Below are 284618 nucleotides of genomic sequence, written 5' to 3' on the forward strand. Positions count from 1 at the left end.
AGTGGCCCTCTGGGTTTGAGGCCAGCACGCACAGGAAGGCACACCTTGCAGAGGGAGGGGCTGAGTGTGTGCTTGGAATTCCTGGGGGCAAGGGTGCGGTGGTCCAGGGACTTGCCTTTCACCGCTCAGTACGTGAGCTGGTTCAGGCTTCGGGTTAGCTCTTGTGGCTGCCAGGTCTGATGTACTAGGGACGCGGGAAAGCTGAGAGCCAGGGTATTGACAGGAGTGGTGTCTTATTGGAAAATAAAACCTCTTTTTACATGATGAGAGCACGTATACGGGTTTTACAAATGTGGGCTGCCATTTGCCTGTGACCCTGATGCTATAAGCAAAAAGGGGGAAAGGTGGCCTGGACCCAGGTGTGCTGGTACCCCAGCTTTAGGGTGGGAGGTGGGGGTTAGGCCCTGATTTGTGCTGTGCTGTTGGCTGTTTTTTTTTTTTTGGCTGCTTTCTATGGTGTAAATCTTGCCACCACGGCCGGTTTCAGGCTATCAATGTGAGATCCTTGGCCCCGGAGCTGGGAGGAGATGGCACAGTCAGGAGTGGATGCTAGCGGGCACAGGCCTTTGGGCCATTTGGGGCTGAAGCAGTGTGGAAATCTGGCTTGGTTTTAGGTTCCATGGTTAAAGCAGTAACAACAGTGACAGCTGACATTTATTGTGTGCTCACCGTGTACTAGGTACTATTCTAAGGATCATATTCTTAATAATCTTTTATTTTCTGGACCACTGAGTCACAGAAGGGTGAAGTAACTCTCTGAACATTCAGTACCCAGTAAACCAACCTGTGATTCCCATCCCAGGCAGTCTCACCCAGAGGGAGTGGTTCCACCACTCTGGCTGCTGGGGGCAATAGTGTCCTTCAGTGGACTCCTTCCTTCATGAGAGCCACCTAGCCTGAAACACTCATTGTGAGGGGGAAGAGGGGCCTGTCGCTGCTCTCTGCTGGCATCTCTATTGGTTTCTTATTGCTCCTGGGACAAATAACCAAATTAGTGGCTTAACAGATTCTTCATCCTACAGTTCTGGAGAAATAGGCCTCATAGGGCTCCAATCAAGGTGTCAGCAGAGCCAAGTTCCTTCTGGAGATGCTAGGGGAGAATCTATCCCTTGTCCTTTTTTCAGCTTCTAGATGTCACCCACACTCCTTTGCTTGTGGCTCTGTCTTTGAAGTTTGTTATCCCATTTCCCCTCTCTCCCCCTCCTGCTTCTTTCTTATGAGAACCTGTGAGATTACACTGGGCACACCCATGTGGGCTAGGATAATCCCCATCTCATCTGGAGACCCTTAACTAATCATAGCTGCAAAATCTCTTCTACTTTGTACAAATAGCTATTCATAGGTTCTGGGGGATTAGGCCATGGACATCTTGGTGGGAGGGTATTACTCAGTTTACTACAGAGTCCAACGAACTTTGTAGGTGGAATGGGAGACTATCCTGGGATCATTAGGTGCATTTTCTTCAAGCATGGCTAAAGGTGGGGCTTGCATTTTCCTTGGATTGAAAACAGAGGTGGCCTGAGCAGCCCGGATGGCTCAGTGGTTTAGCACTGCCTTTGGCCCAGGGAGTGATCCTGGAGACTGAGGATCGAGTCCCACATTGCGCTCCCTGCAGGGAGCCTGCTTCTCCCTCTGCCTGTGTCTCTGCCTCTCTCTCTCTCTGTCTCTCATGAATAGATAAATAAATACCTAAAAAAGAAGAAAACAGAAGTGCTTCATACATGAAAGTGATCTGGACCTGTAAAAACAAACCAGAATACGCCATACTCTGGGGTGGGGGTAATAAGCCAGTGTTCTGGTCCAGGAGCGGGTTCCAGGTGCGTGACTGCTGAGGTGTAGAACTTTTGGGAGAAGCCCTGGTTACCTAAGGTACTCCCGTCCCTCGGTTATACACCTGATATACAATTGATTCAAGCCTTCAAGGACAGGTGGCTGTGGGACCTGGCCTACAGCAGACTGGTAATAGAGAAGTGAGGAAATGCACCCAATTTGGAGACTCGGCAGGAAGGCAGATGTGACATAATGGATCCAAAGTATGTAAGAGCTACATTTGGGAGCCACACTCCCCTAGAGGAGCATGGACCTAAAAGCGAGCAGCAGAGATGGTACCAACAAACCTCATCTGCAGCTTGGATTGCTTCCGTGGGAGGCCCCTTGGCAGATTTTGTAAAAAATTATATTTGTATTTACATAGGTAATATAATTTCACTATAGGAAAAACTTGGCTAAAGATGTGAATTTATATCACTTATCCTTGCCTGATTTCTTATCCTGAACATTGTTCTCCTTAGATCCGATTTTGGTTTGTTAGGCATTTTAAAACCCCAGAAGAATGGCTGTCTCTGCCTGGATTAGTTTCCATTTTCATTGAGTGTTCATAAAAGCCTTGGCTTGTATTACACAGCTGGCAAAGAAAGTTCAACCTCTGTGTCTCTTTTTTCTGTGGTGAATATGTTTAGAGTCCAGGGAGGAGCTCTCTGCAGGGCGGTGGCTGTTCAGCTGGAAGCATTCTTTTCTTAAAACCTTAAGAGATAGGCTGCAACTCCTATCCCCATTTTATTAAAGAGGAGGAAATGTCCAAGAGCTCACAGCTGATGAGCTGAAGGATCATCAGGATTTAAAGATAAGATCTTCTGATTGAAGGCTGAGGTGCACACGTGATTGTCATTCATGCCCAGATAGGGAATGACCCTGAGTCCACTCATGCGGTCCACCCTCTTGTGCACAGCAAGCTCAAGACCAGGATGGCTTTGAGGTCAAGAGCGCAGACCCAAGTTCTTCTTCTTCTTCTTTTTTTTTTTTTTTTTAAGATTTTATTTATTTATTCATGAGAGACAGAGAGAGGCAGAAATATAGTTAGAGGGAGAAGCAGGTTCCCCATGGGGAGCCTGGTGTGGGACTTGATCCCTACACACAGGGATCACGCCCTGAGCCAAAGACAGACGCTCAACCATTGAGCCACCCAGGTGCCCCCATACCCAGGTTCTAACCCAGGCTCCACCGCCTAATTGCTCAATAACCTTAAGCAAATTTAGTTCCTTTTTTTTTTAAATTTTTATTTATTTATGATAGTCAAAGAGAGAGAGAGAGAGAGAGAGAGAGAGAGGCAGAGACACAGGCAGAGGGAGAAGCAGGCTCCATGCACCGGGAGCCCGACGTGGGATTCGATCCCAGGTCTCCAGGATCGCGCCCTGGACCAAAGGCAGGCGCCAAACCACTGCGCCACCCAGGGATCCCCCCAAATTTAGTTCCTGATGTAAAAATGGGGTTAACTAAACTTGCCTTATAGGATTGTTGTAGGATTGATTGGATGAGTCCAAACACAGAGTTTAGAGCTCTTAATTGCTCAATAAGAGTGACAGACTGTTAGACTCAATTGATCTTTCCACTGAGAGAACCAAAAAATAAACAACAGATGGACTAAATGGGAAAAATACAAACACACAAAAATGTGAAAAGATCACATATGCCATAGAAAAAACATAAAGTAAAATATTGCTAAATTTGAATATATAGTAGTGAAAACTACTTTAGGTTCAAAAATACCATAAGGAAAAGGTAAATGATACACCAGAAGACTGTGATTTGTTTGATAGCCAAAGAATTAATATCCTTTATGTATTCTAATAAATCTAAGAAAAATTGAATATTATACATATATCAAGAGACTATAGATACATTGAGTCATATATGTAAAAGAAAGTTCTCTGTTTTTTTTTTTTTAATTGCTAAGAAATCATAATGTAACCTATGATACTCAGTGTTGGTTAGCAAGCAAGAAAACAGATGTTGTTGGGCAGCCCGGGTGACTCAGTGGTTTAGCGCTGACTTCTGCCCAGGACGTGATCCTGGAGACCCGAGATCGAGCCCCATGTCAGGCTCCCTGTATGGAGCCTGCTTCTCCCTCTGCCTGTCTTTGCCTCTCTCTGTCTCTCATGAATAAATAAATAAAATCTTAAAAGAAGAAAACAGATGCTGTTAATGGAATTGTTGGTTTTAGTTTTCTGGAGGGCACCTGAAAATATGTTCCAAGTCTCAAAAATGTCCATTTGATCATTCCACATCTAGAAATTTATAAGGCACATCAGGAATAATTCAACACAGCATTATCTTTAAAAGTGTTAAGCTGACAACAACCCAAATTCCCCCAAAGAAGGTAATGCTAAAAATGATCTAGTTCTTGGCTGGGGTAGCTTCAAAGTATATTTATTCAATGTCCTTAAATCTCAGAGAGAGGGCGAAAGGGACAATATGGGAACACAAAGACCTTTCTAGTACAACCCCAAATTCGGAAAATTCCGTGAGCGGGTATATTCCTATTACAAAGCGTGGAAGGAAAAATATCTAAAAGGAAAAAAGAATCATTAATAGTAATAATGATCTTGGGATAGGAATTCACATTTTTATCCCAAATAGTTTTCTGTATTTCACAAATTGTGTATAATTTTCTCAGGAGGAAGAAAAAAAAAGTCCTGTTGGAGAGATGACTTGATGGATGTCCGATGTCCCATGGCTGGGCCAGGCCAACTTTCAAAGTGGGTTCCAGTCCGCTTTTCTCCGCAGAGCTTTGGAGACTTCTCGGGTCTCTGAGCCATTCATAATCGAATATGCCAGACCCCCTGGGAGTGACCGCACTGTAGACACATGCACGTTTTAAGGCTTCCTGGGTGGGCCTGGGGACCAGCGGGCCTTTGCACGCCGAGCCCCCTCCGAGCACCGGGCTGCGAGGCCCGCACCCCTGCAGCGCACGCCGTGCCGGGAAACGTGCTGCGCCGCTCTTCCCGTCTTTACGGGACTCTCAGCCCCCGGGGCAGGGGGCCAGCGGCTCTGCCGGGCCCGCGCCTCGGGGTCACCAGGTGGTGGACCCCCGGCCCCCTTTTCAGGGGTGTCTTCCTGGAAGCACCCCACTTACGGGGACTCCAGGCTCCTGCAATCGACAAACCACCTCGCACGACTCCGAAACTCCGAAGATGACATTTCGGGGAAAGTGGCGGTAAAATTCGAGACTTCCAGCCCTTCACACTCTAGTTAGAATCCTTCCCGGGGAGACCCCGTAACATCAAGCCCAGCGGGGGCAAAAAGCACACCCCGAGCCAGCCAGGAGTCGAACCTAGAATCTTCTGATCCGTAGTCAGACGCGTTATCCATTGCGCCACTGGCCCCGTGCTGGCCCGGCTCTGGCTGCGACATACATCACCCGTGACGCGGCTCCCAGACGCTCCCCGCTGCGCCACGGCCGGCGGCGCCGCCCGCGCACAGCGGCCCCAAGGCGCTCCGCCAATCCGCGGCCGCTACGTCACGGCGCTCTTCCGCGCGCTCCAATCCGCGCGTCGCGCGGCTGCTTGGCGCGCTCTCCGCGCGGGCACTAAGTTTGGCCGCGGCCGCCTCCCGTCCGCTCGGGGGGCCGACGGGGGCGGGGCGAGGGGGGAGGTGGGGCGAGCAGGGCGCTGCGGCCGCCGAGCGGGGCGATCGGTCGAGCGCGGCGGCCGGAAAGAGGAAGAAGGAGCTGGTGGTGCACGATGGCGGCGACGACCTACGAGCGGCTGAAGCTGTGAGTCCCCGCGGGCGGGAGGCCGTTGAGCGGAGGGGGCGGCGGCGGGCGGGGCGGGCGGGGCGGCAGGTGCGGGCCGCCGGCCTCGGGCGGGGGGCGGGCTCCGGAGTCCCGGGGCTGCGGGCCCGGCGCGAGGTCCCCGCCCTGCGCTCCCGGAGCTGGTAGGCTGCGGCGGCGCCGAGGCCCTGCGGAGTGGCCCCGGGCCTGGGAGGCCTCCCCTCGCCCTGCTCGGCCTCGGCGCCCGCCGCGGGAGCGCGAAGCTGCGGAGCGGCCCCCAGAGAGCCGGGGCGGCGTGCGCTGCGGCGGGCTGGGGGCGCGCTCCCCTCCCCGCCCCGCCCCGCCCCTCCCCGCCCCGCCCCACTTGGTTTGTTGGTTGGTTTCTTTGAGAGGCGGCGGCTAAATTCATCTTTATTTGCTTAGCAGGGGAAAGGAGAAGTTGGCTTGTTTGTGTTTTCTTGTTTCAATGGACCCATCGCACACCGCACGTTCGAGGCCACGCACAAATCGACACACCTTCCCTGGGCACCAGAGCCCTGCCTGGCCAGCCTGTAGGATGCAGGAAAACAGAAAGAAAGAAAAAGAAAAAAAAAAAAAAAAAAAGAACAGTCAGTATACTCTTGAGGTCCTGAAGGATTTATGTGGTTTTTAAATATTACACAGCGCAAGCCCAAAGCAGGTTGAGGGTCCTCTTGACAGCCAGAGGCCGTTCTCTGGAACTTTGGCCACTGCAGCTTGACTTCTCCCTAAAGCCAAGTTCCCGAGGCTTTGGGCGATAGGCTCTGGTTGTTAAAGAGTGGTAAAGTTAGCATCTGTAGGTTCTTTGGGCTTGTTCTGAATCCGTGAAAGGTGCGTGTTCTGTTAGCATTACCATCAGCCCCTTGGTTTTCCTGTCTCCGAATTAACGTTGTTGTGCTTTGTGTTTAATATTTTCCCTCCAGACTGAAAAATCCAGCTGCCCCATTCTGAGAATGCCCTTGGCCTCAGAAGCAAAATGTCATTTGGAGGAAACTTACCCATCCCTAAATGAGCTAAAATGCCTCAGGACCTAGAGGCGGAGGTATCATATTTCTCTTTGTAGGGCTATGGAGGACATCACCATGTCGTCTGGGCACTTCCTATGCTCTCTGGAACCTCAGACTCACTTAACTCTCTGGAAGGTTCAATTTGAAGTTGAGGCGCAGAATTGGCAGTGAGGTCATCTACTTGGCGTGCGATATTTTGCAGAAAAGACTTTTACTTTTCCCTCAGCCCACTCCTTTGCCGCTTTTGTGTTCCGTAATTCTCTTTGAAAGTCCCAGCTGCACACTTCCTTGCCTGTTTTCCTTGCCAGGTTTCCTGATTCTCTCCCAGTTCCCCTCTGCAAGGTGATCACCTTGCTGGTGAATGAATCCAGCAAAAATGTCTTTGACTAGGGTACTGGCTGGGCCGGTGTCACGTGTGCTGTGCTGGCTAATTAGGTTATTGTTGACTATCTGATAGCGAAGGGCTTAATATGATCCCACACCAGGTCTCAAATGTGTTTAAGCAATATGGAGCCTTGGCTTTATGCACCTCAGTGTTAGGTTATGAAATGCAGTTGAATTTTCCTGTGGCACAGATTAAAAGGGATGGAGGACTTTTGAATTCTCACGATTGCTTATATATTGCCAAGGAGACACAAAACTCATCATGTGGGGATGATGCTTTTCTATTGATTTTTGTAGAAATGGAAACTATGAGTGAAAAAGTAAGTGTGGGGTTATGTGAAAGTCATTCTCTAATTTATCAGTCCTTAACTTTATTACCCACCTCCCCAGAAAAGTTTTGAGTGCCTCTGTAAATGTGAAGATCCTACTTTTCTGTAATTTTGCTTTTCTTACCAAGAAATTTGTGAGTTGGAATCTCTGTTCGTAATCCTTCCTTCTGGCCCTTCCTGCTCTGAGGCATGCTGTTCAAGGTTTTTAAATGCAGCCTCTGACTCTAGCAGTGTTCTTTTTTAGATGCATTTGGAGTTGGCAGTAGTTTCTGACCCATGTAAGAATTAGTAGGATCCATTTTTAAAAACGTTCCTAGAAGTGTTTTAAGAAAGATCCATACAAGAGATAGTTTGATCATTTATTACAAAACTACTGCTACTACTGAGTGTCACAACATTGAAGTGCTCCGGATGTTAAATAATAATTTGTTCTACATTATGACACCAAAGTGCAGGCCGTCTCTGTCCTGTATGAAGTTCACCTTCCTCTTTGATGCCCTGATTTTATCAGCTGCTCTCCTACTTAAAATCTCCAGCTCCATCTTGCTGAGTGATTGAACCTACATTTCTTAGTCATCTGGATTCCAGCCTCTTTCTAAGCTAACCCTTAACCTTTTCCCTAACTGCTGAGTGCATTCTTTCTCCCTTCCACCAGTCTTGGCCACCCTGTTTTAGCCTCCCGCTTATTTTATTTTGGTCCTTCTATCAAAATGCTTTCTTCTTTCCCTCTTTACACGCTGATCACAATCATGGACCCATGGTAGAGCTGAGAGATGCAGACTTTTTTAGTCAGAAGAGACTTCGATTCGAATTCTGTCCTCGTCATTTGCTTTGCATCATGGCCATGTTACTTAATCTCTGAATCGGTTTTTCATCTGTGAAAAGAGAATGGTCCTACTTCATATGATTATTATAACGATTGAAAGAGAGTGTAGATGAGATACCCAGTGTAATTTACAGAGACTCATTTTCACTGAGAAGCCTTTTCCCCACATCTTTCCCTTCACTGAGCCCCTATAACACTCTGCTGTCACAGGGACTGGACACCAGATGTCCATCTGGTTTGCACCGTCTGTCTATTAGGATTGCTATGCAGTGTACCATTTTTCAGCGACAGGAAGACTGAAAGTTGAACGATCAATCCACAGAACCGTTTGCCCTTTTTTTTTTTTTTAAGATTGATTTATTAGAGTGGGTGTGCATGTGTGTGTGCACATACGTGTGCACACACACAAGTGTGCAGGGGAGGGGGGTAAGAGCTGGGGAGAGAAAAACTTCAGCAGACTCTGTGCTGAGTGTAGAGCCTGATGTGGGGCTCAGTCTCCTGACCCTGAGATCACAACCTGAGCCAAAACCAAGCCTCAAGATGCTTAACTGACTGTGCTACCCAGGTGGCCCCCTCCTTTTTTTTTAAGTGGGCTCTGCGTGGAGCCCAGTGTGGGGCTTGAAATCACAATCCTGAACTCAAGATTGAGCTGAGATCAAGAGTCAGACTTTTGGGAGGCCTGGATGGCTCAGTTTAAAAAAAAAAAAAAAAGGTGTTTAGCCAACTGAGCCACCCAGGTCCCTTTCCGTAGCACTGTTTGAATTACTCATTTTGCCACTTAGAAATGATGAAATCATTGTAGTGCATATGCTTTGTCCGTCCCACTAGATTGTAGATCATATTCAAAACACCTTAACGTTAATTTTTTCTCTAGTCCTCAGTACCTAGCATAAAGCCTTGTGCAGAGAGATCCTCAGTGAATCACCTAAGTAAATGAACTTTCCAGTGGAGAGATACCACAGCCAGCATTTCAAAACGAACACAATTTTTTGGAGTAATTTGGAACGTATTATTTTGAAGTAGCAGCAGCTTAAGTCATTAAGTCATATTTGATTGTCTTTCTAATGCTTCTGTGAAGTCATAGGTTGATGTATGTTCTCCATCATTGTTGAAGAGGGGAATAATTGCCCTTGGCCCCACAGTCAGGTCACACAGCCAAGCCATGGAAGAATTGGCCTTGGAACACAGCAGGCCCAGAGTCCAGAGATCTTTCCATTACACTGCATTATTCAAATTACCTTTTCTTCTTATCAGATTGTTTTCACCTTAGTCTTTGGATGTGCCTGGGATAGAAGTGAGTCACTTATATTTGAAAATAGCTAACATGTCCATATGGATTTTTAATATAGAAAACAATATCAATATGTTTAGAATTTAAAATTCTTTTAAGACATCCAGGCAGTTCTGAATAATCTATGTGACTCCTTTTTCCTTTTTTTCTTTTTTAGATTTTATTTATTTATTCATGAGACACACAGAGAGAGGCAAAGACAGAGGCAGAGGGAGAAGCAGGCTTCCTACAAGGAGCCCGATGTGGGACTTGATTCTGGGATCATGCCCTGAGCCAAAGGCAGCCGTTTAACTGCTGAGCCACCCAGGGATCCCTCCTTTTTTCTTTTTAAGTTACCTATGTAGGCATGGATAAAGTCAGACAATGATAAATTTGAAATTATGAAACAATTGCAATAGAAATCCATTATTGGAAACATTTAAAGGACCCTCGCCTTCCCCTCTTTAAAAGGTTAGCTGAAACAGGTGTAAAGGTGGAAATTCTTTAGAAAGTGTATAAGGCTGCAGCTTGCCTCTGAAGAAACCTTATTTCTTCAGTTAGGAAGTCACCTTTCTTGGTCAAAGACGGCCATAGCTGTGAGGTCAGTGGGGCAGCTACAATGCAACCCTGACCAGACGTAAACTGAGTTACACAGTGGTGAAGACATATGTGGTCTGTCCAGTACAAGCAACAGTCAGCTTATTCACACATCACTTTGCAAGGAAGGATGGAGGGAAGGGAAGGTTATAAATTTGGGCACAGATCTGCAGAGTTTATTTCCAACATATTCATTGGCTTGGTAGCTTAGGCTGGAGGGTCTGCACTAGGCTGCAGGCTGGGCTGCATCAGATCACATACTGCGCTTGTTTTAAATGCATATTCCAGAGCTTCACATGAGGCCTAGTGAAAAATCAAGTTGGGGCCTGGGAATCCTCATGTTTAACTAGCTGTCCTGGTGGTTCTTCTGCACCCTGAAGCTGATTGGGGACCAAGGGACACTGGTGTGGTAGAGTGGCATTGTTTGGAAGGCTTGGGGGCCCTAGACGAGTTTACTGTGGATTAGAGCCTCAGGTTAGGTAGCAGTTAGATTTGGTCCTGTGAAGGAATCTGGTTTTTGGAGATGATGGTTTTAGGATATGCAGAGAATAGGAAGTAGTTGGGACCTCAGGGTTTTGAGGAAGATGGAATTAGAGTGCATTAGCTTCCTGGAAGTATCAACTGTTTGGTATTGTGTTGGGCCCTTGGGTGGTCTGGGATGAACCTGGGCTGTAGGAAAGATACCCTAGCAGTGGCTCAGTGAGGAGGAAACCCCTGGGACCCAGAGGGTGGATGGATGAGGGCTGGTGGTAGCACCTTCTGGGTATAGGTATAGTGGGCTCAGAGGACCCTTCTTGACTGTCTGAGTTTTTATTTTTTGCTAGCCGGGTCTAGGAAAGTGTTATTTCTGTATGTCTTGAACCAGAGATAGGTTATGGTTGATTATTAAAACTTTGATTTAATTCTTTCTGTACGATTTTCGAGGATTTTTTTTTTTGCTAGTTTTGTGCCATGACCGTTGACATGCTTCTGTGCACATGGTAATACTGTTTTAAATTGTGCTAAAATATACATAAGATTTATCATCTTAACCATTTGTAAGTGTCCAGTGCAATTCACATTGTTGTGCCACCATTACTGTCATCCATCTCCAAAATTCTTTTCATCTTGCAAACCTGAAACTCTGTACTCATTAAACTACTCTCCCTTCCTCCTCCGCCTAGTCCCTGGCAGCCAATGTTCTACTTTCTATCTCCGTGAATTTGATGACTCTCTAAGTACATCATAGAAGTGGAATTATCCAGTATTTGTGCCTTTGCGATCCACTTAGCATAGTGTAGAGTCCATCTATGTTATAGTATGTGTCAGAATTTCCTTTTTAAGGCCGAACAATACTCCATTTTATGTATATATTGCATTTTGTTTGTTTGTTCATCCGTCAGTGGGTGCTTAGGTTGCTTCCACCTTTTTGGCTCTTGAGAATGATACTACTGTGAGCATGGGTGTATAAATATCTCTTTGAGACCTCGCTTTCCATTCTTTTAACCATATACCCCAGGGTAGAATTGCTGGATCAGAAGATAATTCTTTTTTTTTCTTTTTTAGATATTATTTATTTATTTATTCATTCATGAAAGACACACACACACACACACACACACACACACAGAGGCAGAGACACAGGCAGAGGGAGAAACAGGCTCCCTGTGGGGAGCCCGATGTGGGACTAGATCTCGGGTCTTCAGGATCATGCCCTGGGCCAAAGGCAGGGGCTAAACCGCTGAGTCACCCCGGGATCCCCAGATAATTCTGTTTTTAATTTTTTTTTGAGGAACTGCCATGCTGTTTGTCCAGGTGGCTACACCATTTTATATTCCTGCCAACAGTGCCCAGCATTCCAGTTTCTCTACATCCTTACTAGCACTCGTTATTCAATGTTTTGTTTTTCGTAATAGCCCTTGTAGTGGGTGTGGGGTCAGCAAATAGTAATACTTTTTAAGTGGGTTCATTTTGCTCTTGGGATGTGACAGGATTTTGAAGAGGTTAGTTGTTTCCTAGCGACGTAAATGTTACATGGAGGGGAAAAGGGATGTTTTCAGACACTAGAAGATCATAATTGCCAACTCTGAAAAAAATTTTGTGTTTGTATTATAATTAAATATATTGCTTCTCTAAAAATTTGACAAGGGTAATTTTTAAAAAGCACTCTTAAGAGCTACTGAATCCCAAGTGGCTATACAATTAAATGCATTCCTATTAAGAATAATAGTCAGAATTGCCCACAATGAGTTTAGCTCCCAGTCTTCTGAATTTTCCTTTTTATCTCATACTTGATCAGCAATCTTTACAAGCAAATAGTCAACCAAATGAAAGTAGTCACAGTAGGAAATAATTGTTATTTAAATATTCTGCTATTTTGATGTATCTCCCAGAGTCTGTATCCTTTTAACAGAAAGCAGAACTCAGAATGGAGAGAAATGAGACCGTAATCTTGTTTGGTTTGAGTTCATGGCTCATGCCTGTTAGATTTGGATAACCTCGCTGGACAGTTCATTTAGGACCAGAGCTCTTTTTACTGTGCGATATTACTTTGAACTTCAGGGACTTGATATCAACAGCATAGTTAATGACCACATAATCTTCTTGGATGGAATCTCCTTGTCTTAACTTCTAAAATCTATTTCATAAAAAAAAGTAATGTGGGAGAGTTTAATGAAATGAGAGACTTGAGAGCAGTGGAGGGCCATTCTTTTGTCTGTTGATAAAATATTTTCTCCCAGATTTTTGATTATCATTGAGTCTTCTGTCTTGGTTTCCGTGTATTTATTATGTTGAGAACTCAGTATAACCTGTCCACTGGTTAATTTTTAAAAGCTCCAGGCAGAAATTGGCACCAGTGACACTTTGGTAAGCTTTCTAACCAGAGACCACTCCTGTTTGCTCTTTTCCCTCCTGTTAGTTACCCCCTACTCTCCAATCCAGTTTTTGACCTACCAAGATCTTTCCTTAGCTGGGAGAAAGGGAAACAGTTTTTAAATCCTTTTTATTCTGTCACTGAGCCAAAGAAAACATTAGTTAAGGGCCATAGAAAAAACCCAACTTAGTGTAGATATTTGCTGACTGATTATATTATATTCTCTAAGAATATTGATTGAGCTTCTGCTGTCTGAGAAATACCAAGGAGAACGGAGAAGCAGAGACCTTGTCTACAGAGACCTGACAGCCTATTTGGTGAAGCTCCCTAAACAAAAATAACAGTAAAGCCATGCACACCAAAAATTACACCACTGGATGGTTTACTAAAGTGTTTCTGATGGTAAATGCTAGAGAGCTGAAGTTAATTTCACTGGCTTTTGTTTGTTTTTTGTTTTTTGTTTTTAATTTTTATTTTATTTTATTATTTATTTATGATAGTCATACAGAGAGAGAGAGAGAGAGGCAGAGACACAGGCAGAGGGAGAAGCAGGCTCCATGCACCGGGAGCCTGACGTGGGATTCGATCCCGGGTCTCCAGGATCGCGCCCTGGGCCAAAGGCAGGCGCCAAACCACTGCGCCACCCAGGGATCCCTTCACTGGCTTTTGAAATGAAACCTGGGAATCATAAAATTTACAGAATACATTTACTGGGTAAAACGCATATACTTAAGGTCAATATGAAGGGCAATTTATTTCTTTTTTCTTTTTTTTTTAAATTTTTATTTATTTATGATAGTCACAGAGAGAGAAAGAGAGAGAGGCAGAGACACAGGCAGGGGGAGAAGCAGGCTCCATGCACCGGGAGCCCAATGTGGGATTCGATCTGGGGTCTCCAGGAGCCCGATGTGGGATTCGATCTGGGGTCTCCAGGATCGCGCCCTGGGCCAAAGGCAGGCGCCAAACCACTGCACCACCCAGGGATCCCTGAAGGGCAATTTAAAGAGTGGTAGGAAGAGGAAGACAGCAAAGAGGTGTGTAGATGTCTCTGAGTTGAGATGACACCTGCTCTGATCATTAGTGGGGTTCTGAGTCATCTCTTACATTACTCTTCTTAGAGATGTTGATTAGCTGGCAGGCACAGTTTGAATCTTCATTGCTCCAGTTCTTGAGCTGTTCTCAGTAGCATTATCAGAATAGGCTGATAGCAGCAGCAACTTGGGTTTCAGCAAGACTGGAGAGGCAGTATCCAGCAACTGTCCTAGAGCCTTTGTTGAGGAGGGGAGGAGGGGAGGAGGTCCAGCAGAGGGAGGGGGAGAAGCAGACTCCCCACTGAGCAGGGAACCTGCAGGGCCAGGCTGATCCCAGAACCCTGAGATCATGACTTGAGCCAAAGGCAGGCACCCCTGAGCCACCCAGGCACCACTTAACACATTTTTAAACTTTATTTTAGGGATCCCTGGGTGGCGCAGCGGTTTGGCGCCTGCCTTTGGCCCAGGGCGCGATCCTGGAGACCCGGGATCGAATCCCACATCAGGCTCCCAGTGCATGGAGCCTGCTTCTCCCTCTGCCTGTGTCTCTGCCTCTCTCTCTCTCTCTCTCTCTCTCTCTCTCTCTCTGTGACTATCATAAAAAAAAAAAAAAAATTTAAACTTTATTTTAATATAATACTTATATATGGTTTAAAAGTCAACAAGACATAGAGCTTATATTAAAAGAGCACCTTTTTGCGCTCCTAATCCCCACTGTCCCAGAGACATCAACTTTCAACTTTATAAGCAATTTCTTCGGGTATTTTACTCCACATTTCTTTCTTTCCTTTCTTCTTTTTGTCTTAAAAATTTTGTATTTTTAAGTGATCTCTGTACCCAGCATGGGGCTTGAACTTAAAACTCTGAGATTGAGTCATATGTTCCAGTGACTGAGCCAACCAGACACCCCTTTACTCCACATTACTGAACAACATGCTTGTATTGCTGTTTCCTGAATTTTTTTCAGGTTTAGTTATCTGGTGACTTTTACTTCTGAGGATGAGAATTTAGCTTTTATACCTCTCCCTCTTTTCCTCCCTTCTCCTTTCAGTATATTTATAGTAAGATATTTAGTATTCACATTGCTATGCTCATGTAGATATAGTTCAAATGAGTCAGTAGTATATTTCCTTATAAAAATGTTTTGCTTTTCCTGGAATGGAATGTGCCTTTTTTCTTTTTATTTGCATGACTTTTTTTTTTTTTTTTTTAATGGGCCTGTTGCTAATGCATCTTCAGTCTGTGTGACAGCAATAAAATTCCTCTCGAACACATTGGATAACCATCAATTCATTTTCTTCTCTGACATTTACTTATGGGAACCCTGTACCCCTTGCTTTAATCTGTACTTGCTTTTCTTTAGGCCTGTCGTGTAGCTATTGTCCCTGACAGTATCTTCATCAGAATTTTTTTTACTTCTGTCCTGTTTTGGATTCTCTTGATCAAACTCTTGATTTATTCCATTTTGGTGAAACAAACCTTTCCTTCTTTCTAAGAAAGGTTATCTTTTGAGATGTTGCCCATCTGAAGATGTTTTCATTCTATCCTCACACTTGTTAGCATGATTAAGTATAGAATTTTCAATTAGAAATTATTATCTTGTAGAATTTAAAGACCTGCTGTTGAATAGTGCAGTGTGTTGTTGCTGGATAATCCAGTAGCGTGGCTATTGAATATTTCAGTGCTTCTCTCTCTCTCTCCCTCCTTCCCTCCCTCCCTCTCTCCCTCCCTCTCTCCCTCCCTCCTCCTCTTTCTCTTCCTTTCTCCCCCTCCCTCCTTTTTCTCCTTCCTCCTTTTTCCCTCCCTCTCCCTCTCTCCTTTTTTTTCCTGGGAACTTTAGGATTGTCTGTGGCTTTCTGAAGTTTAATGCTTAATATGCCTCTGTGTATGTATGTTATCTGTTTTTTTATTTTTACTATTTCTTTGAAGTATTTTTGTTTTTGTTTTTTTCCTGCGTGCTCTTTTAGAATTCCTGCTGAATTTGTGTTGAATATCCTGGATCAGGCTCCTCTCTCTTTCCCCCTCCCTCCCTGGCCCCCTCCTTCTCCCACTTCCTTTACCCCTCTTCCGCCCTTCCTTCCTGTGCTTTCCTGTTTTATAGCTCTTACTTTTTATTCTGTTCTCATGGAGAGTTCTTCAGTTTTATCTTCCATTCTTTCGGTGGAATAGTCAAATTACTATTTCTGCCCTCACTCCAAGAATGTGTTCTTGCTTTCACAGTGTGTTTTTCTTGTTCTTATTTCATGACTGCAGTGCCCTCTCTTTGAGGCCATCAATTATAAAATAGTGTTTTGAAGTTGTAGTCTGTTCTCAGCGTAGTTCGTTTATCCAGAGTTATTTTTCTGTTTGTTTTGGACTCTTTCTTACATGACAGAAACTTTCCTCGTATCTGGTGATCCTTGGTTGTCATATCATGTTTAAGAAGGAGGCACTACTGGGGATCCCTGGGTGGCTCAGCGGTTTGGCGCCTGCCTTTGGCCCAGGGCGTGATCCTGGAGTTCCGGGATTGAGTCCCACGCGGGCTCCCGGCATGGAGCCTGCTTCTCCTCCTGTGTCTCTGCCTCTTTCTCTCTCTCTCTCTCTCTCTGTGTCTATCATAAATAAAAATAAATAAATCTTTAAAAAGTTTTTTTAAAGGGATCCCTGGGTGGCGCAGCGGTTTGGCGCCTGCCTTTGGCCCAGGGCGCGATCCTGGAGACTCGGGATCGAGTCCCACGTCGGGCTCCCGGTGCATGGAGCCTGCTTCTCCCTCTGCCTGTGTCTCTGCCTCTCTCTCTCACTGTGTGCCTATCATAAATAAATAAAATTAAAAAAAAAATTTAAAAAAAAAAAAAGTTTTTTTTAAAAAAGAAGGAGGCACTACAAATTGGAGGGTCTGCTTGTGGGTCAGGGCTTATCAACTGGTTGCTTTTGCTGGAGAGTGCTTGAGCAGGAACTCCTCTCTCTCATGGGGGAGAAGGGCTAAAGGTCATAAGTTGCTGGTCTTTGCTTTCAGGAAAAGTTTCTTCAGAGACAGTATTCAAGGCTCCTGTGGAGGCTCAGGGAGAGGGGTGATGGGAGCTAGGTTGCCAGCATTCTGGGAATCCGGCACAGGAAGAGGGTAGGATGAGTTTCCCAGTCTGTAAGTTAAACCTTCTTTGTCTCCAGACTTCACTTAGCTCTCTCACCCTGATCTTCAGCTGTGCCTGAAGTCCGGAGGCCAGAGAGCATCTTATGTTGAACTGTGTTAAGCATTAGATCCCAGGCGTGGGTGGATCTGAGCGTTCCTTGCACAGACTGTCAGCCACTTCACCCTTACCCCAGTCCTTATTACTGTTTCCTTCTGGTTCTTGAGGCTTTTCATCGTTCTGCTGCTGGAATCTGCTTGCTTTGTTGGCTCTTACCAACAAAGTTGGTGACTTTTTTAGTGAGTTAGCCCATTTCCAAGCACTCTCCCTCTTACAGACATGCATTTGAACACATTTGAATCAGCCACAGAGCCTGCACCCACCTGTTGGTACCCCCTAGATTCCATGTTCTGAAAGAATATCAGGGCTTTTTTTTTTAAATGCAGAGTGTTCACTCTTGGAAATCCATTTCATTCTTCTTCAATTAAAATTTTAGTTTGTTGACTGTCTCATTACAAATCTGTCTTGTAGATGGCATTTTTCTTCTTACAAAAGAAATTTCAGTTTCTAACTCTATAATTTTCAGGACTCTAAGGACTTAGTGAAGTCACTAACTTTGTGGTTATTAGGATTGTGACAATTAGCAAAGGCTTAGTTTTTTGTAGCTCTCTACTTTTTTTGGTATATAATTGAAGGTTTTTTTTTAAGATTTTATTTATTCATGAGAGACACAGAGAGAGGCAATATAATTGAAAGTCTTAATCCAATGTGTATGTATTTTATCAGTATTCTTAAACCTTTCCAGATCAGTTTTAAGTTTAAATGTCAAATAGAGGGCACCTGGGTGGCTCAGTGGTTGAGCATATCTACCTTTGGCTCAGGGCATGATCCTGGGATTGAGTCCTGCATCAGGTTCCCTGCAGGGAGCCTGCTTCTCCTTCTGCCTATATCTCTGCCTTTGTCTGTGTCTCTCATGAATAAATAAAGAACATCTTTAAAATTTTTTTCAAAACTTAAAACTTAAAAGTAGTCAACGTGTAAGAAGACGGTGCACTGAGGAAAGCAATATGCCTTTTTCTGTTGGCTGTTTACTGAGCTGCAAGCTTTGTGTTTGTGCATTATATTAAAAAGTGAAGGAATTTGATTTCTGCAATTGTATGTTGATTAGTCGCCTTTTTGCATTAAAATAACATTGGTTATTAAAGAAGTAACTCCCCATTCATGTAGAGAACTGTGCTAACCCTGCCCCCCAAATATAGCTGTGAATGGAGAGCACCATAGGCCCTTGAGCAAGATGAAGAACAAATGCAGGGACTTCACACTTGTGGTCACAATGGTGTAGCTGTCCTCAGGCCTTGTTCATACAAAAGGAACCCAGGTGATGGCTTTGTCAAGAGACTCAAAACAACACAAGGCTTAAAAACCAGAGCCCACAGCCATCTGAGGTCATTCAGTAAAGTAATGATGCCACCATTTTGTGGACTGTCCTCTCAGTGCTGGACCTATCTCATGTGTTCTCTCATTTACCCTCAGCTGTCTTTCGTGGACAGAGCTGAGCTGGGAGGCTCTGTGTTTTGTTCAGTGACTTGAGGGACTAGGCTTCAAACCAGCTTTGTAAGAGTTTAAAAGCTTCGACTTTTCCAGCATACTCTATTACTAGAATTTGAAGACACTGTCATCTCTATTTGGGATGGTACAGACATTGGTGTGTTCAGAATAGACCCTAGTCAGTCAAGAAAACATGGTTATTTATATTGGGATTAATGAGAGGCTTTGGTTTAATAAAATTTGAATTACAGACTTTCCATTAAAAGTGGTTTAAAAAAGTTTTGTCACTTAGAGACCCAAACACCAGGTATCAAAAAATTCCATTGAGGGAAGTGTCTCATTGTTTAGTGTCAGGAAGATACTGTATCTATGGATTGGGTTTTGGCCAGGGATTAATGTGAAAGTGGTTCATTCTCTAGGGGATTTTGATCACTGTGTTCGTTTTTTGTTGCCGCTGTACCCAATGACCATAAATGGAGGGACTTAGAACAAGACAACTGTATTATCTCAGAGCTTCTGTGGTCAGAACTCCAACAAGGGTCTCAGGTGGGCTGAAATCAGGGTATCAGCAGGGCTGCATTCCACACCGGAGGCTGGGGGAAGAATCCTCTTACAAGCTCATTCAAGGTGTTGGCCAAATGCAGTTCCTGTGGCTTTGGGACTGAGGTCCCTATTTCCTTGCTGGCTGTCAATGTGGGGCCACTCTTAGTTTCTAGAAGCCTCTCTCGTCTCCTTGCATGTGGCCCCAACATCTCAGGAGCTGTCAACAGTTTATCAAATCCATCTCATGCCTGAAATTTCTCATTCCCTTTCTGCTGCACTTCTCTGGCTCTTTCCTCTTCTGCTTTTCTGGGTTCCTCTGATTCATATGATTCCATTGGGTCCACCCTGACTACCCAAGATAATCTTGTTGTAAGGCCAGTTGATTAGTAACCTTAATCCCATCTGCAGAGCAGTACCTAGATTGAGTAATCAGGAGATTGGAATCTTGGGGTGGGGAGACATCTTCAGAATGGCACAGTCGCTTCTGCAATAAAACTTAATTTCTAGCACATTCTGTCTGCAGTTTAATTGTTCAACCTTTTAAAAAAAATCTCTTTAAAAATTTTAAAATTAATTTATTTGAGAGAGAGAGAAAGAGGATGAGCAGAGAGAGAGAGAGAAGCAAACTCCTTGCTGAGCAGGGAGCCTGATGCAGCCTGAGATCATGGCCTGAGCCAAAGGCAGGCACTTAACTGATGGAGCCACCCAGGCACCCCTAATTGTTCAAACTTTTAAGTATGCAAAATAAAAGTGGTTGCTGGAAGAAGTAACAAGGTATAATCAGCATTTCATGCTGGCTTCTTAAAGCCAATGTCTTATATATTAAAAGCTTTTTTCCTGTTATAGAGTCATATTTACAAATAAATCAAGAAAGATAGTCATGTAATTTTTATTCACATTCTGTATTATTCTGGAATATTTTTTGATAAATCAGAGCTCTGTTTTATATGGTCTTGATATTTGAGGATACATATTTAGAAGATATAGTTTGATTCCAGTATCTTCCTGTTAAAACCAAATTGTTCAGAGGTGGCCCATGTGGCAAAGATATCAGAACCTTCCATTGTATTATTTCTTTCAAGTGTGTATTAAGTAACTTTTCTGGTCCTGTCCTGAAACTTTGCAGCTTTTCTCCCTTCTCTGTCAAAGGATGTTTTTGGGGATCCCTGGGTGGCGTAAAAAAAAAAAAAATTAAAAAAAAAAAACAAAAACCAAAGGCTGTTTTTGTTAATAAAAGTTATCACACCCATGAGGTAGCTCTTTTATTCTTTGCAAAAGTACTTCATAAATGCTCATTTAATTCCTATTGTCTGTGAGGTAGTTAGGGTAAGCAGTCTCACCCCCAGGCTTCATGAAGGGCTGTGATTGTGGGGCGTCCCCATAGAGTGGGGGCCAGCAGTGGGGGCAGTGAAAGAATTCACCCAAAGCCAAACAAAAGAGAAGTTTATTGAGTACACTGCAAGGGAGGGGTGGCCCAGAAGCAGAGGATAGGCTCTTTGCCATGAGGCGGGGTGAGGGTGGAGTGAGGGGGCATGGGAACATCACTGTGCCTGGTTAGTAAGGCCCTATGGCTGTTTTGAGGTGGGTCGCTTAATACACCTGTTTGCTTTCCCTGTTTGCATCCAGCTTTGCGGTTGCTGAGAGCCCCTTTGCTTTGCTCAGATTCCAAGCCCTTGCATGAATGTGGCCCTGACAGAGATGCCTTGTTGACAGAGATGTTTTGTCCTCGTTCACAATTGTGCCAGGAGCTTTTTCATGTTTCATTTAATCCTCAAGAGGACTGATCATTGTGCTTCTCTCACCGCGTTCTTTGCCAAGTCTCCCTATATTTATTATTTTTTAATAGCGGTTACCTCTGATATCACTGAATGACTTCTCTTGCCCATTGTATGTCTCCCCGTTAGAACGTAAACTCTGTGATTCAGCGACTTGGTACTTATTACTTGAACGAGGGCTGGCATGGAGTGGACACCCATAACTTGTCCAGCATTACATATATAGCTAGTGGTTAGCAAAGTCAGGAGTCAAATCTCTGTATTTTGGACAGCAGATCTTGAGGCCTTTTCAGTGCCTCTACTCCTAATGCAGTGCCATTATAATTTATTGAAGTAGTATTTTGATTAGAGGCTTATCAGTTATGTGAGTGTTGGTTTTTGATGTGGGACACAAAGGCAAAAGAAAAATTCGCTTACTACCTGTAGCCCACTGATAAGTCCTTGAAATAAGCAGAGTGACATTCCTCTAGGAACTCACCTGCCCCAGTTTTAATATTTCGCTAAGGGCAAAAGGCAATCTTAGCCTGACCCCCAGGATCCTGTAAGTCTACTTTAAATACTTTAATATATAAAAATTCCTTTGGAAACTTCCTGTATCTCTGTATACACCCCCCGCCCCCCAAATATGTATTGGCAATCATCCTCTGAGCATATGACCCACCAATATACATCTGAACCGACTCAGGACAATAATAGATGACCTTTCCCAACAATAGCTAGCCTAGCTCCCTTAGGATCCCGGAAATCTGTTGCCAAAATACCTGGGAGCCTTAGCCTCTCCCTAACCAAACCTTGAAAGTATATGACAGGGACACCTGGATGGCTCAGTGGTTGAGCTCAGGGCTCAGTGGTTGCCTTCAGCTCAGGGCATGATCCTGGAGTCCCGGCATTGAGTCCCACATCGGGCTCCCTGCATGGAGCCTGCTTCTCCCTCTGCCTATGTCTCTGCCTCTCTCCCTCTCCTTGTCTCTCATGAATAAATTTAAAAGAATAAAAAGGTATATGATCTCAGTTCATCTTTCTGCCTGCAGGTCCTGTCCCATGCCTTAATAAAACCACCTTTTTCCACCAAAGACGTCCTAAGAATTCTTTCTTGGCCATTGGCCTTGAACCCTAACCTCTTTCCTACATCAGTTTTGATTTCCCATGTAAACAAGGCTTCCCTGTGTTTGTTGATTGACCGGGATTCTGGGTGGCTTCTTTGGCGCTATTTGGACTAGGACAAGTCATTGGGAGTTGACTTAACACTGAAGCAGCATTGGTAACTGGACTACTCCTTAGCAATGTTGTGATCATTATTTTAGAAGTAAAAGAACAGAGGAGAGGTTCTTTGTTATTCGTTTGAACCTTGTGAAAAGAACTCCTGGAGTTTCTTCACACATGGGCTGGCAGTTGGCGGGACAGGATGTTCCAATATAGCACCAGCTACCGGCACTCTTTCAGGTCCTGAGCCTGGTTAAGCCTCAGAGAATGCTTTGGGGCATCTGTGCGGTGGTGCGGCCTGCCGTACACTGCCTGGAAAAGATTGGGGGGAGAGTCCTCTCCTGAGTGAGGCTGGTCAGAATAGCTTCTCCTTTGGAGACAGCACTTTCTTTGAAAGCTTTTATAAAGAAGTCTTGTTTTTAGGTCTGTTATTGAAGTTTTTTTCCTATTATTTTTTTAAATCAATCCCTTACCTCCCAGTCACTAATGCTTCTGTAATGCTTAACACATGGTTAATAACTTTTAAGTAAATTTTTTATTTGCTCTTAGCAACTTATGCTTGCACACAACATCTGCAGACAAGGACTGGCACGTTGATTTTCTTTTGTTTTCATGATTTAAGACTAGAGAATACTGTAAGTAGATTATCTGAAAGTTTGTTATATTCCTTTTAGTTGATTTCAGGACCTCTCCCTTTTTTTTTCTTTTTTTAAAAAAAGATTTTATTTATTTATTCATGAGAGACACAAGGAGAGAGGCAGAGACACAGGCAGAGGGAGAAGCAGGCTCCACGCAGGGAGATCGATGTGGGACTCTATCCCAGGACTCCAGGATCACACTGTGGGCCAAAGGCAGGTGCTAAACCACTGAGCCACCCAGACATCCCTCCTCCACATATTTCAAGTGTACAGTAGTACGATAGATTTTGATAAATTTTTACACCCACGAAACCATCACCAGAATCAAGATTGTGAACACCTCCATCACTCTGGAAAGCTCCCTTGTCCTAGCAACCCCTCCCTCTTCCCACTATACAAGTTAAACATAAAACTCCCATAAGATCCAGCCATTCTGCCTCTAGGTAGTTAGTTACCCAGGAGAAATGAAGAGGCATGTCTGACTTAGACTTGTCCAAAAATGTTCATAGAACCTTTATTCACTTTTTTTTTTTTTAAGATTTTATTTATTTATTCATGAGAGACACACAGAGAGAGAGGCAGAGACATAGGCAGAGGGAGAAGCAGGTTCCATGCAGTCCTGATGTGGGACTTGATCCCAGGACTATAGGATCATGCTCTGAGCTGAAGGCAGACACTTGACCACTGAGCCACCCAGGCATCCCTAGAACCTTTATTTGAAATATTCCAAACTGGAAGCAGCTCACCTGTCAGTCAACAAGCAAATGGATAAACAAATTGTGATATAACCATCCATTGGAATGCTATTCGGCATTATAAAAAGGAATGAGCTGTTGTATTTTAGTCGAAGACTACCATATTTAAAGTAGATTCATCTTTGTTATATTTTGCTTAATTTGTATTAAAATTGATTTTCATTCTCTTAGCACCCCCTCCCCGCCCCTGGAGAAAACTAGCTTAACATTAAATGTTGGTTATAGATGAACCATACCAGGATGTAAGTTGCATTTGGATAGTTAAAAGTTGAGAACTTGTAGTCAGAAGTGGTCAGTACAGTTTGTTCCTGCTGAGGACTTGTTTCTGTAATCCCAGGTAGTTTAAACATGATCTGTATATAAGAGATGAGGTTGGCGATGGTTGTGTGGATTTTTCATAGGCAGGGCCATGGAATAATGGAATAGAGGAAGTAGAATTTAAAAGGAAAGGAACAAGCCCTCAGGTTGGCTGCTACACAGACAAATTCTTTCAAATAAAGCTTAAGATAACAAAGATTAGTTCCTGGAAAATACAAACAAAACAAAACAACCCCCCCCCCCCCCCCCCCCCCCCCCCGCAAAAACCCTAGTCCCTTTCCTAGCCTGGTCAGCTACTTCCTCCTCCTGCCTCTGGCTCAGAGGCAACAGCCCTGGCTTCATTGCTCTCAGGGTATTGTTTCTGTGAGGGGTTACTGTTTCCTGAGGCAGCCCCTAACCTCTAGCACCCCGCTTGGCCTAAGTTATCCAGGTGTTTTGAGGGACCAAAAAATGTGATTTTTGTTGGACTCTGCTTACAAAGTTGCATTCGCTCTGTGTAGTCTGTCACAACCCCGATTTTACCCCATTTATTTCTCATCTTGCAGAATGAAAAGTCTTTTCCCCCCTCATTCTCCTTTTTTAAATGACATTCTAACAACAAAAACAAAAATGTTGCAGTATTAGGTATTTTAAACAATTTCCTAGAAACATTTTATATAAAATTTATTTCTTATTATTTTTAGTTACTATATCTTGCTTATAATGTATCAGATGTTATTCTAAGTGCCTATTAAAGATTAGCTCATTTTATCTTCATGATAATGTTATTTGATGTCTAATATTATCCCTATTGATGAGTAAGGGAACTAAAGAACAGAGAGGATGAGTAACTTGCCGAAGTTCATGTGGCACAGCTAGTCTGGTTCTTTAGACTATGTCCCTGATTACTATGCTACATTTTGCACCATGTTGAGTGTAATAAGATAGAATTTATTATGATCTTCTTGTGTAAGCCAAATTGGTCTTACAGCAAACCTTGTGAGCATAATATACAGGTGAAGACAGTTCAGTGAATGTGTCAGGACCTTAAAACAGCTCCTGGGAAATCCGTTTGATGTCAAATTTTGGCACCACTGAAACCATTAAAATAAAAAGATTTTTTTAGAAGCCTTCATTTCATCTGGTGTGGTTATTTATGGTTTTTAATTTCTTTTTAGGCATGTCACACCTGAAAAATTTTACGTGGAAGCCTGTGATGATGGAGCGGATGACGTACTTGTCATTGATCGTGTGTCCACAGAAGTCACCTTGTCAGGTATTTCTCAGCCCCGGGCAGAAGTGGCAGGGAGAGACCAGTACCGCACTTGCAGTAATTAAACTGATCAGGGGCATATCCGTGTGTGGCTTTTAGAGTACCATCTGGTAAAATTTTAATTCCTGCCACCTCATTTGATTTTTATGCATTCGTTTTATGCTGCCTCCTTTTTCTGAAAAGGAGGAATGATCTTGATGTTTTTACTGTCTGTAAGGATGGATTTATTTATTTATTTATTTATTTATTTATTTATTTATGGTAAGGATTTAAAAACATAATTATTTCTTCATTTCTCCCTTCTTTCTACTTTAATGGGATTGGTTTTGTTGAAGTCTCAATTCCTTTCTAGCTATAAGATTTAAGGTTTTTGAGGGTGAGAAAATTGTTTGAGCATTAAGTGTGGAATTTTAACAGCTGCTTTTGTTTTCGAAAATATTCATGACTGAGGATAATTTATTAAACAAAAAATTGTATGTATATATGTATCACTAAAACTTGTGTTTTTGGCAGTGTTCCTAAACTTTATCTATCTATATCTTGTCTGTCTCTACCAGTATATTTTGGTTTTGCTTCTCTGGGGTGTGAAAAACAAGGGTTTTTTTCCAGTTGTATGGAACGTGGATTTCTGATTAAATGTGAAATAATTTTGGTAATATCACATTTAGAATTTCATATTTCATTTATTGAAATATTCACCTCTAGACAGAGTTCTCTATGTTTTCTTGTAAGTACAGTATTTGAGTAACCACCGAGTAAGCATTCAGTAAACGTAAATATCCTTTGAATGGATAAAGTGAAACATAAAAATATTTTGCATGAGATAGTAAAGTTTAAGAAATGGCTGGCTGTAATTTTCTGTTTTCTTAGTTATCTAAGTTATTCTGGTAAGTACCATACATAGTTTTCCTTTGATCAAATGGTGGAATTAGAGGTCTGTTTTAGTTGGATAATTTGGCATTTCCTATGTCCGTTGGTGGCTGTGCTCTCAAGATTGCCGATTGGTTTTAATCAATGTTAGGGCAGTTTTATTTTTTTATTTTTTATTTTTTTAAAATTTTTATTTATTTATTCATGAGAGACACAGAGAGAGAGAGAGAGACAGGCAGAGAGAGAAGGAGGCTCCATGTAGGGAGCCTGATGTGGGACTTGATCTGGGACTCCAGGATCATGCCCTGAGCCAAAGGCAGGCACTCAATCACTGAACCACCCAGGTGTCCTTTTCTAATCCTTTTAAGTGGACACAGACTTAGCTTCTGGCAAGAGGTTGAATAATCTTGGTTGAAAAATAACCATAGAAGTATCCCACAGTTTGCTTGATCAGGATGCTGAAGCATGTCACTTTGGGCACTTTCTTCTAGATAGGCAGAGGCCTTTATATTCACATGAACTTCTTGATTTTATATTTTGCCGAAATGGAGGTCTAATAGTAATGAAGGACTATTACTTTCTTAGAACAAATCATGCATGTTGATTTTGAAGTAACTATGGGAATCAAACTAAATCTTTTCTATCAGTGAGCTTTTTCTCTGTGATTTTTCCTTTTTTTTTTTCTTTTAAAGTCAAGAAAGATATTCCTCCTTCAGCTGTTACAAGACCAATATTCGGTATACTGGGCACAATCCATCTGGTGGCAGGTAAGAAAAAATAAGCTAAGATGGGCCAAGAAGTTAATTAAATGGGCACAGTATAAGATGAAGGCATATTTCCTATCATGCTTGAAGCAATAAATCTGTAGATTAGATATTTGTCCCTAATTTCTAAAAGTGACATATTATAAACGACAAGCAGTTAAATTTATCAGCCTGTGGTTCTTTAAAAAAGAGTTTTGGTTTTATTTTTATTTCAACTGGACTTGAAATCCCTAGTCAAACTAGACATTTCTTCATAAATTCTAAGAGTATTTAAGTAAATATTGTAAGGCACTGATGGACCAGAGTATTCTATACCATCAACCCCATTTTGAGGTTGAATGTGACATAGTGCATGTTAGAGAATGTTACCTAGTTCTGAGTTACTGGGAAAGTGATTTTGTTTATCTAAATTTCATTTCATTTAACTTAAGAAAAGGATTCTTATATTAACAGGCAGTGTGCTAGATGCTGAGTTATAGAAGATGCCAGACCCTTTTTTTCCCTGCAGTTTACAGTCTAGCGAGAGATTCTTTTGAGTAGTAAATTACTGTAGTAAGGTATGACGAGTTCTAGGAGAGAGATGTATGTAGGAGACTTCCAGTAAGGGTACTTGTGGGAAGAGCTTTGAATGGAGCTTAAGAATTAATTTAGTGGTAAAGGCTTACCCTATTTTATTTTGGGAGGAGGAGGTGGCCAGGATATCAGGGTTGGGGTATTATTCATGGTGCTGTGATACTTTGTTAATTCTGGACTGTTCATCTTGGTGATGTTGCAGTGACCAGTTAGTTATATTGCCCCAGCACATCTCTGTACCATTTATAATGACGTGTAGGACACAGGAGTAATGTAGACAGGACATTACCTATTCTGCAGTAGTTAGATCTTATGACCCATGATGCTTTAAGCTACACCCTGGGAAGTGCATTAGCAGAGGTCTATATGCCTTGGGGATGGATGGCAGGAGAAAAAAAGGAGCGTATTCTGGCTTTCCCTCTGCTAAGATCACTGCTTTTGCTTTTATTTTTTTGAGAAAAGATTTGACCTTTCAGTAGGAACTTCTCTAAGTAATGCGCTGTTCTTTCTAGTCATAAGTCATAAGATTTCCTTTAAAAAAAAGTCATGGGCCTTTTATCTGTATGGGACAGTGCAGTCTCACTCTGCTGACCTTTGGAGCTTAAACAATACGGAGTGCCACTTTTGGCTTTAGAGTTGCCTCTATTTATGTGTGTTTGGCTTTGCTTTTTGCAGGTAATTATCTAATTGTTATTACCAAAAAGACAAAAATAGGTGAATTTTTCAATCACGTAATCTGGAAAGCAACAGATTTTGACATCCTTTCTTATAAGAAGACGATGTTGCACTTAACTGATATTCAGGTAAGAACTGGAATCACTGATTGCAAAACCTGACATAATACCATGGTGTCGGGCAAGGCATGGGAGGGATAGAACAAAGAATGTTTGATGGATTTCTTTTAAGCCTAATGATTTCAACAGCCCAGAGAGCAAGGTTCCTCTGCATGCCTTTATTTATTTATTTATTTTTAAAGATTTTATTTATTTATTCATGAGAGACACAAGGAGAGAGAGAGAGGCAGAGACATAGGCAGAGGGAGAAGCAGGCTCCACGCAGGGAGCCCGATGTGGGACTCGATCCTGGAACCCCAGGATCACACCCTGGACCTAAGGCAGATGCTCAACCACTGAGACACCCAGGCATCCCCTCTATGTGCCTTTGTATGTAGTCATAAAATGTAGTTTTTAAAAGTCCTTTATATATTTTATTGTCCTTGGTTTGTTTTTTTTTTTTTTAAACTGACTCAAGGTCTTTTTTTTTTTTTTTTTTTTTTTTAAGATTTTATTTATTTATTCATGAGAGACACAGAGAGAGAGGCAGAGACACAGGCAGAGGGAGAAGCAGGCTCCATGCAGGGAGCCTGATGTGGGACTCTGGTCCTGGGATTCTAGGATCGCACCCTGGGCTGAAGGCAGGCGCTAAACTGCTGAGCCACCCAGGGATCCCCTGACTCAAATTCTTTAGTTATGAAATTTCATATGTAGAGGAAAGGACAAACAGAAAATACACCTATATCCAACAACCAGAAATAAAATATGAGATACCTTTGATGTTCCTCTGATCCTGTTGTGTTCCCTCTTTGCCCAGGGAAAAAGTATTCATTGTGTTTACCACATGTAAATAGAAGTATGTGTGTTTCTGTCCAAATAGCCCCTGTTTTAGGGGCACCTGGGTGGCTCAGTGATTGAGCGTCTGCCTTTGGCTCAGGGCGTGATCCCAGGGTCCTGGGTAGACCCTATAGGGAGCCTACTTCTCCCTCTGCCTGTATCTCTGCCTCTCTTTCTGTGTCTCTCATGAATAAATGAATAAAATCTTTTTAAAAAGCCCACACACACAGCCCTCTTTTTAGCACAATTCCTGTAGGCACGGATTTTAGTTATCCTGGCTCAGCTGTTAGGGAATGCAGTCCCCCAACAAAACAGTTTAAATTTAAGTTACCATGGTATGTAAGATAAAGTTTGGTCCAGCAAGGTGGAAGTGCAAAGAAACAAAAAGTAGCGACTCTAGAAATGAAGTTTGAATTGAACATAGGTGGGGTAGAGAAGATGCAGCCGACCCTGGGAATGCGGCACTCGCCTTTCACAAGGTTCTGGTGCACAGCCAGAGGTCTTGGTGAAGGTGAACTTCTCTGCATTCTTGATGATTCGGTTGTGATGAGAAGGTTGAAGATGCCCCTGAGGAAGTGATGTCAGTGACAGACTTCATAGGAAGGGAACTCTCTGGGGTATTCTATGACCTTGAGAGTGCAAAGGATAAGATGTTGGAAGCCAGTCCAGACTTAGGTTTATGACAGTTAGGGGCACCTGGGGGTGGCTCATTCAGCTGAGTGTCTGACTCTTGGTTTTTGCTTGGGTCATGATCTCAGGGTCCTGGGATTGTGCCCTGTGTTTGGTTCTATGCTCAGCAGGGAGTCTGTGTGAGATTCTCTTTCTCTCTGTCTCCCTCCCCCCATCTCTCCTCTCGACCTCCCCCCCCCATTGCCCCTTACGCTCTCTTGCACATTCTCCCTCTAAGATAAATAAATCTTTTTTTTTTTTTTTTAAAGGTGTAAGACAATTGGTTAGGGTGTAGAAAAGATTCTATGTAGATCAATATATTCACTCCTATAAGACATGGTAAATAAGCAATAAAAATGGGTGCATTTATTAATAACCCAGTAATATTTACCTGAACAGTTTCTTCTTGATTGCTATACTTGGTTGTCAGGCCATGCAACTAATTCTAACATTGCTCGCTGCATATGTTTTGCTTGTACCTTTTGTTTTTAAAAAAAAAGTATGAGCCCAAATTAAAAAGTTCATAGTATGTAGGTTTGTAACATGTAAATTAACATGTTAATCATTTGATAATCCATTAAACATTACCAGACATTATCAGTTATTTTTTAAAGGAAGGATGAAAATCAATGTCAATCTTGGTATTCATTGGGAAAGCCAGCTAAAATAATTATCAGAAAATAAAGATGAGTATTATCTTTATTTATCTGGGTTTTTCTTCTTAGTCTTTTTATTTACAAAAAATTTAATTCTCATCCAGCCCCGTAAAGTTTCTTTAGGAAGAAGGATGGTATTATTCCCTTGTTATTTACTTGCTGTGTTTTTGGGCCTTCCTGACTTCATGTTTTTCACTTATCAAGTGAGAGTAATCATAGTAACCCACAGGGTTTGTTGTAAGGATGCAAGAGTCTCTAAAGGATCTGGAACTTAGGCGGTCATCACCTAAGGCAGTGTGATGTTTTGTTAAAATAACTTCTGCTGCTTAGAGCAAAAGCTGAAGGCTGCTGTAGGGCAACAGTTGTACCCCATCAGTTAAGGTAGCAACACCACTTGCTGTTTATTGAACTCCCTCTGCGGGTCAGGAGCTGTCCCTGGGGACGTGGTGAGCATTCTCTCTGGGTCCCCTTCCAGTGGTCTTTAACAGGGCCAGCCGGCTTACAGAGCTGGGCAGATCCCGTTTTTCAAGTGTGAAGCAGACTGATGTTTGTCCCTCCCCTCTGTTTACAGTTACAAGATAATAAAACTTTCCTAGCAATGATCAACCATGTCCTGAACGTGGATGGGTTTTACTTCTCAACAACATATGATTTGACCCATACTTTGCAGCGGCTGTCCAACACTAGTCCAGAATTCCAAGAAATGAGTCTCTTGGAAAGGGTAAGCTTCACCTTCAGTTATTTTTACTTATTTTGTTTTTGTTTTTTTTTAAGGGGCATATTTCTATGTCATCCATAAAAGTATTACTGATTTTTCTCAGTTATGGCTATATCAGGCTCACATGTGGGGTCGAAAACACAACACATTCTCGATATCCATCACAGTTGCAAATTCAGGATCCCAGAATCTGCGAGTGTTAACACAGACAGGATTGAGAGCCAGTGGTGTAAGTATTCAGAAATTCAGTGTAAACAGACATATGTTGGTAGTTTCCTGGCTCTCAGTGTTCTGTAGCATAGCAGTTATTAATGTTAACAGCATAATTAAACTTGTAAAATTAATGTTCCAGCAGGTGATATTCTTTATGCAGTGTTTTTTTTTTTAATATTTTATTTATTTATTCATGAGAGACACAGAGAGAGGCAGAGACACAGGCGGAGGGAGAAGCAGGCTCCATGCAGAGAGCCTGATGTGGGACTCGATCCAGGGTCTCCAGGATCACGCTGCAGGGGTGCAGGCAGTGCTAAACCACTGCACCACTGGGGCTGCCCTATGTAGTGGTGTTATTTATAGTTTTTGGAACTAGAAAAGTAAGAACTGATTTAAGAACTTGGAAAAAAAAAAAAAAAAAAAAAGAACTTGGAAAATACTGTTTTGTTTAAGGTGGGGTTTTTTTTTTTGTTGTTGTTATTTTGCCTCCCCCCCCCCCTTCTTAAATATGAGTGTATCTTTGAAACTAGATCTCAGATGATATCATCTTAAAATTCCTGCTGTTCAGGGAACCTGGATAATTGCTGCCTGGATTTTTTTAGTAACAAACCGTAGGTGTATTTAGGGGGCAGACAGAATTTAAAAGGTTGCTGTCTGTTACCTATTAGGCTAGATCCTATGAAATTGCCGATAATTGACCATTTTGACCAGTAAAAATGATAGTTTTGTACAGTTCAGCCTAAATCGGTGTTTTAGTTGACTGGTTCTTTTAAGATTTTATACTGTAATCTAGTAAAATTATATGTAGGCTTGGATGTAAATTTAGATGTAAGCTAAGCAATCAAGCAGTTTGGCTTTTAACTACAGAGACTGTTGCTTTTAAAAGCAGTTGCTATGCTGCATTCTCCATTTGTTAATCAGATGTCTCTCGGATACCTACTGTGTACCAGGTACTGTATTAGCCAGCAGGGACACAGAATGAAAAGGATGGCCCCATGTGGGAGCCTGCAGTCTACTGGGGAAGCAGAAGTCTGAGCAGTCACAAAATAAGGGACAGTTGCTGTCATGGGACTGTGTACCAAAATGGGGTGGGATCCCAAAGGAAGTTGGGGTCTCACTGGGTCTGGGGGAGCTGGGGATGACTTTACACAGGAAGGTACTTCTCAACAGAGACTGAATGCCTTAGTCAGGGCACAGTGGGAGAGGGAGGGTCCCAGGCAGAGATGGTGGCAGTGAAATGAGAAACAGAGCCATCTCACATGTTGGGAAGGGAATTTGTCAGCTAATCAGGAGTGCGTTAAAGTTAATGTAGGAAATCAAGACAGTGACAAATGAACCATATGTACCTTAAACATTTTGTCTAACTTAAAACATAAAATTTACACTGACTGGTCGATATTTTGGTATAGGACTCTAAGCTTTTCTTTGTTTTGGGTTCCTTGATTCCTGTGCAGAGTACATCCATAACACTTTCCAGTTTGTACAGGTTCTGTACAGTTTGTACAGAGTCTGTACAGGTTTGGACACCCACAAAGTGATGTGTTTGCAGAATCCTGTAGATTTTGACTGTGTTTCTCTAACCTTCTAGAGCTGCCACCCCTCCTCTGGATCCAACAGCAGTATTGTTTTAGCTTGCCTTTGATCACTTTAAGTTCCACATATCATTCAGCTTTATAAAAAAAAAAAAGTTTGTTTTTAAGTCCCATCTCATTGATGTGTAAGACATTTAGTTTGATTGTGTAATGATGAATAACAGGTGCAGCTGGCACAGAGCAACTGGGAGCACACTCCTGAGCCTGGAAGTGTGCCCTGGGGCTGACTGTGGCCACCAGAGCCATTCCCTGCCGGAGCCACACCCAGGGACTGTCAGCTGTGGAGGAGTGTGGGAGAGTGTCGGTTGGTGTGTTTGGTAAAGAGAGTTGAGAGAGTCAGTTCACCTCCTGTGTTGTTGAGGGACCTTCCCCTGTATTTATAGTCTGAAAGTCAGTGGCCAGAGATCCCAGCACTGGGTAGGCCATGCAGAGGTTTTGTTCTGCAGGTGACAGCGAGCCAGTGAAGAATTCCCAGGGGACAGGAGACAGGTGGTGTGAGAGCCCCTGCTGGCAGCATGTGGAGGGATGGGTGAGAAGAGCAAGGCCAGGACTTGAAGCCCAGGAACCTGCGGTAGTGAGAAGCAGGAGTCAGGTGCTAGCCAGGGCGGTGGGAACAGAGATGAGAGAGGGGGCGGATTTGGAAGGAGATTTAGGACTTGGCAGTTGACTACAGATAAGAGAGCGAGACAGACCCCAAAGGACTCCCAGCTTTCTGTCTGGGCCCACAGCACAGGCCGTGGCCAGTGGGATGGGATTCACCCAGAGGGAGGGCCGATTTGAGAGGAAGACCTACGTGTAGCCACCAGGTGGAGACATTGATTGTTAATAGTTCTCTTTCTGTAGAAACTTGGGTGGGCAGGAGATACTTTATTGATTTTAAATCTTCTCTCTCAGGCAGATCAGCGGTTTGTATGGAATGGTCATCTTCTAAGAGAACTTTCTGCTCAGCCAGAGGTAATGGAGACTACATAAAACCTGCTTATTTGTTACAATCCAGGTTCTACTTGGATACATATGTAAAATGGCTGCCTAATCACCTGGGATTTTGGTAAATTAGTCTGATTTAACTCAGTTTATAACTTACAAAGCTTGGATAGGTCTCCCCTCCTCGCATTGTTCTGAAGAAGCCCAGTTTTACTCTCATCTTCTATAGAAGCCTTAAAAAAATACTTATGTAAAAATACATTGCTTTCTGTGAGTAAGTGAGGATGGGTTTTGGTGGGTGAGTAGTGGAGAAATCAGGGGCCCCAGGAGGTCCCCAGGCAAGTGCAGAGCTCTGAATTTGTCTTGAGTCACCCAGGAGAGACCTGTGTGGATGTCATCTCCCTCTGTCCTTAGTTTGTACAAATGTGGGGTGAACAGGGACACCCAGCTGGGAAGCATTGCATATTGAATCTAGTTACATAGATTTGCCTCGGGTCTTTATTTCTCGTCATTTGCTTTGCTTTGCTTTTGAAAAAGGAGTTTGAGCTGCAGACAGCACAGGTGTTTCTTTTCCCTGAATCAGTGGAATTGTTATAGGCAAAGTCTGACAGGGAGGGAGGAAGAAGTTTGGCAGCTTCATGCAGTTTTATTAGTGTTCCAAGACCTGAATATGTAAGCCCAAATGATGGTATCACATGCTTAAACTGTTTTTTAATTGGAAAGACAAGGGTACATTAGAGACATTTAAAAAAAATAAAGTTAACCATAAGCTTGATACCTCGTTGTATGTTACCTCCATAATGCACAAATATTTTTATAGAGTATAAAACTGTTTTATGCAGCACCTTTTATTTTAGGACCACATATATTCCTTTTTTTTTTTTTTTTTTTAAGGACCATATGTATTCCTAAATGTAATGTCTCTCTTCATTTCAGGTCCATCGGTTTGCTCTTCCAGTATTACATGGCTGTATCCTTACATAGTATCACTCTTTAGTTATCTGGCAGTGTTTAATTCAGTTTTAGTATGAGGCAGGTTTAGGAACAACCTCAGTTGTATGAGGAGAGTGTTTTTTGAATTAATAGAAATTGCTTTTGATAATAAATCATACCCATTAACATAAAATCTTAGAATACTGAGGGACGCTGGGGTGGCTCAGTGGTTGAGCGTCTGCCTTGGACTCAGGGCGTGATCCTGGAGTCCTGGGATTGAGTCCCACATGGGTCTCCCTGCATGGAGCCTGCTTCTCTCTCTGCCTGTGTCTCTGCCTCTCTCATGAATCAGTAAATTAAAAATCTTTAAAAAAAAATCTTAGAATACTGGTAATAAGTGACCCCCCCCCTTTCCCTTTTTTTTAAATGAACTCTTGAGATAAGATTATTCTCTCTGTTCAAGAGTTCTGGGGCTGATGGTTTAAAGAAGGAATATGCAGACTGTGTTTTGTCTTTTATTAGACTTTGTACCAATAAACAAGAGTAGTTTGAACCTGGCTATTGAAATGAAAACTTTCCCTTTCCTTTAAAGTAGTTAGATTCACAAAATGGGGTGACCTGAAGAGGAGAATTGAAATTAAAAATCATATTTGTCATTTGAAATAACCACAGAACAAAATGAGAATAGATGGTACACAAAGATGTGTACCAGTATGCAGGAAAGTCTGTACAAATGCAAATAGTCATCGTCTAATTGTAAGTTCATTTAAATAATTTATCATAGACATTATTCTAGAAACAGGGAAGCAGAGTGAGCTGGCTGATAGGAGACAGGTAGCTGATGAGCACCTGTAATCAGCACTGTGCTCTTCCTGCAGAAACAGAGGCAATCTTTGTATGTCACATACCCCCAAGGAGCTTATTATGGAAACAGTGTGTGATTTATTTGTTCATTATGTTAATATGATTTCTTTAAGTTAAATTATTCTTGTTATACCTAAAAGCAAAGAAATATGGAGGGGAAACATCTTTCATAGAAACACTGGGGATAAAAGCTCTTGTTTATCCTGTGTCTCCCTCCCCTTCCTGGAATATTTTTGAGTTTCCCTAAGACTAAAATAAGCAGTGAATTTAGGTGGTGCTTTAAGAGGTTTGGGCCAATTATGCATGTTTATGTGTTTGTTTCCAAAATGAAATTGTGAATGGACTGTAATTAAATGAGTTACGGAGCAGTTTGTCTTAGAGATTTTAGAAACAGCCTATCCATTCGTTTAGCTTTAAATCTAAAGTTTTAGGGCAGCCCTGGTGGCTCAGTGGTTTAGCGCTACCTTCCGCCCGGGGCGTGATCCTGGAGACCTGGGATGGAGTCCCACGTCAGGCTCCCTGCATGGAGCCTGCTTCTCCTTCTGCCTGTGTCTCTGTGCCTCTCTCTCCCTCTGTCTCTCGTGAATAAATAAATTAAAAAAAAAAAAATCTAAAGCTTTAAATAAGCCTCTGGTTAACATAGTTTCAGTGTTTGGTGTGTATACAGAGAATGGAAAAAGAACAGGCCTTGAGGCAGGAGCATGCTGGGGCAGCCAGGGTGGACAGGGAGAAGTGGGAGCAACTGCAGGGAAGGAGCCGGTGTAGGTTATGCAGGGCCTTTGTGGACTTTGTACTGTAACTGTAGTGAGAAACTGGGGATCCGGGTAGAGGATTGGCATGGTAGGTAAGACAGGATCACTGACAGTAGTGTGGAGAACAGGCCAGAGGCGAGCATGAGAGAATATAAGGACTAATTAGAGGCAGTTGCACTAATCCATGTGTGAGAAGCAGTGGTGCCTGGGGCCAGGATGGTAACAGTGATGGTGGTGGAAATGGTCTGGTTCCAGCCTTGTCTTGAATGTAGACTTTGTAGACTTTTCTGACAAATGGTACCTGGGTTACAAAAGAAGGGGATTTAGTATGAATCTAAGGTTTCTGGCTGGAGTAGGTAGAAGGAAGCCATCCATTGACATGCAGAAAAGTCTGGAGGTGGGAGTAGGGCCAGAATATCCAGAGTTCCACTGGGGCTTGCTAAGCTTGAGATTTCTCTAACTTCCAAGTAGAGATGTCACGGAAGCAGATGGAGTAACAGGGCGGGAGTTTACGAGGGAAGGTCCTGTTACAGGTATAAACTTGAGAGTCTTCTAGGCACAGATGGCATTTAAAGCCACGAAGCTGGGGGATCCCTGGGTGGCGCAGCGGTTTGGCGCCTGCCTTTGGCCCAGGGCGCGATCCTGGAGACCCAGGATCGAATCCCACGTCAGGCTCCCAGTGCATGGAGCCTGCTTCTCCCTCTGCCTGTGTCTCTGCCTCTCTCTCTCTCTCTATCATAAATAAATAAAAATTAAAAAAAATATTTAAAAAAAAAAAAAAAAAAAAAAAGCCACGAAGCTGATGAACTCATCAAAGGAAGGAATGCATCTAGAGAAAAGAAAAGGCCTGGAGAAAGAAGATGGCCTAAATGGAGTTCTAGATGGTGAAGAAATGCTAGAGCCACAGACTGTTGGCCTCAGTGAGGACAAAGTGGGAGAACCAGTGTGAGTGAACTGAAAGGACAGGAGAAATGAAGGTGAACCAGCAAAAGGCAGTGAGGAAGAGGGGAAGCACCCAAGTGAAAGCGGTGTCCCACAAGCAAATGAAAAGACTGTTTGAAGGCACAGGGGGTAATCAGCTGGTACGCTTCTGGTTGGCTAAATGTAAGCATTCGAGAAGGAGGTTAGGTACCTGCTCCCCTGCTTTTCCTCCCAAAATGAGGGATATCACTGATGAGAGGGATTCGCAGAAGGGGAGAGCACAGTCTGACATCCTTGAGTGTGTGACAGGTAGAGTCTAGTGCTCAGGTCCTCCTCCACCAGGAAGGGAAGCAGACACATGGATGTGGATACTGGCTGGTAGATGGGGATGGCTTTTATTTCCACAGAGGAACAGGAGGCAATGTCAGTTGGGTGAGTGGGATGAGGGAGGAGGTATGTTGGAAGGTGTGGCATGGGCAATGAGTGGCATAATGCATTGATAAAGACCAGAACTAAATATATTTACATGGTAAAAGTTAGATCATGGTGAGGAATGCTGTATGGTTTTTATTTTCTTGTTCCTTCCATGCCTTCTGGATTCTCTGAAGTGTATGTATATCTGTCCTGTCATCAGAGGAAATGATTCAGAAAGCAGTCATTCATATTCTATGCTATACTTAACGTAATGTGTGAATGAATGAATAAATACTGCCTTGGATTCTGCTCTCGCACTGTGGGTTTTAAAGAAAAATGAATTGGGAGTTCAGGATGAGTCATTAAGTCTGATGATAGTAGGTCAAAGAGAGGGATGAATCATTAGAAATTCATATTGCTGGTGTCCCTCAGTACCATCATTTTGAAAATGATTTGGCATTCTCTTGTGAATTTACCAGAACTTCCCCTATGCACACCCAGTATGTTTATACCAGGGCAGGTTTGCAAGAGTATTCACAGCACCACCATTGGGTGGAACTAAGGACTTAAGTTCCATCAGGGAAGAGTTAGGGCTCTCGAGGTATAGTCTTTGCAGATGGTAGCACTGAGGACAGGTGGCCTACTGGCTCGTGCAGTCCAAGCATGAATCTTAGGAACTTACTGGTGGAAATAAACAAGGACTGAAATTTATCAAGAATGTGGTGCTGTTTTTATAAAACCTAATGCATAAGCAAGCCATACGTTTTTAAGTCATGTTTGCATATGGTGAAATTAAAAAGGCAGGAATGTGGTCTCCTGAGAATAGTGTTACTTCTGGGTAAGAAGTCACTTGGACAGAATGGGAAAATAACATAAGTAGATTCAGGGTTTTGGTACTGTTCTGAAGTTGGATGGTAGATTCGTAGATATGTAATTTATTAGGCTATTAGGCTGTATAATGGATGAATCAAGCTGCGTTAAAAAATGTTACATATAAAAAATATGCATAGGGCAATCCCAAACAAATGAGGAAGGAAGAAAGATAATAAGGCCATTGAGACAATGAAAGAAACCTGTCTTTCTTTCTTTCTTTTTTTTTTTTTTTTAAGATTTTATTTATTTATTCATGAGAGACACAGAGAGAGAGAGAGAGAAAGAGAGAGAGAGGCAGAGGCACAGGCAGAGGGAGAAGCAGGCTCCATGCAGGGAGCCCAACATGGGACTCGGTTCTAGGTCTCCAGGATCACACCCTGGGCTGGAGGCGGCGCTAAACCGCTTAGCCACCCTGGCTGCCCGAAACCTCTCTGTTATGGTATCAAGCCTTGGTAAACATGAAAAGTCAAAGTAATTCTTAAGAGAATTTGGCATTTTCTAATAAAATCAGGTGATGAATATACTGCAAGTTAAGACCTTGCAGTCTTAACTCCTTAGAGCCACTTCCTGATGTCTATGTGCGGAGATGTTTGTTTGTAGCACTTTTATGCTAGCAAAAACTGGAGCCAACCTGGACAGTAGGCTGGAAGAACTAGTGCGGCCACAGTGGATAGAATATAGCCACAGCAGCAAGTGAGCCCCAGGCCCATATTGTTGAACACACAGAGCAAGCCCAGACATACACAGGATAATTCCATTTATGTAAAAAAGGTAAACTGTTGAGTCTAAACAGATTGCTCAGTGGCAAAACTAGAAATACAAGCAAGGGAGTCGTGTACTGATTGGCTAGTGGTCCGCACTTGGAGGGCAGCAGGGGAGCTAGATGCAGAGGAGTGACTGCTCTGGGTGCTTCAGAGGTGCTAGGGGTGCGCGTGTAGGTGAATGTGAGCAGGTTTAATGATTTTTGTTATGATTAGTCATATGTAACTGAAACTGGCCATTTTAACCAATTCTGAGTGTATAGCTTAGTAAGTGGCATCTCTTTCCTAACATCATACAAAGAGCATCAAACCATCTCCCTCTCCCCAATCAGAAATTCTCCATCTGGGAAGCAATAGCTCCCCAGACAGGACTCTCTTTGTAAATATTTAGATACATTGTGTATTCTTTTCCAATTATTATATTTTCTAATAACATCGTTTTAATGTAAGAGGTTTGCATCTCTATAGGCTTCTGCAACCCTTTATTCTGGCATGAGGTGGTGAGAAGCCTGTGTCTTGAGGGTCCGTTGGGATAGAGCTCCTGAGCTGCAGTGAGCCAGTGCAAAGCACTTGTTACAGTCATTAGGGAGATAATTTTATATCAAGAAAAGCTTTTGAGGGAGATACCTTTTTTTTTTTTTTTCATATTCAGTTTCACTTTTCCTGTTTCAAGAAAAAAGTCAAAATTTGTTTCTGGATAATCCTGAATTCACAGTTTGATCTGTAAATCTTCATATGCATTCCAACTGTTTTGGGTAATTTATATTTGTAATTATGCATATGATATATTTATGTGTGTGTGTTTGTTTTAATTGCAGTAGCCTAGTACCCCCCCCCCTTTTCCATTTCTTACTTGGAGGCAAAACTATTTTCAATTTATGTTTTCATTTAAAGGAGGGTTTTTTGGTAATGTGGGTAATATTTTACTTTTAGAAAGTGCTTGAGGATAGCAGGGAAAGGAAATCATATTTTAAAAAAATTTTTCGTTTTTTGAGAGCACAGGTAGGGGGAAGGGCAGAGGGAGGAACCCAAAAAGATGATACATTCTTGGTCCGTTTTTTTCCTAAGGATGGAGTCATTCTTGCTAGAGTACATTTTCAAATGTAATCTGGAAATAATACCTATGATGTTTATAAATGTTATATTTTTCTTAATGTATCTAAGTTATTACTATGCACTCATGTTCTATTAATGGAAAATACTTTGATTGGATTCTCATCTCCAGGAGAAGTTGTTTCAGAGCTGGTGTGCGCTATTATGTAAGAGGTGAGATTAATTGTGTCAGTGTGATTCAATATTGGGTTATATCTATGACTAATTAATGTTTTGTCATATGGTGACATGAATGTAACCTTTTGTATTTTATTTGTTCTCATTATCATTTGATAGCCTCACTAAATATTTATCTCCTGCTTCATTATAATAATTAGGTAGGTTTTCTGTGCTTTACTCCAGCTACTGTAGTTACATTGCAAATGTTCATGAGACCCCATAGGCTGCTTTTTACTGCTTTAAGAGAACTCATTCATGTTGTTTGCTGGATGTCTGAAGGCCAGCTGAACTCAGTGTAGTTTCAGTAACCTAAACTCACATCAAAAAGTATTTTCTTTTATTGCTCTTGGGTTTTTTGCATGCATAAAGCTAGATATTTGACTTTATGCCTTCAACTTGAAAGATTTTCGTTTTGAGCATTTACTAGGATTTGTACTAGCAACATGCTAATTTGCTTAAACCATGCTTTTAAAATCTGCCTTAAAAATAATTACTGAAAAGGAGATTTTTCTTAACTTTTTCTTTTTTCTTTTCTTTTCTCTTTTCTTTCTGCCAGAAAACCAGAATAAAATCCTGTGGGCCATATATATCAGAATAAAATCCTGTGGGCCATTAGAGAAATTGTAGAAGTTTTAGGCCACAAAGTTGTAAAGATTATTCCCTTATTACAGGTAGTATAGGCAAAAGAAGAAAGGCATTTAGTAAGGGCCCTGGTCAAAATCATAGGACCAGAATTGGAGTTAGCTCCTTCATAACTAGATTTTCTTGGATGGAGACATATTTTTAATTAAAGCTTTTGAATAGATAATAGGTTCACATAGTTCAGGCATCAAGAAATATAAAGAGATAGGCAATAAAAAATATTTCTCATCTTTGAGCCTGTCTGCTGCATCTTAACTTCCCTAGCAGCTGATCAGTTGTTAGCTTCTTATTTATCCTTCTGGATCATTTTTATACTGTTAGAGTTGTGTGTACCGCCCCCCCACTTTTGTAGGCATTGGTTGTATACTCTGCATATTTTCTTGCCCCTTGATTTTTCTTGTTTTTAAAATTTCCTATACCTTGGAAATCATTTCGTAAAGGTCTGCCTCCCCTCCCCCTGGCCACCCCCTTCCCAGCACCCCCACCCCCACCAGTCTCATTCTCACTTCTAAAAATATTCCTTAATGAGAATTACGGAAAGAACCAAGTATAGGATGTTTCTGACAAGTAATTTTACAAGGTATTGAGAAAGCGTTTCCTTGCGGATTGGACTCAGTAATTTTGTCCCTGTCACTATTGTTAACCACCTACCTCACCTAAAAGTGTTATGTTTGAGAAATAGATCAAAGAGAAAGGATGTTAAGAAATAATTTGAGATGGTTAAAAATAAAATCTATTGACTTCTTTAGATAATGTGGTCATTTGAGTCAGGGACTAGCTTGAAAGTTGCCTTTGCCAGCTTTTTGTTGTACAAATAGACTTTATGAACAGGGTTGTAGAGGATTGCTTCAGATAATTGAAAAGACTAACGAGTATCAGGACTAAACACTAGAGCAGTGCTTTTCAAACTAGGCTTTGTGGGTATGTTCATGGAGTTATGGGAATTTTAGGATTATAAAGTTTTTGTGCTCTTATTTTGATAATTAAAATCATTGTAAACATCTGCTGGCCCATTTGCATTATTATAACAAAATACTGTTGCTGTGAACCAATATTTACATTTAATACTGTGCTTAATGGTTTTAACTTTCAAAATAGTATTTTTCAAATTGGGATCCATGGGCATACTCTCAGGGGTCCTTGAGAATTGCATTTTTCTTGAAAATATTCCTCAAGTTTGAGAAACACTGTTTTAGAGGAATTGTGTATGTATAAATAATTGATATATTAAATAGCAGCCAACATCATCTGATTATTAATTGATCCTTACTATGCTCCTGTAGCCTGTTGCAGTGAGTGAGCTCCTGTTAGCTTTCTGATGATGTATGCATTTGTCTGAAATTTATTTTTACAAGTACTTTTTTTTTTTTACAAGTACTTTTCCACTAACTTGAACTCACTTAATTCTTTCCAAGTTAAACTAAATTAGTGAGCTTCTGATGTGTTTCTCATATAATAAATATAGTTAACTTTAACTTTTTTTCAATTTAGGAATTGATTCTGAAGGTCATGCAGCTAACTTTGTAGAAACAGAACAAATTGTGCACTACAATGGAAGCAGGGCTTCATTTGTACAGGTGGGTGGATGTGTCTGTCCTGCTGTTGAGATTTCCTTCCTCTTCCCTGCTTTTTAAAGTAATGCCATTGTCTACGATGTGGGAAAAGTCCCCTCAGAACAAAGCTACTCTGTTAACCTGGCTCTTACCTGCCCAAATTTCCTGCCCTTGAATTAATTAAATCCCTTGGGAGAGGGGAGGGGAGAGGGGGGGAGGGGAGGAGGTCCAAGAGTGGTGGAGGTGCAGCCACCTATCCACTTCACCCTCTCCACTTCTTCAAGGCAGTGGTGACGGGACAGAAGCCAGCTTGTGATGGCTTTACCTGCCCTGCCCTTCTTTGTGGGATAGTGTGTCTCTTGTTGCCTCCTTTCAAAGTTGTAGATTACTTGCTGCTCCAGAGCAGTAGTGGCTCAGCATATTTATAAATTCTTTAACATACTCATTTGAGAATGAATAAAGCAGTTTTCTAGTTTCATCATAATATCACATTACATAACAGACATAACTTACCAAGTTTTACTTGTAGATAAGTTGATTTATTTTGGAGTTTAGGGGAAACACAGAACCATTTACTACCCAAGTAGTAAACATGTATATAAAATCAGGAGGAAAAAGTCCTTTCCAAATGTATTCCCATAAAATATGAACTTTTGGAGTAGATACACCCAGATACCTTTCATAGAGATAGTAGGTTGTATTTTTTCTTTGTAGTCAGTGATACACACCCACAACCACACCTAACAGTAAGCAAGCTGAGAAAAACAAGTTTATGTGTATGTTTCTTTTTATATTTCTCTTTTCTTTTAGACTCGAGGATCAATACCAGTTTTCTGGTCTCAAAGACCAAACCTCAAGTACAAACCGCAGCCACTGATCAACAAAGTAGCGAATCATGTGAGTATCTTCTGTGCTTTTTTCATTAGCTAAAAATAGCTTAATGGCATTATAGTTTGCACATTGAACATGTAGTTATTCCTCACAAGTCAGAATCCAGCATCTGCAGCCATTCTCCTTGGTCCTGGCACCTAGTGAACCTCTGACCCAAAGGCTGTAGAGATGCCATGTTGGAAATGCAGAAAGCCTAGCGGTTGATCACATGTTTGGCAATTTCAGATTTTAGAGATCTGGTAGCTTTGCAGCTTCATACCATTTATAGTCTTTAGTGTATTCTCTTTGAGGTCATGTTCAGAATTAAAGTATGGTATTGTAGCTCAGAAGAGAATGGCTTGTAATGGTTGTTTACTACGTGGTATTCAGAACATCTAGAAGACCTGGTCCCAATCCTAGTGTCAGTCTCTTGAATATACAAACAGGATGTTTAAGGAGATACTTTAAAAGATTTCTAAAATATTCTTATAGTGTAATCTGGTAAAGTGTAAAAACTCTTTTCTCTTTCTAGATGGATGGTTTCCAAAGGCATTTTGATTCACAAGTAATTATTTATGGAAAACAAGTAATAATCAATCTGGTATGTTTCTTACATGTTTCTTGGGGGAACAAAACAAAAAACTAAATTAAAAAAAATATAACATTTACTATTTTAACTATTTTTAAAGTGGCATTATTAATGTATTTTACCGTGTCGTGCAGCTGTCACCATTGACCATTTCCAGAACTTTTCATCATACCAAACAGAAACTCAGTGTCCACTAAACAATAACTTCCTATTATCCTTCTCAGCTCAGCCCCTGGTAACTATTCTACTTTCTTATCTATATAAATTTTCCTATTCTAGGTTCCCCCCATAGGGGATCATATAATACTGATTCCTTTGGGTCTTGCTTATTTCACCAAGCTTAATGTTTTTAAGATCTATCCACATTACAGCATGTATCAAAATTTCCTTTTTTTTGAAGACTGAATAACATTCAATTGTAGATACCTTATTTTGTTTATCCATTTATCTGTTGATGGACATGGGGTTGTTTCCACGTTTTAGTTACTGTGAATAATGCTGCTCTGAACATTGGTGTTTGTGTATCCATTTGAGTCCCTGCTTTCAGTTCTTTTAGAGCTGTAATTAGAAGTTGAATTGCTGGATCATATGGTGATTCTAGGTTTAACTTTTTAAGGAACCACTGTACTGTTTTTCACAGTGGCTGCATTTTACATTCCCATCAGCAGTGCACCAGGGTTCTACTTTCTCCATATCCTCACCAGCGCTTGTTATTTTCAGGATTTGTTTTGTTTTGTTTTTTGATTATAGCCATCTTTATGGGGGTGGAGTGGTATGTCGTAGTTGCAGGCTCCCTGCAGAGAGCCCGATCAGGACTCGATCCCAGGACTCCAGGATCACGCCCTGAGCCAAAGGCTCAACTGCTGAAATTTTTTCTGTAGTTCAGTTTTTTGATTACCTTCTCATTTTCTTTTGTGTATATTCTACAGATATTTTCTTTTTGGTTGCCATGAGGATTACCTATAATATTGTAAAGTTTGTAATATTTAATTTGAATTGATGCCAACCTAACTTCAGTTTGCATACAAAAACTTGACTCCTATAAAGCTTTGTCCCTCCCCTTTATGTTATTAATGTCACAAATTACATCTTTATACATTTTGTTCCCAGTAACATAGATTAATATTTATTCCTTTTTTAAAAATTTAAATTCAATTTGCCAACCTACAGTATAATACCCAGTGCTCATCCTATCAAGTGCCCTCGTTAGTGCCTGTCACCCTCCTCCCCTTCTGCAACCCTTTGTTTCCCAGAGTTAGGAGTCTCTCAGGGTTTGTCTTCCTCTCTGATTTTTCCCTGCTCAGTTTCCCTCCTTTCCCTTATAGTCAGTCCCTTTCACTACTCCTTATGTTCTGCGTATGAGTGAAGCCATATGATGATTGTCTTTCTCCGATTGACTTGTTTTACTCAGCAGAATACCCTCCAGTTCCATCTACCTCGAAGCAAATCATGAGTATTCATCTCTTCTGATGGCTGAGTAATATCCCATTGTATTTATATACCACATGTTCTTTATCCATTCATCTGTTGAAGGACATTGTGGCTCCTTCTGTAGTTTGGCTGTTGTGGATATTGCTGCTATAAACATTGGGGTGCATGTGTCCCGGTGTTTCACTGCATCAGTATCTTTAGGGTAAATACCAGTAGTGCAATAGGGTAGCTCTATTTTTAATTTCTTGAGGAACATCCATACTGTTTTCCAGAGTGGCTGTACCAGTTTGCAGTTCCCGCCAACAAGAGGGTTCCCCTTTCTCCACATCCTCTCCAACATTTGTTGTTTCTGTCTTGTTAATTTTAGCCATTCTTACTTGTGTGAGGTGGTATCTCATTGTGGTTTTGATTTATATTTCCCTGAGGTTTATAGTTTCTTAGATGCATTTGACTTCTGAGTCCCATAGATTATAAAAAAAAAAAAAAAAAAAAAATGGAGGTATAGATCAAGATTACAGGAATGCTGCCTTTTATATTAGCCTGTGTCTTGTGTTTACCTTTATAGGAGATCTAAATATCTTCGTGTGGCTTCAGGTTGCTTTATAGCATTCTTTCATCTCAACCTGAAGGACCCTTGTTAGTTTTTCTTGTAGGGCAGACCCAGTGATAATGAGCTCTCTCTGCTTTTGTTTATCCAAGAGTGTCTTAATTTCTTTCTCATTTTTGACAATTTTTCCAGATACAGAATTTTTGGTTTAGGCTTCTTTTCTTTCAGTACTTTACATATATCAGTCCATTGCTTTCTGGCCTCCAAGGCTTCTGAAGAGAAATTGGCCTATAATCCTGTTGAGAATACTTTGTATGTATTCCCTCTTGTTGCTTTCAAGATCCTCTCTTTGTCTTTTGGTAGTTTGATTATAATGTACTTGGCGTGGGTTTCTTTTATCATCCTTGGAATTGAGTGATCTTCTTGGATTTGAAGATTTATGTTTTTCATCAAATTTGGGAAGTTTGGAGCCATTTTTTTTCTTTAAAATAGGTCTCTAGCTCCTTCTCTCTCTTTTCCTTCTGGGACACCTGGAATGAATGTATTGTCCCCTGGTTGTGTCCCAGACGTTCTCTGAGGTTCTGTTCACTTTTCCTCATTTTTTCTTTCTGCTCCTCAGACTTGGTTAGTTCATTTGTCTTGTCTCCAAGTGCTGATTCATTTTTCTTCCTGCACAGATGTGTTCTTGAACTCTTCTAGTGAATGTTTAATTTCTGTTTTGCATTTTCAACTCCAGACTTACTGTTTAGTTCCTTTGAATGATTTTTGTTTGTTTGCTGATGATTTTATTTGTTCATGTACCGTTTTCTTGGTTTCCTTTTGAACCTTGTGTTTTCCTCTAGCCCTGAGCATATTTAAGACACTTGTTTGAAACTTTTTTTCTCGTAAATCTTCTACAGGGATGTTTTTTGTCAGTTTATCCTTCTCCACTGAATAAGCCTTGTTTTCCAATCTTTTGTTTGTATTCCTTGATTTTTTTTTTTTTTAAGATTTTTTTCTATTCATGAGAGACACAGAGAGGGAGACAGAGACACAGGCAGAGGGAAAAGCAGGCTCCATGCAGGGATCCTGATGTGGGATTCAATCCCGGGACTCCAGGATCACGCCCTGGGCCAAAGGCAGGCACTAAACCGCTGACCACTCAGGGATCCCAGTATTTTTATTGTTGAAAATTGGGCATTCTGCGATTTAATGTGGTAGCTAGGGAAGTCAGATTCTCCTTTCCCAGGGTTTTGCAGTTTTTTGTTTTGTTTCTATTGTTGAAGGCTGTAGTAATCTATTTGTTTTCAGACATTTCCAAACCATTTTTGAAAAGACTATCCCTTGTTGTGTATGCTCACTGAGTGAGGCCTCTATTCTTTGAGCTCATGTTCAGCTAATGTTTTGACAGAGATTTCTTTGAATGCCAGGAACTGAAACAGACAGGAAAAAATGAAAAAGAAAGAATAGCCCTATCTTAGTCTCTGCAGACTGGTTCTATGCTGGAGCAGTTTTTCACTGGTTTAGCCGGGCTCGCTTGAGCAGAGGTGTCAGCCTGAGAGTGAGGGCTCTGGGTATTTTCAGGGCTTTCTGATGTGCCTCTTGCCTGGGCACGCATGTGGATTTCTAAAATCCTCCTTATACCTGGCTGCTTTTGAATGTCCTAATTTCCCAAAGAGTATAACCCCAGCTTCTTCTGCAGGCTGCAGATGGTATATTTTATGGTTTCCAAAGCCCTTGCTTTAGGTAGCTGTTGGTTTATCATCCGCTTGTAGCTGTATGAACAGTGTCCGCTTCTTCTGCTTGTGTTCAGAGTTATGTAAGGCATAGACAAGCCCGTCTTTCAGGTCAGAACAAAACATCCATGATAACTTGCAGAAAAGGTCTGGGGCCCTCTATCCAGTTTGAGGAGGTAAACCAAGAGCCTGATTGCCGCTTCTTAAGATTGAAAGCATCTTAAGATGGGGTGGGGTAAAGGCAAGTAAAAATGTCAAAGAACTGTCTATAGTTTTGAAGATAGCTGCTTTTGGATCAGGCGTTTGCTTGGTTGCTTTAAACTTTTGTTTTCCTGAGCTCCTACAGAGTTGGCTCAGATAACCTCTGTTGTTTTCAGTGTTTCTGGGAGAGAACAAGAGCTTAGACCTTTCTGGTCCACCATTTTGCTGATGTCATTCTCTCCTTTTAAAAGAAATTAAAGCTGTGGTGTTTAATTTTTTACAGGTTAATCAGAAGGGCTCAGAGAAACCACTCGAACAGGCATTTGCAACAATGGTGTCTTCCTTGGCCAGTGGAATGATCAGGTACCTTCTTAGAGATCTTGCAGGTCTCTTCAGGTTAGATGTGCACCTGCATACCCAGCTGTCCCTCCTCATTCACGGGCATCCATTCCCAGACCCCCAGTGGATGCCTGCAGCCGCACCTGGTCCTGAAGCCCATATAGGCTATGATTTTCCTTAGATACACATACCTGTGATAAAGCTTAGTGTCTAATACAGGCATAGCAGCAGATTAACAGATAATAGAATAATTACAATAGAATAATTAAACCAATGTACTATAATAAAGGCTGTGTGAATGTGGTCTCTCAAAACATCTTGCTGTACTATAGTTGTGCGTCTTGTGATGATGCGAGATGATAAATGCCTACATGATGAAATAAGCTGAATCATGTAGGCGATGACTGACCTGATTTCATGTCAGGAGGAGGATCATCTACTTTCATCCCAAAGTTGACCGCGGGTAACTAAAGCCATGGGCAGTGAACCTGCGGATAAGGGGAGACTACTGTGTACACCAGTACATAGATCTCACTAGACATATGGTGTCGCCCACTTTCCAAAAGTCTGCGTCACACTACTTCGTTCTTACAAAAGCCCTGTTGGGACCTGTTCTCACTAACCCAGAAGAAATCCAAAGATGATTTTTAACTTTTACGAGAAAGTCATTACCACACTGATGGACGTCTTTCTTTCACAAGAGCAGAGAGGCCTGTGGCATGAGGCAGACTTTTGGAAAGCAGGGGTGGTCTTTGCTTTAGGCTACTTCAGGTCATGAAAAGTTCCATAGGACACACTATACTTTTGGATAGTAGGGGAAACCTGAGTTATAGTTCAGCTTTTTTGTTTGTTTGTTTTTCAATACTAGGTCAAAGCATAATTTTGGTGGCTTGAAATTTTTCTCTGGCATAATTTATATTGCAGAATAACTTCTTAACAGTCAGATTTTAATTTGAATTTTGTTGAAGTTTAGTCCCTGGTCAAAATCCCCTCCTTGAGGCTTTGTGTCGCATGGCCAATCGGTCATGAATTTCAGTTCCTTGTGATCATTTGATGTAATCTCTGTGGTCCTGGCCACCACAGGAGTTGAAGAAATTTCCGCTTGCATGGTGGCCTTGTGTGGAGCAGCAGCTTTGCTTCTGTAAGTCACCAGGCTGTAGTTGTAAACCCTGTGTGGCCTTGTCAAAAGAAGGGGAATCTTAAAACACCCAACAGTTGCCCTGTGGAAAGGTGTGAGGTAATGAGTCAGCCCATTTGGAGCATTCTGCAGCAGGAAACTGGGCAGGAGGTGAGGGTGTACTGTGGTAGGAAGTGGTCATAGACACTGAGGGGGAACTTTCCAAAGAAATAGTGTGGGGTTATTTGGGGAGAAATTTTTTTAACTTACGAAAAATTTTAAACATCCACAAAAATAGAATGATATAATGAACCTTTGGGGAAGAATTTAAGTGTCTTTCATCCAACTCAGAACTCTAACAAATTCATCAGACCCTCTACCCCATGCACACTTCTGCCTCTCTCACAGCGGAACTTTCTTAAACACTCTTCGGAGGACCCAGAGGAGGGTTCCTACCCAAGATGTGCCTCAGAATCCTCAGAGGAACTTAGAATAGCTCTTAGACCTGAAAACTTAGAATCTCTGGGTTTGGAGTCCAGCATGCATACTCTTGAGTGAAGTTTGTCTGCTGGCTGCTGTGTATACCCCTTCATAAGGCCCTTTTTCTGCCCAGAGGGTTTTCACAGATACAGTGGTCTCCAGAGTCGTCTTGAGTTTGTAGCAGCAGCCAACTTTGAGAACTTGCTGCATAGGTCAGAGTTTAGAGTTAGGCCCTACGTGTTCTGAGGAGCTTGGAGGGCACCCCAGGTCTCACCTAAAGAGTGAAATACCCAGGGCTGTTGTCATTTTCCTTCCGCGAGCTCTAAAGACCATCAGACAGAGGAGCATATTAAAAAAGCATATTTGAATATTTCTTAATTTAGTAAATCCATGTTCTGGCCGAGGGAAAGAATCAGTCTGTTGATTAAAGTGAAATTAAACAGTAGACTTAATTGTCGTGTTTCAGATATCTGTTGGACTGATTCACTTCTTAGTTGTTTAATTTAGATGGTTGCTTTGAGTAAAATAAATGAAGTTGGTAGATTGATGATATGACTCGCAAGAGAGAAAGGTCATATGGTTGCACTTCTGAGGAATGGTGGGCCTCTTCAGCAATGGGAAGTTTTTCTTTTGGGAACTGGATGAGAAAATGAGCTGTACTAGGTAATGTATCACTGAGGGTTGCTTTCTAGAATTTGGAAAGCAGCAGAACTGCTTGACTCTTAGGGTCAGAAGTAAATAATATATTTAAAGTCATTCATTGTCAAAATATAGATAGCTATGTGGTTTGTTGTTAGAAGACACGAGTGTGATTTTAGAAGGATGGACGCCAAGAATCCAAGTGCATGTAGGTGTTGGTGAGCTGCTTAAGTTCTTCAAGCCAGTCTGGGACTGTAACTTCTGGTGGGAGTACCCCAAAGTGACTGTCACTCTGCCACTCTTGTGGGAGTGGCCTCTCTGGAAATGCTTCCCCTGCTCCCGGTCTTCACTAAGTCTAGCCTTTCTGTTAGCTCTGTTTTTGTACTGATTTCTAAGGAGACCATTCTCTCCTCATTAGTGAGATAACCACTAAGGAGCCCCTGGACCTGCTTAGAAGCCCATGCTCTATTGATGCTCCTTTGGTTTATTGGAGCCACAGGAGTCTTGAGAGGGCAGACACCTCATCTTTTATTTCGCTCTGGATCAGAATTGAGGTCTTTCCAGTCCTACTTATGACCTGACTTGGTTCCTGACTCCCTTGACTTTCAGGAACTGGGTCATGGTTTTTTTTTTCCTCACCTCTCAATTGGCAACATTTTCCAGCTCATGGTAGGACACCTTCACTGTCAGATGTGTTCTAACCTTCAGAATTGGGCCTATTAAATACCAGATAATTAAAAACAACCCATTACAGATTGATGGGAAGAGTCCCTCTACTGCATGTATGTGAGACGTACAGATAGTGATAAAGACAGCACATGTTTTGATTTGTTAAAGAAGGTGATGGGCAGTAAGTAACCAGGGTGGGGGCCATGTTGCCTCTGTTCTTCTGACAAACCTCAGTACAGGTCCGACACTCGTCTAATCCCTGCAAACTGATTTGAGTTCAACCATTTTGAACATTTTAATCGATTTGAAAAATAATAAAAGGGATCCTATTCTTTGTACATGGGGGCAGATAATATACAGTGGCTATTCATTTGGGTAAGGCTACTTTATGTTATATACCTGATTGCTGTACCTGAGCTCACTTCTGCTTTTTGCTGGGCTTCTCTAGTCTTCTCTGAGGGCCTCTAGAAGAACATGTGAAGATTGAAGGGTGTGTGTGTGTGTGTTGGTAAACCCAGAGTGAAGGAGAAGAAATCGGTACACTCAAAGAGCGGGAAATTAGCGTATGAACACAGTAGTAGAAGGAAAATGACTCCTCTTTGGTCAGTTTCTGCATATCTTTTCTTTCGGTAGATATGTTGCCTTTGACTTCCATAAAGAATGTAAAAACATGAGATGGGATCGACTAAGTATCCTGTTGGATCAGGTAGCAGAAATACAAGATGAACTAAGGTAAGCTATATCACTCCCCCATAGAGGTCCAGGGAAGAGGGTTGTGTGTGTATGCGTCATAGCTGTTACGCCTTATCCAGCACACTTACACGAACGCAGGTCCCTGGGTTGATGGCAGTTGTTTGTACCATTAATTTTACTTTTTTCATTAAAAAGATGAAACTTAGTGATTTAAAAATATTTTTAGATTCTTAAAAGCAACATTTTTGTGAATCAGCTGCCACTCATTTACAGAGCTTTACATAATTGAACTTAGTGTTAGAATTTTATATTCAGTTGTTTTCACTGAACATTCTAGGATGGGTCTTTTGATATTTTGTCTTTGTAATGATGGTGTGAAACGGCTTTCCTATACTCCACTGTGTCATAGTGCAGGCTCTGTTAAATGTTCTTTTTCATATTAGGCATCTGGCTTGTTTTCTTTTCTTGTCCTACCACAAAAGACTGAGCAGCGGTGAATCACCCTGAGTATATATATTCTTACTTCTGTTAAATTATTTCCTAAAATAAATTCTTGAGAGTAGGATTAATGGTTCAAAGGGTCTGAATAACTTTATGGTACTTTCTGTGCGTGTTTACCGTTATTTACCATGTGGGCTCACATGGGGTCCCCTCTGCATAGGTCAGTCTTCAGTTGTTTTAAAGCCAGAAGAAGGAATCTATAAACCATTCTGTCAAGTTCTGCCTGTGTGTAATTCTAACCCTGGCAGCCTACAGGGGTTAAACTAAAACTAACCCTTTTCGTTTTAGTTACATAGTAACATAGTAAAACTTTTCCCTCTAGGCATTTCTCAGTTTTTGAAAATATATTTATATACATATTAAGTAGCCAGCTATAGTAAGTTAAATCTCCTCATTTTTGATGAAGTTTTGTCACGAGCAGCTAGTGAAGGGGGATTGATGAACATCATTATTCGGCTAGGGTGACACTAGACCTGGGATACTATCAGAGGAGGTGGCTCCTGGGTTTGCCCATTAATTGCTGCCACACAAGAGTGTGAGAAAGGATTGACACCAGGCTCTCTGGGTTCCTGCCTGCTGGGTTCCATCGGGCAGTGGAGCTTTCCACCAGTGACCTGCACACAATTTCTCTGGACATTTGTCCCAGGGGTGTGGGGGTGGAAATGGAAAGAATCTGGGCTTTGAGATATGACACGTCTCATTTTGAAATTTGCTGCTTTTTTTAAAAATTTATTTTAAGTTATTTATTTATTTATTTATTTATTTATTTATTTATTTATTTATTTGAGAGAACATGTTAGCACAAGCAGAGGGAGAGGGACAAGTAGACTCCCCACTGAGCACAGAGCCTGACTTGAGGCTTGGTCTCACCCTAAGATCACGACCTGAGCTGAAGTCAAGAGTCAGATGCTTAACTGACTGAGCCACCCAGGTGCCCCAAAATCTATTTGCTTATTAGCCATATGACCCAGAGGCAAGTTACTTACCTTCAAACCTTGGTTTGTCCATTTGCAAAGTGGAGATAATATCACTACCTTGTAGACTCAGTATATAGTTTAAGAAATAATATTTGTAAAATACCTAGTATTTATTTTTTAAGTACTCTTGGGGTGCCAACGCCTATGTGCACTCATGCATACACGGACACATACCAGCTCTAAATGAACCTCACCAACTCTTCATGAACCTCATGTAGATTTTTAGCCTAAACACATTCTGAGTGCTTACTTTTAAGGTCATGATTTTTATTTGGTCCACAGTAAATATGTTATTTCCCTGCCCATTTTGATTTTGGCAAGTAATTGCAATAAAGTTAACATTACCTGGTATTCATTGTGTGCTCTGCCCCATACACTGTACATTGTGCATGATTTCATTCAGACCTTGGAGCAGCGCCACCTCCGTTTTGTGGATGAAAAGCTTCAGATTTGGAGAGATTAGGGTAATTATTTGAAGTTACAGTTAGTAACTAATGAGATGTCTGAGTAGCTAAGGCTAGCAAACCAGTTGTTTGCTTACCAGAGTCCGTGGTGTTCCCTGCTACACTGAATGTTGTCCAGTTTCTGAGCTTATAGAATTATCTGAGGATATTGTTAAAAATTAGGGAAACATAGGGACTGGTGACCATGATTGGCTCCAGTGCGGATATCTGGGTGGTGAAGAAGAGAAAGGGAACCTGATTTTTCAAACAATACCGTCAAATTTTATAAACTTTGTACTATTTGTATATATTTCCCATTGTAAGAAAGGTGTTAGGAGCACCTGAGTGGCTCAGTGGTTGAGTGACTGCCTTCGGCTCGGCGTGATCCTGGGGTCCTGGGATCAAGTCCTGCATCAGGCTCCCCGCAGGGAGCCTGCTTCTCCCTCTGCCTATATCTCTGCCTTTCTCTGTATCTCTCATGAATAGATAAATAAAAACCTTAAAGAAGAACAAGAAAGGCTTTAAAAATGTTCTCTTTTTTTTTTTTTAAGATTTTATTTATTCATGAGAGACCCCGAGAGAGAGAGAGAGAGAGAGAGAGAGAGAGAGATTGAGAGGCAGAGACACAGGCAGAGGGAGAAGCAAGCTCCACGCAGGGAGCCCGACGTGGGACTCGATCCTGGGTCTCCAAGATCATACCCTGGGCCGATGGCAGCACTAAACTGCTGAGCCACCCGGGCTGCCCTAAAAATGTTCTTAATGGACAATTTCCAGCCCTTGCTTCAGAGATTCTGACTTGAGTTCATCTCAAGGCCGAGTGTGTTAATTTTCAACAGACAGCTCAGGAGATTCTGACCATGCTTCAAGAAGTCTTGATATACAGCACAGTGGGGAGCAGCTGTGTCATAGGGGGCCTGCTTCTGGCCTAGTTATTTAAACTTCTTTTGCTCTCTGGTAATTGCATACCCCTGGGCCACAACTTCCTGGCCGGCCTTTCAATTCATCAGTTTTACTAATGTTACTCATGAGAGCCTGGATACAAGAGGAGGAGGAGGGTCTTAGTGCATTGGACTGACTTCGGTATGAGGGTGTTTATACAAATATGTTTTAGTTATTTTCTAGTGGACTCTGCTGGCATGGTGGTGACGAGTCAGGAGGGTGTGTTCCGCAGCAACTGCATGGACTGTCTGGACAGAACCAATGTGATCCAGAGCCTGTTAGCTCGCCGCTCACTGCAGGCCCAGCTTCAGGTGCACACACTTTTTTTCTTATTACGTCAACAATGGAGCCCCAAATTAAAGAAGCCACATCTTTAAAAGTCTTAGCAGAAAACATTAGAAAAACAAGGGGTGCCTGGGTGTCTCGGTTGGTTGAGCATCTGCCTTCAGCTCAGATCATGTCCTGTGATGATTGAGCCCCACTGGGCTCCCTGCTTAGCAGGGAGTCAGCTTCTCCCTCTCCCTCTGCTCCTCCCCCTGCCTGTGTGTGTGCACGCGCTCTCTCTCTCTCTCAAAAAAAAAAAATAGTAATAATTAAAAAAATACATTACAAAAACAACAGAAAACATTGATGTTACTCCCCCCTAACCTAGCTTTTGTTTTGTGTTTTTGTCTTTTCCATCCGTGGGTGTGCACGTTGCCATACCTGTGGTCAGCATATGTGTACACAGTTGTGGGGTTTTTTTAAACAAGATTATATTTTTAAGTAATATCTGCAGTCAGCGTGGGGTTCAAACGCATGACCCTGAGATTGAGAGGTGCACGTTCCACTGACCCAGCAAGTCAGGCACCCCTTTACACAGTTTTAAATTTGCCTGATCCTTTAGAGTTCTAGGGAGCCATAATTTTTTTTAAAGTTACACCTACTAAGTTGCTACATTTTGGCTTATAAATAGCACTGTAGAGACTCTATCTGCATCTGTTACTATGAACTTGAATTCTTCCCTTTGGGTTCCTTGCCAGAAGTGGAATTTACTGCTAAAGAGAGTATGCTTTCCGAGAGGGACACAGCAGTCTATACTGCACCAGTGAGCGCGATAAGTGAATCCATTTCATTGAACTCTTGCCAGTGTGAGATGTTTTTATTTAAAACTCTTTTCTGTATTAGTACAGAGTAGTACCTCACGGTTGTTTTCATTTGCATCTCTTCTATTACTGGCAAGTGATACTAACCTCCAGCTAAGAAGTTTCTGACACAGCTTTCTTTACCACTAAAATTGGGCTATTGAGAAAGATAGCTATAAATATTTTCTTGTGTTTATATTTGGAATTAAAAATGTAGAGCCCAGATTTCCAGATCACATTGGCACTTAGTATGAGGGCCAAACAAAACGCATGCCAAGTGGTTTCCTGCCTAAATAGTAAGCTGCGTTTATGACAGTTCAACTTTATTATTTTATGATACCAGAAAAGAATTACGGAAGTAAAACACCTCTGAAATGAATTGCCTTTGAATCCTAAGTAACACAGGCCAGAGAAGTGGTTTCCCTGTTTGAGCATGCTCTGGTTTGTATTGTACCTTGTCCTTTTCATCCTGATGAATTTGCTTCAGGGCCTGTTTTTTATTAGAAACAATAGTAGCAAAAACCAAAAACAAACCAGTAATAGCAATGGTTGTTTGCAAGGCCAATAAACAAAAACCTATTTAATTAGGTTCTGTAATCTATGTTTAACTATTTTACATGCTGAATGTAGTATCATAAAACCTAACCAGCCTTCAGAGAGTCTTGGGGCATCAGTGCCAGCTGGTGGGGTCCTCCAGTTGTGCCCCCCGCCCCAGCTGAGGGTCATGGAGGGCAGCTCCTGCGCTGTCTGAGGTGGGAGTACCATCCTGGGGTGGAGATAGAGAGCTGTCATCTGAGGTGCAGTGACATTGGGGACTCTGAGGTGGTTGAGGTCTGAGACAAAGCAAGGCAGGGGCTCCTAATCTGTGGTCAGTGACCCCCAAAGGGGAGTCCACAGAGGGATTCAGGAGGTGCAAAGGGCTGTGTGTATGTGCAGTTTGTGGGGAGGTAGGTGTATAGCATTCATCTGGGCGCTGGGTGTGAGGGAGGCCTGGAGATGGGAATGGGGAGGCTAGAGGGTGGAGGCAGTGGGAAGTTGGGGAGTGGCTGCGAAGGAGGAGGTGATGGCTGGGGTCCTACCTCTGCTCTCCCTTCTGCCCCCCTGTTCCTGTGGGGCTGGGGCATAGGGAGAGTGGGGGCTGCAGGGGGAGGAGTCCTCAGAGGGGGAGGCCATTGTGAGCTGGGGCACCCCTGTAGGCAAGGACTGTATTTCCCACCTACAGCCAGGAACCATGTGATGATACCATGGGGGGTTGTCTGCTTTTCTGGAATCATGTGTGCTGAAATCGGTTACATTTGAATATGGTGTGCTTCCTTCCTATTCCAGAGACTAGGAGTTTTGCACGTGGGACAGAAGCTTGAAGAACAAAATGAATTTGAGAAGATTTATAAAAATGGTAGGTAATTTCTTTAGTAGAGGCAAAGTTACTCCGATGGTGAAATAAATTAAATAAATTAATATCTTAGATTTAGGAACTCTGGTTGTCATGTGAATCACTGTTGATTATCTTTTCCTTGGTTTCACAGCCTGGGCTGACAACGCAAATGCTTGTGCCAAACAATACGCAGGCACTGGTGCCTTGAAGACGGACTTTACCAGGTAAGCCATACTTTTCACATTGCACTCCGGATCTGCAGGTCTCGTGTCCCATCCAGAGGCCACGACACCCGGGGCCTCAGGTCACAGCAGTTGAGTCAGGTGTGCTGGGAGGGGAGGCTCTGGTGCTGGAGGCTTCCTAGCCTCCCTGGGTGGTTATGCTATGTGGAGAGGCAGCCACACCCCCTAAGCCCCCCTCTGCAGACCTCGCGATTCCGGCCCCGGTCCCTGCAGTCTGAAGCAGGACCTGAGGTTCTGGACCTCAGGGAAGCACCCAGGTGATGCCCATGCGGCTTTCTAGGACCACACTGGCTAGTGAGAGGTCAGGACGTTGGGGATTTGTTACAGATGTTGGTCTTTCTCTGCTGTAGCAATTCCCCGAGAGCGAACATTCCTAGTCTGTTGTTCTTCAACCCTGGGTTGTGTGTTTCTCTTCGGGTTTCTTTCCCTTGCAGCTGGATCTGAACATTTTGTCTTTGTGCCAACTTTGGTACTATTTTAGAGGGAGAGTGCACGTTTCTTGGACTTGCCAGTGGTTTCTTTTGGGAGATGTGTCCTTGATACTTTTAGGGGTGATTTTTAAAATCCTTGTAACGGGGCAGCCCTGGTGGCACAGCGGTTTAGCGCCGCCTGCAGCCCAGGGCGTGATCCTGGAGACCCTGGATCGAGTCCCACGTCAGGCTCTCTGTATGATGCCTGCTTCTCCCTCTGCCTGTGTCTCTGCCTCTCTCTCTGCCTGTGTCTCTGCCTCTCTCTCTCTCTCTGTCTCTATGAATAAATAAATAAAATCTTAAAAAAAAAAAAAATCCTTGTAACTCACTTATCTCCATACCACATACTTGCCACAAAACCGTGGGAGAATTTACTATACAAATCTGTAACTTGAAATTCACCTCTTCTCCCCAGAACCGGGAAGAGAACTCAGCTGGGACTTCTGATGGACGGCTGGAACTCAATGATACGGTATTACAAGAACAACTTCTCTGATGGCTTCCGGCAGGTGAGTTTGTGTTTGGTGCTCATGTCTGGTCGTCAGGGGGGCCGCAGCTTTGTACTGTTCTTGAGTCACATAATTACATCGAATTGGGGACTTATTAATAACTTTCCTCTGTTCTAGGATTCCATAGACTTATTTCTTGGGAACTACTCAGTGGATGAATTAGAATCTCACAGTCCTTTAAGTGTTCCACGGGATTTGAAATTCCTGGCTGTAAGAAACCTTTCTTTTTCAAGTTTTGTTTTTTTCTTGCAAAGATTTATTTATTTCAGAGAGAGAGTATGTGAGGAGGTTCGGGGGGGGTGGGGAGGAAAGAATCTCAAGCAGACTGCCTGCTGAGTGCAGAGCCTAACTTGGGGCTCAATACAATGACCCTGCGATTACAGCCTAAGCTGAAATCAAGAGTCGCGGACACCTAACAGACTGAGCCACTCAGGCGCCCGTTTTTCAAGTTTAAAAGCATTAGGTCTGAAGGTATAGATGGCGCCAAGTCCCTTTGATTTAAAACTCCCTATGTTGTTCTAAATGGACCGTAAATACTTCTTTTACCTGAAGAGAAGATGAGGGAAAGGAGGAAAAGAACTTTGGGACGTTTGTTTTCTCTCACATGTCACTGTCTTTTTCTGTGAGAGCACAGGAGCAGAAGGGAGCTCGGAGGGTTTCTCGTTTCAGGGAGGCTCCACTCCTGTCACGGTCAGGAGTCGCTGGGGGCAAAGCTGTAGCATGGAAGGCAGAGTGGTTCTTGACACTTCTGTCCTTTTTTTTTGACCTCTCTATTCACCAGACTTTTCAGGAGCCCCTCTGGGGTCTCACCCAGTGGGCAGAGTGACCCTGCACAGAGCAGGCTTCTCACTTGGGCGGCCTCTCTTCATTTGGCTCCTAGGCATGGGCCAGAGCCATGCTTCTTCACACCTTGTGGCCTAACCAGTCTGAAGACTTTAGCAGTTGTGATTGAACCCCCCTCCCCACCCAATAATGGGGTTTTGTTGGGCAAAGATATTTTGTAGTTAGATTGCAGAAGGGTTTTCTTTTTCACACAAAGCTTGCACAACAGACTTCGAAACCATTGAGTAGTGTTCTAAAGTGATGACTTGTCTCTCCATTTTTCTTTTCAGTTGCCTATTATCATGGTTGTTGCCTTTTCGATGTGCATTATCTGTTTGCTGATGGCTGGTAAGTCTGCTCTTCCTTCACAGACTCACATTCCTTTCTCAGAATGTGGCACTTCCTTGTACAGCGTCTTGAGTGTGCAAGCATACTCTGCACTTGATGTTTTCCTGTTAATTGTAGGGGGAGCAAAGTGACCAGATGTGAGTAGTTTAAATGTAACAAGAGAAAGAATTTATAATTCTTTGTTCAGTATTTTGTTCTTTGTTCAAATTCAATAATTGTTGTTAGGTCTTGGTTTTGTTTTTTTAAGATTTAAACTTTTTTTCCTTCTTAACCTAAGTAATACAAAGTAATCTTAGAAAACACAGGTGAAAAAGAAGAAAATATTATTTATTGTTCTGCTTTGTAGAGCTAAGCTTACTACTCTTAACATTGTGATGATTTATTTATTTATTTATTTATTTATTTATTTATTTATTTATTTATTTATTTAAGATTTTATTTATTTATTCATGAGAGACATAGAGAGAGAGGCAGAGACCAGGCAGAGGGAGAAGCAGGCTCCATGCAGGAAGCCTGACGTGGGACTCGATCCCGGGTCTCCAGGATCAGGCCCTGGGCTGAAGGTGGCACTAAAGTGCTGAGCCACCTGGGCTTCCCCATTGTGATGTTTTAAAGATTTATTTATTTATTTATGATAGACGTGGGCGGGGGGCAGAGACACAGGCAGAGGGAGAAGCAGTCTCCATGTCGGGAGCCCGACGCGGGACTCGATCCCGGGACTCCAGGATCGCGCCCTGGGCCAAAGGCAGGCGCCAAACCGCTGAGCCACCCAGGGATCCCCATTGTGATGTTTTAATCTTTGTGTGTGTGATTTTTTTTTTTTTTTTTACAAGTGAGATACACATTTTTTATAATCTGTTTTTTCTCATTGAGCAATATAAGCCTTTCCCCATGTTCTTTATTTTTAATGGCTGCATTCAAATCCATTTATGGATATATAGTTTATTTAGCTAGTGACCTATTACTGGACAAGCAGATGTTATTAATAGATTAATACACTACTTATCATTAAATTTTAGTAGATTGAGGGGCAGCTGGGTGGCTCAGTCGATTAAGTGACTCTTGATTTCAGCTCAGGTTGTGATCTCAGGGTTGTGGGATTGAGCCTCGCATCCAGCTCCATGCTAAGCATGGAGCCTGCTTAAGATTCTCATTCTTCCTCTAAAGAAAAAAAAATTTTTTTTAGCCTAAGAACTTGTGCTAACAAGGTCTTTACTGGTTTTCTCTTTTTCTCTCACTGTTTTCCTGTATTACTAAGCTAATAAGCACATAGGATTAAAGTGTTTCCGTTAGGTACTCTTCAGTGCTATGGGATCTGAGTCTATGAGTTGGCTGTATTACGCTTTGAGATGCAGCTTTAGGCAGGTTGGGCTGTCTGATCTGAGCCCCGCCCATTGTCAGGGTCCCATTCTCACTCCCCCCTCTCACAGTGACCCTTTGTTCTCCCACACAGACCTTACCCCCTTCTCCTCTCCACAGCATCATGTCCCTTTCTTACAGCACTGTGTCCTTTGGCCTCATAAGCACCTGGGGATCTCTTTTTCTGAGGTGGTGTATCTCTGTGGTGTCCCCAGCATCCCTAGTGAAGGTCTCTCTTTGTGGGTCATGATTTGCATATTTGTTTATCTTTATCACTGGATGAGCAACACTTTGAGGGCAGACACTGTGCCTTTCTCAATGTTTTATCTCTGTGTCTGGGATATAGTAAGCCCTCAGCAAAAGTTTGCTGAGCTAAGGACCCTTAACACCACCCCTACGCGCATTCTGGAGCAGAGGGTCAGTAGGTACCTGTTCATGTCTGAAATCCCTGTAATCCCCTCAGTGTTCAGCACCATAGGCAGTCATGACGTGGGCAGGGAGCCATCCTGTTGTACTCTAGGGCAGGAGTTAGCATTTTCTCTAAAGAGCAAGATAATAAATAGTTTTGACTTCCAAACTACATACCATCTCCATTTGCACATTATTTGTTTTTACAACTTTTGGGAATGTAAAAACTCTTCTTAGCTCACAGTATGAAAACAGGCTGAGGGCTCTAGAGCACGGGCAGTGCTTTGTGGCATAATTTGGGCCCTGTGTCCAGTCTGGGGACAGGAAGGAAGGTGGACAGGGCCAGCAAGCACGTGCCTCTCGTGATTCCTAGGGGGTCACGCTCTTCAATCCCTAGACTCTCTGACTTCTTTAAAGCACTGCCTAGTGGATGCCATTTTCTGGGAGCCTGTCGAATTAGTTTTGTTACTTTGATCTCTTCTGTGTTTTCTTGACATCCCTGTAGAACGTCTGGGGAGGGAGGAAAGTTGACAGCTCAGCCTGAACAAATGATGATTCCTTTGGGGAATGTCCTGGGTTGGGCTTGTGAGGACCTGCTTTTCTTCTTTGTCCAAGAAGAATTTTAAAACTCAGAGGTGTGAAAATGAGCAATTACGTAAATTTCTATAAAAAGAGATGGATGCTGAGGATAGCAATGTTTCATGTTAGTTTGTTGCTATAAAATGATGAGCATTGTGATGTTTAGATGTGATAGCGTCTGATTTCTAGCCTGTTCTTTGGGTTTTTAGAGAATGGGGAATAAGCGCAGCATGATCTCCGACAGCTTGCTAGGAAAGAGCCTGCCTCGCATGCTTTCTCACCGTCTCCTGGCCTCTGCACACATCTCCCAGGTCTGCAGGTGCAGTCAGTCCTGTCACAGGAGGGAAGCTGCGCTAGGTTCAGCTGCTCAAGTAGTAGAACAAAGTAGATCTTTTCCCACTGCTACTAACCCTCGTGAACTCTAGACATTGCAAAAAATGCTTATCGGGAGAGTTGTGTAAAATTGGTCATTAAAATATGTTACTGAGCTTTGTCTTACACACTTTTATACATAGCTTTTCTGAAGCATGTATGTGTGTTTTGTACAGTTATTTTTTATGTAGGCATTTTGATTGTGGTAAATGTATTAATAGTTTCTTGTAATATAAAAGTGCTGAGTCTAAAAGTAAGTAATTATTTGCATGATTGGAATGCAAATAGTTTGGTCAGGTGGTTTTTAAGCTGTGGCCTCTGGATCAGTGGCTTCCACATACATTCTTCGACTTGTTAGAAATGCAGATTCTTGAGCCCCACCCCCACCTGCCAAGTCAGAATCTCTGGGGTTGGCCCCAGCAGCCGACACCTTGTCAAGCTCTGGAGAGTTCTGATGCCAGTCAGAGTTCAAGAGCCACTTGTTCAAACCTTAATTGAGAGGTTCTTATATTTTTCCTGCAGATGTAGTAATAAACTTTGATATTGTGAAGATGAAACTTTAATATTTAAACACTGGACTTTAATTTTGCTAAGCAGCTGAAAACTGCCTCTGGGATCAATAAAATGATTTTTATTTATCAACTCTTTTTTTTTTTTTTATATCAATAGGTGACACTTGGACAGAAACACTGGCCTATGTGCTTTTCTGGGGAGTTGCAAGCATCGGAACATTTTTCATTATTCTTTATAACGGCAAAGATTTTGTCGATGCTCCCAGATTGGTCCAGAAAGAAAAGATGGACTGAATTTGTGTCTGTGGAAAGCGGCTTGGCTTAGAAGATTCCATTATGCAGAACTGGAGTCTTTACTGACCCGCTTTCCACGTCACCCCGAGGTCTTTCGAAAGCCTTTCTCCAAAAGCCCACTCTGTGCGCCGTGTGGGGGGATGACCTCTGGTCAGCCTGATGTTCCTGCCTTGACCATCTCTTCACTACTTGGACAGCTCTAGTTATAATTTGAAGCTCTTCTGTAATTAAAAGGTAACCTGAATCCAGCTCCTGGAATGGAAGGAATCTATTCCTTGTCAATTTAATCAACTCTTGCAGAATAAGTAATATATTTAAGAAATCTAGCTTCTTTCCTTATTTAAAATGGTAAAATTATTTTTCTAGCTCAGTTTCCTTATTGTCACTGTAGAGGCAGTTGCTGTTAGCAAGCGAACTTCCCCACACATCTTTGAATTTTTCTTAAAAGTTGAATAATAAGCTAACTTGCCTGTGTGTATGCAGTGTGAGTCTGTCACAGACATCAGGTAGTTTGACAAAGCAGGTTGTGACCTCCTGGCAGGGCTGGCGGGGGCCGGGGCTGGCATTCTCTTGGCGTTTCGGTTGAGCTGCCTTCTGAGTTCAGCTTGAACTTGGGTGTGAAGAAGTTCAGATTTACTTTATCTTTTTTAAAAGGTGTAAATGAAATCAAAGAATGTAAAGTCTGTGTCTTATGCTAAAGGTCCAAAGCCGCCTCTGTTTTAAGGATTTGCCCCAGTGTGGAAGATACCCTCCATTGGTCGGTTCCTCCCTCCTGGATATGTTGGTTTCTTTGGGGTTCGTTCATTGAGACTCGTGAGCCTCTGGGAGGCTCTGGTGCTGGACTTGGTGTTGCACTTGGAGGCAGCAGCTGCTTTCCACGCATGGTACTATCAATGCTTTTCACTCTGTAAAGGTTTCTGTTAACGATCAATAAATGTGTCTGAAATTTCGTGCTTCCAGGTAGTTAGAGTTCTCCAAATCAAGGACCAACTTAAATGTTAATTTATGTGCAAAAACAAGCCTGAAAAATATGCTTTAGAAGCTGTGCATAGTTCTAACTATAAGTTGGACTGTATATTCAAACTGTAATTATGAGGTTTAAATATTAGGAAAGTGTGTAGGGTAGCATACTTGCCACTATTTTAAAACTGTCAATTAAATACTGCTACAATATTTGTGTTGTGCTTGAAAATATGTACAGTTTTTTTCAATAGTAAGACCTTCTGTTGTCCTTAAATCTCTCAAAGCGCCTTTATTTCAACATGACTTTTTTTTTTTCAAACATTATCTTTTATAAACGTTAATAAAGAGTCATTGCTTCTAGAAACTCTAAAGGAGATAGTAGCTGGAAGCCCTCTGTAGCTTAAAATCAGTCATTAAAACTCACAATAGGGTAAGTAATTAGAACTACCTATTCTTAACATGTAAATAAGCATAATTTGTTCCAAAGATGAAACATTTGAAACTTGGTTCCTGTCTACTGTAATATATTACTCAAGTGCTACTGGACATTTCACGTGAAGAACTGACTTCCACAACCACAGCAAAGACCAGCTGGGAGCCGCTCGTGTGGCTCTTGTGGCTGCTCTGCAGCAAATGGACTCATGCTGGTGTGTTAGAGCCTAAAGTATCCGTATTCAGAACCTGCCGTGATTTTATTTCTAAATTCATGTACTGTACATCCTTAAGTGAAAATAAATGTCATACTCTTTTCTAACCACTGTTGGTATCATTCCTATACTTTGTCTTGAAAGGGATGTTCTTTATCTAAGAATTTTTTTAAAAGATTCTATATGGGGATCCCTGGGTGGCTCAGCAGTTTAGTGCCTGCCTTCAGCCCAGGGCATGATCCTGGAGTACCGAGATCAAGTCCCACATTGGGCTCCCTGCATGGAGCCTGCTTCTCCCTCTGCCTGTGTCTCTGACTCTCTCTCTCTCTGTGTCTCTCATGAATAAATAAATAAAATCTTAAAAAAAAAAAAAAGATTTTATTTGAGAGAGAGCACGAGCAGAGGGGAGGGGTACAGGGAGAGGGAGAAGCGAACTGCCCTGCTGAGCAGGGAGCCCCATGTGAGACTTGATCCCATGACTCTGAGATCATGACCTGAGCTGAAGGCAGATGCTGAGCCATCCAGGTGTAAGTAAGCAAGACATTTCATAGGTTCTGAAATCCTGCTTTGCAGGTATCACTTGAGAAATTCTGTTTTTTTCTATTTTTTAGTTATAGATAAAGCCAGGGAAACATTTAGTAAAGTATGATATCTATAAAAAGATTTCCCTGGCACCCCACCCCCCAAAAGTTAGTTTTTCAGAATGACACAGGTCTTACCTGGGAAGAGGGACAGTGTTGCCTATTAGAAAATGATCTCTCAGGCCACGGGAATGTGTGCATGAATGAAGTGGGCACAGTGGTGTCAACCCTTTGGCACCTAGGAGGCCCTCACGGGAGTGACGCAACAGTCCTTGGAGATGGGCTGTGGGGTATACAGTCCCCCTCAGGAGCCCAGCAGAGCCGCCTCGGTCTGTGTCGTGCCTGTCTCTGGTGGCGGCTTCCAGCATGGGCTCTAGTAGCTTCCTTTCTTGCACACTGGTGAAGGTGAGCTGCCCCAGCGGCTTCCTGTGAAGAGGTTTTCAGGAATTCCCTACCACCCACCACCTGGGACCTTCTGTCCTTCCCTCCGATACATTAATCGGTGTTTTGTGCTTGGTCATCCAGCTCCTCCCTTCCATGGGGCAAAGAGAAAGGTTAACGATCCTCTGATTGCCTGGTTATGCTTGAGTATGAATGAGATTTTAGTCCGTGTGTTACCCACGCGTCTGTCTGTGCTTTTATTTGCAGCTTTGGAATAGCAAGTTTGTCCAATTGAGGATCCTGGGGCTGGGAGTGGGGAGGGGTGGGGGGGCGGTCCCCAGAACGATGTGATGCAGATTCCTCCATTCTGACAGCAGGGGACGGACTTGTGGTGTCAGGTTTGGAGTTGTTGCACCAAGCCCAAGGCCTGGCCAGAAGGGCGGGGAAAGCGCAGGCGTGTATGCGTGTGCAGGGGCAGGTGGTGCTGGGGGCAGCGGCTTAAACAGATGAGGGTCTCGGGGTTGTCTCGTTCAGAGTCCCGAGGTCAGAAGAAAGTATCCCAGTGAGATATGTTACGTGTCGGTTGCCCCGTGAGGCCCCCCAGCACAGCTGCTCGGCCCAAGGAAGGCGGCAAGGCGGAGTGCCAGTCCTCCGTAACCTAAACTCAGGAGTGTCGTCGCTCACGTCTGCCGTTTCCCGTGTGTTGGAAAGCAGTCACTGGATCCAGCTCACGTGAGGGGAGGAGAGGGACCACACGGGGCATGAGTGCCAGGAGGTGCGCATCTCTGGGCCATCGAGGAAGTCTCCAGGCTGGGGCCTGGAGAACCCGGTGGCCCCTGAGGCGGTGCCGCATAGGCTGGGACCGCCTGCGTAGCACACGAGCCCCGGAGTGGCACAGGACGACCGTGACATTTGTTCTGCTTGCACAACACTGCCTGGTAGGCCTTGCTCCTCTCTGCTCCGCTTGGCATGAGTGGTGTGGCTCCGAGGCCAGGGACCCCCAGCAGCAGCAGCTTGCCCCTACCTGGGACGGTACCAAGGGGAGGGGAGAGGGAGGAGGCAGACACAGGCTCTGTGGTGTGCAAGGGTCTCCCCGTCCGGAGCAGCTGCCCGAGGGCCCCGCGCCTGGCACAGCCGCGCTGCTGTTTGCGTAGCTCCTGGCACCCTTCCCTCCGTGGAAGGAGCCCTGGGGAAGGACACCTCGCCCTAGAAGTTCAGGACCTCAGCTCAGTCTCAAGCTTCACTGCTTCCCTCCTGTGCTTTTGGGCGCCCGTAACAGAATGGGGGAGAAGAGGCCCTGCACCTGTGGAGGCCCGTGTACTTCCCGGGCGCCCCCACTACGTCCTCCCAGAGAGGTACTTGTCTTGCTTCACATTAACTCCTATTCCCTACTAGTTGAGGACGCCCGTGTATCCCTAGAGAGGTTCACGTGTCTGCGTGTTCATTTAGATTTATATATATATATTTTAAAGATTTAGTTATTCATGAGAGACACAGGCAGAGGGAGAAGCAGGCTCCATGCAGGGAGCCTGACGTGGGACTCGATCCCCGGTCTCCAGGGTCACGCCCTGGGCTGAAGGTGGCGCTAAACCGCTGAGCCATCTGGGCTGTCCTCATTTGGATTTATAGATCGCAGTTCACTTTTTACCCAATCTGATGCAGATGGACATCTGGTGGTTTCTGGGGGTAGCTCTTGCACTCAGTTACGGGTTCTCCACGCTCTAGGAATGCCGGCTTGGCTCTTTACTTTCTAGCTAGCATTTATGGAATGACCACTTCGGATCAGTCACTGTAGTTTGTGCTGCTGCGGGAGGAAAATGAGAAATAGAGATACTTAGCTTAGCCTCCTGGCTCACGACGGAGAGTGTTTCTCCCTGGCATCTGCCCAGAAGACGAATTAGAAGCCAGAAATAGACAAGATAACATGAAAGCATTTTCTAAATTGGTTGTGCCATGTATATGCCTGGTGGTGGTTCCATGTTACTACCAATGCCCGGTATGCCAAATGGGCCTAATTTTTTAATCTGGTAGGTATAAAATGGTATCTCATTCTGGCATTTCTCCAATCACTGATGACACTGAGCATCTTTTCGTAATTCTTTTTTTGGTCGTTGGTGTTCCTGTACTGTGCCTTGTTGAGGTCTTTTTGCCTGTTTCTGTTAGACTGTCCTTTTTGATTTGTTGAAGTTCTTTATATTCTAGAGAGTAGTTCTTTGTTGGTTTATATGTGCTATATAAATCTTTTCCCAGCAGAGTATGCAGGGCAGGGCCCTCATGTTAAACACTCTTGCTTTTTGAAGAAAATCTAAGCCCCTGGCCTGGCCCACAAGGCCGTACTGACCTGACCCTGCCCACCTCCGATCACCCTCCCATTCTAACCACTGGCTCCTTTCTGCTCTCTCTCTCTCACCCCTGGGCCTTTGCATGTGCTGTTGCTTCTGCCTGGACAGATATTCCATCCTCAGAGGGCCTCCTCAACCACCTGATTGATGTGCTGCCCCTCTCACACCATCACTTGACCCATTTCTTGGCTTCTTAAAACCATCACAGTCTCTACTCCTCTCATTCGTTACCCATGACCATCGCTCTTCCCTCCCAGAATGTAAGTGCCCTAAAGATCAGGAACGTGTCTGTCCTGTTCAGCACCATCCCCAGCACCTACCCCGGGACTGATGTGCAACACACCAGTTGGTGATCTCAATAGAGGCTGATAACATGCAGGTAGGCGACCGTCAGGAAGTGGTTCCCATGTCAGAGACAGGTCAAGACATTCTGGTTAAGAATTTCCTATTTGTTGCCCCAGGCTCCAAACCAAAAAAAAAAAAAAAAAAAAAAAAAAAAAGAATTTCCTATTTGTCGATGATGTTTTTGCCTTACAAGTGAATGTTTAAATCTGTTACCTATTTTTTTCTCTTCCCCTAACTAATGTCAAATAGAAACTGATGGGAGAGTTGATTCTCTGACCCAGCTTTTCTGACAATAAAGTGGAACAGCCACAAATTAATTTTTCTGCCTAACTCGTACAAAAGTCTAACACAATAGCTTGGACACACGCCCCCCACCCCCACCCCTGGCCCCAGGACAATTGTGAGGGCACACTCAGGCCTGCTGCGGTTTCTTGCCTCTGCCAGAGAGGGCCCCCGAAACAGGCAGGCTGGGCAGCATGCCTCTCGGAAGAGTTGAAAAAATTTTGCATTGATTCAAAAGAGCTCACACTGTTTGACATCCAGCAAATTAACATTAAACATTATTTTTCTGATCTTTCTTAGGGAATCTGACCATCACGTGAGGGTCTTTGTCCATTGCATCAGTGTGGTTTCATTGGCTGTGTGAGGGGGAAATGTGGAAGGGGATAGAAATGAGCCAGGTGGAGTCTCCTTTATTTGCTGTGTTTTCGGAATCAGCTTGTCTTTTTACATAATGAAGGAAAATCTTGTATGAAGAAAGAGCTTTTAAAACTGCAGCCAGTACATGACCCAAAACCTATAGATACAGTTGTTTAGGATTTTATTTATGAGGACAATTGCTAAAAACCCTGATTATTTCTCTCCCAGATTTATTAGAGCTAAGTCAAGGGCCATTATGTCTCGAGCATTAATAGAAAGCTCCCTGGAGTCCACGATCTGGCCGTGGTATCATGGTGACTGTTACGTGGACAGGGATGAAACGTCCCCTTGTCCCCCCACCCCACCCCCAAGCCCTCCTGGTGGAGGATAGACAAACACCAGATGACCAATTTTGTGCAGCACCTGGGAAATGGTCAACCAAGAATTTTTTGAGACAGGACTTACTCCTGGTTCAAGAGGATTACCGAGAAATGCTCTGCTCTTCGTGAAGTTCACAGAAACCAGAATAAAACTGAACCAAATGTAAGTGCTCGCATGCAGGTGGTTTGAACAGGTGGCCAGGTATAGAAACGCGGACATCCAGTCACTGAATAAAGCAATGATTTAGGACAACGCTGGTCTCCGTGGTCCTCAGGATACTCGGCATGTGGGTCTGAAACACCCTGCTGGTGACTGACCCCAGGAGGGGCGGCCCGTGGCGTCAGACCGTGACTGTGCCAGGGTGAGGGTGGGGGGGGTCCCTCTCTGTAAGGATTCAGAAACAGTGTGTGCCGTGTATTTGACATTGAGTGTGCCCACAGTCTCAGTCCTGATATGTAAGGTTTTTCGACGCTAAACCCTCTGATGGAGAATCAGAGGACCCGAGTATTAGTGGTTGGTAAATGCTGGGGCACGCATTTCAAAGGCAAGTGATTTGATTTTTTTTTTTTTTTTAATGTAACTGGCCATGAGGTGAAGCTAGGAAGTACTGATAAGATGGCTGTAAAAGATAGCAGAAGACCTTCCTAATGCCTGTTTTCATTATATAGGACATATATAGCATGAAAAAAGTTAAAAAACCAAAACCCAAACCTCCAGCTGATGTCCTATATGAGTGTTTGTCTTCAAAAATGTTTGTACGAATCTACCCAGAGAAACTTCCCTGAATTCTGTATGCCAGTGAAGCCAGATTGTTAGGGCAGGAAGGTGCCCTCTCCACTTAGGGATGACCTTGATCTACTTATTGCCGTTAAAAAAAGACAGGAGACGTTGGCACAGTGGACTGATGCTGTATCATAAATATAGTGTCTTCAGTTCCAGGATGTTCTGTTAGAGTTATATACACGTTAGGAAACTTATGTACAAATAATTTAAAATTGATCGTAAGTGATGTTCATGGTCTTTGCTATATAAAGAGTTGGGCACCATGTCCAAATATCACATCGTCTATGGGCAAGTTAGATTTGCTTTCACCCTCCAGGTGGCTCTGGCACCTTTTCCGATGTGTAACCCCCCGGAGTAGGGGCCGTCTGCACAGACTGCTCAGGTGGTTTGGGGTTGTGAACTGTAGTTGGGAAGACTGGTCCTGGACCCAGTGTGAGAGACCTCAGATCACAGAAGTGACCCCCTTTTTATGGATCCCAACAAAGGCCTCCCCTCTGCCTGGTCAGCCAGTCCTGTGAGTGAAGAACACAGCAATTGCATATTCACCATGACAAAAAAAAAAAACAAAACTGATTTTGCATGAGTGAAGTTCAGATCTGTCCTCTCAGGTGCTTTAAAAAACAAACAAAAAACCCCTCTTTTCAAACTGATCTGAAAAACAATTGCCCTCGCACCTAGGTGACTCCGTGGTTGAGCATCTGCCTTTGGCTCAGGTCGTGATCCTGGGGTCCGGGGATCAAGTCCTGCGTCAGACAACCCCCAAGGAGCCTGCTTCTCCCTTTACCTGTGTCTCTGCCTCTCTCTCTCTGTCTCTCATGAATAAATAAATAAAATCTTTTAAAAAACAAAAAAACAAACAAACAAAAAACAAAACAAAACAAAAAAACAATTGCCCTCTGATATTTTGGAATTTCTCCAGAAGAAAAAAATCGCTTTAAGTTTTATTCTGCAAAAATTATGGTCAGATTTGAGCTCACAGTGTGTCTGAGTTCTAGGACTTCGCTAGAATCAAGAAAGCAATTGTCTTCAAGACTGGCCTTGAAGAGCCTGCGTCTTTGGTGACAAGGAGGCAGCACGGTGCGACCCGGGGGGAGGCAGAGGGGACCAAGGGCTGCTCTGCAGGTGGAGTGTGGGTCCCAGGGACCCTTCTTCCGCGGTTCTTCTTGGTGGACTCGGGGACGACGGGCTGAGTATTTCTGGAATAAATAACTGCAAAATCAGCCCAGGAGATTCCACCTGTAAATCCTAGCCGCAGAACAGTGAGCATGGTCTCCGGGAAGCCCAGTCCTCAGGCCACGGGGGGCGTGTCTCCCTTCCTCTTGAAGCAGCGCATGATGAAAGTCCCCAGGGCCACCAGGGGGATGCACATGGTGGAGGAGGCCACCAGCAGTCCAATGACGGCCAGTGCGTGGGGGGGGTAATCCTTGGTCACGAGCTGACCCTGAAAGGAGAAGCTGAGCGTCAGCGCCAGGAGCCCCGGCAGGCAGAGAGCTTGGCTTGGCCGAGAGGCTGTGGGCGGCGGGACTGTCTGGGATCGGGCTTCCTTACGGGCCACCTGGCGCAGCAGCTCGCTGGCAGGTGTGCGGGGGAGACTAGTTCCCCTTGGCTGCTTTCTCTTCCGTGAAGTTTTCTTTTTAAATTTTATTTATTTATTCATGAGAGACACAGAGAGAGGCAGAGGGAGAAGCAGGCTCCATGCAGGGAGCCCGACGTGGGCCTCGATCCCGGGACTCCAGGATCACGTCCTGGGCTGAAGGCGGCGCTAAACCGCTGAGCCACCCGGGCGTCCCATCCATGAAATTTTCCACCAGCGTGCATACAGCCGCTACTTGGCTCCACGCCTGAAGAGTAGCCACAAAAACAATCAAGGGCCTTTCATTTGAGGCACCATCAGGGCACCTAAATGTAGGGGGCTAACCTTCCTTTGGCCCCTGCTGTCCAACAGAACCTTCTGGGCTGATGGAAATGTTTCCGTATCGGTGTCCAGCATGGCAGCGCCCAGACACAGGTGGCTACGGAGCACACGCACACACACTGTGGCCATGAGAGTGAAGAACTGAATTTTAAATTGTATCACGTTGTAATGAATTTCAGTGTAAATAGCCACATGTGGCTGTTGGCCACCATCCTAATGGAACAGCCCTAGTCTTACAAGAAGTCTTGATGGACCTCTGGATTTAGTTGGTGGATGTTTCCCTGAATGCACATGCTTTAAAGCTGATGAGAAAACGTGGCCAAGGGACACCTGGGTGGCTCAGCAGTTGAGCACCTGCCTTAGGCCCAGGGCGTGATCCTGGAGTCCTGGGATCGGGTCCCACATGGAGCTCCCTGCATGGAGCCTGCTTCTCCCTCTGCCTGTGTCTCTGCCTCTCTGTCTCTCTCATGAATAAATAAATAAAATCTTTCTTTAAAAAGTGGCCAAAAAGCCAGTAAATGTCACCTTTCTATGCAGGAGCCACAGAACAGCTACGTCCCGGGAGAGCAGGTGTTTGCTGCCAACCAAGCGTGGTTTGTAAGCCAAAACGTGGCTTAGAGTGTGGTGTGGGAGCCAGCCCACAAACTCTCGTTCCTCCCCTAGTCCCTTTCTTTTGTTCTGTCCTGACCAGTCCAGAAAGTGGGAGGAAACACATAGAAGCTGCTTTAGCAAATAGGCAGCTTCATCTTGAGTCTGTTGCATATAAGAAATAATTGGAGCCTGTATTCTATGTATCTTTTCTCATTTCACTTTTCGACTGGTTCACTGGCCTTGCATTTTATGAAAGTGTCAGGCTGCTATGGATTGGGGAAGACACCCCGGCCCCCCCCACCGCCACTGGAACCGGGGTGGGAGCGCCTCCAGCCACCATCAGTTGTGTGCTCGCGTGGAGCTGTGTCCTTCACCCCCCTTCTCTGCACGCCACCATGCACACTGGACACTGAGGGACACGTCCTCTACCCCTGGGCAGATGAGTGCCTGCTGGCCTGAAGTGTTACTGTCCTCACAGCATAAATATTCCCCATGAGAGTGCGTCTGTGTAGGGACAGCCAGGGCTGACCTACAGGCCGAGGGCATCCACGTGGCCGCCCTTGTTCACATAGGGGTGGACACTTGCCCTTCCGGTCAGTGCACGGTGGCTGCCTGGTGCCCTGAGTGAGCCTGTTCTGTCCCAGCTGCACCCAGAGCCACAGCCGCCCAGGATCTGGCCATGCAAGTGCAAGGGCAGGTCCCCTTGGACTCCTGTGGCATCCCTTCCAGGGCCCGGGCTCCGGGCTCCCTCTGCCTTTCCCGAGGAGGCCTAAGTGGTCAGAGGGCCTGCGGCCGAGGAAGAGGGTGCTGCCCAGGCGGGAACCAGTCCCAGCAAGAGGCCTTCTGGCCGCCGGCACAGGTCCCCTGGGAAGTTCCCATTCTCTTTCCCAGAGCGCATGTTGGAAAACTCAAAGCCCACTTGCTGCTGTCCTGGGCTGAGTAAATACCCGGGTGATGCTTCCGTGTTGAGACAAATAACCTGCCCACACCGGGGAAATGGTTCTTTGGTTTCAGAAAACTGAAAGCTGGTGCTTGAGAGCGAGCGCCGGGGAGCCCTGAGACAGAGGGTACCTGGGAGGCGTCCCAGGCTTGGTACTTCAGGGTCCCCGTGAGGATGTAGTCAGTCAGGTAGAAGACAAAGAGGCTGATGATGAGCAGCGGGCTGACGCCGGCCCAGATGACCTTCCAGTACCAGTTCAGAGTGCGGCCAGTCATGGCCTTGAGGTCACTTTCAAATCTATTTGGAAAATGGGGAGAAAGCCTGGATTATCCATGCTGTTGGGGTGAGGGGCTTCAGCTTTCATATCCCTGTGGTCCCAGGAAGATTCTGTTCTGAGCACCATCGATGACCTCTTGGGATCCCTCTCTGGTACCTCCTGGGGAGAGGGTGAGGGCAGGGGGTGGAGGAGGGAAAGGGCTGAGGCCGCCGCGGAGCAGTGGAGCAAGGCAATGAACCACCCCATAGTTAGGGGGACGTCTGAGGAGATCTTCCCGGTGCTAAGCACCTTCGGAGGAAGGCGCTGGTGTAGACCAGGGGGCGGCTCCCAGCAGAGGCAGGAAGAAACAGCAATGCGGGACATTTATCAAGCCAGCCATCAACCCTGGGGAGGGGGGTGCCCAAGCTCTGCCCCCCTTCCTCCGTCCTGGTATCAGCGACTCTATACTGCACATAAAAATGCCTCCAGAGGGGAATCTCTTTTGTACCCTGGAACCAGAGCGGGTTTGCTGAGGCAGAGGGGAGAGCCAAACCCAGGAGCAAAGCACTTTGGGCCTGGCCCATTGTGGTGGGCACAGAGAAGCCAGAGCAGCGGTCCCCAAAGGTGGCTGCCCGCAGACACCGCTGTGATGGCCATCGTGTCTGCGGACTGTGTCTTTTTCTTCCCTTTAAACGGAGTCTCTTCCTTAAATTTAGCAATAGTGCAACAGCATCGGTTTTACCGTGGGTGTGACAAGCTACTCATGCTGATACAGACACAAGTAAGTATGGAAAGTGTCTTCAGCACTTTGGGAGATGCCCACCCAGCCATCATCCCATTTAACAGCAGAAGGCAGCAAGGCCCCAGGCTGTGAGGTGACTTGCCTGAGGGCACCCAGGGTAGTTTTAGGCCCAGACCCAGGCCTAAAACCCAGGTTGGTGTACTGCCTCCCATCCAGGGTCTTGAAACTGCCCCCAAGGCGCTCTAGCCTTGGAGAGGGGTGGGGGTGGGGCGGGGTGAGCCCGTCACCAGCTGCAACCACAGCCACCTGCCACACTTGGGCCTGTTTGCATGTCCTGAGTTCCCGCAGAAGCCTGCAGCTTGTCACCTGCTCCCATGCTGCTGCTGACCTGGCTGGCCCCTGGGTTCCAGGCCATGAAGGCTCGTGTCCTTCGTGTGAGTACCTGAGATTTTCAAGATTACACGTGGCAGAAAGGGCTGGGGTTCTCTGCCCCTTCACATCCTCTGCCCCCCACTTTCCTGGATAGAGAAGGTTGGGAAGAGCGAGCTGGCTGCGTGGGTGGGGAAAGGTGACATGGCACTGTTGCTAGGTGTCACTAGATGGCGCTGTCCCCTGGGCAAGCAGAGAGAACTGCTACAAATTATACCCCAGTCTTTGAGATTCACAATTGTCTTCAAGGCTCCAAGAAGTCCAATAGGAAAGAAATCTTGGCTTTAACTTATTATGTCCTGAAATTATTTGATCATAGGAGTCCCTTGGTGTGACAGGAAACCCCAGGGCTTCCCAGACACAGTGGGGAAACGTGGCTCAAGGGGTCTGGTTTCTGGAGTCATGGCTGGTCCTCCCCTCCCCCAACCCCCTCAAACCAGTTTGGAGGATGAGAAAAGACGGAGGATGCGGGGCACGACTTGACACACCTTTGTAATCGGCTCACATCTGAGCAGTGCTTCCCAAAGTGCAGTGTGCCTTGGATCCCTCACGCGTTAAAACGTCGGATCTGATTCAGTGGGCCTGGGTGGGCCCCAGATCTCACATTTTAAACGAGCTCCCTGGAGGCGCCTGGGTGGCTCAGCGGTTGAGCGTCTGCTTTTGGCTCAGGGCCTGATCCCAGATCAAGTCCTGCATTGGGATCCCTGCATGGAGCCTGCTTCTCCCTCTGCCTATGTCTCTGCCTCTCTCTGTCTGTCTCTCATGAATAATAAGATATTTAAAAATAAATAAACAAGCTCCCTGATATCACTGAGGCTGCTACTCTGGAACCACACCTGAAGTAGCAAGGCTGTCTAGACCCGTGGTTGTCAGACTGAGGTCCCCAGACTCCGCCGGGAACCTGTTAGCAGCATGAGTCCTTGGGCAGCTCTCTGCACCTAGGTGATCAGAAGCCCTGGCGTGAGGCCCAGCAGGTCAGAACCGACCGTCCACACTCAGGTTTGGAGTCTGCTCTAGACCAGGGGTCTCAGCCCCACCGCACCTGCCATCGCCTGGGGAGATTTAAAACATTCCAGGGCTGGGATGGAGAACCTGACATCCTGAATCTGCAGCACTTTCTAGGGTGTAAGTTATGCACTGGACTTTGGTCAGCGTGCTCGAAAAATACTGATGTTCACGGATGATCAGAGTGTCTCGTGCCTGGAGGCACGGTTCCCTGCCCGGGTAAGCCGCTGGGGTCCAGCAGGGTCCACGGGCGAATATCCTATAACAAAAAGTAAAAATACAGGAAGTGGAGAGAGGAGGTGTGAGTGGAGGGTGGGACGAAGGCAGAGAACCAGCCGCGCACAAGGACAAGCAATGCCAAGCTGGAAGCTGGAAGCCAGGGGTGGAGTCCTGCGGGAAGGGGCGTGGCCTCCGTGGGGGCGTGGCCCACGACGGGGCGAGGCCTCATCGGGCGGGGCCTCCGTGGGGGCGGGGCTCATCGGGGCCGTGGTCCAGCGGGTGCGGGCGGGGCCCCGTGGGGGCGTGGCCCAAGCGGGCGGGGCCCCGTGGGGCGGGGCCCAAGCAGGGGCGGGGCTCATGGGGGCAGTGGTCCAGCGGGTGCGGGCGGGGCCCCCGTTGGGGCGTGGCCCAAGCAGGGGCGGGCCACCGTGGGGGCGTGGCCCAATCAGGGGCGGGGCTCATCGGGGGCGTGGTCCGGCGGGGGCGGGGGCGGGGCCTCCTCACCTCCTCAGCCCGTACACGTAGCACACAGCGATGGTCTCCACCAGGACGATGAGCAGCAGGGACAGTGTGGCAGCGTAGTCATTGAATATGTCGAACCAGTAGTTGCCGGCCTCCATGGTGAACACCAAGCCGATGACACAGTTGACGAGGCACACCAGACCTGGGCCGCAAGACCACGCGCTCACCAGCCTGAGACGCCCACCCGTCCATCCAGCTTCCTCTGCGGCAGCAGAGCCGCGGACCCCAGGGGGACTGTGCCAGGGACTGGCCTCCCTGCCCGTGGGTGCCACAGGTGCGTGGGTTCAGGGGCGCCAAAGGTGTCCCCGAGGAGGGGTGTCTGCACAAGTCGCTGATGTCAACTCAGGGAGCTGTCCTGCATGCAGGGGGCGTGGAGCTCAGTGGAAAAGAGAAAGTTGTGGGCACTGCTGTCTGGGGGGAAGGGGGGGTCCCACCCAGCCTGTTTGCCCCCAACAAATCAGCCCCGGAGCACACAGATTTGCGCTGGCGGGGCACCCCTCCCAGGACTTCCTAGGGAGGACTCACACCTGGCCAGAGAGGGAGTAGGGAGGGGAGGGGAAGATAGGAATGTTTACCCAGCTCCCGCTACTGTGCCCCAGGCACACGGCGTACATTGGATCTGGTAGTCTGGGGACCCCCTTTCACAGCTGGGGAAGCCAAGGCCCAGAGATATGGAGTAACTTTCCCCACATCCCACAGCATGCAAGTGGTGGAGTCGGGATTCAGACAGAGGCCCCTGTGCCTCCAGAACTGAGGTTCTTGTCCCAGTCTCCTTTGGCTGACCCCCCCGGGGGCCCCATGAAGTTTTTGACTCCGAAGCTCGCACCTGCCCTTCCCAGCGCCACACCATATACCACCAGTCACCAAACCCCAGTGCCATCTTGAGAGGACACATAAGGAGAAGGGGCTACGTGCTGGACACACACGTCACACGCACACGTCATGCGGCTACAGAGGCCAGGCGCAGGGAGGGATGCTCAGCACTAGAGGGTTCTGACAAAGGGTGGGCAGCTCCACATGGGTGGTCGGGATTTTAGGGGATGGGATGAGAACTGGGTGGGATCCGAGAGCTGGGAGAAGGGATGTCCTAGATGCAGTGGGATGGCGTCATCATGGGCAGGGGTGGGGGCCACAGGGTTTCCCCCAGACACAGCCAGGAAGAATGGAGCAGATGGATGGTGGAGTGAAGAAGGGGGGGGGAGATTAGAAAAAAATAGGTTCCTTCCCTAAGAACGCCCCCACCCCACCCCCACCCCCCCGCAGCAGAATGGGAAGGTGCATGGTGGTGGGTGGTCTTACAGGGGATCATTTATCACACAAGCAGGAAAGGGACAGACTTGCAGCCACTTGCCACAACAGGGTGAACTGCATAGAGTTTGGTGAAGACAAGAGATACAAGGAGCACAGACGGTGTGATTTCATTTATAGGAAGTTCAAGAGTGGGGAAAAAAATCCTAAATGGTAGCAGTCAGAGAGAGGTGGTTTTGGGGACAGAGGTCAGCATATGGACTGGGAAAGGGTGGCAAGGGGCTCTCAGGGGCCGTGGGGATGCTCTGTATCTTGACTTGGGTGGTGGTTACTTGGGTAGAAACATGTAAAACTCATTGAGTTTGTGTTTAAGCAATGTACACATGATAATTGTTACACTTCAATTAAAACAAAGACAAAAAAGCAGGTCCTCTCCTAGCCTGAAGAGTTTTGAGCACCACGTTGGTGACTTTGGCCTTTCCCATGGCTGGAATGGAGAAGCAGAGGCAAGGGCGAGTCACACAGACCAGGTCCTTGATGGCCCGGAGGAGAGACCATGGCAGGACCTCTGGGAGGTTGGCACGTCGACGAGCACAGGGTCCTGTGGCAGCTCGCCCATCAGCTGGCACCCCACGCCCGGCCCTCCCGGATCCAGCCTCCTCCACGGATTGGCCCACTCACCGGAGATGGCCTCCTTGGGCAGGTGACGGGAGATGACCTTGCTGTCGGTCAGAGGCGTGAGGATGGCCGCCGTGTTCCCCAGCATGCTCCCAATGCCCAGCATCAGCAGCATCAAGAAGTAGAGCACCGACCATAGCTGCGACACCTCCATGTTTTTAATGGCCTCAGTGTAGACGATGAAAGACAGGCCAGTGCCCTGGACTGCCTGCCCGTGGTAAGAAGACACCGGTTACACACCCAAGGAACGTAGGACTCCTCAAGCACACCCGATGCTAAGCAATTTGGGGGACCCTGGAAGTGGCCATGAGAAGCCAGGTTCTGAGGTTGGCTTTGCCATCTGCAGCCCGGCCCCTCAGGCTTAGTGGGGCTGGGTAGAAGTGGGACCCGTCAGGAGTCCGTGTTGGCAAATGTTCCAAGTCATCTTGGAGTACTGAGCTCCTCTCTCCAGCTCCAACGCACATATGTTCTGGATGAAATACAATAAAACAAGGTTTGGATCATTTCTGCTTCCAGTGTCATGACCACCTAGGTGTTCTGAGTCCTCAGTGGCTGGGAGCCGAGGTGGGCAGGTGGAACCAGAGCAATGGGAGCCAGAATAGTGGGGAGCTGGCCTGGCCGGCGGGCAACCAAAATGACAGGATTTCTCGGTGGCCAGATCCCTGCAGCGATAGCACTGTTGTGGGGATACTGAACTGTGGAAAAGAGCTTGGAGGTCCTGCTTAATGACATACCCTCAAGAGGGATGAAAGAGGTCTTAGGTTCGAGGGTGCCCCCTGGCTATCAGCAGCAGAAGCAAACCCTCCCTGGGGCAAAGCTCCCTTAATTTAGACCTGCAGGACCATCAGAGATGATCAAGCAGTGAGCTTGCAAACAGATGTATAAACCCCAAGATCGGACGCCTGGGTGGCTCAATAATTGAGCATCTGCCTCTGGCTCAGGTTGTGATCCTGGGGTCTGGGATTGAGTCCCACATCGGGCTCCCTGTGGGGAGCCTACTTCTTCCTCTGCCTATGTCTCTGCCTCTCTCTCTGGGTGTCTCATGAATAAATGAACTCTTAAAAAAAAAAAAAGAAAAACGACCCACAGGAAGACAAGCCACTGAGTAAAAAGAGTCAGCAGGAATAATTCCCTCAGAATGGCAGATGTTGGATTGGCAGATTCAGAACATAAGTCAGCTCTGTGGCATACTGATGAGCACAGTGGGATTCTCCAGCTCTGGGTGCAGACATCGGGGGTGAGCATTTGTAGAGAATTCACAAACGGTAACAAAACCTGCTAACGTTGGCTTGCTTTTTATCATTATTATGAGCCCACACATCCTCCACAATGTCAGGGATAGCTATGTGTACGACACTTCCAAAGAAACAAAAGGCAAAATTGCCAAGATAAACATATCAGAAGAAGCTACTAGAATGAAAAGCAAATTTGAGGGAGAAAAAAATCGTGTCTAACAAATTACTGAACCAAAAGGCTCCACCGGCAGCTAAATACCACTTGCAGCTGAAGAGAAAATTAGTGACCTGGGAGGTGTATCCCAGGAATGAATCCATAATGAAGAAAAGGAAAGATAAGAAGGTGGGAAAACATAAAAGAGAAATGAGGGGACATGCAGGGAGGGATGAGAAGATGTAGAAGGAATTCTGGACAGAGAGAAGTATAGGCAACGAGTAAGAGGTAACAGGTATTAATTTTCCAGAACTGGTAAGATACATGGATCCGTGGACCCAGGAAGCCCAACCATGCCCAAACCCACATTGCATAAAGAGAAATACACCCGTGCTTAGATAGCAGAGGGCAGAGTCCAAGGAAAGGGGACAGAGAAATCAGAGAGAGCGCTGGAAGCCAGAGTGCTTTGAAGAAGGACAGGACATTATAAGAGCCTCCATGGAAGCCAGAATCACATGGCAAATATCTCCGAAGTGTGGAGAGAAGATCACTGTGAACCTGGAATGTTCTACGTAGGAGAAACTGTCTTTAAAAAGAGGGGCTGAATATAGATATTTGCACATAGACAAAACCTGAGGCAATGCATCATCAAGGAGCAGGTGCCGTGCACCGGGAACTAATATAGCACTGTATGCTAATTATACTGGAATTAAAATTAAAAGAAAAAAAAACCAACCTGCTATAAAGGGATGCATTTTAAGGGAGGATTAAAAATCCCAGAAGATGTCTGGGTGCCAAAGGAAATGGTGAGCAGGTAAAATGGCAAACGTGCAGGGAAGGGTAGACACAGTCGTATGAAATGACACCTGGGGCAGCCTGGGTGGCTCAGCCGTTCAGCGCCACCTTCGGCCCAGGGCGTGATCCTGGAGACCCGGGATCAAGTCCCATGTCGGGCTCCCTGCATGGAGCCTGCTTCTCCCTCTGCCTGTGTCTCTGCCTCTCTCTGTGTCTCTCATGAATAAATAAATAAAATTAAAAAACAGCAACAACAACACCTGTATCCAGCTTACAGGCTCAAAAGGACAGAGCCGGACACAGACGGTATTTGAAACCAGAGGAATGAGATGAACGTGCTCTACAGTCCTTGTTCTGTTTGGGTGGGACGTCAAGATCTTGTTGAACCTCAGGTGTTGTTAAGTTAAATGTGCATGGAACTAATTCGAGAGAAGAAATTCACTAGATCAGCTCCAAATAGCAGAGAATAAAGCAGCAGGGCGGGGCGGGGGCAGGGGGAATAGAGGGTAAAAACAGGAACAAACGTATAACAAGACAGTCTGAATAAATCCGCAACCACATAATTCTTGGACACTGAGCCAAGCTCAGATGTAAGTGCGGAAAACTCTCAGGGGCCCTAAACAAAAAGGAATTTTGAAATGAAAACACCCACCAGGAGCTGAGGCCCCAAGGGGAGGGATTGAGGCCTCAGAGGCGGGGGCTGGGGGTCAGGCCGGTGTGCACGCAGTTGGCTGCCTACTGCATGCAATGAGCTGATCAATGACAGTGATGCCAACCGAATGCCCGAGAAGGTGGCCCATACTGACAGGTGCTGGTAGACAAGCCACAGGAGAAGGAGCTCCGGGCCCCTATGTTACCAGTTGCTGTGCTTTAAGCTGTTTAGCTACACACTTGGCTGAGGAACCAGACACCACTCGCCACGGCTTCGACAAGAACACACGTGACCCCAGCATGAAGGCCACAGAAGCAGCTACAGGCCTGGGGTCCTCCACTACGGCACCCACTGCCCCAGTCACTTGCAAAGAAGCTGCTGCTACATCGCATGAAAAGCATCTGGGAAATAACACATGGGCTTGACACTAAGGCTGCCTCGAGAATCTTCCTTGGCTTGTGCTTTATTGTGGGAGGCTCTCAAAGGTCCCTGTGGGCGGCTCTCCGCGGAGGGAAGCAAGCCGAGACCCCGCCCGCGCCTTACCGTGGCCAGCTCTGATTGCAAGCTGCAGTTTTTAATTTGTGGGAGCACCTCGCTGTATTTGCTGGGGAAGGCAGACGCCAGGTAGCTCTTCACCTGCTCCAGGTTGCTGGGTGTCAAAAAGCCATCTTCAAGGTCAAAAGAATTGGTCAGCAGCAGAATCACCCTACAGAGCAGAGCACCAGATGGACCTTCGCTGGTTAGCAAGGCCATTGTCACTGAACCCCCTCGAAGCCTGGGTGCCGGGGGTTCCTCCCCATCCGATGGGGCGAGGTCTCTCCAGCAAAGGGAATCTGTTGATCGGTAACCTTTAAAGTCTGGGGTGATTTTGAATGGCTTTGGAAGAGACTCGAGCAGGACCAGAGATGAGAAACCAACCCGCACCCCTCAGCCACCTTCACGTCTGGGCCGACACTGTCCCGAGAGAATGTGATGGAGGGGGGATGCCCTACCCCCGCGCTGTCCTGTGGGGCCCCCAGGGACCCATGAGCGCTTTGAATTGGTGAGTCTCACCGAGAAAACCACTTGAGTTCATTTACATTTAAATGGAAATCAGTTTCAACAAAAATTTAATTCATCGACTTAACTAAGGTCACAGCTGCTTCGATTCATTAAAATTGAATCAACGAATTTAATGAAGTGAATTTTTAAAGATTCACTTCATGATGTCAATCAATCTCCATTTAAATCTGTAGGTAGCCACTTGTGGCCAGTGACTCACTCCCCTGTGGGACAGTGATGGACATGGATGAGGTTTGTCGTCTTTTGGGTAAGGGGGATGCAGGGAGTGGGTTCTGGGACCTCCATGGCTCACCCAGAGAGCACTTGATGGGCTAGAAGAAACTACGGTTTGTCTGTTGAACTGCCCTCAGTCCCCAGGCCAGGTGCCTGGGTTGGGGCCCCAGGTGGAGGGCTGTGAAGCTGGTGGCCTTTGCCCCGCCCCCTTGCCTTCCCGGCACCCATCTCTTTCCAGGCAGACCTAGGAGCTTGGGGGAACGCAACCCCCCAACCTGAGGCCCAGGGCGTGGGCTTACTTGTCCAGGCAGCTCTCGTAGTTGAAGGTGGCTTTGAAGCCATAGATGGAGAAGGTCACGATGCTGGCGAAGATGGAGGTGGAGCTGTTGATGAGGGACACGATGATGGCGTGCTTCTGGCAGTTGTTGGACGGCTGGTTGTAGCTGGCGAAGGCGATCAGGCTGCCGAAGCCCAGGCCCAGGGAGAAGAAGATCTGGGTGGCTGCGTTGATCCAGGCCTTGGGGTTGGCCAGCTGCTCCAACTGCAAAGCCCACAGGGGACGGGGCCAGTGAGCCACCTCTGTGACCGACGGGCAGGGGCAGGAGGCGCAGAGAGGGGACCGAGAGGGCGTGCCAGGGGCCTGGGCCACAGCCCAGCTCTCCTGGCCCCCGGGTTCCCGTCCGCTCCCCAGCAGCTGAAGCGCACGCATCACTCAGGCCCGATGCTCCCCAGCACCTTTCCCAGCCGACGTGTGCAATTGCAAGAAGCGGAGTGAAGTCGTTTAAACGGGTGCCGAGCCCCTGACCGTGAGCAGCAGGCCTGCGCCTGGAGGGACAGAGGTGGTGCGGCCTGGTCTGGAGGTCTCTGTCTGGGTTGATGCTGGGGGCCATGTGGAATGTGGGGAACATTCGGGGGGGGGGGGTGCTGCCACAGTCCTTTTGTTTCTAGGGGCCGGATTTGCTAAATGAAGAGCTCCTTTTGTCCCAAAGGCAACAGTGCCCCTGCCTCCCGTCTCCACACCCCCTGCTGCTGGATGAGCATTGGCTGTGGGGTGCCGGGGAGCACAGAATACCCTGCGGAGTGTGGATTCTTCCCTGTAGGGAAGGGGTACGTGGAGGTGCACAGCCAGGAAAGACAGGTGGTTGGGGCATGAATCACGTAGTCCACAGGCTGCCAGGAGGGTGCGAGCTGCGAGTGGATGGGCCAGGAGACCAGACCTGGGGCTGTGGTAGTGGTCGGTCGGGGCGCAGGGAGGACAAGGAGGAGGAGTCAACAAAAGAGTCAGTGCCCCAGAATGAACGGGGTTTGGGGCCGGCCTGGTTGAGGAGGTCACCCAGCGCCCATGGGCAATCCACTCTGCTGCCCCAGCCTGGTGGGCTCCCACCCACCTCCCTGGGTCTTCCCCTCTTTCCACCCATCTTTGGAATATGGCAGGTCCCCTTCCCTCCAGCCGGTACCTTGGGGGTAAACATGTAGGACAGGCCGTTGGTGGCTCCGTGGAGCGTGAGGCCCCTGACCAGGTAGATGAGGAGCACGCAGTAAGGCAGCGACGCGGTGAAGTACACCACCTGCGGGCACCAGGGGGCACCAGAGGGCAGAGTCAGCCTCGGAGACGCGGGACCACAGGGCCCCTTGGTCCCTGGGACAGACCCTTGGGCCCCATAGAGCACACGGCACCGGGCTACCGAGTGTGGGCTGGGGAGCTGGGGTGCTGGCATGCATTTCCCCGCCTCCGTAACCACCAGGCAACCTGCTTCCTAGACCAGAGGAAACTGGATCGAGGCCTCTGCCTCCCACCCTCCCTGCACCCGGGCTCTACTGCAGAAAGGATTTGGGTATACCTAGGGCATTGCTAGTTTTAATTGCTAGAAGAGAGACAATGTGAGCAATCCAGGAAGATGAGCCCAAAGAGAAAGCCCACAGCGTGTGTGTGGGGGGGCTGGACCATTTGGGAACCAGATTCCTTCCCCATCGAGCTTCCTAGTGGCCCCCATGCAGCAGAAAGCACCATCACCTACCCCATTTATGGCGTCTTTAAAGAGAAAAAGAAACTCAGGGCCTTGGATCAAGGGCACGTGTCTCCAGAACTGAGACCAGGGAGAAGCTTGGTCATGAGGGCTCGTGAAGGAAAAGTGGTGATGGTGGTGTGGGGATGGTGTCCCTATCAGAAATATGACTGAAATTCAACAATCTGAGCTTGTTTTTTTTTTTTTTTTTTTAATAAAAGGCTTCACTCTTGCGGGCTTTAAAGCTGCACATGAATGGGACTTTTGGTCAATCAGGTCTTCTCGGGAACCCTGGGTGGCGCAGCAGTTTAGCGCCTGCCGTGGGCCCAGGGCGCGATCCTGGAGACCTGGGATCGAATCTCACATCAGGCTCCCGGTGCATGGAGCCTGCTTCTCCCTCTGCCTATGTCTCTGCCTCTCTTTCTCTCTCTCTGTGACTATCATAAATAAATAAAAATTAAAAAAAAATGGGTTGTTGGATAAATGGGTCAAAGCAGCAGTCCTAATTATTAAAAAAAAAAATCAGGTCTTCTCTTCCTTTTTTTTTTTTTTTTTTTTTTTAGGTCTTCTCTTCCTGCTGACATGCATCACAAGCTCAGTGGCATTTTATCCTTGGTTCTCATGGCAGTTTCGGCAAACAGTCTTGTACTTTGGTTTTGCTAACTCTAACTCTTCCACTGCCTTCAAATAGGGACCTCCAAGCGCACGCGTGCCTGTCCAGGACCGGCATCTTTCCTCTGTGTCGACTCGGATGTGCACCAGAGCCTCTTTACGTAAAGCACAGAAATACTTTGCAAAATTCTATCCTGTGAGATAGAATTGCTTGAAGGTCCCTCATGTGGGACATCTGGTTGGAGGCCCACGTCCAGATGGGCTTGGATGGGATCGCACCTGGCCCTCCATTCCTACTGAGGTGTGGCACCATCATCCTGGAAATTCCCAAGGCCACCAGAAGAGCGGTTGTGCCCCGGGCACACAGGCAGAGGTGGGGCCTGCCTGTTATCATTGGTTCTTCACTGAGGTCATCATAACTCGAGAAGAGTCATCAATCCAGCTGACTTGATAAGAAAATAAACCAGGAGTGACATGGAGACAGATGAGGGCAAGGACATCTGACCAATGAGCTGAAGAGGGGTGACCAATGTCCATAACCAGTGGACACATAGGGGGCACTGAGAGCAGGCCCTTGGGGCTTCCTTCCTTCCCCTTAGGTCTGTAAGTTTCCTGGCAGGCTCTCTGGGCTCATTTCTCCTCATCAGGGAAGTCAGACATGTGACCCAGTCTACATCGTTGGGAGGAACCATTTCTGACCAGTCTACAACAACTCTTGGTGGTGGTGGGAGGGGGAGCGGATATTCTAAGAGAAGAGGTGAGGAAATACCACACAGTTTTTAACAGGATTGCTGCCCATACATAAAGCTATTGGGGGCACTTCTGTCTTGGAGAGAGGGTATGGCTTGAGTAGAGGAAATAGTAAGAATAAATAAGAATTCATGGCATGACATGACCTCGTTTCGCACATTTATAAATGACCTAGAAAAGAGGGCCTCGTCACATGTTGAAGCTTACAGATGCTGACCTCAGATGTTTAGTCACGTTCATTAGAATCAAGCAAAGACAAATTGCAAAAAACATTTTTTTTTTTTTTACGAGCATAAAGTATGAGCCAAGCTTCAAGATGGTGGCCATGGGATGAGCATGGTGCTGGGGTCATCACAGGGTGCCTAAAATATCACGAGGAGTTCTGGTCTCGCTGCCTCAAGAGAAACACGGTGGGGCTGGAGGAGGCGACTCAGGTGGTCAAGAGGGTGAGGACAGGTGGCCTCTTAGGATCTTCTGAGGGGAACAGTTGGGGTGAATTATGTCATAAAAGGTGTGGAGAGAGCAAATAAGAGGTAGCATATCAGACAAGGATGGATGTTGGGGAGTCTCAAGAGCAAAGCTGGGTCTGCCCTGGCTCTGCCCTTGCTGGTAGGTGCCCTTGGGCAGGTCCCTTTTTCCCTCTACGCTCCAGTGGGTGGGATAATGAACTCTACTGTGAAGGGCTCCTGCAAGAGGGAACAAGGTGCATGCCCGACCCCCCGGGGATGAGCTAGGAGGAGTGACCACGTATGAGGCAGGACACGCCCTGGGCGGCCAGGCATCTGCTGCAGATCCACAGAGCTGGCAAGTGCTAGAGACATTGCAGGAAGACTGTCTCCATGGGGGCAGATTAAAGAGCATCTCAGCCCCTGCGGGAGTCTAAGCCTGGGAACACACCAGGGAGAGAAGGTCTATAAATCAGGCCTGACAGCTCCGCGGGGTCAGTGACAGCAGCTTAGAGCAAAGGTTCTTGGACTCAGCAGCAGATTAGATTAGATTAGAATCACCCGTGGGAGCTTTTAACTACCCGATGCCCAGGTCCCTTCCCACACCGATTGCTCCAGGACCTCCCGGGGAAGACTGAGACCCCAGAATTCTAGAAGCTCTCTGCATGTCACTGACGTGCAGCTGAATTGGAGAGCCAGCAGCTAAGGGGTCTTGGGGACATCTCCAGCCCAGGGAAAACTTGCTGTTGAGTTGCTCGGTGCCACTTGGGTGGCACGGATTTGGGGCTGGCGGGCACAGACCTGCTCATCCCTTTAGGTAGCTGGGGGAGTCCTCATTTCAAGGCCACAGCTTGGCGCGGCACTGGCCGTGTCGCCTAGGAGTGACTCGTGCCAGCGACGCTGTCGGCGCCCTGCTCCCCAGCACGGCTTCCGCCCCTCGAGTGCGGGAGGCAGCCCCGTGGCACTGCCCGGGCCCCGGGGGAGGCTCTGCGGTCCCACCTTGCCGGTGGACTCGGTGCCCCGCAGGATGCACAAGTACACGACGAGCCAGGCCAGCACGAGGCAGAGCGCCGGCTCCCACTGCACGCGCCCGCTGTCCTGGATGGACGGGGAGATGTTGAGGGTCTTCCTGTACCAGAAGTACTGCGTGGAGGACGCCTTCTCACACTCCTCGTCGTAGCCCGTGCGGTTGTGGTTCAGCGGGCACACGGACCACGGCAGGGGATCCTTTGGGATCAAAAGAAGCATTACACGGACAGGTGAGGGCGGAGGCCGAAGGGCAGGGTGGGGAGGATGGGCACGGCCCCGATGGGAGGGTGCTGGTCCCCAAAGCACAGGGGCCCGAGTACCTGAAGGCAGACAGGGAATGGGAGGGTTGGTCAGGGGCACAGATGGGGCGTGGGGGGGGGGAGAGGTGGGCGGAGGGCTCCACACACAGTGCCACCCTACAGGTGTTCGTTGAGGATGACCTCGCTCTATCATGGGTCCAAAGCCTGGATCAAAAGGACAATGGCCAGGCCATCTATGCGAACAGAACCCACAATGTCTGCAGCAAGGAGCCCAGGGGGCTCCAACCACGGCGTCTGCAGTAACCACCCCAGTGTGGGTGGGCCCTGGTCAGGGACCACCAGCTTCCCTCACTTGTGTGCTCCCCAGCTCCAGACCAACTGGGGAAGGCCAAAGATGCTCCCCTCATCACGTGGCTAGCACACCCACCGTCTCCCACACCTTCCAATTGGGGCACACTGGGGGCCTTCCCTCTGCCTCACACTTGCCCACCCCTCTGCCTGCCCCGGGGTCTGTGCCAAAGGCAAGTGGTAGGGAGCTCCGGATAAATAGCATTTGGGTGGACTCTGCTTATTTCCACACATTCTAGCAAGTCCTGGCTTGAATAAGACTTGGGTCCTGCCCTAACTGGTGGTGGAGACAGGCCTCTCCCACGAGGGACTCTGGGTTTAAAGAGTCAGGTGGGGATGAGGCACAGCCTTCCTGCAGCCTTCTTGTGCCCCTAAGGCGGAGTCTGGCACCGCTGACTTCGTTTGAGCCTGGGTCAAGCTATACCTGAAGCAGTGCCACTCCCGGACTCTGCAGATAGAGCCAGGAAGAGCCTCTTCTGCTTCAGCTGGTTTGAACTGGGTTCTCCATCACTTTGGAACACAGGAGCCTAAGGATGTGCGTGCCCAAGGACCGTGGCCCAAGGCCAAGTGCTCATACAGGTACGAGCTGAAGGAGGGAGGGCAGTGGATTTAATTCTGGCTCCGGAGTGGGCGGGGGGGTGGTTAGGAGTCCCACCTCTGCTCCACCAGGCCCCACATCAATCACTTCTGGTTATGTCAGGGTCCCATAAGCTCAGATTTCATTCGACAAAAGTTCTCCATGGACAGAAGCAAGTCCTCGCCCGCTGGGTTCCATCTGTGCATTTCATAGGAAGCAGATGCCACCGAGGGGCCAGGGCCGCTCTGCCACTGAGCAGCTGGAGCTCAGGTTTGAGTCCACCTGGAAAACGCTCCAGGGGACACTGTGTGGGTGGGACCCCGGCAGCAATCGGTGGTCTTTGCCCGTTGGAATGAGTGGATTTCCAGCTTCAACGTGGAATTACTTCCAAAGACAGCCACCAATGGTTCCTTCCATTGAAAAGTGGCATCTATGGCCCCTCCCCGTGACTCCCGGTTGCCTGGGATTTGCTTTGACCAGGAGAATGCAGCGAAATGGGGACGCCTGGGTGGCTCAGCAGTTAAGCATCTGCCTTCGGCCCAGGGCGTAATCCTGGAGACCCGGGATCGAGTCCCACATCGGGCTCCCTGCATGGAGCCTGCTTCTCCCTCTGCTTATGTCTCTGCCTCTCTGTGTGTGTGTGTATCTCTCATGAATGAATAAATAAAATCTTAAAAAAAAAAAGAAAAGAAAATGCAGGGAAGTGATGCCTTGCTCTTTCCTGGCCGGGGCTTCCTGGGGCCTTGTGGCAGTCATTGTGGCCCGCCTGGAAACCGGCTGATGTAAGGAACTTCGGGACACACTGCTGAGTGACAGGGACTCATGGAGGGAGTGACTATGCGGAGCCAACTGATGAGGTGCGGGCCACAGCCAGCACCACTCCCCAGGCAGGTGGGAGGGTCCCTTGTGGGCCTGGAGCCCAGTGGAGCTACCCAGCCTACAGGCCCTTGGCCATTCAGCCGGCCAGTGTGGGACTGACTGGTCCCCCCACCGCTGGACCACTGCTGAGGCAGCCTGGCCCGGCCTGGTTTCAGCCTTGGCTATGGGATTGAATCCCCTGGGGGAAGGGACGCTTTAAAAAATATTTTAAAAATACGGTGCCCAGGCTGCACCCCCTGGGACTCTGGTTTCATTGGTCTGGGGTGGGGCCTGGGCACGGGAGTTTTGAGCACTCCCTGGGGGATCCAGTGCAGAGCCAGGGTGAAGAGGCTTTAGCCTGTATGTAAGGGTTGATTAACCTGCCCATTTCCAGGTACCCGGCCTCCCCTCCTCTGTCTGAATCAGTGGGTCAGGCTGGGGTCATTGCATCTGCATTTCTATTAGCCTCCCCCCCACCCCCAGGGAAGGTTAGACAGGAAGCTGGGAATACTGCCTGGTAGTGGGATAGACAGGAGCATGGCCCCTGAGGCCAAGCTCTGAGCTACTCAGCTCCCCTCTGCCTCAGGCACTCCAGGGCACCCCACATCACAGGGCGGTGGTGATGGTTCCTAGGTGATTACTTCTAATGTGCTTGCAACTATGCCTGGCTCAGAGCAAGTGTGAGTGAGTGCCTACTGCTCATACCGTCTCTGCGTGAACACACAAGAGGTCTCCAGAGCACAGGGAGTGAAGGGGAAGTCCATGCGCCCATGAAGGATGGAACGAATGGACCATTAAGTGATTTTCAGGAATTGCTGGTCCTCATACTTTGGAGAGTTAGAAAAATGTGTCTCATTTCTTGTTTTCACACTATGGAACATGGTCAAACTATTCTGATTTTGCAAAAACAGGACACGTTGCTTCCATCTTTGGAAAACTGTCTTTATACAGATCTGTAACACTGGCGATGTGTCTGGCAACCATTATTTGGGGGTGCTGTTGTGCAGTGCACAACCTGCGCAACTGCACATGACAGCTCCACGCAGAGGAGGAGGAACGGTCACTGGAGTGAAGAATAAGGGCCGCTGCTATTTCTACCCAGAAGGGGGAAGAGAGGCAGGGAGGGCTGTGGAGTCAGGGAGAAGAAGAGGGGCTGCAACTAAGCTCAGAGCAGAGAGTCCTTCCTGTCAGGGACATACACAGGGCATTTTTCAGTGGAGGGACCCGGGTAGGGCTGACTGGGTAGCCAGAGTCGGGCGTGGATATGGCATCTTCCCAGTGTCAATGCCAAGTCCCCGTCATTGAGGTCATTCCTCCAAGAATTCCTGGGGGTGCCAAAGATTCAAGGCTGTGCCCAAGTGTTCCAGAGAGTGGCCTCACAGGTTGGGGGACCCCACAGTCCATGGCCAGCCCTGCCTTGCTTTGGGGGACAGTGTGTATCCTGTGGAGGCCTGGTTCAGGGGCAAGGGCGTGGCACCTGCCCGGTGACCTTCTGTCTGAGACGGGGCTGCTGGAGGGCCAGAGGGGGCAGTGGGCAGGGGGGCCCCGAGAGTGAAGGCAGGCATGGAGGAAAGGCAGTGAGCAGGGGGTGCTCAATATTTGCTGCTGCTGGTGGGGGGGTGGGGGGTCACATCTTTCAGAGAGAACCCGGGGAAATCTAGAAAGCTGCTCCCCAGAAAAAATGGACACACGTGCATGCACACACAAAGGCCAGGGCGGTGGATGCGGGGCCTACATGCCCACTGTGGGGTTTGGGGTGCTCGACGTGCCCCCAGCCCGAGGCCGCCACCCCCAATCTTCATCCCCCCTGGGGGCGGCCGCTCACCTGGAAGGAGTGGAAGAGGTACCAGAAGGCCCAGGCGTTGATGATGTTGTAGTAGGTGGCGAGGAAGAAGGACGCCACCACGCTGGCGAGGCCTGTGAGGGTCACAGGGGCGCTGAGGCCTGCCCACAGCCCCGGCCCCACCAGCCACTCCCCATCTTGGCAACACCCCGGGCCCAGGTGCTGTGCTGAGTACTTGAGGTGCTTCGGGTCTTCCCGACAACGTCGTGGCGGGGGTGTCACTGCCTCCACTTCCCAGGGGAGAAACGAGGTGCAGAGGCTGCCCCACGGGCTCAGCTCTTAGTGGCAGGAGGGCGCTTAGACCCGAGTGGAGAGGCAGGCTGCCCGCCAATGCCACCCCGGGGCTGGAGTCACAGACGGTCCCCCGCGGCTTCCCCCAAGTGGGGTCGCTCATGCCCAGCCCTGCCTGGTGATGGGGGGCCATGGGGGCCTGGGGAGTGGAGGGGACAGGTCTGCCCCAAGCTGGCCAGCCTGCAGGGGGGCGGGAGCGCACAGCCAGCCCACGCGCCCCAAGCCACTGTGTGCATCGTGGCGCAGCCCACCCCCTGGGACCGGCGTGGGTGGCGGGCCTTGGGCCGTGGGGGGCGGGGGGGCATTCACACCACCGGCATCAGTAAATGCCCCGGCCCGGCCCTGCCTCCCGCAACTTGGGCGAGAGCCGGTGGTTAAACATTCGCCAGCACCCCTGCTTGGCGCAAACATCTGGTATCTTCCCTCTTGGCAGCAAATGCCACCTCGGAGAAGCCCTCTGTGATCCATCACTTGGGCAGGTGGCAAAACCACACACCTTCTTGTTAAAGATTAACAGCCCTGCGAGATGAGGAGGCAGCGCGGGGCTGGGGGGGGGGGGGGGGCTCGGGAGGATTTGGGAGGCCACCGATGCGTCCCTTCAGCCTCGAGACTAAACCCCAGCCGGTTTACGCCGTCCGCGCTCCTGAAACTCCACTTCGCTTCCCTGGCCGCCTTCCCGCCTGCGGGCCGGAGGGTTGAGCAGAAGAGACCGTGGCCAAGGCCGGCCAAAGGTCCTCCTGCTCACAGGCAGCCCTGGAACGTGAGGGTTGTGCAGGGCAGGTTAACCATCTCCCAGAGGTGCCGGGGACGCCAGCGCCAAGTCACCCGGCGGGGGGGGGGCGGCACTGTGGTGCCCTGCTTACAACCCATGTGCCTCTGCTTGCACGCACTGGAGATCTTGAGAGCGCCCCATGGCCTGGCAGTGGTGTGACAAAGATTGCATGGGCTCATGTGCATCTGTCGTGCGGGATGGCACCTGGCACATAGTAGGTGCTCACCGAGATGGAGGTGTTGTTAGTAATAATTAGCAGGGAGCACTTAGGGGAGTTCCCTGAATGGTAGCTGGCTGGCACGCTGACTTCTAGCTCCTTGGTTGGGCGGCTAGCTCCCTCTTACAGAAGAGCAAACTGAGGCCCAGAGCAGAGAAGCATGGTGACCTCAGCTCCCCAGCGGGTGTGTATCCCCCTTCTCACTGCCATGTGGGTAAGAAATCCAGCCCCTCTCAGCCAACATTCTGTGGCACCCCCTCCTGGGCCATGTGTCCACCCATTCAAGGGCTCTCTCTTAGGCCTTGTGCTCACTCCTTGCTCCAGCTGTTCCGCCAATGGGCCTCCCACCCAACCCCCCGCTGTCCAGGATACGGCAGGGGGTCTCCAGGTGGGCAAGGACTGGAGAGTACCCACTTACCAACACCACTAAGGTAGGGGCTGATGGTCCTCCAGGCACCGATGCTGCCCTGCCGCATGCGCTGCCCCACCGCCAGTTCCAGGTACAGCAGAGGCATGCCCTCCACAAAAAGCATGATGATGTAGGGCACCAGGAAGCTGCCTGTGGGTGTCCAGAGCCAAGACCGGGCCATCACTGATGGGTTTTACTCGAGCCCACATGACCTCCACGCACGTGTCCTTCCATCCACCCTCCCTTCTTTCCTTCAGTCTTTCCATGTGTCCATTCATACCTCTGCTTTCCCACCCATCCTCTCACCTTTCCATCCATCCTCCATCCTTCTGCCTTCACCCTCTTCCTCCTTGTTCCACAACGCACTGTTCCTTCATTCCTCTCACCTGTCATTCATCCATCCATATTTTTCCATTCGTTCATCCATCCACCCACCTATCCATCCACCCATCCATCCCACCATCCACCCTTCCAACCATCCACCTATCCATCCACCCATCCAACCAACCAACCACCCTTCCAACCATCCATCTATCCATCATCCATCCATCCATCTATCCATTCATCATCCATCCATCCACCCAACCATCCACACATCTAGCCATCCATTTACCCATCCAAATAGCCACTGGTCCACCCATCCATCTAGCCATTCATCCATCCATCCACCCGAGTACCCACTCATACATACTCCCCTCCACAGATCAACCGAACCATTCTTCCATCCATTGATCTATCCATCCATGCACCCATCCAACCATCCATCCATCCATCCATCCACCCATCCATCCATGTATCCTTTTATCCTTTTATCTTTCATTTATTCATCTGTTCATCTATCCATGGATGACATGTGAACTTGTCAGTTAAAATGTTCAAATACTTCCATCCTGAATGATCAACTGCCACCGTTCCAAGCCCCTCAAGTGCCTTCCTCAATGCCCCAGGTGCCCCAGCTCCTCTGCCAGAAACCCTAGTCCATCTTATGTTGTACCGGCCAATGGCATGGTGTGTATGTGTTGGTCTCCAACAGACCGAGCCTAGGTCACCATTTTTTCAGGGCACCTCTACTGTGTGTGTATCTGTTTTATACAGTGGCCTTCAGCCTAAAATTTTATTTTGATAAAGAGTACAATGACTAACACACATTTAAAACCTGCTGGTTCCTGAGGAGCCACCCACAAACAAGTTCCTGTGATGATGGTGGGGAGCCAGGCAGTATGGATGGAGCTATGGAAGCCCTCTCTACTGCTGACACCTGGACAGAGGGACAGAGGTGGGCAGCCTGATGGGGCTCCCTCCACCCCTGCCCTGCAGAGCACTGCCCTGCTTCTTCTCCCGTGAGCCCCACCCCTCCTTCCCTCCTTCTCTGAAGCCCCGCTCATCCTCCCCCCTCCCCCCCCCAGCTCCTTGGCAGTGGACCTGAGAAAAGGTCGAGGAGGAGAAGAGGGCAGGACTCCTGATTAAAATAAAACCCTGACACTACAGCTGTAGGGGTTAAGGGCTGGTTATAGAAGGAATTCATTCCAAAAATGTTCAGGTAAACGTGCTTACGTGAACATCTAATACTTACAAGGATGCCTCCACTGAATATATGGGTGGCCTCAGAGCCCACTTTCTCCCCCGGCAGGATCTCACAAACCCTCTTCCGACCACAACCTGTACATGTGCATCACCCCTCTAGTAGCTGCTCAGTATTTCACTAGGTAAACACACCCAGACTCCTTTCATCTGTCCTTGGACATTTAGCTGTAGCCAGTGGGACATCCTCTCCTAAATAGAGCAGTGGGACAAAGGCTGGCCCTCATGTTTGGTTCTTTCCTTGGGATAGAAATCGCAGAAGTAGGATGGCTGGCACCGAGACCAAGCAGAGATGGAGCAGGGCCACCTCCTACCCTGGAGAAACAGGCACCGGCTGTGCGCACGGGACTGCCAGGCCTTTGCATTCCGAGTCTGTGCTCCCTGCCCACACTGGGGCCTACGACAAACGTTCCCTCTCACTTCTGGACTCTGTTCTGATGACGCCGCCAGGCCCTGCTCCCTTCCTGCCCTGCAGAAACATCTTTTGGCATCACACCAGGTTCCTCTTTGGTAGCAGGGAGTCCAAGAGGCAGGCTGCTGGGGGCTCCCACCCACCACAAACCTAACAACAAAGGTTGTGTTGGCACCACCTGTTCAGAGCAACATTCAAACCCTCAGTGGTTAGAAGAAAAGCTCATTTTCACCCAAGGTGTTAAACAGTAACCACATGAGGCCTGGCAAGGTCTGTGGCAGGATTTTCTCTTTGACAGGGCATGCCTGATGGCCCACTGCCCATGGGAAGGCTGGAAATCCAAGGTCTGGTGCCCAGGTGGGGGCACGGGGGCTCTCGAGGCCTGCCCATCAGACAGTTCTACCACCCCTCCAACTATCCAAAAACACAATCCGAGTGAATTTGCTCTGCAATTGTTTTCTCCAAAAATGGTGTTAGGACAACTGAACACCCATATGCGGAAAAAATGAATCTCAACCCACATCTCACATTTTAAATGCATCCCCCCCCAACAAATATCTCAAATTGGATCACAGACCTATATGCACAACTCAAAACTATAAAACTTCTAAAAGACAGCCCAAGAGAAAAACTTTCTGACTGCAGGCTAGGCAAAGAGTTCTTGGCTACCACATCCAAAGCACTATCTATGAAAGAAGGTATGGATAAGTCAGATTTTGTTTTTAAATTGTGTTCTATGAAAGACACAATTAGGACAATTAAAAAGGCAAGCTAAAGACTGGGAGAAACATTTGCCGAATACTTATCTGACAAAGGCTTAGTGTCTATATTTATAAAGGACTCTCAAAACTCAACAATGAGAAAATGAAGAACTCATTCAAAAAATGTATGAAAGAGGGGATCCCTGGGTGGCTCAGCGGTTTAGCACCTGCCTTTGGTCCAGGGTGTGATCCTGGAGACCCGGGATCGAGTCCCATGTCGGGCTCCCTGCATGGAGCCTGCTTCTCCCTCTGCCTGTGTCTCTGCCTCTCTCTCTCTCTGTGTCTCTCATGAGTAAATAAATAAAATCTTTTAAAAAAATGTATGAAAGATTTGAACAGATGTTTCACCAAAGAAAATATATGAATGGCAAATTAGCCCATGAAAAGATGCTCAACCTTGCCATTCATTATGAAAAATGAGCACATTCTAGCCACACCGAGATGCCACCACACACCTACTGGGACGGCTAAAATAGAAAAATGCTGACAATACCAAGTGTTGGCGAGGATCTAGGGGAGCTCCTGTGCCTCGCCAGTGATGTAAGATGGCACAGCCACTCTGAAAAGTGGCTTGCCAGTTTCTCATAAAGTTAAGCACACACTTGCTGTGTGATCCAGCAATCGTACGTCTATGTGTTTGCTCTAGAGAAGTGACAACATTCACACAAAAACCTACATGTGCATGTTTATGGCAGCTCCATTCAGAGTTGTCAGAAACTGGAAACAACTTAATGGCCCTCCACTGGGTGAGTGGACAAATAAATTGTGGTACGTCCATACAGCGAAATGCTACTCAGCCAGTAAAAAGGAACAGACTGCTAATTCATGCAACAGCGCCAGAGGCACTCAGAAACATTATGCTAAGTTAAAGATGCCAGATTCAAAAGGTGACATACTGTATGATTCCATTTTTGTAGTTTTTTTTATTCATGATAGACGAGAGAGAGAGGCAGAGACACAAGCAGAGGGAGAAGCAGGCTCTATGCTGGGAGCCTGACGCAGGACTCGATCCCGGGACTCCAGGATCATGCCCAGGGCCAAAGGCAAGTGCCAAACCGCCAAGCCACCCAGGGATCCCCCATTTTTGTAAATTTTTGAATTTAAATCTAATCAATTAACATATAACGTATTATTAGTTTCAGAGGTAGAGGTCAGTGATTTATTAGTCTTATTTCACACCAAGTGCTCATTCCATCACATGCCCTCCTTAATGCCTATCACCCAGTTACCTCACCCCTAACCCCCTCCCCTCCAGTGACCCCCAGTTTGTTTCCTATGATTAAGAGTCTCTTACAGTTTGTCTCCCTCTCTGATTTTGTCTTGTTTTATTTTCCCCTCCCTTCCCCTATGATCCTGCTTTGTTTCTTAAGTTCCACATATGACTGAGATCATAAAACTGTCTTTCTCTGATTGACGTATTTCCCGTAGCATAATACCCTCTAGTTCCATCCACATCATTGCAAATGGTAGGATTTCATTTTTTTTTTTTGATGGCTGAGTAGTTTCATTGGATATATATATTTACCACATCTTTATCCATTCATTTGTCCGATGGACATGTATGGTTTCATTTATATGACATTCTGTCCCCATTTCTATGGAAACAGATCTGTGGTTGCTGGGGGTTGGGAATGGAAGGGCTGACTATAAGGGGCATGATGGTGGTGGTGGTAACACAACCATACATTTCTCAAGATTCATAGAAGGGGACACCAAAAAAAAGTGTGTTTCTACACACACATATTTCTCAAGAAAAGAAAATTTACTTTTGTGATCACTCTGAAAACAAGTCCATTAGCCAACCCTCTTCCCACTGGCCTCTCCCCATGTTCCTTTGATATAAAATCTCTGACCCTGTTTTAGCCTGAGGAGACCCCCTCGCCCCTGTCATCAGGAAGAGGAAGACGAAGGCCTTCGCTCCCACGCCTTGTCGGGGCACGCAGTGGGGGATTCAATACGGCTGCACAGTCTCTGGAGCCGCTCCTGAGAAGACCTTCCTATTTCCCTACCCGTGAATCTGTGCTGGTCCTGGGACCAGCTCTGTCCAACAGGATGTGGGGGGAGAGGATGGCATGGTGGTTCCAGAGCCACCACCTCCTGGAGTGCTCCCTGAGGCCGCTACATCTGGAAGCCGGTCCAGGGGACCTGAGGATGAAAAGCCACATGGAGGAGAACCAAGGGCCCATCCAGCTCAGGGCCAAGTGCCCACGTGTGAGGGCTTCCCCGGCAGATGTCGCCAGGACAGCCAGGCCTTGGTGAAGCCCGGAAGGAGAAACGCCCAGGCACCCACAGAGCTGCAGGAAAGAATTCACTGCTTTAGTCACTATTTTTTTCCTTTTTACCTCTCAATACTTCATCACATAGTTCTTAAAAACAAGGACATTCTCTTGCATAATCCCAGGGCAACGGGCAGAACCAGGAGAGTGACATGGAAGCAGCACTGCGATTTAAGCCGCAGACCTCACTGCAATTTGACCGACTAGCCCACGCCTGTCGTCCCTCTGGTCTCCCCGTCACGAGCAGTGTCTCAGGCCACCTCTTGTCGGCCAACTTCAATCGGGGACAGCCTCTCAGGCTCTCTCTGTCTTTTGTGACCTTGACACGTTGGAGAGGACGAGTCAGTTCTTCTATGGAATGTCCCTCGCTTTGGGTTTTGGTAGGAACACCCAAGCCATCTCGGTCTTTGTCCAGAGGCACGTGATGCCGCCTTGCCCCATTCCTGGCCGGGTTAACTTCGCTCGCTTGGTCAAGGTGGGGTCTGCTGGGCTTCTCTGCGGGAAGTTGCTGTTTGCTCCTGGGAAATGATTATGTGGCTGGATGGGAGACACTCTGAGCCAAAGCAGGCATCCTGTGTCCCAGCATCGGACCTCTGCCCGCTAGATTTAGCAGCCACTGAGGATTCGTGTGGGAAACGACCATCGTTGTGTTGGTTGCCAACTGGCCGACGGGTGACTTTATAATCGCATCATTCCTTCTAAGTCCTTAAGCTCTAGAATGGTCTGTGCTGCAGAGATAGGTCACGGAGTGTGGGTGGCGCGGGCCTTTGAACGACTGCATGACCCTGGGTGAAGGGGGTGTTTCCAGTCACAGGGGACATTTATATTCCGAGCATATAGAGACAGCTCTGAGCCTGGAGAGCTCGTACTCACTGCCACCTCCCCAGTGCCCAGTATTACGTCTCGGCCGCAGTCCCCTTGGTTGGTCTTCTTGTGTCCACTCTACAGCTGCCCCCGCCCCCGAAGGCTGATTGTCAGATTGCATCGCTCTCTGTCTCCCCCATTCCCGCCCCCTACACCTGGTCAAAGCCTCTATGGCTCCTCCTTACACCTAGAATAGCACCCACATTCCCTCCCATGGCCTCTGAGGCTCTGAGACCTAGGGCTCCCATTTCCTCTCCAGGCTGGTGGCCTCCCTCATGTCGCTGCAGCTGAGTGGCCCTTCCCGTTGGTCCAGCCTCTGCACACTTGCTCGTGCTATTCCCTCTGCCTGGATTGCTTTTTCCTTTCTCTCATTTCTCTGCCAAACCTGCCTTCCTCACAGGGACCTTCTTGGTCTGCCTTGGTGACCACAGCCCCCATGCCACAGTGATCCTGCAACTTCTCACCCCGCTGGACCTCCAAGCAGTGACCCATGTGACAATGCTGCAATTTTAGCTGTCTACTTGGTGTCTGTCTCCCTCACTTAGCATGGATGCTCTTGCTCGCTGGTCTGCTTGGAGCAGAGGTGAGCAGAGAGCAGAGCACAGTGCATATTTGGTGCATGCAGGACAGGATCCTTCAGGCTCACTGGACCTTCCACACACATGACTTCCTCCAGGAACCTCTCTGGATCACCGAAAGTTGAGTGTTCCTGTCCACCCCAGCTCCCGAGTGCAGAGATGCAGTCTGCCTGGCCCACAGCTGAATCTCCAGTTCCTAACACAGGGCCCGATACGAAGTAGGGGCTCAGTGAGTGTTTGCTGAATGACTGCTTGATGCTAAGTGTTCTACGTGGGTGGGCAATTTGTGAAGCTCTTACCAGAGAGAGATGATGGAGAGGTCTGGGAAAGTCCATCACGTTGCTAAAACCAGTGTGTCTTTCAAAATTTCATATCAGCTTCCTTCGAACTCTTGCTTTATTTTGTGGCCGTATCAGGTAAGACGGACCTTGGGCAGGTCTACATTGGCCTGCACCTCCCTCAGAAGGGGTGAGCACTCAGAAGACAGTCTTTGGCTCTAAGATAATGTACCACTGATCAAGATACAAGAGCCACGCTAAGGCATCAGAGCAAATGTCTACCTCCAAAATCGATTTGCTTTGAGAAACAGAAGAAACGGGGAGCAAATTTCTAGCACTTGGTCCCTAAGAGTGAAAAGGATGCTATGTTGATAGAACAGCCTCAGGCAATGAGGAAGAAAGGACAATTTAAGGATAAAGAAGATTTTATGAAGATGAAAAAAATATAGCGAATGAATTTAAAGCCAATGGAGGCTATGGGGGGATGGAGGGGTGGAAACCCCCTGGGGATGCCTGGGTGGCTCAGGGGTTGAGCATCTGCCTTTGGCTCAGGTCATAATCCTGGGGTCCTGGGATTGATTCCTGCATTGGGCTCCCTGCAGGGAGCCTGCTTCTCCCTCTGCCTGTGTCTCTGCCTCTCTCTGTGTCTCTCATAAATAAATAAAATTAAGAAAAAAAAAAACACCCTGTAGCTCAGGGGAAGAGGATAAAGTGAAAATGACAGAAGGTGAGGCATGGGCAGCAACCCCAAGCATCCATCTCCTGTGTCTCTAGAAAGAACCAAGCAGGAGAGAAGACTGTGGGCCCAGCAGCTGGAAATACAAATTCTACCCGACGTTTCCCTGGCTGTGTCATTGAAAGGGCTCGCTAGTCCCACGTAAAAATTTTTAAAAAGTCTTGTAAGAAAAATAAAAGTTTTTGTGAGCTACTGCAGCAAGGAGTCAAAGCGATGGGCCCTCCTGAGCCCTGGAGGCGCGCATCTGAGTTTGCCACCTGCAGGATCAGCCCCGTAGAAAACACTGGGGTGGCTCAGCCCCGTCTACATGTGACCAACCTGGACCTGATGAGCATCAGATGGTGAGAAGGTGGGGCGCAGAGGCACCCTGAGAGGAGGAGGAGGGGCCCCAGGGACAGAGCAGCCTCTCCCAGCGGGGTGGACACCTGTACCCTCTCGCCAGGGAAGCCCACCCCGGAGGGTTTCACCTCGTCAGGCAGCTCATCGCGCAGCCCCAGAAGCCCATTCACGGGGAAGAGTGGGCTCCTACCTGCAAAAAAGCGCTGATTTCCCGGTAGGAGCGCTGGCTCACCCTCCAGTGGGCCAAGAGCTGGCCTGAGACATTTGTACTCAGTACGGGACCCCGGGAACACTCTGCACCCGGCCCTGCCCCCGCGCGGCGGGGGATAGACGAGCCCGAGGCAACACTGATGAAGATGTGCTTAAGACCGAGACGTGCGGCTTGCAAGGTTTGTGAGATTAAGTGCAAGTTGGAGAATGGGCACGTTCCTTACGCTACATCTGTAACCTGTAAACGGAACCTCGAAGAGCGGTGTGAGTTCACAGTTTCAAAGAGTGAAATGATTTTGGAAACGACCGTCGCAGGTAAAGTAAAATCAGCAAGACACAAAATCGCATACAAATTATGCCTCTAGGGCAGCCCCGGTGGCACAGCGGTTTAGTGCCGCCTGCAGCCCGGGGTGTGATCCTGGAGACCCGGGATCGAGTCCCATGTGGGGCTCCCTGCATGGAGCCTGCTTCTCCCTCTGCCTGTGTCTCTGCCCCTCTCTCTCTCTCTCTCTCTGTGTCTCTATGAATAAATAAATAAAATCTTAAAAAAAATATGCCTCTGATTTTGTTAGGTTGCAAAAAAATATAACAGTCATGACTTTTGGGTACTGGACTTTTGGGAATTGGGGGGTGATTTTGTATTTTATTTCTTTGTACGTTTCTCAATTTCCCAAATTTCCTACCGTGAACAAATATTATATACATTTATGACCTCCAACACACACACACACACACACACACACACACACACACACACACGAGTTCGTCATTCTAGAGCACGTTGCTACTTACTCCTCTAACGATCGCAGCCAGTTGCCCTGTTTGCCTCACCCAAGAAACTCACTACAAGAGAAATTCCTCTCTGTATGAAATTCATCTCCACAAATCTCTGTCCTTTGAGACCCATGAAGAGACCAAGCAATTAGATGCAGCCACTTGCAGGGGAAAGTTTGCTCAGGCTTTCAAACTCACACTCTTTCCACTTTCATACCTTTGTCTCTACAAAACCACACAGGGACTTTTTAACCTGATTTTTTTTTTCTTTTTAGGGGGTGTGTGTGTGTGTGTAAGGGGATACAGACCACAAGTTCCCAGGTGATGCAGAAGCTGCTGGTCTGGGGACCACACTTTGAGAAGCGCTCTGCTATTCCCTGCAGCACCCCATCCTACTGTCACCTGTCTCCTCCTCGTTCACCCCTGCCCATCTTGGGTCTCCCCTAAAAGTTTGTTATTTGGAGTCAACTCCAGTCAACTTTTGGAAACAAAGAACAGAGACACAAGTAAGAAAAATGAAAGTTCCCTTTCACCCTACCTGACACCTTGGTCTAAAACCTGTAGATGCCCATTCCACTGGCCCTGGTCCCTCCTTGCCCATCCCCTGTGCCAGCAGCATCAGCACCAGCTACCCTGGTGAACGGGGTCCTGGCTTCCATCTTGGCACCTCCCAGTCCCCCATGGCTCTGAAGGCCCTGCTTCTCCGCCTGAAATCCTGGCTCTGCTGTCCAAGTGAAGTTCCATCTTGTCAACCTGTTAGTCAAAGACCTTAGGTTTGCATTCATGCTGGACTCTTCCTCATGTCCTCTCCCACCATGGCCCTGGATATCCTGGCCACATAGTTTCCAGCCATTCCCTTCAGATGCTCATCCTTCTGTGTCTTTCGCACACACGGCTTCTTCTGCCCGGAATGATTTTGTCCCTAAATCTACCAATGAGCTGAGACTCATCTATCCAGGCCTAGATGAAATGCCACCACTGCTGGAAGCCTTTCTGGGCTCTTTCAGGCAGTCAGCTCTTCCGCAGAAGGGATATGTTCATGACGTGGCATCCTCAAGGGTGATGGCCAGCTTTGTCCCTGGCCCGCAGCAGATGCTCAATCGATAACTTGTTGAAGGACTGAAATTAAATTCCTAAGAGGTTTTATTGTTGACTGTTTAATTTTCTACACTCCTGCCTTTTTGGAAAAGGATCTAAGATGGAAGTTCTCATCCCCAGTGCACATCAGGATCTCCTGGGGAGCTTTAGAGCTACTACACCATGAGACCGACCCTATCAGGATTTGGGGTGGGGAAATCATGGATGTCAGGGTGTTCCCCAGCTCCTGGGGGATGCTAACGTGTGGACAGGGTAGAGGCTTCTCCACTGGCAGGTGGACGCTGCGTCCTGGCAGGGGGCTCTTCCCACCATGGGGGACGGGGGTGAGCTGTGTCAGAGTCCACGGTGCTGTGCATGGTAAGTCACGGCTTTAACTTAGGGAGCCGCTTTTAACTTAGGGAAGAGGAGGTGTCCCGGAGAGGGCGAGGAGCATGGGGTATGCCCCACAGAGGGAGGGTGTACATTTGGGAGAAGGGCAGGGGTGGAGGGAGGGCTGCCTGAAAGCCACAGGGGACACTGCGGACACCAGGTGCTCAGCTGGGCCACCTCTGGTCACAGTGTGGGGAAGGGCCCTGAGCTGGAGCCAGTTTGGACCTGGGAGGAGGCCTGGGCCTCTGGAGCAGTCACTTCTGTCCTGCCTTTATCAGAACAGGAAACCCTGACACCAGGGGTCTGGGGAAGAGCCTGGCTCTGACATAGAAGTGGCCTGAGCCCCAGCTCCACCTCCAGGAGCCGCCTTTTCTTTCCTGGACTTGTGTCCTACTTCTTAGTGGGGACAACAGGACCAACTGCAGGGGTGCTGGGAGGAGGACGTTGGGTATTTGCAGGAAACACTTCACTGTGTTGCTACTAGGAGCCCAGACATGCTGGTTCCCAGCACTGAGTCTAGAAGCCCAGACTTGGCTTCTCAAGGGACTCACTGAGCACATTTTTCTCACCTACCATCTGGAGTTGACTTTGGAAATTTTGTGTGGTCAAAGTGCTACAACCTTTGAACTTCAGGCTTCTGTCCCACCCAGGAGAACTGCAGAAACACACATGCACATGCACCGTGCACACACGCACACAAGTGAGCAGCTGCAGTGCCATCCACGTGTCCGGCCACGGGGGCACATGGGGCCAGCTCAGACCAGCTCTTGAGGGCTGGCTGTGTGCACCTCTGCTAGCCCCACGTCCTAGGACTTTACGCTGTCACATCCCAGGACATTCCAGTGTGAAATCGGCCATGGGGGGAGTATGTACAGTGCAAGGATCATCAAATGCTGCCAGTTAGATCTTACTTCTCCCACCAGAAGCCAGCTGCTCAACGTTTTCCAGCACCTGGCTACCAGGCTCCTAGCAGCTGGTGGCCCGGTGGATGACACAAGAGCAACCCTGACCTTGGTCCAAGGATGTGCAGCATCAGCACCACTTAGGACCTTGCTAGAAAGGTAGATCCTGCCCCTGCCTCCCCGCAGGTCTCTGAGTCAGAATCTTGGGGGTGGGGAGCAGGGGCCTGAGACCTGCTGTTCATCAGGCTCCCCAGAAAGGCTACAGTTGGGGGTGCCATGCTCTGAGTGCCAGAGAGGAGCAGACTGGGCGTCGAGGGGAATGAGACATCCAGTCTGAGTGTCATCAAACCAATACAGGCAACTGTCCCCCAATTTCCTCCTCTTCACCAGATATAATAGAGAGAACACTCCGGAGGAAAAGCATCCACACTGCCACCAGCCACGCAACTGTTCCCATTTGTCTGCCTCTCTTCTGTGACTCGAGCATGTTTGTATGAAAAGCAGTTTCTGGTGCGTTTCTTTCCTACAAGGACATTTTCATCCTGAATTTCTTTCCAAAGAACACCGCCTTAGATGCCGACACGGTCGCCGAGACCTGCTGACCCGTTCAAGAAGAGGTTTTGTGCCCTTTTATGTTTCCTCTAGTGCCGGCGTGCTGCACAGAGCTGGTTGGTACCCGGAACGTAATCTTCAGAATTAACATTCCTCGTGCTGGGCCTGGCCCCGGAGCAGGAAGGACACAAGCGCCCCCAGTCACGGGCCCAGCCCCGTGGAAAGGAGCTCGGACCCTTAATCCGCTTTATTCTGGCAAGTATTTTGGCGCAGCTTGGCTCTGTAGCTTATAAACAAGCCCTTTGTTGGCTGGAGGTGGTGGGTCATGGTGCTGCTTAGAAGGAGGTGACACTTTCCTAATGTGGTTGGTTTACCTCTTAGGTTTAGGTAAAGAATGGGTCTGCAAAGGGCTGGGGTTTCGGGCCACATAAATCACTTATTAAAAGGTAACACCACCCGACAGGGGAAGACCCTTGGGAAAACCACCGGCATCCCCACCTCGAGTACCCCGCGCTTTTCCTAACAGAGGTTGCTCAGCTGTCCAACAAATATTCGTTGGCGCCTCCTCTGACCCCACCAGTGGGGCTGGGGGCAGGCAGAGAAAGGAGGCCTCCAGGCCACCGACAGCTTCCCGGGTGGACGAAATGGCTCGTTCAAAGAGTGGAGGCAGAGAGTAGGCATTCACGGACAGAGAACTGTCCAGAACAGTTGGTGGGCTGGAAGATGAGTGGCGGGAAATGGAGTGGAAAGAGGAGCAGGTGTTGGGTGATGAAGTCCTTACTGTGCCAGGAGAAGCTGTGGGGTCCTTATTCTGTAGACACTTATGCTTAAGAAGGTGCCACCCGCACAGCCTATATCTGCCCACCCCGGACCCAGCCAGCCTCTCCTCGGTGTCTGCCCATCTGTCAGCCATCACCCATCTCTCTCCAACCACCCAGCCAGCCCGAGTATACTCTATACCAGACACAGCTTTTTTTTTTTTTTTTTTTTTAAGATTTCATCCATTATTTGACAGAGAGAAAGCGAGAGAGCACAAGCAGGGGGAGCTGTAGGCAGAGGGAGAAGGGCGAAGCAGGTTTCCCGCTGAGCAGGGAGCTGGACATGGGGCTCGATCCCAGGACCCTGGGATCATGACCTGAACCAAAGGCAGACACTCAACTGACTGAGCCACCCAGGTGCACGACCCCGCCCCCCGCCCCACCCCTGCCCCAGGATTTCTTCTTTCCTTTTCCAGGTCTTAAAGGTCCTGCGGTTCCCCTAGTAAACTCCTTACATATATTCTATTTCAGCACTACTCCTACTGACCTGTGTCACCTGCAGACTATTCAGGGGACGGTGTCATTAGAAACAAGGAAACTGTCACGTGACAGCAAGGCTCACCTGGCCAGGTGGTTGGAAAACATGCAGCCAGGACAAAGGTATCATAGGTAGGTGTGCTGAGCACAGGAGGACGTGGAATCTCATCCTGACCAATGATTCTTTCAAAAGTCAGTTAAGAAGCTGTTACGACACATGGCAAGGCATGCCCTTCCCGTAATTATGATGTATTTATACACTTCAAATAAAAAAGGGAATCAGAGTTAACCTTTTGTCAGGTTTGGGGTTTTCTTTTTTTGAGCTGGTTGGGGGAAGGCAGGGGAGCAGTAGTTTAGGTTTGGTCCTTCTTAAATGGGTTAAATTGTGTAAATAGTTTGGTCTAACATCTTTTATTGTCCTTTATGGTGAAAAACCATTCCTAAGTATAGATCACACACACACACACACACACACACACACGCACGCACACACAGTCCAAGGCAAAGAAAAATCACCCTGAGATAACCATTATCAACATTTTGGCATATTTTTTTTCTCCTTCTCTTGGCATATTTTTGAATTTATTTCATTTATTTATTCATGAGAGACACACACAGAGAGAGAGAGGCAGAGACACAGGCAGGGGGAGAGGCAGGCTCCATGCAGGGAGCCGTCGTGAGACTCGATCCCAGGACCCCAGGATCACACCCTGTGCTGAAGGCGGCGCTAAACCGCTGAGCCACCTGGGCTGCCCCAAAACCAATGTTTTAATAGGGAATTTAAAGAACTGGCTCAAGATTCTTTTAACCTGTTTCAAACCGAACTGCTTGGAGCATGTTTCGAATTTGGCAGAGGTTTCTGTTGAAGGGGACAATTTCCTGCTCACTTTTTGCAATTAAATGTCAGGTTTACTCACTAGAAGTCAGACTATTGCCCCATGGAGAAAACAGTCCAGAGCGTCCTGCTCACAGAGCCGGGGTGCAGGAAGGGGCTCAGCAGCACCAGGGGCGGAGTGGGGGCCTTGCAGGGGGAGGGGGTGGGGGCTTTGCGGAGGGAGTGGGGTGGGGGACTTGCGGAGGGAGTGGGGTGGGGGTTTGCGGAGGGAGTGGGGTGGGGGTTTGCGGAGGGAGTGGGGTGGGGGCTTGCGGAGGGAGAGGGGTGGGGGCTTGCGGAGGGAGTGGGGTGGGGGTTTGCGGAGGGAGAGGGGTGGGGGTTTGCGGAGGGAGAGGGGTGGGGGTTTGCGGAGGGAGAGGGGTGGGGGTTTGCGGAGGGAGTGGGGTGGGGGCTTGCGGAGGGAGAGGGGTGGGGGTTTGCGGAGGGAGTGGGGTGGGGGCTTGCGGAGGGAGAGGGGTGGGGGTTTGCGGAGGGAGAGGGGTGGGGGCTTGCGGAGGGAGAGGGGTGGGGGCTTGCGGAGGGAGTGGGGTGGGGGCTTGCGGAGGGAGTGGGGTGGGGGTTTGCGGAGGGAGTGGGGGTGGGGGCTTGCGGAGGGAGAGGGGTGGGGGTTTGCGGAGGGAGTGGGGTGGGGGCTTGCGGAGGGAGAGGGGTGGGGGTTTGCGGAGGGAGAGGGGTGGGGGTTTGCGGAGGGAGTGGGGTGGGGGCTTGCGGAGGGAGAGGGGTGGGGGTTTGCGGAGGGAGAGGGGTGGGGGTTTGCGGAGGGAGAGGGGTGGGGGTTTGCGGAGGGAGTGGGGTGGGGGCTTGCGGAGGGAGTGGGGTGGGGGCTTGCGGAGGGAGAGGGGTGGGGTGGTGGCTTTGCGGAGGGAGTGGGGTGGGGGTTTGCGGAGGGAGTGGGGTGGGGGTTTGCGGAGGGAGTGGGGTGGGGGCTTGCGGAGGGAGAGGGGTGGGGGCTTGCGGAGGGAGTGGGGTGGTGGCTTTGCGGAGGGAGTGGGGTGGGGGTTTGCGGAGGGAGTGGGGTGGGGGTTTGCGGAGGGAGTGGGGTGGTGGCTTTGCGGAGGGAGTGGGGTGGGGGTTTGCGGAGGGAGTGGGGTGGGGGTTTGCGGAGGGAGTGGGGTGGGGGCTTGCGGAGGGAGTGGGGTGGGGGTTTGCGGAGGGAGAGGGGTGGGGGTTTGCGGAGGGAGTGGGGTGGGGTTTGCGGAGGGAGAGGGGTGGGGGCTTGCGGAGGGAGTGGGGTGGGGGCTTGCGGAGGGAGTGGGGTGGGGGCTTGCGGAGGGAGTGGGGTGGGGGCTTGCGGAGGGAGAGGGGTGGGGGCTTGCGGAGGGAGAGGGGTGGGGGCTTGCGGAGGGAGTGGGGTGGGGGCTTGCGGAGGGCGTAGGGTAGGAGTTGCAGAGCGCGCAGGAGGGCGCCTTAGGATAAGCGCCGGGCGGACCGGGGCGCGCGGGTCCGAGCCGCGGGTCTGCACTCTCGCGCCCCTGGCTCCCGGCTGCCTCAGTTTCCCGGCCCGGCGCGCCGCACTCACCTCCGCCGTACATCTGGCACAGGTAGGGGAAGCGCCACACGTTGCCCAGGCCCACGGCGTACGAGATGCAGGCGAAGACGAACTGCAGCGAGTTGGCCCACAGCGGCCGCGCCTTCTCCATGGCCGGGCGCGCGGGGCTGCTTCGGAGCGCGGCACCGGCGCGTCCCGCCCGCTCGGCCTGGGGGTGGCCCCGCGCCCGGGCCGCCGCCGCTCGCTCGCTTTTTAATTGCTAATCTCATTAACGCGCGCCGCGGAGGGGCGAGGCTGGTGAACGGATGACGCCGAGCCCCACCCCGCCCGGCCGCCGCCGCCCGGAAGGCGCCCGGGATTGCGCCCGGGAGGGCGCGGTGCGGGGAGCGCGTCGGAGCCCGCAGGTGCTCCCGGCCACCTGCCCACCGTCCGCTCGGTGCCTCCTGGGTGCTGGGCATCGTCTGGGCACGCGCCGGGGGCCACACACACACATCCCCAACCCTGTGGGACCCGACGTTCCCGAGAGGGAGCTGCTTACATTGGCCGGGATAAAAAGGTCCCATTTTCAAGTACTGTTAACCCACAGAAAGGACAATTTCATAGTGGCCCATTTTAGTCCTTTATATAAAAGACTGAGACAGGAGAAAGGCGACTAAGGCAAAGCAAAAGGGTGAGCAGTACCGTGGGGGTAGGCTGGGGTGGTCCTGGAGGACTTCCCGGAGGAGGGGACAGGACAGTTACCCAGAAACTGGAAGGCAGGGAAGGAGGGAGGGAGGGACTTTGCAGCACCTCCACTGCACACACACACACACACACACACACACACACACTTCTTGAAGGAAGAGCGATCCCGCCAGCCAGGTTGCCCTCCATCTACAGACAGGCCCCACTTGACTAGGTACACAGGGCGGGGAGTCTGGCTCTGTGGGGCCAGGCAGGGGTCAGGTGTGCGATACTCTACTGCTCTGGTGGGTCTAAGGGCTAGAGATTCTGCTCCATTTCACTGGAGTTGAGGCCTAAAAAACCCAGTCTGGAAAGGCTGTTTGGTTCCAGGTGGTCACACCAGACATGTCTAAGCCTGGTGCTTTGGAGAAATGCCACAGTTGGCTTTGGCTCTCAGCTCTGCCACTGAGCTGTGTGACCTTGGACAAATCACTGAACCTCTCGGAGCCTCATGTCATGGAAACAAACCTGTGACGGCTCGTGTGAGAATTAGTTGATAACTTAGCTTAGGACCTGTCACATAGTAAGTGCACAATGAAGGGGCCACTGTTCGAAGTCCCCAGTAGTCTGGAGGAATGAACAGCTGGTACGCTAAATCAGCTAATGATAATGGTATGTTTTGCACAGGGCCTGGTACGTAGGAAAGCTAAGAAAATGCTTGATCCATAAATAAAACTAAACCGAGGTGAAAAGCAGAGTTGCTAGAGGAAATCTTCCATGAAGCCACAATGAAATCACCACTCTGGTTTCCCCCGAGGTCCTGCCCGGCTGGCGGCTGGGGAAGGGCAGTGTGCTGAGGAAGGTGGAGGCTCCTCAGACCCACTGCCTGTCCTTGAATTTTCTAGCCCCAAAAGCCAGAGCCCCAAAAGTCCACAAGGCAGCAAGGAAGACTATTTTGCTTTTTGTTTATTTGTATTTTTATTTATTATTTTATTTTATTTTATTTATTTTATTTTATTTTATGTTTTATTTTGCTTTTTAAACTTTGGGATTCTAGTGGGTGTTTTCCCTACACCTTGCATCCTCCCCGGAGGGTCCCACCGTCCTGGTCTGCCTGGCTAGGTTAGTCCCGGCCGCTTTGACCTCTGTGCACATGAACTTGGACAGTGTGTCCTCTTCCATGATCAGCGTCCTTGTGGCCGTCATTCTGCTCCTGCGTGGACGTCCCTGGGCTCCTCTTCCTCACTGCTGTGTTATATTCCACATGCGGACGTATTCTAGTGGATGACCAGAGGACATCACCACTGTGGGGCTCTGGCGGACATTCCAGTGCCCTTGGGGGATGAGTACACACAGCACTGGGACCTTCCAGGCCGGACGGTGAGTGGAGGATTAGCGGGAGCTGGTATTGCCTAACTGTTCCCAGGAGAGGCAGTACCAGTTCTGCACTCCCACGGGAGTTTCAGGTGTTTTGTGTCCTCATGGACATCTGTCATTCTGTCTTAAAAGTGCTACCCGGTTTTGTGGGTGTGTAGTGTTGGCTCACTGTGATTTTTATCTTTTTAAAAATATTTTATTTATTTATTCATGAAAGACACACAGAGAGAGGCAGAGACATAGGCAGAGGGAGAAGCAGGCTCCCCGTGGGGAACCCGATGCAGAACTCGATCCCAGGACCCCGGGATCACGACCTGAGCAGATGCTCAAGCACTGAGCCACCCAGGTGCCTCCAGATGTTCTTGATTTTAACCAAGTCCAGTTGGCCCATCTTTTTCTTTGGTGGTCTCTGTTAGTTATTTTTTTTTTTTTTTAAAGACGTCCTATTTAAGAGACGTCTCTCTTATTGACTCCGGGGTCATGAAGGGATCCCTGAGAATTTAAATTTGTGGCGAAAGAAGGCTCAGCCATCCGCATAGACAGGGCTGCCTTTTTAATGTCGTTGAATAGTTTAGGACAAAGGCAGGTTGCCACCTCCAGCTATCTGCTTGGCCTGTTCTTTTCTCGTGAGTGAGTTTTCCCCAGAAGGTGCCCGGCCACACGGTGGCATTCGGGAACTGGGCACCCCAGACAGATTCCCAGTGCAGTTGCCTGCCACCTGGAACAGGAGGCTGCTGGCTGGTCATCGGTGTGACAAAGGCGAGGCCCCGCTTCCATTCCTCACCACCAGGAATCAGGCCAGCACGCCCCTGCGGTCACACTGCCAGCCGCCCCAAGAGCCTGTCCAGGGTAGGGGGGCCAGCCTGCGGGCTGTGGGAAGCACACAGAGACACCCCAGACTAGGACTAAGTAAATCCTCAGGGGGCAATGCTCAGGCTCCTGGTAAGGTCCTCACGCCTTCCTGACACACACCCAACGGCTCTGTCTAATCTGACAAGACTGGTTGTGCTGCTAGAAGCCCAAAGAACAAACTGGGGAGGGGTGTTCCTCAGGGAGCCAGCAGAGCAGGGGTGGAGGTTGCTGGTGTCAAATGCAACTGGCCAGGCCGGCTCTCCACGGACCTCTGCTTTGTGGCATTCACCAATGTCGCTGGTCTAAATACCCCCACCGTGGCCAAGGCCAAGTTCCAACGTGGTGCCACTGAACACTGGGCAGAGACGCTCCGAAGCACAGTGTTGTACAAATCTCCATTCTACACACACAGTGGGTGAGCCTCAGGAGCCTGATGAAGGTGTAGTGAATGATTAGGAGGTGGTGGGGTTTGAGTGCATTTGGGACCTTTGTTTTACATCATTTATCTGTTAGTTTCTATAACAGAAGCTTTAATCCTGGCTGCCTTTAACAACCAGCTCACAAAATTCTGGAAAATGTACCAGCCAGGGCAGCCCTGGTGGCGCAGTGGTTTAGCGCCGCCTGCAGCCCGGGGTGTGATCCTGGAGACCGGGGATTGAGTCCCATGTCGGGCTCCCTGCATGGAGCCTGCTTCTCCCTCTGCCTGTGTCTCTGCCTCTCTCTCTCTCTCTGAATAAATAAATAAATAAAATCTTAAAAAGAAAAGAAAAGAAAAGAAAAGAAAAGAAAAGAAAAGAAAAGAAAAGAAAAGAAAAGGTACCAGCCGGCACGCACAAGCCTATGGGAGCTGGATCCAGCACTCCATGGGGCCTTGGAGTGGGGTGGGGGACAACTTCTGTGTGGCAGGGGCCAGTGGGACAAGTTCAGGTCTCAGAGGTCGGGTGCCCAAGGACAGCAGGGCTCCCAGCTCCATGAAGCCTCACCCTGAGTGGTCCCTGGGGGCCTTTCACCTTCCCCTCCACCCCACTGATCCACCTGTCTGGTCCCAGTCGCCACATGTCAATCAGGACACTAATCCCAGAGGATAGAAGGTCAGCCTGCCCCGGTTATCTGATTTGGGGAAGAGGGTGGAGAGAAAATGGGCGGTCCTGATTCAGTTGCACAGGTGTGGTCACAGCCCGGTGCCAGGGTTCCAGACTCTTCCCTACCAATTCCAGCCACGCAGCTTTCAATAATTAATGTGCTCACCCTCACAATACTGCTGTTACTTCACCCTCACCAGCCCCTAGCTCCCTATGAGATAAAGTCCAAACTCCTGAGCCTGGTCTGTACAGTCCCTGAGGAATTTATTTTTTAGTTGGACCCAGAGGAATGTGACCCTTGCTTACCTAGGCTCCAGGAGAAACTAGACTTTTCACCTTCCAGAATACACTGTGCCTTCTTATCCTCCCGGGCAGTTCCCTCAGCCAGAAACACTCTCCCCCTTTTTGACCTGGGAAAAGCCTCTGTGTTCTCCTTGACCTGGATGAGAAATGCGACCCTTTCTTGGAAGCCCAGGCCCCCGGCCCCGCAGCGTCCCCTCAGCCAGACTACATTCCTCCCTCTTCCCCCCATCCCAGGCTGGGGGTGCATATCTGGTTTCTAACGCTGTCTGTGGGGCTTTCTCACAAGGGGTGCAAGATGTGATATGTGTCCCCTCTGCTCTGTGGCTGCTGTCACGTCTCATTCGTCTCTTCCTCCCTCCTCCATGGTCGAGGATCAGTAAAGGCTAGCTGAGAAATGAGCGCTGCAGTGTCGATTCATCCTTGTTGCTCCACAGCATCGACAACCAGGGCACCCACATTTCAGAAGTTTTCTTAAGACTCTTTTTTTTGTTTGTTTGTTTTACAGATTTTATTTATTTCTTCATGCAAGACACACAGAGAGAGCCAGAGACACAGGCAGAGGGAGAAACAGGCTCCCTGCAAAGACCCGGATGTGGGACTTGATCCCAGGACCTCGGGATCACACCATGTGCAGAAGGTAGACACTCAACTGCTGAGCCACCCAGGTGTCCCTTCTTCAGACTTTTGAGTTTTTGCTGCCCATCTACCCGGTGCCAGGAGCCTGCTCGGCTTGGGGGCTTGGAGGGACACCTCTGGAAAGGAGGGTGCCCCCCCACCCCCGCCCCCACCCCCGCTGCCCAAATACCTGCTTGCTCTCTGTATGAGAGCACAGGACAGGCACTATGCAGTTGGGGGGTGAAGAGGAGGGTCCTCCTGAGAGCTGGGGGCAGGGTGTGCCGCATCAAGGCTGAGTGTATGCATGCAACATGGGCGTGTGTGTGTCATGGTGCACATGTGCGTGTGTATGTGTGCATTGTGTAGATGTGTGCGTGTGTGCACGCGTGTTTGTATGTGTGTGTGTGTGGTGCTGAGGGGACAGGAGCTCCTGTGAGACCTGAGCCTTTCCAGGCCGCAAGTGCAGCTCCTGGGCTCCACCCCTGAACTCTCAGCACTGTCAGCCCCTTCGAGCAAGTGTGCTCCTCAAGCATCATCGGCGTGCCCACAGATGCCCCGGGGTCCTGCTTCAGTAGGCCCAGGATGGGGCCTCCCAGCGTGCATTTCCAACAAGCTGCCAGCACATGCCACTGCCACTGGTCCAAATCCCTGGATCCCCAAATTGGACCCTTCAATGCTTTCCATGCTCTGGCCACGTCTGCCGGGTTTTCATACCACCCTCTTGCCACATTGGTGAACCATGTGACTTTTATTTATTTATCATTTTTCTTTAAATTAGTCACTTTCTCACTTAAATACTTAAATTTTGAAAGGAAGTCTTTATATCATTACCATACATGTAAAGCTAGTGTTTTACCAATGCAATTTAAGGTAAGCTGATAAATACTCAAGTGCAAAGTGTGTGTCTGTGGTGTGCTGTGAACCACCCCATGTCCTCCAGGGGCTACATGTGCCATGCGGGTGCCACACACCTTGCCCACAGACTGGAATTCCGGAATCCCGAGGATGTGCCCAGGGCTTGGAAGGCAGCAGTCGGGGCCAAGTAGAGCAGCCCCACCAGGAGGTCTTTATTTATTTATTTTTTTTAAAAAAGATTTATTTATTTATTTATTTATTTATTCATGATAGACACAGAGATTGAAAGAGAGGCAGAGACACAGGAGGAGGGAGAAGCAGGCTCCATGCAGGAAGCCTGACGTGGGACTCGATCCCGGGACTCCAGGATCGTGCCCTGGTCCAAAGGCAGGCGCTAAACCGCTGAGCCACCCAGGGATCCCAGGAGGTCTTTATATATTGGGTTTCCGTGGAGAACTTTGACAAGAATTAAGGTTCCAAAATGCACTGGAGCCCACGTCCAAGCCCATGCCTTTGTTTTAAAGGAGGGGACCTGGAGCTGGCCTGTCCAACACGCCAGCCACTGGCCACATGCTGTTACTTAACTTTAAAAGGAAATAACTACTGCCACACTTCAAGAGCACAGGAGCACCTGTGGCTGGTGGCCACCGTGCTGCACAGCAGGAGGCTTGAGGGGGAGTTTCTGCGCGAATTCCTGCCATGGAGCTTTCCACCTTCTGGGCCTGGACTGTGAGCAATGGGGTGGGGGGCACAGCAATGTCCGAATACTGTCCCATCCTCAGAAAAGACGGGACCTTCCTTTGCTCTGCTCCGTCACCTCTCAGGATGCCCAATGCAACCTCTCGGCCTCCCGTTGGGAGGCTGGATATGTCCTAGGTGGCTCTATCCCCTGAAGCCACTCCTGCTACTAGGTGGCAAACCCCAACCCCCACCCCTCCCACTGCTTTTCTACCTCTGGGGACCCAGGCCCTGTCTCTGGCCTAGACCTCACAGTCAGCCAATTCCATGTCTTGCCCTCCTAACCCCCCTGGTTCCCAGTCCTTTTGCTGTCTCTCAGCCTTGTGTCACTCAAACTCGAGCTTCTCTGGGTTCCCTGACTGCTGGTAGGTGCTTCTGGAAAGATCTTGCAGAGCTGTGATTGGGTCTGCTGCAGCCTTGGGCCGTGAGCAGGGCCTTGCTGCTGCTTGCTGCTCTGAGATCCCGGTCCCCTCTCAGGGCCTGGGCTGGGGTCCCAGATCTTCTCTGTGTGCCTCTCCAACCTCTTTTTCCATCCCCGTCAGCCCACGGATGACTTAAAACTGGTCCTGTGTTCCCCTTGGCCAGCTGAGGGTGCTCCTTCCTGGCCAGCCTCCCTGAGGGGGGGGTCCCACTACCTCCTGGGACTGGCATCTATCCCACCGGCCACCCTGCTCTCCGTGACATGGCAGATAACTTTTCCATGTGTGCATGTGCGAGTGCGTGCCACGTTCTCCGTCTCCATTCCTGGGCCTGCCATTCACTCCCCTACCTCTGATGGGACAGTAATGTGACACCTAGACCTACGTTATAATGAGCTTCCCTGTGACCTCACGCAGCTGACACCGAGTGTACAGCAACTTTGAAGACTAGACAACTCAGTGTGAGGATGTTAACATCGTCATGACGGGAAGTTTGGCAAAAGATGGTAATAAGGAGAAAAAGAGATATGAACTCTATTCCTGGCGAAATATAACAGCCATGCAGACAACTGCACAGAAGATCTACAGCTCAGAAATGATCGTCTCGCCCAGGTCGAGAATGGGATTGCCAGCCCCCAGTGGCCCCTTCACCCATCCTGCGTGTCGGACTCCCGCCCTCCCTGCAGCAGGGCCTGCTGTGCTGATGGCGCCTTGATTTTGGTATGGTCCCACCCACCTCCAGGCATGAATCCCAGGTTGCAATTCTTTGATGTTTGATTTTGTTCATGTCACATTATTATTTTTTAAGTTTCCTCCAAGTTGGTACGCGTAGCTGTAGTTAATTCTTCTTTTTGCCACTCTTTTGCGTTTTCTTTATGATTATAATCACAGATCGTTTATCCACTTCACTCTCCGTGGACATTTGGGTTATTTTTAGGTTCCACTATCATGAAGAATGGTGCAGGGCGTGCAAGTATGCATGTCCTGGTGCATGTGTGCAAGCATTTCTATGGGTGCTCTTGCTGAACCACATGTATGTGGTTCATGTATGTGTATTTTCAACTTTGGTAGATGATCCCTTTGGTGGTTATATTGATTTATGCATATGCATCAATACTCTACGGCAGCCTGCAGTTCTAGTTGCTTTATTTTCTTGCATGATCTGATGAAAGTAAAAAAGAGGTGGAGCGGTGGGTGGGGGGAACTGTTAGTAAGAATTCAGAATAAATAGAAAACAAAAAGTAAGATGGGGAAGTAAATCCCAATGTGCCAGTAATGGACCAGGGGGAGCCTGGGGTAAAAAATTCATTTATAAGACACATACTAAATGTAACATCACAGAAAATTTTATGGTAAATTGATGAAAAGGAAATACCAGGAAAATATTATCCAAAAGAAAGCCATGGAGAGTTGTATTACATCAGACAAAATGGACTTGACGCCAAAAAGTGTTATTAGTGACAGAAGGGACGTCTATCACCAGAAAGATGTGACATTTTCAAAGTCGAATATGATGAATAACATAGCTTCAAAAAACAGAAAGCAAAAATTGATAGGACCACAAGTGGACACTGACCTAGCTGCCATCACGATAGACTTCTATGCTCATCTGTCCATGACTGGCAGACAAAGCAGAAAACAAAAAGAGCAGAGAATGGAAAATGATACAGATCGTTAGAATAAGAACCCGGTGGAACTTCTTAGAAATGAAATGATGCAGTTAACTGAAATCAGAATCTCAGCAGATGGGTTTAAGAGTGGATTAGGGGATCCCTGGGTGGCTCAGTGGTTTAGCGCCTGTCTTTGGCCCAGGGCGAGATCCTGGAGTCCCGGGATTGAGTCCCACGTCGGGCTCCTGGCATGGAGCCTGCTTCTCCCTCCTCCTGTGTCTCTGCCTCTCTCTCTCTCTCTCTCTCTCTCTCTCTCTCTCTGTCTGTCTATCATAAATAAATAAATAAATCTTTAAAAAAATAAAAATAAATAAAAGTGGATTAGACACACCTGGGGGGAGCTGGGGGGCGGCGAATGAACTCAGGGATCTGTCAGAAGGAATTTTCTGGAATACTGCACAGAGAGACAAAGAGGTTTTAAAAAGATGGAAAAGGCTAAGCTATGTAGAGCTTTGTAAAGTAACGTATGTTTCTTTAGAATTCTAGGAGGAAGAGAGGGAGAAACTGAGGTGGAGCAATATTTCAAGAACGCTCAGCTCAGCATTTCCCACTATAGATTCATGCAGCCCAATGAATCCCAAATAGGATTGAAAAAAAAAGAAAAATATATATCAAGATACATCATGAGGATGCCCCAGGACGTCGTGGTGAGCCCTTCATCCCTGGCAGAGGTCTCAGTGCAGAGGAATGTTTACTTCGTGGGATTTTGCGGGGAAAGAAAAAAAGGTAGAACTTAAATCTTGGGTATGTAACTTGGAAGCGTGACAGGGGTAAAATGTTCTAAGGAGAGATGCCTGGGTGGCTCAGTGGTTGAACGTCTGCCTTCGGCTCAGGGTGTGATCCTGAGGTCCCAGGATTGAGTCCCACGTCGGGCTCCCTGCATGGAGCCTGCTTCTCCCTCTGCCTGTGTCTCTGCCTCTGTGTGTCTCTCATGAATAAATAAATAAAATATTTTTAAAAAATGTTCTAAGGAGGTAACTTTAGGCTTTGTCAAGATGTGCAAAGTGAACATTTCAGGGAGTTGCCCCCGGTACCTTATGGCTCTCCAGGGGCTAATCAGGGCTCATACCTTGTCTTTGGCTGTTGCAAATAGAGCTGCTCTTAGGATGGTTTCCCCACCTTTTTATTTTCGTGGCATGAACTTTCTGGAGAGACCAGGCTGATTGTTTTAATTGCAGAATGGCCTACATTCAGGCCTGATGGTTTCACTGGGGCTCATTTAACATTGTTTTTTTTTTTTTTTTTTCCTCTCTGGACCTTGTAGAAAATGTGTTCAACTTAATCTCTTTGTGGCACCTGTGACAGATATCGTTGCATGTGCGTGTGGGCAATTGGCAGTATGGTTATTGACGGGCGTTGGTGGGGCAGGAATGAGAGGGTAGCCTTTATGAATTTGCATTTTACATTTGCAGAATGGGAGAGACCGCTGGCCTCCCTCCTTGAGCACTGCCCAGCTGACCCTGGTGCGGTGGTGAGCCCCAGGACGGTGGAGGATGGCCAGGAGGTGGAGGACGGCCAGGAGGTGGAGGACGGCCAGCCAGGACTGAAGGCGGGGAGGCCGCACAGGATGGGGCCTGGGGTGGCGCGGCTGCCCACTATGGCTGTTTCTGGCCCTCCCTCTGCTGTGGGACATGATGAAGTAATGGACACGGGTGACTTTAATGGCAACCTTTTTTTTTTTTTAAATATATATATATTTTTTAAGATTTTATTTATTTATTCATGGGAGACACAGAGAGAGATTGGCAGAGACACAGGCAGAGGGAGAAGCAGGCTCCATGCAGGGAGCCCGACATGGGACTCGATCCCGGGCCTCCAGGGTCATGCCATGGGCCGAAGGCAGGCACCAAACCGCCGAGCCACCCAGGCTGCCCAATGGCAACCTTAAAAACGAGAGAAAAGAAAATGAAAGAAGTCTAAGGCTTGTGAGCAAAGAGGGTCTAATGGGAAATGCTGGGGTGAAGGTTTGAATCTGTATACTTTAGAGTATACACGGCTGAAAACTTGGGACCTCGAGAGCCTCGGGACTAAGGTTAGGGGAAGCCATCAGTGTGACATCCCGGGTCCTCTCCCCCGTGGGGACCACTTCCAGAGGGCGATCCCCTTCAACCTTCCACAAAGTAACCGGACATGAGTTTCTGCAAATTGCTGTGGGCATTGTCTGGAGCAGCTAATTGGCATGAACACCCCCCGCCCGGGGTGGGGGGGCGTCCTTTAGAGAGGCCTGGGTGGAACAAACAGGCACTGTCAGGCCCAGGGAACAGAGGCAGAATGAGTTCATTGGGAAAGGAGCACGGCTGCTCCCCACGACCACTCAGCTGATGGCCGGCGGGGAGCCCCCGCCCGTGCTCTGCAAACACTGGGCCCAGCGGGCAGCAGAGCATCCCTCGGGCTCTCTGTGGCTGTTGGCTCAGCGGACGCCTCTCCTCGCGGATTTGTGCTGGGAACAAACAATCGAGACCAGCTAGAAGGCGCGATCTGCTGAGGAAGAACAGACGGGGCGCTGCGAAAATATTTTCAAGGCTCCGAGGGTACCTGGGGCCGCGCTGTCCCCATCGGCGACCCCCTAAGGACTTCCACTGTGTCCTGTGCTTTTCTTCTACTTCGTAACCGGAGGAGCCCGGTGCAGCTCGCTCTGCCAGGAAGCACGTGGACTTCCTTCCGCAAGCTCAGCAGTTCGGCTCCGCTGGATTCCTTTCGCTCGAGGATCCTCAAAAAGTGGTGGGTGGCCGAGGTGGGCACCCACTGGGAGGCCTGTGAGAAATGCAGACGCACGCGGGCCCCTCCCCCGGGCCTCTGAAGCCAAAGCCCAGGCTTTAGCAGGCGAGGTCCCCGGGGGCGGGGGGGGTGGGGGGGTGGGGCTGGCTTGCAGGCAGGTTCAGGTCCGCAGAGCACACTGGGTTCCCAGCCAGCTGCGCTCAAGACCACCCGGACGGCTTTAGAACACATTTTCCATCTCCCACTGTTTCCGGGGCTCCTGGTGGCTTTTTCTTTTTCAAGATTTTATTTTATTTGTTTATGAGAGAGAGAGAGAGAGAGAGAGAGGCAGAGACACAGGAGGAGGGAGAAGCAGGCTCCATGCAGGGAGCCCGACGTGGGACTTGATCCCGGGACCTCAGGATCAGGCCCTGGGCCGAAGGCGTCGCTATACTGCTGTGCCACCGGGGCTGCCCCTTGTGGCTTTTTCTGCCGCTTTCTCCCACCTTTCCAGCTTTCCTGAGAATGCAGGGCTAGCAAAATAACCTCAGGCCTGAGCATGTCTGGGGGCGGGGGCGCGCTGGGCTTCGCCGTCTCAGGGAAGCGTCTCTCTGCTGCCGCCACTTCCCCTCTGGCTTCTGCCCCGATGCCTTTGGGTTTTGTCTCTGTGTTGGCTCATTTAGAGCAAAACTCGTCGTCGAGGGGCGTCTGTCCTGACTCTGAGTCTCTCTCCGCCCATTACTTAGTCACCTGCACCAGCTGCCCCCCTACCCTTCCTCATTTAAGGAAACTGTCTGGTCAAGGTCACCAACGACCCCACGCGCGGCTCAAGCCAGGGTCCTTTCTCCCTCCCCGTCTGTGGGGCTGTGGCTGTGTCTCCCTGGGAACCGCCTGCCCCCTGCTCCCGGGATTTTACAGCCCCTGCTTCCCGCCCACACTCCCCTCTTTGGTCACCTTCCTTCCCAGTGGGGCTCCCTTGTGCATCAGGGCTGGGATGTCTGCGAGCCACAGACACACCTCCTGACCCCCACCTCCGCACCTGCACACACCTCCTGACCCCCCCTCCAGCACTTGCACACACCTCCTGACCCCCCACGTCCAGCACCTGCACACACCTCCTGACCCCCACCTCCTTGCACCTGCACACACCTCCTGACCCCCACCTCCTGCACCTGCAAACACCTCCTGACCCCCACGTCCAGCACCTGCAAACACCTCCTGACCCCCACTCCTTGCACCTGCACCACACCCTGACCCCACCTCCTGCACCTGCACACCCCTCCTAACGCCCACTCCAGCACCTGCACACACCTCCTGACCCCCAGTCCAGCACCTGCACACACCTCCTGACCCCACGTCCTGCACCTGCAAACACCTCCTGACCCCCACCTCCAGCACCTGCACACACCTCCTGACCCCCACGTCCAGCACCTGCACACACCTCCTGACCCCCACCTCCAGCACCTGCACACACCTCCTGCCCCCACCTCCAGCACCTGCACACACCTCCTGACCCCCACCTCCAGCACCTGCACACACCTCCTGACCCCCACCTCCAGCACCTGCACACACCTCCTGACCCCCACCTCCGCACCTGCACACACCTCCTGACCCCCACCTCCAGCACCTGCACACACCTCCTGACCCCTACCTCCCGCACCTGCTCCTCATCTCCGCTGATGGAGGTGTCGCTGAGTGGTTGTTGCTCCGGCCCGACCTTCTGGAGTCACTATGGGCGCTGGAACGAGAGGCCCCACTTCTAGTCTGCCTCGATGTCCTGTTTGTGTCTCCCTCAACACAGCTCCGGGGTCAGGCTCTCCCACGCAGCCAGCAGGAATGTACGCTGGCACGGTGGAGTCTGCGGCAGCGTCCCCTCACACGCGATGCTGGTGTGTGCCACCATCCGGGGGGGGCGCTCCCGGGTGCAAGGGTCCCCACCAGGAGTTCCACGGCGGCGGGATGTAGCCAGCCCAGACCCGGAACAACCACTAGTGTCGCCCCGTGGCTAGATGGTAAGTAAACCATGGAATGTTCTCGTGAGCGGACATGAGGCAGGGTGAGGACTGCGGCGTGGCAGGCATCACCCACAGCGTCGGAGGAAGCTGCACACGGTATGCACGGTGTGACTCCACGTGTGTGAAGTTCAAACACAGCCACGAGGAGCCTCGGGTGCTGGAGGGCAGGAGAGTGGGTGCCCCCGGGCAGAGACGGGGCTGCTGCGGGGGGAGCACTCGAGGCCTCCAGGGGCAGATAACGGGCGAGTCTTCCTCTGGGTGCTGAACAGAGTACTTCCCTGCGAGAGTGCTGTGAGCTGTACCCCCAGGATCTGCGTACTTTGCTGTGAGTCTTCCTTCGATTCAAGACGCCCAGACTCAACCACTCTTCCCACCTCCACCGCTCCCCCCTGGATCCGAGCCCCGGGCTCCCCCCGGATGACTCCTGAGCTGCCCCCGCTCCCAGTCTTGCCCGAGGATGTCTGGTCTCAGCACAGCCCCAGAGTGGTTGGGTTTTTATCACTCCCAGGCTCACCTGCGCAATGTCTCCTTCTGAGCAGAATCTGGATTCTTTCTGGTCACCCCCACAGCCAGCGTAATCCTCGCTGTGGCTCCTCGCTGCCTTCCCACATGCCAACCGCTCCCGTCCGAGGCATCTGCCTGCTGTCCCCTTGGCCTGGGGTGCCTGTCTCTCAGGGCCCACTCCCCAAGGAGGCCTGTTCTGACTGGCCTAGTAACCTTGCACTCAGCAGCCCCCAGTACTCCTGTTCCTGCTTGTTCTACTCTACTGTTGTTACTTTACTCCAGCACCTTCTCTGCATGGCTTGGATAGTAGCTTCCCAAAAATGTCCACCCAGAGCCTATGGATGTGACCTCATTTGGAAAAGGGCCTTTGTGGACATAATTAAGGGTCTGGAAATGAGAGCGTCCTGGTTAGGAAGGGCGCTAAGTCCCTTGGCAAGTGTCCACAGAAGAGAAGGGGATGTGAAGACAGGGACAGAGATGGAGGCGATGAGTCCACCAGCAAGGATTGCTGGCCGCCACTGGAAGCGATGGGAGCAGCAGGGAGTGGAGTCTCCCTCCAGAAGGACCAGCGCCACCAAGGCCTTAATTTTGGATGCCCGGCCTCCAAATGTGTGCAGCAAGTCATCTCTGTTGGTCTAAGCCACTGTGTCCCAGGTAATTTGCTACAGCAACTCTAGGGAACTCCTTTAGATACCATATCATTTCTTTATTACTATTACTTTCTGTATTCTCTCACCATTCACCTATGAGGGCACAAATCCCTATTTTGTTCCTGATGGGTTTCAAATACCAGTGCCTGGCACACAGTGGGCACTCGAGCCGGAAAAGGAACTGATTGATTGGGTTAAGTGTGGTAGGTCCCGGTTGAAGTCTTCTAAAATGTAGCTGAATGAACAAAGGGTGACACATGGCACCTTGGAGGGCCGGCCAGCGCCAGCAGGAATGGATGTGACACACGGCGATCGGATGAAGCTCAAGTGCATTCTGCTGAACGGAAGGAGCCAGACGTAAAAGATAGCACACTGTACGACACCAGCTGAGCTCCCCCGAGAGAAAGCAGACCAGCGGTGGCCCAGGGCCCAGGGCCCAGGAGGTTCACTGTACAGGAGGATGAGCAGCTTTTGGGGGTGGTAAAAATGTCCTGTCCTGGTTGTCGTCACTTGGGTATCCACACTTGTCCAAACTCATCACACTGGATCCCTGATATGGGTGCATGTTACTGTAGGTAAGTTATATCTCAAAAAGGTGATATAATCGGGTGGTTTATTTGTCTAGACTAGGGTAATAATGATCTAAAGCAAATTCACCCTTATGGGCCCTGGAGCAGGGCTGAAGATGTGATTTTTAGAGTCCAAGAATACATGTGGCAAGGATAGACAGTACAAGGAAGAAGAAAGTGTAAAGCCAAATGGACAGAGAGCAGACAATGCTGACCATTTGGAGCCTGACCGAGGTTGCACGTACGAGATGGCGCTGTGGACAGAGTCCCCGTCTCAGACCACACAGCTCCAGCTGCACACCTGACGCTTTGGGACTCTGGACCCCACCAGCAGCCTCAGCCAGGCGAGGAGCCCCTGACCGGGTTAACCGGGCAGCGACCCTGGGGGACACCGGGTTAACCGGGCAGCGGCCCTGGGGGACACGAGGGGTTGCTTGCTATCCCCGCCTACCTCCCTCAGGCTTCTCCCCGTCTATTTCTTCTCTCCTTCAGGATGGGCTGGGTTCTGACAACGAATCACTGATTTTAGTTACTAAGTGAGACGGACACTGGTTCAAGGGTTCAAAGGTGAATGCGAGCTGGTGATTGATTCAGAAGCATGACTGATGCCTTTCAAATAACAGCTGTTTTACAAGGAAGGGAAATCCCAGAACAAACTCCAACATGAAGGCTGATGCAAAACCCCCAAATAATTTGTCAACTAATAGGAACCAGCAAGATAGGAGATAGGTGCATCACAACTGCTGCAGACCAGGCCCCCCGGGAAGCAGACCCCGACACAGAGATTGGTGTGCAGGACCCCACTTTGGGGAGGGGGAAGGAGGCAGGGCTGGGTAGGCCCCATGGAAAGGCTCACACCCTGTGGGGGGCTCTGCAGGGGGCTGGAGGGCCTGGCCTTTACACCTCTGCACTGACCCTTGTTGGATGCTGTCACACCTTGAGGGGTGTGAGCTGAGGACCAACTGCCTGTCACAGTCTCAGTGGCCACAGTCCCTTCTCCTGAAGCGATTGCCACGCACACAGCAGCAGCAGTCAACGTGGGACGGAGTCAGGTGGTGAAGATACAAGGAGCCACTTTTAGATTTAGGCAGTTTGTTACTTATATAGACAACGAATGGAGGATGGCGGCTCCCTGGGTCCTTCTCCCACATGCCAGAAGGGGCAGGATGGCTGCCACAAGAGCTGGGGAACACTGTGCTGCTGAGAAGTCAGGTCTAGACTGCACGGAAGCAGTTGATATTCTGCGTGCCTATCCTGAGCTCATCAGAACCCTCCTGGGGGGGGCGGTGTGGGCAACCACGGGGGGTGGCTTTGGGGTAGCTCCTCACCAGCCTCCCACCCCCACCCCCTCATCAACTGGGAGAATCCTGGGACCATCTGCCAGGACTCAGATTAGCTGTGGTGGGGTGCCAGGGAGTGTTTTAGGACTCTGAGGATAGTTGAACATCAGAAAATTGTATTGAGCTTTGCAACATTAACAGAAAAAAAAAGGGGAGAAAGTCTATCATTTCAATAGATGCAGAAAAGGCATCTGGCAAAATTCAATACCCATTTATAATTTTTATAAATGCTCTTAGCAAACTGGGAATAGAATCCTTAATCTAATACAGAAGACTGCAAAAATTATTACTTTTTATGAGAGGTGGGGGAAGGGCAGAGGGAGAAGGAGAGAGAGAATCTTAAGCAGGCTCCTAGCACGGAGCCCAACGCAGGACTTGGTCTCACAACCCCGAGATCATGGCCTGAGCCGAAATCAAGAGTCAGACACTTAACTGCCTGACCCACTCCGGCACCCCTTGCATATGTATTATTTGTCAGGTATTTAAAGTGTTCCCCTGGGAGACCGGGAATAAGGCAAGGATGTCCTCTCTGACCTTCTATTCAACATTGTAGTAGAGGTCCTGGCCAGTGCAATAAGGTAAGAGAAATAAAAGACATAATATCTCACTTATCCAGAATTATTTACCTGCAAACTGCAATTATTTGAAACAAAGCTGATAATCTGGCAGGTTAACATTCTCTTATTAAGCATCTAAAAAATGCCTTGGAGCTGCCAAGATACAACAAAGTCTATGCACTTCGCTCATAGGAGTCCCTTAAACCCTCACGCTGGGGATATAATGCTGGAAGCTTTTCATTTTCTTTTCCAAGCCCATAACACTTAGAAGCAGCAACAGAGATTGTCCCACTGGCAAAAATCAGAGTGTGAGCTACCAGCCTGATAGGAAAGGACACCAGTGGACATGGGTAAGCCATGAGAAAAGATGCATCGGTTCAAAGAACACAGTGCTTGGGGCAGGCACCTGGGTGGCTCCGTTGGTTGAGTGTCCAGCTCTTGGTTTTGGCTCAGGTCGTGATCTCATGGGTCATAGGCTCAAGCCCTGCAGGGGGCTCTGCACTCACTGGGGAGTCTGCTTGAAGATTCTCTCCCTCTGCCCCTCACCCCTGCTCACACAAACACTCTCTCAAATAAATAAATCTTTTTAAAAAAACAAACCACAGTGTTTGCAAAACACTTACACGCCACAGCACGCCACACCTCAGCTGCCCGAGGCCACTGTAGTACACAACAGTCATTGATACGCCTAACAGTGACTTCCAGGCATCAGGAAAAGATAAAATTATGTTTGTGACTCACCACTTAAAAGGAAACGAATTATGTTCTGTATGAAAGTTTTCTCTGATGGCCGGGTTCTTAAAATTTTTTGTCATTGGTATGGGGGAATTTTAGTATTAGAAAACTAACTTGGGATGCCCGGGTGGCTCAGCAGTTGGGTGCCTGCCTTCGGCCCAGGGCGTGATCCTGGAGACGCAGGACCGAGTCCCGTGTCAGGCTCCTGCATTGAGCCTGCTTCTCCCTCTGCCTGTGTCTCTGCATCTCTCTCTCTCTGTGTCTCTCATGAATAAATAAATACAATCTTAAAAAACAACTAACTTATAGGTAATGTCCAGTGCTGAACAACCTACCCAAGGTTTTTCATGGCCTAAGCAGGGCTTGTGCAGGAAGCAGAGGTATCATTTTGCAAACTTTTGAACTAAGTTTTTATAATGGGCCCTCATACTTGAGTCACCGAGCGGGGGTGGGGGGGTGGGGGGGTTGTCTGGCCTGAGGGCTCAGTCCAGGAATATTATTTGTCTCAGAGCCACTACTACTTAAAGGCAGCTGTAGCCTGGCCCCGTGAGCACACTGGGCTGAAAAGGGTGAGCGGGTTTTGTGATTTCTCCTGAGTTCACCCTTTGAGAGGTATTGACAGCACGTGCAGAATGTGTCCGCTGCATTTACCTTCCGTCATCTCAGTTCATCATGGGACCATATGCTATCAATGCCCCCTGCCCCCCAAGCCACTTATCCTCGCCTGGAGGGCCCTGCAGAAGGGTTGTTGTGTCTCTTCACCTGGACGCCTTTCTGGGACCTGAGAGCATGCTCAGCCCAGGCACAAGAAGTGCCGGGAGGTTAACATTCCAGGAGCAACACTCAACCCGATAAACAAGGTGGATGATGCCCTGGTCTCCTCACTCCTGAGTGGGGTGGGGGGGCCACAGTGGTAACCTGTACCCTTTCTCAGCTTTCTTCCCTTTCCTGCCTCATGCCCCCATGCCCTTACCATGCTTCCTGGGGTCCCCTCCCAAGTAAACTACTTAAACCAAAACCCTTGTCTCAGGGCCTGCTTTCAGGGGAGCCCAGCTCCTGGACTTGGATGCCAGCCAGACAACAGGATCCCGTCAGACGCTGGCATGCTGCTGGGCCAGCTACCAAATTCCAACCTGGGAACGACTGGGGTGAGGAAGAGAGCATCAGGCTCTGGTCAACCAACTGTCACCACAGGAGATACCAGGACAATTGGAATGCCCCAAGGCACACTGAAAGAGACCCACGTCTCCTACATGCAGAGGATGGAATGTGCTGAGAATCAGGCCAGGATGGTAGCATGAGTGGTGTGACCACGAAGTGGACCAAATTCACAGGCCTGGCAAGTCCCCTTGGCTCAAGCCAGGCTCTGATTAGGAAGGATGAGGACTCTGAGATGTGTGATGGGCCCATGTGAGCAGATAGATGCCTTCAAGAGCCTTGACACCCCAGACCTCCCTGAATGCTTGGGTCTAGCAAGCAAGCAGCTCATGCCCGGGCCAGTGAGCAGCCTCCCCTCACCGGGAGATCACGTAAGGCCTCTCTTGACAGAGAACGCTGGCAAGATAACCTCTGTCCTCCCCAAGATCTGCCCCCACTCCCGCTCATTATTCCTAAATCAGACAACATGGAGGAGTACAAGTATGGCCTGCGTAGAGAGAGACTGTCCTGCTAGGAAAGGAAGTGAACATGGACTGGCATGAGCTGACGTGGACTGGCATGAGCTGGAAGAGCATGTGTGGGCACGGATCTTGAGGATGCTGGTCCAGTGGATGATGGAACAGAAGCGGCTAAGAAGAGTTTATCAGTGTGTGGGTTCTCCTCTGTGACTCAGGAGTTGGCACCTTGGCAAGGACACACAAAGCTGGTCCTAACACACTGCTGCAATGCCTCCCGGGAGGTTGGAGACCATGGCGTAGTGGGGATAGAGCCGGAAGACTCAGAGGGATGGCCCACCGGAGTGGATACCAGATGGGAGAGCCAGCCCATGGGCGGAGAACCCTCCCCTTGCTGAAGCAAGGAGAGAGGCAACATTAGTGCTGACGAGCAGCTCAGTGGGGGCTGTCCTCCGTGGGCCACAGCACACAGTGAGGGATGCTGCTACACAACTGGGCTCCCTAGCACTTCTGATTCTCCAATGGACAGGATTCCAGACCGAGAGTCTGTCCGCAGCACATGGCCCTTCCTCAGTTCCCTGCAAGGCAGTTGGGGAACCTCCATGTGATTTCTGGTACACTGTACCCATCTCACATCCTACTGTTACTTTGAAAAAATTGTGAAGGATTTTCAAATTCCAATTTTGCATTATGTTTTTTAATCTGTAAAATATTGCGATCTTTTTTTTCTGCATGGTGTTGAAAATTGTTATTTAAATAGTATTGTCTAGGGAGGCCTGGGTGGCTCAGTGGTTGAGCATCTGCCTTTGGCTCAGGGTGTGATCCCAGGATCCCAGGATCGAGTCCTGCATCAGGGTCCCCACAGGGAGCCTGCTTCTCTGTCTGCCTATGTCTTTGCCTCTCTGTGTATCTCTCATGAATAAATAAAATCTTAAAAAAAAAGTATTGTCTAAATACTACTATTTTGCCTTTTAATTTTAAAAGACTTGCTTACATGAGACCGATTAGGTCTTGAACTTCTAATGGCAAAGCTTTAGTATAATAAGCATTTACACATGAGCCAAGGGAATCATTAATGCCAAATGTGTGCGATCCACTCTATCTAAAAGCACCTAGCATTTAAAAAATGTAAGCACCTCCACAGACCATTTCACTCATCAGAACAGAAATAACAAATAGCAAAGGTTTTATGAAACATGATTACACATTCAATTCAATGTAGAGCAGTATTTTCCTAATAAAGAATCCTATAAGACACAAGCAGATGATCACCACTTAGTTAACAGAGACTCAGAACATACAACATAATGAGGAAAAAATACATGCTTAAATGTGGAAGAGAAGAAATTAATAACAAAAACCCTTTATATTTATTTTTGTCAACAAAAGGTCTGAGTCATAAGTTAGCAGGAGCCTTGAACTTTTAAGTTCAGCCAAAGGTGCATCATGACAGCCAGGAATGGCACAGTGAAAGTTCGATCAAGACTTTTGAGCCAATACTCTTAGGAATCCAAAATATACAGACCCAGAAGCTTGCTTTCTTATTCAAATGAGATAAATCTTAAAACTAGGAAAATATGCAAAAAATAAACATTTAAAACTTCATTTTGCTAAAGTCATGAGTTACGCACACAGAAACAGGGGCAAAAGCAGAGAACAAAGTATTCAGATGTTGATAAATCATGTTGATTTATGTCAAAGGATAGCACATTTATTTATCTTCACATGGGGCGTAGTTAAGTTTTAAGGTTCCAGAAACACTTCCAAATTTTTTATTGAACTGGAACACACTCTACCAAATATTTCAAAGTTGCTACCAAAAAACAAGTTGAAATTCTATTTAGCGATACAGGTTTCCCAACACTTCCTCCTTTCCCGTGGGCATCACGTTCAGAAAGCTGCAGGGCGGGAATGAGGGGCTAGTCTCTGATGGATATACCAGCATATTCTATTTCTGAATTGTGTACAATACCTGATCCTTAAGTAATGGAAGAGATTTTTGGAGAGAATATCCATCTGGGGCTAAAGAACTAGGCGGGTGACAGCTCTAGAAGGAACAGAGAATGAGTGACCTGAGCAGTGAGAGGGATTTGGGAGAGGATATGTGATAAATGCTGGCTGGTTTGATCTCCCCTCCCTCCTCAGACTCTTTTCATCTTTTTCAGACTGTCTTCCGTGTCCTTTTGGGGGGACACTGTCTGTTTTACCCTTTATCACTTGTTCCTCTGATATTGTAACATAAAGCCTCTAAGAAAGACAACAAATTCAAGGCTAGTATTAAAAGCTTGAATAAAAATAATAATGAGCCTTATCATCTGATCAGTAAACACATCCTGGTGAACAAAATCTTCATTTGTGCAAGTGGGATGAACTTTCTAAGCAGGCAGCACTCAGGGTGTGACACTCTGCTTCTGGAAATGCGAACAGTTACTAAGTGATGTGATAAAAGTCGGTCCTTTCTGATGCATTACTGTTTTGTGGACCTTATTCATCCTTACGGCATACCGATGCGTTACATGACTGCAGAGATTGAGGCCTCATTTCTAATGACTTATCCAAAATCACTCAAGAAAAAGCAGAACCAATAGAAATATAATCAGTACCCCTTGAAAATGGGGTACATTTTACGTTTATGTTTATTTATTTATATGCACCTGCACCAATTGAATCTTAGGTCTGATAACTGATTTTATGTTGAATATAATTCATCTTAAACTGTTATTTTTTTTTAATTTATTTATTTAAGAGAGAGAAAGATAGTGAGAGATAGCATGAGCGGGGTGGGGCGGGGGGAGGAAAGGCAGGCTCCCCCAGAGCAGGGAGCCCAATGTGAGGCTCGATCCTAGGACCCCAGGATCATGACCTGAGCTGAAGGCATATGCTTAACCAACTGAAAGACCCAAGCACCCCAAAGTGTTATTTAACATGTAATTTTTTAAAAAAGATTTTATTTATTCATGAGAGACAGACAGAGAGAGAGAGAGGCAGAGACACAGGCAGAGGGAGAAGCAGGCTCCACACAGGGAGCCCAACGTAGGACTCGATCCCAGGTCTCCAGGATCACGCCCTGGGCTGAAGGTGGTGCTAAACCGCTGAGCCACCCAGGCTGCCCCTTAACATGTAATTTAAGAGAATATTCTGGAACATGGAAGTATAAAGATTATATTTATTCTCACTCTGGGTGCTTTCTCAACTGTAAAGTACAGGATGGATCTGACTTCTTCATCCGTGATCCAGATTCATGATAAGTTGGCTGCAAAAAATGTCCCCCCATCCTCTGGTAATTACAGCATTTAGCTAGAGAGACGGAAGTTAATCGAATCCTCGTGTTTGCTATTAATTTTCCTTATAATGGATATAAATGCTGCCTATAAAAGTTGGTATGCACACTTTCAGTGCATTCATATGTTTTTATGAGGAAACAGAGAAAATGAATCTGGTTTTGAAAAATAAGGTTTATTTTGTAATAACTATCTTTTAATAACTGTTTTTATTTTTACACTGGGGGAATGCACAAGAATAGATGATGCTAGCTTTAACATTTATTGAAATGGTGTATACTCTTTCTACTAATGTAAAAGGCCAAGGCTCTTCTTCCCACTCTAAACATCTTTTTTACTATAAAGAATTCTCATTGCATTGAAACTAAAACTCTGGAGCGCTCAGCAGAGGACGGCTGGCCAGAATCAGTCAGAAGGTCCCCTCTTCTCAATTACATAACTGAAATAGGAAGTCTAGTTCTAAATATTAGAAGCAAAGTCTATATATTAGAAAAATAAAGAGAGGGAAGATTAACAAACTGCTTCAAAATACATGCCTGAGGTGTGAAATAGCTTGTACTTTCACATTGTGGCAGCTTCCAGAAGAAATCTTCTTTGAGTTTTAATCTTCAGGTTCGTACCTGGAAAGAGATTAATACTCCAGTTAAGACTGTAAACAGGGGCACCTGGGTAGGTCAGCGGTTGAGTGTCTGCCTTCGGCTCAAGGTGTGATCCTGGGGCCTGGGGATCGAGTCCTGCATCAGGCTCCTCACAGGGACCTGCTTCTCCCTCTGCCTGTGTCTCTGCCTCTCTCTCTGTGTCTCTCATGAATAAATAAATAAAATCTTAAAAAAAAGAACATAAATGATATCATGATACTTTTTGATGCTGTCATTGTTACCCAATGAGTTTCCTTGAAACCTGTGGTGGAAGTTAGAGACGGTCACGACCATACAAGGGGACTCCTGCTGCAGGGTGGACAAAGGACACCTTCGGGCTCCACATCTCTGGATCTGGCACTTAGACCCATGACAGCTCAGGACAATAGAAACTCGGTCATCAACCAAGTTGTCAGATGTGAAGTGCTGAAAGGCCTATGTGAGGACTGGGTCAACAAAGCCCCTTCTCTAAAGACGAACTGGATCTGAGATTTCCTTCCTTGTGGTTTCCCTGGAGCCCTCATAAAGGTAAAATGGCAGCTGGGTTTCCAGACCAAACCGTGGAGGTCAGAAATGAGGCTGGGCAGCAGAGTCCATGCGGGCTGGGAAGACTGGCTGAGTGGTGAATATGTGGGCCCACTGCTACAGGCTTTCAACTGTGTGCCGAGTTCCTGTAACTGGACATGTCTCTCCCTGGGCAGCAGCCAGCTAGGGACCTGGTTCTATGTAGAGCACGGGCTGCTAAGCCATGCTGGCTACGGTACCCAGCCACAAGGACTGCATTCTCTAGCACCTAAATTGTCACTGAGGGCAGGCACCAGATGACCAGGTCTTAGGCTCCTACAAGGACACTCCTGAGGAAAAATGCCCAGGGATGCCCTATAAGTTTGCTGGGCTTCCCTCCTGATATCCTGCTTAAAAGGATCTGTTGCCAAGAGGAGCCTAGTGTAGCTGTGTGTGCCTAAGTCCTAGCTGAGCCCAACGGAAGCCCTCGTGGGCAGGATGGAAAAGGCCTGGCCAAAGCTCCTCCGCTCTCCTCAAATGCAGGCTTCTAGACTAAATGACAGCAAGTACCCACTGGCCTGATCTCCCCGGACACATACTGAGATTTAATGAAGAACACACGTCAACCTGGCAGCGAGGCAAATCCAACAGTCAGCAAGGCTTACTTGGCCAGTCTTCTCCTCAGGTCTTTGATTTGGTCATTCTTCCTGGTGAGAATCTCTTTCATGTTTCGAAAAGCTGCTGTTTGTTGGAATTTCTTTTCTAATTCCTGCACAGTGAAAAGTGTCAGTCAGTTACTATGGAACAGTGCAGAGAAGTAGCACATCTCATAAGCGTGTATATTTTTGCTCTAATTTTGCTAATATTTTATATTATTTTCTCATTTCTATTATTATTTTCTGATTTCTTTTTAAAATTTACTTATACAAAATTAAGGCTATGCAAATTTTAAAAATACATTCCTTCAAAGGAGAAGTCAATACAACAGCAACACTGTCAGTATATAAATACAACATTAGCATATGACCGGAACATATTATGCCCTAGACATGAGAAATCTGTTTGAAACAGTAAACTACTTCTTAGGTGAAATAAACATGATCTTTCCCCCATATCCCAGTGGTGCCAGTACTCTAGGAGGAGGATTTTCTCATTCAGTTACATTTTAGCTCCAATATGCTTGAGAATTTAATCCCTAAACTGTAGAACACAGTTTTCTAACGTTATTTCATAGAAATTAAGAACAAGGGATAGAAAAAGAGAAGTCACCCATCCCTGTGCCAGGCTGTAAGAGGGACGGGCAACATGGGGGGTGCAGGGCAGCTCATGGAAGCTATCCGCGGAGGAGGCTTTTACCATTCATAGGAAGGAGTGGGGATTTTTTATTATCCTAGATCTTGCCCAAAAAGGAAGAATCTCAATGCCTAGAAATGATACATCTCTAACACGTACTGGCTAATACCCTGAGAAAAAAATAAGGCAAATCTGTAGCTGGCCTCCAACATGTCCCTGAATTACACTTGTTCCTCACCTGGGTGGACACACACACACAGATCTGACCTTTTCAGCCATGCTCAGCTGCTCCTGAACCCTGAGTAGGTCATGCTTGGCTGTCACCAGATTCTCCTCCAGGGACTTCTGACTTTCTGTCTTGTCGTTAAGTGTCTTCTGAAACTCACTCTTCAAAGCAGCAACTGTGTTTTCCAAGTCATTCAAGTCTTGGGCTTTTATAAAATCCTATGAAAGATACAGGCACTGACATAATTTCTTGTTGGCATCCTGGCTAGGAGTGGTTCAACATCAGGACATGAAAGCAAGTGTTCTGCTGTGCACCCCGGTTTCCCCTGCCAGCTGGGGGAAGCTCCTGCTCCTAGAGGGGAAGGGGTTGGCATCCCCCGCTCTCCCCTGGCCGTCCTGCATGGTGTGCCGCATGCGGCAGATGCTCAGTGGTCACTGATCTCCAAATATGTAAGATATCATTTATGAATTGCTGGAATTCCAAAGAGGAATAGGAGAAAGGTGAGATCCTAAATTTACAAGGTTGTGTGTCCCAGAGTAGGGATGGCGAACAAGTTTTGTTTTTGAAGTCGGGTTAGAAAAAAATTCTAGTGAAGAATTCTGAATGATGTAGACGGAAAAATAATAAACCTGATATAGTTTGTTATCAAAAATTTAATAGACCTAGTCTTAGTCACTATTTACATTAAGAGAGCCAAATCATTGCTTACTGATTATATGGTTTGGTGTTTGTAATATTTTAAGTTTTTTTTTTGTATTAATGTGGTATGCATGTTTGCACACACTGTCAGCATAATAAAAACAGCCAGATCATATTTTTAACTAGGTAATATGTAATAGAAAAAAGTAATACATACTAAATAGGAAAATGGTCAAATTGCTAAATACGAAAATGAAGCAGTCCTACTGACAAAATTCCTTATTTTTTATTTTTAAAGATTTATTTTTTCATGAGAGACAGAGAGAGAGAGAGAGAAAGAGAGAGAGATGGAGGCAGAGAAACAGGCAGAGGGAGGAGCAGGCTCCATGCGGGGAGTCTGACGCAGGACTCGATCCTGGGGCCCCAGGATCAGGCCTTGGGCTGAAGGCGGCGCTAAACTGCTGAGCCACCAGGGCTGCCCGTCACTAAACTGCTGAGCCACTAGGGCTGCCCGTCACCTTATTTTTAAAATCTGGTCTTTTAAAAAGATTTTACTTCATTGCAGCTAGTGAAAGCATGTATACATTTTACTTTTGCCAAAATCTGAAAAGTAAAATTGGAACAAAGACCAAAATGGCTTTTAAATCAAATTCATCATCCAAAAATGTTTGCAACTGTTTAACTTTTGAGAAATTATAAAGCTGTTTTCTGGAGTGTGTAACTCTGTGTTTTATAAATCTATGGTCCTTTATGTATGATTGAAAATCATATTTATTTTCCTTTGTTTTTTTTTTTTTAGCCATCTAAGAATCATCCTCCTATTTAAAAAATACCTATAGATGAAATGATGTAATGTCTGCGATTTACTTCAAAAAACAAGATGGGGGATGCCTGGGTAGCTCAGGGGTTGAGCATCTGCCTTTGGCTTAGAGTATGATCCTGGGGTCCTGGGATCGAGTTCCACATCAGGCTCCCTGCATGGAGCCTGCTTCTCCCTCTGCCTATGTCTCTGCCTCTCCCTCTCTCTCTCTCTCATGAATAAATAAATAAAACCTAAAAAAAAAAAAAAAAAAAAAAAAAACCAACATGATAGAAAGGGAGAAGTAGAGGTAAACAGGAAACCAGATTGGCTAAGCCTTGCTGATCAGCAAAGCTAAGCTGAGTGATGAGTACCAGGGGTGCGTTACACTATTCCCTCTCCTCTTGTATATTAAAATTTTCCATACAATTTTTCCATAAAAACATGTAACAATAAAAGTCTAATGAAGTAAGTCTGGGGACTGTTTAACAGACATTTGCAATGACAGTACAACCACTAGAAAAGCCAATGATGCATTGAAAATTCACTCTTCCAGTCTGGCTGATGTGAAATCTGTCATAGTATCTAGCATCAGTGGAGAGGCCACAAGGAACAGAATTGTAGACATGATAACTTCCCACAGGTGGAGGGCTACTCAGTCAACTGCTCAGACAGGCCTGGTGACCCAGCCCTGGATTTCAGCGCATTACACGAATACCACCAGACGTACGTGGATTTGAAGATGCATAGCCGGTAAGTTCATTCTATTTTGTCATACTCACCGAAAGCCAACTTAATAATAAATTCTGTATAATAAAACTGAACACAAATCCAATTAGCTAAAAACTCTTTCTTTCTTCGTTTCCTTTCCCCCATTGTAATTGGAATGTCAAAACCAAAGGGGTAAGAACTTGAAAACAGTTAAACTTCAGAACATCTTATGTGCTAGTGGTCTCTTGGGACAGGTGAAGCATGTGAGCTGTCTACCTGCCCCTGTAGCCGCCCCCCTCCCTGGCCTTTCCTGGAGGGGGATTAGATGGACAACAGTGGCATCCCTCTCAGGGAGGGGCAAAGACGAGGGGCATAATGAACAGTAATTAAGACTTCTTCTCCTTTTTCTTTTTTTTAAAAGTAGCTCCACGAGGGCTCTCCAATGCAGAGCCCAATGCAGGCCTTGAACTCATGACCCTGAGATCAAGACCTCAGCGAGATCAAGAGTTGGACACCCAACTGTCTGAGACACCCAGGTGCCCCAACACTTCAAGTTTATACCTTTATTTTACTTGAAAAACATGAAAAAGATAGCTAAAACTTATTCCACCTTTTAAAAAAACTTGAAATATAATTGACATGCCACACCCTATCATTTTCAGGTGTCCATCATAGTGACTCTGTATTTCTGTGCCATACAAAGGGATCCCTGTGATGAGTGCAGTTATGCACCATCACAAAATTCTTACAGTATTATCGACTACATTCAAAACTTCTTTCACCTTTGTATTTCCTTGGTCAAGCTGTAAATCCTGTAGTGCTCTTTCTAGCTTTGACTTCTCATCTAACGCTTGCGTTGCCTATAAACAGATTTAAACAAAATACATTCAGTATTCAGTCTGTAAGCAACTCTTTCAATAATTTTGTTAAAGTATTTCTCAGTTACCTGTATTTCAATGGTCTTCAGCCTTGACTTCAATTTCTCGTTCTCTTCTTGAAGTCTTGAAATTTCCTTCGTGAGTAAATTCGAGGTTTATTATTTTAACTACAGTGTTTTTAATACTTGGAAGTGTTTCACTCAAAAATTTAATTGTAAAATTAAATTTAAATGACATAACAACAGCTCAGACACCTGCATTCCCTAGTGGCCGGTGCTGTCCTGGTCCCGTCCAGCCCACTGCCCCCACACCTATGAGTCACCTGTGACTCTAAGCCTCTTCTCGGGTCTCTCAGGCTCCCTTCAGGCCTCTTTCCTCAGCCTTCTTCTCAGTCTCCCTCCCCTGCCACCTCTCATCTAGCTGGTCTTGCAACTCTTGGGTCTTTTCCGGGCTGACACAACATACCACCTGTACTTATCCCCAACATGGTCTTTATCAGTGCCACACTCTATGCCCAAGCCCCTAGATGCTTCTGTCTGAGCTGAGGCCAAAGGCCTTTGCTCCAAGCAGCTCCTTAATAAGAGTCAGCTTTGAGCCCAGTCCTCTTCCTCTCTATGGCTCCAACACACATCAGCCCAGTCAGACAGCACTGCACTCCGTGCCAAATCACACCAGCCTTCTGCCTCTCACTGCTGCCCATGCCATTCCCCTGTCTGCCATGCCCCTCTTCTTTCCTCTTTTTTTTTTTTTTTCTCTTCTTTCCTCTGACAATTAAATGTCTTTAGCCTTCAGCCCAGCTCAGGGACCACCTTCCCTCAAAGTCTGTCCTCAGCCACTCATATCCATGCGGAAGGGTGTCTTCTCTGCCACCCTGGGGCACACGGGTTGGAATTCCTGTTTCCAGAATATTAATTCTCCCTTCTCAATAAGACTATAAGGCTTTTGAGACAAAAAGCTAAGCATTACACTGCTTTATTTTTTTTTAATCTAGTAACATCTAGCACAATGTTGAGAATACAGGAGTCATGAAAAATATGTGCATATGGGTAGTTAATCTTTATAAATCTAATAAAAAACTCTATCACTGCTATCTTAGATCATAAGCTTCAAATAGCCAGCAATAAACACTGTCCAAAACGCCATGCCCTTCCTGTCACCATGAAAAGATGCAATTAAGACTGGCTTCAGACTTTCTGGAAGGTGGGTGCCCTCTTTTGGTCCATGGGAACCACAGAGTAAAAGGACTACCGTGGACTGATTACCCTTGGCGGGCCAAAGCCTGAATCAGCCACCTCCTACCTCAATTTCTCCACCCTCCGGCTGTGCAGGCCATGAGAGGGCTAAGTTAGAGGGTCTGCCTTTCTCACAACAAGCACAACGTTTACCTTGTTCAGGAGTTCCGTGGTTCCACCGTCGTTAAGTGGAACAAGTTTTGGCTTCATGGTATCTATGATGGGCTGACACAAAATAAACCAAACCAAATTCACCACAGAAGAAAACACACATTATCACTCAACACTTGTACTTTCTAAGTGGAAAACACTGTGTGAAAACATATCCACTGGGATGCCAGCTCCATGGGGGGCACTTCTGGCGTTGGGTTCTCTGCAATGCCCCAGGGACTAGGACAGTGCCTGGCCCATAGTACCTCCAAACAAATTAGAGATGCAAGTGAATCCATCCTCCCATGTCCTTTTAAATAAATTCAGATGGAAGGGAAAGGAGGGAACAGAGGCAGGAGGCAAGGTGCTCGAAGCCAGAGCAGATCTAGATCCCAGTCTCTAGGGACAGGAATTTTAATGTATGGGGTGTGAAACAGACTTCCTCATGAACCCGAGCCAGGGAAAGCTGCCACAGTGCGGCTACACTGCAGGTGAAGAGGAGCTTGGCTAGGCAAATACTCTAGCAGTTCAGTGATACGTGTTAAAACAGGTGAATCCATGCCCTCTGACCCTGACACTTCTTAGCTAGAAATACATTCCAAAGGAATAACTGGAAAAATGTTTTGTATGTGTATGTTCATGGAATCAGCATCATTTTTCTCTCTGACACCAGGGAGCATTTGTGGTGCGTCTACATGATGCCATGTTAAGTGGTGACCACAAATAAGGAGAATGATTAAAAAGAGAAGCAGGTCACTAGTCACCACTAGGATTGTCTCCACTTGACAGATGAGGCAAACAAGGCTTGGCTGTCTCTGGCAACCCGCTCAAGGTCACAGAGTGGGAGAGACCAGGCCAGAATGGATGCCCATGCTGTGCATCATCTGAGTAGAGTTTATATGGCAGGGAGTAGGATGAACTGTGGGGATTCTGTGTGTGTGTGTGTGAGAGAGAGAGAGAAAGAGAGAAGAGTGAGAGAGCACGTGTGCATGAGCAAGTGAGGAGACAGAAGCATTTTTTCAGTTCCTTCCACAGTGCTGCTTCTTTTGCCTGAAAATATGAGGTAATTACTGAATTCTGCTCTTGATTTGAATGTTTTTCCTTGACTCTACCTCTTTTCATTTTACCTCTGAATCCTCTTGGCAACTTGAGGATTTTAAATACTGGCTATTAAGATATGGACTTAGAATGACCAAAATTTACCTTTTTATTTGAAGATATAAATTCTGCTTTTTCAAATTCTGCAACTTGTTCTAATAATTCTCTTGAATATAAAAATATGAAAAAAAATTCATTAGAACAGATCTGTACCACACCACACACACACACACACACACACACACACACACACTCAAGAATAAGGTCACTGGTAGTGATCTACTACAACATGGCAGGGAGGACAGAGCACCAGGAAGGAAACCTCACCATCTCAGAAATGGTACTTAGTTACTGATGGCCTGGAATCCCGACCACAGGGACCAAATTTAAATATTCTACAGCACCTAGTACCTTGCACCTACTGAATGTAATATAATTGTTAGAGCTAAACTACAGTGTCCATACAAATATGTCTGAAATTTGTCATCAACTCTGTATTTTTGAAGTGTAAGAGACAGATTGCTCTATGACATAATATACATCCATCATTAGCTAGTGGATATTCAAGAGAGGCAAACTGGTTTTAATAGAGTGGCCTCAGAAAATTGAATTTGTTCAGGTTATCTATGAAAAAGAGTATCATGGCTGCTGAAAAAGAATATGATCTACTTTGAAGGAAGAAAGGTGGGGACCCAACCACCTGATTATAGTCCCTTTTCCCTGCAAAGGTCCATGGGAACTGACTACACAAAAGCCCGTAGAGGGAGTGGCAGTAACCACTCTCCTAAGCTTCCTGGGTCTGTTTCTCAAAGTTTTCTGGGCAGTGGGTGGAGTAAACTGGTTTTCCTGCCACCTTGTGCTGTTCAGCTCCCTCTGCTCCCTCTGACCAGCATGCTGCTCTCTATTTCAAGGCTATGTCAAGCTTCCGTGGTTTCTGGCCCAGTTTCTCTTAGACTAAGTTTTAATTTCATTTTACCTTTTTTTTTTTTTTAATTAATGAGCTCTTTGATACTGTCTAGATTATAATAGTTTTTTACATTTATTTTAAAGGTAAGTGTATAATTTAAAATGTAATTATTGAGAAATAAAATTCCTATCCTCCTGGTCTGAATCGATGGCATTTGAATTAAATTTTCATTATAATATAATCAGGCTGACCAAGAAATGGGCAGGAATAATAAGAGCCTATGAGGAATTTCACGGATCTCAAATGCATCTATAACACCTGACAACGGGAGAAAACAGAATTTTGAAGAGGTCGCTGAGTAGCACCTAAGAGCTCATTCAGTGATCAGATGCTTTGCTACCGACCTCCCCAAACCTTCTCATACCCCAGTTGTAGGAAAAGAAGCGGCAGAGACACTCACTAACTTTTGAGATCATGCCTGGGCCTCTCTCGTCCTAACTGCAGGTACGAATGTGAGTACCTGTTTTCGAGTTCAGAGATATCTGTCTGTAGCTTGAGGTACCACTTCTCGGCCTGTGAGAAAAGCTGACGCAGAAGTAGCACGTTGGTGTGGGCCGTGTTGATGAGTTCAGACTCCACCTCACTGTAGACCACAGCCTGCAGCCCACTCAGGACCTCGGAGACCTCATCTACGGTGAAGGTCTCCTCCACTAGCCTGAAAAACAACCACAGTCCCAGACTTCTGGATAAACAACCCCGACCATTGACAAAATAAAAACAAAACTAAGAAAACCCACATTCACGTCATCTGAGGGCTTAAGGGTTTAGAGTGAAAAATCTCTCTGGGGGCAGCCTGGGTGGCTCAGCGGTTTAGTGCTGCCTTCAGCCCAGAGCCTGGATCCTGGAGACCCAGGATTGAGTCCCACGTCGGGCTCGCTGCATGGAGCCTGCTTCTCCTTCGGCCTGTGTCTCTCCCTCTCTCTCTCTCTGTGTCTCTCACGAATAAATAAATAAAATATTTAAAAAAATATCTTGGGGAATTATCTTCTTTATTAATACAACATACCAAAAATAATTTAAGCTCAGCTAATATTTGTTGAAGCTCGTGATTTTTGATGTCTAGTGAAATGAGCAAATGGTGGGAGTGCACATTCTCTAAAAACAGGTACATGCTCAGAAATAGTCCTCCCAAACTTCCAAACTTTTGACTTTTTTCTTAAGTTTTTCAGTTTAAATCTTTTTTTTACTTGAATTTCTACTACAATTACTCTTACCATATTTAGTAGTTTCAAAAGTTACCCAGAAGGTATTATTTCTCCTTTCTTTCTTTTATTTGTCTAGCATTTCAATAATTGTATGAACTATTCATGTGAGAGTCAAGTGGCTATAAGAAAATCAGTGGTAATTAGATGTTAGCACTAAGGCCCAAATGAAAAAGAAATGGACTTAGTTCAAGTTCCTCTGAGCACTGTCAACACATCATCAACAATAGCATTAAAGGGATCCCTGGGTGGCGCAGCGGTTTGGCGCCTGCCTTTGGCCCAGGGCGCGATCTGGGAGACCCTGGATCGAATCCCACGTCGGGCTCCCGGTGCATGGAGCCTGCTTCTTCCTCTGCCTGTGTCTCTGCCTCTCTCTCTCTCTCTCTCTCTGTGACTATCATAAATAAATTAAAAAAAAAAATTAAAAAAAAAAACAATAGCATTAAAACCCACTCTCCCACAGAACATTTGAGTCGGGAGGGAACTTCAGAGCCATCTTCTTCCATCCTCTCATGTGACAATTGGGAATGTAGGCTCAGAGTGGGGAGGTGACACGTCTCTCATCCCACAGGGCGTGACTCAGCCCCACAATCATTTCCAGCAATCTCAGCAACAGGCCCAACTGCTGAATCCTGGGAAAGCGTCTGTGCACAGCTCCTACTTTCAAGGGCAGTTTGACAGGGAGAAAGCCTCTCCTCGCCCCACCTGCCCCCAGCTGCTCAGGGGGTGAGGACCAATGGGCCCCAGCCCTGGCTTCTCTTCTTCCAAAAGGACGATGATGAAGAGAAGGGCGACAAAGTCTTATCAGAGTTAGTCTCAAGTAGATAGTATTTGATTTACTACTCTTCAGAGTTTCATTTAACTAGATTTTAACCAGTCTAAAAAAAAATCAAAATTTTAACTATTTTTGATGAAAATCCTTATTCGATATATTAACAATCTTCTTGTATGTTTTTTAAGATTTTATTTATTTATTCATTAGAGACACACACACAGATAGATAGAGGGAGAGAGAGAGAGGGAGAGACACAGGCAGAGGGAGAAGCAGGCTCCATGCAGGGAGCCCGACGTGGGACTCGATCCTCGGTCTCCAGGATCACACCCTGGGCTAAAGGCGGCGCTAAACTGCTGAGCCACCCGGGCTGCCCAATCTTCCTATATTCTTTAATAGAACATACCAAATCTCCTTAGAACTTTTCATTTGGCAACACAAGTTTATAATTATGAACATTTAAGGTACTCAGTGTATAAAGTAAGCACTGAAGTACCTTCTCTGATTTACAGTTGGGCCAGTGAACCTGCTGCTTTCATCTGGGGAAACCAGCTGACCAAATTACATTAGTGGGTTGAACAGGTAACAGTGGACAGCTGACAGTGTCTGCTACTGAGTGCCATGCATGGCTTTATGACACTTGTAGCTCACCTGGAGGCCTGTGCATTTAACGGTGCCAAAGTCTGATCCCCAGATAATCTGACGTCTCTTGATTATTTAGTCATTTTTTCTTGTTTCCCCTATTTTTCTCTATATTAAACATGTATTTTGCGTTTTCTACAGACTTTAATTATACTCTATGACTGGTTCAACCAAACTAGTTATCTACTAACAATTTGTTAGTTATGGCTTTTCATGGTTTTCTACTGTTCCCCCCCCCCCCCACCGCTATGATTTCTTCAATATGAACTGTAGGGATTTTCTCACTAAAAGCCATGCCTTATGGCTCTAATCCTTTAATTAATAACTCAGGTAATTAAAGTTCTAGGATCTTTAATACATCAAGCCAATCATTAACGTACATGTACTTCACTACTTCTGGACAGCTCTTCTGAAACTCTGTAAACTCATAATTCTCATATGTGTATGTTTGGTAATAGATTGCTCCCACCACAATAATCCAATTTCTTGAATTTCACCTATTCGTGAGGTGTGATGTGGCTACTCTCAGTGAGTAACTGATCAGGATAATCCCAGCAACAGTTTGTATGGGCTCTGCTACAGCATCCCCATTACAGCTCCCAGAAAGGATGCATGTTTCCCCTTGGGGCGTCTTTAGACTCCTCTGATACCTGCTCTCCTTGAGGTCTTGGAAGCAGGAATCTACAGTTTTGAGTCTCAGGCCTCTTTTTGAACGAGCAAATCGCATGTAATTGATAACTTCATTTTGATGGTGCTCATTTAGGCCCAACTCTGCCTAAAAGAGAGAGAAAGAATCGTTAGTCTTTAATATGTGATGAAGCAACCAACAATGAAAATATACAAGATGTCCAGTGGTAGTGATTGCTAGATGTTCACCAAATTCTGTTCTTCCCTTCTTCCCTTCCCTTCTTCCCAGTTGGCTGCCCAACTATACTTCCCAGCCCTTCCTGCAGCTAGGTGTGGCCACATGACTACTGATCAGTAATGGATGTGAGCAGAAGAGATGTGGGCCATCTCCAAAGCCCGAGCCTTAGGATGTGGCCATGTCTTTGTCACACCTATTTCTCTGTTACCTGGAGGGGTGGTAACTTTGCTGAACCTTGAAGAGGATAATTCCCTAAGGGTTCAACAGACAGCAGGATGAAAGGGATCTATATCCCTGACTGATTCTGTGGAGCAGCATTGACCCACAGACTTCAGATGAGTAGAGAGATGGCCGTTAACTGAGAGAAATACCCTTCTGTATTCTTTAAGCCACTGTTTTTTGGATATCTACTACACCAACTTAACCTTATCCTAGCTGATACAGCTTTAAAAAATATATTTGGTTTTGAAATAGTTATTAATTGGGTCTTTATTTTAAACCAGATGAGAGCTTGACAACTACGAGCTAGAGATTAATGAAGTTTTCATCTTATATAGCTATGCTGAAAAGGATGTTATACAACTGAACACCTAATGCAGGGACTAAATGAGCCAGGAATGATCTTTATTTTAAGAATAATGATCTATCATATCTTATGGGCTTCCAGTGGGAGACTAGGTCTAGCTTCCGAGCCTCTTTTTTTCAGGCTTGTCACTATGGGTGCACGGGGTCGGGTTGTCCATCAACTCCAACACTAACACAACTGCCAACAGTAAGGCCACCGGGCCTGATCTCCTTCAGCTCCCAAGATGTTCTTGGGGGCTTTTCTGCATCCACACACTTCCTCCCTGCAGTCTCAATTTCCTTAGGACATATGTCTCTAAAGGCCAGAACCTTGCCCACCTGGTTCCCTGAGGTACCCCGTTCCCAGTACTAACTAAGCACAGTGCCTCACAAGCAACAGACACCTGCCAACAAATGAACTTAAAGACCTCCTTTCGAAGGTCACTTCTTCATTGGGCCTTAATGGGTTCTCTTCCAAACTCCTGGAGGACTTGCCTAACCAATTATTCTCCCCTCTCAACATTCTACAAGTTTCTTTTTCCTTCACACTATAGGGAAGATCATAAAGATAAACCTCATTCTTGCAAACAAAACAAAAACCACCTGAGAATCCCTCTAGCTACCCCAGTGTTTCTCCAGGCCCCTTCCACCTTTCCTATCCTCATGCTATCTCCTACTCCTTAAACCCATATGCAACTCAAATTGCTTTTGCAAAGCTCCCCAGTAACTTTTTTCTTTTTTAAAAAATATTTTATTGATTTATTTGACAGAGAAAGAAAGCACAAGCGGGGGGGGGGGGGAGAAGCAGAGGGAGAAGAGAAGAAGGCTCCCCACTGAGCAGGGAGCCTAATGTGGGGTTCAATCCCAGGACCCCAAGATCATGACCCGAGCTGAAGGCAGATGCTCAACCAACTGCGCCTTTTCTTTCTTTCCTTTTTAAAAAAATGATCACCTGAGAGCTTTTATTTATTAAAAAATATTTTTTTAAAAAAATATAGCTGACCCACAATGTTCGATTCGTTTCATTGCCGATGTATTTCAGTGGCCCATGTCAGTGGTGCCCCCAACTCTGGCTTCAGTCCTTCTTCTGAACACTAAGCACTGGTTAAGTAGGGCTGCTATTTAAGCTGCCATTCTACATCTGCTGGAAAGATGAACGGAGACGTTTTAGCATATGGGACAACTGGCCTTTTCGGAACAGGTCAAAACAAAAGAAGGATCGCCCAAGTTTCTTGGGCTGTAAAGCGGATGGCGTGGATTCTTATAGTCGCCCTCGCATCTGACAGCCGGATTCCATCACGTTCTCCCTCCTCAATCCGTTATGATACGTAACTGTTCATGCTGCCAAAGTGTGTGTGTGTGTGTGTGTGTGTGTGTGTGTGTGTGTGTGTAAAAACTTGGGGAGTTTTCGGAACGGAATGAGAATTCCGCCTGCGCCTTCTCCCGGTGGCCGTCCCCTCCAGCTCCCTCCACCAGCCATCTTCGAGGTGAGACTCGGGCCGGCCGGCCAGGCAGGAGCGAGGAACGACATGACGCGGCGGGGAGAGGCTGCTAGGAGCCGGCGGGGCTGCGGCCGGCCAGGACGGCCCAGGAGCGGGCTCCGCCCGGCTGCAGCCACGCCCTCCCACGGCCCCAGGTCGGAGCCTCCTCCGCGCGCGGCGGCGCCCGGCCCGCTACTTACCATGGCGGCGGCGGGAGTCGCAGCCCAGGGGAGCGGGAGAGGCCAGGCGGAGATCCACCGAGCCCGGGGTCGCCGAGGGCGGTTGGGCCGCAGAAGATGCGGCGGGAGGGCAGCTTGTTTAGAAGCCTCCGGTTGCTAATGGGAACGGGGGCACGTGATCCGAAATGATGCATTTTTATTGGTCCTCAAGATCACGCGACAGGAAGCTCCGTGTGACCTGCCGACCGCCGCATGCGCACTGGCTTCCAGAGGCCGGAAGTCCCGCCTACCCGCGCCACGCCGACCAGGGAGCCCGCCGCCGTTGCCAATGGTAACGGGAGGCCGCCTGGACCCCCCCACGTTGGGGCGCGCTCTGGAGCTTCGGTGTCTGCGTTGCTCGGAAGGGGTGTCCCTCCCTTCCCGGGTTTGGTGACCCCCACGGTTGTGACCTGGACGGCTGGCTCCCCGACTTTCCAGTGGTTTCGGGGGACCTGGGCGTGGGCGGCCGGGACTGCTCCTCTCTCCAGCGGTGCCTGGAGATAGGGACCCGCGTGCATGGGCCTCATCTCCCGCGCTGCACGTGCCCCGGTAGAGTTTTGAGTGTCCTCCCTCTGCCCCGCTTTTTTTCGTTTTTCCTCTTATACTCCTGGCAAAAGTCTCTAAGGCTACCTTTAGCCTTAAATTTTAAACCCAAAAGGAATTGGTGAATTTCAAACTATTATGCTTAGAATCATCAGGGAAGCTTGGGGGGGCCTCAACCCCCCCCCCCCAATTCTGCATTCTAAATCAGGGAGTGTACCTTGGGTGCTTGGAATCTACAGTTTTTATCACACTCCAGTCGGGGACCCCTCTTGAAGAAACACTGTCCTGAATCTTTGTGGAAATGCAAATCAAAACCACACCACCACCTGACACCTATTGGAATGGCTAAACTCAGAAACAACAAACGTGGAGAAGATGTGGAGAAAAAGAACCCTCCTTCACTGTTGGTGGGGACGTAAACTGGTACAGTGGAAAACAGTATGGAGGTTACTCAAAAAGCTAAAAACGGAACTCTAGGAGCCAGTAATTCCACTACTGGGTATTTTAACCAAAGGAAATGAAAACACTAATTCGAAAAGACATGCACTCCTATGTTCACTGCAGCATTATTCATAACAGCCAAGATCTAGAAGCAACTCAAGTGTCCACCAACAGATGAATGGACGAATGGAGCCGGAGAGCTTGGTCCTTGCCTCGCCCAGTCGAAGAATGAATCTCGTGGACAAAGGAGAGTGTGTAAAGCTATAGGAGTTTATTAAGTAAAGATACAGAGAAGGCCGTCAGAAGTGAGAGGGGTCTGGACAGGGTTGCTGCTGAGGGCTTTTTTGGCTGGCCTTTTATAGAAAACCTGATTAAGGAGTTGATGGCCTTGAGATTTTGTTTTGAGTCTTGGTGATTACGTGATGGGAAGATACTTCCTAGTACTTTGGAGGCAGGGGCCAGATGTACTTTCTTATCTGTTTTTATTGCCTTATCTCTGTTGCATCTCAGTGTCCTTGGGATTTATGGGAGCCCAACCCTGGGGCCTTTCCCTTATCTTTCCCTGCCCTATCTGTCACTAAGTCATAAAGAAGATAGAGTGTGTGCATACACACACATACACACTGTGGAATATCATGCAACCATAAAAATAAGATTCTTGCCATTTGGGACAACATGGTTGGAGCCAGAGGGTATCATGTATGCTGAGCAAAATAAGCCACAAAAGAAAGACAAATATGGCATGGTATCGCTCATGTGTGGAATTAGGAAAAAAAAAAAAAAGTCAAATTCATAGAAACAATAGAAAAGTGATTGCCAGGGGCTTTGAGGTGGGGGAAATAAGACGCTGGCAAAAAGGTACAAACTTTCATTTACAAAATGAATAAGTTCCGATGATCTTGTGTATAACATGTGACTGTAGTTGAGAACACTGTATTGGATAATTAAAATTTAGGAGTAGAGCTTATTTGTTCTCATCATAAAAAAAAGGAAATTTAAAAAGGAAAAGTAAATATGTGAGGTGATGATGGGGATGGTTGTGTTAATGAACACAAAGAGGGAGTTTTTTTTTTTTTTTAAAGACAAGGGCTTTTTTGAAAAAAAAAAAAAAAAGATTTTATTTATTTGAGAGAGCACAACAGAGAGAGAGGGAGGACAAGCAGGGGGAGCAGCAGAAGTCATGACCTGAGCTGAAGGCAGAGGCTTAACCAACTGAGCCACTCAGGCACCCTGAGGATAATCCTTTTGCAACACATATGTATATCCAATTCTCATGTTGCATACTAAATATATTAGAATTTTCTTTGTCAATCTTCTGTCCAAAAAAAGCAGAAAGAAAGGAAGGAAGAAGGAAAGAAAGAGAAAGGAAAGAAAGAGACTGTCCTAGAAGAGGATGAAACAGATTATTGCAAGTACCAGGGACTTGGGGCTGGGTGGGGGAAAGCCGTAGAGGGGGCGTTTCAGCAGGCTCAGAACACAGAAGCATAAGCCAGACACACTGACAAGGGAATGAATAAGCTAAAAAGTGAGTTTGGCACGATAAGAAGGACCACAGAGTGGGGGAGCTTCCTGAGGTTCTGGGAGACTGAGAACTCGGGAGAGACTATTTGGCATTACTTAGTCCTGACTCATGAATACATAAGCCAACTTAGATCATGCTTTTGGGGATTGTGTTGATTTTGGCCACTACACAGTGCAACTTAAAATGGGTCCCAATTGGGACCTAAATTTCTAGAAAGGGTTTTATGGTCCAGGTTCTACCTGCTTCATTTATGGATGGGGAGATTGGGAGCCAAGGTCAGGTGTCTGGATCCTCAGAGGACTGGGTGGAGGCATCTGAAGTTGGAGTCCATGATGAAACTAGCACAAATATGTTTTCGGGAGAAAAACCAGAAAGCAGGTGTGAACTCTTCTGGTACAGGGGGCGGTAAATCCTATTCTGGTTTTGAGAATTTCATTTTTCTTTTCATTTCTTGTCACATTCATTTTAATTCAACATGAAGCATATACCACATTATGTTCCTGGCTTAGGAGTCGTCCCAAGAAGTGAGCTCAGTGCCTTAAAAAGTAAACGTGAAACTTCCATTGCTAGAACAAGGTGGTAGCAGATACATCCTGTAGAATTTATGAAGGGATGATGGCTTTAGAAAAAGAGGCACAGCGATGAACACACGTTTGTTTAGTTAAATGGCCAATATGGTAAAATGAAAATAATCTAAGTAAGTTTCAATTCAGACAAAATAAGAGCTAGGAGGAAACAGTATTTTCAGATGAGGAAAGACAGTTCAGAAAAGTAAAGGGTCTTGCCTAGTAACAGAGGCAGCAGAGCCAGGTCTGGAATCCAAAGCTCATGATCGCTGGTAAGAGTTTCTCAACCATTTAATCCTACCCAAATATAGGTGCCAGGGCTTTCTCTTTCAATTTTATCCCCACTTCTGTGAATGTAAGGCCCCTTGCCCTCTGCTTAGGGGAGTTTATGAATGTGCCATGGCTGTTGAAAAGTGTGGGGAAAAGGTGTAGATTTCCCGTTTACCTGAGGCTTGGCAAAGTCTTGGGGACACAGTGAGGAATCCTTCACTTAAATGATCAAGGGATGATATTATGCATGCAGTTGCCCATGGAAGGACCTTGAGCCTGAGGGACAAGAAGAACAGTAGGCAGGGTGCCCCTGGAGCACCCCCAAGGCATAGAAGAATGTTCTGGAGGCACTGGCTTGGCTGCTGGTTTCACCATTGTCTCCCAGTGGCACCTGGGCAGAATTTCTGTCTCCCTGCAAGGCCCATAGGTCAGGTTCTCAATGCCCAGTCCCCGCAACCTGACCCCCTCCAAGCTCAGGCAAATGTCCACTTTATCATTGTCATCTTTCTATTGGGTGTGTTGAGTTTGATAACGGTTGCCATTGCTTGGTGCCTACTCTGGGCTAGTCATACTCCAGTGCAGTAGTTAATCTTCACAGTCTTGGGCTCTTAGTACAGTGGACATTCATGAGTTCACGCAGAGGGGAGGTCACTTTACTGGGTGCGGTGTTTGCGAGATAAAGAATAAGTTTCAGAACATAAAGACTCCTAACTCGGGGAAACGAACTAGGGGTGGTGGAAGGGGAGGAGGGCGGGTGTTGGAGGGGAATGGGTGACGGGCACTGAGGTGGACACTTGACGGGATGAGCACTGGGTGTTTTTCTGTATGTTGGTAAATTAAACACCAATAAAAGTTAATTAAAAAAAAAAAAAAAAAGAATAAGTTTCATAACCACTTCTATGACATTTAGGTAAAGTTGTTCATCAGTGTGCATAGCTAAGGAAACTTAAGTCTCTTTTCCCCGCAGGCAAACTCCTGTCTGGGTTTGCTAAGTGTTATTAATGCTGGGGGACAAAAAGTGTGGGTAGAGAATGCAAATCTGTCATTCATGAGTATGTTTGTGGCTTGGGGATTTTTCGAGTTGTTCTGCAAAGCTGCATCAGGTAGTTGTATTAATTTAAAATTCCATCTTATTGTAAAATCTTCTCTACCAAGGTGCTATAATAATTACGGTTAGCCCATCTACCCAGCTGAGTCAATGATTGTTACATAAGCTATCTAAATAGTGTCAGCAAATATGAACATGTATTTTTGGCCTGAAATTGATGCATTTGGCTCACAAAGAGGCTGAACTTGTGCTTCGGGTTGTTTACTAGGTTGGGTTGATTACCAAGGCAAACAGTTTGAGCTGTAGGGGAGAACAGCTCCACTCTGCCTTAATAGCAAGCTTCTTAGTCTCACACTTTTTTTTTTCCAAGTTTTTATTTATTTATTCGCAAGAGACACAGAGAGAGAGAGAGAGAGAGAGCAGAGACATAGCAGACGGAGAAGCAGGCTCCATGCAGGGAGCCTGATGCAGATCTCAATCCTAGGAACCCCGATCATGACCTGAGCCAAAGGCAGATGCTCAAGCACTGAGCCACCCAGGTGTCCCAGTCTCACATCTTAAAAAGAAAAATTGCTGTGACCATTTAAAAAGTTGTGTGTGTGTGTTTGTGTGTGTGTGTGTGTCGTATGTATGTGGAAATTTGGAAGGAGTAGTTGGGAGGCACCCAAACGAGGCCATTATACACTTTTTAGCATAGTTCAACATAAATAAATCGAAGATCAACTATCTTTTCAGATTATCAAGAAATGAGACTCCTATGAGTTCATAGATTACCAGTTCTAACACCGGCACCCCCCCCCCCCCCATGTCAGGGCATTTGCAACTAACACCAGGTAAAAGGAGGAATGGGAAGGTCATTATGCGTTTCTCAATCTGCCACTATTTACAGAGCCCTCCCCTTGTGTGTGCGAGTTTCTGTGGCTGTGATAGAATCTGAGGAGAGATACGGGGGACTCAGGAGGTCCCAGCTTTCCCTACCCTGCAGATCTTTGGTTAAGATTGGGCCGGGAGGGGGACACAAATAACAGAGAAAGAGATTTCGTAAAAAATGGTATAGTTGGTACACAGAGAAGGTACAAATCTTGAAGGTGATGTGGGGAAGAGGAAAGTTGGAGAAATACTGAACTGGTGGGAAATAGGGGAAAATCAGGGGATTCTCCTGAATCTTTGGAGTATAGCTTCTTGCAGGTAGTACCACCAGGGTTCTCTCTAATTCCCCCAGCCCTACACAGTTACAACTGAGAAGGTAGCCAAGACTTCTTTTTTTTTTTTTTTAAGATTGTATTTATTTATTCATGAAAGACACACAGAGAGGCAGAGACACAGGCAGAGGGAGAAGCAGACTCCATGCAGAGAGCCTGATGCGGGACTTGATCCCAGGATCCCGGGATCACGACTTGAGCCAAAGGCAGATGCTCAACCACTGAGTCACCCAGGTGCCCCAGTAGCCAAGACTTTAAAGATGGGAAGAAGCCAGGATTGAAAGAGTCTCTACAGGAGCTATGGCAGCCGAGTGGGTCTCTAGTGGGCAAGAAATTGCTTTCAGTTCCTCTGTTGTTTACTGCCTCAGTCGCTTGGTTTCAAAATGCTCCAGTGACCAGCAGACTATCACAAATTCGCTCAGTGAAATTACTATCACAGGCAGTAAAAGAGGTCAGGCAAGGAAGTGGTTCACCATAAAATACTACAACTCCCTTTAAGATTATGTAGATGACAGCAATTTCTTAGCCCAAATGATAGCTTTGTTTCCGTGATTATCTCCATATATTAAAACCCCCCAAAGGAAGCAAACACCTGAACCATCAAAAAGTGAAGCCTACCTAAATGTTGGGAAATCAATGGTAGGGAAGGCCTTCTTATGAAGCATGAGAAAAATGAATATGGGGATATGCCCCGAATCCTTACCCCACATCCTCACGTGTACATAGATCTGTTTGCATTAGATCTACACGCGCAGGCCTCGTCTCCAGTGATTCTTCCTGGAAAACGGGAGGAGAAGGGACCAGTGAGCAAGGTGGGGTTTGTACCTTTTAAGTACAGGTGGGGAAGAAATGTGGGGCAGGGGCAGCTTTATGAAATAGTCCACAAACAAACCTGTGTGGGGGGGTAGAGGGTAACTTTGAATATCTAATAGACGTAGGCTCAATACCTTTATGATTAGACTGGAGATAAATGGTCCTTAATTGTTCTTATCTGACAAAGTTGAATCTTGTTTTAAAAGTAAGACGTGGAACACCTGCGTGGCTCAGTGGTTGAACGTCTGCCTTCGGCTCAAGGCGTGATCCCTGAGTTCCGGGATCGAGTCCCACATCGGGCTCCCTGTGGGAAGCCTACCTCTCCCTCTGCCTATGTCTCTGCAGCTCTCTCTCTCTGTCTCTCTCATGAATAAATAAATAAATAAATAAATAAATAAATAAATAAATAAATAAAATCTTAAAAAAAAAAAAAAAAAGACGTAAGCATAAACCCAAAGACAATACCAACTTTAGTATCTCCCTGTAGAGGTCAGAAACAAGTTTGCCTTTTAAGAAATTCAAGGTATGAATTTCTGTATTTGATTTTGTGTGAGAGAAACCATGAAAAGCATGGAGTTAGTTGTGTGTGTTTTTTTTAAACTAGGATCTCTGCTTGTATCTATATAAGAAGGCTCTGTCTGTGTGTTGAGAGACTGTCCATATGCTCAACATGTCTTGCAAAGACTTAGAATTTACAATATTGTGAAGATCTGCTTCTTTAAAATGGATGTATGTATTTAAGCCATCTGTGGTATGAGTCATTAGAGCCGTCGTTTGTTGCATACTTGCTGTGTTTCAGTAACAAATGCTTCCTGTTTAAAATGCAATATTTAATATACTCCTCAAAATAACCCCATGAGATAAATACAATGATTACTCTCATTCTTGAAGGGACAAAATAAAGGCTTGGTGAGTGTGGGTAACTTTTGGAAGGTCGTGGGGTAGTTGATGGTGGGGCTGGGGCATGAATGACTATGTGGAGTCCAGCAGCCGGGAGCATGGTCTCCCAGCCCCTCCAGAACAGCCTCAACCGTCTCACTGTCTCACCTCCTGGAAGCAGGGCCACAGCGGGGCCTTCCCCTGGAAGCTCCACATGGAAGGTTCCTTCCTTCCATCTTATGTTCTGATGCCCTGATTCCTAAACCTGTTGTCCCACATTGAATCAACCATTCCAGGGTTCCTAAAGAGCCCATTAGCTATCTCCCCCACCTTCCTCTGTGCCTTGTAGAATACACGTGCTGTTACTTGATGCCCTAAGAGCCTCAGATTGTTCCTTGAGCACTCCTCGTCCAAGAGGGAGCTTCCTCCTTCCCACCGCCCTTCCCCTCTACTCACACCCGTGGTAGGACAGGCAGTCTGTGCCTCCTTCATGGTCACCTACTGACTGACCCTTGAGCTAAGCCTCTCCCAACCAGCTTTTGTCTCCAAGGACCCCACCGCCACCTGTCTTCTATCAGCCACCTTCCTCCAACCTCTGGGTCATTCATTCACTCACACACACTCCTTGAGGCCTGTGACGTCTGGCTCCAGCCTGTCTTGCTGTCCCCGGCTCTGTGAGCTGCGGGCTGGCAGCCTTCAGCTCTGTGTCGCCTTAGCACCTGCTCTGCTCCCACACCCTCTGAGAGCCAGCAGCCACCCTGGAGCCCTGAGATCACAGACGTCCCTCTGTGACCATCACCAGCCATCCGAGCGCTGCTCCTGTTCCGTCACTGTCCTCCAACCTCGCCTCAGACCCGAGTGTGACCTGACTGTGATCTTTCCGTCGGTTTTCTTCTGTCCTGTCATCCCTTGTCCTTGACCCCTTTCCATCAGTCCCAGCTCAGAAGCTCCATGTCATCACTCGAGCGTGAGAAGTTTCTGTTTCTCACCAGTGACTCACCATTAACACCAACCCAAGTGATTCCAACTTTAAATTCATCGAGTCACATAACTAACTGTATTGGCTTCATAAAAACCTTTTCACTCCCCTCCCTCCATACACAATATCCTCTGGGCAATACACCTGCTGAGACATTTTGGGTCTGCTCCCGTCCCTCTTCACCCAAGGGGCCATCCCTTAAAGTTTTCCTGGTCCCCAAACATTCTTCCTCTCTCCCTGTCTAGTCCCAAAGGATGATTTCCCTCCTGTTTTTCTAGAAGGGTAAGCTCCCTTGATGTCTCTGCATTTCTGTTCCAAGTGAGTTCCTTCATCGATAAGTGAGGACCTACTTCAGGACTATTAACACTCGATATTGCCTATGGCATAAGGGAAAAGAACATCTTAAAAAACTTTGGTAGGAGGATAAAGTAGTATGACTTTTTTTTTTTTAAAGGCGTACTGGAAATTAGTATCAAAACTGAAAATGCACACGCCCTCTGACCCAATGATTTGCCTTCACTTCTAAGTATTTAAGAAAAAACAAGAGCGCCAAGACGTGTGTACAGAGATGTTTACTGTGGTTTTGAAGTGAATGTTTCTCTTTTGGCAAAATGACCAAATAAGTTGTGCTGTAGTCAAGGGCAATTTTCTATAGCTGTCACAAAGTAGGAGGAAAAATCCAAGCACGCTGACATGGAAAGATACCCACGATACACAATAAAGTGAAGAAATCAAGTTGCAGAATGGTAGTTAGTTGGGGGGCGAGAGGACGCTTGCTTGGAAATGCACATACAGACCAATTTGGAAAGGTAAAGTGATAAACTCTTTATGCTCCAGTCTGGGCAGGGTGATCGGTATCAAGAGGTGGCCAACCTCTGCTTTATTCACGCCTGTAATTTGAATTTTGTTACTATGTGGGCATTACTTTTATCATTCACTGATATAAAGAGAAAATAAAAATCACAGCCCGCACAGACACAGCCTTTGCCACATTCGCCAACGTCTTAGTGCTCACCACAACCAAGGCACCTTCCTTCAAAGGGCCAGGCCTCGTTTCTGTTCTCTTTAAATAAGCAATTTCAGATCAGAAATTTCAGGTCACGGAGAGACCTGGATAGAGACCATCCAAAGGAACATGCACGCCCTTTCATTTTTATTCTTTGCACCAAACGCTATTCCTCATGTGTAGGTGTTTTCACTTTGGTTGGGGCCCTATGAGTGAGCTTTCTTCCTTTTTCTCTGATGTTGGCCGATGGCTTAGCAGGCCCTTGGCCTCTCACGCTGGAGGTGGGATGAGTGGAGCCAACGGGAGGACTCTACTTGCTCAGGATTGATTATTGCATGACCTTGTTCATGACCTCTCTGAGGGGGAATATCAAATTTTTTATTTGAATTAGGTTCACCAGGCAGGTCCCATTCGGATATTTTATAGCAAAACTAAACAGGGGGCTGGCATATGTCGCTGGATACAAAGATTTACCCTATGGTGGGAATATTGTAAGCATTAGGGTCTTTTTTTTTTTTTTACTGCCTTACAGGGAATATCCTTTATAGGAAAGGTGTATTTCAGTTTTGCGTGGCTTACCTTGAGAACGATTATCAGTTATGGTTTATTATTGTCAGTCTTTTTTCAGAAATAGAAGATAAACTTAGTAGATGTATGGCAAGTAGTGCAGGGACCACACAGAGAATCCAAGCTTTCATCGTGTCTTCTAGAACACTCATGTACTTCTTCCCCTGGCCTCCCTGATTTTCGGAGGGCCTCCTGTCCAAGGCTAACTATGATCCACTTCTTGTGGTCCACGCCACCCCTTCTGCTTCCGCGGGGACCCAGCTCCATCCATTATCCCTTAATATGTTTTTTGTGGAAGCTCCTGTACTTTCATTCTCTTCCCCCTATCTCTTTGACCTTTTCTCAATTTAAAATCAGACTCCTGTCTCCTCCAAATTAAAAACAACCCCAAATAATGATAAACATTACTCCCAAACCGACCCTTCCATTGTTCAAACTCTTCCTATCATTGGCTGCCCTAGCATATTCCTTCCGTTGGCTGAGCTCCTGGAAAGGGGCCTCCCTGTTGACTGTTTGCACCTCACCTGTCACTCAGTCACCCCTGAGTCTGGCTTTCCCCCTCTTCTCCTTCCTGACACGACTTCCTCCAAACCCTCAAAGAATCTCCTCCTTACTAAAACTGATGCCTTGTCTGGCAGCTTCGCAGCACTTCAGAGTGAAACCACCCCCTCTTCCCTTACACTTCCCTTGGCTTCCTCTGCTTTCTCCCTTCTGTTCCTCCTCACTCTCAGGGTTGGCTCCTCCTCGGCTCACCTCTGCCTAGTGGTGTCCCTTGGAAATCTGTCCTCAGCAGCTCTCTCTGCCCACCATTCCCTCCTTGTCTGGGCCACTGCACTAACTCCCAGGTTTCATCCATCATCTATGTGCAGAGGACCATCAAATCTCTACCTTCAGGACCACGCTTCTCCCCTGTTTGCTCAACTCATAGTTCGAGGAGCTGCCAGCCTTCGAAGTGACAGGTGGACAACATGATGATATCCTTGCTTACATTTTCACCTCACATCATGGAGATAACTTTCCAATATCCCTAATATCTTTTCTATCCTGTGTTAAAGCTACCATCACATGCCACATTTTGTAGGCTCTACCTGTATGTGATAGATACCATAGAAACAAAAACGTAAAAAAACTTCCTCCAACCTCTGGGTCATTCATTCACTCACACACACTCCTTGAGGCCTGTGACGTCTGGCTCCAGCCTGTCTTGCTGTCCCCGGCTCTGTGAGCTGCGGGCTGGCAGCCTTCAGCTCTGTGTCGCCTTAGCACCTGCTCTGCTCCCACACCCTCTGAGAGCCAGCAGCCACCCTGGAGCCCTGAGATCACAGACGTCCCTCTGTGACCATCACCAGCCATCCGAGCGCTGCTCCTGTTCCGTCACTGTCCTCCAACCTCGCCTCAGACCCGAGTGTGACCTGACTGTGATCTTTCCGTCGGTTTTCTTCTGTCCTGTCATCCCTTGTCCTTGACCCCTTTCCATCAGTCCCAGCTCAGAAGCTCCATGTCATCACTCGAGCGTGAGAAGTTTCTGTTTCTCACCAGTGACTCACCATTAACACCAACCCAAGTGATTCCAACTTTAAATTCATCGAGTCACATAACTAACTGTATTGGCTTCATAAAAACCTTTTCACTCCCCTCCCTCCATACACAATATCCTCTGGGCAATACACCTGCTGAGACATTTTGGGTCTGCTCCCGTCCCTCTTCACCCAAGGGGCCATCCCTTAAAGTTTTCCTGGTCCCCAAACATTCTTCCTCTCTCCCTGTCTAGTCCCAAAGGATGATTTCCCTCCTGTTTTTCTAGAAGGGTAAGCTCCCTTGATGTCTCTGCATTTCTGTTTCAAGTGAGTTCCTTCATCGATAAGTGAGGACCTACTTCAGGACTATTAACACTCGATATTGCCTATGGCATAAGGGAAAAGAACATCTTAAAAAACTTTGGTAGGAGGATAAAGTAGTATGACTTTTTTTTTTTTAAAGGCGTACTGGAAATTAGTATCAAAACTGAAAATGCACACGCCCTCTGACCCAATGATTTGCCTTCACTTCTAAGTATTTAAGAAAAAACAAGAGCGCCAAGACGTGTGTACAGAGATGTTTACTGTGGTTTTGAAGTGAATGTTTCTCTTTTGGCAAAATGACCAAATAAGTTGTGCTGTAGTCAAGGGCAATTTTCTATAGCTGTCACAAAGTAGGAGGAAAAATCCAAGCACGCTGACATGGAAAGATACCCACGATACACAATAAAGTGAAGAAATCAAGTTGCAGAATGGTAGTTAGTTGGGGGGCGAGAGGACGCTTGCTTGGAAATGCACATACAGACCAATTTGGAAAGGTAAAGTGATAAACTCTTTATGCTCCAGTCTGGGCAGGGTGATCGGTATCAAGAGGTGGCCAACCTCTGCTTTATTCACGCCTGTAATTTGAATTTTGTTACTATGTGGGCATTACTTTTATCATTCACTGATATAAAGAGAAAATAAAAATCACAGCCCGCACAGACACAGCCTTTGCCACGTTCGCCAACGTCTTAGTGCTCACCACAACCAAGGCACCTTCCTTCAAAGGGCCAGGCCTCGTTTCTGTTCTCTTTAAGTAAGCAATTTCAGATCAGAAATTTCAGGTCACAGAGAGACCTGGATAGAGACCATCCAAAGGAACATGCACGCCCTTTCATTTTTATTCTTTGCACCAAACACTATTCCTCATGTGTAGGTGTTTTCACTTTGGTTGGGGCCCTATGAGTGAGCTTTCTTCCTTTTTCTCTGATGTTGGCCGATGGCTTAGCAGGCCCTTGGCCTCTCACGCTGGAGGTGGGATGAGTGGAGCCAACGGGAGGACTCTACTTGCTCAGGATTGATTATTGCATGACCTTGTTCATGACCTCTCTGAGGGGGAATATCAAATTTTTTATTTGAATTAGGTTCACCAGGCAGGTCCCATTCGGATATTTTATAGCAAAACTAAACAGGGGGCTGGCATATGTCGCTGGATACAAAGATTTACCCTATGGTGGGAATATTGTAAGCATTAGGGTCTTTTTTTTTTTTTTTTTTACTGCCTTACAGGGAATATCCTTTATAGGAAAGGTGTATTTCAGTTTTGCGTGGCTTACCTTGAGAACGATTATCAGTTATGGTTTATTATTGTCAGTCTTTTTTCAGAAATAGAAGATAAACTTAGTAGATGTATGGCAAGTAGTGCAGGGACCACACAGAGAATCCAAGCTTTCATCGTGTCTTCTAGAACACTCATGTACTTCTTCCCCTGGCCTCCCTGATTTTCGGAGGGCCTCCTGTCCAAGGCTAACTATGATCCACTTCTTGTGGTCCACGCCACCCCTTCTGCTTCCGCGGGGACCCAGCTCCATCCATTATCCCTTAATATGTTTTTTGTGGAAGCTCCTGTACTTTCATTCTCTTCCCCCTATCTCTTTGACCTTTTCTCAATTTAAAATCAGACTCCTGTCTCCTCCAAATTAAAAACAACCCCAAATAATGATAAACATTACTCCCAAACCGACCCTTCCATTGTTCAAACTCTTCCTATCATTGGCTGCCCTAGCATATTCCTTCCGTTGGCTGAGCTCCTGGAAAGAGGCCTCCCTGTTGACTGTTTGTACCTCACCTGTCACTCAGTCACCCCTGAGTCTGGCTTTCCCCCTCTTCTCCTTCCTGACACGACTTCCTCCAAACCCTCAAAGAATCTCCTCCTTACTAAAACTGATGCCTTGTCTGGCAGCTTCGCAGCACTTCAGAGTGAAACCACCCCCTCTTCCCTTACACTTCCCTTGGCTTCCTCTGCTTTCTCCCTTCTGTTCCTCCTCACTCTCAGGGTTGGCTCCTCCTCGGCTCACCTCTGCCTAGTGGTGTCCCTTGGAAATCTGTCCTCAGCAGCTCTCTCTGCCCACCATTCCCTCCTTGTCTGGGCCACTGCACTAACTCCCAGGTTTCATCCATCATCTATGTGCAGAGGACCATCAAATCTCTACCTTCAGGCCACGCTTCTCCCCTGTATGCTCAACTCATAGTTCGAGGAGCTGCCAGCCTTCGAAGTGACAGGTGGACAACATGATGATATCCTTGCTTACATTTTCACCTCACATCACGGAGATAACTTTCCAATATCCCTAATATCTTTTCTATCCTGTGTTAAAGCTACCATCACATGCCACATTTTGTAGGCTCTACCTGTATGTGATAGATACCATAGAAACAAAAACTTAAAAAAAAAAAAAAAACCACCACCTCGATTAAAAAGAAATCGAAATCTTGGAGAGGTACAGACACTACTTCTTTGATAGAGCTTTTGTTTAGATCCAAGGGAAAAGGATAGGGAACTTTGTTAAATCTGGACTCCTATTTATTCTCATTCTCAAAAGGTTGAGTCAGTCTTTGCTAAAAGGCAAAGAGTTTTCTTGTAATGCTATCATTAAAAAAATAATTCTAAGAATTGTTGATTTGAACCTAGAGGTTGAATATGTTTCTTATGGGATGTTTACTATAGAAATCGACACTTGTTCACCTAAACTTGTAAATTGTGGTTTACAGAGGAGGTTGATTTACTTTGTCATCATTGAGATGAACCCACTGACTCTGAGCCTCCAGGAAGCTCTCTGAGAAGTAGGGATGCAGGTGGAAATATTGTTCCTTGAAAGATAATTTTCAGGTAAGCATAAACAGCATTCTAACAGTTGAACCGAAAGATAAAATGCAGAATCATGCTTCTTTGGACAGTGCAAAGTTGACGATTCAACGTGCAGGACAGAAGTGGGAGCCGATCTCTTCCTGTATGTTATTTTTCTAAAGTTTTCATTTAAATTCCAGTTAGTTAACATACAGTGTAATATTAGCTTCAGGTGTCTTCCTTCCTGTATTTCAGAAGCAATTGCTGTTCAGAAAGAATTTCTCATTTTGTAACTAACTTATAACTTGGGTCTACGTTTTTTTTCTCTGCTCACACCTATCAGAAGGATGTGTGACCATGGGCCCCCAGTTGATGCAGATGCTTTTATCTAGCACTGACCAAAGACACTGATGGGACTAAGTTCTCATTCCCAAATGGCAAAAGTTAATAAATGAATGAATGCGGATCTTTTGCAGGACATTACATGGAATACTTATTCAGTAATGTACAGGACTGAAATAAATTCACTTCCTTTTTGATACATAAGAATTTGGGAAAGAATGACATCTTGCCTTTTGCAACAATGTGGATGGTGATAGAGAGTAATAGGCTAAGTGAAATAAGTCAGCCAGAGAAAGACATGCCATATGATTTCACTCATATGTGGAATTTTTTTTCATATGTGGAATATTTAAGAAACAAAACAGATGAATATGGCTGGGGGGATGGGGTCAGTGGTGAAGAGATGCAAGCCGTAGAACAGTCTTTCCATAGAGAACAAACTGAGGATTGATGGAGGGAAGGAGGTGGGAGGATGGGCTAAATGGGTGACGGGTATTAATGAGGGCACTAGTTTTTTTTTTTAACTTAATTTAATTAAAAATAGTTTTATTTAACTTCAATTTGCCAACAGTCAGTATAATACCCAGTGTAAGGAGGGCAATTGTGATGAGCACTGGCTGTTATGTGAGAAAGTGATGAGTCACTAGCTTTTGCACCTGAAACTAGTAGCATACTGTATGTTGACTAACTGGAATCTAAGTAAAAACTTGAAAAAAAAAAAGAATTTGAGAAACTTCACATGGAAAGGCATATTAATTATATATATATATATATATATATATATATATATATATATATATATATATATAATGTGTGTGTGTGTGTTAATGGAGAAGAGCAGAAGGGAAAAGTAAAGGACTTTGGAACCCTAAAATAAATCAGATGGTGGATGAGCATTTGTCACAAGCTTATCTTCATACATGCTTTTTGTGGGCAATGAACACAGTAGCATCTGCAAATGTAAATAATCTACTTTTCTGGTAAGAGAGTTGTGGAGGTCTCTCTGGCAGGCAAAGGTTTTCTTTACCTGAAATTAGTCTTTTATTAGTTTAGATTTTGGCAACATGCTCAGGCCAGGCTCCTAGTCTGTAAAAAAAAACAAAAACAAAAACAAAAACAAAAACCACTCTGTTTTTTGCAGTGCAAGTGGAACACATGAGCGATTTTGGAAACGGACCACAGAGCCCAGATGGAGTTCTCCGGGGATGAGGGGTCTGTGTGGCGCAGGGAAGGCCAGGTTCTCATCTGGTCTCATAAATGCCAGCACAGCATGGAGACCTAGAGACTCGGCTCAAGGGGTTTACCTACTAAATCTGAAGTAGCGGAGCTAGTTAACCACATGCAAACCGGTTTCATTCTTTTCCCACCTTAATGTTAAAAATCACCTTTTATTCTGCTGCTGAGACAGATTCACAGCTCTGTTTGTCTCTTCTTTAGGCGGATTTCTTCTGGGTATTTTTACTGGGCACTGTTTTTAGAAAGAAAAGGAACTCTGTTTAGCACAGGGCCCAAGCACGCTGGCCTGGCAGGAGCGTGCCAAGGCTGGAGAGGCAGACGCCACTTCTGGGAAACTAGAGAGGACCCGAGGGGAGCATTTATTCCAAACCACTTAATCTCAGTACAGATACCGCTTATGGGTATTACAGTTATTTTGAAAGAATGCAAAGAAGCAAAAAGAGGGGGGAAAAAAAGAAAAAAGAAAAAAACACCCTTCAGAGATCAGACCCTCAGAGGGCAAAAGTTCAAGGGAGGATTTATTTTAATGTTCAAAGGGAAGATGGATGGTGAGTGAATTCGAGAGCACTGATAAAAACGTGAAAGCTCAGAAAGCCCAGAAGTGCCGTTTGGTTTGCTAAGTGTTTGTTTCGCCCGAGCCAGAAGCTAGTCAGGCAGATCTGCCCGATTCCTCAAAGGTTTTTCTAACTGGCTGCTAGTCTCAGATAAAAGCCATATACTGCAGCCTCAGAAGCGTGCATGTGCATGTGTGCATGTGATGCCTGGTTCTTCGTAGATACAAGGAACAGAATCATAGATGAGTTGGACCTTGGGTGGTGAGCACTATTAGCATTTTATTATAAGCTAAAGCCTGCAGCCGATTTTAGGTCCACCACTTTCTGAGGCTTCCCCGATTATCTCTCTCTAACCGGAAGGATTTACCCACCCCTTATCTAGGAAAGACATCTTGCAGAAGCTGAAAGGAGTAAGGGACATTCACGTCATTTATTATGAGCCTGTCTCAGGGACAGCTGCTGGCTAAAACAGCCACACGACCTGCCACTGCCAAAGCATTTTATCTCCCAGCTGGTGGTTATTAAGATCATCGTTGTTTTGTGAAGCTCATATCCAGGGAAAATATAAAAATTATATATGGCCAGCTACCTAGGGGCTTTTGGATGCCAACTTCATTTATCTGTTCATCATATGTATTTTGAGACTCAATATATACATCAGGCAAACCTTCGGCTCTGAGGTCACATAAGGAAAATAGATATGGTCTCTGCTCTTGGGCAGTAAAGTGGGTCTTAGCACTGTGTGACTTGGTGCGAAAATTTTGCTCCTCTGCTGGAGAAACTTGCAGGTTAATTGCAAGCTCTGCGGCCTCCATTCGGAGAGGCTAGGACATGAGCAACAGCCCGGGAGATCGTCTCAGTCTCTGCTGAAGGGTAATAAAGCATGGCCATGCACACGGTGAGGCTCTGGGATGCTTGACTTCTTTTCAGGTGGCTCTGCTCCCCAGGAGGGACCCAGGACAAAATGAAAAGGCAGACCATGCTGGCCATCGAGAAGAGAGAGTTCCACAATACACCCTCCCAACAGTTATTTTAACAACAATAACAACAACAACACTTGGTGCCCTGTTTCTTGTGCAAACTGTGGTGGGGAAACCATAACTTGGTGAGGATGGGCTCTCATCCTCTTGTTTCTACCATCTGTTAGGTGAGAAAGAAACAGCCTAGAGTGGGTGCAGCTAAGAAAAAATTTAGTGACTATTGTGGCTTGGACATATCTTAAAGTATGGTCAGTCAACTAGTTCTTGAATATATCTCTGAGCTGAATTATTAACAATATATGTCTAAGTGAACATAATAGGTACAGGCTTGCAGCCCTCCTTCAGGTACACATTTGGGATTTTTCCAGATCTTGAGGAGGAGGAGAGAACATAAATGTGAATTAAAATGATAACAATAATTTATTAGATTATCTTGCCACTCTTCTCTTAGAAAGTAGCGCTTCCTCTTTCCAGAATATGTGAAGGTTATATTTGGAACCACCCTTGTTTTGAAACTTTGTTTTAAATTAAGCTTAGTCTGGGCTGGGTTGGGTTCTGATGAGAATAGTCTTATCACAAGAGCCAAGAATAGTTCCATAAAAAACACTCAGTAAATACATGAAAATTCATGAGTCCGTAATGATACTCAGGAGAGAGCCAGAAGAAACTCATTTGAGGTAGCTAGAACTGACTCCTTATTTGGAAGCTATGTAATTGAAGGGGAAATAAGTTTAACGTCTTTCCAATAGGAACTCTATGTCAGGGTAACCAAACAGCTCTAGTTGACAAGATACAACTATTTTACAGAAGAATGCCAGCTAGATGTAGAAGGATAGGCTTAGAAAAATCATAATATTGCCATCCCAATGAGAATGTAGATCCAAGAAAGGACTATCAGCTTGTGGAGGGACATTTGGTAGATAGTGGATGGGACCTGCACCATTTACGTTGATCCAAAGCAACACCACAGTGATGAGGTTCTGGTCATCAGGAGAAAAGGATAATCATACAACGGCTGGCTCAGATTGCCATCACCCTAACTAATGGTTGATCTAGCATCAGAAATGGTGGGACAACCCGATAGTACATGTTCTCCTGGTATCGTGCATTCTGAGGTCACAGAATCCCTTGGGATGGGATCTAGCCAACGATATTTACTTGGGGTCTAATCATCCTGTAAATATAATTTCTGGGAGATACAGAGGAGAGAGGAAGAAGCTAAATGACACCATGGGTTAAGCAAGTGGGGATGGGGGACCTCTAGGCCGGCCCACTGGCTACAGTAAGAAGATTCCACAAAGAGACTAGTGTCTAGATTAAAGGATGCTGAGGACATGTAGCAAGCAGGTGGAATGCGTGGTTTGAGACTGGTTCCTGGCATGAACAAAAAGGCTATGAAAGACATTTAGGGGGATATTTGGGGGAATTTGAATTTATAGGCTATTAGAGTATGATTATTAATTTTAGGGGTGATGGTGTTTTTTTTTTTACATAAGTAAGCGTTACTAATTGATTAGAAATGCATTTTGAAATATTTAGGAGGTCATGTCATGATGTCCCTAATTTATTCTTTACACACACACTGTCCTACACATACACAGACTTTGAACCAACCATACTTGTCAAAGTCTGGCAAGTAATGTGTAAGTTGCTATCAAAAAGTGAGTAAAAAACGTCACATTTTCTAAAGATCGAAGTCTTTAAAGAGGGTAACACAAAAAAAGACTACCATGATTATTTATTCAAAATAATGAGGAAGCCTCTCTCTGTGTGTCTCTCATAAATAAATAAATAAAATCTTAAAAAAAAAACAACGAGGAAGGCATTATCATAAGCAGATAAGTAAGAAAAAAAATTTAAGGACTGATAACTAAATTTTTAGTACTTCTCCAGAACCTAATTTCCACTGGGTGCAATTAATGATTTTTATAACTTGTATTCACTTAGTGCTACTCAAAAATCTTCATCTACTAGTGAGAGTTGATCAGTGGTAAGGGAATGTTTGGATAAATTACAGCATGCCCGTATTGGAAATATTGTGAAGTCCTTAACAATTAAGATTCAGATTCAATTTAACGCTTGGAATGATATTTAATAACATGAACACACGCTTACAGTACAATGGGAAGTGCAGGGGATACCACTATATTGCAAAACGGTCACAATTTTATGCAGGTGTAAATGATTTAGCCCCCAATTTCCGTAATTGCTGAAAGGGGGTGAAGAGGTGGCATCTCGTGTAGTTGTAGTAACACCGTGATTGTCACAAGAAAATAAGAGGAATAAAACACCCACAGAGGAGACCGTAAAAAAAAAAAAAACCCTGTTGCGCTCACACGGCATGGATTGTCTGTGAGCATTGTTGTCTGTTTTAAGCAAAAGTGAGGTGTCTCACCACATGGGGCAGATGTGGTGAATTTTCTGTCATGAGAAAAAGAACCCCCTAATTTTACTCATCTCCAAAACTGAAAGTTGAAGAGTTGAAGCCCTTTTGCCCTTCAGTACAATTAAACTCAAGAGAGCCTCCTTGCTGCCAGGCACAGGCCCAGATGGCGGACTAGGAAAAGCCAGTTTTGCCCAGGCAAACACAGGAGAAGCATGCACATAGCACAAGGCAGAGGTGTTTAAATGTACGGTCGACCATTACATTGTTCCCGAACATTCTCTCACTCTCCAGGAGGGCGGCCAAGCCTGTGGTGCTGCCAGGAGATCGGATCAACCGCGAGAAATGGACTCCTTTGTCATGGGCAGCCTTCCTGCCCTCTGCTCGGGAGAAGAAAAAGTGTTACATGCCTTTACGATTTTGAGGAGACCTGCCTCTTCCCTGGGATGGGGAAATAAAAGTCTGACAATGGGAAGCAAACCCCACCAATCCCAATGATTGAAGTAGGATTCTCCCCAACAACTCACGAGGTGGAGGTAGGGCCGTGGGCACTGACGACAGAAGACCTCTAGGCTTCGGTGTGCATCCGGGGGAGCCAGAGCCAGAGCCAGAGCCAGAGCAACAGATCTCACAGCATCTCACCTACACACCCACACGCACGTATGTATGAGGAACTAGGACCGGAGTGGAACAAAAGGGACCTTCATCCTTTCTTACTCTCTATATTTCTGAATTAAAATTTTCTCCTTTTTTTTTTCTTTTTCTTTCTTTTTTTTTTTTTACAGCAGCCGGTATTTACTTCTTTCTTTCATACTTTTTCCAAAGAAGCAGAGACGAGTTCGCATGCCCCTGGCAGAAATGTAAAAATGGTACAGCCGCTTGAAAACGGTTTGGCAGTTCCTCAAAAATGAAACATAGAGCTACCATGTGACCCAGCCATCCTACCCTGAGGTGTTTACCCGAGAGAAAAAGAAATCTATGTAGGCAGAGAGACATGCATGTGGATTGAAGCATGTTTGTCACAGCCAGAAACTGGAGGCAACCCAAACGTCCACCAACTGCCGGAGGGATAGCACACTGGTCACGGTGTCAACTGAATCCAACAATGATATGGGACAACCATGGACACACATTGCAACTTGGATGGATCTCAAAATAATGATGCTGTAAGAAGCCAGGCGAGAAAGAGTCCATGTCACGGATTTCCATTTATAGAAAATTCTAGAAATGCAAACCAGACTCTGGTGACACAAAGCAGATGGGTGGTTGAATGGGGAGTGGGGGTGTGGGGTGAGAGGAAGGAATTCATTACAAAAGAGCACAATGAAACTTTTGGGAGTGCTGGGGAGGCTCCCACCCTGCGCTGGGCTGATGGTCTCTCTGGTGTAGGCTTCACCAACATTTATCCAACTGCACACTTTAAATAGGTGCAGTTGATTGCCTACTATAGCTCAATGAATCTGTAAAAAAAAAAAATGTACATATTTAATATAGGAAATTTGGAAATAACCTAGCGAATGAAGGAGGGAAAGAAATAGCACCTTTACTCCCCTGAGAAGGCAGCGGCTGACAGGTGGGGCTTTTCCATACCGACCAGACTGTAAGCCCCACGAGGACAAGTCCTCCCGATTCACCAGCTGTATTCCCAGCACCGTACTGGAAAAACAAGTGTTTGACAACTATTTTGAATAAATAAATAAGCAGGTAAATAGCCTACTCTATTGCATATGATCTCCTTAGAACTTTTTTTAAAAAAAGATTTTATTTATTTATTCATGAGAGATGCAGAGACACAGGCAGAGGGAGAAGCAGACTGCCCATGAGGAGCCTGATGTGGGGCTCGATCCCAAGACCCCAGGACCATGGCCCGAGCCAAAGGCAGAGGCTCAACCACTGAGCCACCCAGCCATCCCTCCTTAGAGCTTTTTCATGTCACTGAAAATTCTTTGAAAATATATGGGTGGCTCCATACCCTTCCACTGTCTGGAAATATATTAAGTTTGAAGTCTGATCTTGGACTTGGGTTGTTTACCATGCTCCAGTATAGCCAGTAATGCACTGTGATCCTCAACTGTGCACGCCTCCTCGGGTATACCATGGGCTTAGCTATGGCACCGCCAACTTCCAAACCACGAATGGATCCGGTGAAGCAGGCTAACAGCTTAATTTTACACAGTGCAGATAAAAGTAAGAGCACTAGAGTTCCCATTTTTTAAATTCATGTGTTGGGGCAGCCAGGGTGGCTCAGCGGTTTAGCGCCGCCTTTGGCCCAGGGTGTGATTCTGGGGCCCCGGGATCGAGTCCCACGTCAGACTCCATGCATGGAGCCTGCTTCTCCCTCTGCCTGTGTCTCTGCCTCCCTCTCTCTATCTCTCATGAATAAATAAATAAAATCTTAAAAAAAAAATCAACCCTGCAGTTCAATTGTTACCATTTAGCCCCGCTTTGCAAGACTCATCTTAGCCAAAGATAAACATTGGCCCCAGTGGAACAGATTCCAAGTTCTAGATAGTTCCAGTGATCAGAAGGATTCAATGAAGCAATTTTCTTTTGAGTGGAATTCCCCAGCTTTCTGCTGAATTTCAGGGCTAAGGGACTCTCGGTTGAAACCAGTAGCTTCGTAGAGTCGTGGTAGCGAACCATAAATCATGCTGTGTTTCTCAAGCTCTGTAAACCTTAGAAAAACCAGATGACTCTTAACAGAGCTGTTTGATTTAACAGGTTTGGACTGGATTTTTAGTTAACCTATGGTTCCAGATCCCCAGCGTTTAGCAGAAATCATTAGTGAGCTAAACTCGCACACACAAATAAGGTTCTTGTTCCTTTAGATTAATGTCAAGGAGATGAATATATAAATATACATCGACTCAGGATATCTGCATATATATCTTTATTTAAACAATAATCTCCTATTTTACAGCTAGTGAAACTGAAGCTTCATGAACTCAAGTGACTTGCTCAAACTGCCCTTAGTAAGAGGAGGGGGGGGATCTAGCTCTCTCTGATTCTAATATAAGTATATAGTTTATGTAATATAAAGTCATACCAGTCAACATTTTCCTCACACACCATAGTTTGCAAAAATGTTTAGCTGCATTGTCTGTTTGGGCCTTGACGGCTATGCTCTGACAGGTGGCTGCTGTGATGCCGAGCTTATCTCTCAATCTCCTGAAGTTAGAAATAAGATCGCTCTCTGACTTTGTGCTACTCAGAGTGTGGTCCCGGCCAAGTAGCATGGACATCACCCAGAGGTTTGTTAGAAATGCTGTCTCTCAGGCTCCATCCAGCCCCGCCAAGTCAGAATCTGTATTTTAACAAGATCCCCAGGTGACCTAGAGGCACATTACAGTCTGAAAAGCCCTCTCCAGTAAGCCATCAAAGGTATGCATCCTGGCCAGAGCAGAGAGACACAGGGTCATCGAGACAAAGGGTCCCCCAGGCCAGCAGGTCGTGCGTGACACTGGTGGAAAAGCTAAAGAAAGCCGGTGTGTGTTGACTCTGACTGGTCAGGCAGGGAGGACTAGGAAGGGATGGCACGGAGGTGACCACAGGCAGGCCAGCCCAGCAGTGCTCACGGATGAAGGCTTTTAGCTAATGGTCGGTGACAAGATCAGTGGTGCTGTGTGAGGGGCACATCCGGCATCCAAGCCTGCTGACACCGCACGTTTGTCATGCGTCATCCCATGACCTTGGGATCATAGGCTAGGAAGACTCAAATCCATTTTTATTGTTCAAGGCCTTTCTAGAAGACAGGGCGAAGAAGATGCCATGTCTGCCAGATGTCAGTCTAAAGCTCCTCTTTGTTTACAAATCACATTTGTTTACTCTTTTATGTCTCTCTTGGAGGACGTTGTCCATGTCTCGGGTGACATGATTGGTCACATGGCACCCTGCACCCACAAGTTCTGTTCTCCCCTGCCTGGGATGGAACACATCCGCAAGAGGGAGCATGCCTCCTGTGGTTCACTTCTAATTTTTGAGGGAACGTGGCCAACTCTGAGCTTACAATTGCTCATATCATTGATGAGCTCCTCCTTTGTGGAAAGCGATGGGAAGCAGCATGGCTAACGTCTGGAGGTGGCTTGGCCATTGCACTGGTGGGAATGAAGATCCCAAGAAGGCTTTGATGGCTCTCTTTTTGGTGCCCTAAAATCCTCATCTCCTTGACATAAAAGGAATTCAGATATGTCAGAGCCAGAGAGAGGAGGTCATCCCCAAATCTGGTAGAACCCAAGATGACATTTAAATCAGCTTCTTGGGCAGCCCGGGTGGCTCAGCTGTTTAGCACCTGCCTTTTGTCCAGGGCGTGATCCTGGAGACCTGGGATCAAGTCCTGTGTCGGGCTCCCTGTATGGAACCTGCTTCTCGCTCTGCCTGTGTCTCTACCTCTCTCTCTCTCTCTCTCTCTCTCTGTCTCTCATGAATAAATAAATAAAATCTTAATCAATCAATCAATCAGCTTCTTATGTCTTGTCTAAAACCATTTCACCAGGCTTCTAATTTGGCTTCTCCAGTGGGTCCGCCCATGGAGAGCGCTTTTGCCAACAAATGTACCCAAGACCCTGTGACAGCTGATTTTTATCTTCCTCCAACTTTCCACACCTTTCCATTAGACACTGCTGTCTCACTAAATGGGACATAAATTAGAAAGTTGTAATGAAGATGTTCCTGAGACTACTGGCACCAGACCCGCTGCTGCCTGGGGCTCCCATTATAGCCCCAGTGCCCGTTCTGCAGCTCAGGCTGGTGGGAGGGATGGGCTAGAATGTTACAAGGACGTTCATGAGGCCACATGTGGAGCCATGTGGTTTGGGGTCAGGAAACCAGGTGCCTGCTGTCAGGCTACACCCACAAACTTAGGCACCACCACCAAGTCAGGTGCCTCTTCATTTTGGCAGCTCAGAAATTATGAGCTGACAGTCAGGTGGCACGGAAATCTGTAAACAAAGTTATCAGCTAATCAGAAAAATGTGCTTGGATGTGGTTTTAGACATCCTGAAAGTTAGCCCAATGTGGCATAGTGTGGAAATCGCTATGCCCAGGACGAGTGATGGTGCGTGTGTGTGTGTGTGTGTGTGTGTGTGTTTGTGGTTGAACACAGAGAACCTACCTTTGTTCTTAGCTATCAGATGATCGATGAGAGATTTTGACAAATTATGGGATAATTTTGTAATAACTTTCTATAGAGAACTAATCATATATTTGCACAAATTCAAAGCGTACATTCAAGATACATTACAGATTTTCTTTTGTGCTTTTCAACAAACACTTATGAGAATCTAAACTGTATTTAACTGTGCAATTTATTCCTAAATACACTCTCGTGGTAAAACATTCAGTGATTACGGACAAAGTGAAGCTCTTCCTTGACCTCCTCACACCACATCCTAACTTCTTTCTAGAGGTAAACAGTGTGGCCATTTGGGTGTGAAAGTCTTTTCTCTGCAACGATAGACAAAAGATAGTCACTTTGGTGTTTTGTTTTGTTTCCAGCAGAAATACCATTATATTGAACACATCATTTAGAATTTGCTCTGTTCATTTGGAAACAAAGCCTGGAGATCTCTCCACGCTAACACATACAAATCCACTCCATTCGTCTTAACTGCTGCATTCACTCCACAGAATGAATATACTAGCCTTTACAAAATCATTGTCTTATTTTTTTGTATATTTTTTATTGGAGTTAAATTTGCCAACATATAGCATAACAGTCATTGTCTTATTGGTGGACATGGAGATTGTTTTCCGTTTTCACCAACACAAGTACCTTTGTTGTGATACCTCCTCGAGAGCACGCATGAATATTCTCGAAAGGGAATAACACTGTTGGACGGCTGAGACACAGGGATGCGAGCGTCATATGTTAACACATCCTCCCGTGATCCCCCTGCAAGGGCTGAGCCAATTCTCACAGCTTCAGGAGGAGTGAGCCTGGTTCTCCTCCACAGTGCTCAATATTCAACTTGTGGAGAGTTGCCATGTGAAGAGTGAAAAATGTTGCTGTTTAACGTGCATTTCCCAGATGATGAGTTAGACCTTCCTTGCAAGATGTTTTGCTCCCCTCATTTGGGAAAGGCCTCTGCATGCTTCTGCATGCTCTAAAGCTGGGGTTAATTGTCTTTTTCTTTGGGGTTCGAAAAGATATTGCAAAAAATTAGTAGCGACAGTTTTTCTCTCTTTCAGAAAGTCTTAAAACCTTGCATAGAAACAGAGGGAAGGAGCCTGTGGTGTGTCTGTGCATGTGTTTTTTTTCCATAGCGTGACTTTAACACCCACACACGTTCAGTAAACGGATTGAAGCCCCCAAAGATTGCAACGGCAAAGATGAAAGACAAAGAAAAGGAAGATTGTTCTACTAGACGCTTAATAACAAGGAGGGCAGTTTTCAGCGAGCAGCTGAAATGTGGCTCTCATGTTCTGCAAAAGGCTTGCTTTGCAATGCCAGGGCCGACTCTTTCCTGTAGAAATCTTTTCTCTACCAGGAGCTTGGGATTTGGGCTTGTGCTCATCAGTTGCCCACCTAAGGAAGTGATGTAAGTCTGTGGCCCTCGCCTGGGGTTATCTGAGGGGCTCATCACACATGGTAGTGACAGAGACAGAGGAGCACCAGATGATAACGAGGAGTGGCAGCCCGGGCTTCTTGACTTACCCTCAACCGCAAGGGAACTTATCTCCACAAGGCATCTTCCTGGGTGAAAGCTAAAGTCTGGGGACTTGAGAAAGCAGGGCACTTACGGGGCAAAAGGGCTGAGGAGGAAGGGGGCAGGAGATCTGTCCTCTCTGCAGACGGTTCCGAGGTGTGCGTGGATGAGGCCAAAGGAGCAAATTAAAAGATCATCACCAAAGATGGGTGTGGTGTGGAGTAGAGAGCTGGGTATGTGTGACATAATGCCTTTAGCACTCTGTTTTATAAATCGTTCAAAAAGACTCTCGAGGGGGGAGCCCTTTTTAAAAACAAGCTTGGGAGAGGTAGCGCTTCCAGCCTTTGTGAAAGTGGCTAGCTAGACCAAAGGAAGCCCAGGCGGGGTTTGCCGCAAACAGACCCATGATGGGACAGGGGACAGCTTGGCAAGTGGCAGGGCCTCCTGGACGGCCTGTGGAAGCCTCCCCACAGTTGCTGGTTCAGTGGGTGTGATGGACCCCACAACTTTAACAACTATCTGGGGGCCGCTGCTGCTGGTCTGGGGTCACACTCTGACCACCACTGGGCTAGAGAGAAGTTGCCAGAGAAATGTTTAATCAAGGAGAAAACAGACCCCAGGAGGTGTTTTGGACAGTTGTGCCTGTGATCTCACCATAGGCTGCTGGGGAAAGGTAGTCAGAGGAAAAGGAGCTGCCACAAATGCTCGGTGGCAAAGTCTGCAGATGGCAGATGAAGGACCACGTCTTCTTGATGAGCTTCTAAAAGCAAGTGAGGCTCGAGGCCTCAGTGGTACCAGCGGTGGAGCTGTGATGTCTTAGAAGGATTACCCTGGTCAAAACAGAGAGCCAGGGCCAGGGTTAGATTAAGCCGGGATGGAGAATAAAATATTAATGAGAAAGACACCACATCCTAGCCAGGCATTTATGATTTTATTTTATTTTTATTTTATTTTTAAATTTTTAAAAAAAATTTTTTTTATTTTTTATTTATTTATGATAGTCACAGAGAGAGAGAGAGGCAGAGACACAGGCAGAGGGAGAAGCAGGCTCCATGCACCGGGAGCCCGACGTGGGATCCGATCCCGGGTCTCCAGGATCGCGCCCTGGGCCAAAGGCAGGCGCCAAACCACTGCGCCACCCAGGGATCCCGCATTTATGATTTTAATCATTAAAATCCTGCAAAATTAAAATAATAAATAACATGCACGTGGCTAAATAAAGGTCAAGGAATTCTTTAGAATCACTTAAAGACCAGAGACTCCTATTCCTCGTTCTTTTTATCCTGGCTTCCAGTCCTCTCTCCCCAAACCAAAATCTCTGTGCTTCTCAAACTTTACTGAGTGCACAGATCCCATGGGGAGCTTTTAAGTGCCAATTTGACTCAGTGGGTCTGGGGCAGGGCCTGAGATCCTACATATCTGTTTCCCAGGTTATGCTGCTGTTGGTCTATGGACCACACTTTGTAATGGAAGGTTTAAAATCATTCTTTTAATTCTGTGTTTTGGTAATCAATTTTAGACATTATTCATATGCTTCTTGCTATAATAGATGAGGATTGCCTTCCTACACCTAGAGCCTCATTTATTTTCCCACCTTTACATTTAGTTTTATTCAGTTTTCAGTTTTATCAATATTAATAGACCACATTTATAGTATAGCGATACTGTAAAGTTATAAAAAGCCAAGTAGTGAACTCTTACTGCATTTCATTTCTTTTTTTTTTTTAAATTTTTTATTTATTTATGATAGTCACAGAGAGAGAGAGAGAGGCAGAGACACAGGCGGAGGGAGAAGCAGGCTCCATGCACCGGGAGCCGACGTGGGATCCGATCCCGGGTCTCCAGGATCGCGCCCTGGGCCAAAGGCAGGCGCCAAACCACTGCGCCACCCAGGGATCCCGCATTTATGATTTTAATCATTAAAATCCTGCAAAATTAAAATAATAAATAACATGCACGTGGCTAAATAAAGGTCAAGGAATTCTTTAGAATCACTTAAAGACCAGAGACTCCTATTCCTCGTTCTTTTTATCCTGGCTTCCAGTCCTCTCTCCCCAAACCAAAATCTCTGTGCTTCTCAAACTTTACTGAGTGCACAGATCCCATGGGGAGCTTTTAAGTGCCAATTTGACTCAGTGGGTCTGGGGCAGGGCCTGAGATCCTACATATCTGTTTCCCAGGTTATGCTGCTGTTGGTCTATGGACCACACTTTGTAATGGAAGGTTTAAAATCATTCTTTTAATTCTGTGTTTTGGTAATCAATTTTAGACATTATTCATATGCTTCTTGCTATAATAGATGAGGATTGCCTTCCTACACCTAGAGCCTCATTTATTTTTCCCACCTTTACATTTAGTTTTATTCAGTTTTCAGTTTTATCAATATTAATAGACCACATTTATAGTATAGCGATACTGTAAAGTTATAAAAAGCCAAGTAGTGAACTCTTACTGTATTTCATTTCTTTTTTTTTTTTAAATTTTTTATTTATTTATGATAGTCACAGAGAGAGAGAGAGGCAGAGACACAGGCAGAGGGAGAAGCAGGGTCCCCATGGGGAGCCTGATGTGGGATTCGATCCCGGGTCTCCAGGATCGCGCCCTGGGCCAAAGGCAGGCGCCAAACCACTGCGCCACCCAGGGATCCCGCATTTATGATTTTATTTTTATTTTATTTTTAAATTTTTTAAAAAAAATTTTTTTTATTTTTTATTTATTATGATAGTCACAGAGAGAGAGAGAGGCAGAGACACAGGCAGAGGGAGAAGCAGGCTCCATGCACCGGGAGCCCGACGTGGAATGACTTTCCTTGTCCTAGCCCCCTTCCCCAAAGTAGGCCTATCTTGTTTTCCTGCCAGCCAGCTGCCCTCTATTATATCACCCTGTATAGAAGGTTAATTTCATTGATGTCCCTCTATCCATACCCTTTGTAGTTTTTTTTAAACATTTATTTTATTTATTCATGAGAGACACACAGAGAGAGGCAGAGGCACAGGAAGAGGGAGAAGCAGGGTCCCCATGGGGAGCCTGATGTGGGACTCGATCCCAGGACCCCAGGATCACGCCCTGAGCTGAAGGCAGACGCTCAACCACTGAGCGACCCAGGTGCCCTCTATCCATACTCTTTGAAATGGACTTTGCAGGTCACCCCATCGAGAAGTGGAGTCTGTTTCTCCATTGCTTGAATCTGGGCTAAACTTATGACTTGCTTTGACCATTAGGCTATGACAGATGTGGCTGTGGCCACTTCCAAACCCAGACCTTGAGAGGCCTTGTGCATGTCTACTTTCTCTCTTAGGACCTCATCATCAGCATGTGTACAAACCCAAGCTAGCCAGCCAGAGGTTGGGGTCCACAGGGGTGAGAATGAAGGCTGTCATGCACAGCCAGCCCCCGTCACCTTATTAGTGGACACAGACACATGAGCAAGCCCTGCTGAGGTCAGCTGAGGTTGATTGAGACTATAACTGCCCAACTGAGCCTTAAAGTTTAAATTGAAACTTAGAGAATCAGAAGCTAAATAATAACCATTGTGTTAAGCCCCTCAATTGTGGAGTGGTTTGTTAGGCAGCAATAGCTGACCGATACACTTTGTTTATTTTCTTTAGACCACTTCTCCCGAAATTCAGCTAGCTGCTCAAAGGCTCCACTTCTTCATCTTTAAAAAGGATACACTCTATTTTGTAGAATTATTATGGTACTTAATGGGATGATGTTCATAAAGCTGCTGTACAAATAGGGTGCTCAGGACATTTATTTATTTTCTCTTTCCTTAGAGAAGAGTGAGGATCACAGTTGCGAGGAAGCCTGAGCTGTTCTCCCTCAGGAACCAGAAATCCCCAAGAAAGCCCAGAGAGACTTTGGAACCATAGGAAGAAAGGTTGTTGGAAAGGGAAAGCCAGACAAACAAAAAGCAGAAGGAGACCCATAAATACAGATAACAAATCGATTGTTGCCAGAGGGGAAGGGGCAGCGGTTGGGCACAATGGATGAAGGGGAGTGGTGGGGGGGAAAGGGAACCCAGGCTGAGAGAACAAAGCAAGCCTGCTAGTTCCATTGAATGGGAGTGATGTTCTTGCATTACCATTGATCAGATCTCTCTGTAGTGTTGAGAAATGAAGCTTTTAACAGAAAAAGGATGAGCACTATTGCTTTGGTACCAGGTAATGGTAGGACATAGATATTAACGTTCTCTTTTACAAAAGAGTAAACTGAGGCTTTGGGATGAACACCATGCAGTAATGTAGCATCAGACCGACCCAGATATAACCGTAATTGTGTGATGACACCCTCCAACAGCAAGTTCTGCTCACGAGCATGGGCCAGGTGCCAGGCTGTGGTGTGGCTCTTGCCCGTGTTAGCTCTTTCTGCCTTGACAGCAACCCTCTGAGGGGTTGCTATTGCTACATTGTACAGATAAGGAAAGTACTTGCCTGGGGCACACAGCAGCTGTCACCCCATCACTGTTCTGCTGAGTATGGACATTTCACTCTCTTTCTTGGCTCTCCCCAGAGGTGGGGGGAAGGCTCGAGAAATTGGGTGGGTAGTAGGAGCCTCAAAAAGAAGAGAGAAATGAGTGAAGTCTTCGAAGGCAACAGGAAGGAAGAATGAACGGGCCATCTCAGAGGTGAGGGGAGACCTATCCCCCCAACCTCTCCTCAGAGCTTCCTGGATGCAGGACAGCAGACGTCTCCCTCTTATGTTATTTGGAATATAGGGAGAAAAGGCTTCATCAATACATGTCAGAGAAGCGGACATAAAGAGGGTTCTCAAAGTCCTGCAGCCTGAGATATATTGAATAAAATGCTCAACACCATTGAAAAACATATTCCAAGTTTAAAAAATATCAGGTAGATTTCTCTCCTGCAGGACTCCTCAGAACCTTCTCTCCTGCAAGACCTCTTAGAACCTTCTCTATTTCAGGGCCCCTCAGGACCTCCTCTCCTGTAGGACCTCTCAGAATCTTCAATATCCTGCTTTGCCTGTTTTGCAAACAGTTTCACCTTGTGCCATGAGACTTAACTATTTTGTTTTGGGGCATGTCTTTCTAAATGTGGTTAATATTGGAAACTGGATGACTGTATTTCTTAGACAGAACCCCACGGTGAGCAGTCTGAGGCCCAGGCGTCATCATTCGTGATTCTCTGCATCTGGCAGGTAGAAGCTCAATAAGCGGCTGTGTGCTTGGGAGGTACGTAGCTAAGAAGGAAACAGGAGCCTGGACACCTCAGGTCAACTGCCCCCACCCTCACCCCCCAAGAAGCTCTACTTTGGGCTCCATTGTAGGGACCTGATCTTTTGATGTGGTTGCGTTGATGTGGCCATTTTGAAACTGAGGACATTTTGACACAACTATTTTAATTCTGTGGAAGTTTTCTGACTTTTTAAAAACACCTGCCATTTTAAATATTTTGCTTTTGAAAAAATTATTATGTATTGGTGAGGCATGGGGTCAAGGACAGGGCAAAGCTCAACATGGTGGGGAGAAGGAGGAACAGGATGAGGCATGGGATGGGGGTCTATTTTTATTTACATTTCTTGTTGGAAAAAAAAGAGTGAAAAGTTTAATGGTCTGATTTTTAGGGTCACCAAAAAGCGCCCAAGCTTATAAAGCCCATCAATAATCAAGACAGTGTGATATTGGTGGAAAGAATACACAAATAGATCAATGGAACCGAAAAGAGAGCCTGGTGATAGAACCCCCCCCCCATAAATACAGTCAACTGATCTTTGGCAAAGGAGGTACAATGGAGCAGAGGCAGTCTTTTCTACAAACGGTCCTAGAACAATTGGATTATCCATATGCAAAAAAAAAAAAAAAGTAAATGAATCTGGACACAGATCTTCCACTTTTTACAAAAATTAACTCAAAATGGATCACAGGTCTAAACGTAAAGTGCAAAACTATAAAACTCTTAGAAGACAACATGAGAGTAAGCCCAGGTGACCTTGGGCGTGGTGATGACTTTTTAGATACAGTGACAAAGGCACAACCCATGAAAGAAAGAATCGAAGAGCTGCCCTCCACTAAAATTACAAACTTCTGCTCTGCAGAAGACAATGTCAAGAGAAAGAAAATAAGCCACAGACTGGAAGAAAAGATTTGCCAAAGACACATCTCGTAAAAGGACTGTGACCCAAAATATACAGAGAACTCTTAAAACTCACCAATAAGAAAATGACTTGCTTTTAAAATGGACCACAGGCTTCAACAGACATCTCGCTAAAGAAGACATACAGGTGGCAAATAATCATTCGGGAAGATGCTCTACATCATACGGCATCAGGGAAACGCAAATTCAAACAATAAGGTATCACTACACATGTATGAGAACATCCAAGATCTGGGACACTGATGACACCAAATGCTGGTGAGCATGTCGGGGGGGGGGGGTGATAGGAAGGCCCATTCGGTACTCTGGAAAGAGAATTTGGGGCTTTCTTTAAAAAATTAAACATATTCTTACCACAGATGCAGCAATCGGGTTCCTCGGTATTTACCCAAGAGAGCTGAGAACTTACGTCCCCATAAAAGCCTGCACATGGATTGTTTATAACAGCTTTATTCATAATTGCCCAAACTTGGAAGCAACCAAGAAATCCTTTAGTAGCTGAATGATTAAATAAGCTGTGGTCCACCCAAATGGTTGAATATTTTTCAGTGCTAAAAAGAAAGGAGCTAACAGGCCATGAAAAGACAGGAAGGAAACGTGAATGTATTTTACTAAGCGAAAGAAGCCAATCTGAAAAGTCTACACCCAGTAGGTTTCCAACCATGACATTGTGGAAAGGGCAAACTATGGAAACTGAGAAAGATCCCTGTTGGCAGGGGTGGGGAGGGGGGAGGGAGGGACGAGCAGGCGGAGCAGAGAGGATTTTTAGGGCAGTGAAACTATTCTGGATGACGCTGGGCTGGTGCTTACCCGTCCTTACAGTCTGCATTTGTCCAAACCCACAGAACGTACAACACCAGGAGTGAACCCTAAGGTGAACTACAGACTTTGGGGGATAATGACATGTCCATGAGGTTTGTTGCTTATAGCAAATGTACCCTCTGGTGCAGGAAACTGATTGTGGGGAGGTTGCTCCTGTGTGGCAACAGGGGATACGTGGGAAGTCCCTGTACCTTCTATTCAATTTTGCTGTGAACCTAAAAGTGCTGTCTTTTTATTTAAAAAACAACAAGGACAAAAAAGCCTGTCAGCACATCTGCGAGTATAGTTGTCATCATTTACTACGAAGCTTCCCCAGCAGTTAGCAGGGGCCCTCCCTCCACCTGGGGTGTGAGGAGGGAGGGGGGAGGTGGGCCCTCTGAATGCACCCCTTGCCTCCCAGGGGGGAAGTGGGAGAAGGGACAGTGGTGGCGGAGCTGAGAGGTCTGCTCCCGCGGCCGCCCGGCAAAGGGGAAGCTCTAATGCTTCGGGCTGGTGGTGGGAACTCACGCCCAAAGGCTGCACGGGAACCTGGTTTCTCTGTTTCTCCTGAAATCCCCACGCAGCAGCCCATGATCTATTAGCAGTGGAACCTGGGTCAGGTCTTTGCCTACATGAATCCCTTCCGGGACTTTCCATCACACCTGGTATCAGAGCAAAACTACAGCCTCTGGCCTCGGGTCCCCACACGATCGGGCCCTTCCTGTTTCTCTGGCTGCCCCTCACACCTCTCTTGTCTCGGCCAGTTGGTCTTCTCATCCTCAGACGCACCAGGCTCTTCCTGCCACCTGTTCCCGCTGCTAGGCATGGTCAACCCAATCTTCACCTTCTGGGGGAGCGTCGTAAATGTCGCCTCCTTGGCCAGCCCTTCCTAACCCCCCGGTATGAAGGGGTGTCTCAGCCACTCGGTCATGTCTTCTGCTTTACTTCTCCAAAGTCTTATTTAATATCATTTGTCTTGGTCCCTGCTCCATCGCCACCTCTGAGATCAGTGCTGGCATGTGGTAGGAACCCGACAACTCCACGCTGCATGGGGATTGAAACCAGATCTCCCAATGAGACAGAGCGGGCACGGCGGGAGGGGTGACCTTTATCATGAACAGATGGGGCGGCTGGTCTCATGCTTCACGTGCTACAGGCTCCAAACCTCAGGAGCTGTGGATGGCATTTATTTTTCTCCTAAGTAGCTTGTGTCCTGCAAGAGCTTGCAGCTGCACAGTGAACCCATGACCTGCCCTGAGCCTCTGTACTTCTGCCATTTTATACCTGAAGCCACGTGCATCCCTAACTGCTGCAGCCGACATTTCCTCTCCCTCGCCCTCTCGACCGAAGCCCCCCCGCCCCCAGTGTTTCCAGAGCCTCTGAATGATCTTGCTCTCTGGCTCCGGCAACATCCCATCATTTGCTGGCTCCCGGGGGTCCTACAGCTCTCCCATCCCTCTTGTTCCTTCTCTCCAAATATGGGCAAAGTAAAGAATCTACAAGTGTCCAAGAATCTACGAGTGTCCTGGAAAGCCAGTGGATCAAAAGCCTGTGCTGGCTTTAAGCCTGCTGAGGCAGGAGGCACCCTGCCCCCGACTCCCCACCCACCCTCCGCCCCCAAGCCCCTCTGTGTTCCAGGAGAGGAGAGTGGCTCTGCCCCCGGCCAGCTGCCCCCCTTCCCCCCACCCCGGCTTATAGCCAACCGAGCTGTCCTAAGGTACATATACTAGCTGCAGTGTAGACCTGTGGTGGCCACTAGCCGTATGTAGTTATTTACATGTATGTTGAAACCAATTGCAATAAAATAAATAAATTCAATTAGTCTCTCACTCTAACTATGGTTTAGGGCCTCATCAGCTGAGGTTGGCGGCTGCCCGGTTGAACTGCACAGATCTAGAACATTTCTACCACTTTAGAAAGCTCTGTGGATAGCCCTGTCCTGGACCCCCAGCACTTATGGGAGGTTTGTCTTTTCCATTAGTGCAGTCAGAAGACGATTAGTAAGCTGCTGGAATGTGCTGCTGGGCTGCAGCCATGGCCAAGACCCCACGGTCTGTGTCCTCGTGGAGTTAGCAGACAAGAGGGGTCCTCCTGAATTTTGTTCCTCGGAAGTTTGCCCTGTGGCTCCTTGTACCTGCAATGATCAGATCCTCATCCCCAAACTGCTGTAAAGCCCTTTAAGGCACTTTGGGCTTCCCAAAATTAGTAAGGCCTTAATCGATGAAGAGTAGAGATGGAGCATGGCTTCTTCCAAAGACCCCACCAAGCTTTCAGGATATGACTGTCCCGATAGGTCTGGAAGGCTTGGGAAGGAGTCAGGATTACCACTCGAGCTACGATATGGAGAACTGGGAGAGCACAGGATTCAAGCAAAAACCCATTTGGTCTCTGCCAGAGACTGTGTCAGACACGTGGACTGGGAGGGATGGGCAAGTGGGAACCCAGGCGTGGCGCTCCCGTTGGCTCCTACAGCCTAGCTTGTGGGCCTTTAGAACTCTCCCTTGCAGGGGTGAGAACACCAAGAGAGAAATGACCTCTGTAAAAGGACACCTGCAGCCTCCTAGACACCCAGCTCTGAATTCCATCGGCACACGGAGAGACACGGTGAGGGGACAGATGTCAGGGTACTCCCCACAAGCAATGACCCTACACTGGATGACACCAAAAAGGACCATGTTGGTCTTGGCTCCTTTGAGAAATCAATTTCCTCCTCCTCCTCCTCCTCCTCCTCCTCCTCCTCCTCCTCCTCCTCCTCCTCCTCCTCCTCCTTCTTCTTCTTCTTCTTCTTCTTCTTCTTCTTCTTCTTCTTTCTTCTTCTTCTTCCTCATATCTCCCTACCACCCCAGCCTCCAGCACCCTCTCTGCATCCTTGGAGAGGGAGCATGGGTGTTATTCTAAAGCAGCCCTTCTAGAACTTGGTGCGGCCTGAGCATCCCTGCCTCGCCTGGACCACGAGGGGATCACACGGCGGAGGCAATCTCCCCCACAACAGCTCATTTGTCCTCCTCTTCTTCCCTGACCCCCTCCCCGACTTCCCTTCCGCCTGCCAGCCTCACCCCAACCCTCCGGCATCTATGTGGGATGCCCTTACCTGGCGAAGAAACAGCTGAAGTCACAAGAAGGTGAAAGCACAGCCTCTTGCTCGGACACCGGGGCTCCTGCAGCATAGCACGTGTCTGAGGCTCCTGGAAGCGCTCCGGGGTCCCGGGCCAGCCCCCGGCGAGAGGCAAGGGCACTGCTCCCCCCGCTCGAAGACGGCCAAAAATCAGTGGCCAAAAATCAGTTCGGGGAGCATTTCTCCATTCGATTGCCCCTCTTTTTCTTTCGATAATTGCCAAGGTCGAGGGAGAAGTGAAAGGCCAGAGCCCCTGGCTGGCGTACCGTTTGAGACGTGATGCTCAGCAGCTATGGGCCGAGAGCGAGGGAATTCACAGCTCCCTCCAGGCTGCTGAATCAACTGCTGCTTTCATTCTTACTGCCCCAGGTCTGTAACTTTCGTACGTGGCCGTTCGTTGGCCTTTCCCACTTAGATAATGAATCCGACTGCATGTGATGCATCACCGTGCTCTGCACGAATGGACGGTGACTGGGGAGGGTCACTCTGCCGCTCTGGTGAGTCCAGGGGACGACAAATGTACCAGAAAGAGGAAACCGGCCTCCCCTAGAGTACAGCTGTGATTTCCCCCCAGAACAAAGATAAAAGAGAGGTCTGTATTGTAATGACAACAAGGAACTCGCTTGGGTCTTTTCTCTGCTACAGGCGGCAGAGGTCATGGGCTACGGCTTCTATTCCATGATTCTCCCTGTCAAGGCCTCTCAGTTGCCAGGCGCAGCACCTGACCCTGGGGCCCAGGGGTGGGGGTGGAGGTACAATCGTGTCACAGTCGATGATGGCCTTCCCATAGCCGTGGGGGCTAAAAAAACATCTGTGAACTTCATTAAGAATATAATATTTTGGGACACCTGGGTGGCTCAGTGATTGAGTTTCTGCCTTTGGCTCAGGTTGTGATCCTGGGGCCCTGGGATCGAGTCCCACACTGGGAGCCTGCTTCTCCCTCTGCCTATGTCTCTGCCTCTCTCTCTGTGTCTCTCATGAATAAATACATCTTAAAAAAATATAACATTTTGCATGTTTAGGCTTTTATAAAAATGTCATTGAAACACCCATAATTTATCAGGTGAGATGCTTTATCTGCATCCATGCATCTAATATATAGCGGTCACACCAGAATAAAATCTGACTGTAGCTGACCCTAATTTTAAGGCATCCTTGACTCTCCAACACTCCCGGGGTTCCTAGACATGCAGCACATACATGCCCTTCTAAAGTAGCACCATTCAATAGGACTTTCAGAATCTGTGCAGTCTCCCGTGGACGCCACCAGCTTCGGGTGCCTAGCTAGCTAGCACTTGTGATGCAGTTGGTGTGACTAAGGATCTAGTTATGTTTGATTTTGAAAAGGCCCAGGTGGGCAGTAGCTACTGTATGGGGAGCATGGTTCTATGCCCTTAGGTACAGCTGTTGAGGCCAGAAAGGGTTGCGTGGTGACAGACCGAGCTGGGGGGTGCTGGTCCCATACCAGCCAGACCCCCCACCCCAGGGAGAGCTAACACATGCACACCCATAGCAAGCCTGGCAAAGCTGACCCCTCTCGGCAGCCTCTCTCCCCCTCTGCCTGCAAGTGGCTGTGCTGTCTAGGAAAAGACATTGTTCTTAGACTCTTGGTCTGTAGACCAGTCTTCAGAAAAGATGGTTTCCCTTAGCCCAGCAGTTCTTGGTTTTTCGCTTCTGGTTGCAAATCATCGATTCTGCTGATTGCTGGAGGTGCAGCTGGTGACTCCCCACTCCCCACCCTCCGGGGCCACCCTGCCTATGACAACACAGGCAGGGGTGGCCTGACTTCCTTTATAGTGTTTTTACCGAGGTTGCCTGCACATAACACATAGAAGCCTTGCCCCTCATCCCAGGCAGAGAGCCGGCCAGCCCTCCTCCTCCCCTCTCCTAGACGGAGCTGGTGGGGCCACCTTCTCCTGGAGTCTCTCCGGCTGCCCTCCGCAGTGAGTATCACTCACCCTCCTCCTCTGCCCGGCCCAGTATCTCCTGTGCCCTCACGTGTGCATTGCTTCTATGGCTTCTAAAACTCAGGCTTTTGCTCATCTGTGCAGTGGTCCTGAGCACAAGGTACTTTGCTAGATGCCTCCAGCGAGGCAACGGTGAATCAGGTGGTGGCTTGCCCAGTCTTCTAGGATGAGTAATAAGACTCCCTCCCACCTACATATGTGAAATAAAAGTTCAAGGCAGTCTGTTCTGTGATTTGTACCTTACAGGAGGGAGAAGCAGGTGCTCGGGACAGGTGACAAGAAGGTGGTCAGGACTAGGACAGTGAAGCCCCCGTGAGGTCCTTGGGTCGAGAGACTGCCCCATGGAAAGGATGTCTGGGCAACACTCTCTGTAGCAGTGAGAATATGGAAACAAGCAAACTTTGCACAAAGAGGTGATGGTTAAGTGAACTGTGACAGCAGACAAAACAGAACACCCGACAGCCCTCCAGTCTGACGACAGCTCCACGTTAACGGGCAAAAGTAGGCCGGGAAAGAGTGTTAACTAGAAAGCCAGATTGATAGCGGTTTGTGCAGTCCGATTCCCTTCCCATTTTTAAAAAAGATATTTATTTATTCGAGACACAGAGAGAGAGAGGCAGAGACATAGGCAGAGGGAGAAGCAGGCTCCATGCAGGAGCCTGACGTGGGACTCGACCCCGAGTCTCCATGATCAGGCCCTGGACTGAAGGCGGCGCTAAACCGCTGAGCCACCGGGGCTGCCCGATTCCCTTCCCATTAAGTGTGGGTGTGTATGTGTGTGTGAGAGGCTCTGTCGCAGAGAAACCGTCTAAAAGGATGCACCTCAGAAAATGAACAATAGCCAGCCCAGGAAAGGGCTGTTTGAGCACTTTTAATTGTCTTCATCATATCGATTTGCTCTGGGGTTGTTGGTTTGCTTTTGTACATTATGAAATGTACAAAATCTCCTTTAAATTTTTAAAAGATTTTATTTATTTATTCATGAAAGACACACACAGAGAGAGGCAGAGACACAGACGGAGGGAGAGGCAGGCTCCCGGCAGGGACCCCAATGTAGGACTTGATCCTGGGACCTGGGGATCTCGCCCTGAGCCAAAGGCAGATGCTCAACCGCTGAGCCACCCAGGGGTCCCTCAAATCTCCTTTATTAACGGAAAAAGCACAGCTCTTCTATTTTCGATGACTCCTCAGTGACTGTGGCTTTGTCCTTTCAAACACACGCACCTCTCCAGTTCTCTATCACCATGAGCCGTAGTAGCTCTGTAGCCTGTCGGCCCCGCAGGCGGGCTGTCACAGCACCCGGGGTTGGACTTGGGGGGCAGCCACCAGCCTACAGAAGCCGGAGCCCGTCTTCTCCTCCCCCTGCAGAATGAGCCAGTCAATCTGCCATTTCAGCCCCTGGCGCTGGACGCTTCTTTTTCTCCATATCTATCTGCCCCGAAGCTTCACCCCCAACCCCACTCCCCACTCCCCACTGCGGGGCAGGGGGTGAGGCCCTGACCAGGCTTGGCCCGCAAACGGCCGTGTAGACCGCTCAGAGACCCTGCTTTCAGGCCGGTGAGAGAAAGCAGAGCTACCAAAAATTGCAAGAAATGATTCAATCTCAGTATAGCGAATTGGACAAAAATCAAAGCAACACCCACTTTCCTGACTCACATTAGTATCTGTCTCCAACTCACGGCTGCACGGCTGCAGTGGGCAGGGAGGCTGGGGCTGCATGATGAGGTGTTTTTGTTTTTGTTTTTTTTAAGTAAACACTACACCCATTGCGGGGGCCCCCGAGATCAAGAGTTCCAATGTTCCCCTGAGTTAGCCAGCCTGCTGCCCTTCCGTGATGATCCTCCTGTCGATTACTTAAAGACAGTGGAAAAAAGAAAAATAATTGTTGTATAGTAATGGTTGTCAGCCTAACTTTTCTCACATGTAGGTTTTCTTTTTCTCTTTCTTTTTTCTTTCTTTTTTCTTTCTTTTTTCTTTCTTTTTTCTTTCTTTCTTTCTTTCTTTCTTTCTTTCTTTCTTTCTTTTCTTTCTTTCTTCTTTCTTTCTTTCTTTCTTTCTTTCTTTCTTTCTTTCTTTCTTTCTTTCTTTCTCTCTTCTTTCTTTCTTTCCTTTTCATCTTTCTTTCTTCCATGAATTAGCAGCTCTGCCTTCTACCACCACCCGGGCTCCTGTACACATCTCCTGCTTTCCAGCTTTCCTGCCTTTGTGCATACGTTTCCCTGCCCTCGAGCAATGTTCTCTCCCCTCATTGCATGTCCCCATCCTCTCCAGCCACAAAAAAAAAAAAAAAAAAAAAAAGTCACTCCCTCAATGAAGCCTTCCTGGGTTTCCCCAGCACTGGAGTCAGGACTTCCTCCTACTAATTCCCAAAGCGACTGGTAGTATTTACCACGGTTGGTATTTGCAGTGATGATGTTTTACCACGGTTGGTATTTGCAGTGATGATGTTTGAATGTGAGCTTCTTGAGGACATGGATCATGTCTCATACCGTGTTCAAGCCAAGCAGGTGTACCGGGTGTCAAGACACTCTGAATGAGTAGCTGGGGGATGAAGAATGTTCCCTCCTTCACACCCAGCCCTCTGCATTCTGCAAAGGGCATTGCACTTGACCCTTGCCACCAGCCCTCGCAGCAGGGTGGGCTCTTGCTTTCATTTTACAGCCAAGGAAATCTAGGCTCGGCAAGGGCATGTCACTTCTTGCTAAGGTCCCACAGGCAGGAAGGGCTGGACCAAGGGACAGATGGAGGTCCATGGTGCTTCCCCCCGCCCCGTCCATTATGCTGTAGGACATGGGCAGACTTTTTAGATGGGAACAGTCACGGCCCCGTAATGAAGGCAGCCTGAGCACGGTGGTGAGGAGAGATTGGGGCACCCCTGAGCCCGGCGCCCGAGCGCTCCCAGCAGACACAGGGGGGCCTGCTTTCAGTATGTTTTGTTATATGTGGGTGTTTGCCTCCGACTCGGGGGCGAGAGGAAAATGAAAGCAAGCTTGGAGACTTTGCAAGTGGTGCAATAAAATCTTCCAAGAGTATTCTGATAGAGGAGAGGGGAGCTGGATGGAGGGCCCTCTATAGTGTCTTTTGATGGTGGGTCTTGGGAGGAATATGTTTTGATTTTACTCTTTGGCTTCTCTCTGAATTTTCCGTGGGTCAGGAGCACATGTGTAACAGCAGCAAGATAAGCCTTCATAAAAAGCCAATGTAGGATCTCAAGGTTGCAAAAAGTAGCCACAGATAATTTAAATACTAGTCCTGGGCTACTTTTCCAGGCCAGCGGCAGCAGGCTGAGAGTGCCTCCTGGGGAGGAGCTTTTGCAAACAGATGTATGGTATACAAAACGGAAGAGCATTGAGGCTTTTTTTTAAAAAAAAGTGCAGTTATTTTTACTATAGTTCTTAAAATAAATTTCATGCACAAAGTAAAATATTTAAATAGTTTACAAAACCTAAAGGAAAAAAATGAAAGTCTCACTTTCCACTGGTCATAATTGTTCAATCTTCTTCCAGAAAATGTTTCAGTACTGATAAGCAGTGAAGTGTATAACTTTTACATTTTTTTTTAAAAACGATCACGCAACATAGTCTTCTACTTTGCATTTCTAGCAAATACTCTTGGTGACCTCCTTATTTCCGTGTGAGGTCTGTTTTAATTCCATTTATGGACTTCTTGTGTTTTATTGAAAAATGTATCGAAATATTACCAATTGCTGGGTATTGTAGGTTGTTTCTAGTTTTTTTGTTCTGAAAAAAAAAAAAAAAGCTGCCTCATGCATCTCTGTATGTAGTTTTATGTTCTTTTGTGAGAATAGCAATAGTACATGTTTCCAGCAGATTGAGTGATGAGTCAGAGCTATTGTGCTTTGTAAATTTTGACAGATATAGTTTCATCCTCTGAAAAGGTTGCACAGGGCAAGGGAAGAGGGCAGGAGTGGTGCAAATATCAACCATCCTGTCACTGGCACTGGGGAAGCCTAGGAGGGCTTCACTGAGGAGGTGACTTTTTTTTTTTTTTTTTTTGCTTGCCCTTAAAGGCTGGAGAGCGTGGGGACAGGCAATTTACACTCCCTGCTAACTAGTTGTAACTAACCATGACCAAAGCCATTCTTTCTTCTTTATGTGGCTTCTTTCCTTGGGAGTTTGTTTTCTTCGTTATTATCTAATTAATATTTAGTCTTTTTATGTAGGTAGAAAGGAAGCCACGGATACTAAAATATATGAACTGTTTTTTGGCTAGTCTCTCAAAAACCAATTTCCCGGGATCCCTGGGTGGCGCAGCGGTTTGGCGCCTGCCTTTGGCCCAGGGCGCGATCCTGGAGACCCGGGATCGAATCCCACGTCGGGCTCCCGGTGCATGGAGCCTGCTTCTCCCTCTGCCTGTGTCTCTGCCTCTCTCTCTCTGTGTGACTATCATAAATAAATAAAAAAAAAAATTAAAAAAAAAAAAAAAAAAAAACCAATTTCCCTGCTCCCCACGCTGTATTAGAATTACATGAGCTAAGTTGGGAAGTTCTGCATTTAACTGGGCCTTATTAAAAAAAAAAAAAAAGATTTTATTTTTTAAGCCCATGATTCAGAAACAAAATAGAGGATGATAAAGTCAATGGGACAATATGGAATTTGGAGAGGGGATCCTCTGAGATGAGGTCAACACCCCTGCTCCCCATCAAACATTCACCCACTAATTTCAGCTTCCATTGGCGATTTTCCAATCCCAGGATTCCTTCTGTATTTAGTGGGTGGCACCATAAGAAGGGCTTTCTCACCTCTTTGTACATTTCTTCATTTCATTTATTTTTTTAAAAAAAGATTTTATTTATTTATTTATGAAAGACACAGAAAGAGGTAGAGACATAGGCAGAGGGAGAAGCAGGCTCCCTGAGGGGAGCCTGATGCAGGACCCGATCCTGGGACCCGGGGATCATGACTTGAGTCAAAGGCAGACCCTCAACCACTGAGCCATCCAGGTGCCCTTCTTTATTTATTTTCATCAGTATGGACTCCTGCAGCCTCACGTAGCTGGATATGCTAGAATGATTGCCATCATTACTTAACTTGGAGCCCAAATCACCTCTGATTTGGCCAGTGAGAGCCCCAGCAGGTTGGCACCTATGTCCTTTGACAAGTCCTCATGGTCCTTCAAACACCTGCTTCCTAATGAAAAAAGAAAAAAATCAGTTCCAGGTTCATCTCGCAAGTTCCCTGCCCCACTTTGGAGTCAGATATTTCTCCACAGTGCTGCTTCCTTTTGGTGGAAGAAGGTATTTAGAAACTAAGATCTGGGTACTCAGTGCTTATTCTGCTGTGTCATTGCTTTTGGGTCATCTTAGGAAACAGTGCCAGGAAATGTGTGTGTGAAGCACAAATTATCTATCATCTATCTCTCTATTATCTATTAATCATCTATCTATCTATCTATCTATCTATCTATCTATTTATCTATCATCTATCTATCTCATCTTTAAAGGAGTTAACTTTTTAAAAATATGAGTTAACCTTGAATCCTCAATTCCAATAAACAGCACGAGGGACTCCAAGGCATTTTTGAGAAGTGCTGGCAAGAAGGTTGCAAGGAACAAGCTGTATTGTCTTCTTCCTCACCTCCTAAAGGCCAGATAGGACTCTGAGGAGGAAAGAAAATCACTTTTCATTAGATTTCAGTTGTTTTTCCTTTCTTCAGTTGAACCACTTTGTTGAGGTCCTTGTGCAAAGATCATATTTAAAATGCGGAATGTAAGTTCTGATAAGTACGTATATGCCCCTAAAATCTCCACACCATCAGTCCAGCGAGCATATTTATCACCTCCAAAGGCTTCCTTGTGCACTTTTGCACCTCATCCTCCCCACCCCCACCCCCTCCCTGCTGCTTCTCTCTCTTACCAGGAAATCACTGGTCTGTGTTCTCTCAGGATAGATTAGTTTGCATTTTCTACAATTTTATGTGAGTGGAGTCGCAGAGTATGTATGCCTTGGTCTGGCTTCTTTACTTAGCATAAATATTTTGAGGCTCATCCATGTTGCTGTGTGCACGCTTTGTTCATCCCGATTTCATTGGGTGGCCATTCCATGGTTCACGTATCCCTTCCCGATACTTGACAGACATTTGGGTTGTTTCCAGTAACTTCTGCTACAAATAAAGCTGCTGTTAACACTCATAAAGCAGTCTTTGTGTGGACACATGCTTGCATTTTTCTTAGCTAAGTACCTAGGAGTAGGATGGTTAGATCACATGGAGAGTGGGTATATAACTTGTTACGAACCTGACAAAATGGTTTTTCAAAGTGGTTGTACCACATGCCGGGTCCTGGAAACCACTGTGCTTTCAGAAAAGGAGGTTGAGTCATGATGTTGTGTTATGGAAAGGAAACCAATAGGTTAGGGGAGGATCTATGAAGGAGAATTGTTTTCTTCTAGAAACTTGGGGTGTGGTGCTGGACATGGTTCTTTGGAATATTCTCGCTAAAAGTATAAAAAGAAATGCCCTGCTCAGGTACAGACCCTTCCTTGAAGGGAGGTGAGCTGTGGTTCCCTGAGTTATATTGAGGTGGGTTTACAGAGATTCAAAACATCAAAACACATACGAACAATAGCAGAGATTGATTGATTGATTGATTGATTGAAGTCAGCGTGGAGGCCCTTTGCATCAGGGAACCAACTATCTTTTCTTTGCTAAACAAATCCTGGGACTTCCTTTTCCTGCTGGAGTCAGGGGACAGAGAAGATAGGGCCCGTTTTCCTATCCTGGGCTTGAAAATGGAGCCTGTAGGTAGGTGCTGGGGTTCTGGCCCCTCTGGGAGAGGGGCCCCGATGCTGGCAGATGTCTCCTCCTTTTGTTCCGCCCCCTGCACCTGGCCTTGCCACCTGGTTATGCAGAGGCCCTTCCCCTGCAGAGTCTGGACCCAGAGGGCTCTCAAGTCAGGCTCTGTCCTGTGGTCTTCAGGAGCCCCCCCGGTTGGTAAAATAGGGCTGGGGGCATTTACTAAACCAGAGTATGATTGAGAAGTTGAGTCAAGAGAAAATGAGCTTATGTAAAAAAGGATGTGCTGGGAAAGCATGAGGGCCCCAAAGGGCTCTCAGGGGAGAGGTTTCTCTCATTTTATGTTCACAACCAAAATTGTTTTGAAATCTAGAATATTCTGTTTGATATCAGTGTAACATGGACTCTAACTCTTGCTTGAGATCCTTTCTTTTCGTACAAACAAATTTAACATTCAATTTCCACCTTTAGGTGTGTATTACTGTTCTTTTGTAAGACACCTCTTTTTAATTTTTGCCCTCTCTTTCTAGAAGCAGGCTTGCATCTGGTCCATCATGGTGCCCACAGAATTCACAGTGAGTACAGCCATGCCCCTCAGGCTCCTCAAAACGCACTCTCATCTAGCCTGTTTTGGGGGGAGTGGGAAGAAACCCGCTTTGGAGAGGGTTTCTCGGGGTGAGATCTCTGCCCTGTATGGGCAGTCGATTCCAGCACGGAGGGCTTTACAAACATGAGAGACCAGAAGAGCTTTGGGGTATGTGGTGAAGCGAGAGGAAACTGCTAGTTTAGATCTTATTAACAGTAAGTGTTTTTTAAAAATGATTTTATGTGTCTGTTCTGAAATTGAGACAAACAGGGTAAAGGTCAATCCATAATTCATTTTGAAAAAAAAAAAAAACCCTTGGTGAGCCCATCAGTAGTGCTTCTTGCATAACATGCCAGAGGCTTTACGAAAACCACATAATGGTATAGAGGCGTTCAACCGGTACAGCTGCACAGGGCCCTGGTCCTTAGAGGGGCCACCTGCTTAATTTAATGCTCTGCTGTCTTGAAATTCTTAACACATTTTGAACAAGGGATCCTGAAAACCATGTAGCCTGCCCCAGTGCTTGTGCATGCACATGCACGTTGAGAGGGTATGAATGTGTGTGCGTGCGTGCGTGCGTGTAGGTGTGTTGGTGCTTCATGAGCAGAGGATACACAGCTTTCAGATGACCCAGAGAAATCTGGACCCAGAAAAGTTTAGGAGCCTCTGAGGACCTTTCTGAGAGTGTGGAATAAAGAGGACAAATTAGAATCATTCAGAGTTTGATAAAAGTCTTTTGCCCATCATCGGTCCCAAAGGGGTCCTACCCCATCTGAGCGCTTGTTACATGTCCTGTAAATGTTCCTTTGCCTCTGTGTGCCCTCCACTAGGAGGTGGGTTCCACAAGAGTGGGAACCACGTCTGACTTATCTGTGCACTTTTAGCACGTACACAGTACCTGACGTAGCCTATGTGTGCGAGAAAGATTCTTTGAATACAAGTATCTATCGTGTGATCCAAGCAGATACTCTCAGAAATTCCTACTTTCCATGCATACATTTCTCTGTCTTGTCATAGACTTTTGGGGTGGGGGAGGGTCATGTGGTCCATGCCTCTGCCATCCTGCAATCCTCCAAAGGATAGTCCTTGACCTAATGGTATCTGGTGTCTCCTTGCAGAACCTCATCTCTAACATATCTGATGACTACAGCTACCACTCCACGTCTCCCGTGGATGACTACATGAACTTCCCTGATTTATTCTGTCAGAAAGGCCACGTCCGGCAGTTCGCGAGCCACTTCCTCCCACCCTTGTACTGGCTTGTGTTCATCGTGGGCACCTTGGGCAACAGTCTGGTCATCCTCGTCTACTGCTACTGCACCAGAGTGAAGACCATGACCGACATGTTCCTTTTGAATTTGGCAATTGCCGACCTTCTTTTTCTCTTCACGCTTCCCTTCTGGGCCATCGCTGCCGCCGACCAGTGGAAGTTCCAGACCGCCCTGTGCAAAGTGGTCAATAGTATGTACAAGATGAATTTCTACAGCTGTGTGCTGCTGATCATGTGCATCAGTGTGGACAGGTACATTGCCATTGCCCAGGCCACGAAAGCGCAGACCTGGAGGCAGAAGAGACTTGTGTACAGCAAAATGGTTTGCTTCACTGTCTGGGTGGTGGCAGCCACACTCTGCATCCCGGAACTCCTGTACAGTCAACTCAAGGAGGAATCTGACATCACCATCTGCACCATGGTTTACCCTAGTGACCAGAACAGCAAAGTCAAGTCGGTTGTCCTGACCCTGAAGGTCATCCTGGGCTTCTTCCTCCCTTTTGTGGTCATGGCTTGCTGCTACACCATCATCATTTACACTCTGTTGCAAGCCAGGAAGTCATCCAAGCACAAGGCCCTGAAGGTGACCATCACTGTCCTTACTGTCTTCGTCCTATCTCAGTTTCCCTACAACTGCATTCTGTTGGTGCAGACCATCGATGCCTACACTGTGTTCCTCTCCAACTGTGCCATTTCCACCAACGTTGACATCTGCTTCCAGGTCACTCAAACCATTGCCTTCTTCCACAGTTGTCTGAACCCCGTTCTCTATGTCTTTGTGGGCGAGAGATTCCGCCGGGATCTTGTGAAGACCCTGAAGAGCTTGGGTTGCATCAGCCAGGAGCAGTGGGTCTCATTCACAAGGAGAGAGGGGAGCGTGAAGCTGTCATCTATGTTGCTGGAGACAACCTCGGGAGCTCTCTCCTACTGAAGGGTCTTTGCTCCGACATGGACGGGCCTTTCAGAAGTCACGAGAAATACAGCTATGGCATCTGCACTGATGCTACCAGAGGGAAACCAATGAAGAAGTAAAAAGAAGTGGGGGAAAAAGAAAAAAACCAGAAAGGGATGAATTTGGACAATTACTTCATTTAGAATTTCCAAGCCAGAGTTTTCCAAATTGACTGACTGTCCCATGAGACTGTTGATTGGTCTTGGCTGCAATGGCTGCAATTTTCAAAGGAGGACCAACACACGGTCCTTCAGAGCACACTGGCTTTGCCACTTGCTTTAGCATTAATGCAGCTGACCTCTAGAGGAGGCATTTGACATCCCCAGGGTGCTGTGAATTGCTGTAGCTTCAGTTCTGATGCCACGCCTTCCAAAAGGGGATGCAGAAGCATTGGCCACTGCCACCAAAAAGTCCACAAAGCCACAAGGTTTCATGAAAACTTCCAGTTTGGGGGAATTTCTACCCCTGGCTTTGGGCCTGGTGCCCATCCCAAGTTTTAGAGATTCTTGATCTAGAATCTTTAAAAAAAAAAAAAAACAAAAAAAACCTCAGATCTTCTCCTCTGGTCTCCTTGATCTGTTCTGGGCCAGTGAGGAACCCTGTGACTCTTCTGAAACTTTCTGCATGACTGGTCAGTGAGCCCCTGGATGACTGACTATACCAGCATGTCATCCGATTCTCCAGGCTTCTTGTGTCCATTTCTGTGCCCCGCCAGGGCTTCCATGACTCCACAGCTGGCTGCAGCATTGACCTGCACAAGGACTCCGCTTGTCCACTCATGCTGCAGGGGTTGTCAGCCTGTGTAGGGATTCTGAGAGTCCTAGTTGGTAGAGCTGTCCCTGGCTCTGTCATGGGCTCACTCTGCCGAGTGGCTTTTGTGATGGTCTCCTTCGTCTGCTCCCTATAAAAAGGATTGTTTCATTGACCCTCTTGCTTCTGAGCTTGCTGGAGGGGATTTGGCTCCATGCTTCTCCTTTTCTTACTATAGAGTGCTAGTATGTTCAAAGGCTTCCAATTTAGAGATTAGGCTAAAAAAGTGCTTTTTGATGACTGTGTAAAATACCCATTACTTGTCACTTTCTTCATCGTCTTTGTATTTTACAAGTGTCCAATTAAAGATCCAATAGTCACATTAGAGTGTGAAGAGTAAGACTGGAATAAGGAAATAAAAATCTTCAAATACCTTAAAGCCATCTTGACTGCCCATTGTTTTTTGGTTTTAGATTTTATTTAAATTCAAGTTAGTTAGAGGTATCTGGGCAGCTTAGTTAAGCAACTGACTTTTGATTCTGGCTCAGGTTGTAATCTCAGGGTCATGAGACTGAGTCCCACATGGGGCTCCCTGCTTGGCAAGGAGTCCACTTGAGATTCTCTTTCTCCCTCTCCCTCTGCACCCTCCCCAAATAAATAAATAAATAAATAAATAAATAAATAAATAAATATAAAAAAAAACTCAGGTTAGTTAACATATAGTGTACTATTAGTTTCTGGGGTAGAATCCAGATATTTATCAGTTGCATACAATACCCAGTGTTCATCACAACAAACGCTCTCCTCAATGCCCACACCTAGGTACCCCACCCCATCTCCCCTTGGCTGCTTGGTTTTTATCTCTCCTCTGGTCAAGCTTATTTGGTCAGGTTTGTCCCAACTAGTCCAGTGGAACTTCCAAGGCAGGGCTGGGGGCGGGGCAGTGATTCGAGCAGCACACAGACCCTGCCCCCCCCAGCTTTGCCACTTGCTCTAGAGGAGGCATCTGATTTTCTCAGTGTGCTGTGAATTACCATGGTTTCAGTCCCAAGACTGTGGCTTCCAAAAGGGGCCCAGAAGCAGTGGACTTGGCCACATGATCCTCCTCCTCCCTGTCCATGTCTAATGTACATATTAGTGAACAATAAGGGAGCACGAGATGAGCAGTGATACAAAGGCTTTGCTAACTCATCCTGTGTGTGGGCAGGTGGGGATGAACCAGCATCGGTCTGGGACCAGCACAGCAACATGGGCCCCAGTGCAACAAACACCACTTACAGCTGAGGGGAGGTGAGGTCCCTAAGGGCAGTGTATGGACACAGCCATTGCTTGGCTACCATTTCCAGGAGACCCTGGGTGGCTTTTAAGGAACTTGGGAGAGTAAGTAACAAGCTTGGGCCAAATCTAAATAACATTGTGCAGTTAGGTGAAATGAACCTGACTGAGTTTGGCTCTTTGGATACTGTGCTTCTGATACTGTGTGTCATGGGGACCCCCGTGGAGCTGAGGAAGTGGGGAGGGATGGAGGAAGAAGGGGGTGAGCCACGATTGTGCTTGCTGGGTCTACACTCGGTCTAGAGTTACTTAAGACACACCGTAATGGAGGGACGCCTGGGTGGCTCAGTGGTTGAGCGCTTGCCTTTGGCTCAGGGTTGATCACGGGGTCCTGGGACTGAGTCCCACATCAGGCTGCCCGCAGGGAGCCTGCTTCTCCCTCTGCCTGTGTCTCTACCTCTCTCTGTGTGTCTCTCATGAATAAATAAATACCTTAAAAAAAGATACACTGTGATGGAGATTTAGTAGGAGTTAAGAGGTAATGTACTTTTGATCAATGCATGTTAGTTGGAAGAAACAAAATGGAACACCGGGGACTCCACCTTTCCTCCCTTTAGGATTTGTAAGAAGGGGGATGAGAGATGCCCTGAGAATGACAAAGCCTGGGTCATACCCAATGAGCAATACTCATGCCTAGTTCCAATGGCTTCCATTGGGATATGACTGTCACTACTGCACTGTCCCAGACCTAACACAGCTCCAACACTGGATTAGATAGACTGCAATTGAATCATATGATAAAGATTTTAAGTATGTTTTATGGCAAATTGTCTTACTTTTTAAATGATTGCATACATAGGACCATTTCACATTCAAACGAATCTAGGTTTTGGTAGCAGATTTATCCTAAGATAAAAATGTTGGAAGAACCAACATGGGGAAACCCATGAGGAGCTGTGACTCACTCAACATTTCTAGGAAATATGCTGTGTTGAGTACTTTTCGAAATACAGATAAAAGGGTTATCATATCTAATTACATTTTACTAGAATTCCATAAACGAGAAAAATCAAGAAACAGAATGAAATATGATGTGTTTTCATTATCAAAAAAAGAGATCGTCTTTTTTGACCAAAATTTTTTCAAAAACTGATTTTAGGTCAACACATCACAACATGTACACTCAAGTGGAGTTGTTTTGAAGTAGTCAGTTTGGATGGCTGGGGATTTGTTCTTTGGGGGCTGTCTTTCAGGACAGCAAAGCATTCATTCATTCAGCAAACATTTGTGTACGTACTATGAGCCGGACCCTCTCTACTCTTTGAGGCTGTAACAGGTTTACAATAATCCTTTCTCTCAAGATGTTTATGTTCTGGCAATATGGAAAAGCCAAGCGCCGTGTGGACTCAGGTATGGAGGGCGGTATGGAAGCCTCTGTCAGGTGATATCCCTTGGCTGAGAAGCATGAGGAGGCCTTTGTATGGCTTAAAGATGGGTATGGAGATAGTTCCCGGGACAAAATGCACACGATAGCCTCTTTGGGTGAACCTCTGAACAAGCATCTTTGGGTGAGTTTCTGATCTAGGGTATGTGCCAAACACCCTCACTCCACACGTAATGCCTTCTATGGAGTAGATACACTACAGTGAACAAATAAACTTGTTAAAATTTAAAACTGGTCATTTCTCAAATGCGTATTTCCCGTATCAGAACTCAGCTGCCACAAAACAAAACAAAGTAAAGCAAAGCAAAGCAAAACAAACCCAGAAGACTGGCAGCCTGGAGTCATGAGATGGTGTGTCCTGAGGGTGTGTCCTGTGACCTATGGGCAGCCTGAGAAGAACCGGTGGTCGAGGGACGGCTGGCTAGAGCAGGGTGGACACAGTGCCTTCCCCTGCCTGGAGAGTAGCTCAGTTGCTGCCTGTTGGCTCCTGTGAGAGAGGTGTGTGGTCATAATGTCTTCCCTTTGGCCATAGCAGTTATTGCAAATAGTCCTGCACGAGGAAGCAACCAGCCCCACTGATCTGGTGGCCCTTCGCTGGAGGCCATCACTGCTGTCGTGTGGTGGTGATGGGAAATAGGTCCATGATGGGCTTTAATACCCAGTGAAGGCTGTCATGAAGCATGACACCTCTGGACACCGACTTCCTGCTCCAAACAAATGAAAATCTGTCACACATGTCCAGACGGGTCTTTTGTGTTTGTAATTTTTGAGCGGTAGTTTGATTTCCCAACTCTGATTTGGCTTTATAAGTTGAAGCTTCCCATGGGGTCCAGGTCCAGGTGAGCAAAGCATCCCCAGCCTCCCCCTACCCTGGTTCCGGTGTTCAGAGATGTTTGTTCCGTACTGGAGTGGACCTCTCTCCACCGGAGCTGCTCCTCCTTCTCCTACGCTCTGGTCAGTGCTCTGCGCTCTACACAGCTTGGAAAAAGGGGAGGTAATACAGCCTCTAGCACCCTCACCTTCCACATTTTAGATGCTCAAAAGAAATCTCCCTCTTTATTTGACAAACCGTTTACTGTGCATGATCAGTGAGTACCGGGCTGTAAAGTGTGGTCATCATCACAACCAAGATGCCACAGTACTTCTGCAGGGCAGTCTCTTTCTCCCCTGTCCTGTCTGCCCCTCTTTTTGCAGTTCAGGTCTGTGCCTGCATCCTCCTGGGAGCGGGAGTTTTTCTCTAATCATTTCTATTTTGTTGGTACAGATACCCCAATAGAAAATGTCCCACTCAATGTCTCCCTTTGGCTTTTTTTTTTTAAGATTTTATTTATTTATTCACGAGACACACACACACACACACACACAGAGAGAGAGAGAGAGAGAGAGAGGCAGAGACACAGGCAGAGGGAGAAGCAGGCTCCATGCAGGGATCCCGATGTGGGACTCGATCCCGGGACCCCAGGATCAGGCCCTGGGCTGAAGGCGGCACTAAACCGCTGGGCCACTGGGGTTGTCCTGGCTTTTTCTATCATAAAATCCTACAAAAGACAGGCAAATGTGTCTCTCCAACATTTGACTCTATGAGTTCCCTCCGCTCTCAACATACTTTGTCACACTCAATCCTGGTACCACAGGCTAAGTGAGAAATCTCTGTGGTCAGATGGAGGTGCACCGACTGGATTTCCCCTCCAGAACGAGCTTGTAGGCATTGTGGGCAGTACACAATCTCCAGCTGCCAGTTCCTCTAGGGTCTGCCTGTACTGCAGGTAGCAGCCCTGGCCAGAACCATGTCACCCAAGGCCACTGCATCCAGTGCCCAAGAAGTGGGGGATGGAGGCCGTCTGGTAGGTGGCATCAGCTGCAGCGCTCCCTGCCAGGCTGGCCACGCTTCGCCCGGCTTGCTTCACAGAGTCTCCCTCTGCTCGATCCTGCTTCCTCCCACTTCCCTTCATGGGTGTCGATCCCTGATAAACATCCTGCACCCCAAACTCCAGCTCAGTGTTTGCTTTGAGAGAAGTCAGCCTGTAACTATCTTTCCACCAGGGGCTGCCAATTCTAAGAGCCCATTTCAGACCAGACGGGTACAGAGCACCAGGTGTCCACGAGCCACATACTGTGGTGAGCATCTTCCCAGAACACATCTCAGAAAGCTGGGGAGCCCAGGCTGTGTCTGATCTTAATTCACGAGCGGAGATCTTGGGCACTGACGGCAGGTCAGGGCCTTGGTGTGCAGGACAGGCAGCCTCCCTGCCAGGACCTTTCAGCCACCGTGTCCGGTTTGTTTACTCCATGCCAGGTGGGTACTGGGATCAACCCCGTTTTACAGACAGAGGGGCTGAGCCTCATGTTAATTCACCCAAGGTCATGCAGTTAGTAAGGCTGGTGCACAGACAGGGTATGCCGGGCCCTCCAGCCTTGGCTTCTGCCCGTGATGCCATCCCACCTGGCCTGCCATGGTCAGACAAACTAGCCATTGCTTTGGAGAGCCGACCAACGATTTGCCAAATACCAGGCTGAGTAGCAGGGATGCCAGGACAGATGGACAGACATCACTGCATGCAAGCTCTAAACGATGCCGTGTGACAGCCTGGGCTTTGCTGACATCTCCTTCAAAGGTGGGCTGGGAGGGTGAGCCAGCAAAGGATGATGTTATCCTCACAGAATGGAGAAGGTTCCTACTTGCTCCCTCTCCTGGGGCTCCTCCCCAAACACACACAGCTGTGAGGCTTCAAAGTCAGCTGCAGGTGTGCATGCAGGTGCAAGAGCAGTGCACCCTGCCCGGGCAGACTCCTGGGCCACAGCACACCTGGTGGTGGCCACTTCCTCACCCCTGGCCCTTGTCCGTCTTTCCTGGTTACTTCCCCACAGACCTGCCAATCCGCCCCTTGAATACCACTAAGTGGCCTCCATGGAGACCATGTGGAACAGAAGACTCACCCAGCCAAGCCCTGCTCAAACTCCTCACCCTGAAAATCATGAGATGTACTAAAATCGTTATTGTCTTAAGCCACTGGGGTTTGGGGTGATTGATTTTGTAATTTTGTTATTTTTGACATAGCATTCTTTTTGGCTCATTTACAATTTCCTTGGACCTTTGCTTTTTTTTTGATGAAAGAAGTGATTTTACAAACTTGCTTGTATTCCATCCAGTTGTGTTCTTGTTACTGTTGCCACAGAACCCGGCGGCATATAGCAGTAGCTGCTTTATTGTGCTTGCTGTTCTGAGGGTCATGGATTTGGAAATGGCTGGTTCAAGGTCTGCCACGTGGTTGTTGTCAGACACTGGCTGGGATTGCAGTCCCCTGAAAGCTTGACGGGAGGTCAGGTCACGTGGCTGACACTTGATGCTGGCTGCCATGCAGGGCACCAACACATGGCCTCTTCAGCTTGCAGGGGGGCACTTATGGCACTTGGCTCTCCTGAGCAAGGGTCTGAGAGAACCAGGAGGAAGTGGCAGGTCTTTTTCTGAGGTCACAGAGCATTCCTGGGGCTGTTTTCCCCTGGTTGGAACAGTGCCAGTCTGGCCTAGAATCCTGGGGAGCAGCCGCAGGCCCCACCTCTTCTGTTAATGGTGTCATCTAACCTTGGGGTCAGGTGTTAAAGCCACCACAAGCTGCTGCTCTGTAAGTTAACTTGTCTCTCAATGACCCGGATCACTCAATGCCCCAACCGTCTTGCTGACTAGCACCCAGAGAGAGGAGAGCTGAAGAGAGGAAAAAGTGCATGTAGATGACTTTCTTAGTAAGAAATGCTCATGTTTTTGAGTGATTCTTTATGGGAGCCACTATGTGAGGCTCTTTTTTGGTAAGTAATGTCTACATCCGACATGGGGCTCGAACTCACAACCTCAAGATTGAGAGTCACCTGTTCCACCACCTGAGCCAGCCAGGTGCCCCAGCAAGGCCTTTCTTTGATCTTATGGTCTTTAGAGCATCGTTATAAAGTACCTACTATTATGTTTCCCACTTAACAGGTGGAGAAACTGAGGCACAGAACAGGTCAGTCCCTTGCCTCCAGCCATAGCTAGGAGGAATCCATACAGGTTTTTCTGACCCTAGAATCTGATGTCCTAGATGCTCTGTTATACTTTCTCCCCCGCTGGAGTGCAGGCACTCTGGTCCCACTGGTCTGTTCACACCTTGGAATCCAGGTGTGTGGCTCTTGTCCCACATAGGCCAAGTCAGGAGGTGGGGTGGCTGTGGGCCGGGCCGGCCCCTGGGGAGGGGAGCAGGAGCCCTGCCCAGGCTCCGGCTTCCTTGCCTCCTGGCTTCATGCGGTCACGCTTACTGTTGAGGAGTTGATCGTTTGGGTGAATGTCGAGAGATAGTAACAACTTTGTTGTGACTTGAGCTCATCGGAACTGAGCGTTTGGTTGTTTATTGTGAAATGGAGACAGCCATGAGCTGATGTGAATTTGTTTGCAAATTTTATTTTATTTTTAAAGATTATATTTATTTGAGAGAGAGAGAGAGAGAGAGAGAACGAGCAGAGGGAGAGGGAGAGGGAGAGGAAGAAGCAGGCTCCTTGCTGAGCAGGGAGCCCCACATGGGGCTCTATCCCAGGACCCTGGGGTCGTGACCTGAGCCAAAGGCAGACGCTTAACCAATGAGCCACCCAGGCTCCCGTTTTCAAATTTTAAAAGTTAACCTGGCGTGTAATAAATGTAATTCTATGGCACAGAAGGGCATCCCCTGGCACCAGCTCCAAATCCTGGACAGATCCCCCAGCCGTTTCCAGGGGCGGCCACTGCTAAGTTTCCAGCGTCCTCATGCAGAGACACGCATGACGGCGGCCCGCTGCCTAGTGTGGTGTGCGGGGGCGCGCTCCTTCCAGCCGCCCCCACCCCGTACGACACCGTCTTCCTCGCTGCTGCTCTCATAGACGATGTGTCCGTGGAGAGTCGCGCGTGTGCCGTGGTGTTACACGGTGGGCGTGTCTGGAGGAGAAGCAAGCGTTTTCCCGAGGGAGCTGGGACCAGGGCGAAAGGGAAGGCTCGATGGTCAGACTCTGAGGTGGCCTCTGCCCCTTGCCCCTGTTCGCAGAGCCACCTGGCAGTGCTCCCAGCGACAGAGGTCTCTCTTCCCACCCCCCAAGTCTGGGCGGGCCTCGGTGCTTGCTCGGGCCCACAGAACACGGTCGAAGTGATGTTGTGCCAGTTTGGAGAGGGCACGAGGCTGGGCATGCGCACTTGTGGTTCTGGAAACCTGCCCAGCACTTCCCCGAACAGGCCCGGCCATCCTGCTGGGGGTGTGAGACCATGAGCGGCAGGGCACGGTCACCTGGCCGAGGTCGTCGTAGGCCAGCCGCCCCCTGCCCCCCTTGACCAAGCAGCTGGCCACAGACGCAAGGGGGAGCGGGCCGCGACCCGCCGCCCGCCAGCCACCTGCTGGACACGGGAGAGCTCGGATGATGTGCTGCTGACCAGGACGTGCGTCAGTTCCCGGCGATGCCTGCGTCAACCTGCAGACCTGGCTGCTCAATAAATGCTTCGGGTGAGGCCGCTGGTTTTGAGTTTGCTTGTTATGCAGTAGTATAGTGGCAATAAATAACCCACGCAGCCCTTTGTGTGGATGATGCTGCCATGGCTAATCCGGCTTTATGAGAGAGGTGTTTTTTTGTTTCTTTGTTTTTAAATGAAAACAGTTTAGAGAAAACCACTCCCACAGCTGTCTCAGCTTGGTGCAGGCGTAGTAACAAGCTCTATAAATGGTTCAGACTTACCGGCTCCCCTGGGTCTTGGGCTGACCTATGGTGAGAGCCTGTGAGATTGATATTTACCACCTACTGTTATTAATAAACCGGTGCTGTGATGAGCTGATCTGCCTCCTTTTTTTCATAAAGACCTACCAGAACCCAACCCAAAGTTCCTTAGATTCTTCTTCTTCTTTTTTTTTTTTTTTTTTTTTTGCCTTATGTACTTTGGCATCCGGTAAAGCCTACTGGCCCCTTCTCAGAATGTTGTAAAATGAATAAAATAAAAGACATAGGATTACAAAGAAAACCTCTGTTGTGATACAATTCTCTAAAAATCAGAACAAATGTATGAACTACTAATATATGTGCCTTTTCATTATTAATGCATTAATTAGAATCTACCAGCAGGTCTAATAACAGCCTTCGCTTCAGAGCAGCGATGACATTTTGAGAGTCTGTGATAGCTGTTGTGTTATGTGAAAATATCTGTCCTTTCCATTGATGACAAAGCCACAGGTCTTGCTGACAAACACTAGTGTGACATGTTCTTTATATTCATGATGGAGCGAAGACCAAAGGTTTAGTTCAAAGTCAGGGGAAATATGCCATTCTGCACACCCCCCCCCCATATTCACGGGCCTTCTGACTTCTGGAGGTGGACCAGGTGAGGAGTCCACGTTCAACCCAACCTCCCCCAACAGTATCCATCACTACCAAACTCCCATTTCTTCCTGTAATCTTTAAATTTTGGACATGAGTGGAGCCACTTTGGGTTGGAGGAAGGGAATGTTTTTCCATCTAGAAATGATCTGCCAGTGAGCAACATGTCCTTGAAGACAAATGCAAGCCATAAACGAAACCATGGGCATGAAAAGATTTTACCTGCAGAACAGTTTCCTTCCAGGTGATTCCCCTGTGCTTGGGCCAGCGGGCTGAGGGAGAGGTCCTGCTTCCAAGATTTAAGGGTCGCTGGTGGAGTTAAATTGGGGGACGGATCCACGAGCTCGTTTAACCCCTCAAGTCCTAACCAAGGCGATGACGCGGCAGTGACCCTCAAGGGCCTGCTCGGCGTGGCTCACCGTCACCAGCACCACAACTGGTGGATTTGTGAGGGAAGCAGCCTGACAAACCAGACTTGTCGTGGCTGTGGATGGGTGATGCTCTCTCTGAGAACACCCCACAGTTCTGTGGAGGTCCTAGCTGCTGCAGAAGGGACGTCTCGGCAAAGATCTTGGCCCCACACATGGACCTCTTGTGCAGAGGCCTCAGTGGTGGTGGTGGTGGTGGCGGGACGGTGGCTGCTGCCCCGCCCCAGGGCCTTTCTGTGAGAGCATGGGAAGCCCTGAAGCCAACTCAGAGCCAGAGCTAGAAACGCAACTACCTTCTGTGTCTGTTTGCTCTCCTATGCTCTGCCCACCCCCCTTACCCCCTTCCTTCCTGCCTTCCTGGGAAAAGATAGTGCCTGCCCCACTGACCTGGCTCACAGGTGTTCCAGCCTCTCTGGGAAGGTTCCTTCTCTCCTTGAGGCTCAGAGGGCTCCTTGGGAGTGGAAAGCTGGGGAGGCCCCCTACCCCATGACCAAACTTTGCCTTCTCTTTGACAATTCTAGGGAGTCCCAGGCCCAAAGCCAACCCTGGCCTGGCACTGAGGCCTTCCTTTTGGCAGGGACACTCACGTGTGTCAGGTTGGCGATACCTGTCTCACTTTGTTCATTTTTTTAGCTAAGAAGACTGTTCATTCCAGGCTTCAGGTGGGGGAGCCTCGTTGGAGACAACCATAGTCCATCCGTGCCAGAAAGTGTGAGGAAGCCACACCAGGCCCCCTCCTCCCCCAGAGGGCGGAGGATAGGGGAGGGACGGGGGACAGACATCAAAGACCAGAGGTTGGCGATCACACTTGTGCTCGCCTTCACCATCCTCTAGAAACCACAGGTGTGGGAAATGTAGAAGGCTGACCTTTCTGTCAACCCTAACCCACTTTGAATGGCTTTCATAATAGCTATGCTCTCCCCCTGGTTTCTGATGGCTTCAGCGTCAACTGCTCTCTCAAAAAAAGTCCATTTGCTCATCTTGGGTGACAGGTTTCACCAATCTATTTGCTTTTCAGAGGGGTGTGGGTGGCAAGATCCTCTCACCAGATTTTTCCCACGCATCTTCAAACCGAAAGGGCTGACCTGCGGAGAGTTTCCTTCTGAGTCCCCTGGGGGAACCTCTACATCCTCCAGCACCTCCGGGGAACATGGCCAGGAGAGGCAGGGCACCTCCAAGTGCCACAGAACCTGCAGACACCAAGCTGGGCTCGGGTTCTTGGAATTGAATGTAGGGCTTGGAGAACCTGGACCAGACTTTGGTCACCTTGGGTTACTCCGTGCTTTAGCGAGTAGGGTGGGGGTGCAATGGGGATTTTGACATGGAGGCCCCTAGATCCCAGCCTCCAGTGTCACATACACAGCTCTGTGTCTCAGTTGGTTCTCATTCCAGCTCCCAGCCCACGTGGACACCAAGTCTCTGGAGAGACTGTTCTCTTACCAAAGAGCTCCTGCTGCATTGTTTTGGGCATTTGGAGAAACCAATCTTCCATAACTTCAACTGGACAGTAAGAGGCTTGACTTGAGGGCATCATTAGTACAAGATGGGGATGCAAGGGGAGCAGGATCGAGGCCAGCTCACTTCCATACTCCCCACACCTCCTCCTGCAGGGTTGCTCTTTGCCCTTCTCTGCCATAGGAATCTCAGGAGCTTCTGCCCCTGGCCAAGCTGGCCAATGGGATTGTTGATGGCCTTCTAGCTGACCAGGCATGGGGACTGACCAGTATCCTCTTTGATCTCATATGTGTTGAGCACTTTTGCATCTGCCATGGTGCTTGACACTGTGTGGTTGAGGGAAAAGAGGGAGATGAAGAAGGAAATACAGTCCTTGCCCTTGAGGGAGAGCATGGCTATGGTTACAGAAAGTACAACTTATTTTCCTATAACAGATTCAAGAAGAGGCCGCATGAGAATTTGGGAACAGGGGGACAGTTGGAGGAGGAAGGAAGGGAGATGGAGGGAAGGGGGGCTCGGGGTGTTCTGTGAGGTTCGAGGCACCCGAAGGTAGGAGCCCTTGTCATGTGGGGTGTGGGGTGAGTGTGGATGGACCGTCCAGCCCGAGCTCGATCTGAGTGGTCCAGGAGTGTCTGGGTCACATCCCCTCCAGGTCCGTGTCCGGTCATTGCTGACCCAGTGCCAGTAGCTAAATAGCAGTGGAATGGGACTTCTTCCTCTGCCAGCTGCCTTGGCCTGATGGTCTTGCCCAGCTTTGTACCATAGCTCCACTGATCACGGTTTCAGGGCATCCATGACCTTCCCCCCTGACCCTGCTGTTCCGGTAGGTCAGCAGGTGTGCTCTTTCCTTGCAGTGTCTCCGAGTAGCCCAGGAGAGCCAGGCAGCTCACGTGGTAGAGGGGGTAGCTTGGAATGATACCTTGGCTCCAGCAGGTCTGAGCACTGACATCAGGGTAGATGGGAAAGTGTCTGGATACCAGGCCACATGGCAATCTCTCAGGGTATCTGCTGGTGTGAGCCCTTTTGAAAATCCAGAGTGTACCAGTTGAGGCTGTCTCCTGGTAGGGCAACTCAACTATGAGTCTGGTCTGGGTAACTTCATCAACGGGCCTTATGTCCCAGTAGAATAAAAGACAAGGCTACTCCCCCCATGTCATAGTGTTTGCTTTATTTAAATCCTGAGGTTAAAAATAAAACCATTCCCAATGGTGCAGCAGATGCTATAAAGGAATACATTTTGAGATATAAAAGTTTCTCACCCCTATTGCGCAGGTGGGGTGTTGGCATTGGGTGTGCTTCTGGGTAATTCTTTGGCAGGTAAGAATGCAATGGGTTCCCAGACCCACTACCCCATAAGGCCTCGAGAATTGAGGATTTGTCAATCAAAATGCAATTCTGATTTGGAAGCTGCTCAACGGAGGCATGGATGTTGCTCTGCAGCCCCCAGAGGCAGGAGCATCTCTGGATAACACTCATTATGAGGTTCTAAGGAAGCCTGTTCATTGGTGATGTCTACTGAAATCTAATTTATTATCTTTAAAAAGCAATTATGGGGGAAAAGGCATTATTAATTAAGTATTCCCTATCTCCTTGGAAGAATCACAACGCAATGAGAAAAACCCCAGGTTTCCTCTAAGCAATGCCTTTCGCTCTGTGTTTTGTAAACACGGCTGGCTGGCTCACTGGTCTCTGTAAGGGTGACCGCTGGTTCTCGGAATCACAGACAGCTTCTCTCTGCTTTCACTCTCAACCCCCTGGAGCCAGGAATGGGGGTCTTACATGTAGTTATAAAGGCGAACTTTAAAAAATGAAACTCCTAAAAAACTTTAAAAATGAGCAGACATCTAACCAGTGGCCTGTAAAGCACAAATTCTGGGATTTCACCTCCAAATGGGGATTTCCTTTCATTTGAGTCTAGAATGGCTTAACCACCTTGAGGGGAGGAACAGGGAGTGGATAACTGAAAAATTTCAGAAAAACCATCCTCTTGATTTTTCAGTTATATTATGTGGTTTTTTTTTCCTACTTTACAGACCCGGTGGGGTTTTTCAGTTCCAGATTCCTTCTTGGTCTGGTTGACCTGGAGTCCAGCGGACTCCGGCCACAAGTGCACCGTGGATGCCACGATTTATCCTGACGCCCTTCCTTGCTGCAAGTGAGCATGTCTGAGAGGCTGAGTTCTCGGCAAGGTTGCTTAGTGGCTTCTGAGGCAGAGACGAACAAGGTAGCGGGATCGGTACTACAGAGCAAGTGGCTGTTATTCAGAGAGCTGGGCCATCCAGGGGCTGCCGGGTTTTCGTTTTGTTTTGTTTTGTGCTGAATAGTGATCTGGGGTCCCATTGATGATTTCTAGTGTCAGTCTACAGGCTGGGGCTACCACTTTCAATAGTTGCTCTTCATTGTCATCTGCATTTTTAAAAAGTACCTCAACCCCCAAAACCTCAGTAAAGTCGGGAACCTCTTTAAAATAGGAATAAAGCTATTCATACAAGCCACACTGAAATACGCCACCATGTTCTCTAGTTGCATAATGCACAGCAAACTCGAGCTCACACGGCAAAATAATGAAGGAAAAGTCTGTCCAGCATGAAAATAAATAGGCGACGGCATCAGGACATGGCCGCTGGGGGAGAGCAGGCGGTCCTCTGAACTACTATGGTCAATGCCCCAGAGGGTGCACACCACAAGGGGCCCCTGCTCTCCTACAGCAGGGCTGGCTTCGTGAGAACCATGTCGTTTTTAAGCTGTAGCTGGTCCCCTGCCGGCTGAGTGACAGAGGTTCGGGGGGGGGGGGGGGGGGGGGCTTGGATGGAATGTTCCAGGCCTTTCACAGGAAACACAGGAGCTGTTAGCTGCACAGGATGGTGGTGACACCATCAGCTGGCCAGTCTCCATAGCATCCTGGGAAAGTACTCGAAACAAGACTCCAGACTGCTTTGGGTTCTTTTGTTAGTTTCTTTCTTGTGGCAGACCACTAACTCCGATGACCCTTTCCAGGGGAGAGGGTGGGTTCAAAGGCAGGACAACTTGCTCTGGAACAATCCGCTGCCCTGTAGCACACCTGTGAGGACAAGTGTGAGGCTAGGGAGAGTCTCTGGGAGTCTGGCTGCTGAGCACGGTCAAGGCCTTGGCCACTGGGAGATGCTAGGGCCCCTGGTGGCTTTCTGCCAGAGGCAGCGGCTGCTCCAAGGAAAGAGCAGGACAGGTTCGGCTTCTCTCTGGGTTAATCTCTTGGGAAAATTCACCACTCTGCCCCCTGCCCTGCCTAAAATGAACTGCAAGTGGCCAAGTCCCCTATTTGAGTGAAAGTTCTGAGTTCATCACGGAGGTTATTTCCCCCTCCCTCTGCTGCACGAGTCCCCTCTGCTGGGTGGTGGCCAGAGGGGTCTGCACTGGACCTGGCCTGGGTGCCCTGACCAGTGCTCAGGCTCTCAGTACCAGCCTGACCAAGCCTGCAGGTGACAGGATGAAGCGTCCGTGTGGTGTGACTTGACTGGTCACCAGACCAGCTGGGGGACGGGCTGGGCCCAGCACTCAGATCCCCAGACACTCTGCGTGGTGCGTCTCACCTGGCCAAAGCGGTCTGCGTTGTCAGATGGCCTGCTCGCCTATGAAAGTGTCTAAGCCCTGACTTCAGGCTCCGGCCTCCGGAGGCTGCAAAGAGGCCAGCAAAGGGAAGCGGGATTCATCGGCCCTCAAGGGGAGATGGCTCCTGGTTCTTAGGGGTGGGCTGAGCCACAGGAAGTGGGCACATGAGTGCTGGGGAACAGACCAATGGGCAGTAGGGCTGAGGAGGGAACTCAAAACAGATTCATGAATTATGCCTGTTGCACCTGAGTTACCAAAGACTTTTGATAAGAAGGCTGAAGTTTCTGAAAGTGGTTCTTACCCTGATTATGATCATTAGTAAACACGTCTGCGGATGAGGCAGAGGCTCTTATACAGAGACAGCCCATCAGCTGAGGAGGGAGTCCTAAGGGCCAGCGCACAGCACTGCCTGTGCTGAGGGCGGTGCCGCGAGCCAGCGGGGGCTTCAGCCTCAGTGTGGAGACAGCCACTGCAGGACACGTCCTGTGTGTGTGGCGTCGGTTTCCCGGGCAGTCTTTAGTTCTGATTTCTAGGGCCATGTTTTGAACTACTGAGGGGCCTGCCTGAGTGAAGGGCTTTGCATGAGAGCAGACCTTCCCAGAAGGGCCAGGAGAAAGTGCAGCTAGTGGCCCCTCCAAAATGCTGAGTTTTGGAGAAGCCCCAAATTGATGGGGGCAGGAAGGGACAGAGGCCTAATGGCAAGAGGCTAGCTGGGGCTTCAGGAGGCTCCCCAGTCCACCCCGGGTTGCCCTGACTGTCACGATGGCCCTGTGAGAGGCCTTGCAGCCTGAGGACTCACAGGGTCTGGCCCGGACATCCTGGCTCATGGGCACGTAGGATGCCTGTCCCCCGCTGGGCAGAGTGGGGCGCTTCTCTCCACGAGCAGAAGTTGGGATCCCTGATCTAGCCTGGGCAACTCTCCTCGGGAGGCAGGGAGCCAGCTGTGGCTCCAGGAGAGGCTGAAGGTCTCCTGAGTGTTTAAACCTTTGGCAGAATGTCCCTTTGGGTGTGAGGACAGGTGGATCCCTAATCACTGGAAACATTGCTTGAGCCCTTAAAAGCCATGGAGGCTAAGAGTGACCGTGCGTAGTGCTAAGTACACAGCGCTCCAGACAATGCAGCTCTGAGGGGCGGCCAGAGGCCTGTCTCCCAGAGTCACACACTGGTTAGATTCGGAGCGGTTGCCCCCCGCCTTTTTTTTTTTTTTTTTTTTTTAGTGCTTTATGTGACAGGTGAGCAAGAGTAGTGTTTCCTGTGCGTAAAGTGAAACTATTAGAATCTAGAATCCAGGTGCTTGAGGCTACGGGAAATCACTTCCATCGTAGATCACAGGCCTGTCAACTGTCAAGTGATAAAACACTTTCTTGGAGACAAACCTGAGGAAACAGAAGTGGGAAAGGAGGGTATCACTCAGAGCGCCCAAAGCCCAAGGGCAGGGCAGCGGTGCCTGCTGGGGCTTCCGTGGGGGCTCCATGCATGTGGGCTGGCGGAGGGGGGCCTCTGGGAGGGCAGAGGCCTAGGTCCCTCACCTTGTTTCCTGCCTGTCCAGCAGAGCTCTACCCAGGCAAGGGTACAGGGGTCCTGGGATGTCAGCACCGACTTCCCTGGGGCTTGATACACCAATACCCTGGCTCCTGCTGCTCTGAAGCTGCTGGGGGATGTGGGAGCTTCAGGGGGGCAGTGCAGGGAGTAGACTCTGAGGAGAGGTTTCTGGGGGAGGCCCCCACTGGAGCACTGAAATCCATTCTGCTATCCACAGTTTAGAAATCTCTGGCACAGAATAAGGCTGGGGTTGGTCACAGGACTCTGGCTGCCTTCAGTGAGAACTAGGAGTCTGGTCGGGGCATGGGGACTGCCTTTTGCCCTCAATGGTGTCTCCTCGGCCCCTCCGAAAACTTGCAGGGAATCTCAATGAGGTGGTGATAAGGCTCACTGCTTCTGCAGGGGATACGGGGCTCACAGCCACTTGGAGCTCTGAAGGCAGATCTTTGGACATGCTGGGCCTGTGCCCATGAGTCCTGCTAATTCAAGGTATATTTGTGCTCATGAGGGCGTGTAGGGGAGGGGCAGGAGACGAGGAGAGGTGGGCAGCTCCTTCTCTTAGCTCCTCCTTTGGTGGATGTCTTTGGTCACAGTCCCTGGGGGTTGAAGGCCTGGATATGGTGAGGGGCGGGGATGGCACAGCTTTCTAGTTATTCTGCTAAAAGCCAAGTGGGCTGGGAAGGGTCCCCGTGTGGGGGGATGTATGTGGTCCCTAGCTCAGGGCCCCACTCACAGAGGATGTAGTTGGGTGCTGGTCAGGCAGGTCTCCTAAAAAAGGTGGCCCCAACAAAGGGCTTATGCTGAAGCCAGAAGACACAAAAGGGATGGGTCCCAGCAACCTTAACCACCCCTGTTCTGTGCCTTCATGAAGTGAGGGCCCTGGTTCATGGCAGATCTCAACCGATGTGTTCCTCTCCCCAGCTCCTTCATCGGCTGCCTTCCAGCTTGTCTCCCTACACTTCCAACTTCCTGCTTCCCTAGCCCTTCACTCCTGGATCTACATCTGGTGCTGTGATGCAGTGCTTCCCAAGACCACACTGTTCCCACTGCCATGACAAGAAGGCCCCAGGGCTCCCCCTCAACAGCTGGTCCTTGCCTTCATTTCCCCCTCCCTCCCCCCCTTCTTCTCTCCCTCCCTCCCTTCCTCTGTTTCTACTGAGCCCCTCCTTTGGGCCAGACAGTGGGAGCCTGGACATCTGAGAGGCAGGAGGGCTCTGCCTGGAGCCTGGAGGCAGGCCCCCTGGGTTCCAACCTGGCTCTACCACCACCAGCTGTGTGACCTGGGAGTGTGTTACCCACCCCCTCTCCTACCCCACCCCCGTCCTCAGTCCTTTAGCAGTGCCACGAGGAGAAAGGCAGTTCCTATGACATGGGTGTGCCATGGGGCTTAAATGAATCAGTAAGAGTGGAGGGCAGAGAACTCACCTGACATATGCTAAGTCTCTGTAAGCACTAGCCTGTATTTTATAAAATCTATAATAGACACTAGACCACCACAGTATAGGAGTCTAAGATTAAAAAAAAAACTATTAATAATCAATTACTGATGATTAAATAGTCTCTTTTAAATGTTCACTTCTGTTCTTACAGCCAGGTGGCGGGTGAATTCTCCAAGATGCTGATGAGTGAGGTGGAAACACCTACCTGGAAAAGGTGTTGTCGAAGATGAGCATGTAGATGCCTGGTGTGCGGACCTTGAGCTGGCCCTGAATGTTCTCCTTGTGGGAGCTGCATCGGGTTGTGGGGATAAGGACCTGGGAGGAAGAGAAGATCAGAAAAAGTGTCACAGAAGCCGAGATGCCCTATGGTGCCTCCAGGCAGACCCTTTATTCTGGGGAGGGAACTAGGCCCAGGGAGGCTAGGTGCCCTGTCTGAGGTGACAGTTGAGCAAGGCTGTGAGATGTGTGTGTCTGGGATCAGCCCCAGGAGTTGGGGGGAGTCTTCCACATGCCCTGCATTTGTTGATAACCTGTGGTTGGGGAGGAGGCTGTGGGCATGCATTTTACCCAGAATCATGAGCCAGTCAGGCCCCAAAGGAGTGGTCCCCAGCTTCCTCTGACCATAGCTGAAATGTTCCACCATCTGGAGGAGCAGGCCTTTTTCTGGTCTGGAAACGGGGGCTTATTCTAGGTGAAATCTTTGTGTTTGGCGGGCTCCTGTGGGACCTAGTGCTGTCCTGGGTGAGGGGTGTTTCACGGGGTAGGCCAAGCCCCAAGCCCCTGCCCACACCCATCCCTCAAGCACTTTGTGGAGCTGCTGAGCTTTGCCCTCTGGCTTGAACAGGCCCAGCTCCTCCAATTGCTTCTCACTTGGCCCTAGCAGGCTGCCTGTCCTACTGCATCCCATATGTCCCCATGGCCCCAGGACCCTCTCAACTTTCTGGGCCTAATCCTCAGCCTCCTATTTACCTTCTGCCTTCCCCAGGAATGAGAAATGAGTCCCAGGAAATATTTGCTTTCTCCAGGGCACGTTCCAAGGGCCTCAGTGTTGGGGGTAAATCTGAGGACAGGTGAATGCTGAACAGTGCCAGGAGGTGTTTGGGGGAAGGGTCTTTGGATGGCCAACCTTTCCCATGAGGGAAAGTCTAAAACCAAAGATATGGAGGGGTACCTGGCTGACTCAGTCAGTAGAGCATATGATAGGAAATGAGGACATAGGAAAATAAGACAGAGCCAACCAAGATTTTAAAAGATTTTAGAGGTGATAAACACCCCAGTGGGTTTTGTCTCAGAAAGCACCCTTAGGCCATTCACGCAGGACTGACTACACATAAGTGGTCACACAGACCAGAGGCTTTAGAGACCACAGTTAACACCTCGTTGATTCAAGCTCCTAATGTGGCAAGCTTCCCCACAAGTGAGCATTTTTATTCTTTGCAAAATTAAGTGTTAGCTCCACTCTCAGAAATATAGCTTTGTGAAATTCAGTTGTTCATTCCCTTGAAACATTTTTTGCCCTGCACAAAAGGACTGAATCCAAAATGCTCATAAAAATGTGATGGCTTTTTCAACTTACACTTGAATACCAAGGCACATTTCTTGAAACCCTACGTGTTGGCCAGAGTTCCCAAAGTAAAGTAAGTTTCCACAAAACGTTCTGCCCTCAAAAATCTTGTGGTTTAACAGAGACAGCAGATAAGGAAACATTCAGTTATAACAGTGAGCATGTCATGAGGGGAGAACCAGGAGGGGTGCCCATTGCAGCTGTGTGGTGGTGGGGGGGCATCCTGGAGGAGGCTACGCTGAGCCTGGACAAGTTAGGTAGTTGGAGGGAGCTCTGGCTGTCCCAGGGAGAAGGGAAAACATATTCAAAGACATGGGAGAAGAGCTAAGATTTGATCTCTCAAGAGATAACCAAGAATAGACAAAATACACAAGACACTGGACATCAGGCAATGGAGGACAGTGATCTTTGAGAGAACTAGGTGAGGCCTGCAGCTGCCCCAGCTCACCACTTTGAAAGGAGAAAGGAGCAACAAATAGATGGGATCAACAGAAAACAAACAGTACAATGACAGACTCAAGCCTAAGCTGATTAGTAAGTACATTAAATATAAATAGTCTAAACATCCCAAGTAAAAGGCAAAGATTATCAGGTTGACCCAACCCAAGCCCATAAGAAACAACAATTTAAATATAAAGATTCAAATAGGTTAAAAGTCAAAGCACATAAAAAGATATGTTGGGGTAGCACTAATCAAAAGAGAGCTGGATTGACTATATTAATATCAGACAAAATAGATTTGATACCAAAGGATGTGGCCAGGGATAACTTCATAATGACAGGGATGTTAATGGATCAAGATGGATGGACCAGTCCTTCACATTTATGTCCCTAATGAGAGCTTCAAACACACAAAGCAAGAAGTAGTAGAACTGCAAGGAGAAATCGGTAAATTCATAATTAACAGTTGGATATTTCAATACCCCTCAATGACTGATGGAATAACAGACAGGAGCTCAATAAGGAGATGGAAGACTTGAAGAATAGAATCAATGAACTCAATCCAACTGACATTTACAGAACACTCCACCTGACTACAGCAGGACACACCTTCTTTTTGAGTGTACTGGGGACACCTGGGTAGGCCACCTTCTAGCCCATTGGAAAAGAAAAAAAAAAATCCCACCTCATATTTAAAAGGATTCAAGTTACACAGTCTGTTTTCTGACTACAAGGGAATGAAATTAGAAATAATTGGTCTCTGGAAAATAAAGATATTTGTAAACTAAGTAACAGTTTTAAATAGCACATGGATCAAAGAGAAATAAAAAATCAGAGGGAGACCCCACAGGCATGGGAGAGAGCGTGCACAGCATGTTCCTGACACCACGGTACATATGCTCTTGTTGGGAGCTGGTGGTGGTGAGGGAGTAGAGCCCAAAACAAGCTTGGAGGGGAAAAAGATGCATGGGGAGCTTACTGTGGGTAGGACTTGGGGTAGCCACTTCTGCAGGTGGTCTCATTAAATTCCACTAATGTTCTAGTGTATTCTAATTCCACCAGGGACTGGGAATTCTGGGAGGTTGAGAATTTGGGTTTGCTTCCATGGTCTGTAACCTAAGAATTCTGACCCTGGACACTCCAGCTAGCACTCTAAGGAGCCACTAGATAGGAAGGCTGGCTGTTTCTACAAGGGTGTCTGGGCACCCCACACCTCAACCTCAGCATTTACTACCTTGATTGCAGAGCAACAACAGAGAGCTTGTTAGGGGGTCCTCTGAGGAAAGTACATTTAAAACAATATGCTTCATTTCCTTAAAACATTCTGCACCACAGACCTTTCATTCATCTCAGCTCTGCTTTTCCCACCAGGGTCAAAATCTATGAGATTTTTCTCAGGTGCCAAAGCTCACATAGATGAGGTGGTGGGAAGATGATGGGGGTCTCCGGAATAAACCTGAGGCAGGTGTCTGCTGGGTGGGCTCTGGGAGCGCCTCCCCCCAGCCTCCAGTGCCTGTATGGCAGTGCCCTGATTCATGTCATGTGTCAGCAAGACAGTCCAAAATGGTTTTATTGATATTCGGATGGGCTCCCGTGGCCCTGGGCTCTGTACAAAGCAAGGGTTCTAAGCTCAGTGGAAGAAGTGAGTCATAAAAGGCTACATAGACAAACAGGTTGGTGGTTGCTGGGGGTGAAGGTTGGAAAGTGACTGCTAGTGGGTACAGTTTCTTTTGGGGATGATGAAAATGATCTCAAATTAGAGTGGCAACAGTTACACAACGCTGTGAATGCACTGTGTATCTTAAGTGGGTCGATTATCTGGCATATGAATTATACCTCAATAACGCTGTCTAACAAACACCGAGTCAAGGGTTCTTGCTCCCAGTCCTGGTTCTTCCTCTGATTCCCAATGGCCCCAGGCAGGCTGTCCAGTTTCTCTGGCCAAACAGGGGTCCGTTGCCCAGAAAGAGGGCAGGGTCTGGGTCCTGTTCCCTGCTCCATCCCTAGGCTTCAGGACAGCAGATGCCCATGGGCAGCCTCAAGACTTTGATGGACAGTTTCTTCAGTCAAGCATCTTCCCAAAGTCACAATCTCTAATCTCAGTGTTGAGGCACAACCTTGACCTCTGGAAGGAAGCCCTTTGGAGAGGAGGCAGCCCGGGGGCGGGGCAATATCTGCTGGGTGCCTCCAGGAATGGGGCTGGCCTTTTCAGTGTGGCTCCTCTACCTGGGGTGTCTCCTGGTTTGGCCCAAGGCTCCTCCCCTGATGGCTGTCCCCCAGGTGCCTCCCACTCTCTATCTGGAATCGTGGTTATCTGTTCACTAGAGGGTGGATCTCCTCAAGGGTGGATCCCACGTTGTCCCTTCTCTCTCTAGCTCTGATGCAAACAACAGAGCCCAGGGTTTAGCAGAGGCTCAGCAGATGGCTGTGAGCAGACTCTAAGTCCCTTGTATCTACTACTCCATAATCACACCCGAGTGCTTCAATCAGTTCTGTACATGGTTTCCTGTAAGGCTCAGGCAGGTCAGGGGATCCCACAGGGAAGGCCCCCAGACAGATGCGGAGGATGCGCATCTGGGAATAGGTTCCTAGGCTGATGTCTGTCCAGGGGACATTCTGGCAGAAATAACACCCACTCCATGGTGGCTGGTGATGCTGGGCTTATGAAGGCTGAGGGCACCTGATCCCCCTTCTTGCTTGCCCCCCCGCATATGGGCTCTTTCTGCCCCCTGGCGTCACCTCTGAGAAACACACTGGTAGTTCTGAGCCCCAGAGACCACCTGGAAGCTGCAGATGAGGAAAGCTCCTCCTCCAGGTCTCCAAGCTAGAGCCCTGAATCCTGGGAGGAACCACATGGAGGAGAACCCAGGGCTGTGAGGATTTGGCGGGTGAGTGACGGAGAAAGGCGAGAGGCCCACAGCTTGGCCACATGTGAGCAGCAGGCACGGCAAAGGCCTGGACATGGGATTTAGTTCCCCCTCCCTGCCACCGACACCCACTGGTGTCTAATGTGGGAGGAAGCGGTGCTGTTACTTGGTAGGCCTTGGGCCTATGAGGACGAACAGCCAGGGGGCTGGAGGCAAGGTCCTGGTCAGTGTGGGGCTGACAAGCACACCGGTTACGGTTACCTCATCTGCAAAGGAGGACTGAGGCCTGGCCCACGTCACCCTCCCTGCATGCAGCTGGCGGGGGCTGTGTCTGCACCTGCTCCCACACCGCAAGCCCAGGACCTCCTGGGGGGCAGAGTTGGAACCTCAGGAAGGAAGGGCTCCAAGCTGGGTATGTGGTGTGGCCATGAGCCCCCCCCCAAAGGGAAGGGGGGGTGGAGTGGTTTCTAAATAAGAATAAACACGAAACTCCACAAAACAAGGCCATCTCAAGGAGGCTAGAATTCAATTTTAGGAGTGAATTTGAAGAGGACAAAAATGACAAAGCAGTCTCTATAGCAGTGAGCAGTACCAATGGGGCAGAGATGGCAGGAGAACTAGCCAGCTCCCCGCTGCCCATCCGGCCCTCACTGAGAGCCCCCTGCAGCCAGCAGCCCACATGCAGGAGGGACTCAGGGATATCTGCACACAGACCGTACAAGAGTCTCCTTCTACGTGTCTTCAAATTGCTCTCCCCCACCTTGCTTCCTGCCATCTCTGGAGCATGAAGGTTTCTGCATGGGGCAGCAGCCTGAGGTCCACTCTAAGCTTCTGTCTGTCCTTTCCAGTCCCCCCCCCCCACACACACACACAATGATTCAAATGGGGCTTGAGTTTCTACCCAAACCAGCTCCCCCTTCCCTCATGCTGAGTCAGCCTCCCACCGAATCCTGCTCGACTTTCTCTCCCGGGGCTCTGGATCCCACCCCATCTTATCTTCTCTGGCTTCCAACCCCATGAGCCAGGCCCATGGCTCTTAACCTTAGTCACTCACTGGACTTACCTGGGATGCCTGTGTCCCAGCCCTAGGGCTTCTGATTGAGCGGTGTGGCTATGGCCTCGGAGGTGGGCATTTCTAATGTGTAGCCAAGATTGAGACCCATGGTCCAGGCCATCATCAGCATCCCACGCTTATGAACAGAGATCTGCCACCAAGACTTCAAGCCCCACCACCCAAGTGACACAATGGCTAGGTGTGTCTACTGAGGTCTCTGAGGTGAGACGCCAAACACCCCAAGCTCATAACCCTTCTAATGGTGACCTGTTCGGGTTCTCCTGTTCGGGCTCTCCAAGGCTGTTAAAAAAGGGATCCCAAATCTGTATTCTCTAGTGATCTGTCCCAAGGTCAGAGGGAAGCTGTCTGACCCAGGAGCAACCTTCAGGCACCTTCAGACCTCTCTAGCCTACAGGTCTCTCCCACCCCAAGCTGGCCAAGACCAGGTGCTTTGGCTGCTGCATGGGATGCAGCCCAGAGGGCTTTCCCACCTGCCTTCCTCTGTGTCCCTGTCACAGCTGCAGCCCAAACATTCCAGGTGAGTCCTGCCCAGCAGAAGGTGGGGTGGCTACAGCCCTGCGGTAGGAGAGGTCCGCCCGAGCGCCCTGCCGTATGAGGAAGCGTAGGAGCCGTCCTTACCTTACACTGATCCAATGGTGTGTCCTCTGCCTCCTGGAAGACCACACTGAAGGAGATACTCTTAGGGTCAGAGGAGAAGACCCAGCTGATGGTGAGGCCTGCCTCAGCCACGGTGATAGGGATGAGGCTGTAGGTACTGGACCGCACAAACAGCTCCCTGTTGCTCTCTCCAAAGTTGGCGATCTCTTCTACCGTGAGGGGTAGTTTTATCCTAAGATCCAAATGCAGAGAGGGCCCTGAGTCCGCTGGCCAGGTCATCTGTGGCTCAGAGGTGGCCGGAAGCCCTGGAGGCTCCTGGGAGGCCAACCCCTGGGTTACCTTGACAGACAGGCTTAATTGTGGTGGAAACCTAGATGTGCAGCTCACGTCAGTATGAGCCCTCACTGTGTGCCTACCATGGTTCTTGGCCCCGGGACACAGAAGTAAACCACAGGGATGACAATCCCTGCCTGTGTGGGGCTGGCACGTACCCATAGGGCTGTTGGAGGTGAAGGCCGGCCTGAGGTGCTCCACGCGCCCAGGGGTGGGAAGCACACCCATCATTAGAAACTTCCAGCCCTCTCGGCTGTCCCTCTTTTCAGTGGATATCTGGGGCCTGCTGGTAGATTCCAAAGGGGCACCCTGATTTTTCTTAAACGGGTTCCAGGACCTGCCCTGGAACCTGTCTGCTGCGGGGTCTCACCCTGGGGAAGCCTGAGGTTCCTCCCCTGCAAACAGGGCAACCCTGCCCATCTGCTCACAGGTGTGGGGAGGGCCTCCGAGGATGAGCTGGATGGGAGCAGAGCAGAGCGGGGGTCCTGCGGCTGGTTCCTGACCGAGCAGCGCCCCCTCCTGGACAGAGCACGCTCGCGCGGGTCACCAGGACAGCCTCAGGGGAGGGGTGCCACCTCAGCAGGGAGAGGCCTTGGGCGAGTCTCTTCCCCTCAACTGTGAACCGGGAAGGTGGCAGCCGCTACGCGCAGGGCCCTCTGCTCGCAGGCTTCCTGTGCTAGCACCACGGCTACGGGAGGAAGCATGACACTCCCATTTTACACACAAGGAAGCCAAGATTCAAACAGGTTAAGAAACCTGGTCCAGGGCAGCCCTGGGTGGCTCAGCGGTTTAGCACCGCCTTCAGCCCGGGGCCTGATCCTGGGGACTCAGGATCGAGTCCCACGTCGGGCTCCCTGCATGGAGCCTGCTTCTCCCTCTGCCTGTGTCTCTGCCTCTCTCTCTCTGTGTGTCTCTCATGAATAAATAAATAAAATCTTAAAAAAAAAAAAAAAAAAAGAAACCTGGTCCAGGTCCCCCGGGCGCTGATATGAAGCCATCACCTGTCTGCTACACCAAACTGCCTCTTGTGGTCAAAATCTATTACTGCTCCCCTAAAGGCAGCAGCGGAAGCTAAAGCTCAGAGAGGTTAGGTAACTAGCTCATAACTGCACAGCAAGTAAGTTACGGGTGAGTTCCGTCGGCCTTCAAAGCTGTGGAGATGGATGGAAATATCCGCCAAAGCTGTGCTAGTAAGAAGAGTAATCAAGGACGAAAAAATCCAAAATGCCCTACAGAACAGCCCTGGCAAAGTCATTCCACTTTTGTGAAGCCTTAATTCAACCTAACGTTTTCCCATGTGTTGATTTAGGCTTTATTTCTAATTATGTACAAAAAGCCTTGTCCAACATTCACAATCTTCAAGAGTCTGAGAGTTAGTCAAAGGGTCTATTTTGGGAAAGAGGTCTTTCTTGTAAGGAGTGAATCTTACTGCACGACCCTATGCGCAGTCACCTGATAGAACACCCTACCGATGCCGTGCCATTTTATGATTTTACATTCCCTCACATCCAGTCATTTAGATTGTACTTTTAGTCTTTTCTTTTCTTTCTTTCTTTCTTTTTTTTTTTTTTTACCTTTCTAGACCTCATCTGTTCACTGAAAGGATGATACTCAGTCTTCCCAAAGGAGAGGTTAATAAAAACAAATCAACATCTTGCCGTCTCTGCTCAAATCTTTTTTTTTTTTTTAAGAGAGAGAGACAGAGACAGAGACAGAGAGAGAAAACACAAATTGAGGGAGGGGCAGAGGGAGACAGAATCTTAAGCAGGATCCATGCCCAGTATGGAGCCCAATGTGGGGCTCGATCCCATGACCTTGAGATTGTGACCTGAGCTGAAGTCAAGAGTCGGACGCTTAACTGACTGAACCACCCAGGCACCCCTCAAATATAACTTTAAATAAAAGGAGCCCACTATCTACAGGACCCACATCATTAATGTAAATTCTCCTGGTTTCCCTACTTCTGTCCTTGTCACTCCATAGTCATTCTCCACATGGCAACTAGAACGATCTTTTTTCAAATGTAAATCAGATTAAGTCATTCTGTTCCAAACCTCATTTTGGGGCTTCCATTTCCCCCAGATTAAAAGCCAAAGTCCTGTCTATAGCAAACAAGGGGGCCCTGATGTGACAAGGGCCTCTCTGACTCAGTTTCTCTCAATCTCTCTGCTTCAGTCACACTGGCCCTTTCCCTGTTCTTTGAACATGCCAGCTGCCATTCTGCCCCAGGGCCTTTGTACTGCCTGTTCCCTCTGCCTCAATGCTGTTCCCTCACAGAGCTGCACAGCAACTCCCTCCAGTCTTTACTTTCTTAGTGCCACTTTATTTAAAATTACAAATTCCACCCTCCCCATCCTCCTCATCCTCCTTTGTTTCTTTCCCACAGCAAGCACACCTTGTTGCACATTATGTGATTCACTTGTTTACTTATGTTTATTGTCTGTCCACCCCTGCTGGGATATAAACTAAACATGAAGGCAGGGATCTTTGTTTTGCTCACTGACATACTCCAAGGACCCAGAACATACCTGGTGCCTGCTAGGTGCTGAGTGAGTATCTGTGAGTGATTGAGTGAATCTAGTCAGTGACTACTAAGCCATTATGCAGGCATTAGACACACCACAGGAGAAAAAGAATAGGATACATGAAAATACTCATGCAGTGGTAAGTTTTAAAAGACTATGGGGGCTGGGGTGCCGGGGTGGCTCACTCAGTTAAGTGTCTGCCTTTGGCTCAGGTCACGATCTCAGGGTCCTGGGAACAAGTCCTGCATCGGGTGCTCTGCACATCGGGGCGTCCACCTCTCCCTCTACCCCTCTCCCCTACTCATGCTCTCTTTCTCTCTCTCAAATAAATAAATAAACTATGAAATAAGATGTAGAATATTTTGTGTTGAAAATTATGTAGATATGTATTTTTAAAAACCGGAAGGCTATATACGCTGAAGTGGTTTGCTTGTCTTTTCCTATTTTATACAATGAAAATGGACTGCTCTTACAGTAAGAAAACAAAACAAAGTTATTTAAAAGAAAGAAGAACACAGGGCACAGGCCTGAGAAAGGGATGGCTTAGGGGGCACGGGGAGCTTCTGAAGGTGAGGGAACTGTTCTCTGGCATCACTGTGGTCACACGGGGGTGACACTGACCCATCCTAGACCTGTGTCCCCACTCTGGGTCACACTGGGGCGTGGAGCCAGCTGGGCTCTGAGGCCCCTGAGATCATAGAAGCCCCTGGCTGGCGTGGGGCTCAGCAGGATGACTGGTGATTACACTGTATTATTTGTCAAAATCTAAGCATCGTACACATAGAGGGGGAATTTACTGTATATAAATTGTACTTTTTTTTTTTTTAAGCACAGACTGAAAGCCACCATCAGTGCCACGTCAGAGCCTCTGAGGGGCTTCCAGCTCCTCCCCAGAAGTGATGCCCTGGGGCATCCAGCTCAGTGGCAGGAGGCTGGGGGGGAGGCGGGGGGAGGGGGACGACACCCGTCACTTACATCAGTTCTCCGGACTTCAGCAAGCAGATCTCGGCATCCTGTCCCAGCGGCATGTCTTCAGTGTCCTCAGGGGTGAGCGAGGTTGACATGGTATCCCTGAAATGTCATACACAAGAAGGCACAGCCATTTGGTCATCAGCATGCGGGGTCCCACACCCTGGGGTCCGCAGCGTCGGGGTCAAGTAGCCAACTGCAGAATGCATGGGATCCTTTGGTCACAGAGGCCACGACAGGGTGTCTGGCAGGCTCTCCAGGGACTGGCAGAGGGGCCAGGCCCAAGCAGGCAGGACAGGGAGAAGTCAATGGGGCTGCCGTGACTTCCCCAGCGTCTTTCCTGTGGGTGTGGGGAGGGGCTGCACACAACTCAGGCCACCCTCCTACCCCACGCCAGTGGAGTATGGTCAGCAGCACCCTGGCCAGCCAAGCCTGCTCTGGCCCATCTCTGGGGGACAAGGACAGACCCCCAGGAAACAGCATGGGCCAAGGGGGAGCAGTGGGACAAAGCCATGGACAGAGAGTGGGCCTACGCCGCACGTCGTCTTTCACTCATGACCCAGTCAGCGCGGACACAGCGTGCTTCCCACGGCGCTCCGTGGAACCCCAGGGCCGGGGCGGAGGGCCCCACACGCTCCCCCTCACGGAGCCCCTGCACACTAGACAGGAAGTTCGAGGCTCTAGGAAGGCAGCAAGGACATCTACTGGACTTGAACCCTAGCGCTCCTGTACTTATTTGATCACGGAACATTTTAAACTCCTACTGAACTGCTTACTCTGGGAACAGAGACGGCAGGCCTCCTTCAATGACAGGGACACAGGGCCCAGGCGGCTCCTGAGATGGAGGCCAGAGCCCCACACCCCGACTCCAGCTCACTGCGCATCCTGCCAGAGCCCCACATGTCTGGCTCAGCGTCTGTCATCTCTGCGTCAAGCTGAACCAGCTCGAGGTGCTCTGCTCAGAGGAAGCTTAGTCCAGAAAGGAAGAATTATCTGCCCCAGGGTCTAAGTGTGAATAAAGACCATCTCCCACCTAGCACAGCTTCTTCCTAAAATATCACAATAACCCCCTTCCCAGATGTCTCTGGGGTGAGATCAACGTGCCCCAAACTGTCCCCCTCCCACCTGTGACAGGTACCCCTGAGCTCTCACCAGCTTGGCCCTGGGGACACTCATTCGACCCCTGAGGCCCTGAGGGAACGGGAGCGAACTCAGTCCTGCTCCACCCCACCCACTGGTGAAGTGCCCGGTGATGTCGGCCCAGGTCCACGCTGGAGTGGGGGGATGCGGGCACGAGCCCCACCCCGCAAACGCCCTCCATCTGAGTCAGCAACACACGCACACACAGCTGGAGGGAGATGCTCTCGGCACACAGAGCGGCCCAGGCAAGGTCAGAGGCCGGCAGCAGGCATCCGGATCTCGTGCTCGCACGGCTCCCCCTCCACCACCTTCGCACCCACTCGGGCACCAAGCTCACAGCTCCACCCGGTGTGCGGCCTTGACTTGTGCCCGCAAATGACAGTATGTCTGGACTGCGTGGCGTGCCACCCAGAGCCGTGCCTGGGATGGGCTCTGCAGGATTCCCAGCCAATTCCTGCGCTCAGGTGAGCTCAGGACCTACCCTCGTACCATCTCTGGGACATCAGAAATTCAAGACTGCTCAGCAGCTGCACCCTAAGGCTCACAGAACTTCTGCTGGAGGCGGCAACTACCACCTCTGCCTGGAAGTGATTCCCAGCACACTGCTGCTCACATTTCACTGCCAGGAGCGTCCCATGGCCAAGCCCGCTGCCCTGGGGGCTCCTCCTTCCACAGGGAGAGGTATGGTCACCAAGGGATAGGGATGTACAACCTGCCCACGGGGAGGGGCTGCAGATAGTCTACCAGTCTACGTCCTGTGTCTCAGGCCAAGGCTCCACACTCTGTTGGTAGGACCTCACAGGACCTGAAGGTCCACCGGCTGAGCACCCACGGGTAGTTCAGAGGTGGCAAAATTCAGCGAGTCTCCCCCAAGCCTGTCCTGGCCGTCACTCAACTATGGGGATGGGAACATCTGCAAGGAGTCAGGAGTGCACCTGCATGAACGGTCCTGCACCCTGAGTCTGGGACAGGCAGCTTCACCAGGGGCTCGCTCATGCACAGGCATCCGCGGCCTGCTCCCACCCTGCATGCTCCTCCCACTCCTGTCACAGCCTTGGTCACGCAGGGCCTTACTTATCTCTTTTTGAGTCCTCTCTCTCCTGGACTGAGTGCCCTTTGGAAGCAGGGGCTGCAGCTGCGCTGTTCCTACCTCATAGGACTGGCATGCTGCGGGCTGGCCGGTGTCATTTGCAGGAGCCAAACAACGTATGTGCTACTTGCTAAGTGGTATACGTGGGGGTGTAAAACGTTAGTGTGGAAATGCAGGAAGGGGCAGAGGCATGTTGACAAAGTCGAGGATAGAACCGAGGCTGGATCCCTGGAGGATGAAGACTTGGAGTCACGCATGGAGCGTGGAGCAGCAGATGCTGGCTTAGCGGCACAGCCACCGTTAACTTCTAAGGCCTCTCTGCCCAGAGGAGGACAGGTACCGCCCAGGGAGAGGCCTCTGTCCTCTGGGGAAACCTCTGAGTGCAAGACGGGGCTTCACTGGAGTGGCCCAGACGTCACATCACACCCACTGACCAGCAGGCCCGCAGCCCTCCTGCCATTTAGCTCCCTGTCCTGGCCTCGTCCCTGTCTGCTGCAGGGCTGAGGCCACTGGGGGTGAGACTGTTCTCAGGGCGCCACTGTGAGGGGGTGGGGGTGGAGGTCGGCATGGGGAGCCAGCAAGGCTGCCTAGATAACCAGTTGCTCACTGGCACCCAGCTGCCCAGCCGGCACTGGGTGTGCACATTCTGTGCACAGTCCCCCTCAGTCCAAGATAAACAGGAGAGCCTGTCGTCTTCATGAACACCCAGCCCTCCAGGGGCTGAGCGGTGGGGGCTCCACGTGTCTAGCTGGAGCTCCTCGGGGCTCCAGAGGGCAGGAGAGACGGTGTGGCTCTTGGTGGGGTTGCCACCCCAAGGTGGTTCCAGTCTTGGCTTTATGACTAATTGTGACTCTGCATGCCCTTCCCTCCTCTGAGGCCTGTTCTCTCTTCTCCACATGGGAGGAGGAGACGGAACCAGATGAATTCCAGGCTCCACTCCGAACTACAGGCTCGGCTGGAAAAGGTTCCTCTCTCGGCCTTTTCCGCTCTTCCCAGGGAAGGTACAGCAAGAACATGCCTGACTCGCCTGCTGCCATGGAGGGCAAGCCTGGTCCCTCACTGCCCCTCTTCCTCCCCGGCCCAGCCCCTTCACCCCCTGACAACTTCCTTGCCCACCTCCTTCTGTGGCTCTTGAGACCATTGGCTTCTACATCCCCCATCCTTCTCCTGGGAGAAAGAGAATCGCAGAACGTCAATGTGAGAGGCTGTTCAGGGGATCAACCAACCAACCACACAACCCCCCATTTGGCGACCATGGATGTGGGGTCCTGAGGAGCCCGGGCAGGCCCCAGGCCACTCGGGCCTGCCTCAGGCCATTTGTCTTCATCCTTGTGCCAAGTGCAAATACCGTCTGAGACAAAGAGAAATGACATATGATAGAACAAAACAAACTCTGAAGCCTCTTGCTTTTCCAGCGATGTCCTAACCCATCACTCCCTGTCCTCCTACAAGCTGTGGAGGACAGAGGTGGAGGACAGAGCCCCCTCTCTGGCCACGACGACGATGACAGACAAGCCCTGATGACCCTCTAGTACGTGCTTCCGAGGATAGGTCCCCAACCCTTGCAGGCCTAGGCTGAGGCCCTGCACAGGAAGGAGGGTGGGGTGGGAAGCAGGGTGGGCAGGGGTCGGTGATGCTGTCCCTAGCGTAAGGATGAAGGGCACAGAGGTTTCTTCTTGATGGCTTTTCAAACTGTGGGTGGTGGCCCATTGTGGGGTTCGTGACTCAGCTTCATAAGTTGTGACTCACATTAGAAGAAATCGAATGGAAAATGCCGAAGCAGGGGCATAATGCATGTGGTCAGGGCAGTACCGCTTCGCGGGGCTCTTGCTCTGCCTTTGTGCTACATGGACGTGCACACCCTGTGTAGTTGGGTAAAACGGGTACCTTACCGTGGGATGCAGCGTAAGAGCAACTGCTTCCAGCCGTCAAAGGATGAGAAACAAGCTTGAGGATGACACGGAACAAAATCACGGCCACGAGGGGGCACCCTCTCTCCTGCCAGAACCGTTTCCTTTTGTTGCCGTTGGGGCATTTTTTCTGAGCAGTGGAGACGAAGGCACTACACAAGGCGGGCCCTTCCTCCTCCCCTTGCTCGGGCCATGGAGCCTCCTGCTGGCGACGGTGACCGCTGATGGCATGTCACCCTTTCCTGCTGAGTTTCCGTCCCTGAGCCTGTCTGTGGTCAGGAGAGCTGAACTTGTCTCAAGGCACACGTCTGTTTGGCCAACTCCTTCCCGTCCCTCTGGGGCTGGTCACCTTGGCATCCCCGGGGATCCCGCCCTGCACGCTGTCTACACTCAATGTCCAGACTACGTGCTCTGGCTGAGCTGGCTTTCTTCCCACGTGCCCCCAACAGAGCACATGACCAAGGGTCCACTTTAGAACCAAGTGAGAATAAAGTGGTGGCCAGGGGACAAGGCAGACGGTGGGGAAGTCCCCAGCCATACAGTCCAGGGGCCCGTGCCTGCCTGGATGAGGGGTCATGGGGTGGGGTGTCCCCTCTGGCCTGGTCTCTTTAATAGCTTCCTCTCTCAAATCAAAATGCCTCAGCTGCTTTTTCACGGAATTACCGTACAACTTCAGTACTGCAGAATGCCGGGGGGACAGATCCTCTGGCTTTTGGGTTTGGCCGAAGAAGAAAGGATGCCTAAAAAGCCCCTCAGGTCCAAATGTCTTGCTGACAGACCGCCTTCCTCAGGCTGTTTCTCGGCCTCACTAAGAGCACGGTGAGAGCACTGCTTTGCCCAATTACCCAGGGTCCAGAGTCCCCAGGCCAGCTTCTACCCGTGCTCAGAGGATGGCTCTGTTTACAAGTCACTGCTCAGTACAGCCGCCACCAGCCTCATGGGGCCACCTGAATTCTAACTTCACCACAATTTTTAAAAAGCCAACAATTTGGCTCCTTGGTTGCACCGGCCACACACCTCAGGTGCTCCACAGCCACTGTGTGGGACAGCGTAGACGTGGGACAGGTCCGTCCCGTAGATGGTGCTAGTGAGCCTCTCGGGCTTGGAACGCAGCGCTGAGCCATGTCACGGACCACACTCCCCGTGGCATCTGGGGGGCATTTTCCCATTTTACTATTAAAAGTTAATTCTTGGTAGTTCTTTCAGTCACTGGCTTCCTTTTTTGCCTAAAAACCGAGAGATGAAGAGCACCTCTGGTATTTTGATTTGATTTCTTAGTAACCATGGTCCGACCACAACACCCAAACCTGCATGCCCAACCTCAGAGCCGACAGCCAGGCGGCACTGCGCAGGCCTCTCCAGCTCTCGTCGGAGCCGCCTGCTGGTCAGGCTGTTTCTCGGAGGCTTTCGGGTCCTAATTCAACCTCCACGGCCCCGCATCATCCACCAGTGCTTTGCAGTTAGGCTTCTGCCAGCGGCAGGGACTGCCTCATTCCTGGGTCCTGGGGCTGAAGGTCCATCTAGGGCTCTGGTTCTGGAACGTTGGGTGTTCTGGAAAAGCAAGCAGGTTGATACACTCTGGCTTGCAAGATAAACCTGTCGTGGGCAGGGCCGCTGCTTCCTGTCTATTCTTCCCCTAGTTCTATTTAGAAAATGTGTTAAGTATCCCAGAGGCAATCTAAAACATATGATTGGGTGGTTGTCGTTAAGTTTTGAGTTTTGTTTCAAAGAAAAGTAATGTCGTAACGCCCTTGAAAATGCTGAGTGCTACAAATGGGCAGATTAAAAAAAAAAAAAAAGACAAGCTGGCATTTTGTAAAGTGACTGATATAAGATTCTGGCCTCCAGAATGGGCGGTGGCTCCCTCCTCCAATTGAGCTGCAAGTCTTTGACTGGAGAGCTTCCTGCTGGAGAGTGGCGATGACCACGATGACCACGCAGCCGTGCTTTCTCAGATGCGTGTCCCTGCCCTCCCTGCAAGGCTGCACACAGTTGTGGAGGGGCCAGGGCGAGGCCTGTTTCTTCCCATGGAGGATGAGTGCTTGTACTTCCCAGACCAGAGGGCATGGCCGCATGAGCGTTTGATAAGGCTCAGGATGTTCTAACTCTGTTCCGTGAACGGGTCCCAAATGACACAGGTGGCTTGTCCCCGGGAAAAGCTCATCTCTCAAAGCCCAAAAGATTCCCAAATGAAAGGCTGGCTCACCCCGAAGGGATGTCTTGCCTTAAAAAGTCTCTTTCAGAGGATGGGTGCTTTGGCTTACCTCCCTCAGTATTTGGATTGGCCCATCCACTTGTTCATCATCCGTTAGCCCCCATGTCTACCTGCCTTATGTCCAGAGGCGCACACTCTACCTAGCCTCACGGCTCCTGCCCTCAGGGAACATCTCATTCGTTTGTTATCAGTGTGGTGGAAGGATTTGAACTAGTTCGTTCAAAAAAGCCTTGAAGATCCACTAGCAGCCTTTAAAGTTTCTACTAGAGCCCCTGGGATAGGTCCATACTCAGCACGCAGTGCAGGGAACACTGGCTCTGCGGCCAGACAGCTGCTGGGGGACTCCAGGGGCATGAATGTTCTTCGGCAAGTGTGCTCATCTCTTGACCCCTCTGCTTACTCATCTATAAAGGATGAGGGCTGGACAGCTGGGTGCTGCCCACCCAGTGCCTGACACCTTGCCCTTAGGAAGAGCTGTAGGAGCCAGTATGCCCAGCAGACTTGCACCAGCCATGACAGGAAGTGGCTGAATGGGGTGCAGAGTCAGGGGAAAGAGGCCCAGTGACTCAGCACAAGGGCAGCTGCTTCTGGGAAAGAAGTGGAGTCTGCACCTCTACTTAGCAGCCTTTTCTGCTTGGGGGAGGTGCTGAGGAATAGACCCCAGCAGGCATTCCTCTGACTCCAGTCTTCCAGGTGTTCTTCCCCAGAAGCATCAGTGTTTCTGGGTCAGGGAACCAGAGGACTCTGAGTCACGTGGGTTTAGGTGGCAAAGCTGCGTCAAGCTGTCTGGCTTCTAGGAGATGGCTGACCCATCTCCTAGAAGCCCTCTGGTGCTCTGGCAACGACAGAGAGCTGGGTTTGTTTCCTGGATGTGCCAGTTTTTAGCTGTGTGCCCATGGGGCTGTTATTTTGGCCAGGGTCCTCAGTGTTGCTGTCTATAAAATGGGGATATTACCTACTTTATGGGGCTGCAGTGGCTATCATGTTAGGGCCGCGTGCATACCCAGAACTCAGGCCACAGCATGAACTTTGAGCCAGTCCAGACCCAAATGGCTCCAAAGAGACAAGACTAGTGAATGAAATAATGTTAGGGTACAAATGCCACCGTCCTCAGTGGGCTGCCTAAACCAGACCAACTTGTTGCTCCTCTTCATTTTACAAATAAAAACCCTCGTAGGTCCTGACAGATGACTACGTCCATAGCCAGGTAGCAGGGAGTGCAGAACATCAGAACCACCGCTTCCTATCTTTGGCCCCCAAGTTACATGGGTACAGGCTGGTCATGTGGATTCTGATGTACAAGGTAGGGGTGGGGAGGGCTGGGTATATTACGATCACCAACCAAGGGCTCTCAGAAGATAGTCAACGGAAACACAGACCACATAACAGAGAGAGAGAGAGGCAGACCTTACTGCTTCAAACAAGCTCATTTCTGGGACAAAGTGACAGAGCCTCTCTGCTGGTGAGTCTTCTGATTTTTAGAGTTAAAAGGCAGGTACTAACCTCAGGTTGCTGGGGTGCTCTGGTCCCTGCCTGCAGTGAAGTACGGGGTAAATGCCCATGCTTTAGAGCTTGGCCGATGCTCTCGGTTCAAATTCCACGACTGCACCACAATTAGAGAATTGTGAAAGCGACTCAACGAGGTTCTAGCACTGCAAGTGCTTGTAAGCTAATGGTGCTGGTAGTGCCTTCCAAGGAGATGGGGAGAGTCTAGCCACTGGCCTTATCTGCTCAGTGAATAATCTGATTCTTGGTTTTTGTTTCTTTTGCATTATAAAAGGTTCTCAGATAGCTGTTTACTTTCTTTTCTCAATGTTAAGCCCATATGCCACAGCAAAAACTTCAGACAAAAAAATGTAAAGGGAGAAGGGAAATAAGTCATTATGAATTTCACAGCTAAAGGCAAACTGCTGCTAAACTGTGCATTTTTCTCAATGTTTTAAAAAATACAGTCAAAATTGGGGTGCCTGACTAGCTCAGCCAGTATAGCATTTGACTCTTGATCATGGGTTCAAGCCCCATGTTGGGTATGGAGCCTACTTTAAGACACACACACACACACACACACACACACGTGTATATACACAAATTATATTTTAGAAATATATGTATTTAAAATATATACTATAAAATATATATAATCAAAATCACACAGCTCATTATGGATTCTTTTTTTTTTCTTTTGGTGGGGAGGGGCAGAGAGAGAAGGAGAGAGAGAATCCCAAACAGGCTCCACACCCTCACGACCCTGAGATCATGACCTGAGCCTAAACCAAGAGTCTGATGCTTAACTAACTGAGCCACCCATGCACACCATCATCATGGGTTCAAGGTTCCACAGACTATGTGGCGGAGGGACTCAAAGGGCTCACAAGCTCTCTCAGAACTACAGGCGGGTACATGTTAACTCCGAGGAAAATTTTTGCAGCTTTTATGGGACTCTCAAAGGGTTTATGATCAAAGAAAGTTAAGAATCATGATCAACTTCACATTCTTTTGGTCATCTATTCATTGTGATAGTAACAGCCAATGCTAATTGTGGCAAGAGTAAGTCAGGCAATAATGGAGATTTGATATGACTTTCAAGAAAAGTGAAGCCACCTGTTTCATATTCTAAGTGGTGTAACAAATGTTTTTGTCCCTGCGTGAAGCAGGAACATAAACATCATCATCTGACCTACCTAACCTAGCAGCCCACAGAGCTGGTGGGGCATGAGGACTACAGCTAGCCTATCACCCTTACACATCTTACATTCTGCGGTCTGAGTAGGGACCTTTCGCTGAGTAATCTAATCCCAAAGGCAAGGTCCTTCCTTGGAGAGAAAGGGCGCTCTGTCCCCAGGAGGGCCAAGGTGGTAGCGTCAGGGCTGATACCATCTCCAGTCAGGACAAGTCTTCCATTAGATTAAAAAGGAGACATGATGTCTCCTTATATACACTCTTATCTGGCCAGTTGGTATTCTGACTTTGCTAAACCAAATGCCTGTTTTTCTTGAGAAACCTTGAGGTGCCAGTGGGATATGGCACTGGGTCACCGGAAATGAGCCTCTGGGTTCATGGTATCTGCACGTCACTGGCTTGGTGCCCCAAGGCCCATGCTGCCACAGCCAACCCTGCTCCCATGCCAGAGGGAAGTGACGGTCTTGAAAGGCTGGGAGCCCCAGGCAAGAAAGGCTGCTGTTTGGTTTTTGCTACAAGACTCTCTGCAAGGCTGGCCCTGGCCCCCCTGCAAGTGGCCCACCCATCTGGCATCCCATTTCAACCAGATCTTTCATTTGTTAAGGGAGACCCTTTGGACCTAAGCTGCTAGTCACAAAAGCTAAAGTAATGGTCTCTTCTGGGGATCTTAAAAGATTCCTGAAGATGAGGAAGTCTTCAGGAAACCAGACCCTGGTGGTGGAACGTGGCATGCCAGGTGATGGAGAGCAAGCTGGGCTGGGCTGTGAGCAGAGCTGCCTGACCTCCTGGCCACCACTGGCTCAGTCACAGTGCTGGGCAGCCACGCACTTCCTGTGCCTGGCTTCTCTCGCATCTAAATCTAGGCAGTGGAGGGCAAGAGAAGAGAGGTGGGACTGTCTCCCCAGGTGAAAAAGTCCTGGTCATCCCCCAAGCCCCTTCTGGTCTCCATAAGTCTCCTCAGTGGAGCCCCCTGGAAGGGGATAATGCCTTAGCTTCCACAAAGAGCAGTTCAGGGGTCGAATTTCACAGTAAATGAGGCACAGGATGGGTAGGGAAGGCAGGCCTGCCCACCATGGAGCAGTTCTGCACTTCCAGAAGGGCACTGCCCGCCCCCACTCTAGTACTTGGTCACCTTTGCTTTCAAGACCAGTTGGTTTTCTAGATCATGTGCAGGGTCAGTTATGTGTTATCTCCCAGGTGGGTGAGATCCTTAGGATTCTGGGGGCTAATTATGGGTTCTTCATCCTGCCTGAGCAGTTACCCCAGACAGCACTGGCTGTCTATAGGCTACTGGACCACGTTGTTGCTGGGCACAACATAGGTAGGTTCAGGAGATGCCTGTTTGCCCCCTAAAGGGGGGGGGGGGGCAGCAGGTTTGCAGGAGGGCAGAAGGCATCACCCTCAGCCCTGACCATAATCCCTGTGTTTGCCTCCCAGGTGTTCACGTGAACACATGCCATGGCTGACGACGACTACATCGATTCTGAGTTCTTCAACATGTCCAGTGACAGCAGCCAGGGGCACAAACACTTCCTGGAGTTCCACAAGTTCTTTCTGCCCTGCGTGTACGTGGTGGTGTTCATCTGTGGCCTGCTGGGGAACTCCCTGGTGCTTGTCGTGTACCTCTTCTACCAGAAGCTGAAGAGCCTGACAGATGTGTTCCTGATGAACCTGCCCTTAGCTGACCTGGTGTTTGTCTGCACTTTGCCCTTTTGGGCCTATGCCAGCATTCACGAATGGGTCTTTGGCAAGGTCATGTGTAAAACCCTACTGGGCATCTACACTTTGAACTTCTACACGTCCATGCTCATTCTCACCTGCATCACCATGGACCGCTTCATTGCCGTGGTTCAGGCCACCAAGGCCTACAACCAGCAGGCCAAGCGCATGGCCTGGGGCAAGGCCATCTGCTTGCTCATCTGGGTGATCTCCCTGCTGGTTTCCCTGCCGCAGATCATCTATGGCAAAGTCTGTTATCTCGACAAGCTCATCTGTGGTTATCATGATGAGGACATATCCATTGTAGTTCTTGCCACCCAGATGACACTGGGGTTCTTTCTGCCACTGCTCGCCATGATTGTATGCTACTCAGTCATAATCAAGACCCTGCTACATGCCCGAGGCTTCCAGAAGCACAAGTCTCTAAAGATCATCTTCCTGGTGGTGGCTGTGTTCCTGCTGACACAGACACCCTTCAACCTTGTGAAGCTCATCCGTAGCACAAGATGGGAGCACGACACCATGACCAGCTTCCACTATGCCGTCATAATCACAGAGGCCATCGCCTACCTGCGGGCCTGCCTCAATCCTGTGCTCTATGCCTTCGTTGGCTTGAAGTTTCGGAGGAATTTCTGGAAACTTATGAAGGATATTGGCTGCCTCCCTTACCTGGGGGTCTTGGGTCAATGGAAGTCTTCTGAGGATGCTTCTAAGACCTATTCTGCCTCTCACAACGTGGAGGCCACCAACATGTTCCAGCTGTAGGCCTTACCTGGGCTTGGAGAACTGCTCAGGAACTTATGGGAGCACGGCTGTGTGCTCTGGAAGGGAGGAGGAGGGCTTTGTTTATGGCTGGCGCATTCTCATGGAGAAGTCACCGAATGCTGTAGCTGGTGTGGGACGCTGCTTCTCGGGCATGAACACATTCTGCTCTGCTTTGAACCCCTAGGCCTAAAGCTCAGTGGGGGTGGAGGGGGGGGCGTGGCAGCAGGGAAGCTCTAAAAACTAGAAGGGCTTTCCTTCCTCTATCCCCAAGAATGCTGGCTCCAAGTGAATGATGTGTGGCCCTTAAGACCTCAGGTTCTCCTTCACAGGGCTGGAACTGGATGCCAAAGGGGTGGGGGCAAGGGCGTGTCCACACAGTTCCTGAGGGCAGGTGATACTCCAGGTTCCCCAGTTCAGAAGACTCCTCTGGCCACTGGGAAGCAGAGAGATTAGAGCAGCCATGAAAGTAAGTGCTGGGCTGCATGGCTCAGACCTCAATCACCAGGCACCTGATAGAAATGAGACGAGGCTCTGTCTTGCCTTGGGGTTGGGCCTTTATAGAGAGAGATGTTTCTGTTCTCTTTGATTAATCCTGGAAGAAGGAACACCAAAGAACATGAGAGGGCCCAAACAAATTAGTCAGCTGAGGAGTCCAGGGGTCCACGGAATATTAGGAAAACGTGCAGAGTTTAAGACTATCATGAATCGAAGCGGCATTTCTGAAATGGATTCTTTGGTGGGTTTGCTCATTTAAGAACTAAGTTGTCCAATGCCTGACACACTCAAGCACATATAAAGCATGTATCCTTGTATATAGAATACCAACACGCACGTACCAAAGAGCATATGATTTTCGTGACTAAGAAATAAAACCTTTTAAAAGTCTCTAACCTAGTTTATCCTTAGGCACACTCTACTTTAATGTGGTATGTTTGGAATATACTGAAAGTGATTACTTATAGGCTTAGAGCATAGGAAACAAGTTAGAGTTGTAATCTTCTAGGCGCTGCTCTATGAAAGAAATGAAATATACCAGTGATCACCCCTTCACTGTGGCTTTCAACCTTCTAACCAGAATGTGAAGTACATTTGTGTAACCTCTGTAATATGGTCACAGGATGAGGTGATTCTAAATGTCAGACACTTGCGTATGTTTATTAGATCCTAGCAATCTGCTTGACAAGTCATCTTTTTGGCTCATGTTTCACCAGAACCTCTCATCAAAATGGAGAGAACCAATCACCAACAGTGAAAGAGAGTGCACAGGGTGGTGGGCCAGACCTGGCTTAACAGTTTGGCTCTGGGGCCTGGATTGACAAGAGTGGCATCCTAGCTCCGGCTCTCACTAGTTGGCGAGACCAGTTGGTAATGTCTTTAACCGATTTTGTTTTGGTGAAACATGGATCATAACTGGCACCCGCCTCTGGGGAATGGCGTGGGGAGGACTTCAGATAATGCCTACACTTAGCACAGGGTACATTTGGGGGTGGGGGTGGGGGCTCCAAAGATGGCAGTAGTGGGACAAGGACCAGTGACACACGGAGACTGCAAGTTGTCCTTTGTGAGTTGGCAAGGTGCGGGAGCGTGGCACACACACCCCAGTCCAAATGAGCACAGGTCAGGCCTGGCAGTGCCTATGTGACCCTCCCTACGGTCTTGCACTCATGCTTAAATGCACCCATGAGGACAGCTACTTCCACTGTACACAGGCCACGTGGACCGAGACCTTCCTTGCTCAACAAAATCTACCCTTTCTATGGTGACAAGACTGACTTTTATCATCTTTAAATTGTCTTTAAATATCAAAAAAATAAATAAGAGCAACAGGAGAAAAAAAAGTAATTGGTCTCTAACTAGGAGTTTCCATCCCCCTCCTTTGTGCATTCATCTTAAAAGTTTAGCACTTCTGATAGAGGAGCCGCCGGCCCCTGGCTTCCATGGAATGAGACAGAGGCCCTACCTGGAAAGGAGGATGTGAAGAGGTGGGGAGCCAGGGGCCCTGCGGCACCTCTACACATGCCCACAAGGGAAGCAGTGTGGTGTGATGGGCAAAGCAGGGCTCTGGGGGCACTTGGACACTAGCTCAGTGATTGCTCCAGCTCTGTGCATCCTTGGGCAAGCCACTCCACCTCCTCAAGCCTGGTTCTCCGTCCACACCACATCACACCCTCCCTCCAGGAGTACTCATGAGGCCTGGATAGTACACTATGTGGGCCAGGTTGGGGCCTGCCTGACCAAGACCTTAGAGGGGCAGCTGCTGGGGCTGCTGGCTTCTCTCTAACCAGGTGCCTGCCAGGCTGAGCCAAACAGGACTAGGCACCCATCAGGCCATGCCCCACCCCAGGCCTATGTTATATGCCCTCTCTCCAGGCTCCCTACACAAAGGCTGTGCCCTTCCTTGTACACCTTAGGAAAACCCAGGACAGCACAGCCATGGAACCTTCTTTACCTTCCTTGTGTCTTCTGTCACTCATCGTCCCTGTATCTCTGGGCCCTTATCTGCTACACCTGAGAGCAGATCTTTCCCCAAGCCCTCCCCTGGGCATACAGCATCACCAGCAAACAGAGGCTGCCACAGCCCACATAAGTTACGGAGGACTTCTACGTCTTGACTTTGTTCTGTCCACATAACAGCCCCAGGAGGTGCAAGTTCTCAGCCTCAGCCCTGCTCTGCTCCTACCCCTGACTCTGCTGCTCCCAAGTACCAGACATGATGGGGTAAAGGTGGGGGGACTGCGGAAGGGGGCTGGGCTGCCTTGAGTGTGGCCTCAGGGTCTGAGGGTTAAGCCTCTCCCCCCTGCCCCTCCCACCCATGTTCCCAACACTTCAGGGGGTGGGGAGGATTAGAGGTCCTGGACGGCTGCACTTGAGACGTGGTGAGCAAGGGGTGACCCTGATTCCAGGGCCTCCCGGGGAGCCAGAAGCCCTGCTGATTGCAGTAGGCATTTTGGACTGAGGCATTAGTGATGCAGGAAGGAAGAGCTAGAGCTGCCCCTGTAGGAGGGCTGGAGGTAGGGCAGGGAGCACAGGGTCCAGGAGTGGAGGGAGTGCTTGCTCTGACCGTCTCCACCAAGGACCTCTGCAGGCAGTGCCTGTTCTGGGGGGCCTGGTCCTCCACAGTCTGGGGTAATTCCTAATGCCTTTAAAGGGGAGGCCTGGCACCATCATCCACATTTTTTAGGTGAGGAAAATAGTTCGGAGAGACAAATACCTGCTGAAGCTCATCACAGCAGAGAGAAGGCTAGGACTCCAATGAGCAGCCTTCTTCTCTGCTGGCCAACAGAGGTGTCCTCCAGCTGATGGACTTAGGTACCCACCAGGTCTATATTCATTATCAAAGGCGGAGATGGTGGGTTAACCCATACACAGATGGCTTTCTAACCTCAACCATCACTACCATATCCTGTTTTCATGTTGTTTCTGAGATGCAGTCATCACATCTCCTGGCTGGTGACAAACCCACCATAGCACCCCCCACAGTCACTGTGACCACGAAGCCCCACGAAGCAATTACTGGCAAAGGTGCTCTGAGGCTCAGGGTCAGTGACTGAGTTTGGCTCAGTATCACCGGGCACCTGAATAGTTTGCCTTGGAGAAGGGATGGGGAACTAGGTACAGTGCACAACAGGAGAGACAGGCACAACTCAGCCTCTGACACACTGCATGTGGAGCATCACAGAAACAATGTGCCTCCGTGGATGGCTTCCCAGGCACCAGGCACTGGGCTCAGTGCTTGACACACATCCTTCTCATCAAATCCTCCTACTATTCCTATGAGGTGGGTGGTCCCCATCTCTTTGTTCAGGGCAGGACCTGAGTTCAGGAGGCTGCAGCACCCAAAGCCATGGAACCTGGCGGTGGTTGTTCAGACTCTGATCTGGTGTCTGATTCCAGGGCTCAAGCTCCTCATGGACGGTCTTCTTGTCTGGTAGCAAGGGGGGAGGCCAGGCCTGGGTGGAAGCTGAGCAGAGGCCAAGGGACCCAAGGACTAGCTAGCCCTGCTACTGGCTGATAGGAGCTCTCCTTCTGTCTCTGCCCGCCACCTCTGTCCAGAGCTTGGATGGACACTGGGCCACGGAAGAGGTGGAGGGTGGGCCTGAAGGGGTGTGGGGAGCAAGTGTGAATAGGCATGTCTGGAGGGCTTTAAAGTATGCCATCTTCTCTCCCAAGGTGAAGGGCTGTGTTTCTGCTTCTTGCCACCATCCTGGCTCTGAACCAGTGCGGGGGCCAGCGGGCAGTTGCTCTGAGGTGTGGGGACCTCTTCCTGTCCCATCACTGCCAGGAGGGGCAAGGCAGACAGCCTCATTTGCCTGAGCATGGGTACACGTGGGGAGGGGTGGTCATGGGTCAGTGGAGGGTGGGCAGGTTTTTCTGATGTGCAAACAGGGAAGTGTAACCTGGAGGAATTCTGCAGAATGAACCTTCAGCCTGTGGATGGAGGTAGGGAACCCCTGGGCTCAAGGCCTAGTGCTGACACCTACAGCCATGTGACCTGGAGCTGCTTCTCTGGCTTCCTGAGGCTTCAGCAGCTTTATCTGTGACATGGGGATCCTAATCCCTACACACTGGAGGGTTGGGCAGGGGCTGAGTGAGGCCACACGTAGACGTGGCTGGCACAGGGCAGGTGTCTGGCAGAGTCACTTTCAACAACACTGCTCCCAAGCAGCCTCCCTTCCTTCCAGGATTCGGACACACTCGGTGTTTAATATCTCCTGGACCACTTGTTACTTTGGACTTGCTGATTTCTTTCTTGAACGTTCCTGTCAGGGAGGGTGACACGTATCCAGGGCTCTAGATTGCTCACATTTTCTCAGAGTCCTGGTGTTTTTGATTGGTCTTAAGCCCAGGAAGGAAAAGGGACACCGGAGTCTTCTTTAATGCATGGAAACAGTTAGCTTAGCTGACCTTAGCTGATGGTGAGGGCAGGCTCTTCCCCCAAGAGACGGAATGCAGGAGCTGCACCTCCTGTCCCCCAGGCCCCGATCCACCCTGGGGGCCACAGCCAGCATGTTGGTAGTTCCCTTTCCCTGGAACACTTCCTGATTTCCCAGGACCAAAACATACCTAACTGTCAGCGATCACAGTGCCTTCTGTTTTTGTTCTTACTGGGAAAGGGGAAGGTGAGAAGTGAGGGAAAGAGGGAGCTGCAGGAGTCACTGAGGCTACAGTCCTGCTCCCTTCACCACCTAACCACCTGGCGAGGAGCACGGTGGCCAGGTTATGGTGGCAGACTGGCTCAGTGCTGCTGGAATGGAACATGTTCTCGGGAGAACACCAAAGGCTGTGCGGTCAGGGGGGCTTCAGAAGGGGAGGCAGGGGGTTCCAGGAAGGAGAAGGCAAGGTCCAAAGCCACGGTAGCCAGTGCGAAGGGGCTGACGGGCTGGGTGATTGTGTCGGTGCTCCCCGGAGGCCATGACATGGGAGTTCAGTCACCCTCTAGCCAGGGAACAGGGAGTGTGGAGGGATATACTTAAGCCTAAACTCCCTGCCTTGAGAGCTTCATGAGGATTAAATACATCTCCTCCCACATAGCAGAAATCCTGATGATTAATCTTAGCCCTCCTGAATTCTGGGCAAGAAGAGAGGGACAGGGATCTCAATGTGGGTGTTGGCAAGAGCATCATGAAACTCCATAACTAGAGGGAAAGTGGGTAAATGCTTCTTGACTGTTTTTTGCTGTAGAAACTGCATTTAAGCCGGATACCAGGGTCTGAAAGATGCTGAGCAAGGCTGCTGTGGGGGGCGGAGGGGCGGGCTTGGCCTTTCCCTATGGGTTTCCGGGCACAAACTCTCGATGTTCCAATGTAGTGGCACTTTGTGTGGTTATTTCATGTACTTAAAAACTGGCCTTTGCAAACCTCTCCTCACAAACTTTGTTGGAAAGCAGATGAGATGGCGAGTGAGTGGCTGTGGCACACGCACAGCAGGGCAGCGGTGTAAAGACGCAGCTAGCAGGTGGCTGTCCAAGAGCCAAGGAGAGAGGCGCCCTGCCGACACCCTGATCTTGGCCTTCTGGTCTCCAGAATCACCCTGAGCACTGTTCTGAGGCACTTTCCCTTAATGAACGGCCGATCCTGCTTCCAAGGTCTCACTTTCCTGGTCCTTTAAATCAGCAGGCACACGGGCCCAGCACTCAGTGAGCATTGCAGGAAATAAAGGTGAGGTCTACTCACTGTTCGGGCAGGTTTGGGTCGATGGAGTCGGTTTCAGTGGGTGTCTCAGGCAAGGAGGAGCCAGACTCCTGGATCTGGCATAACTCCTCATCTGTGATGATGTCAAACACAGCATCGTCGGGCGGCCTGTAGTCTGTGTCTACACCTGGGCCGTAGAGGCAGAAGGGGAGAGAAGAGACACATATAGTGATGCACAGTGGGGAAGCATGCTGGGAAGTGAGGGGCTGTAGCTGTGTGGGATGAGCCACCAGGACATCCCCTCAGGGCCCACTCGACCTACAGCTATGCTGTCTGGGTGTGAGAGAACTGGCTGCTAGGGCACTCCAGAAAGCAGCAGGGACGATAGGTGGAACTGCACACACAACCTACACAATTTATCTTAAGCTTCCCAGTTGGGCCCTAAAGAAATTCTAACCTCTTACATATTCTCCAAGACCTCTTATTTAGAAGAAAAGAAAAAAAACCAAACCCTGTGAAAACCTTATAAGGCAAGAACCTAACAAAAAAGTAAACACACTTCTGTGCCACTGTCTCCTTGCTCCCTAAGGCACAGACACGGCTCATTCACACTTCTTTGAATGCAAGATTCTATAGGACCTACATTTTTACCTCCATCCCCTGGGGGTAGACAAGAACCTCCTTCTGTTCAAGGTGGCAGCAACCACTGGGCTTCCAGCCAGGGGCCTTGTGCCTGACTTTGCAGGCCACTCAGTAGGAAGGAGGTTGTATGGCCACTACTGTGTCAGTTACCAACCTGCAAATACTCTCCTGCCTATATCATGGAAAATGTGATGGTAGGCGTGAGGCGAAAGAAAGGCAGAGAGAAGGAAAGACAGAAAGAAATATAGACAGACAAGGAGACAGGAAATGTCAGAAATCAAAACAAGTGACTTCAGTACTCTGGCACAGTGCCACGCTCTGTCTTTGCTGGAACACCTGCCAGTGAGTCAGGGCGGGGTAGGTTCCTGGACGAGTTAGCAAGAACAGTTCATACAAGCTACAATTCCCAGCTGGCCCCACCACAGGGCTACTTGGACAGGCCATGCTTTAGGAGAAGCATCCTTCCTCTTGTCTGAGCTCTGCATAATGGAGGGTTTGGGACACAGGCTGACAAAGGGGACCAGGGACTGCTTTCTTTCTATAGATCCAGCCACACTTCTGAATCTACCTTCTGAGGCTGGCAGAGGAGAGGAAGGAGGACAAGAAAGGAAGGGACAATGAACATTAGGAGAGAAATCAAAGAAGACTTAAATGGAGAGCTATACCATGCTCATGGGTCAGAAGACGCAATTTTGTTACCATGTCAATTCTCCCCAACTTGATCTAGAGACTCAGTGTGATCCCAATCAAAATTTCACCAGGATTTCTTACAGAAATTGACAATTCTAAAAATTTATATGGATAAGCAAAAAACCTAGAATAGCCAACACTTTGATAAAGAACAAAATTAGATGACCTGCTCTACCTGATTTAAAGACTCATGAGAAAACCATGGTGATCATCTCAGTGGTGTGGTATTGATGAGAGAAAAGGCACATTGATATAATGGAATAAGACAGAAAGTTCAGATACAGACCCACATATGTAAAGGCAATTGATTTTTGACAAAGGTGCAAAGGCAATTCTATGAGACAAGAACAGATTTTTCAACCAATGGTATTAGAACTGGGACAACCATATGCAAAAAAGTGAATCTCTATGCAAAGCTTGTAGCATATATAAAAATTCAACTGAAAATGGATCACGGACCTAAAACTATGAAATTTCTAGAAGAAAACAGAAGAAGATCTTTGGGTCTTTGGGCTAAGTAAAGCTAGATAGGATACCAAAAGAAAAAAGTTGATCCATACCCTTATGGATGAAAAAAATGGAATGTACTTCATCAAAATGATAATCTTTTGCATTCTGAAGAACAGTTCTGCTCTTTGAAAGAAAGTAAAAAGAGCTTTTTGGTTGGGAAAAAGGTATTTATAAAACACATATGTGAAAAATAACTTCTATCCAGAATGTATAAAGAACTCTCAAAACCTAAAAAAAAAAAAGAATTAAAAATAGGTTTGAAGAAGATACAGGAATGCTGTACATTCCACCATCCCTGAGCAGTTCTTCATACCAAATATAAATAATGGGGCCAGTCAACCTCCTTGATGATCCAGTTAAACAAAAGACAAACTAAGAGTATTTCTGAAGGATGGCTGATCTGCATCCAAGCAGAGGCCAAGGAGGAGTCCATAGGGACCAGCTACAGGAGGTGGCTGAGCAAAGACAAGACTTGCTCCTGCTCTTGCCATCTTGGCTTTGCCTCCTTGGTATTCTACATTCAAGTCTAGTCCATGAGAGGACAGTCTGGCCTGCTTTGCAGGACTTTGCTCAGAGCAGGTGCAGCAGGAACCAGATCCCACTTCCTCTTACTGAGCAGAGTGAAAGGACACGAAGGAGAATACATCCTCCTTGGTCACTGAGAGACAGCATGAGCCAGAGGTAGAAGGTGAAGGATGTGATCATTTCCACACACAACTCTTGGCCTTTGGTTACTCTAGTAGTAGGGTTGGGTATATCAGGGCTGAGGCTCTGGAGACAAGGTGTGGGGTACATTTCACTGGTAGCCTGTGAGTTAAGAGGTACACAGACCTTGCATTAAATACATAATATTGAATCATATCAAGAGAAAGTTATTCCTTTTTCAATTCTCTTTCAAACCTAATTACGTAAAAAAGAAAGTCTCAAATAAGTACAAACATTGTTAATACCTCTTTTATGCCTAAGTTTGGAGAACCCTGAATTAAGGTCATTACAACTAACTATCCACACTGGGGTAGTGGTGGGGGTGGGGGTGGCACCTAAGAACACAGAGGGCAGGAGCCTGACCTTGGCCTCTGGCAGCCTGGGATCCAGCATGGGCTGGTGACAGTGCAGGGCTGGGCTCCCCCTGGCTGGTGCCCGAGCTGGCGCTATCAGGGGAGCCAGGGCCATCACTGAACTTCCGGAAGCAGGCTCGGCAGCAGCGCTCCTTCTTGCCACTGTGCTTGGTCAGTACGTAGTTGTTACAACAGTAGTAACAGAAGACACGGCCACAGATCCTGGGGTGAAATGAGCATGGGTCATGAGGACAATGCACCGCAGGCCCTGTGATCTGCTCCACACCTGCACCGGACTCTAGATGCCACACAGCTCTTATTAGACCTGGCTCTACCCCCACTTAGGAGTGAGGCCTTATTGCCAATCTGATAAGATTACAATAGAGCCATCTTGATAAGGCCAGTGGGAGAAAATGTTTTATTTCCTAAGGTTCTGGGAGGCAGGGGAATAAAGTATGTGGCTGAGCCCACTCTCTCTGCCACAGCAACACAGGGGTACATTCCATGCCTCAGGGGCTAAGGCTCTAATGGAGCACAGACCTACATGGGCCTGTGCTGATGATATTCCATATGCCTTGGCCCCAGCTGAGATTTATTTTTGCCCATCCTTCTTTGGGCCCTAGTAGGGTCTCTGCTGTCTGTGTTCACCCCCAGCCAAGCCTCAGCTGCTGCTCTCCCTGGGCTCCAGTAATGCCACTTGCCCTCCGGTCCCTGTGGGCTAAAGGAAGCCAAAGGTTGCTGGTCTCTGGGTACTTTACAGCCCGGTGGGTCCCCTTGACTCTGCGCATAGCCATGTATCAAACCCTGTATCAAACTCTCTTCCTCTTCAGGGATCCCCATGTCCTGCCGGGACCCTGCCTAATAAACCGTCTCGCCTGGTTTCCTTAAGACATGGCAATGTGCTCTTCTCAGACAGACAGTGCGGGGCCCGTGCCTGCAAGCAATGCCTGCTTCAGAGCCTCTGCTATGGTGCTGGGTCCCACCCGCTGACCTGCAGTGGTGCCGCCGCACCATCCAGCTGAACTCTCGCTTGCAGTCGTGACAGTGGCTCGCCTCTGTGTCCCCGAGCCACTTCTCCTCAGCACTGAGCTTCTGTTGGAATTCCAGGGCATCTGACTTCTGCCAGAGAGCATCCTTGTCCCTGAGACAAAACCACATTAGAAAAAGAGAAGATTCCAGGAAAACAATAGGATAATCCCTGATTCATTCCCAAAGCCAGATTCCAAATTTCCCAAGACATGGGCAGAAAATTTGCTTTACTCATCTGCCCCCCGAGTCAGTCCCAGACTCAGCTGATGGCATGCGTGTGAAGGCAGAGGAGGCCCATGAGGTACATACACCCACAAGGGTCACAACACCACTCCGATGTCCAAATGACAGTGCACATGGTCACCTGGAATTTAAGCTGTAACAGGCTGTCACAATGACATGACAGCCTGAGTGCTGAGAGCCCAATGACCACAAATGTATTGCCCACATAAATCTTACAAGTGTTCAGGAACCTTTACGTTTAACGATTTAAGTAACAAGTGATCATTGGAGAAGACCAAAGACATCCCGCCTGAAAGTCTGGTGGGACATCAGTTTCCCTTTCTCCTCAGAGAGACAGGACGCACTCCAGGAAGCAAGACTGAAGGAGGAGGAAGGCTTCTCAGAAAGGTCAGGCAGTGTCAGAACACACCTGATGCACCAGCGCAGACGGGCACAGAGGCTTCTGTGTTGCTGCCCATGGTCATTTTCGAGGCTTATGTCTTTTGACTTGGGAAGGTTTCATTCCTTCCTAGATGGAGCCCTGGCCACACCTCAGTCCCAAAGACCAACACCAGAGCCACTAAGATCCTGAGAGAAAATGACACTAGTAGGAGCCAGGGACTCCAAATCCATAAAACTCTTCATTTAAAGACAAAAGCCAGGACAGGGGTGCCTGGGGGGCTCAGCGGGTTGGGCATCCAACTCTTGGCTTCGGCTCAGGTCATGATCCCAGGGTCGTGAGATCGAGCCCCATGTTGGGCTCTGCGTTCAGGGCTGTGTCTGCTTAGAATTCTTTCTCTCTTCTCCCTCCCCCTCTGCCCCTCCTCCCTGTTCTTTCTTTTTCTCAAGTAAATAAATTTTCAAAAGCCAGGAATTGATGGCCCTTCAAGGATGCTCAAAGTTGCCAGGAAGCAGGACATCTCATGCCCTGGACCAGCACTGTCCTACCAGCTGGTCCACAGCCCATCTCTTCTGTCCCCAGAAGGCCAGGCACTCACACCCTGGAATGTGGGAACTGTGAGGACCAGGACTTTTCCATCACACACCTCAGGAAGAGGTCTGAGTTCAGAGGTCATAAAAGTCCTGAATTCCAAGTCTGCAAATTGATGAAACACGGGCAGAGGTTTTACTCTTCCAAGTATTATCATTTTGCAACCCCAAATGAATTAGTAGCTTTAGGCACTGCTCATCCATGGCCGCTAATATTACAAAGAATGGGCAAATCAGATCCTATGTGGCTCTTGAAGGAAAGAAAAGACCCAAACTATAAACCAATTCTATGAAGCATTCTTGAGAAAATTTTGAAACTGGGTCTGAGTAAGCCTTTAGTAGAGCAGTGGTTTTCAACTCTGGCTCACTGATGCCTGGACCCCAGTCCCAGAAATTCTAAATGGGTTGGTCCAGGTAGGGTCTGGACACAGGTATCATGATTCTCATGTATGGTTACGGTGGAGAACCACTGCTCTGGTTTTAACTAACAATTTATAGGAAATACAAAGTTTGGAAGAACACATTAAATGGCACGTTGGGGATGCAATCAACAAAACCCAGGCTGTGGGAAACTCCACCAGCTGCATGACCTAGCTTCCTTAAAAGTAAATTGCAAAGAAAAAAAACACATTAGAGAGATCATGGTCAAATTGCAGACTAAGTAATAGAGATCTAACATATCATTGTACAATGTATGGATCTAATCTAGATCCTCATTAGAAAAATTATAGGGCAAATGGAAAAATCCGAAAACGACCAGATGCTTGATGATATCATGAACTATAAGTAATTTTTTTTTAATAAGTAAATTTTGAAGCATGATGATGATCCCGTGGTGGTGGTGCAAAATGGAGAGTCCTTGTCCTAGAGAGGTGCATACTGAAATACTGGTCGATGAAATGATAATCACTGGAATTTGCTTGAAAATAATCTGGAGAGGTGAGGGAGATGGGACTCTGGAAGAGACAAGACTGGCTTCAAAGTGAATGTCACTGACGAGGGTGGCAGGTACACGGGGTGCCCCATGATAGCCTATTTTTGTGTATTTCAAAATTTCCATAAGAAAAAGTTAAAAAAAAATTTCAATAACTTGCTAACACTGAAAAGGCAAGCCAATTTCACATAAAAATGTAGATTTCCACCTTCTCTTCAGAAGTGAGGTAAGCTGGCAAGTTGGGCCCTTTGCCTGTGTGGCAGCCAATGGCAGGAGCAGAGCACACATGCCTGCGAGTTCCTGAGCGCCCTCCTGGCCCCACTCACACACTTTCATTGGTGGTTTGCTACCTGCAGGCACTGGAGTTTGGGAGGCCTGGTAATGGGGAAAGCGGGATGGAGGAAGGGAAAAGAACTCATGAAAGAGGGATAAGGGAACAGAGAGATTCCTGAAGATACGAGACATCACTTACTGTCATACCTGTGGCTAAGCACACAGGTTTTGACAACAGTGGCACAGCAGTACAAAAACATAAGCCCAGTTGAGCACTGGTAGGAGCTGTGAAAGCCACTGGTGCCAGGCTGCCCAGGGCCTGGGAGGGGATAGGGGAGTGTGCACAACAACAGAACACAAGCAGACACTTGCTCTTGAGAGGCCTTTCAAGACCAGCTGCTTTCTTTAAAGAGAAACCCCAGCCCGGGGGGTGGGGAGGGTTGGGAGGGTCCCAACTCTCACCTGAGCAGTTCAATCAGACGTTCCTCCAGGTACTGCTTGGTTCTGTTCAGATCATCCAGGTCCGCGAGCATCTTCTGGTCATTTTTCTCCCGGTTTGTCACCTCCTGGCAGAGTTTGTTGTAATACTCCTGGATTTTTGTTGTGGCTTTTTCAAGTTCCTTCTGGGTCCTGGTGGAGAGGTGGGAAGTTTACTTCCAACTTCCCCCATGCCTCTGGGCTAACGAAGGGTCTGCTGCCATCTGAGCCTTTCCCTACCCCCCACTCCCAGTGGTAGTGCCCCTCAGCACTACCAACTTACAGGTTGCACATTCCCCTGGCCTTCAAAACACCGCTCATGCAGCCAAACTCTTCATACACTGTCCCCTACACCAAATACAATAGGTGTTCTGGGAGAGCAGGTGACCTCAGGCTGCTAGGAGCACCCCAGGTGAGTTGAACTCTGCACCACTGGTTTTGGGACAGGGGCTGAGGTTAGGGGAGGAGCCCAAGGGTGCAGTCCATGGCCTGGCGACAGGGTTTTGCCAGAGGAAAACAGAGTTGGGACAGAAAGCATAGGTGTAGGTCCTTGGAGATGACCACATGGATGAGGACCTGTCTCCCAGGTGTCTTTGGGGCTCAGAACACAGGGCATGGTGCTGGGCATGCAGCAGGCACTCGACGTGCACTGCCAGCCACTGACCTGACAGCCCAGAGGCGTAAGGAGCTCTGTTCCCTCATCTGAGTTTACGGCCGAGGAGCTGGCCGAAGCACGGTCCTGCCTTTGCCTGCTCCCCTTGCTGCTCGCCTGTCCCCAAGGACAGTGGTGTTCCAAGGATGCTCTACAAACCCCAAGGTCCAGCAAGCCATTCATAAAAACTCCATTACAAACAGAGGGCTCTGCAGAGACTAATTAATTTGCTCCAATCCAGCCTTCCCACATCCAGTCTACAGCTGTTGGAAGGTGGTTTACTAGACATTGTCCACCTCAATGATCTTATGGGTGTACACAGGCATGTGCATGAACGCACACACACACACAATGAAAAAGTAAAATCCAATCCAGGGCAACAGATTATGCAACACTGAGCAGCTCAAACAATTGCTCTGAGATCTTACAAATAAGTTCTGCTGTAGCATTTTTTAAAAAAATGCCACCAACTTAGGACGTTCTTGCTATTTACATTGTCACATGAATATGACCTGGGCAGCCAGAGCCCTATGGTGTTTGAACTCTGGAAGTCAGATGAGAAGAAATGTTCATCTGGGTTGCCGAACACCCAACATGCTCTGGATCTCCCGCTGAGCCTAGGCCCACCCTAGAAGCCAGGTGGTAGGAGGCAATAAGGGATGGGCAGAAAAGGTAAAGGCCTGGGACAATTTAGTGGGCCAATCTTTGCCAGGGGGCACAGGTAACTGGGTTCCAATATCCCTGGCAGGACTGTCTTGACCTCAGCACCAAATAGTGAGCTCACGCTCATAACTCCAGGTGGCCCTCCAGCCTGAAGATAAGGGGTTTCAGGAAGTCTTGAGGCTGCACATACTCCAAAGTTGAGACAATCATGATGAAGGGTGATGGCACGATGTGCTCTTTTTTCACAGACACAGCAGCAGAGTCTGCAGGAAGACAAGCTGGCCTGGTGCTGGACACACTTGCTCACCCTTGGCATGCACCTGGGAGACCCCATCACTCCCAGGCCTGCGGCTTCTCATTTCACAAAGGAAACCAGGGAGAGCACAAGTCACAACTCACAGCAGGGAAACACACACAAACCCCAGGACCCAACACGAGACCAGACACAGAACTATCTGTCTGTGTACTTCTGAGGGTTACTGTTGAGGAAACAGACTCTGGAGCCAAGTGGCTGGGGTCACATTCCTCCCGCCATCACCTGTGTGCTGACACTGGGAACACGGCTTAGCTCCTCTGAGGTTCACTTTCCTCGTCTATAAAATGGGGACAGGTAATAATTCTATCGTCAAAGGACAGTTAGGAGGATAAAAGGGACAAATAGATGTGAAGTGTTTAAAACAGTGCCTGGCCCATTTGTGGCATTATTTAAGTGTTTGCTGTTCTCATTAGCATTATTATATTCCAACTTCTATTTCATGTCAGCCCTTCTAAAGCAGAAACGAGCCCTGCCAGACATAGGAAACCAGCATCAAGAAAGGCTGAGCAGCTGTCCGCAGGGGGCTGAAAGGCAGCGCACCTCCCCCGCCCGTGGCATGCTTCTGGCAAAGTGCCTTCCAAGTCTGTAGCTTTTCTTGCAAAAGGACTGTAATCTGCTATGGTGGCTGAGTTTTTAAATGACTGCACCAAACACCCCCTTCCCTGAAGCCTCGGCTGCCCACCGTGTGGGCAGATCACATCACTAACCTGTCCAAACTCTCACGCAGGGCAGCCCCCTCCTCGTCTTTCTTCTGCATGGCAGCCTGGCACTCGGAAAGGCGCTTGCTGGTGTTGCTCAGCTGCTCTCCCAGATCGGCCTGGGCAGCCTGGCACAGGACAAAGGGGAGAACACACTCAGGTGATGAGAGCCCATGCCGCAGGCCATAAAAGGACTGGTGGGCTCTCCGCCCCACCCGGCTAGGTCACTTCTCGCTGGAGGGGGTTTTGTTTTAAGTCCAAGAGCCTGAGAACCTTTGTTCTGTATTTGTGGAATGTGATGCCACTCCTGTTTGTAATCCTATTGCTCAAGTATTAATTGCAATTGGCTGTGGAGGTTGAAGGGGCAGAGAGGATCAGAATCTTGGGGTGGGGGTGGAGGTTGGTGGCAGGAAGTGGGGTTCCCTGGGGATGTTGATTGCAGCACCCACCCTGCGCCCCCTCAGTTCTGGACCACCAACTCAGGGATGCCTACAGAAGCAGCTAAGAAGGACAACTCCGTTTCCTTTCCACACAGCTGGCTGAGAAACACATCTGGCGGCTCCAGCCAGGTGTCCAGGAAGCAGAAGGGGCTGAGATGTGTACACTCCGGATGCCCACAGAGGTGACTGGATAGGAGCTTTGGTTTGGGAATTAGGAGTCTTGCACACAGCCCTCCTAAAGGGTCCAGTGAAAACCAAAGCAGACCCTTCTCCCTGATAGGCCCGCGCACCAGGGGTGGGTATGACTGGGCAGAGGTGGGCATGCCAGTCCCCTCTAGCCAGGTGGGGTTGGCTGCAGACCAGCACACTCCCTGGGGCCTACCTTCAGCCCCTCCACCGCCTCCTCAGAGGCCTGCAGCTGCCGGTCTCGCTCCTCCAGCTGGTCCCGGAGGCTCCTGCACTCTTCATTTGCAGTCTGGAGATGATGAGAGAGGGCTCATGAAAGTAGGGTCGTTGTGTTGAGACCCCCCCCACCAGCCCCATTTCCCCCCATATGGGTAAAAACAAGCTACCTCTCTCTTTTTCACCAAATTCAATGAGCTTTGGGCTTCACTGGTGACATCTTTTCAAGTTTACTAAGAAACTTAGTTTGGTCCTCAAACCTAGGATTTAATTTCTGCAAGGAGACAAGTGCCCTATAAGCCATGTGGAGTAGCACAGGATGGAGGCCACAGTGCAGGAGCCTCCTCTGCAGAAATGCAATAATGGTGTCTGCGAGTGCACACAGACTACAGTGCAAGTGGGAAAGTGATAAGCTCTAGAAACCAAAGCCCTATGGCCATCCTGCTCGTGTTCTCCGCCTTAGCCACCCTTAACCTTTTTCCTTTGTGCGGCAGACAAAGGCACATGGTACCCACTGTTCTCATAAGCCCGTCTACCTCAAGAGCTTTGCAAAAACGCACCGGGTCACTTTCCGCAACAGTGCCTGCCCTCAGGATGGCACCTGAAGGGATAGAAAACCTACAGATGGGCAGGTTGGAGCTGTTGGTATCTGCAGTAGGTTCTACAAGCCAGGGCCAGAGCCTCAAACCCACAGGCCCAGAGGGGCTGGGCATGTACACGAACGAGTGTAAGGAAAGAACCAGGTGATCCGTGCCTCCTTTAAAGGGGGCAGCCACTGCCTAGCTCCTGGTGACTTCTGTAGGGTGGGAATGAGGGTGTAGTCTTTACAATCTCCCGAGGTTTCAAAGGAAGCCCCCAAACTGAATTTGTAAACATCTTGCTCTTTAAGTGCTGGCTACTGATTTTAAAAAGCCACTCTTGGGGATCCCTGTGTGGCTCAGCAGTTTAGCACCTGCCTTTGGCCCAAGGTGTGATCCTGGGCACCCAGGATTGAGTCCCACATCAGGCTCCCTGCAGGGAGCCTGCTTCTACCTCTGCCTCTGTCTGTCTCTCTCTCTCTGTGTCTCTCATGAATGAATAGATAAAAATCTTTAAAACAACAACAACAAAAAAGCCACGCTGTATGAGCGAAACCTGTCTGCAACCACCCTGAGTTTAGACTTCTAAGTATGGCATCGCTCCTGACATGAGCCCCTAATGTGTCCCTGTAGGGGGAAGGGTGCTGTACATTCTTAGGTTTTCACATGCCATGTGGCTGAGGGCACATCCTATCCTCTCTGGACCCATTGGGCCCTACCACAGGAGATCCCTGCAGCCCGAGGGGGTCAAGGCAAGGACTACCTTCAGTCTGCTCTGGTGGTCCATGATCTCGGTGCTCAGCTGGAACTTGAGAGCATTGAACTCCTCGTGCGCGGTCTCCTGGAGGCTCTGGGCCTGCTGCTCAGCCTGAGCCAGCTGGGCCTGGAGGTTGGGCAGGGAGCGGGCCACCTCCTCGGCCACCTTCAGCCTCTCCTGCAAGCTGTCCCTCTCTCGCTGCAGTCCTGCCACTTGCTGTTCCAGGCCCTCTCGCTCCCTCGAGGCCACCTCTTTGGCGTCATGGAGCTCCTGGACGGCACGGGCCAGGGCCACCTCTGTCTGTTTTTCCACAAGCTGAGAACAGATACGGACGCCTGGCTCGTCCACGCCCGTGCTGGCCCTGGACAGCTGCTCCTGCGGCTCGGCATGTTCCAGCTGAACCTCCAGGGTGCTGTGTTCTGCCTGGGACTGCTCCTCCTCATCCCTCTCCTCCTGCGGTGCCCCTTCACACTCCAAGTACTGCAGGGGCTCTGGACCGTGGGCTCTCCTGAGGGCTTCGTTCTGCTCCTTCAGCTGCTGCACGAGGGCCCTGTGCTCCCTCAGAGAGGCCTCAGCCACACTCAACTGGCTCTGAACCCTCTCCTGGTCATTCAGGGCTGCCTGGAGCTTGGCCTGAAGGTCCATCACCCCAGCCTGCAGGTGCCCAGCCTCCCCCTGCTGGGTCTCTGCCGGGGCCTGACACAGGGCCAGCTGGGCTGCTGGCTCCTGGGGTGCACTGTCTTTGGGTGGGCCGAGCCCCTGTGGGCCTTTTTCTGTCGTGAGGCTTTCAATCAGCTGAGTCTGCTGGTGGCACTGGCTCTCAAGAGCCCTGAGCTCCCTCTCCTGGGCCTCTGCTAGCTGCCGGCACCTCTCCACCTCCTCCTGCAGCTGCAAGCACTCAGCCTCCTTGCTTTGCAGGGCAGCCTGCTTCTCTGCCACGTGGGCCCTCATGGTCTCCTTGGCCTTCCTCACAGCTAGGAGGCTTGCCTCCATCTGGTCACCCATGTGCCGGATGCTGGCCTGCTCGGACTCCAGGGAGGCCAGGGAGCCCCGGATGGCTGTCTCCCGCTGCTGTAGGGCCTGGTAATCAGCCTGCAGGGCCTGCAGCTTGCCCTCAAGCAGCCTGTTGGTCTCACGCACATTCTGCAGCTCCTTCTCCAGCTCCTTGTTGGCCTGCTGGAGCTCCTTCTCCTGACCGCTGCCTCGCATCTGGGTATCACCTGTCTGTCCCTCCTGTGGGCTTCTCGGCTCCTCCTCTGGCTGTGGGGTGGGATCTGGGAGGCCTGGGGCCTCAAACTTCTCACCAGTCGGGGGCAGACCTGCGCCTGGCTGCCCGGCAAGCTGCTCCAGCATCCCCACCTTCTGGCTGAGGTGGTCTTTGTCACGGATGAGCTGCTTCCTCTGCTCCTCTAGGTCACTCACATGCTGGCTCAGCTGTGCCAGCTGGGTCTCTTGGAGCTGGAGCTGCCGTGCCAGGGACCTGGCCTCCTGCTCCAGCAGCTCCTTCTCCTCCCGCCACTGCCGCTCCTCCTGCCTTACCTCTGCCAGCTCCTTCTCCAGGGAACTCAAGTGGGCGAGAGAATCCTGCAGCTGTCGCTGGAGCTGGGCTGCCTCCTGCCCCTTCCCAGACAGCTCCTCCCGGAGCGGGGCCATTTCTTTCAGCAGGTGCTCCAGGCTGGCTCGGGCTTCCTCTTTTAGCTGCAGCTGCTTGGCCAGCTGCTCCAGCTGGGCACTTTGCTGCCTGTTGAGCTCCTGGACCTCAGTGCTCTCTCTTTCCAGGGCTCCAAGCTTCTCCTGCAGCTCCTGGACTGCCAGGGCCGAGTCCTTGGGGAGGAGCTCTTGCTGCCCCTGTGTGTCCAGTGCCATATCTGCCTTCTGCTCAGCCGTGCCTGGCTGCTTGGGGACATTAGCTGAATGCTGGCTCCTCCCGCCCAGCGAGTCCCGTGTGGCCTCAAGCTCCTGGGCCAGAGGCTGCAGCATGGACTCCAGCCGCCGCAGGGCCGAGTGGTAATCCTCCTCCTTCTCTGCTGCCCCCAGCTCCAGGGCTTGCAGACACTTCTGGAGCTCCTTCACGGTGCTCTGGGTCGCCTGGGTGATCTCCCACTGCTTCTGGAGCTCGGCCATCATGTGAGTGAGGCGGGCGTTGTCCTCAGCAGCGGTGCGCCCCCGCTCCCTCTCCATCTGCAGCTTCTCTTCCTGCAGGCTGACAGCCGCCCTCAGCTCCTGGTTCTCTCTGTCCAGCTGTTGCATTTGCTCCTGCAGCTGCTTTTCCCGTACTTCCAGCTGATCCAGCTCTAGCCGCATCTCATCAAAGCCCTCCAGTGCCTCGTTGTTTAAGGGGCTGCTCATGTCAAACCCAGAGGCCATCTCCTGAGTCTGGGGAGGAGAAACAAAACACAAAGTGGCTCTTGGATAGAAGCTGCATGGCCACCGGGAGAAGCTTTAGAGTCAGAGAGAAGTCAGAATACAGTAAGGAGAGGGCCTGAGACTAGTCTCCTGAGCTACTTAAAAGGCTAGAAACACTTTGCTGGAAGCATCTGCCAAAGGAGGTTAGAGCACATCCCAGAACCATGATGCCATACACATGAGCTCTCCCAGGCTCTCAGAACCTGCATGTCCCATCCAGCCTCCTACAGCTTTGGGAGCATAATGGACATTGGTGCTTAGATTCATGAAGTTAAATTTAAACCACTGTTCACCACTGCACTGCACCTACAACTCCTATTGCGGTGTGACCACAAAAAAGGGATCAAGCTCAATTTATCCTCCACTCTTAATGCTTCTATTTGTTTTATTTTTATTTTGTCTTGATTAGCTGCACTGTTCTTTCCTATAAAACTATATGCAGCTATGATACACTCACGTTTATAACACAATTAAGAAAATTAACCCCACCCATGAACATTTATGGAGCACTTACTTTCTGATATCAAGCCCTGAAGTGCTTCTTCACTCAATCTGCACCATCACCTTCTGAGCTAGAATGACTTTTATGAGCCCCGTTTTCTGGATGAGAGAGCCGAAGTCCTAAGAGGGTGAGTGGTCTGCCCAGGATCACACAACTGGTGGGTGATAGTCAGCTTTTGACTCTACTGCTTTTAACCCAAGTGACAACTTGCTTCCTTCAAAATACTTGAAAAGCTTCGAACGGAATTTAATTTTTAAAAGATTTAAATTCTATTGCATTATAAACACCTGGACTCTAGGAAATAAATGGGTATAACAAAGGATTTATATGACTCTAGTTAGAACAAAAGGTGTCTGAGAACATCTGAGCTGCAAGCGGCAAGGGCACACCCTGGTTGACACTGTAGTGGCGATGTCCTGGGGCTTTCTGGCATTACCTGCAAGTAGCTGCTCACCAAACTGCTCATGCTGGAGCTTCGGCTGGGGGCTTTCCACAGGTAAGCAGAAGAGCCAGTGGCCAGCGTCCTCCTGAGGGGCCACAGAACAGACAAACCTGTCTCAGAGCAGGAAACACACACACACACACACACACACACACACACACAAACACACACAACCACGTTCACACGCACCAAGGGCTTGGTTATCACAGGTCACCTGGGTGGTGACAGGGGGCATGGCCCTCCTAGAGAGAGCATAAAAAGGCTCATAACCAATGGGTACTTGTACACCTGTTTGCAGCTGACGGGCTCCACTGCCAAGTTTACATGTAAGGCCTTTCCACTTGCTGCCAAAGAAGAAATGAGCGGACATATTATTTCCCAATTTGGGGTTTAAATTTTCCTTAAACCTTTGGTGCCTGTCACGGTCTGTCTGCTAGTGAGAGAAAAGTAGCCATCAGTCTGATATGTGAAGGTGGCGCTATGCTTGGGTACAGCACTGTGGCAGCGAAGGAAGTAGTGCATCACAGGGAAGCAGATAAAATGGGGTTTAGTTGTACAACGGAATGCCCCGCACCACGCGGCAGCAATCTTTTTTTGATGAAAGGCCGGACAGGACATATCTTAACTTTTGCCAGCCTTATGGTTTCTGTCACAACAACTCATACTACAGTGGGAGCATGAGAGCAGCCGGAGACAAATGTAAATGAATGGGCAAAGCCATGTGACCCCTTCCTTCCCTCGCCCTGTGGGCTATGGCTGGTCAACCCACACTCTACAGCTATAGAAATCCATGGACAAACACGGGTAAAAATCTCTAAAACATGAAACGACAAAAGCAAGTTACAAAAGGATAGCTACTTATGATTAAATATATCAAACTTATATATACATAAAACAAAACTATACATCTATAACATTTATGGATACGCACATAGTAAAACACAAAAATATTTGGAAATGAGCAGTGTCACCTATAAGGCTGTGATTACTTCTAGATGGGAACTAAACAGCATGAGAGTAGCATGGGGCCTTATTTGGATCTGTAATCTTTTATTTCCTAAACAAATGGTATCAGACATAACAACAGCCAAAAGCGAAACAAAACACCAACCCAAAAGAACCAGCTTGAAGGGGCTTCTGCTGGCCAAATATGAACAGTTTAGGCCTCAAAAGAAATTATTACAGTGACAGATTATAATCCACTGACCAAAATAAGAAGCCATGAGTCAACTCTGCTATAATGAATAAGTAAAGAAATAAATACATAAGGGCCCTCGCTGGCTCAGTTAGCAGAGCATGCAATTCTTGATCTCGGGGTTGTGAATTCAAGCCTCACATTGGGTACAGAGCTCACAAAAATACATACATACATAATAAGGAAAAAAAGGAGGTAACAACCTAATCTTAAAGTGTCTTCCCATAAGAAACATACTGATTACAAAGCAAGAGACAGCAACTTTATAGAAATCTGGCAAATGCCACCTTAACCTAATGGTCATGGTCAACAACCCTGGTAATGAAACAAATCAACATCAAGTGTGGAGACATAATGTGCTGAGGATGACACAACATCTGGGTACTCCCCCCAGAAATGTTTATCCTGAATATAACAATGGGGAAATGTTAGACAAACTCCCATGAAGGAACATTTTACAAAGTAACTGGCCAATGCTTTTCAAAAATATCTACACTGTGAAAGACAAAGAATGAGAAACTGTTCCAAATTCAAGGAGACCAGAAAGACATGGCATTAACTACAGCATGTGTTCCTAGGCTGGCTCTTGGATTATAAAAGACGTTATTGGGATAATTCTTAAAATCTAAATGGGGCTGTACGACGGTGGCATTGTATCCATGTTAATTTCCTGATCTTAAACATTGTCCTGCGATTATACATAAGAGGGTGTCCTTGACTTTAGGAAGTACACAGTACACATGTGTGCATGTGCAAGCCCTCTCCCTCTCTCTCCCTCTCTCTCTCAAAAAAAAAAAAAAAGCTGGACTGGAATTAAACTTGAGTCTGGCACCCTGGCTGTGCTGGGTGGCTGTGGGGAAGTCCCCCATTGTCTGAGCCTGTCCCCTCTCACTTCCCTCCTGGTGGCAGGTGAGTGTGCTTTCCCAGTAACCCTTCTGTGGGTGAGCTGTAGTTCCCTCTCTATTGCCTGCAAGGCCTCTATGGTAACCCTGCAAGAACACAACCAGGAAAAAGCCCACCAGCTCCCTGGCTGGCCACCCAGTTAAGTCCCTTAACACACTCAAAAACCTCAGGTTTTGCATATGCATGTCCACTGACTCATACCAGCTGGCTGATTAGGAGAGTTAGGAGAGTTTTGGGTTGGAGCCTTCAGATGTTATCGTTGGTCAGGACTCACCAGTGTCTAGAAAATTAGCAGGCAGAAGAGCTGCAAGGCTTTATGTAATTTACTGAGTGACTGAACTTCAACCTTCAGAACTTCAAACATTTCTTTCCCCTGTCTTTTCCCCCAAACAATTCCTCAAAATACCTGGCAAAGGTGGGCCAGGCGGCGTCCAAGTCATAGCCTCTCGATGCTAGGTCAAACTGAACCTCGGTCAACTCGTAGAGCTGGCCCACAATGTCAGAGCTCAGCTTCGGTTTCAGGAAGGGGCTTCTCGCATAGTACCAGTCACTGCAGGAAAGGGATTGATGACAAACATAATAAAGATACGGAAAGAGTAAATTTGATATGGCTCTGCCTTATCAAATTCTAACTCCTGTTACCAATGAGTTAAATTCAGACAGACAGGCAGGTGCGCACACACCCACCCACCCACCCCAATTTGATTTTCACCGGAAGAGCACTCAACTCTCAAATAAATTTGCTCTTCTTCAAGGAAATCACTGAAATGAACTAAATGCTCATTCATCTCTTGTTTACATCATATCTAGTCCCCAAAAAGGAGACAAGAAAACTTAAGTCTCAATTATTTGCCAGGAAAGGGGCAGTTACAGGGGCCAGCACCCCTTCTGTTCTTTCTAGAGGATTCAATACAGGATGCTGAGCTCATGGCTAAGTTCTGTCCAGACACCAATTTTAAAGCCAAGAAGCAAAACAGCTGCACTACGAGGTGCCAGTTGTTGCACTCCACATGAAGCAGCAAGAATTAAGAAAGGTAACACTGCTAAGTATAAAGAGCTACTTGGCTGGCGCCTGTGAAATGCGGCATGTTGGAAGTCAAGCTGTTGTGACAGTTCTCACCATACATCTAGAATAAAATAACCTCAGATCAAATGTGCGAAAGTTCTCAACTCACAAGAATCCAGAGTCTGTCACACGTAAGAGGAATAGGTCTTTATGCAAATCAATTTTACAGGTGACAAAATAAAACACGGTATTTTCTCCCCCAGTTTTTTTTTGTTTTGTTTTTTTAACTCCACAAGTGATTCTTTGTTTAACTGGAAGACTCTCTAGGGAGAGGGGATGCAGCACTGGAAAAGGGGGCTGGGGGACCCAAAGAGGTTCAGCGGATAGGGGCCTGAACTGCAGCTCCTCTTGGGACACCCTGTTTCCATGCTCGGTCCCTTTCCCTGCCCAGACATTAGCACCAGCCCCACAAAGGCTGACCCCACCGATGACCTGGGCTCCAATCTGGCTGCCTGCCACAATGTCCACCAAGCCCAGACACATCCAGCAGGCATCGACTCGGGGTCTCAGGTGAGGCCCTGGCCTTAGAGATGTTAAAAACCCCACAGCTGATTCTGCTGAGGAGGCCAAGGCTCTGCAGCCATTGGCTCCAGGTGGCCAGGGAGGCCTATCCACACATGAGGGCTGGCATCGAGGGCATGCCACCTGCTAGGGAAAACCAGTGGGCAGCAGATCTCAGAGACCTGGATCCAAGCTCCTGCTTTGTGACCAAACATCAGTGGGGCCTCAAGAAAGGCACTCGGCCCCTCTGAGCTTCATCTCTTTACCTGTGAACATGCAGTGCCACCGCCCCACGTGCACCAGGGACTGCTATGCGGCTCCCTGTGGGGTGCTCCCTGGTACTGATGTGGGCACCTGAGTTCACAGGGGAAACTCCAGCATCGCCATGCATTTACCTGGTCACCTTGGTGTTCATGAAGCACTGCTGTAAGGTGTCTGCCAACCTCTGGTGCATCAAGGAGTAGCGAATGAATGCCCTTCCTTTTCCCAAAGATGTTCGGAGCTGGAAAAAGTAGATGATATTGGAACAAAGACCTGTTGGCCTAACTCCAAGTATAGCCCTGGCCTCATGTCGGCTCACGGGGTGAGGCCTAAAGCAGGGTGACTTCTTGCAGTCCGCCATTTGAGAATAGTCTGTAGACTCTAGTGAACAGGTCAGGGGAGATCTGTTCACAAGAGGCTAGGGATCCCTGGGTGGTGCAGCGGTTTGTTGCCTGCCTTTGGCCCAGGGCGTGATCCTGGAGACCCGGGATCGAATCCCACATCGGGCTCCCGGTGCATGGAGCCTGCTTCTCCCTCTGCCTCTGTCTCTCTCTCTCTCTCTGTGACTATCATAAATAAATAAAAACAAAATTAAAAAAAAAAAAAAGAGGCTCTGACACATCTGTGTGTGCTCCAGGAATGTCACCCTCCTTCCCCTGCTCCACCAGAAGCGCTGGATTTTTTTTTTTTTAATTTTTATTTATTTATGATAGTCACACAGAGAGAGAGAGAAAGAGAGAGAGAGGCAGAGACATAGGCAGAGGGAGAAGCAGGCTCCACACACCGGGAGCCTGATGTGGGACTCGATCCCGGGTCTCCAGGATCGCGCCCTGGGCCAAAGGCAGGCGCCAAACTGCTGCGCCACCCAGGGATCCCCAGAAGTGCTGGATTTTGAGTCACATGTGAAACTGATTTAATTTGGAATATTTAGAGTAAAACTTGGCAGGTAAAAGAAGGGCTTCTCACACCAGAAGTGAGCTTGAGCAAGAGATGGTCTCAGTCTGGCTAATGTCTGGGCTTGTGTCTGAGGTGCTGGGAGAAGAGGCACAGGGGAAGAGGCCAGGGGCTTGGCTAGACCCCCTGTGCGAGAGGGGTGTGAGGGAACCAAAAGGCAGGGATGCAATCAGGGGGACTTTTAAGAAGTTCTGATGGATGATGTATGAGGGCCTTCTCAGTATTCTCATAAAACCTGTTATGTGTCCATCCTTTCCTGGTTGGATTTAAGATATACCAGCTCACTGTGCCTAGTTAGATAGTACCTAGGGGGTGAGAGAGAGCAGGGTATCGCTAGATGGCCTGGTCACACCAGGGTAGAGAAAAAATGGGGGTGGTTCTGTTTCAGGAAGTCTGAGCTGGACAACACAGGAGGGTCTAGGTGCAGGCCTGCCATTGAAACCTCACCCCCACTGTGCCAAAACATGGCTTCTAAAGAGATTTCTGGATGCTTCTTGGGAGGGAGGTGGGGTGTGCTGGCCAGAGACACCCCCCTGAGACTGCCAAAGCAGGGCCCTGCTGGCTAGGGGCACACACAACCAGCTTGCCAAACAGGATTCATTCTCAATTTTTCAGCCCCAGAGGGTCAAGATCAGGGGGCAGGAATTCAAAACCTCTCAACCTACCAGCTCTGTCAGGTTCAGAGTCTGGGTCAGATGAGTTAAAGACCCATACTCTTCTCAGCCCTTCAAATGTTAGAATTGTTTTAAGTTGGTAGTGGGGCCCCGGGGACAGATGGTCCTAACACCCCGTATTATCGAGAAACCAATCATGGCACTGGACTGAGACAGGAAACGTGTGGTACAGCTTCAAGCATTGACCTATTAGTGAAGGTGTAAACATCCCAGCATATAGCACCTTTCAGCTCACAGCTGTAGGTCTTCCTACTGCTGACTCAAGGAAATGATACTACAGCAGAAGGTCGCTCTAAAAAATAAAAAGGTGTGAAATGTCATGAAGTAGAATGGTTGTAAGCCGTCTCTGTGTGTGCTGAGTCCAGGGCATGGTCAGGATACCTAGAAGTGAAGGAGGGTGGCAGCCTGACAAACTGGCTTTATAAAAACCACCGTAGCATGTCTGAGATAGCTGGTCATGACAGATGCCCAAGGGGAGGATCGTGATGACAGCCCCAAATCCAAAAAGTTTTTCCATTGATAAGTGAGGGCAAACAGGGTAGTCAGTGATGACACCCAGAAAACTCAGGGCAGCCCAGAACAGCTGAACAAGGCATTGTGAAGCCAAGTGTGTTGGTCAGATGGACACATCCACAAACAGGCCCTGCAGAATGTAATAAGAACCTCACAAGACAGCCCATGTCCATGAGCTCCCAAGGGATGAGCATATCCTTATGAGCAAAATGGCCACTGTAAGAGCATTTTGAACATTAAGACTTTTTCAGTGACAAATATTTGAAGCTATATTTTTAAGCAGCCCTATTAATCAACTTAATTTTATTTATGTATATATAAATGGAGCTATTTATTTTAAGAGGTATCTTGAAACATCCTTTAGGGAGACAAACAATAGTTCTCTTGTACTGTGAGTGAAAACACTGCCCAGCTTTTTAATTTTTTATGTTCTGAGATCATGGGTCTAGGTTCGTGACCTAACTCCTTAAATGTTTAGCATCTGGCCCAAACTCATCTGCACTATTCCAGGAAGCTATCCAATGGCAGCAAAGGGCAGGAAGTCTGCAGGGTGCACGAGAGTGGATTCTGCTTCCAGCCAGGCCACTGTGCCGACAGCCCGACGCCAAGCTGCACCCTGGTTCAGACCCTGTTGAGGATCTGGAGGGGAAGATGCGCAGCTTTGGCTGAGCTTATTCTGAACCTCTAGAAGTGGCTGATTATGGCTTTAGACTATTTTAGCCCAAAAGGTTGCCTCCTACCCCAAGAGGGCCTGAGGGGCCCAGCAATGCTTCTTATCCATTAACTTTTGCTTTCTGGCTTGGCAGCCTGGACAACACTTGATCATTACAGTTAAGCCAGCAGCTCCATGGCCCAATGCCACTCCAAGCCATTCCACCCAAGGGCGCCCCGGAGAGCAGAGCCTTCAAAAGGGAAGAGACAACTGGAGCCCTTGGAAAGCAGAGCCCATGTATCCACTGGGAAACCAGCAATATCTGTGCAAGCAGGGGATGCTTTCTGCTTTGAGAAGTCAGTTTCCCTGGCCTTGGACTATCTAAAGGTTTGCTCATTACCCAAAAAGTAGATTTAAGCATTTTGTAACCCTGGGCCATGAGGACTAAGTTAAACTTATTTCCAGACTTCAGTTGTCTGAAGCCATAAAGTCAAAGGCCTTTGTTGCTCTCAGGAGTGGAAGACAGCACAGTGACACCAAGAACTTCTTCCAGGCTTTTGGAGAGGAGACAATGAGATCCCTCTCCAGGTTTCTTCTCTTTTTTTTTTTTTTTTCAAGATTTTATTTATTTATTCATGAGACATGCACACACACACACACACAGAGAGAGAGAGAGAGAGAGAGAGGCAGAGACACAGGCAGAGGGAGAAGCAGGCTCCATGCAGGGAGCCCGACGTGGGACTCGATCCCGGGTCTCAAGGACCATGCCCTGGGCTGAAGGCGGCGCTATACCACTCTTTCTCCAGGTTTCTGACACATCAAAATGCTTTATACCAGGGACCCAACCATCCCACCAGGCAAGATCTCAAGACTGTGGTGCTGCTTGGACGTTAAAGAAATCCAAGCAGCAAACTCTTCACAGCCAAGGTCTTTCCTCAATTTCTCAGATGTCAGAGGGTGGAACATGCTTGGCCCTTACTGCCAGTGCATCAAATGCTGTCATTCTCTGTAAGAAGAAACCCATCTGGCTCCAGCTGGTAGGGAGTGGGAAGAGATCTCAGAGCACCTGACTCTGTGGCCTCTGTGGGAGGCCGGCTAAGGAGCATGGCTGCTGGCTTTAAAATGGTTTTTAAGGGTAGGTTTTTAAACCTACCCTTTAGGCTTCCCACCTCAAATCTAGGGGTTTACTCACTCCTGAGTGTGCATGGTTCTTCACTGCCAGAGGTACTAGGCTGGAGCAGGGAAGGAGGCAGGGAAGGGAGAGGCTTCATCAGCCTTCCACCCCCACCTCCTCATGGGGCTGTCTGAAGCAGAGGTCTGGGCAAGAGATGCTTAAGGCAGTGAGAGGAAGGTGTGAGGTCCTTGGCTGCTCTGCTTACCTCAGGAATCGACTTGACAAATCGGATCCCATCATTGGCTCCTTTCACCTTGGCCAGGCAGGCACAGAAGTAATCCCAGTAGTCCTTCCTATTGCCCAGAAGGGTAGCCTTCTCCTTCTGATCGAACTGCGGAGAGAAAGGGACAGAGAGAAGAGGACCAGACTTGCAGCTGTTCATCCTGCTATTTAAATGATCAATAACAGCAACAGCTTCCTAGTCACCCAGTCCTGGACAAGGCCCTTTATTGGCACCATTTTTACTGACTGGCAAATGTGGGTGTTTCAACCCCCAATTTACAGATGAGGGGACTGAGGCTGGGAGGGATTACGCAGCTGGCTTGGGGTCACACACCAAGTGGAATTCAGGAGTAACAGCCCCCAGAAAGACTATCCCTTGAAAGGATCTCTGTGCATTGAACTGGGTGGAAGACCACCAAAGGGGCTGTTCACACAGGATGGAGACAACCTAGAGAAAAGTCTTGAGAGCACCACAAAGACTGTTAACTTGGTCTCAACTTAGCAAAATGAGTTTGTGACATCCTACCCTGGCTACTCAACTCAAGTTTCAACACTTGTTTAATATCTATGTAATAAATTCAAATTAATGCCAACCATGAGTCATTTCAAATCCAAAACCAAAATGGGCTGACTAAAAACAAAAAAAAGTCCACGAATCATTTCCTAGTGTAAAACAGAAGTAACTGGAAGGGTGTGTGAAGATGAGTCTCTCAACACATTGAGGCATTGTCTCCAGCAGGTGCTCATTCTCTAGCTGGACCTTACTGGGATGTGACGTTGCAAACTGAAGGTGTTCAGAAGGATAAAGGTGTGTCTTTCTACTATGTAATATTTTATAGTGTTTTTTCTGGTTATGGAAGTCAGATACATATACTGTGAGAAAATGTGGATAAAATGAAAGATGGAAAAAATGCTAATGCCTAATACCTGCTCTCTAAGATAACTTGTTAACATTTTAGTCTGTTTCCTCCCTGCCTCATGTGATTGTATTCTTCCACATCTGTAGAGTTCTGTAGATCTGTGCTTCTCGAACCAAACATACATAAGCATTATACTGTGCGCATGCTGAAAAAAAAACTTCCTGGGCTGATCTCAAGAGATCCTGATTCAGCAGGTCAGGATGGACACCGAGAACACATTTTTCACCTGCTCCCAGGTGATGCTTTTGCTACTGGTCTGCAGACTCCACTTTGAGCAGCAAGGCTCTAAAACTGGGGCTTCTGGATAATCTTCAGAGGGTCCACACATTCCTGGAGAATGGGTGATTGGGTGTGTATGCATATGCGTGTCTGTTTGGGGAGAGATCTCACTCACAGCTGCTACAAGACTCTCAGAGGGATATGTGGCTGCCCCAAAGTTAAGATCCCCACTATCCAGTGACCTTGTGAACTGCCTTAGGATGACCTAAATCTCTAAAGAATGTTTTTGATGCCCACAGCCTTCCTAAGGGGCAATGCTCTGATTCTCCAACGGCTCACACTTGGAGGCTCAAGCTCCAAGCAATGGGGGACTGCTCCGACCTTCTGTCTAAAGCAGGAGGGCCTAATGGCTCCTCAGAGCTGTCTGAACCACATCCTGAATGCTGATGAATCACCGAGAGGAAAACAAGAGAACAGAGCAGTAATCAATGCAGTACAAGAGTCACTTACTTGCAGGAGATACTCAAGTTTGTAAGAAAATTTATGCAGGCTGGTGCTGTCGTCCGTAATGGGCTCCCCTGCTTCTTTGAATTCTTTGCTCAGCTCTGTCACAGCATCTTTAAGACAACAAACAGGAACACGTAACTGGCCTCAGAGAGAGAAGCAGAATCATCCTGGGAAGCACGAGGAGTAAGTAGTCAATGATGGCAGAGGCCCTGGGAAGCAGAAAGTGGTGTGGAACCCTGGAAGGAGGAATGCTAACTCTGAAGGCAGTCCACAGGGCCCACAGGTACTCTACAAGCGCTCCCTGACAGGCACATTCCTTGGTCCTCCCTGAAGGCCCACCATGAAGGCCTTATAATATGCATGCAGTATTTGGTCAACGAAGGTTTGCTACGTGCCTGAATCACTCAGCAGGCCCCTCATAGTGACATCCAGAGAGCTTTATCCTTCATGCTGGCTGTGTTTCTTGTCGTTCTTTCATTATAACCTGACTACTCAGTACAGGTTGTCTCAGCTTCAAGAAGACCCAGAATATGCAAATAACAGTAATGAGAACAATCCCAAGAATGACAACAGTGACACCTGCTTCTGTGAGCTGGGTGCCCATCAGGGGGCAGGCCTTTGCATGTCTTTCTCATTCAACAGCAAAGAGAGACCTGAATTGTTTTATTTCAACAATTCAACACGCAAATGGTTTTAAGATGATCTCAATTTCAGAACTGTTAAAATGGGGCGGGGGGGTGGGGTTGTACAACTTGAGTGAGTGAGAATGATGGAGGCTGATATTACCATCCCCTTTTGGCAGATAAGGAATTCCCAGAGAGGTTGGAGCATTTGGCCAAAGACCATGGGCTACATACAGCAGAGCTGGAATGAGAAGCCTGGTTTCTCCAGGGCTTTCTGACTCCAGCGCCCACCTCTCCACTTCTAAGACAATTGACCTCCTATCGCAGAAAAGAGGGAAAACCACCTTTACTTTCACTCCCAGCCTCTGCTGTGGCACAGAGGAATGGCAGTATTTGGTGTAGATACTGGGAAAAGTACCCCAGTTGAGATGGTTGGGGCAGGCTGGACAAAAATCATCTTCCTCTCTGATGGCTCATAACGAAGAGAAGCCCACAGCCCCTGCTCTTTAGAACCATGCCTGGAAAGCAGACCTGTCCAGCACTGAAGCTGAGCCTGAGCTGCTAAAATTTAATCGACACTGATACTCTAGAAGCATCTGCTACAGCTGGCATTGAGAGCTGGGGGGCCAGGCACAAGGGAAGATACACGGCCTTCTTCCCCCACTCTCAGGCAGGGTTAATGCTCACAACCTGATCTGAGAATTCCTGAAATTTTGAAAGGAGGAGCCTTGGGTATGAAATATGAAGTTCTAAGTTTCAATCTCTGGTAATCCAAATGCATTACTTATGAATAATCTTAGTTAGATGTGAATTCTACATTTGCATGTATATTTATATGAATTATACATTATGTGAATTATATATTTATGTCTGCCAACAATCTTGGGAAGTGGGTGTCATCATCAAGCTGATCTAACACATGAAGGAAGCAATGGGACCTTAGAAAGGTGATGAAACTTGTCCAACATCTTCCAGAGTTAAAAGGCAGAGCCAGGAGCTGACCCCAAAGCCTTCATCACTGCTGTCACAGGAGGATGAGTGGGCTATCCTGCAGAGGCATGAAGGCTATGTACTGCCCAAGGTACCTCAGTTAGGGATACACCACCCCCATGCTACATGGTGGAGATTATTATGTGCCGTTGAAGACAATTACCAACAGCTGCAAGGGAAGGGTCTTGAGAAAGTGGTGTCTCAAAGCACTCTGCGGGCTGGGTATAGGACACTGAGATGGCCCTGGGAAGTCGAGGATGACCAGACCAGCCAGGACAAAAGGTGGAAGGTCCATCTGAACAAATGCCAATGCCTGTCCTCCTCCCTGGATCAGAAGTGCTAGCAGGGGGTCCTCTCTCTTCCCTCCCAATAAAGACATCTGGGTCCCAAAGTCATTCTGGAGAACCAAAGGCCGACATGCACAAAAAAAATGGCCTCCTTTGTGGCCGCTTCTCAAGACCAGTGGTGAACTCAGATTTGCAGAGATTGTCATTTGACTTCCTGTGTGTGTGTGTGTGTGTGTGTGTGTGTGTAGACTTAAGAAAAAAACCAAACCAGTGGACACTTGGGTGGCTCAGTGGTTGAGCCTCTGCCTTTGGCTCAGGTCATGATCCCAGGGTCCTGGGATGGAACCCCATCTGGTTCCTGCAGGGAGCCTGATTCTCCCCCTGCCTATGTCTCTGTCTCTGCCTCTCTGTGTCTTTCATGAATAAATAAATAAAATTTAAAAAACAAGCAAACATCTAATGTTTTAGCTGGAGGTAGGCTGCTGTGGTTAAGAGTGGAGACTGGCATCTGGTGTGTCTGCAAACCCAGGCTCCGCCCATCTGGATGTGTGACCTTAGGCAAGTTGCTTAACCTCTCTGTGCCTGTTTCTGCATCTGCAGAATTAGAGTAATGGTTCCTGCCTCACAGACCAAATGTGAGGACTCGATGAGTTATCATTTATAAGGCATGTGTAGGACAGTGCCCAGCACGTGCGAAATGCCATGTGATTGTCTAGCTATTCAAGGCCGAAAATGCTATATAAGTGGGAGATAAGCCTGAGAGTGATTTTCACCTCATCAACTTTTGCCTGCAGAATGAAAAGTGTATGGTGGCTGCCACTTGCCCTGGGTCGTCACTGTGCCTGAGCAGGTAGGCACCTGGATCTTCAGCCTGTCAGGAAAGTATCACTGTAATCCCTGCAACATGCAGGAAGTGGCGGCTTCAGATTGTGTTGTAGCCAAAGTGCTGGAGCTCCAAAGAGGCTTACAGGCCAGCCCCGGTGGTCTGCAGGGGGTGGGAAACTTGCCAAAATTCTGACTTTTGGGGCATCATCTGAAAGGGTGAACTCAGGCCCTGGACTCTGCAGCCAGTGGAGAAAGCCCATTCCTCCTGAGTCTACTTCACTGTACTTGCACCTTCCCTGGCCCTGCCCTTCTTCAGGGAGATAAGAGCTACAAGTCTTGGATGGAGGGGGGGGAATGGTAGTTTGCTGAGCTTAGGTAAATCTGGGAGGCAGCAGGCCCAGAATTACAGTGTGTCACAGGAGACAGGCTTAGGTAGGACAGCAAAAGAAGAAAGACGAGTGCCTGGTCATCCTGCTCAAAGGGAAGGAGAACATGCCTCCTCAGATGAGCCAACTCCATTACGGCCCAAAGGCTCATGATTCAGCCACAGATTTAACAGGTGGCTGGAAAACACACATACACTCACAAACAGAAGGCAGACCCAGACCCAGAAAAGGGGATTGGATTTTGTTTACAGACTGGCTTCACAGAGCCCTGAGAGGAAGCCAGGCCAGCTTTCCCAGCCTGACACAGGGCAGACACCTGAGCACCAAGTGCTTCTACACAATGTGTCCCAAGGGCTCCAATTACTCCCTGTGTGACAGGATGAGAACACAGCCCCAGCTCCCCCACAAGCAAGCCCCATGTGCCTCTTCACCCCCAAACTGTACCTTGCAAATCACGGATGATTCTCTGGAGCTGGCTCTCTGCCATGGGGGAAGCCATGGGGACGGGGTACAGGCCGCCTTTCTTGGTGGCACGCCTCCTGCCTGGGTCCGGTCAGCAGAGGTCAGACTCCATGGTGGCACCTGCAGGAGGGGAAGAGGGAAACCTTGGAGGAAGCAGTCACAGACACAACGTGAAGACAGCAGGAGAGGGGCGCTGCTCTGGGCACAAGTTACCCCACTGGGGCATCTTCCCTCAAGAGGAAGGGTTTGATGTTTCTGTGTGGGCCTGGCTCAGTGGGCATCATCTGGCTGGCTTCTGACGTACTTCTATTCAGACACAATGACCTGGGTTGGGGCTTAAAAAGCAGCAAGTTCAACCAAACAGCATGACTCATTCACCCTGAGCTTCTCTCCTCTTCCAACCCTTAGGCAGGACAGCCTCAGTCTCCTTCCACCTTTAGAAATGCCTCCCGGGGGCAGCCCAGGTGGCGCAGTGGCTTAGCGCCGCCTGCAGCCCAGGGCATGATCCTGGAGTCCCAGGATCGAGTCCCACGTCAAGCTATCTGCATGGAGCCTGCTTCTCCCTGCCTGTGTCTCTGCCTCTCTCTCTCTCTCTCTCTCTGCATCTCTATGAATAAATAAATAAAATCTTAAAAAAAAAAAAAAAAGAAAGAAATGCCTCCCGGTGGCTCCCCTCACCCCCTTACGCCAAGGCCAGAACCAGCCCAACCCACACTCAGATGGCCTGCTGAGCCGACAGGTGCTGGCCACCACAGATCCCTGTCTCCCCCACGCCCAGTCCTCCTGTGTCCTCTCCAGGCTCGTGTCCTCCGAAGATCGGGATCGGTCAGTAACCTCTGGCCAGGTGGCAGTGGAGGCAAGAGGCTGAGAGGGGAGCCCAGCTTGCCTGGTGGGGGAAGCAGCTCCCTCCTGGGGGCCCAGCAGCTCCAGCTGCCTAGAGTCCAGCTCAACCTGGAGTGCAGACACCGCCTGGCCTGCATTGGGAGCCTGCGTAGCCCTCGGTCCAGTCAAGGGACATGTGTCTATTTTAAGCTTGGTTACAGTCCTCTTGCAGCTGATGAGTCCTGAGTTACCAGCCCTGCTCAGGCAGCTGCTGAAGTGATCTCAGGACACAGGAGTGGCTGAAGACCAATGGAGGTAAGGAGACAGGAGGGGCACTGAAGAGAAGCACTGGGACACTCTTGTGTTCCTCCTTTAGGACCTCCAATTCTCTCTATAGGTGTTGAACGCAAGGTTGTGCAATGCTTGTGGGCAAAAGTCGACAGCAAGACTAAAGTGGCCGTAGGAGCAGCCAGCACTAAACGAGGGCCTACTGTGTGCTGTGCGCTGGGTCCTGTTAAGTGCTTGACACATGATCATTTTAATCTCACAATCACTCCAGTGGGGTAGATAACAGGCAAAGGAGAACCTGGTGTTTGAGAAGTCATGTAAGTTGTCTAAGGCCATGGGTCAGTAAGGAGAATAATTGTGGCTTGAACCCTGGTCAGTCAGATTCAAACCCTGTGGATTTATAGCCATCGTGACTGCCAATAACCAACTGCTTCCACTGGCTTTTAGAAACCACCCTCTCTCTAGCATCTCCCAAATAATGTGCTGCCCCTCTGAGTGTTTTTAACACGTGCTGGCCCTCACTTTCTCACGCCAATATTACCCTCCCTGCTCCAAGAGTCCAGGAGAGAAGACTCTGGAATAGAAATGGTCCCAGGTTTCAAGTTCCTCCAAATATTTACATAAGCATTCCAGCGTGGGCCTGAAGCAAGAAGGGCTGGTCATGGGGTGGATATGCCAAGGCCTATTTTTAACAAAACTAGTGCAGCAGTGACCCAGTGCACACAAGGCCCAAAGAGGGCTTCTCTGGCCTAGGAGGAATGAAACAGGCACATACCGACACCAGGCTCCCAGTAATTCCTGACACAGAGCCCAAGAGATGCTGGGGATCCATAAAGAGCCCTCCGAAGCCCCCTTACAAGTGATAGCACCCTGCCCACCACAGACACCAAACTGAGGCTGGGAGGGGCTTTCGAGAAACCAGCCTGCCCATCTCTCTCCAGGTCACCTGCTGAGCACAGAGCCTGAGCAGGGACCAGCCAAGGGCCTAGAGAGAGCCGGAATCCAGGCCTGCTCAGTCACATCTGCAGGGGCTCTGCTACCCGGGCCGGGGTCAGGGGTAGGGGTGCAGGGGCCATTCTGCCCCTCCTGGGGAGGTAGAGAGTTGAGGGTTCTCCCTTGACGCACAGCAGCCCCGGCACCACGCTCTGTTAGGTGCCTACTATGTGCAGGCTGGGGACACAAAGGCACGCAAGACACAGTCCATCCCTGGAGGAGAGCTTGGCTGCGCACTGAGCAGAAAGATGGAAAAAATATCCAGATATGTGGACATGGCAGAAGCAGTCCATGCAGAGATATGAATAAAAGGTGATGGGTGCACAGCTACGAAAAGGGCTGAGCCCTGGATATGTACAACCAATGCTTTTCTGCAGTGAAAACAGCCAGCCTAAAAGGCTCTGTACAGACTTGATGATTCCATCCAGGTGCTATTCTTTTTTTTTTTTTAAGATTTTATTTATTTATTCATGAGAGACACAGAGACTGAGAGAGGGGCAGAGACACAGGCAGAGGGAGAATGCAGGCTTCATGCAGGGAGCCCGACGTGGGACTCGATCCCAGGACTCCAAGATCACACCCTGGGCCGAAGGCAGGTTCTAAACCACTGAGCCACCCAGGGATCCCCTCAGGTGCTATTCTTGCCAAGGCAGAGCTCCGGGGAGAGATTCCCCACAGCAGTTGCCAGGGCCTGAGGGTGAAGGGAGGGTTAGGCTCAAAGAGCCTTCAGAAGTTTGGAGAGGCAGTTCTGTTCCGCACCTTGCTTATTATGGTGGTGGTTACGTGATAGTATGTGTCTGACAAGCACGTATTTGTCAAAACTCACAGATCGTCAATGGTGTCTCAACAAAAAAGGCAGTAGTGTGATGGATTCAGAAAGATGCCACGGGACCTCAGGAAGGGAAGATTAATTCTGCCTGGGGCAGGAGAGGGTGAGAGATGGTGGCAACCTAGCTGTGCCAGGCCTGCAAAGTGAGGATGAAGGCTCTGAAGAGATCCAAGAGGGACGGGGTCCAGGATGGAGTCGGGGGGAGGGTGTGTGGCAAGCACAGAGGCTGCTTCCCTCCCCAAGTTCTCTCATCTGTTGCCAGGAGAGGGCCTGGTTGTCTCTGGGAGAGATAAACAGCCCCCGGCCCCCCAAGTCCTCAAAAGCAGCCCCCCGGGTCTGAGTGCATGCTTCAAGCTAGGGTGAGAGCCTCGCAGGCGGAAGAAGGCAGGATGCAACGGCAGCAATTGGTTCTGAGTGCCCTCCCCTAGGCTCTGGCAGCGGCCGATGCATGAACAGGGGAAGGCAGTCCTCTCTGGGACCCAGCAGGAGGACAAGGTCTGCGGGCCGAACGGGCACCCTGGCATGACGGGTCTCAAGAGACACAAAGGTGCTCCTCCAGACTCGCTGGTGCTCTGGGGAAAGCTGGCCTGGGCCCGCATGCGCGGGAGGCCTCCTCTGCCTGGCCCTCAGGGCGTGCTCGCCTGATGCCAAGCTCCTGGGTCACGGGGTGAGCTGGGCCCAGCAGCTGATTACACAAGCTGGTTTTCCAAAAAGCCTGAGTCACCACCCAGGTAATGCGCTGAGGAAACGGGAGGCCAGGGCTGCAGGTCCCGCTGTGGGGGTGGGTCCCACCTCACTGGGGTTCTGGAAGTTAATCAGAGATTCCTTGGAAGATCAGGGTTACCACTGGGAAGCTACCTTCCTGGCCTTGGGAAGGATGGCTCTTAGCATTTTGTCCCCATTCCTCCCGGGTCTGAGGCAACTATTAACCACCAGAGGGTGAGGGATGAGGCACTGTCCCTCTCCACGCCTCGGTTAACTTCCCTGTGTCTCCAGATAAACCTGCCCTGTGGTTGAGGGATGCGTTATTTTTTATTCACAACGCTCCTGACACCAACACTGGATTTTTTCCACACCAGTAACCTGTTCTGACACCAACTGGGTGTTCTCTAATTCACTTCTGACACTAATTACCTGGAGTTAGTGCGCCACAGGTGCGGGGCTCTGTCCACACACTGCCCTGGCTTCAGACCTGGTCCAAGGCCCAGGCTGCTGCTATCTGTACTCCTGACCAACTGGCTATAAACCAAGGGTCCCCAGGATCCCTCTCTTCAGCTTCGATAATTTGCTAGAAGAGGTCACAAACTTGGAAAGACACTGCGGTGACCGGTTTGTTTTAAAGAACACAATTTGGGACCGGCCAGTGGAAGAGAGGCAGAGTTGTGGGGCGGGGGGTGGGCTGGTTTGAGGTGCTTGGGGCTGGCTTCCGTGCCCTCAGAGTTCCCCCCACCCTCCAGCACGTCAGGTGTTCACGGACCCAGAGGTTCTCAGAACCCCGTCACCTAGGGGTTTTTAAAGGAGGTTTCATTGTAGAGGCACGGCTGATTGAACACTGGCCATTGGCGATGAACTCCATCTTCAGCCTCTCCAGTCCCAGAGGTCTGGGGTGGGGCTGAAAGGGCAAATCTCCAATCACGTGGCTAGTTTCTCTGGCAACCAGCCCCATCCCGAAGCTATCCAGGCGCCCAAAGTGAGTCACCGTATTAGCATAAACTCAGGTGTGGTTGAAAGAGGCTTGTTATGAATAACAAAGGACGCTCCCATTACTCAGGAAATTCCTAGGGTTCCTGAAGCTCTGCGGCAGGATCCTGAGACAAACAGCAAACAAGTATTTCTTATTGGATCACAGAGATCACAGACTTCAGGCCCGAAGCAGCCTGATCCTGACAACCGATTAGCAAACTGCTCTCATAACTCAGGGGACACTTAGAGCTTTTATTCACATCAGCAGCCACAGCTGCTTCAGCACTGGGGGAAGGATGCCAGGATTCCCACGCCTCACAAAACCCCGGAAGCGCCAATCAACCTCCCTGAACCCAGGGTCCTTGCTGCAGGACACGTAAAAACCTCCATTGCGTGTCTCTGGCAAGCTCTTTCAAATACCAGAGAAACTCACTTTATTTAAAATTTGGGGGAACATTGAATTCTCTTGCTAACAACTCAACACTGTGTTTAAGCTTATCCAGCATGTCTAAAAGCATCCGATATTCTGATAAAGTGCAAAAGGGGCTAAGTGCGTTTTTAAAAAAAATTCTTATTTATTACCCAGGATGATTGTCTGACTTCCTAATCACAGCTTAGGAGGTATATTAGAGGTAAAGACTCTTCCCCAAACTCCAAATTCCTCCTATACCTGTCCAGATGCCCTAACAATAGCGATAGCAGTTTAGTCCCGAATTAAGATACAAAGACACCAACTGACTCCTGTAAACTTATTTACACTCTGGTGTTAATGACTCATATTCATAATGTTGCCCAGAAACTGGCTCTGGCAGGAGCAGTACAGCAGCTGACTAGTCACATTAAGGAAATAAAGATCAGAAGTGGGGGAGGTTTGGGGCGTGGAAGACAAGCTCGCCCTGTCTTCAGAATGTTTTGTACTTGTTCTTGACCCAATAGCTGAGAAGGGACCCAGAGAGGCCACCGTATAGTTGGGCTCCTCCTCCACTCCCAAACAAGGGGAAGCAGACCAGTTGTCAACTCTACTCTAACCAAGAAAGAATGTTAACAAGGACACCGTGGATCAGCCAAAGGCAGAAAGCCCTTCTGGAAGAGTCCAGTGCCTTGGCCTGGTTCAGCACAATCAACAGTATCTATCTAGCTGCCACCGCTGGAGAGGGGGGCACTTGCCTTGTACCTGCAGCTCTGAAGGCCGGGTGGTCCTGCTGGCTCAGTACTGCAGTGGTGGGTAGGCAGGCTGCCCTCACCAGGGCCTCAAGAGGGTGCCGAGGAGAGTGCTCAGGAGTTTGTCAGAGGCAGACATTTCAGCACATGTGAGCAGAGGCTCATGAGGCGACCCAACCCCTCAGACCTAATTAAAGTGTTGACCAACTGCATGCCTGGGTCATCTTTCCCACACTCCTTGCTTGTGATCTTCTTTCTTAAAGGGAATGGAGACTTGAGCTTTTGCCATCACTTTTTGAAACTTCCCTTGGGCCTCCCTCTCGCACCAACTATTCCAGGCTCCTCGGTCACTGCCTCTGGAACACACACAGACTGGCTCCAGTTCCAGCTGCCCCAGGAAGGCAGGGTTGAGAGACCTGTGGATAGGAGGTGTTGCCTCTGGGGGCCTGTGGGAAGCTGACTGTCTTTTTTTGGAAGGGGGGGCAGCTGCTCTAGAAGGAGCAACATATCCATACCTGGGGCTGTGGGGCTGAGGTCTTTTGCCACTGAAGCCCAGACAAAAGAACCAGGAGGCGGTGAGTGCATGCATGAAACTCTGGGCAGTCTCCAGAACACCTGGGCAAACACTTGAGAACCCAGCTGGAGCACCTATTTATTCCTGTCCCCCACCCAGATGGAGAAAATTGCAGAGTTCCAAAACCAAATGCTCAGGGGGACTCTCCTGATCAGAGTATTTTGGGGGGTGGGGGGAGGAATGTCAGTCCAGCCAATGATGAATTACCAATTGAGTCTCTGCTAGAATATGCTCTAGGCACTAAACATGGCCTTGAGGAAGCCCGTGTGTAACCCATCTGTGTTAACAGACTGTCTGCCGGCAAGAGGGGGCTGCTGGGCACCACTAGTGAGACGCAGACCTGACCCAGGAGCTGGGACTACAGCTGTGAGCCAGGCAGGCCACGGTGGGCCCTAGTCTCTAAGGAACCCATGCTCCAGAAGGGAGAAGAGACAGCATACACCCTCCTAAGCTTATAGATGAGTAAGAGGTCACTTGAGGCCTGAAATGGGCTCTGATGAAAGCAGGTGAGCACAGGAGGCCCAAGATGCTAAGCCCCTACTGCCTTTCTTCCACGTTTGTGGCCATTCGCCAGTGTGGTAGTTTCTCATTTAACCTGTTCTTCCCACCTGTCTGTAAGCTCCACTGCTACTCACCATTTCCTCAGCACCTAGGACAGGTCTGACCTGTGGCGAGCCCAAGATAAACTATTTGTTGAATGAATGAATGAGTTAGACAAAACCAAACACATAGACTCTTGCTCCACAGACTGAACTGAACTTTAAGGCATGGAAATGTACCAGCATGTAAATAATGCCATTATCCTTCAATGGGGGGAAACGTGAGTAAATTTTCCAAAAACTCGATTTCTCTGATTTTTCAATTTTCCTCTTTACTGGACATAAATTAGTTTTATGTTGACTAAAATAACACACTAAAAAAAAATCACACTGTAATTGCAGACGGGTTATACTGTCGTTATTGTGGAAAAGCTACGGAATTATTATCCTAGGAAGGAATGGAATAATGTATTTAGGGACTGGATGGACTAACTAAGTGTGTCTATGGGAGAAAGTGCGCCCCACAGCTCTGGCCTGAGGCAGCCTTACCCAGAAGCCTCCTTCATCTATCCAGACAAGGATAACCACGGCCACCTCTCCTGTGCACCCAACCCTCCCAAAGCCCTTCCCTCTCTGCATCCCTGGGACTTTGAATCCGGCACCATCAACCAGGAACACTCCTGGTGGGGGAGGTATTGATGGGTCTGAGCTCTGTTGTGCTCCTTGGGTGACATTAGCAGCATCCTGGGAGCAGACAGGGCAGAGGGTGGGGATATGCTGGTAGACAGGAAGGGCGAGCAAGACCTAGGATGGCTCTGACGCCGGAGTTTGGCAATAGGCAAGAAGACTGTCTTCTCTTTTACCAATTGTAGCTGAGGCTTGCCACGTAGGACACTATTTAGATTTTGGAATCAGACTAGCCATGTGAAATTTCCATTCCCTAGCATTCAGTGGGTAATGAGATAAAGATTGTGCCATGGGGATCCCTGGGTGGCGCAGCGGTTTGGCGCCTGCCTTTGGCCCAGGGCGTGATCCTGGAGACCCAGGATAGAATCCCACGTTGGGCTCCTGGTGCATGGAGCCTGCTTTTCCCTCTGCCTGTGTCTCTGCCTCTCTCTCTCTCTCTCTCTGTGTGACTATCATAAATAAATAAAAATTAAAAAAAAAATCTTTAAAAAAAAAAAAAAAAGATTGTGCCATGATCGGGTGAGACTGTGCTATATTTAGCTCACCAAACTCTTTTCAGGGAATTTAAGCAAAACTGTCTTATCTTGGGGAAGTTATTTAACCTTTTCCTATCTTCTGTGTGTAAGGGTTTTTTCCCCTGTTTTTTAGTTTTGGCTTTACCCCCATGTACAACATGGGGAGGTTACACTTTATCTTCCTCAAGGAAGAGGTAGGGAAGGAGAAGAGCAGACATTGCCAGTGGCTAACTTTGGCAGAGGCTTCTAAGTGGCCCCCCCCCGCCCCCCACTCTTGACGAAGCCCACGGGACTACAGGTTCAGCTTGAGGAAATTCCTCTGGTTCCTTGTGAAACCACCACCTCTGGTTCAGCTGTCCAGTCCACCCTGGACCTCCTACAGGATTCTCCTCTATGCAGTATACCCCCATGCATACTAATGGTTTGTTGGGATTGCTTTTTTACCTCAGGTTTTTCTGGATTCTATAAGCTCCCCTAACTCGGTTTTCCACCCTAGACAAAAGATGCAGTACCCCCAAGCTCCTGAGGTGGTTAGCCAGACCTGCCCTTGGGCCCCGGAACCAACTGCAGGGTGACAGTACTATAACAAGACCACAGATTCCCCTCAGAACCACACTGATGTACACATCCTCGTCCTGGAAAACAGGATCCGGCCAAACTAGATGCAGGTGCTCGGTGTCTTTCAAATGCCACAAAGACCTTTGTGAACAGGGAGGATCATTGGTGGTCACAAAAACCATCAGGCTGGCTCCAACAGGTGGAAGAGGGAAAAAACACCTCCTACCCACCTGAGCACAGCTCCACCATGCTCATCTTGTAAAAGCCATGAACCCATGTGCTCTGAGGCTGAAGCTCTTATTATGGGGCAGTACAGTGATGAACAAACAGTATGTCTAAAAGCAGCAAAAGGATAAATAGAGACCCATGGAAACATTTCAGTATCCACGCTACTGATTTACTTGTTCAAACAGAGGCTCTTATACCAATCAAGAGCTTTAAAAACAAAAAAACGAACAAACAACCCCCAAGAGCTTTAAAAACAAAAACGAACAAACAACCCCCCCCCCAAAAAAAAACAAACTGGCATTGAGATCACAAGTAGAAAATATTGTTCATCTTTAGAGCAACACAGTGACATTCAGCACTAGGTGAGCAGATGCTGACGAGGCCAAACTCCACTCATCTCTGCTCACAGGCAGCATCTGGCTGGTTACAAGGGACCAGTTAGTGCACCTGACCTGCTATGCATTCTGGGGCTGCTCCAGTGAATGTGGCCCCAAACTCGGAGTTCCTATCAGTGATTTTCATCATGAGATCACAGCTAGACAATATGCTTCCTCCGCCTTGTGTTTAAAGACATTCTAGTCTTCAGCCACCAAAGTCATTCTCGAAATCACCTGAAAATAAAGATTACCCATCAGCCAAACCTCTCCCCTACAGGGAAGAGAGGGATTGCCATTTCTCAGGTGCCTGTTATACGCTCTGGAGGCAGCAGCCCACAGCCTCGGTGACTGATACAGGTCAACACTGACATCACTAGCTGCTCTGATCTTGTCTGTGTGGGGTGCTTCCGCTCATCACAAACATCTGCCCAAAAGGACCTCGCTAAAAGCACGGCTCCTCAGTCTATGCTATTGCCCCAAAACCAGGTGCAAGGAGCAAAAACCATCTGAGGGGTCGCTAGAAGATCGACTCTAAAGCAACTACCAAAAGTAATCAGAGTCGAATACAACTTGTGGATTCTCACAGGTGGGCAAAAGTTCACGACAATCCTTTCGATGATTATATTTAACTATTTTCCTACCAAAATAGGAAAACAGCTTATAAACTAAATGAAGCACCACACAAGGATGAACACTTTTAACAGAAGCAGAAAACCTGTTTCCCAAAGCAAGAGCTGGTGCGGATCCTCCTAATCTCTAGAAGGTCAGGTCCCTTCACCGAGACAATTAACTCTAATTTCCAGGGTGATAACAACGGTGGCCCACAACTGCACAGGGCATCCCGTAACTGATGAACAGTGACTGTCACAGAAGGGACGGTCAAGTGGAGCCCCATCAACACGGGCCCACTTCAGAAGGGGGAGCCCCGGAAAGCATTTAACCTCAGTGAGACAGCTCTTTCCTGGCACGGGCACACAGGGGAAGCCGCATTAGGCAGATGGCAGGGGAGTAAAGCTTGCTACAGAGACCACAGGGCTTGCAGGGCCTGGACAGCAGTGAGCAGATTACAGCCTGATCCTCTGCCCTCAAAGAGCCCCTGACCCATTTCTCCATGGGAAAGGAAAGGGCTGCGGTTTAAGACAGACAAGCAGAGGGGGCAGAGGCTGCGGCCAACACAGGCACCTTCTATCCACGCTCTCTTGGTTTCTGGAGGGAGCAGCCAATGGGAGCTGTCAAGAGTGACAAGGGACATCAGAGGGCACAGGTGCATTAGCGGGGAGCCACGTGGTTCATGTGTCAACCGCCCATGCTCACACCAAAATACAACAGAACCCAGCCCTCCCCCTACAACCCGGGGTCTTATCTGGCCCACGGCCCATGCGGCCACGCCACCACCCCAAATGCACAGGTGTCTCAAGGCAGGATCACTGCGGGGGCGGGGGCGGGGGCGGGGGTGGGGGAGGCTGTCCGGAGATCTGGGGCGCAAGGTAAAGAGAATGGGCCAAGGCCTGAAGACGGCCCGGGATGGGCACACTGTCCCCTGCTGGGCGGCAGCGCGGGATGCGGAGGTCTGGGCGGCCCCGGCCCCTGACGGTCAGCGGCCTCCCGGGCAGGGCGCGCAGGCACCTGCTCCGGTGCCTGGAGGGTCCGAGGCTCCTTCGGAGGCTCCCACCGGGGGCGCCCCTCGGCCGTCGGAGGTCCTGGGGCTGGTGCTTCGGGGGTCTGCCTTCCTCACTGATGGCCGGAGGCAGCCCGGGGCCCAGGGACTGTTTCAGCCCCGGCTCCAGGTGCCTCCCAGGCCGGCCGGGCTCCGGCGGGGTCCGGGGGGGACCCGGGGATAGGGGCGGGGACGCGGAGGGCAACAGGTGATCAGCCGCGCCCGGAGCCAAGTTCTCGGCTCCCGGGCCGACGGCGGCCCAGGCTCCCCCGAGGTCCGGCCGGCCCCCCGCCGCACTTACGCGCTCGAGGGTCCACCGCTGGGCAGAAGCGAAACTTTCTGGGGCCCAGCGGAAGAGTGCGGTAGCGCGGCGCGGCCCGCCATGACACGCAGAGCCGCCGCAGGAGGGCGCGGACTACAACTCCCGGCATGCTCCGCACAGCCGGCGCCTACAAGTCCCGTCGGACCCCACAGCCCAGGGGCGCGGACTACGACTCCCGGCGCGCTCAGCGGGGGCCCAGGTTTGCATCTCCCCGGGGCGCTGCGGTGTCACCCCGGCCCCGGCTTCAGCCGTGCAGTCCCCGCGGGCTCCTGTGGCACCCGAGAGCAGCGCTGTCCCCGGGCGGCTTTGGGGAACTTGAAATGCGGCTAGTTCGAGCTGAATCGTACATGGGCTGTGAGTGCAAAACACACCTGACTTGCAAAGCCTTAGTATGGAAAACAATGTGAGACGGCTTATCACTACTTTTTTATTATTACTGTTTTTTTTTGTTTTTTTTTTTATTGAGTACGTGTTGAAACGGTGATATTTTTGATACGTTGGGCAGGCCAAATGAAAAGCGCGGTGTATTGCTGGGGCTTCCCATCTTTTGATCCCCTCTCTCGGTAACGCAGGGACCCATTTGAATGCAGTGCTCAAAAAGTATGTGTCGAGGAATGAAGCACCGCCCCTGCCTTCTGCTCCACGCTCGGCCCGGTTTCTGTTTGTAAGTTCTATTTTCCGTTAATGAGTTGCAAGGCATTCTGAGGCCGGACTCAAGAGAACCAAACAAGTGACATCTAACAGAAGAGCCACAGCAAGCACACGGGGCTCTTCGGCCTGTGGCTTGAGGCCTGGGCTCTTGTCATTCCTTAGCTCCGGCTGCACCGTCTTTTAGTGTCTGCCCCTGTTCCCACCATTTAATCTAGAATTACCTTTCTATCTCACAGGACTTAGCTGGTTTTGTCCAGTCAGGCACCATGGCGCCAACATTACCTGGGTGGAATAGTGCAGGAAAGGAAATAGATGTCCTCATTAAGTTCAGGGTATGGCATGTCGTTAGTGCTCTTTTAGAAATTATTAGGTATAGATAAGTCAGTGATTGGATGGATTAGACTAGTCAGTTTGTGGGGGTCGTGAAAAGTGATTTCTATTCTTCTTGTTAAAAACTGTGAAAGGAAGAGGAAAGAGGGAGAGAATGGCAGAGGAATAGTCATTGTTCCAACCATAGTCTGAATGGTTTTATGACATATCAAGGATGGGAGAGGTTTTTTTTTTGCTTGTTTGTTTTTAAGATTTTATTTATTTATCATGAGAGACACACAGAGAGAGGCAGAGACACAAAGGGAGAAGCAGGCTCCCTGCAAGGAGCCTGATGCGGTACTCGATCCCAGGACCCCAGGATTATGACCTGAGCCAAAGGCAGACGCTCAACCACTGCACCACCCAGGCACCCGAAGGATGGGAAAGATCTTAAAGTCAGATTTTAGTGCCACTTTTTTCAGGACTATGACCTCACATCCTCAGGACTGTGACCCCACATGTTCAAAGCTGTGGCCCCAGTGAATAGGTCATGACCCCACATGCCAGAGGACTTGAACTCATGTCCCCGGGGTCGTGACCCCACGTGTTTGAGGCCATGTCCCCACTTTATCGGAGCTATGAGTTCACATCCTCAGGGCTGTGATACTTCATGCTCAGGTTCATGACCCCATGTCTTCCAAGTCGTGAGCCTTGTGCTAGGGCCTGAGGCCCCACTTGACTGGGGCTATGACCCCTTGCCTCAGGCAGTGACCCTACATGTTTGGGGAGTGTGACTTCTCTAAGCCTCGATACCATCCTTGGTCAAAGTGGAAATAGAAACTTCCCAGGGTGGCCGTGAGGTGTAAAAATGTATGGGCCCAGCACAGAGCAGATCTCAGTAAAAGTCAGCTTCCAATCTTCTATGTGGGCAGGGTAGACACTGAAGCCTCATGAGGAGCTCTGGATGCACTAGAATTCCTTGCACACCCACTGAGATTGGTGCCATATATTAACCTGTTCATGCTGCCATAACAAAGGCCCTCAGACCAGGTGGCCTAAATAGATCTCTAGGCCAGAAGTCTATGCTCAGGGTGTCTGCAGGGATGTCTTCTTCTGAGGCTGTGGGGGAGCACCTGTTCCATGCCTCTCTCCTAACTTCTGGTGGGTGCTGGCAATCTTTGGTGTTCTTGACTTATGATAGCATAACTCCGATCTTCACATGGCTTTCTCCCTTTGTCCGGATCTGTGTCCAAATTCCCCCTCTTTCCCCCCTGTCATATTGGGTTATGGGCCTGCCCTCACCCATATGATCTCTCTTTACGTAATTACACACGAAGTAATGCTCTTTACAGAGAAGGTCACATTCAGAAGTACTGAGAATTAGGACTCAAACCTAAGAATTTGGTAGGGAGGAAGAGGAGGACACAGTTCAACCCATAACATGCCTGAAGCTATAGGTTTGTGTTCCCTAAAGAACCTCATGGAAATGCAACTCATGAGATTATAGGCCCACACATCTCATTTTTTTAATCACAGGAAAGGATCTTAGAGATAACTAGTTTAAACCTCTCTAGTTAAGTTAAATAAATAAGGAGAGGAAGTGGCTTGCTGAGGACCCAACCATAAAGGTGAATGTGATTTCCTATGAAGACCAATATGTATGGGTTTCCTCTAATCTTTAAACAGAAGATGCTTTGAAAAATTAGTAGTGTTCAGTGTTTTTTAAAAGTCACATTATCCTTATTGCTGGAAAAAGTTAGAGGCAGATTGTTGTACCAATTGTAACCAAAGTGGGGGGAACAGATACAGATGGGTATTTCCTTCCCTAAACTACCATAGTTTACTGCAAAATGCTTTGAAATGGTTTCCATGACACATTTAAGGTGACATATTCAAGGTGTGCATTTCCAGTTGTGTGGACAATGGAGCCATATCATTTTCTTTGAGTCAAGAAGGTTCATCCAAGTCACCTGGGAAAAAGATCAGCACTTCCCTGGGACTAGAGTAGTCCTATGGAAATCTATCCCCAAATAGGAATGACCAGAGGCTGGCCAACTTGAGAATGGGGCTAATTTGTCTTTGTGATTTTCCACCTCCCAGCATGGGCTTTCCATTGCTTCCCAGAGTGGGCCTCTACACATGTGGCCAGGAACATCCTTGAGGTCTATGTGCCTGCCTCTCACCCTCTGGCCTGATATCATGCTTATAACTACCCAGTTCTCCATGCCCATCCATTGCCTATATCTTCTCTCTGACCATGAGTGATGCTCAAGTCTGATTTTCTGTTATGGCCCAAGTCAAGGAACCAAGCTGCTATTGTCCTCCTTGTGTCCCTTTGGCCACGCTTTCTTTTGTGGAGGGATTACGAGTATGGGAGAGGAGGTTACAACCACCCTGTACCTAAAATCTGGGCTGGCCTCAGGGTAGAGAGGGGAGTTCAGGATAACCCTTCCCAAACTTCCTAAGACCTGTAAAGTGTTTCCCACCAAGTTTTCAGGATACCTGAAATTCACAGCAGGAAGTGTGCCATTCCTTCTGATTGGAAGGCTGATCTCTGAAAGTCTTTGTTATGACACAATGTTGATCACAAAATAGGAAAAAACCTTGGACTTGAAGACAGTCAGCTTAGGTGCCAGGCCAAGGGAGAGATGGGGACAGAAAACTGAACCATGGAGCACTCAGGACACACTTGGCCTCCTGGATTTTGCCTGAGGCCTAAAAGGAGTCAATTTCCTACCATCCTGACCCACATAAGTTCCACACTTTTTTAAAAAAGATTTTATTTATTTATTCATGAGAGACAGAGAGAGAGAGGCAGAGACATAGGCAGAGGGAGAAGCAGGCTCCTCGCAGGGAGCCTGATGTGGGACTTGATTGCAGGACCCCAGGATCACTACCTGAGCCAAAGGCAGACGCTCAGTCACTGAGCCACCCAGGTGCCCCTTGTTCCACTCTGTGTCTCCATGGTCAATATCCAGTCCTCCTCCTGTGTTCCTCCCTCCACCCTAAATCCTAACCCAGATCGCCCATAAGCAGAGAACTTTTGGGAGTTGTATATAATGACGTTGGGCAGAAATGGAGAAAACACAGCCAGAGGTGCATCCATCCATGCTAATTTTTAATTTGTGCATATGATACGATGATGCTTTCTGTCTTTATGAGATGATTACAGCAGTAATTCCTATTTGGAGCTGAATCATTGGCAAAGCAAGTACTTTTATGCATGTGACCTCATGTGCATCTCCATAGTGTGGGTAGAGTCTGTCTTTGCATCATTGGCATTTATATAGCTTTACAGATGAGGATACTGAGGGTCTGAGAGGCCCAAGATCATAGTGAGTCAGTAAAGGAGTTTTGGGGTTTGGGTCTAGGGCTCAGGTCCTGAGAGCCTTCTCAGATAGTCTACTTTGGGATCTATTCTGCTGTGCTTTTCTAGACGTGTGGGCCTCTTTGTCCTGTCACATGTAGGTTCCACAAATGAAAGCTGTCAGGAGTTCAGCAATTGGGCAATGTCTGGGCTAATGGGCCCTAGGGAAGAGTTCATGGGAAGCCATTAGGTGGTACCTGGTGGAAGATATAATGTAAGCAAATGTGGAAAGAAAAAACAGAAGTAGAAAAAAGCCAAAAAGATGGTCTCCTATCTACTGACTCAACCAACCACAAACATTGCTGGGCACAGAGGGAGACTCTTGAGCTACAATATGAGGCTTGTGCCCTTGAGGAACTTCTACTCTGGCTGGGGTCATTTGAGGTCTGGGGCTGCCCTGAGCTTAGAGTTCCTATTCAGAGACGAGCAAAGTTCCTCCTTTCCTGATTTTGTCCGAGTAAAGGGAGGTAGCAATGCTGTGAAGACATCT

General features: G+C 48.3%; 8 protein-coding genes and 1 non-coding gene across 13 annotated transcripts in view; 3 read left to right on the forward strand and 6 right to left on the reverse strand.

Moving 5' to 3' along the window:
* Positions 1 to 5089: 5089 nt before the first annotated feature.
* Positions 5090 to 5162, reverse strand: TRNAR-ACG. Its single transcript has one exon. It is a non-coding gene; the product is annotated as a tRNA-Arg (tRNA).
* A 240-nt stretch (positions 5163 to 5402) lies between these two features.
* On the forward strand, positions 5403 to 64858 carry SACM1L (SAC1 like phosphatidylinositide phosphatase). Its single transcript, XM_041762644.1, has 20 exons — positions 5403 to 5551; positions 24909 to 25006; positions 26566 to 26640; positions 27886 to 28013; positions 30717 to 30866; positions 33563 to 33622; positions 34529 to 34562; positions 40275 to 40376; positions 42516 to 42601; positions 43388 to 43474; positions 43980 to 44048; positions 48214 to 48293; positions 51808 to 51906; positions 54900 to 55038; positions 57178 to 57247; positions 57378 to 57450; positions 58354 to 58447; positions 58565 to 58657; positions 59560 to 59617; positions 63005 to 64858. The coding sequence occupies exons 1-20, from the start codon at positions 5520 to 5522 to the stop codon at positions 63139 to 63141; spliced, it is 1764 nt and encodes a 587-aa protein (XP_041618578.1). The 5' UTR covers positions 5403 to 5519; the 3' UTR covers positions 63142 to 64858.
* Positions 64859 to 70312: 5454 nt separating this feature from the next.
* SLC6A20 (solute carrier family 6 member 20) lies at positions 70313 to 108915 on the reverse strand. Its single transcript, XM_041763920.1, has 11 exons — positions 108717 to 108915; positions 93287 to 93427; positions 91571 to 91662; positions 87673 to 87900; positions 84317 to 84427; positions 83159 to 83400; positions 82128 to 82290; positions 78752 to 78956; positions 76805 to 76964; positions 73781 to 73946; positions 70313 to 71644 (listed from the first exon to the last, which is right to left on the reverse strand). Exons 1-11 carry the CDS (start codon positions 108835 to 108837, stop codon positions 71492 to 71494), a joined length of 1782 nt encoding a protein of 593 aa, XP_041619854.1. The 5' UTR covers positions 108838 to 108915; the 3' UTR covers positions 70313 to 71491.
* A 22465-nt stretch (positions 108916 to 131380) lies between these two features.
* Positions 131381 to 146239, reverse strand: LZTFL1 (leucine zipper transcription factor like 1). The gene is made up of 10 exons (XM_041764479.1): positions 146083 to 146239; positions 143623 to 143747; positions 140817 to 141011; positions 139495 to 139555; positions 138295 to 138366; positions 136978 to 137043; positions 136814 to 136891; positions 133924 to 134100; positions 133029 to 133132; positions 131381 to 131841 (listed from the first exon to the last, which is right to left on the reverse strand). The coding sequence occupies exons 1-10, from the start codon at positions 146083 to 146085 to the stop codon at positions 131823 to 131825; spliced, it is 900 nt and encodes a 299-aa protein (XP_041620413.1). The 5' UTR covers positions 146086 to 146239; the 3' UTR covers positions 131381 to 131822.
* Positions 146240 to 184540: 38301 nt separating this feature from the next.
* Positions 184541 to 195436, forward strand: CCR9 (C-C motif chemokine receptor 9). The gene is made up of 3 exons (XM_041762930.1): positions 184541 to 184673; positions 191981 to 192025; positions 193155 to 195436. Exons 2-3 carry the CDS (start codon positions 192005 to 192007, stop codon positions 194235 to 194237), a joined length of 1104 nt encoding a protein of 367 aa, XP_041618864.1. The 5' UTR covers positions 184541 to 184673; positions 191981 to 192004; the 3' UTR covers positions 194238 to 195436.
* Positions 195437 to 207112: 11676 nt separating this feature from the next.
* On the reverse strand, positions 207113 to 279924 carry FYCO1 (FYVE and coiled-coil domain autophagy adaptor 1). Of its 5 annotated transcripts, none has more exons than XM_041760797.1 (18): positions 279781 to 279924; positions 268551 to 268688; positions 264999 to 265105; positions 263333 to 263458; positions 259295 to 259401; positions 257739 to 257882; positions 255229 to 255319; positions 251891 to 254260; positions 250530 to 250622; positions 249717 to 249835; positions 247364 to 247531; positions 244445 to 244594; positions 243464 to 243675; positions 240596 to 240740; positions 222911 to 223006; positions 219099 to 219309; positions 212739 to 212848; positions 207113 to 210928 (listed from the first exon to the last, which is right to left on the reverse strand). In XM_041760797.1, the coding sequence occupies exons 2-18, from the start codon at positions 268603 to 268605 to the stop codon at positions 210853 to 210855; spliced, it is 4380 nt and encodes a 1459-aa protein (XP_041616731.1). In that variant the 5' UTR covers positions 268606 to 268688; positions 279781 to 279924; the 3' UTR covers positions 207113 to 210852. The 5 variants fall into 5 exon arrangements, with proteins under 5 accessions (XP_041616731.1, XP_041616734.1, XP_041616732.1 ...); XM_041760800.1 differs by lacking the exon at positions 279781 to 279924 and adding an exon at positions 274358 to 274557; XM_041760798.1 differs by lacking the exon at positions 279781 to 279924 and adding an exon at positions 274351 to 274557.
* CXCR6 (C-X-C motif chemokine receptor 6) lies at positions 226621 to 235005 on the forward strand. The gene is made up of 2 exons (XM_041760802.1): positions 226621 to 230721; positions 233376 to 235005. Exon 2 carries the CDS (start codon positions 233397 to 233399, stop codon positions 234420 to 234422), a length of 1026 nt encoding a protein of 341 aa, XP_041616736.1. The 5' UTR covers positions 226621 to 230721; positions 233376 to 233396; the 3' UTR covers positions 234423 to 235005.
* Positions 279247 to 279910, reverse strand: LOC121495111 (proline-rich protein HaeIII subfamily 1-like). Its single transcript, XM_041762397.1, has 2 exons — positions 279781 to 279910; positions 279247 to 279719 (listed from the first exon to the last, which is right to left on the reverse strand). The coding sequence occupies exons 1-2, from the start codon at positions 279908 to 279910 to the stop codon at positions 279247 to 279249; spliced, it is 603 nt and encodes a 200-aa protein (XP_041618331.1).
* Positions 279925 to 283582: 3658 nt separating the features above from the next.
* The window catches only part of XCR1 (X-C motif chemokine receptor 1), an 11040-nt gene continuing 10004 nt past the window's right edge, over positions 283583 to 284618 (reverse strand). The window contains exon 2 of the mRNA XM_041760586.1: positions 283583 to 284618. This exon is cut by the window's right edge and continues 3903 nt beyond it. The gene's annotated coding sequence lies outside the window, so the exon portion shown is untranslated.

This window comes from Vulpes lagopus, chromosome 7 (assembly GCF_018345385.1).
Source record: "Vulpes lagopus strain Blue_001 chromosome 7, ASM1834538v1, whole genome shotgun sequence".
Classification (NCBI taxonomy): Eukaryota; Metazoa; Chordata; class Mammalia; order Carnivora; family Canidae; genus Vulpes; species Vulpes lagopus.

Coding starts and splice junctions, on each gene's coding strand:
- FYCO1 (XM_041760797.1), bottom strand. CDS start 268,605: ATGGCTTCCCCCATGGCAGAGAGCCAGCTCCAGAGAATCATCCGTGAT. Junction 223,007..240,595: donor GACCCAAACCTGCCCGAACA/GTGAGTAGACCT, acceptor ATGACATTTCAG/GGATACCATGTCAACCTCGC. Junction 212,849..219,098: donor CACCATTGGATCAGTGTAAG/GTAAGGACGGCT, acceptor TCTTCCTCCCAG/GTCCTTATCCCCACAACCCG.
- SLC6A20 (XM_041763920.1), bottom strand. CDS start 108,837: ATGGAGAAGGCGCGGCCGCTGTGGGCCAACTCGCTGCAGTTCGTCTTC. Junction 84,428..87,672: donor GCACCGAGTCCACCGGCAAG/GTGGGACCGCAG, acceptor TGGTGCCCGCAG/GTGGTGTACTTCACCGCGTC. Junction 73,947..76,804: donor TACGTGTACGGGCTGAGGAG/GTGAGGAGGCCC, acceptor TTTTCCAAATAG/ATTTGAAAGTGACCTCAAGG.
- SACM1L (XM_041762644.1), top strand. CDS start 5,520: ATGGCGGCGACGACCTACGAGCGGCTGAAGCT. Junction 33,623..34,528: donor AACTTTCTGCTCAGCCAGAG/GTAATGGAGACT, acceptor TCTTCATTTCAG/GTCCATCGGTTTGCTCTTCC. Junction 55,039..57,177: donor CACTGCAGGCCCAGCTTCAG/GTGCACACACTT, acceptor TTCCTATTCCAG/AGACTAGGAGTTTTGCACGT.
- CXCR6 (XM_041760802.1), top strand. CDS start 233,397: ATGGCTGACGACGACTACATCGATTCTGAGTTCTTCAACATGTCCAGT.
- LZTFL1 (XM_041764479.1), bottom strand. Junction 139,556..140,816: donor ATCTCTGAACTCGAAAACAG/GTACTCACATTC, acceptor TTTATATTCAAG/AGAATTATTAGAACAAGTTG. Junction 137,044..138,294: donor CCACGGAACTCCTGAACAAG/GTAAACGTTGTG, acceptor TTACTCACGAAG/GAAATTTCAAGACTTCAAGA.
- LOC121495111 (XM_041762397.1), bottom strand. CDS start 279,910: ATGCCGGGAGTTGTAGTCCGCGCCCTCCTGCGGCGGCTCTGCGTGTCA. Junction 279,720..279,780: donor AGCGGTGGACCCTCGAGCGC/GTAAGTGCGGCG, acceptor TCGGCCCGGGAG/CCGAGAACTTGGCTCCGGGC.
- CCR9 (XM_041762930.1), top strand. CDS start 192,005: ATGGTGCCCACAGAATTCACA. Junction 192,026..193,154: donor TGGTGCCCACAGAATTCACA/GTGAGTACAGCC, acceptor GTCTCCTTGCAG/AACCTCATCTCTAACATATC.